The 231,822-nt window shown below is 31.9% G+C and overlaps 23 protein-coding genes, 4 long non-coding RNA genes and 1 pseudogene across 46 annotated transcripts in view; 17 read left to right on the forward strand and 11 right to left on the reverse strand.

Annotated features, from left to right (window-relative positions):
* LOC105649933 (cell wall integrity/stress response component-like protein) overlaps nucleotides 1-584 on the forward strand; it is a 1,870-nt gene extending 1,286 nt beyond the window's left edge. Inside the window, exon 1 of the mRNA XM_012236812.4 lies at nucleotides 1-584. This exon is cut by the window's left edge and continues 1,286 nt beyond it. Within this exon, the coding sequence (XP_012092202.1) occupies nucleotides 1-340 (340 nt within the window). The 3' untranslated portion in view covers nucleotides 341-584.
* A 7,682-nt stretch (nucleotides 585-8,266) lies between these two features.
* On the forward strand, nucleotides 8,267-14,460 carry LOC105649774 (ARM-repeat/Tetratricopeptide repeat (TPR)-like protein). 3 transcript variants are annotated; one of them, XR_001047649.3, is made up of 5 exons: nucleotides 8,267-8,540; nucleotides 9,602-10,648; nucleotides 12,011-12,884; nucleotides 14,035-14,184; nucleotides 14,304-14,460. XR_001047649.3 is itself a non-coding variant. In XM_012236584.4 (4 exons), the coding sequence occupies exons 2-4, from the start codon at nucleotides 9,680-9,682 to the stop codon at nucleotides 14,079-14,081; spliced, it is 1,890 nt and encodes a 629-aa protein (XP_012091974.1). In that variant the 5' UTR covers nucleotides 8,267-8,540; nucleotides 9,602-9,679; the 3' UTR covers nucleotides 14,082-14,460. The 3 variants fall into 3 exon arrangements, 2 of the variants coding, with proteins under 2 accessions (XP_012091974.1, XP_012092082.1); XM_012236584.4 differs by having other exon boundaries at nucleotides 14,035-14,460; XM_012236692.4 differs by lacking the exons at nucleotides 14,035-14,184; nucleotides 14,304-14,460 and adding an exon at nucleotides 13,751-14,013.
* Nucleotides 14,461-28,953: 14,493 nt separating this feature from the next.
* On the forward strand, nucleotides 28,954-53,808 carry ABCD1 (peroxisomal ABC transporter 1). Its single transcript, XM_089718896.1, has 27 exons — nucleotides 28,954-29,240; nucleotides 31,295-31,472; nucleotides 32,070-32,209; nucleotides 32,429-32,708; nucleotides 34,937-35,161; nucleotides 36,113-36,310; nucleotides 36,462-36,916; nucleotides 37,356-37,491; nucleotides 37,575-37,653; nucleotides 39,155-39,393; nucleotides 39,514-39,818; nucleotides 39,908-40,019; nucleotides 40,126-40,284; nucleotides 42,031-42,130; nucleotides 42,218-42,326; nucleotides 47,844-47,934; nucleotides 48,253-48,377; nucleotides 48,506-48,655; nucleotides 48,824-48,896; nucleotides 49,259-49,439; nucleotides 49,523-49,681; nucleotides 50,497-50,658; nucleotides 50,776-51,012; nucleotides 51,969-52,132; nucleotides 52,242-52,294; nucleotides 52,397-52,475; nucleotides 53,196-53,808. Exons 3-27 carry the CDS (start codon nucleotides 32,148-32,150, stop codon nucleotides 53,280-53,282), a joined length of 4,020 nt encoding a protein of 1,339 aa, XP_089575022.1. The 5' UTR covers nucleotides 28,954-29,240; nucleotides 31,295-31,472; nucleotides 32,070-32,147; the 3' UTR covers nucleotides 53,283-53,808.
* A 1,830-nt stretch (nucleotides 53,809-55,638) lies between these two features.
* On the reverse strand, nucleotides 55,639-56,669 carry LOC105628045 (uncharacterized). The gene is made up of 3 exons (XM_012209358.4): nucleotides 56,399-56,669; nucleotides 56,188-56,306; nucleotides 55,639-56,087 (listed from the first exon to the last, which is right to left on the reverse strand). The coding sequence occupies exons 1-3, from the start codon at nucleotides 56,532-56,534 to the stop codon at nucleotides 55,809-55,811; spliced, it is 534 nt and encodes a 177-aa protein (XP_012064748.1). The 5' UTR covers nucleotides 56,535-56,669; the 3' UTR covers nucleotides 55,639-55,808.
* Nucleotides 56,670-58,596: 1,927 nt separating this feature from the next.
* Nucleotides 58,597-59,218, reverse strand: LOC105628039 (glutaredoxin-C4 pseudogene; annotated as a pseudogene).
* Nucleotides 59,219-66,931: 7,713 nt separating this feature from the next.
* Nucleotides 66,932-68,979, reverse strand: LOC110008812 (hypothetical protein). Its single transcript, XM_020676821.3, has 6 exons — nucleotides 68,737-68,979; nucleotides 68,118-68,204; nucleotides 67,964-68,041; nucleotides 67,726-67,879; nucleotides 67,507-67,625; nucleotides 66,932-67,433 (listed from the first exon to the last, which is right to left on the reverse strand). Exons 1-6 carry the CDS (start codon nucleotides 68,893-68,895, stop codon nucleotides 67,155-67,157), a joined length of 876 nt encoding a protein of 291 aa, XP_020532480.1. The 5' UTR covers nucleotides 68,896-68,979; the 3' UTR covers nucleotides 66,932-67,154.
* A 2,812-nt stretch (nucleotides 68,980-71,791) lies between these two features.
* Nucleotides 71,792-73,802, reverse strand: LOC119370229 (uncharacterized). Its single transcript, XR_005177786.2, has 2 exons — nucleotides 72,184-73,802; nucleotides 71,792-72,028 (listed from the first exon to the last, which is right to left on the reverse strand). It is a non-coding gene; the product is annotated as an uncharacterized LOC119370229 (long non-coding RNA).
* A 277-nt stretch (nucleotides 73,803-74,079) lies between these two features.
* Nucleotides 74,080-75,925, reverse strand: LOC110010901 (uncharacterized). Its single transcript, XR_002285964.3, has 2 exons — nucleotides 75,668-75,925; nucleotides 74,080-74,455 (listed from the first exon to the last, which is right to left on the reverse strand). It is a non-coding gene; the product is annotated as an uncharacterized LOC110010901 (long non-coding RNA).
* A 3,736-nt stretch (nucleotides 75,926-79,661) lies between these two features.
* Nucleotides 79,662-80,655, forward strand: LOC105649501 (nitric oxide synthase-interacting protein). The gene has a single exon (XM_012236200.4). The coding sequence runs from the start codon at nucleotides 79,778-79,780 to the stop codon at nucleotides 80,399-80,401; it is 624 nt and encodes a 207-aa protein (XP_012091590.1). The 5' UTR covers nucleotides 79,662-79,777; the 3' UTR covers nucleotides 80,402-80,655.
* Nucleotides 80,656-94,063: 13,408 nt separating this feature from the next.
* LOC105649412 (hematological/neurological-like protein) lies at nucleotides 94,064-97,649 on the forward strand. Its single transcript, XM_012236082.4, has 5 exons — nucleotides 94,064-94,236; nucleotides 94,346-94,419; nucleotides 95,872-96,001; nucleotides 96,100-96,414; nucleotides 97,174-97,649. Exons 1-5 carry the CDS (start codon nucleotides 94,120-94,122, stop codon nucleotides 97,444-97,446), a joined length of 909 nt encoding a protein of 302 aa, XP_012091472.1. The 5' UTR covers nucleotides 94,064-94,119; the 3' UTR covers nucleotides 97,447-97,649.
* A 1,890-nt stretch (nucleotides 97,650-99,539) lies between these two features.
* LOC110008818 (uncharacterized) lies at nucleotides 99,540-101,453 on the forward strand. Its single transcript, XM_020676831.3, has 5 exons — nucleotides 99,540-99,853; nucleotides 100,182-100,268; nucleotides 100,358-100,445; nucleotides 100,524-100,563; nucleotides 100,676-101,453. The coding sequence occupies exons 1-5, from the start codon at nucleotides 99,695-99,697 to the stop codon at nucleotides 100,689-100,691; spliced, it is 390 nt and encodes a 129-aa protein (XP_020532490.1). The 5' UTR covers nucleotides 99,540-99,694; the 3' UTR covers nucleotides 100,692-101,453.
* A 587-nt stretch (nucleotides 101,454-102,040) lies between these two features.
* On the forward strand, nucleotides 102,041-104,164 carry LOC110010842 (uncharacterized). 2 transcript variants are annotated; one of them, XR_002285861.3, is made up of 2 exons: nucleotides 102,041-103,717; nucleotides 103,798-104,164. It is a non-coding gene; the product is annotated as an uncharacterized LOC110010842 (long non-coding RNA). The 2 variants fall into 2 exon arrangements; XR_002285866.3 differs by having other exon boundaries at nucleotides 102,041-103,713.
* A 1,912-nt stretch (nucleotides 104,165-106,076) lies between these two features.
* On the forward strand, nucleotides 106,077-110,985 carry LOC105649206 (uncharacterized). Of its 3 annotated transcripts, none has more exons than XR_001047612.4 (4): nucleotides 106,271-106,842; nucleotides 107,896-108,005; nucleotides 108,096-108,146; nucleotides 108,262-110,985. It is a non-coding gene; the product is annotated as an uncharacterized LOC105649206 (long non-coding RNA). The 3 variants fall into 3 exon arrangements; XR_016319931.1 differs by having other exon boundaries at nucleotides 107,915-108,005; XR_005177806.2 differs by lacking the exons at nucleotides 107,896-108,005; nucleotides 108,096-108,146 and having other exon boundaries at nucleotides 106,077-106,842.
* Nucleotides 110,986-111,793: 808 nt separating this feature from the next.
* On the reverse strand, nucleotides 111,794-114,627 carry ANNAT2 (annexin 2). Of its 2 annotated transcripts, none has more exons than XM_020676795.3 (5): nucleotides 114,448-114,627; nucleotides 113,580-113,725; nucleotides 113,219-113,437; nucleotides 112,617-112,829; nucleotides 111,794-112,346 (listed from the first exon to the last, which is right to left on the reverse strand). In XM_020676795.3, exons 1-5 carry the CDS (start codon nucleotides 114,488-114,490, stop codon nucleotides 112,050-112,052), a joined length of 918 nt encoding a protein of 305 aa, XP_020532454.3. In that variant the 5' UTR covers nucleotides 114,491-114,627; the 3' UTR covers nucleotides 111,794-112,049. The 2 variants fall into 2 exon arrangements, with proteins under 2 accessions (XP_020532454.3, XP_012091103.1); XM_012235713.4 differs by having other exon boundaries at nucleotides 114,461-114,615.
* Nucleotides 114,628-119,358: 4,731 nt separating this feature from the next.
* LOC105648951 (Glutaredoxin family protein) lies at nucleotides 119,359-121,135 on the forward strand. Its single transcript, XM_012235495.4, has 4 exons — nucleotides 119,359-119,590; nucleotides 119,851-119,924; nucleotides 120,713-120,811; nucleotides 120,934-121,135. Exons 1-4 carry the CDS (start codon nucleotides 119,433-119,435, stop codon nucleotides 121,005-121,007), a joined length of 405 nt encoding a protein of 134 aa, XP_012090885.1. The 5' UTR covers nucleotides 119,359-119,432; the 3' UTR covers nucleotides 121,008-121,135.
* A 7,460-nt stretch (nucleotides 121,136-128,595) lies between these two features.
* Nucleotides 128,596-133,822, forward strand: LOC105648812 (TLD-domain containing nucleolar protein). The gene is made up of 8 exons (XM_012235409.4): nucleotides 128,596-129,258; nucleotides 129,947-130,470; nucleotides 130,618-130,690; nucleotides 132,085-132,165; nucleotides 132,243-132,306; nucleotides 133,041-133,128; nucleotides 133,289-133,373; nucleotides 133,522-133,822. Exons 1-8 carry the CDS (start codon nucleotides 129,136-129,138, stop codon nucleotides 133,603-133,605), a joined length of 1,122 nt encoding a protein of 373 aa, XP_012090799.1. The 5' UTR covers nucleotides 128,596-129,135; the 3' UTR covers nucleotides 133,606-133,822.
* An 819-nt stretch (nucleotides 133,823-134,641) lies between these two features.
* LOC105648724 (asparagine synthetase [glutamine-hydrolyzing] 3) lies at nucleotides 134,642-143,443 on the reverse strand. The gene is made up of 15 exons (XM_012235241.4): nucleotides 143,205-143,443; nucleotides 142,779-142,917; nucleotides 141,844-141,939; nucleotides 141,386-141,527; nucleotides 140,217-140,312; nucleotides 139,582-139,676; nucleotides 137,985-138,146; nucleotides 137,184-137,264; nucleotides 136,880-137,101; nucleotides 136,597-136,731; nucleotides 136,312-136,392; nucleotides 136,103-136,189; nucleotides 135,783-135,890; nucleotides 135,343-135,638; nucleotides 134,642-134,891 (listed from the first exon to the last, which is right to left on the reverse strand). The coding sequence occupies exons 1-14, from the start codon at nucleotides 143,282-143,284 to the stop codon at nucleotides 135,405-135,407; spliced, it is 1,758 nt and encodes a 585-aa protein (XP_012090631.1). The 5' UTR covers nucleotides 143,285-143,443; the 3' UTR covers nucleotides 134,642-134,891; nucleotides 135,343-135,404.
* A 4,305-nt stretch (nucleotides 143,444-147,748) lies between these two features.
* Nucleotides 147,749-152,814, forward strand: LOC105648635 (Nucleotide-sugar transporter family protein). The gene is made up of 7 exons (XM_012235126.4): nucleotides 147,749-147,985; nucleotides 149,327-149,375; nucleotides 149,496-149,722; nucleotides 150,361-150,559; nucleotides 150,633-150,776; nucleotides 152,002-152,076; nucleotides 152,436-152,814. The coding sequence occupies exons 1-7, from the start codon at nucleotides 147,849-147,851 to the stop codon at nucleotides 152,595-152,597; spliced, it is 993 nt and encodes a 330-aa protein (XP_012090516.1). The 5' UTR covers nucleotides 147,749-147,848; the 3' UTR covers nucleotides 152,598-152,814.
* A 541-nt stretch (nucleotides 152,815-153,355) lies between these two features.
* On the forward strand, nucleotides 153,356-161,105 carry LOC105648393 (uncharacterized). Of its 6 annotated transcripts, none has more exons than XM_089719091.1 (2): nucleotides 153,356-154,008; nucleotides 160,702-160,837. In XM_089719091.1, the coding sequence occupies exons 1-2, from the start codon at nucleotides 153,497-153,499 to the stop codon at nucleotides 160,790-160,792; spliced, it is 603 nt and encodes a 200-aa protein (XP_089575217.1). In that variant the 5' UTR covers nucleotides 153,356-153,496; the 3' UTR covers nucleotides 160,793-160,837. The 6 variants fall into 6 exon arrangements, with proteins under 6 accessions (XP_089575217.1, XP_037493836.1, XP_012090193.2 ...); XM_037637908.2 differs by lacking the exon at nucleotides 160,702-160,837 and adding an exon at nucleotides 159,846-160,455; XM_012234803.4 differs by having other exon boundaries at nucleotides 153,357-154,008; nucleotides 160,756-161,105.
* Nucleotides 155,363-160,241, reverse strand: LOC105648543 (BTB/POZ domain-containing protein DOT3). The gene is made up of 6 exons (XM_089719090.1): nucleotides 160,099-160,241; nucleotides 159,804-159,873; nucleotides 157,592-158,490; nucleotides 157,194-157,458; nucleotides 156,983-157,111; nucleotides 155,363-155,784 (listed from the first exon to the last, which is right to left on the reverse strand). The coding sequence occupies exons 1-6, from the start codon at nucleotides 160,239-160,241 to the stop codon at nucleotides 155,413-155,415; spliced, it is 1,878 nt and encodes a 625-aa protein (XP_089575216.1). The 3' UTR covers nucleotides 155,363-155,412.
* Nucleotides 161,106-164,598: 3,493 nt separating the features above from the next.
* LOC105648139 (Ribosomal protein L23/L15e family protein) lies at nucleotides 164,599-175,070 on the forward strand. Of its 6 annotated transcripts, XM_012234534.4 has the most exons (5): nucleotides 164,599-165,155; nucleotides 165,673-165,738; nucleotides 166,414-166,492; nucleotides 166,649-166,707; nucleotides 167,495-168,186. In XM_012234534.4, the coding sequence occupies exon 5, from the start codon at nucleotides 167,519-167,521 to the stop codon at nucleotides 168,032-168,034; it is 516 nt and encodes a 171-aa protein (XP_012089924.1). In that variant the 5' UTR covers nucleotides 164,599-165,155; nucleotides 165,673-165,738; nucleotides 166,414-166,492; nucleotides 166,649-166,707; nucleotides 167,495-167,518; the 3' UTR covers nucleotides 168,035-168,186. The 6 variants fall into 6 exon arrangements, 5 of the variants coding, with proteins under 5 accessions (XP_012089924.1, XP_012090076.1, XP_012089859.1 ...); XM_012234686.4 differs by lacking the exon at nucleotides 166,649-166,707; XM_012234469.4 differs by lacking the exon at nucleotides 166,414-166,492.
* Nucleotides 169,310-174,216, reverse strand: LOC105648055 (BTB/POZ domain-containing protein DOT3). Its single transcript, XM_037637905.2, has 6 exons — nucleotides 174,074-174,216; nucleotides 173,778-173,847; nucleotides 171,567-172,465; nucleotides 171,170-171,434; nucleotides 170,959-171,087; nucleotides 169,310-169,751 (listed from the first exon to the last, which is right to left on the reverse strand). Exons 1-6 carry the CDS (start codon nucleotides 174,214-174,216, stop codon nucleotides 169,380-169,382), a joined length of 1,878 nt encoding a protein of 625 aa, XP_037493833.2. The 3' UTR covers nucleotides 169,310-169,379.
* Nucleotides 175,071-178,754: 3,684 nt separating the features above from the next.
* On the forward strand, nucleotides 178,755-182,039 carry LOC105647987 (uncharacterized). The gene is made up of 5 exons (XM_012234254.4): nucleotides 178,755-178,915; nucleotides 179,230-179,327; nucleotides 180,055-180,154; nucleotides 181,084-181,266; nucleotides 181,807-182,039. Exons 1-5 carry the CDS (start codon nucleotides 178,859-178,861, stop codon nucleotides 181,927-181,929), a joined length of 561 nt encoding a protein of 186 aa, XP_012089644.1. The 5' UTR covers nucleotides 178,755-178,858; the 3' UTR covers nucleotides 181,930-182,039.
* Nucleotides 182,040-184,277: 2,238 nt separating this feature from the next.
* On the forward strand, nucleotides 184,278-187,866 carry LOC105647908 (ras-related protein RABH1e). The gene is made up of 6 exons (XM_012234156.4): nucleotides 184,278-184,539; nucleotides 184,833-184,903; nucleotides 185,884-185,972; nucleotides 186,612-186,723; nucleotides 187,054-187,144; nucleotides 187,294-187,866. The coding sequence occupies exons 1-6, from the start codon at nucleotides 184,423-184,425 to the stop codon at nucleotides 187,435-187,437; spliced, it is 624 nt and encodes a 207-aa protein (XP_012089546.1). The 5' UTR covers nucleotides 184,278-184,422; the 3' UTR covers nucleotides 187,438-187,866.
* Nucleotides 187,867-188,760: 894 nt separating this feature from the next.
* Nucleotides 188,761-193,548, reverse strand: LOC105647814 (adenine deaminase). Its single transcript, XM_037637927.2, has 7 exons — nucleotides 193,319-193,548; nucleotides 192,870-192,975; nucleotides 192,713-192,783; nucleotides 190,501-190,788; nucleotides 190,208-190,304; nucleotides 189,731-189,839; nucleotides 188,761-189,015 (listed from the first exon to the last, which is right to left on the reverse strand). Exons 1-7 carry the CDS (start codon nucleotides 193,340-193,342, stop codon nucleotides 188,937-188,939), a joined length of 774 nt encoding a protein of 257 aa, XP_037493855.1. The 5' UTR covers nucleotides 193,343-193,548; the 3' UTR covers nucleotides 188,761-188,936.
* A 7,886-nt stretch (nucleotides 193,549-201,434) lies between these two features.
* LOC105647669 (ADP-ribosylation factor-like protein 2) lies at nucleotides 201,435-205,703 on the reverse strand. Of its 2 annotated transcripts, none has more exons than XM_012233882.4 (6): nucleotides 205,467-205,703; nucleotides 203,559-203,725; nucleotides 203,346-203,456; nucleotides 202,849-203,011; nucleotides 202,579-202,659; nucleotides 201,435-201,777 (listed from the first exon to the last, which is right to left on the reverse strand). In XM_012233882.4, the coding sequence occupies exons 2-6, from the start codon at nucleotides 203,621-203,623 to the stop codon at nucleotides 201,640-201,642; spliced, it is 558 nt and encodes a 185-aa protein (XP_012089272.2). In that variant the 5' UTR covers nucleotides 203,624-203,725; nucleotides 205,467-205,703; the 3' UTR covers nucleotides 201,435-201,639. The 2 variants fall into 2 exon arrangements, with proteins under 2 accessions (XP_012089272.2, XP_012089356.2); XM_012233966.4 differs by having other exon boundaries at nucleotides 203,559-203,737.
* A 6,357-nt stretch (nucleotides 205,704-212,060) lies between these two features.
* On the forward strand, nucleotides 212,061-216,707 carry LOC105647463 (Mitochondrial substrate carrier family protein). Of its 2 annotated transcripts, none has more exons than XM_012233683.4 (5): nucleotides 212,061-212,914; nucleotides 213,395-213,698; nucleotides 214,888-215,355; nucleotides 216,356-216,465; nucleotides 216,554-216,707. In XM_012233683.4, exons 1-4 carry the CDS (start codon nucleotides 212,451-212,453, stop codon nucleotides 216,428-216,430), a joined length of 1,311 nt encoding a protein of 436 aa, XP_012089073.1. In that variant the 5' UTR covers nucleotides 212,061-212,450; the 3' UTR covers nucleotides 216,431-216,465; nucleotides 216,554-216,707. The 2 variants fall into 2 exon arrangements, with proteins under 2 accessions (XP_012089073.1, XP_012089154.1); XM_012233764.4 differs by having other exon boundaries at nucleotides 212,061-212,318; nucleotides 212,434-212,914; nucleotides 216,356-216,707.
* A 3,187-nt stretch (nucleotides 216,708-219,894) lies between these two features.
* SR1 (signal responsive 1) lies at nucleotides 219,895-230,899 on the forward strand. 2 transcript variants are annotated; one of them, XM_012233479.4, is made up of 13 exons: nucleotides 219,895-220,122; nucleotides 220,377-220,496; nucleotides 220,869-220,984; nucleotides 221,187-221,275; nucleotides 222,359-222,401; nucleotides 224,250-224,457; nucleotides 226,116-226,217; nucleotides 226,358-226,656; nucleotides 227,089-227,619; nucleotides 227,793-228,490; nucleotides 228,926-229,505; nucleotides 229,648-229,971; nucleotides 230,510-230,899. In XM_012233479.4, the coding sequence occupies exons 1-13, from the start codon at nucleotides 220,083-220,085 to the stop codon at nucleotides 230,615-230,617; spliced, it is 3,258 nt and encodes a 1,085-aa protein (XP_012088869.1). In that variant the 5' UTR covers nucleotides 219,895-220,082; the 3' UTR covers nucleotides 230,618-230,899. The 2 variants fall into 2 exon arrangements, with proteins under 2 accessions (XP_012088869.1, XP_089575163.1); XM_089719037.1 differs by having other exon boundaries at nucleotides 227,266-227,619.
* The last annotated feature ends 923 nt before the right edge of the window (nucleotides 230,900-231,822 follow it).

Consider the following 231,822-nt stretch of genomic DNA (forward strand, 5'->3'; position numbering starts at 1 on the left):
TTCGCAGTCTACGTACGTCTGCTTAATGGTGCTGCAAACCCTTGGCTATGTTCTGTATCTACTCTTGTTGTTGATGTACTTGATTCTAGTGTTCTCTACTGATTGTGGGTTGGGCTCAAAAATATTGGGCCTGGGCCAGACTATTGTGGGCATTGCTGTTGGGCTTCATTTCTACGTGGCGGTTTTCCATAGGGTGGTATTGCATCAACCACCGAAGACTACTTGGAAGGTTCATGCTATTTATGCCACGTGTTTTATTGTGATTTGTTTCTTTGCTAGATTTGAGAGGAGAAAGAAGGCTTACATGGAAGAAGGTGGTGAGGAGGGGAAGAAGAATTAGGGCATTATTATTATTTTTTTTTTTTTCCCTTTCCGAAGAAATGAAATAAATCCCATTTTTGCTTTATTTTTCACTTTTAATTCGGGGGTTATTACTATAATGCCATTGCCCAAGGAAGGACGGTATTATTCTAGATCAAGGGAAGTAGGGTAGAGAAATTTTTCAAGTGTATTTAAATTTCATATATCTTTGTATTGCCAAAAACAATATGTACCAAACAAAATAAAAGCAAAAATTTCAAGCATGCTTTTTTTCCTTTTCTTATTCTAATTATGCTTTGATTTATGAATGAACAAACAACCTATCTTCCCCATCTAGTTGGTCTACCACAAAATAAGGTAGAAAAAAAAGCAAATTCCTTCCTAAATTAGTGATAAAATAAACAGTGACCAAGCCGTAGTGTATCGACAAGATTGAGTTTTTAAGTTCGAGTATATTTTTTTTATCCTTCGGAACTTGAACTCAAAAGCTTAACTCGTTTACAGCTCTATTTTTAACTTATTTGAATTAAACTCCATCCTCCTTTATATAGATTTCTAACTATAATTTTTTTTAAAAAAAGAATGATTATATTATAAAGATGATGGTTTTTCTTTTAGCCAAATACATGAATTCATCCCTATATTATTAATAAAAATGAAAAATTTTACGGTGCTATTGATTTTACTTTTAACTTATTAAATATTTTAACTTATAAAATTATATTTGTTGAACAATTCACTTTATAAAATCATTTTATTGAACACTTCAATTTATAAAATTAGATTGATAAAATATTTTTTTCATAGCAAAAAATGTGAAAATTATTATCTTAAAAGTTGTATGGACTACATATTCAATCGATAATTACAAATAAAATCCAAAAATTTTAAAATTATTGTTAATGTAATATTACCAAAATTTAAATTCTCTAAAATTTAAAATGCCACAATTTTTTTCTTTTAAAAAAATACAACAGTAAATTTATATATTTCTTTTTTAAGGTTATTCGGAATGGCACGTACCAATGGTTTTGATGAGATGTGTCGGTGGCTCATGTAGGGAAATATATATAATTTCAACTTTTAGGTCACGGTAGGCATTTTCCCTTTGAGACAACAGTAATTTGTTGGTCTTTGCTATCTCTATCTACAATTGCAATTAGCTTTCTCTTGATGTTAGCATTTGACATTACTTGCCATTAGAAACTAAATACTGCCAAAATCACAGGACCCATCTTTTCCATTATCAATTTCAACATTATTTGCTTGCTTTTATGAGATCTTGACATTTTTCAATCTTGATCTTGACTTTTACTCCCCTCCTTTTGAAATTCATCTAACCTAATAATTTGGAGATAATTTATCGTTTCTAGAGATGATTTTTAGGTCGAAACCATTTTATTCACTACCTAGAATCAGAAGTGAATTATCATTTTTTAGAATTTCATTTTAAATTTATTTAGACGATGAAATATCAAATAATCTGAAATTGATATCATTATTTAAATTTTATCTTTAACCATTTTTCTTTACCAAATCTAACAAGTTTTTTCCCCCTCTTTTAAGAATAATGTTTATTAAAATTCAAAGTCGATTCTTAACCTAGAATTGGAAAGGGGATAAGATAAAAATCAAATTGTAAAATTAGGATGGTCAAATCGTATGATTTACATGTAATAAAAATAATATAAAACGAGAAATATTTAATAAAAATAAATATATAGTAAAATTGTAAAATCATTGAATTATTTTGATTATTTTCAAGCAATTTTATGTGATTTTACCAAAAATTAAATTTTAAATACGTATTAAATCGATTCCTTAATCTAGACACGTAAAAGCGTATGAAATTAACTCATGACTTACGTGCAGAGACGAAGCTAAAATTTATAAAGAACGGAGCAAATGACTATAAAAATTTACTTAGTAGATATTATGAAAAAAAAGGAGGGAGGCAAAATGTGTTTCAAAAATTCGTTTAGTCTAAAGTTTAAATCACAGAGTTGTTAATAATTTTTTTTTTTATTTATTTTGTAAATAGGAGAAGGGCGATTGCTCCTCTCCTCCGCAAGGTAGCTTCGTTCCTGTTTATGTGATTTTACATAAAATTTTTAAGCATATGTTAAAATGGTTTCTTGATTTTGACACGTAATAGAGTGTGAGTTAACTCGGATTTTGACAAGCATTATAATAATTTTCATCTTTTAGTTATTAAAATAGTAGTTGTCACATTTTCTAAAGATGTTGAAAATTGAGTAAGATTGTGTTGAATGAAAAGAAATTTATTTCCGGCTTCATTGGAAAGCAATTTGCTTTTAAATTTTATTTTTTTCAAATGGATTAATTTTATACATGGGGCCTGAATTTTTTAATTTTTTCTATTTTAATATCTAAATAAAAAAAAATTATAATTGAATGTTTCAACTAATAATTCTATACAGTTAAGTGCATTTAATTAGAATCTCTCAATGAAAAATCAAAATGAAATATTTACCTTATTAAATTGGTCCACTTTAAATTTTAACAAAATAATCCAGTCAAATTGTATTTGATTGTAATTTTTTGACACAGAATTGCAAATTTTGTTTATTCAAACGTCAAAATAGAAAAATAAAAAAGTTCATAAACCATAAATATAATTAACTATTTTCAAATATAAGGCACAATTAATTCCATAATCATTGCATGAAATTCCGATTAGCAAATCCATTGTCAAAAATGGAAGTCCAAGTTTAGCGATCCAGTTGAAATGTTGCACAATTCATGTCTGGTCTTTTATTTGCTTCATTTTTTTAATTTAATTTTCTCTATATAAAAAAATATTTTTTATTATAAAAGATAAATATAAATAAAATTGATATTCATAATTATTTACTTTTATAATCTTTTTCTTTGGTTACACCATTAAATAATTATTTTTAAAAGAGAAATATGATATGAAAATTTGAACTCTTCAAAAATATTAGACTATTGAACTAGTAATTTAATTAGTATTTTATTATATTATTTAAAAACTGAGTTGCAATATAAAAATATAAATATAAAATGACTTTAATCAAAACATCCTAAAATTTATAGCATTTTCTTAATATAAATGGTTTCCCACATATCAACCTTTGACTTTATAAAAGATCATATGCTGAAAACATATCAATTTAATTAAAGTTCGAGTTGGGCCATGGGTGATCTATATCTTCATCATGGACCAGCAGATGATCTATTATTTGGGCTTTCCCAATAACTGTTCAATGAGTTAACGTGGGCTTTTTTAATTGGGCTTTTTTTTTTTTATCTCTCATCAATTCTTCAATCACAAAACAAAAAAGACATGGAAAATATGTTTGAGTAAAATTTTGTATTATTGTCTTAAAAGGGAAAAAAAAAAACACTTACTCCATCTCATTTTATTTGCATGATTTGCAAAATATACATATTAAGAATTTAGTTAATAAAAATTATTTTGCTATTCTTTAACCTTAATAACTCATTAATATATTAATAAAAACCATTCATTTAATGAACAATTATAAATGTTCTTATGGAAAAAATAATTATTTACATATACAAATTTAGAAACATGGCAAATATTTTGAGACATCTAGAAAAAGAATCACAAGCAAACAAAATGGATGAATATATATATATAATTAAGAGATAAAAATAGATATTATAATACAATTAATTACTACTTTATTCCATAATACTTATCGCATTTTTGAATTTCATGTCTTTTAAGAAAATCAATAAATTAGTTTAGTTATGATAAATTATTGAGTAAATTAACTATATTATCCTTAATTTAATATATCCAGATACCAAATTAAATTTTAGACTCTTCAATTTTTATGTTTTGTCCAATCACGGTGGTGGAGAGATTTTGGAAACACGAATACAAAGGGTAAACATGCCAATGAGAATTTATTACATTTTGAAATTATAAACGTGGCAAGTATTTTGAAATAAATTATTTTTTCAAATGTGATAAATATTATAGAATGTAGCGAATACAATTTAATTCTAACTGGGTATTTTATCACTATTCAATATGTTACATCAGACAGAAATATTTCCATGTTTGCCACCAAAGGCAATTGATTTGCTTTGAGTGGTCCCATTTGAAGCTATTGTTATGAGTATACATCAAACTTTCAACATCCAAATTATTCACCTGAAATCAATGTTTTCAATTAAGCACAACTACAAGACATGTGATGTGAGGCAGCTATTTATGTATTTATTGTAGGATATTTCATATATCCAACTTACTCCAATATTTTCTTTATAAGAAAAAAAAATTAAAGTTATTTGAAAAATAAGACCGTATATCATATTAAATAGTATTAAAATAGCTAATATATCAACCAATTAATAACGGGATCAATATGAAATGGAAAAATATTAATAGTTCCCAAAAAATTTAAAATAAAACATGAAATTTCTCGATTCATAGTCTTATCATTTTATATTTCTTATAATTGGAAAAGGAGGCATTCCAAATTTAGTTTAGAAAAAAAATTTTATTTATTTAACATTAGATGTATTTAGAGTCTAGAAGCTATTAGCTTTTTTATTCCATATAACATTTAAACAACCAAACAAATTAGTAACGAAATAGCAATTAAGTTAGTTTCTAAACACAAAAAATAGAAACAAATTCAGATCATTTAGGTGTAGTTTGTTATTTGTTTTGATTTTTGATTATTTTTATTAAGAAAAACAAAACGTGTTTATTTGAAATTTTTTAATTTTACTTTTAAACTTTTCTCAAAACTGTTTAACAAAAAAAAAAAAAAAAATACACGTTTTATGAAATGATATATTATAGTTTACGCCATTTTATTTTCTTCTTCTCTCCCTCACACCTTCGTAAATCCTGATCATTTATATTATTATCATTATCTCTCCGCCATGTCTTTATAGACCCTGATTATTTATAAACCCAAAATTATAAAAACAAATTATAGCAATCAACTTTTCTTTTTTCTTTTTTTTTTTTTAGTTTTAATCATCTAGGAAAGTCCGATGCTTACTTTATCCGGATTCGTGCTGGACAGACCTATAAATGATGGTTTGAACTCAAAATCTCTGGTTAAAAGAGTAGGGAATTCTGTCATCTCATCTCACCCATCGGAGTCAATCAACTTTTATTTTTTATTTAAATACGAGTCAAAATACATTGCTAAAAATATTTTGAATGCTCTTCTCTCTCTAAGATCGGATAGGCCAGGTGCAGTAGCAATCTCTCCTGGTGAGGCAATAGCTTACCAATGCGATGATTAGCAGCTGGTCCGAGAGGATGATCAGCCACACAGAATCATGGTATGCATTTTCGTGTACTGGCTAAGGCGTTACGTTTGTCTGGTGGAGATCATATTTACTCTGGTACCGTAGTAAGTAAACACGAAGGGGGAAAAAGACATCATTTTGGGCTTTGTTGATTTACTGCGTGATGATTTTTTTGAAAAACCTAAATTATAGGAACAAATTATCCCATAGCTAAATTATTGCTAAAAGGATTTGCAATATATTTTCTAGATTCAGAAACGGATAAATCAATCGTAATTCTATTGTTTTGGTAGTCTTTGATGATTCTTATGTACTTCTAGAGAAGTTACAGTTTGTACCCAGAATACAATATTTCCTGTTACGACATTTCAAGGAGCGGGTCCTAAATTGTTGTGATTAAATTAAATTAGAAAACCAATAAATCTTTTCCTTATTTATAACTCAAGCTAAGCATTTCATAGGTCTATTAGTGGGACGGCTTGAAATTGGACACAACCTGCCGCCCTCTCCCCCTTTTTCTCTGGAAACTTACAACCTCTTTGTTTTTTTTTTCCTCCACGAACGGCCATTGATAAGCTCTCACCGGGGTCATCTTTTTTTTTTTTTGACAGATTTAAGTTATTGTCGCTCATATATTAAGATTTATTGTTATCTATATATTGATATTTTGTTCTCATATCTAATTCTAAGTAATTATTACCACCATTATGATGATTTTGTCTAACGTCTTTTATTATCTAGAAAGAAATACAGGTCTCCTCTCCAATAAAAGGAAGAAATTTAAAGGTATTCATATCGGATAGGAAGACTATAGAGTCGAACAGTGGCTATGGATAGCTATAAAGTGGAGCAAGCAATCGCCCATGGCACAAATATTGTACTCTATCAATTCGATCAGATACTTATATTTTTTTTATTCTTTATGTAAATGGTTTATTATTGACTTCTTATAGAAAATATAGACATATATTCATCTATATCTCATATCTGTTTCCAATTAATGAAATTCTATTTTTATTTTTCTAAAAAAAAAAGGTCTATTAGTAAAAAATCCAAATCTTTTTACACATTTACAATTTGATTTATACCTATTATATCTTAATTTAAAAATAAAATTTTGCTTGTATCTATTTCGTCAAAGTTAAAAATTAATATCCTATTATTAGACCAAATTATCATTATAAATGGATTTCATTATTTGAAAAATAAAAATTAATAGGACCTTCAACACATAATTGAAAATTGTAATCAAAACCAAATTTACATGGTTTATTAAAAAAAATTACAATTATGGCGTTTTCCTTTATTTTTGTAAAATTTACAAGGTGCCAAGTGCATGTAACTCTCTCCTGCTTTATCGATAAAAATTTAATCCCATTGTAAAATATTTTAAAAACTAGGTCCTTGTAAGTAAGATAAATAAGAAGACCCTAAAAGCTTCAAAAACTTACCAAGTCAAACAAAAATACCAAAAAGAAGTTTCTATCATATAATTCATGCATCCAAGCAATCTCCTCTTAGGATTGCTATCAGTCTCTGTGTTTTCAAGATCGCTTCTTGACCACATCTATGGGATATTAGAGATCACGCATTCGTTTATGAGCTTGAGAAAGTTTGGCTATAAGTAGAAGAGAGAAAGAGAGATACAAGATGGATGAGAGTCACAATAGAGATAAAAGGCAGAGGAGAAGATGCAATCTCGTTCTACTTTGTTGTGTGATCAAATAGGGCTAATTGATAATTCAAAAAAAAAAAAAAAAAAAAAAGAAAGAAAAAAAATAGGGCTAATTGAATTAGGAGAAAGACAAAAGTGAGAGAGATTAGCTATGTAAATGAGCTGAGCTGACTCGCGAACTATTCGAGCTCGAGCTTACTCGTTTAGTAAACGAGCTGAGCTCTAGCCTAACGTTGTTTAGTTCGAAAACTCGTCGAGTGTTATCGAACTTTTATATATACATATATATAATATTATTTTAAGTTCCTCGAGTCAAACTTAAGTCTAAAATTTTAGGCTCGTTGATTTTTTAGGTAAACTAAATTCTATCGAACTGAACTTTAAGCCTGATAAATTCGAGTTCGACTTAGTTCATTTATTTCCTTAAAAAAGATTGAAATAAGCAATAGAAAAATCTGATTTTCTGAAATCGCAAAAAAAATAAAAAATTAAATGCAAATATTACTTAGTTGTCCACGTAATCTTTCTAGTATAGATCCACTTTTGCATTACACATATTAGAGTTCGAGGAATTTTTACGTGACATTGAATCCAGGGCACGACAATGTGATAGGTAATATAGTAGAGTTACAATAGGTGAAATTAAGCATTTTTTATGTCATAATTTCGCTCTATAGGGTATTTTTGTAATTTCGTTTGGCAAATTCAAACGGTAAAGAGGACCCTTAGACCAGGAAATGGGACCATAACCCACGAACTAAAAGCAGCCCTTGTTACTGTTCCTGCAATTATAATACCGGAAGTGCCTGGCCCATGCTTCAAAACCTTCTTATTTTCTATATCAATATCTCCACGCGCTTTCTCTCTATTTTACATCCACGCGGTTACACAATTGGATTCTATACAATATTCACGCGCGTGACCACCGTACAAAAGTGGGTATCATTTTCGTATATTTTTGCTATTTCATTAAAACAGTAGTGTTTTTTTCATTACAAGATCCTTAATCCTTCTTCTCGACCTCTCTCCGTTGTCAGAATCAAACGAGTCCAAAAAAAACCACCACCATCTCCAAACGCTGCAACAAGGGACAGTGAAAGCAAGTGTTTTTGTAAGCCGCTTTCACACAACGCGAAAGAGAAAAGTGCTTTGCTTTCTGCTTTTTGCGTTTTGCTTGCTGAATTTCAGTGATACTAGTCACTCCTTCCACTTCTCTCTAGCTTAGCCTTTACGGACACTGGCTCCTCCGAAATCCTAGGTATCTCATTTTCTCTGTTATTCAATTTTTTTGCTTCCTTTTGTTCTCAAAATGAATACTTATTCTTGTACTTTTAGCAGCATAAGGTAGCATTAATCTTGGAGCTTTAATTAGCTGTTTGTGTAGTTGGGTTTTGTTGCTTTATGGGATCGGTGGATTATGGATTTTGGATCTTATTTATAGAATTGAGTTTGCTTTGTTTCTAGTTAATTGATTAAAGTTCTGTTCTTTTTTAGATCTAATTGTTCTTGAAGCCGCTTGCTTTATGTGAGAAGAGATTGTGATACCATTTGTTTATTGCTATGATTATTCTTATCACTCGTGTTACATATTTTTTCATGTTAAGGGAATAGATAGGATAATCGCTCTTGCATTGTTGTTTAAGCAGCTAAAGGAATTCCTTCAGTACTTATAAGGAATAAAAATGTTCAAAATGAAATGTCTCTTTTTTTAAATTTCATTTATTAATTGTTGTTTATGTGATAAGAACCAGTAATTTGCATTTCAATTTCGTGTTTTATGTGAATTTAGATAATGATAAAGATCAGCTGCTGTTTTTAGAACTAACTGTTTGGTTATTGGGTATCAATTTCACGCATACACACTTTTGGAGACTCCCTCATGAAAATGGGAGTAAGCAAATTTCATGAATTAGTGCATGATGATGAGTTCGTGAAGATCATGGTATCTGGATTATTAAACAGTTTTGTTTCAATGATGTTGAGCTGGAAAATAGGAATATGTGGAAAAATCTGCCCTTGTTTTTATTCTTCCCCAAATCTAAAATTAGTTTGGACAAATTTATGTATTGTTAAGAATTCTTCCCAACTTTTTCAAAAAGTACTACTTATTGAATGTTTGAAATACTAGTTGTGCTTTTCTAATGAAAGGTTTGTATGATACTATGATTCTCCAATGGTCGAAAGCATGTATAACTTTACTTGAAAATACAAATAAAATAAAAAAATAATATAAAGAAGGTTGTAGACCGACCTTTATTGCTGCTGCTGTTATATAATTCATTCTATTATTATATGTGTAACTGGTGTCATTTTATGCAGTGCTGAAAATATTTTTGCAATTCACCCAATAAATGAAGAATTGAGTTGGTGGCGTGTGAATCCCAAGTTCATGTGAGCATGGATAAAGTATCACCAGACTGTCCATACCCAGGATGTTTTTTCTGTGTCATGAAGGAAGGAAATCCAAGTAAGCGAAGAGCAAGTATACTGAAATTTTTCAGGGAACTACCTTCACAAGATGATGATGGCCAGGTTCTTCCAATCAGTGGCCTTTGGAACACTGCCATGGCACATCCCAATGATCCTGAGTTCATCGAATTGGGAATATTTGAATGCATGGCAGCACTTATATGGAAGGGCTTAAAGAATCGTCGGTGGCTTTCTCATGATCAAAACATATACATTCCTTATTATGCTGCTCATATTATTGGATCCTACACCATGAATATGGAAGAATTTGCAGAAAGTGCTGTCCATGCAGGTGTTATTCCTCCCTTGGTTGAGCTTTTAAGGGGGAGGCTGACATGGGTCGAACAAAGGGTGGCAGTACGAGCTCTAGGTCACTTGGCTACATATGCCAGCACTTTTCCTACTGTGGCAAGTCATGGCGAAATCCTTGAGCTTTCTATTCAACTTGCAATGAGTTCACTAGAAATAGTTTACTCACATTTCTACCAATATGTTGATAGACGACTAAGTTATCACTGTGATTTGCTAACTCGTGGCATGGGAGGCGTTGAAATGGAGTCTAGGAAAGCAGAGGAATGGGCCAGTCAGTTGCAATGCTGGTCACTTCAGCTTATTAATTGCTTTGCTTTCAAGCCTGAGTTTCTTCCGACCATATGCAAGCCTGAATTCTTAGTGAAATTGCCTGGCATGTGGGGTGGACTCGTTAATGAAAATTCACCTGCTGGTATTGGCTTGTTAAGAACAATTTGTCATCATAAGCTTGGTAGGGGACCTGTTGCTAGCTGTCCTGGTATCATTGAGGCATTGTGCAACATCGCTCGATCATCTGATGATTGGCAATATATGGCTATAGATTGTCTTCTTTGGTTGCTTCAAGATCCAAATACTTGTCATAAGGTAAATTGAATATTTACATAATATGTTCTTTCTCTTTACTTTCCTGTGTTGTTATTACAATGAAATTTGTCTTCCAAATTGTATTGATGATAGTTTTGCTGACTCATTTTGGAAATTATGGATGAAGTGAGTGATCAAACTTTTGGAAGAGAGAAATGCAATGTCGCATACAACTTAGCTCATTATAGCACCAATAGTGAGATGTAAGCAAAGACCAAGTTTATAAAAACCAAATCTTCCCCTTTTTTTTTTCGTAGATCACTCCTAATTGAAAGCGACATAAGATTTCCCATATGATTGCTACATATTGAAGTTTTATGACCATAATAAAAATAAATATTGGTACAAGTTACCCCAGAATTAGAGAACTAAAAGGCTTTAGACATTTCATAATTTTCCACTATGATTTTTTATCAGAGAACTCTCTCCATGCATTTTGTTGCAACTCGCCCCCAATCCTATGTTCTTTAGGCATAAAAAAGCATCTATAATATTTATCCATGGGTGGAGTGAAGAAATTTACTAATAGTGATACAAGTTGTAATAAAAAAAATAGAGTTGCTCAAAGTCTGAATCTCAATACAATTGATCTCATGAACACTCTTACGAGAATTCATCAAATGCTAATGAAAGTACATGTGTGTGTCTGCACGCATGTGTGTATGTAAGCCACAATTGCTTCTTCAAGTTGTTTGAATTGGGCTTGCAAGTAGTTTGCTAGGTGTGTTACAAAAACAATGCAATTTATGCTTTTTTTTTCGGTTAATTTAACTTGCATTAAGGTTTGAATCCACTACCTCATAGCTGTAGATGACTCCAATATCATGGAGCCAAAGTTCATTGGCCTTTTGTATATTATTTTAGGTCTTTTCATACAATATTATCACAATATGTAAGCCAAAAAAATCCTATCATAAAATTTTGTAAATTTCATTGGAATTTTATATTTTCATATTTGGTATGGATGAAAATGTTCATTTTACTCATAAATTCAGTTTTATGGAATCCAACATAACTAAACCTAATTTTATAATTTCTAAGTGAATATAAAACTATTTTCCTATTTGTTTACTTCAAATTTATTTATACTAAACAGGGATAATACAGAATTAAAATCCTTTGTTTATTTGATATTTGGGTGTTTAATTTGTTTTGTTTTTTTAGCACCAAACAGAATCTTAGAATCATCCTGCTTAACTAGTGTTAAACAAATTAGAGCAGACTATAATTCATATAGATGAAACTGATAGCTTGATGCTTGAAAAACATCTCCACATATTAGTTGAAATAACCATTAGATATTTATTTTGGATATTCATATTTAAATTGCATTTTTGGCTTGTCGTTGGACCCATGGCACAGGTGATTGATAAGGCAGTACCTGCACTTATAGACCTCGCGGAGATAACAGCTCTAGGTGATCATAAAAAACTTGGGGATTCCATTATTAATGTTCTTCAGGATTGTATCCAATCTCAAGGGACAGGGCGTAACTCTATTAGTAACCGCACAAAAGAACTGATTGAAGAACTGTTAAGTTCAAAACAAAGATTGAAATGGGAAAAGAATATGCCAAAAGAAGATCTACATATTAAGCAGGCAGCGGCATTAGTGGTCAAGCTTGAAGGAAATTCTCTGTTCTCATCGGGAAATATATCTGGAGCTGCATCAAAGTATTCTGAAGCATTGTCACTGTGTCCAGTGAGATCCAAGAAAGAGAGAGTTGTTCTATACAGTAACAGAGCTCAATGTCATCTTCTGTTACAACAACCCATGGCTGCTATAAGTGATGCTACACGTGCACTTTGTCTTCACAACCCTCTTAATCGTCATGCAAAAAGCCTATGGAGAAGAGCTCAGGCTTATGATATGCTTGGATTAGCTAAAGAGAGTTTGCTTGATGCCATTTTGTTCATTAATGAATGTTCTCAATCAAATGATCCTGATCTATGTCTGAGGCAAAATAAAGTTCCTGATTATGCTGAGCGCCTTGTCAAGAAGCAGATGCGTGCGGCATGGTTATTTAGAGAGGCAGCTATCAAACATGGAGGTGTCCACTGTGAGGGTGATGCTGGTGATGTTTATCGCCAAGATAGTGATGATTCAGAATGGGAAACAGCTAGTGAAAGTGATATAGGAAATGATGGAAGAGACGAAATGGGTGACGATGACGATGATAGTGAATGGAAGAATGAGGATGAGAGGAAAGATAAATATGATAAGCCATCATTGAAAGGTAACATTCAGCATTTCTTAGTAATTAATTCCATGTGATTATTATTTACCTAGTGTTAAACTTTCAAAGAATAGGAGAAAACTTGTAAAAATTGCAATATTTGACCATATGATATGTCCATAACAAGATTTTCATGGTTCATCCGATTGAATTATTGTAACAAGTGATTGATCACATTCTCATTTGATCAAACTTAAATTTGTTGTTCACTATGAAAAATAAGTAGGTGGCAATGTAAATTTTGCAATGTGGTGTGAAAATTTCTGACTGTTTTGCATAATAAAAGGTTTGCAATGCCTTTAATTATTTGCTGATCTGCCCCTTCCGAAGTTGGGCTGTTGACTGCTATGTTGTACAGTAGATTCATGTCTATTGAGAACATATATTGACTGCCGAAATTACCCTTTGACCAGGAAATTATAGAATGCAATGGTGTTCAAATGTTTATCCATCATTAGTAGCCTAGTGAGACTTGTATTTATTTGTCTTATCAGATAATGGCTTGCTTCGTGTAACTTTCATACTGTGTGGGATTGCCATAGATAATATTTCATTAATAATCTACATTTTTCTGCGCAAACTAGGCATTGAATTCGAAGAGAATTTGAACAATGAAATGATTTATCACATTGTCCATTTCTCATCAAACCACTCTATTTGTTGGCAAACTAGAGTTTCAAGTGCTGCATGCATAGCATGTATTTTATTTTGTAATGACCTTTTCATCTTGGCCTAATGCATAAATCTGACCCATTTGGCTGATTATCATTATAACTTCTTAAACTTTGCGGGGTTGCAGTCATGATCTTGCACAATTATAATTCAATAATGACTATGTTTCTCACCAAAATGAAATATCTTTGTAGGGATCCAATTATAATTCTACATTTTCACATTTCATTTTGGCGAGGAGAATAGTTGTTACTGAAATATGAAAGTACATGGTCGTGATGAGTTCCCTGTAAACTTCAGTGGCTACAAGGATAATCATCGAAAGTACAGGGTTAAATCTATGCATTGGGCTTTTCATCTTTAGTTGACTTATATTCAACTGCAATACAAATGCTTATCCAGTGACATGTTGTGCCTAACTGCATATACTTATGTTTCATTTTGAACTCCTAAATTTTATACGTTTGATTTGGTACAGACATAAAGCATGGGTTCAATGTTCAGCTTGCGGAAGATGAATCTTGAATGTGGATGGATGACAGAAAAGACGGCACGAATGAAAAATGTTTTCACCCTTTATAGTCATATTTGACTTTGAAACAACTGCTACATCTTGCTCAGTTTCATGGTAAAAGAGTTCAATAGGAATATGTAATTGGTCATTTGTGTTTAGAAGATAATAACTTTTTTGTAATTTTTCTCATTTCTTTAATTTTTGTTCTCAATTCTTGTTTATTTCAACTGTAGAAAATGGAAGAGAAGGTTTTTGAGTGTAGAGAACAATGGTAGCCTAGAGGATGTGAAGCTGTGTTTTTGAGTGACTTGAAGAACTTTTGTATATAGAAAACCCTTTTGGATATTTGAATTATTAATACTTGGATGATTACAATAGTTGGAAATTTTATATTTTTATGTTGGAAAAAAGTATAAGAAGGTGATATGCTTCATATTTTTCCAATTCTAGGTGTGACATTTTATTTGACAAAAAGAGGTTTGTTTACGCCAGTACACATGATTATAAAATTTATCTGATGTTGCTGGGTAGGCCTGGGAAGGAGAACCTAATCCGGTCATAGTTAAAGGTCTTCACTTTTCTTTGCAGGTGTGTTTAATGAAGATCGAATTCAATAGCTTTTTTTATCCGTCTAGCCTGCGTTGTCCATTGAGTCACAATCCGTAGATAATAATATCTTTATTTTTATTACTTGTATGACTTGTATATTTGCTGTTAATAAACAATAAAAATTATGAGAAACTTATGAAAATAAGTTATAATAATAATAATAATAATAATAAGAAGAAGAAAAAGCCTTGATATAATTTAAAATGAATCCCAAAATTTGATATAAACAAATTCATTAAGCTTAGTAAATACCGAGTAAATTTGATTCAAATAACATTATGTTTATATTAAATATAGAAAAATATATGAAGAACGAAAATATTACACCTTTAAACTTATTGGATGGACCAGAGAAAAACTTGCGGTGCAGGCCATTTTCACCAAATTCCAATTAAAATTTAAAGGGGGAGACATATTATATATGATGGTCCTAACGAGGAATGTCTTCTTTTGCTCTACTCATAGTTACTGATAATCATCCTTGGAATGACAAATTTCTCTCTTTGATTTGAGATATTAAGCGTTTGATCCAATAGCATGCTTACATTAAGCTTTGCTTCTGTGTTCGTGAAGTTAACAAATCTGCAGATTGTTTGGCTTCTTTTAGCCTTAAGCATCACCTGGTCTATGAGGAATATTGTTCAATACCTTGCATATTAGTTAATTTGATTTCTTTAAAGCAACTTCATTCTAATATATATCTGCTCCTTAAAAAAACTTTGGATAGAAAATATTCTTTTTCTTTTATTAAATACTTCCTCCGTTTCATTTTGTTTGCTCGTTATTCTATTTTTGAATGTTCCAAAATGTTTGCAAGGTTTCTAAATTTAGATACGTAAATAATTACTTTTGTCATAATAACATTTATAATTGTTTATTAAATGAAGGACTTTTATTAATATCTTAATGAACTAAAGGTGAAAAATGGCAAAATAAATTTTATTGATTAAATTCTTAATATGCGTATTCTGTCAAACAATGTAAACAAAATGGGATAGAGAGAGTACTAATTTTCTCAAACGTACATTGCACGTTATTTGTATTGATTTTTACTCATTTCAAATAAATGTAATTTAATTTATATATATAAACTAGGCCGCTCCCAACATTTAGCGCGGCATATTAATATTTATGTATGAGAAGCGAAATAAACTTTTCAATAAGAAAAATAACTAAGAACTAAAAATCATAAACAAACAATCCAAAAGGAAAAAGACAATAAAGATAAAGAAATAACAACACTCACCATTTCTGCTGTTATTTCCAAGTTATACCAGCCAATGTTATGAACAAAATAACATAGAGTTCAATAAACAAAATAAAATAAATTAATAGAAAATTTAGTACATATTACATCTCTAAATAATAAAAGTATTATATATTTGTCTTTGTTGTCTAAAAAAAAAATACATCTCTTTCGTATTTTGCTTTTTCTACACAAAATAAAATAAAAATAATATTTAAAAAATAACAATATCACCACATACCAACATAACTGGGTACAAATTAAAATTGATTCAAAGAGGAAATGATATTTTTCTTTTCTTAATTCACGTATACTGAAGAAAATGCAATTTGATAGGAAAAAATAGACAAATAAATTTTTTCAAAATAAAAGTAGGATATATAAAATCAGATACATAAAATATATAGTCACGGTATTTAAAAGCTGAAATTGAGTTATGAAAATTAAAATATGCCATTTTTGCATTTTTTTACCGGTAGAAAAATGAACCACTTCTCCTAAGCTATTTGCTTCAAATAAGACATAACCACATATCCTTCGATACATTATTGATTTTGGGCGCCAACTTTTGCAAAACCACCCCTCTGAATTGAATGTCATACAAAAGCATCACATATATAAATATATATTTCTCTTGCAACTTTTAGAGAGACGAAAAGAAAAAATGATATATTTATTTTCTAATTCTCATTTATGTAAGTGCAAAAAAGATTATTTAACAGTGTTAAGAATCTCACATCAACTAAATACCAAATCCACAAAGGGCATATAAGGATGCTAAGTTAGCTAGCTAATTGGTTAGTACTAATCTTTTAACAATGGTTGGTCCAAGCTCCAGTTCACCTCTACCCTTTCAACTTCTAATAAACAGTAAAAGAGAAGTAAAAAAGAAGGAAATGAAGATTAACAATTAAATTAAGAATGAGATAAAAATTAGGTAAAACTTAATTAAGAAGGGGAGACGGTTGGTTGGACGTTACAAATTTATGGAATCTCAAGCGAGTAAAAAGCAAATACTCTCTCAGTTTTCTTACTTCAAAGAAAATTTCCATTTTGAGCGTCCATATTATATAGAGAATTTTATATTAATGCTCTATTTGTCTCCGTAAAATATTTTTTTTGAAACATATTTTTTTAATAATTTATTTTCCGTTGTTTGGTTGTAATATTGAAAATTAATTAAAAATATTAAAGTCTTTATCTCATAATACCAAAAAAAAATAATAATAGAAATTCTATAATTTAAAAATTTTATTGTCAAATATGAAAAGAATGCAAAATATCGGTGGCTGGTGGTGGTGGTCGGTGGTAAATGGTGACTGGTGGTAATGGCTATGATGATTAATAAATTAAAAAAATATGGATTTATAAGGTTTACCAATGTCCGAGAAATGTTTTACTCTCTAAAAAATGAGAAGTTGTTTTCTTAAAAAATGACTTAATTATCCTTTGATTAGGAAAATATATTCCGTTGACTTATTTTTCTGAATGTCCCAAACAACATCAAATTGTGAAAAATATTTTCCTGCAAGTTATTTTACGAAAACAAACAGAGTTTAACTAAAAATTTTGCGAAGGATGCTAAAAGAGAAAGTCTAAAATGCCCTTCAATAACCTCTGTTACTGCCTTTATTTCAATTGAATTAATAAGGATAGTGGCAAACAAATTGTGGGTTGGTCAATTAATGAGCTTATGTTTCTAAATTAAGAGTAATTGTTACAGTTCAGTAGAAATGTGCTCAACTTTACAAATGTGAGCAGGAATAAGAGTATTGCATTGACCAGGTACTTTAATATGACCACACATTTTAATTGTTGGACCCTGCTTATGAAAAAAAGTTTTTATGCCGATATTACACCTCATTAATCTGTGCACAAATTTATCAAACAAATTGAATTGAAATCCTTTTGTAGGCTATATATATACGCGTTATATAGAAATGTCCTCAACTTTATACATATGGGTATGAATATGACAATTTTTCTTGTAAAGTTTTCATAATACGGTCACATATTTGTACAGTTGTATCCTACCTTTGCAAATTTCTTTTAATTTGACACTATACCTTACTAACATCGGCACAAATTTTCATCATAGCAAACAAATTCAATGCTCTTCTTTTTGGACTGAGCATATGAAGAAGATAAGTTCGTCATGTCTGCAGACAACTTTCTATTTACTAGTGCTTTATTTTTGAAAACGATATAAATCTACTAAATTTGAAATTGAATAAACTCTTGCAATCCTTAAAGATTTTGACTAATAAATGTACCCTTGAAATACTCTAGCAATGAGTTGGTTTCTCCCCATTAATTGCGTATTTAAGTTTGATTAAGTGTAATACAGCCAAAAAATGGGTAAAATTTTCTATTTAACTATTTTCTTAATCTTATAGCTTTTTCTATTTCCTCTAGAGTAAAAACAGAGGGAGTAGTAAAATGTGAGCGAGTTTCACTCTACTAACGAAACGTCATGTCAGCGATAAAAAAAGACAATAATTTATATATATATATATATATATATATTGCAACTTTTAAGCATTATTATATATATTATAAGAATAATTAGAGAGATATGAAAAACAAATGGTACATTTATTTTCTAATTCTCATTTGTGCTAAGTGCAAAAAAAAATTATTTGATTGTAAAAGAGAGGGAAAGGAAGATTAACCGTTAAATTAAGAATGAGATAAAAATTAGGTAAAATTCAATTAATAAGGGGAGATAGTCGGCTATACGTTACAAATGTATGGAATCTTTATTCACATAAAAGTCATAAATTCATCCAACATCAATAAATTTTGACTAATTCATGCACAATCTACACTATATATAAAAGTAAGAACGAGGGAGAAATAATGAAATTATTGATAATAACCTTAATGAAAGTTTAAAAATCCTAAAATATCCTTTTGGATAGTTAATAATAATTTGAGTTTATTAAATAATATGAGTTTTTAATAATTGATAAATTGTGATATTAAATTATTAATCAATTGAATTTTTTAATAATTTTTTATTAATCGATTTAAAAAGTTTACATTCAATTAAATCTCAGTTACATTCAATTATTTCTCAATTTTACAATGAATTAATTACTAAATCAATCAATAATCATATTTATCTTTAATGGTATCCATGAGTATTTGTTTAAACTTTAATTTCTATAATACATGTAATTATTTATTTTATTGCAACACCGGAGTATATCTCCAACTTTTTCTTTTAACATTTGTGCAAACTAAATTGTTATATAAAACAATATAAATATTTCAAATGTATAAGGAAAAACTATGAAAAAATAATTTAAGAATTTTTAAGATCAAAATGATTTTATTTTCTCAAAGATGTAACTTGGTTGGATATTTAATATAACATATGATATTTTCTTTTAAAAGAAAAACAGTATGAACATATTATTTTTTAATAAATATATATGATAATGAGAGATTTGAAAATTTTATATTTTATGTTAAATTTATTGTTTAAATATTTGATTTAATTTTTATTATAATTTAAAATATTTTATTTAGGAGAGAGTCAAAAAAGTATAATTTTTATAATAAATTTTCAAATAAAATATACATAATTAAGTCTTTCAAAATTTTTACTTTTAAAATTTATTTTTAAAGAAAATGAAAAAATATATATGTGTGTAGAATGATGAACAATTGAAAATTTTAATTTTAAAAATATATGTAATATTTTATTTTTATATCTATGTATTTATATATATTGAAACAACTTATTAGGAGACATTGTAGTTATAATGAATTTTAAATAAATGATGATATAAATTAAGCTGAAATGTGTATGTATATACACACTGTTATTTTATTAATTAATCGTTATATTTATATTAATTTTATATGAAATTTTATTTTAACATTATAAAATCTAAACAATATAAGATAAAAATTATAATCAATATTTAATATCAATAAATAAAAATGAGTATAAATAATAAATAAAAAATGACCTAAAAAATTAAACGAATATAAATAACGATATAATCAACATACAATGCGCGTCAGAAAATAACTAGTTATCATTAAAGAATAGGAGAGAAATTGGAGAGAGAGACATATTTTCTATTCAAAAAGTAACAAATTTTTTTCAAATGAGTGAAAAACAAATACTAAAATATTATGAGAGGGTTTCACTCTTCTAGGGAACCGCCACATCATGATCAAAGAAAAACAATAATTCTCTTTTACGTACATATAATGATATAATGATTTCTATTAATTTTTGTTAAAATTATAATATTATGAACATTTTATATTATTAAAATTTGAAGAGCATCCTCAAAATAAGAAAATAAATAATTAAATAATTAAATAACTTGTTAAGGGAAGGATATATTTATAAACATTATTACAATTTGCAACCAAAAGTTTGATGAAAATAAAATTACTTATCAAACAATTTAAATTTTCTTATAGTAATTAAAATTAATTAACTTAATTTTTTGTGTATAGTATAATATCATACACTATCTATATTATTAAAATATGAAAAATCAATATTAGGTTTCATATTTTATTAATCAAAATAATAAATTTTTATTATTACATTAGTTTTAGAAAAACTAAAAAATGTGTAATTTTATACCAATGAATTTCCTATTATGAAAAACAAGCCCGTTACTGATTCATTATGCATATTGAGAAATTTATTTTCTTATAATTTTTCCATTAAGGTTTAGACAAAGTAAGGAAATAACAACATGAATCAACCAAAAAGAATTAATTTACAAAATAAGTTATTTAAATGTGTAAAGCAATAAAGTGTTAGGAGTTGATTAGTTTTTGGATTCTGTTGAATAAAGACCTATTCTTTAGGGAAGTGCTATTCCTTAGGAGAGTCCTAGTCTTATGGATTTATTTGTTTTGCTGTTTACGTTTTGTTTTTGTCTTTATTGTAAGGCTATATATAGCAAGTCTGAACCGTTTAATCCTCAGCAAATAAGAATTCCAGTTGTTTAAAGTTCTTTGTTCAAGTTTCTCTTAAGCTTTAACAATTGGTATCAGAGCCCCCACTGGGTTTCTGAAACGAGAAGTTGCAATCTTCAACGTTTGTCAAACACTGAGAGAATGGCAGATGACAAAACTTTAACAAAGCTCCCTCACTTTGACGGTCACTATGATCATTGGAGTGAGTTGATGGAAAATTTGCTTAGAGCAAAAGGTTTGTGGAATTTGGTGGAGCAAGGCTTCACGGAACCAACAGAAGGGACGAAATTAACTGAGGCTCAACAGGCAGAGCTGGATGATGCAAAGACCAAGGACTATCAGGTAAAACATTACCTGTTCCAGGCTATTGATCGAACTGTTTTCGAACAAATCTTAGACCTTCGTACATCTAAGATTGTTTGGGACTCACTGAAACGGAAGTTTGGAGGAAATCAGAAGGTGAAGAAATCTCTTCTCAATGCCTTAAGAAGAGAATTTGAGATCCTGGAAATGCGAAATGATGAAACGATTACAGAATATTTTGCTCGGGTGATGTTAGTTGCAAATAAAATGAGAAGCAATGGAGAAGAGATGCCAGACAAGAAGATTGTAGAGAAAATTCTACGCACCCTGACAGAGAAGTTCACTTATGTTGTTGTATCCATCGAAGAATCCAAGGATACAGACACAATGTCCATTGATGAGTTGCAGAGCTCATTAGTGGTACATGAACAGAAATTTCGTCGACCCAGTAACAGTAATGAAGACCAGGTGTTGAAAATAGAAGGTCGATTGAGCACAAGCAATCGAGGAAGAGGAGGTTACAGAGGAAGGGGGCGTGGAAGAGGTAGAACCAATTTTGACAAGGCTACTGTTGAGTGCTACAGATGTCATGATTTAGGGCATTTTCAGTATGAATGTCCTAAGAAAAATGAAGCTAACTATACAGAGCTCGATGAAGAAGATGAGATGTTACTAATGGCCTATGTTGAGCAACATGAAGCAAAAAGAAGTGACGCATGGTTCCTGGATTCTGGTTGCTCCAATCACATGGTTGGTGATAAAAATATGTTTTCCAATTTAGACACAACGTTCACACATAGTGTCAAACTTGGAAACAACACCAGAATGAAAGTTTCTGGAATTGGGACTGTGAAATTAATTCTGCAGGACACCTGTTACACTGTTGGGGAAGTTTTTTGGGCGCCAGAACTCAAGAACAATCTTTTAAGTGTTGGACAGCTTCAAGAAAAAGGAGGTGCGGTGCTGTTCAAAAATGGAGCTTGTAGTGTCTATCATCCACAGAAAGGAAAAATCGCAGAATCCATTATGAGTGCTAATCGGATGTTCATTCTTCTAGCAGAAACATCAAAAACAAGTGTGAGTAAATGTTTACAAGTTTCAAATACAGATCAGTCAACACTTTGGCATCAACGTTGTGGCCATCTCAGTTATAAAGGCCTTCGTACCTTGAAGCACAAAAACATGGTGGAAGGATTGCCACGAATTGAGGAACCAAGTGTCACCTGCGAGGCATGTATGAAAGGGAAACAACATCGAACTCCAATTCCAAAGATGAGTTCCTGGAGAGCATCCGAAAAATTGGGTCTTGTTCATGCAGATTTATGTGGTCCGATTACACCATCTTCGAGCAGTGGAAAAAGGTATTTATTATGCTTCATAGATGATTTTTCTAGAAAAGCCTGGATATATTTTCTGGTAGAAAAGTCAGAAACATTTTATCTCTTCAAGTGTTTCAAGAATCTCGTGGAGACAGAAACTGGAATGCAATTAAAATGCCTAAGAACCGATAGAGGAGGAGAGTTTAACTCTGTTGAATTCAATGACTTCTGCAAAAGTCATGGAGTTAAGAGACAACTGACCACTGCCTACACGCCGCAACAAAACGGGGTCGCAGAACGTAAAAATCGAACTGTAATGAACCTGGTTCGAGCTATGTTGATTGAAAAAGGCGTGCCCAAAAAATTCTGGCCTGAAGCTGTTATGTGGGCAAATCATGTCTTAAATCGCTCTCCCACACTAGCGGTAAAAGGCATGACACCTGAAGAAGCATGGAGTGAAGTAAAACCAGCAGTAGATTATTTTCAAGTTTTCGGATGTATCAGTCATGTTCATATTCTAGATGCTAAACGGACAAAGCTGGAAGACAAAAGCATGGTTTGTGTATTATTCGGAGTCAGCAGTGAATCCAAAGGGTACAGATTATTCAATCCAGTTGAAAAGAAAATCATCGTGAGCCGTGATGTGGTGTTTGAGGAAGATAGAAAATGGGATTGGGAAAATTGTGACGATGAAGCAGAATTAATTTGGGAAGAGAGCATAGAGATTCAAAAAAAGGAAGTACAAACAAGCACTGAAACTGCAGAAACAAGCACTGAAACTGCAGATACCTCTGCTGAAACTGTTGTCACAACATCAATTAATCCAGTTGCTGAACAAATTGATGAATCCGAATTGGTTCATAGGGAGGCCAGAATAAGACGACCACCCATATGGTCAACAGACTATGTGACCGGTGAAGGTTTATCCGAAGAAGAAGATGTCAACATGGAAGATGATATTAATTTTGTATTTTTATCAGTGTCAGATCCAGTAAGCTATGAGGATGCTGTAAAGAGCTCAAAATGGAGATTGGCTATGGATGAGGAGATCAACTCTATCGAAAAGAACCAGACATGGCATCTAGTCAACCTACCAGCTGGTGCAAAGAAAATAGGAGTAAAATGGATCTACAAAACAAAGTTAAATGAGCTTGGTGAGGTAGACAAACACAAAGCAAGGTTAGTCGTAAGAGGCTATACTCAGAAACATGGGGTTGATTACACTGAGGTCTTTGCTCCTGTGGCTAGAATGGACACTGTAAGGATGATTATAGCACTTGCGGCTCAAAATGGTTGGATGCTTTATCAATTGGATGTTAAATCAGCCTTTTTGCATGGGGAATTGAAAGAAGATGTCTTTGTAGAGCAACCGAAAGGCTATGTCAAGAAAGGGAGTGAGCAACTGGTATACAAACTGAATAAGGCGCTCTACGGGTTAAAACAGGCACCCCGAGCCTGGTTCAGTCGAATTGAAGCTTATTTTATCAAGGAGGGATTCCAAAGCAGTTCCAGTGAACACACACTTTTCGTCAAAAGAAGGGGAGGTAAAATTCTGATTGTAAGTGTGTATGTTGATGATCTATTGTTTACCGGCAATGATGAATTAATGTTGGGAGAATTTAAAAGTTCCATGAAGAGTGAATTTGAGATGACTGATCTCGGTCAAATGAGATTTTTCCTCTGTATTGAAGTTTTACAACGCTCAAATGGAATTTTTATCAGTCAAAGGAAGTATGCAGCTGAGGTTTTGAAGCGTTTTGAGGTAGAAAACTTCAACACTGTGAGTAATCCAATTGTTCCTGGACAGAAAATCGACAAAGATAAAGATGGTGTCAAAGCAGATGAGACTTTGTACAAACAGATTGTGGGGAGTCTGATGTATCTTACTGCCACACGGCCTGATCTAATGTTTGTGGTGAGTTTAATTAGCCGTTTCATGGCTTGTCCAACGCAATTACACTTTGCAGCAGTAAAAAAGGTTTTGCGGTACTTGAAAGGCACAACTGGATATGGGGTTTTCTATAAAAGGGGCGGAGATGGTAAATTAATTGGATTCACTGACAGTGATTATGCTGGTGACATGGAGGACAGCAAAAGCACTTCAGGTTACGTGTTTATGATGAATGGAGGAGCAGTAGCCTGGTCATCTAAAAAACAACCCATAGTCACTTTGTCGACAACAGAAGCAGAGTTCGTAGCTGCAACTGCGTGCGCATGTCAAGCCGTTTGGATGAGACAAATACTCAATGAGATTGGGCATTCACAAAAGGAAGGAACGGAAATTATGTGTGATAATACTTCAACCATAAAACTGTCAAAGAATCCGGTTCTACATGGGCGTTCAAAGCATATCAGGGTAAGGTTTCATTTCCTCAGAGATCTTACCAAAGAAGGAACAGTAAACTTATTGTTTTGTGGCACTCACGATCAGCTTGCTGATCTGTTTACAAAGCCTCTCAAGTTAGAAGCCTTCCAGAAATTACGAAGGAAGCTTGGCGTCTGTGATTTTTCAGATTTAAACTAATTCTTTTTAGCCAAGAATAAGTTTAAGGGAGGGTATGTTAGGAGTTGATTAGTTTTTGGATTCTGTTGAATAAAGACCTATTCTTTAGGGAAGTGCTATTCCTTAGGAGAGTCCTAGTCTTATGGATTTATTTGTTTTGCTGTTTACGTTTTGTTTTTGTCTTTATTGTAAGGCTATATATAGCAAGTCTGAACCATTTAATCCTCAGCAAATAAGAATTCCAGTTGTTTAAAGTTCTTTGTTCAAGTTTCTCTTAAGCTTTAACATAAAGGAAATAAACATTAAAAATAAAAAATACATTAAATAAATGAAATAAAGTGAAACATGATAAAATTTTCTCAAAATAAAGGATTAGCTTGAGTTGAATGATTGAATTTTGAATTTGAGTTATCGAATAATATATATTATAGATAGATAGCGATTATCGTTTATAATGTTGATTTTTTTTTCCTTTACTTTTTACTAAAGTCGTAAGTATATAATTAATTTTATGGTTACTTTTTTGAAAAAGAAAATTTCTTTCGGTATGATATATAGTTCGCTAACATTACGTATTATATCTTCATATTATTTTTTATATATATTTTTAGTGAGTTTTATTTTCATTTTATATCAAAAAATAAGCCTTATAATATATTCCTTGATAAATGATAATAGATTACATTTATTCTTTATAAAATACGTATTTATTTAAAATAATTATAATCAATCAAATTATAATATTATATAAGAACATTTTACATTACTAAAAATCTAAGAGCATTCACAAAATAACAAAATAAAAATTAAATAATTACATAACTTGTTAAAGAAAGAACATATTTATAAATATTATTATAATTTGATAACCAATTTTTATGAAACCAAAATTACTTGTCAAGAAATTTAAATTTTATTATAATAATTTAAATTTAAGTAACTTAATTTTTTCATGTATAATACAATATTATACACTATCTATATTACTAAAATATGAAAAATCAATATTAGCTTTTATATTTTATCAATTGAAATAATAAATTTTATTGTTGCATTAGTTTAAAAAAAACTAAATAATATGTAATTTTATATCGTTGAATTTTTCATTATGAAAATTCAGTATGCATATTAAGAAATTTATTCTCCTGTGACTTTTCCACTGAAGTTCACACAAATTAAGAAAATAACAAAATACAAATAAAAAAATCAATTTTCAAAATAAGTTATTTAAAGGTCTAGCGTAATAAAGTAAATAAAAATTGAAAATAAAAGAACATTAAATAAATAAAATAAAGTGAAACGCAAGAAATTTTCTCTTGTGATTTTTCCATTGAAGTTCAAACAGATTAAGGGAAATAACAACACAAATCAACAAAAAAAAGAATCAATTTCCAAAATAAGTTATTAAAAGTCCAGAACAATATATAATTAATTTTCTAAAAATAAGGATTAGTTTGACTTGACTCATCGTGTTTCTAATTTATATTATAGAACAATATATATTATAGATAGACAACTATTATAGTTTATAATTTTGATATTTTTTTTTTACTTTTTGCTAAAGTTGACGAGCATATAATTAATTTTATAGAATTTTTTTAGAAAAAAAATTCTTTCAACGCAACGTGTTAATATAACGTGTTGTAAGTACATATACAACAATCCGATAATAAATCCATATTTAAATTCCCTCCCTCCCTCTAGCACTCAAAAAAAATATATATATTGTACAGTTTCATCCCACTTCTTCTAAATCCCAACTTCACCCCTGCCCTTATTAACCTTTAGGAATTTACCTTTCAAACCTCTATAATTTGTATACTTGACTATGAAATGTAAGAAAAACAAATTTTACTTACCTCGTCCAAACAGTGATAAGCATAATCACGTCTAACGACGTTGTCTATAGGTAGGCGGCTTTTTCGTTGCTCATGTATAAGGCCTCCTCTAAAAAGGATCGTCAAACGCCATTGTATTAGGTTTTAGCCGTTTAGGATATCGAAGTACGTTCACGCACCGCGACTCTATCCAACCGTCAACTGTTGTTTGTAGTGTGCAGTATCACGCATCAAACGTCATTACATTGGTAAGCGCGCTAAACACGGGCCAACTTTCCCACGTGGCACAACTTCTATTTTATATATATTGATTCCATGTCCTCTTCCAAGGCAACAAAGCCATCGTCATTAAAAGTGCGTTACTTTGTTGAATACTGATTTAACCTGCACTTCTATAATAACTAATAATAACTACTAATGAAAGGTATCGCAAAATTAATAAATATAAGGCGATTTTCTTAAAGATTGAAATTTCCTTCTTACCTTTATAAGAACTAAATTTTCTATTTACCTCTATCAACACCTTATTAATCGTGCATTTATAATTTTGATAAATTACATTTAAATCATTTTTCATCTAACCAAAAATATATGTAGTTCTTTTATTTTTAAATTCAGATATTGCTTCAAAAATAGATATTGCTTTCTAGAAACATTTTTAATTCTTGCCGTCATTATTAAATACAAACATTCTAGAGATTTTTTCTTAAAAAAGAAGGAAAAAACATTCTTTAAAGTTAGTTATGTAATAAATAAATATATTATCACTATCTCCATTCCATTTTGGTTCATTTGAATTTTTTTATTCCACTAAAATTGTCATTTTGAAAATTAAAAATATTAATCCTTTACATTTATCTTTGATATTTACTAAGTAAATATTAGTAAGTATTTAGAATAATGATATACAATGGTAACTTACTCAAAAACAACTATTTCTTCCTAAAATAAAAGTTTTTTTGATGATTTCCGTAATACTAATGTAATTATTTTTAAAAATATTTATAATGGAAGTATGTAGTTATTTTTTTTTATATATATAGAGAAATAAATCATTAGCCTTGTATTGCATATACAAAATTTGGAGTATATTTGGTAAATTATTTATTTTAACAGCTGTTAACTTTCTAGTAGCTGTCAAACTCTTATTAATCCAGTTACGGATAATCGATAAAATATTTTATGTTAATTATCTCATCTAATATTATTATTACATATGTAAAATTATAGTAATGTCAAACTACTAACTACTATAATAAATAAAACGTGACGCAACAAATTAGATGTGATGATTGCGTATCAAAATCACTCTATTTCACAGGCTTAAAATTGTTGAGCTCATTGCTCAATCAACCAATCATTTACAATGAGAAGAAGCGAATATTGGAAAACAACAAAGGGATAGAAAAAACATATGTAATTGCCATTATTTAAATAATAAAATTGAGTTATATTTTTTTATATACTTCTATATTAATATTAGACATTATCCCTTCAAAAAAAAAAAATATTAGACATTAGAACGCCGTGAATATATTATTACTTTTATTTCATCATACTTTTCACATTTGAAATTCATATTTCTTAAGAAAACCATTAAATGTATCTAAATTACAATAAATTATCGAGTAAACTAACTATATTACCCTTAATTTAATATTAATTCTCCAAAAAAATAATATTAAATTGAGTAATAATTAATGGTCATATACAAAGGGTAAACACGGAAAAAAAAATGTTTATTACTCTTTGAAAACACAAATATGACAAGTATTTTGGAACAAGTTATTTTTTCAAATGGAACAAGTATTATGAAATATAAATAATATATTAGATTAGATGTCAAAAGACAGTCAAAATATATATATCGGTATCTTCCTAGTAAATGTGAATGAATTTTTATTTTTACTGTTATTTAAACTGAGATTGTTTACTACTTCAATTAATATATAATTAGTAGTTTTTATATTAATATGAAACAGCTAATATTACCCAATAAGCTTATTGGGTGCATGAATATAATAAGTCAAATTAATATTAATATTCCAAAAATTGCAATAAATATTATGAAATTGATACTTACCGTTTTTCTCATCATCTCCCTGTCTTCAGTCTCAGCTTCTATATAAAAAAAATAAAAAAAATAAAAAAGCGAACTCTTTTCCGTTTCTGCTCTGTTAACATTTCTTCGGATTTGTCTTCTACAAAATTTAGAGAGTTTGGTAAAAATCTAACATCAAATTGTAGGGTTTCGATTCGATCTTCTCGTCCTAATTGATTGAAATTCTCAGCAGGCTTCATATCAATCAATTATCGTTATTTTGCGGTGAAGAAGAGAGAGACAGGAATGAGTGCCGTTTTCAGAGATGATGTCGTTTTGGTTATCGTCTGCTAAGGTATGCTGTATCTTACTAAAAAATTGCTTATTGGTGAATTGAATTAAGCTGAATTGTTTCAGCTAGACTCGTGTTATTTGATTGAATACATGCTATTGTTTGCTGTTTTTAAGCTTATAGAGATTCCGTATAGGCTTACTTAGTGAGAAATGAATAAAAAGAATCTCACAACAAAACCGCAGGTTTGATTTTTGTATTTTTCTTTGGGTTGATAAATTGTTAGCGGTTACAGTTGGTCAGGAAGCTAAATTTATTGTGGAAAATAAACTTTGCACTTAGGCTTTTAGAGAATCTTCGAGGAGAATTTATCTGGAAAAGCAATTTGGTCAAGCAGTTCCTCTCTTGCTCTCTTTCATATTCCAATTCAAAGTTTAGGGTATTGATTACTCCATTAGTCTTTTCAAACCTTTCTGTGTCATCCAGTGATTACTCTTCACTCTTTTTTACACAATTTATGTAAACAAAATTCTGCAAATGAGATTGGATCATTAGAGAATATAATGGGAAATTAGAGTTTGAGAAGTGGACGATACAGGAGTATGAGGAGAAAGGTTGTGCACAGAAGGAAGGTGTAAGGTGAAGGCAGTAGTGTTGCTGTTTATGTGGTATTGTTAGTTATTGTACTACTACATATTCGTGTTACCAAAAGGACCCGGTTTGAGAACATTCTTCTCTTGTTTAACTTTCCAATGACTTTTAATGCACTCAATTTCTGGTATGCATTATGTCAAACTAGCCTACTATAGGTTTTTCATATTGGAAATTGATATATTGTGAGAAGTATCAATTTTGTCTAGGCTATGCTGCATGTTGGATTCTCAATTCTCCTTTAGCTTGTTTTGAAATGATTTGGTTTGTTCAACTGAAAAGCGTTCATTAACTAATTAATTGGAAAAAAGAAAAATGAAAAACAAATTCTTTGGATCATGTAGCTGTACCATTCTTAACTCAACTAAGTGGATTTGGATTGCAAATATTAGCGCTTTCTTTTTTGGGAACTGGAATTGCAAAGTTTAGGGACTCTCAAGAAGTTGTAGAAAAGGTTGTTGTGCACTAATGGCTCTGAAATTTCTCTTCTTCCCAAATTGTGATACTAACTTGGGGTCCTGGAGAAGGCATTTCATAGCTGTGGTCCATCCAAAGTTGAGGCCTAGAAGAGAATTACCCTATACACAAATCAGCTATGACTCAGTTAGAAGCTCTACATTCTTACCATTTTATCGGACAATTGCCACATTGCTTAGCTACTCTTGAGAAGGTGGATATTTATTCATTCCGATTTAGGTTCATTAGTTGGCAACAGCCGCAGATGAGTTGTTCTTTAAATTGATAGACCAAATGCCGCACAAGGCAAGGTTGTTTGGAGGGTGGATATGGTTGTCCACAAGATTTGTTAACTATGTGGTAATCTTGATAAATATGCTGCAAGGCGTTTTTGTGCTACTATTGTTTAACAAATGGTGTTAAACAACTAAAGTTAGAATGGCAAGTTGGATGCACGAAGAATTGAAGACCTTTATGGCATGTTAACTTTTAAGCGTTGACATCATATTCTTTCTTACTGCATGTGTTTGTTTCTTTGAGGGGCATATTCAACTGAACTAAAAGCTGGTTGGTTTTTCGTAGGCCTTTTCCTTCATTTATTTAAACAGTTTTAGAGGACTTTCTTTCGCATTACTTTTATGTGCTACTGCAACTTTTACAAGTGCATCTCTCTCTCTCTCTCTCTCTCCCTTCCCCCAGCACCCTACACCCCCCCCCCCCCCACAAAAAAAAAAAAAAAAAAAAAAATGGCAGTCATTCACTATAATATCCTTACGACCCATTTCACCACTCTTGGCAAGAGGACATTTTGGGTTTGAATTATGAACCTTCATCTGCAGGGTCAGAATAAGGTTATGCTTATCACTGATTGTACCAACTTAGTGTTTTGAATGTGCTTCTCAACCTACTCCATTTATTTTAACTGCATTGTAATTGAAATTGTCGGTATTTGATATAATATGTGTTTATAGCTGTTTTAGTCTCAGTTACATTCTTGTACTATGTTGTAGGCAATTTTTGCCTGATTGCCAGAGACAATAATACCTTTGATGAAAAGCAACACATGCAAGGCATATTTGCTGGTATGAATTTGATTTCTCAGAATTATACTTTTCAGAGAGTATGTTCTCGTGCAAACTACTACATATGATGGAGCATGGTTAGTGCATTAGCAGAAGGCGCCCTACTGTAAGTATTTTCTTAGAATTTGACGTACTGTCTTGCATTTTTGTAGGTATAAATTTGTGTATATAATTAATAATACACACCAGTAGTTTTCATTCTATGTATATATATAAAATATATTTTTGCATCATGTTCTCTTTTTGTCTTGCATTCATAAGACAACAATCCAAATGATGAGGTTCCACTGTGCATGTTTTGCTGTAGCATATGACGACAACTTTTTAGTCCTAGCATGCAACCTTTGGATTGAGTAGTGGTTGGGTTTGTTGATGGAATGAAGTTACAAACTGATACCATTACTTGAACTTTATTGCCGAAACATGGAATTGTCACTGTCTTCTACAATTATAAATTTAATATGATTTCTGGCAACATAATGCTTCTTGCTGCTTGTCTGCTGTTACTTGCAGTTTCTGCTTTGGTTTATAGAACCTACCATATTCGTGTTTTTCGAACTTCTCTATATACCATTGTCTGTCTGTTGGTGTGTGCAGTCCTGTGTCAAATATTTGATATTTGCCTTTTTGTTGTGGGCCTTTTGTTTTGATTATTTGACTCTATGTGCTTGTAAAATCAGTTACTTGATTTGATATATTCCAGATTTTTTCCAATTTAATTTTAAAAGAAGACATTCAAGCTTCTGACAGCATTTGGTAGGGGGAAGGTTTATTTTCAGCCATGCCTTCTCTTCAATTGTTGCAGCTAACTGAGCATGGTCGAAGCCTCTTCGCTTCCAGAAGGTATTGACTTTTCTTTCCACGTTTCCTTTCTTTCTTTCTATGCTCAGAAAAGAAAACTTAACATAAAGAAATAAAGAAAGGAGAATACATCATGATGGACATGGATTCCTCCTATCTACCTCAACAGACAAAATAGATTGTATTCTCTATAGTATGCTGCATGCAGTTTTCAAGAAACTCTATTTCAGTGATGAACTGGTATTTTTGTAATCCAAACAGGAAGTCTCTACTGCTAGCAACTGGTATTTTAGTTGTTGGTGGGACGGCTGCATATTTGCAGTCAAGGCATAGCTGTAGAAAGTCTGATTCTTTTGGTAATTACAATGGGCTCAATGGTGATAATGACAAATCTGACAAGCTGGCTACAAATAAAGATAACGTGAAGAAAAATACTCAAAAGAAGGGAAGTTTGAAATCTCTTCATGTTCTAGCTGCGATTCTTTTATCTGAGATGGGCAAAAAAGGTGCAAGGGACCTTTTCGCTATGGTAGCCATCGCAGTAAGTCTATGTTATGCGTGAACTAAAATATTTGGTTTACCTCTAAGCTTTTCTTGCATTTAGTGGCATTTCTTGGTTGTTCAGCATGGTCGATCATAGAATAATATTTGAAATGAACTATATATACTGTGCAGTTTTCTTGTCCTTCATGTATGATGTTGATGGTTCTTTTTTGTTTCTTCGGTTTTTAAGGTCAAATTGAAGTGCCTCTTGCTAATTCTCTTTTATAAAAAAGTTATATAGCTGTACAAATGTATTCTGGCTTTACAGCATATAAGGAATCGGCTTATTTTGTAAATTGATTATATCAAAATTCCTATTTTTTGAAACTGTATCTGTGGTTAGTGTATTGAACAATTGACAGAGAAATGTCCTATCAAAACTGGTTTATCTCCTGTCCAATTCCATATTGCACTTTGATTCTAGGTTAACTAGCTTGTATATTATGCTTTGGAGTATTGAATCACTTAAAGAAATATAGTCCGTCATAACTGGTTTATCTCATGTCCAACTTCCATATTGTTCTATGATGGTAGGTTAAGGAACAAAAAGTGGTGTCTGTATGACGTAGAAGTTGGTGATAAGATGCACCAGCAATGGTTTGATGCATATCGCAAGCAGTTTTTTAGTTCTTCTTATCATGTTCTTCCATCCAAGTGACTTAATACGTGAAATTTTTGGTTCTCTTTGTTGCATACAGAAGTTAATGTGTGGCACTAGAATGTTACACAATGATGGTAAGGTTAGAGAACCAAAAAAAAAAAACTTTGTATGAAAACTGAATATAGAAAGATGATGACGAGATAAGATAGAGCAGTACTAATACGGTACATCTTATTTTTGTTGATGTGGGTTCCCGATAGCATTTTTCCATGGTTTTCCTTAGCTGAAGATGGGCTTGAGACGATTGAATTTTTAATTTTTCTTTCCTTGTCTTGAATAGGCATAAGGGCCCATATAATACTTTCAATTTGAGAGTTTACACAAATCTTATCCCTGCATCAGATCATTCTATTATCTATTGATTTGATGGAGCCTCTGGCCCATGCTATGAAGAGTTGTCCTTGGACTGCAGCCCTTTTAATTTATGACAATTGATGGAGCCTTGGCACTTGGAAAACCACATGTTGGCTCAAAGATGAGCCAACTTAATTGAGAATAATGCAACCTTTATGTCTTTTTTTTTTTTTTTTGTGTGTGTGTGTGTGTGTGTGTGTGTGTGTGCATTTTAAGATTTACATGGTTGTTTCATTTGAAAGAAAAAAAAAAATTATCTAATTTTTGAAGTTGTAGAATGATCAGCATAGCTTTCTTCATTCTGCGGATGGAAGCCATTATTTTAATGATATGTTCTGAACTGTTTTCTTTAAATACATAAATTAGTTATAACTCAAAATAAAGTTTTGGACGCTGTTGTGAGAACTCGGATAAAACATGTAAGAAAATAAAGTAGGATTCATGCCTTACCAGGAAGTTGATCCTTGGGCAAGGGTGAATTCTGGTTTCAGGGAATCTCATGGTTGTTGAGAGTTGGATCTAGGGCAAATTAGATCACAAGTTGAGGATTTCTTAGATTTTCCCATTTTCCGTGTTTATTTTTTTTATCTTTTGCTTCTAAGAGTTCTCTTTTCAGGAGTAGTGTTTGGTTCCAGCAGCTTGGTTTTGTAGATTTTTTTTTTTTTTTTAAAATTTTTAATGTTATCCCACATGCGTCTAACTGTTAAATCCAATTAGAAAAAGAAAGGAAGAGTTCGCGGAAATGAGAATAGAAGAAAGAACACCATGATGGTTTTTTGAATTAGATAGAAGAGTCATTTATAAGTGTGTACTTTAATTTATTTATTACGTTACCTTTTCTTATACCTAATCTTTATATCTTCTATCATTCAGTGCATTTTTTATCAACTGATTCAGTGAAAAATCCTTTGCTTTTTTTTTTTTTTTGTTAATTTTTTCGTGCATTGGCTGTCAAAATGATGGAAAATGGAAGAAATAGAATAAACATGGTGCTTGTCATAACTCTGTTGACTTGTAAACAAATAGTATGCTGAATTGGTCCTTTATCCTTCAGTCTGTTTATTGATTTATTCACTTGGTGCATGCCTCATTCATGTTCATGTGCTGATTTTGATTTAGGTTGGGTTCCATCATCATTGTGATAGCATTCCATTCAATTTCATGAACATTCTGGTTACTGAGTAGAAATATGCTTTTGCTCTTTTTTGCAGGTGTTGAGAACTGCTTTGAGCAACAGGTTAGCAAAAGTACAGGGATTTCTATTCCGTGCTGCTTTTCTCCGACGTGTTCCATTATTTTTCCGGCTGATATCTGAAAATATCTTACTATGTTTTCTTCTATCAACTATGCATTCTACTTCAAAGTATGTAACTGGGACCTTAAGTCTGTGTTTCAGAAAAATATTGACAAAACGTATCCATTCACATTACTTTCAGGTGATTACTTTACTTTTTATGTTAATTTGGCAACATTTATTTCTATACGCCAGTTTAATTCACTTTGATTTTTTTAGATGCAAGTCTTTTTCTCTCTGCCTTTTTTTTTTTTTAAATTTTTTGCTGTAATATTAACAAAATTTGTCCACCTATTATTTTGAGTTAATAACTGTAACTTTTTACTGTTTAGGGCATAGTAACTATTTGTAGGTTGTATTTCACTTCATTTTGATTTAGTCACATGAAGTCCAACCCCAAACCCACTAAATGGACTTAATGATCTTCAAGTGCCAATTCATTTCTTAGATAGTTTTCCTTGTTCTTTTGGGGGAAATGGTAAATGTTAAAGGTGGAGTTAAGAAAATGATCTAACTTGACCTCGATTTTGTCATGATTCGGCTTAGATGTGACTGAAAATATAAAATGATGGTTGTGGTGATAATTTCAGGCTGTGTGGTTTCATTCTGTTCATGCGTGTGAACCATTTTTTAGTTGGAAGTGTTTTGTAATTCTAGTTTCCTCTGTTTGATACATGCAGTAATGCATGTATTGATTTGGTATCAAGTAATAAAATGGCATGACTTGCATTATTATGTGGAATTTAAGGAGGTGCGTGAATGCATGTATGTCCATACATAAAATGCACTTTTTGGAGCCACTAAATGTATGGACATACATGCGTTCACACACCTCGACATGCTGATGTTCTGAAGTTCTATCCTGGTGGACGGCAATGGAGCTTATGGTTTAGAATCTAGAACTTGTAATTACTACAGAATCTATGAACTCTATTCTCATTTGGAGGTTTAGAATATGCAGCCTGTTGTTTTTTTGGCCTAGAAAAAAACATTACTTTCTGACTTATCACCTGAGGAATTCATTTTGATGCCTTTGTTCATTGCTTATATTTTTTTCTCTCAGTTATTTATTAATCTTTTTATTTGGGTTCAGAACATGGCATATTATAAAATATCACATGTTGATGGTCGCATTACTAACCCTGAGCAAAGAATTGCAAGTGATGTACCAAAGTTCTGTTCGGAGTTGAGTGAACTGGTACAGGATGATTTGACAGCAGTTACTGATGGTCTTCTCTACACTTGGCGCCTGTGTTCTTATGCTAGCCCAAAATATCTCTTTTGGATATTGGTAATTATTTTTCTATAATATTTATTAGTGTCCTTATTCTTTATGATGTTTTGAATTATTCTTCTGAATGGCCTTTGGTAACCTTTCAGCTTAATGTGATGAAAAACTATATTTCAATTTTCCATTTGACATGTGATGTTAATGTTCTCAGGGCTATGTGTTGGGAGCAGGAACCATGATTAGAAACTTTTCTCCTGCTTTTGGGAAATTGATGTCCAAAGAACAGCAATTGGAAGGTGAATATCGTCGGGTTCATTCACGTTTAAGGACCCATGCAGAAAGTATTGCATTTTACGGTGGAGAGCGTAGAGAAGAATCACACATTCAGCAGAAGTTTAAGGATCTTATTAGCCATCTGAGAGTTGTCCTTCATGAGCACTGGTGGTTTGGCATGATTCAAGACTTTTTGGTGAAATATCTTGGTGCTACAGTTGCTGTTATTTTGATTATTGAGCCCTTCTTTGCTGGTCAACTTAGACCTGACTCTTCAACTTTGGGAAGGGCAAAAATGTTAAGCAACTTAAGATATCACACCAGTGTCATAATATCACTCTTTCAGTCCTTGGGAACTCTTTCTATAAGTTCAAGACGACTCAATAGACTCAGGTATCTCGGAATTAAATATTCATGCCATTGTATGCTTAAAATGGGACCTTATTGTATTTCTTTAAACTCTCAATATTGAAAGGAGCCGCACCCCTTCTTCTTCCTTTTTACGGTTAAAAAGAATGCTTTGTACAACTCTTCCTACTATGATCTCTTATGATGCACAGAAACTTCCAGCGCTGGGTGTTTCTATGTTTCTGTTTCCCCATGTAAAATGCCAATTCCCTGTGTAAATTGTATTTAGAATGCCATTTCCATGTTCCTGTTTCTGTGCTACATTGATCTCCCATGAAAACTTATTTGGATTGAAGTGGGCAAAAACTTCTGGAGAGTAGAAAGAGGATTGCAAAAGAAAAATTAGAGCATTGTCTGATTTGTCCTTGAGCAAGCCTTGTACCTGATTCTGATCATCTTCTAACCTAATCTTTGTTTATTGCAGTGGATATGCTGACCGCATTAATGAGTTAATAGCCATATCAAGAGAGCTAAATAGCGATGATAAATCTTCTTTGCAAAGAAGTGGAAGCAGGAACTATTTTAGCGAAGCTGACTACATAGAGTTTTCTGGTGTCAAGGTACTCAAAACTTGCGGATTTTATCTCACCGTGTTGTTATATTGGCATTTCTTCCATATTCTTATATTTGTATTGCTTCCTAGGTCGTCACTCCAACTGGTAATGTCTTGGTGGAAGATCTGACTCTTAAGGTTGAATCAGGATCTAATCTGTTGATTACAGGTAGTTTTTTGGTCTTACAAGTTCAAAGTATCTTCCATTTTTGAGTTTCTACCAATTGGTCTTGTTTTTCCAATCTTGTCCTTTCAATTTGGTGGTTCCTTCCTTGTTCCTCCTGTTGAATATAAGCTTTTGGCTTTGAACAACACGTACTTGTTTGAAACCAGGGCAACTATGCCCCATATTTTGTAAATCTTATGTAACACCTATAAAATGGCAGGTTCACAGGACCTTTTTGTTTGTAATCCTTTTTGATATGATAATACTTGATCAGAATAGACATTTATATTTGACTGGTTTGGTTTAATATTCCGTCTTGTCAATTCCAAGAGAAGCATTCTGGTTCTCAATTTTGCTATTTTAATATTTTAGTTTTATTGTGATTGGCCCTTCAGTAAATGTGGGGTGGTCGTCGTGGGTTTCAAAAAAACAGCTGTATCATGTTGTATCAGCTGGAATAGCAGCAGAAAGAGACTACTCCTCTCCTATGGAAGGAACGACTATATATAAATAAAAAGAGACGCGCTACGACGCTGGATACGAATCATAAAAGTAAATTGATCCCGCGGGGACGGAAATCAAAGTATCTGGCTGATACATGATTAGGTGCTGCCGGTTGGTCAATTTAGAATCAGGTGCTCTTCGTCTGTGACTGCATATTGGATGAAATGTCTGATATGAACTATTACACAGTTGAGATGCAGTGGTTAGTGTCAGTAGAACAATGGAGAAGTAGAAGAGGAAGATGATGAGGAGGAGAGGGAGAGAGCTTTGAATCAGCTGGCACTTTCTTTCCTTTTCTTCTCTTATTTTCAATTTGATTTTACTTGTTTCATACCCTAACTCTTATTTGGTCCTCTCTCTAAACCTATATTAGTGGGTCTCATAAAGTGCTAATGCTAAGTATGACCTTTTGTATTTCAAGTAAAAGGGTTATTAGCCCTTTCATTATAGAAAAATATTCTCAAGATATTTTTGAATGGTTAATAGAGGAGAATTTTCTGATGATTTTGATAAGGGATAGAGATGGGCAAGGGTAGTATAACCTGTTCTTTTTTCAACCTACAGGGGGATTGTATTGCACTTCCGATTCAAAGTAAGGTATGCTAGCATGGAATAACTTCCTAAATGCATAAAGGAATGGTAACGAATTGGATTGAACAAGATGATCATGGTGGTAGTTCTTAACATAGTAGTTCCTGTATCCTGTCAATGATATAATATATAATGTCCATTTACTTTCTATAATATCAGTTTAGCAGGGGCTTAATCTTTGTTTTGTTGTGATAATGACCTTTCCTTTGTGGCTTGATTTCTTTACAAGGAGACATGGTGATTCTATGGTGTGATTGTCATTGTTGTTTATTATGGACTTGATCTGCAAATGATGTGAATTATTGCCTACATGTTTTTTAGTGTGATTGGGTTGCCAAAAAATGTTTTATTTGTGCACTGGCTTTGTTGATATGCTTGGATATAAAATGTATGTCATTTTCTTCTGAAGGTCCAAATGGTAGTGGGAAGAGCTCACTTTTCCGAGTTCTGGGAGGCCTTTGGCCCTTGGTATCTGGCCATATTGTGAAACCTGGTATTGGTTCTGATCTTAATAAGGAGATTTTCTATGTGCCACAAAGGCCATATACAGCTGTGGGCACACTCCGTGATCAGTTAATCTATCCTCTTACTGCGGATCAGGAGATTGAATCACTCACACATAGTGGAATGGTGGAGCTCTTGAAAAATGTAATCAACTCCTTTCATTCCTCTATTCGTTGGTCTTTTCTGAAATTGCAGACTATATATGTTCACTTGTGACGTTGTCTGATTGAAATATTGTTGCAAATTGGTTTCTCCACTTTGTAGGTTGATCTTGAGTATCTATTGGACCGTTATCCACCTGAGCAGGAGGTCAACTGGGGTGAGGAATTGTCTCTGGGAGAGCAACAAAGGTTAGGGATGGCCAGACTGTTCTACCACAAACCTAAGTTTGCAATTCTTGATGAGTGCACCAGTGCAGTGACTACTGATATGGAGGAACGTTTTTGCACTAAAGTCAGAGCTATGGGAACTTCATGTATAACCATATCACACCGTCCAGCTCTAGTTGCGTTTCATGATGTTGTTTTGTCCTTGGATGGAGAAGGGGGCTGGCGAGTTAGTTACAAAAGGTTTGATTTATGTGTTGGTAATATTTTTGTTTTATTTATTGTTTTTGAATTGAAGGTATATTTGTATGTTAAAATCCTTGAGAATTCAGGAATGATTCTCATGCCCTGTCTGAAGCTGGGGCCAATGTCATGACCACTTGTGAGACGGAACGGCGAACTGATGCAATGGTAGTTCAGCGTGCATTTTCCCCAACTCATAAGGTATACAATTATATAGGACCTAGGAAACTTTTTTTTTCAACATGGAGTTTTTATGTTTCAGTTTATTTAATTTACGTTGTATGAAATTGATGTGGCCTTCTTCTAGGACTCTGCATTCTCAAATTCAAAGGCACAATCATATATTTCAGACATGATAGCAGCATCCCCAAGTGCAGATCCCGATCGTCGTTTGCCAGTCGTTCCACAACTGCAAAGGCCTCCGAGAGCATTAGCATTGAGAATAGCTTCCATGTTTAGAATACTGGTGAGCATTTATTAAAGATGCTTAGCATAAGTATTGGATGATCATAGGTGTCTCCATCTTGTGTTATGAAGTTAATCTTGACGTTGAGTATTATAGTGACTTCAAACTTGAATATTGGTTTCCCATCATCATAGACCAGCCATTGGTTCCTCCTATGTGGAACAGCCCTTATACCCTTTAGAAAACCGAACCAGAAATTGGCAGAACTCTCTGATTCTGAACTGGATTAAAATAAATCTGAACTTCCAGTCTGGTTCAAAGGGGGTAGGGCCTGGAACCAGACCATGGCTCTTCCTAATTCATTGCGTGTGGATAACTAATATTTAAATCTCTGATGCTTTAAATCCTTTGCATCATAATCAGGATTGCCAAAACTCAATGGTCAATTTATTCCCCCTGACAACCAGACCACCGTAGGTATAAATTACACCTATTTTGTTTAAGCACAAAGCATTCTCATGTAGAACAGCTTGCAGGTTTTATTTCCAGAATAGATTTTGAGTGAACTCAACTTCTAATGGATTAAAACGAATGCACAACTATTGCTGATATTAATTGGCTGAACTATGCAATTATTTGCAGAAATTCAGAGTGAATGTTATGCAAGAAGTTAAAAGATTAGAAGCATTTCACTTAGAAGTCCTTGGGCATCACACCTAATAATATCCCTTGTGCATGAAAACTATGGTTAATTGCATCACACAGCTCAAATGGTGGCAATTGCTGGAATTTTTTATGGAACTATGGATTGAAAAACTGAATTTTTAAGCATTTCAAGCATCGATATTTATAGATTCAAATTATTTTAAATATTTAAGCTATTGAAATTCAAAACTGTTCATAATCCATTCTCAAAACTGCAACAATGGATTTTGGGAATTAAGGTACGGTCAAATAAACTACTACAACCTGTTTAAACTTTTCTAAATTTATTATCTTGGTTTCTAGAACTGCAAGTAATGTTGATAGGTTTTGTGAGTTGTGGTCCTCTATCTAGTGTTAATGCACTTGGTAAATAGCTGCAGTCCTCAGCTTTGAATGATGTGTCATGGTAGGTACTCTGATTTGTGAAGATAATGGTTGTTATAATCTAGTGGCTTGGTGATGGTATTAAGTTTGACAATTACTTGTCTATGGTGATTTGATGATATATTTTGATGGATGTGCAGAAGGAGGAGAGGAGGAAGAGAATAAGAGAGAGAAAAGGGGTGGGGGGTGGGGGCAAGAGACAGGGAAGGCCAGTGGGGAAGCAGTGAGAGAGGAAGATAGAAGGGTGCTAAGTTTAAAAATTTTACTGAAAAAATGATATTTTATTTGACTCGGTAATAAAACTATAATTTTTATCAATATAAAATTAATTGCTAAAAAAAGCAATCCTACAGGCTGAATGTAGATTTGACAAAATGGAAAAGATTTGACAAAATGGTTCTCAGGAAAAAAAAAACTCATAATTGCATGATTTTAGATGCATCAACTCATTAATATTGATTTTATAGCTTTTCTTGGATCTTACAAAAAAAAAAAAAAAAAAAAAAAAATTGACATATCTAGATTGCAATTATTATTGTTTTTACAGTGACTGTGTTTTGTGGTATTTTGCTGTTTTGTGTTTATATTTCTTTATCCTACTGACCAGCACTATATAGCCTATATCACGTATCTGAAGTTAGTATCCAAAAATTTCTATTTATTTTTAGCAGGTTATATTATATCTTCCATTTATTGATGGTCTTGCTTGTTTTTCAGGTACCAACTGTGCTGGATAAACAAGGGGCACAATTACTTGCAGTCTCTTTTCTTGTTGTCTCAAGAACATGGGTCTCAGATCGAATTGCCTCACTGAATGGTACTAGTATTTGTACTTGACTGTATGGTTTTAGTAATCGGAGGAATAGCTTGCTCCTTACTGAGTGATTGCTATTACTTTTTGCAGGTACAACCGTGAAGTATGTTTTGGAGCAGGACAAAACATCCTTTATTCGATTAATTGGTGTTAGCGTTCTTCAGAGTGCTGCATCTTCTTTCATTGCACCTTCATTGAGGTACTTCTAGTGTTTAATTGACTTGTATAGAAATTTCAAAATGCCCATCTGTTAACACTATTACTCCTATGAGTAGTGACTCACCCATTATTTACAACTAGACATGTGATTCATACAATGTTACTCTTCTAATTGCTTTCTATTTTCTTTGGTTTGAGTATATAATTCAGTTGAACAGATAGCATGTTAGGTGGGTGATAGTGACTTTCATCTCTTCTTAATTGTAGAAGAATGTGGAAAAAATTGTTGTTCTTTTTTTCATCAATAGGGTCACATATATATACATATACAGGATACTATAAACCTATTAGGAATCTAACTCCTAATAGAACTCTATTTACAACTAGTCCTTAACACTCTCTCTCAAGTTGGAGCATAGATGTTAATCATGCCCAACTTGTTACAAAGATAGTTAACCCGAGGTCCATTTAGAGCTTTGGTAAAGATATCTCCTAACTGTTCACTTGTTTTAACATGCCCTGTAGAGATAACACCCTGTTGTATTTTTTCACGAATGAAATGACAATCAATCTTGATATGTTTTGTTTGTTCATGGAATACTGGATTTGATGCAATATGAAGAGCAGCTTGATTATCACACCATAACTTTGCAGGCAAGGACGACTTGAAACCAATTTCCTCTAACAATTGACGAATCCAAATTGTCTCACAAGTAGATTGCGCCATAGCTCGATATTCTGATTCAGCACTCGATCGTGAGACTACCTTTTGTTTCTTGCTCCTCCACGATATCAAGTTTCCACCCACAAAGACACGGTATCATGAAGTTGATCTTCTATCAACCTTCGAACCTACCCAATCCGCATCCGAAAAACACTCAATGTCCAAATGCCCATGATTACTGTAAAGGAGGCCACGACCTGGATTACCTTTCAAGTAGCACAAAATTTGTCCTAAAGCTTCCCAATGAATAACAGTAGGAGAAGACATAAACTGGCTTAAGACGCTCACAGAGTAAGCAATATCTGGACGTGTTACCGTAAGATAATTCAGTTTGCCCACCAATCTTCTATACATCTCAGGATCATCAAATAGCTTACCACCAATTGAAAGTTGCAAATTAGGAGTCATTGGAGTACTGCATGGCTTGGCACCCAACTTTCCAGTTTCCTTTAGTAAGTCAAGGACATACTTCCTTTGAGATAAGAAGATGCCTCTCTTACACCTAGATACTTCTATACCCAAAAAATACTTCAACAATCCTAAGTCTTTTGTCTGGAACTGAGTCTGGAGGAATGACTTGAGTGATGTAATGCCTGCAGAATCACTCCCTGTAATAACAATGTCATCAACGTAAACCACAAGTAGAATCAAACCGGTGTTAGTACTTCTGAAAAATACAGAATGATCAGAAGTACTCTTCTGCATGCCAAATTGGTGAACCACATTGCAAAATCTACCAAACCAAGCTCGAGGACTCTGTTTTAGGCCATAAAGAGATTTTCGAAGTTTACACACTTTACCCAACTCCCCCTGAGCAACAAAACCTGGTGGTTGCTCCATGTAAACTTCCTCCTGAAGATCCCCATAAAGAAAGGCATTCTTAACATCCAGCTGATGTAAAGGCCAGTCAAAAGTAGCTGCTAAAGAAATAAACAAACGAACAGAAGACAATTTGGCCACAGGAGAAAAAGTATCAGAGTAATCAAGGCCATAAATCTGAGAATAGCCCTTAGCAACTAATCGAGCCTTGAGACGGGCAACAGATCCATCAGGATTCATTTTAACTGTGAAAACCCATTTACAACCAATAGCTTTCTTACCTGCCAGGAGAGGCACAAGATCCCAAGTACCATTAGTATCTAAGGCAACCATTTCCTCTTTCATTGCTGCACACCAACCAGGATGGGACAAAGCTTGGACAACAGTTTTAGGGATAGAGACAGAGTCTAGGTTACTCACAAAACAACGAGATGAAGGTGAAAGATGATCATAACTAACAAAAGAAGAAATGGGATAGGTACACGTGCGTTTACCTTTTCGAAGAGCTATGGGAAGGTCAAGGTCTGACGGAGCAGTGGATGGCACAGGCTCAGGTTGAGTGGAGGGAACCGGATCTTCTGTTAAAGCGGTAGATAGGGGAAGTGAGTCAAGAGTTCCTGGTCTCCTGGAATAAACCTGTTCAAAACGAGGGCGGACAGATACTGGTGCAGGAGGGGAAATAGGAGGAGCAGACTCTGTAGCAGGAGCAGGTGCAAGTTTAGGAACAGGAACAAGAGCAGGAGTAGGAGAGCTAGGAAATTGTTGGATAGCGTAGACTAAAAGCTCATCATCCTCCCCCTCACTCTTATATATAGGAGAAGGAAAAAATGGAGTATTCTCAAAAAATGTGACATCGACAGAAATAAGATAACGGTCAAGATCGGGAGAGAAACAACGATATCCCTTTTGATGCCGAGAATATCCAAGGAAAATACAACGAAGGGATTTTGTATCTAATTTGGAAACCTGTGGACGAACATCACGAACAAAACAAGTACAACCAAAAGTACGAGGTTCAATAGGGAATAAAAGTTTAGAAGGAAACAAGACACTATAAGGAATTGCACCATTAAGCACAGAAGAAGGCATGCGATTAATCAAAAAACATGCAGTAGAGATAGCATCCGCCCAAAAATGTTTAGGGACCTTCATTTGAAATAGGAGTGCCCTAGCAACCTCAAGAAGATGTCGATTTTTTCTTTCTGCAACCCCATTTTGAGAAGGAGTATCAACACAAGATGTTTGATGAAGAATACCATTCTGTGACATATAAGATTGGAAGGAACTAGATAGATATTCTTTAGCATTATCACTTTGCAATGTGCGAACAGAGGTATTAAATTGATTTTTAATCTCAGCACAAAAGGAACAGAAAAATAGAGAATATCTCAGAATGATTTTTCATTAAAAATAACCAAGTAACACAAGAATAATCATCCACAAAAGTTACGAAATATCGAAAGCCTGTTTTAGAAATAACAGGACATGGACCCCAAACATCAGAATGAACTAACTCAAAAGGGGATGAAGCCCGTTTATTGACTTGAGGAACTAAAGGTAAACGATGATGTTTGGCAAATTGACAAGATTCACATTCTAAAATCGATAAAGACTGAAACTGCGGACACAACTTCTTTAAAGTAGTCAATGAAGGATGACCCAAACGACAATGGACCTCAAGAGGAGAGAGAGCACTAACACAAGCCAGAGATGATGAAACTTGTTCATCCAGAAGATAAAGGCCACCAGACTCACGTCCTCTGCTAATAATCCGCTTCGTCAAAAGATCCTGAAACACACAAGAGGTAGGATAAAATTTAACACAACAATTCAGTAGACGAGTAATTTTGCTAACAGATAATAGATTGAACGAAAAACGAGGCAAACAAAAAACAGAAGACAACGGAAGAGATGGGATGGGATTGGCGGTGCCAATACACTTAACAGAAGATGTGGACCCATCAGCTAGAGTAACATGACGATTAAATTGTTCAGGTTCTTTAACTAAAGATAAGAGACTAGGGTTACCTGTCATATGATCTGTGCAACCAGAATCAATGACCCACTCTGATGAGGTAGACATAAGACATGTAGTAGGAGTACCTGAATTGGCAGCAGCAGCAATTGAGGAATCAGTAGACTTAGAAGAACGGTATCTAGAGAGCTCAGCATACTCCGCAGCAGAAATTGTTACAGTGTTCTCAGAAGAAGTAACTGCAGAATCTTGAGTGGCCATATTTGCCCTTGGGGGCTTATTTAGCAGTTTCTTACAATACCGTTTAGTGTGACCAGGTTCATGGCAATATCGGCAGATAAGAATGCTTGCCTCCTGATTAATTGGTCCATTATTACGGTTATGTCCTCCTCTTCCTCTGTTTCCTGGCTGTCTAACTATTTGATTACGACTCACAAGGGCACTATTATCATAAGGGGAAGGGGTATGAGAACCTTCAGTACGTAGTAATCTAGCAAAAGTCTGTTGAAGAGAGGTAACGTCACTGCCTGAAAGAACCTGTGATTTGGCAGTTTCAAAAGTCGGAGCAAGACCTGCAAGAAAACTCATTACAGCCATTTGTTCTCGCTGAGTCTGTTGAACCTTAATATCAGGGCTGAATGGCAATAAAACATTAAGTTCCTCGTAAATCTTCTTAAATTCCATGAAATAAGCTGTGAGGGACTTATCATGCTGGTCGGCCCGATAAAATCCTTTGCAGACCTCATACATATGGGATAGATTACCTTTTCCTGAGTACAAAAATTCAAGATAATCCATCAGTTCCTTAACAAACTCACAATGATTAATTAAACCAATTACCTCACTGTCAATCGAATTCCGAAGCTGTAAAAATAATCGAGCATCCTCTCTAAGCCAGATTTGCCTAGCAGCTCCTTCAGGTGGATCATTGGTCAAGTGGTCATCCTTATCCAAACTACGAAAATATATACGAACTGTTTTACTCCATGCCAGAAAATTAGAGCCAGTAAGTTTGTGTTCCGTTATTTTATTCAGTAATGGCACCACATCAGTGATAACAGATTTCGATTCGGAAGTTTCCGGTGGAGTAGTCGTCATGATTGGGATGAAACGCTCAAAATAAATGTAGCACAGCAAAGGAAAACTACGATTCTTGGTAACTTGATAGCAGAATAGCAAAGAGGCAGCAGCACAATAAAAATTCACAAATTCAGAATGTACCCAGCAAGGCGACAGCAAAGGTGCAACACAAAAAACACTACAAAAGTCAAAGAGAGCCGACGCAACACACTGGGTTGCACTGTACTGGCAGAATCGACGCCGGAAACTGAGAGCCGGTGACCGGAGATGGCCGGACGCGCCCTCACGCGCTGGCGTGTGAAGAAGGGCAGAAAAATTGGAGTGGCGCGTGAGGCCCACTTGCGCGGATTCCGGCGACCGGATTTGGAGGGAGAGCCGATCGGCGGCCTGTCCTTCTTCCTTGGGTGGCGGTGAGACAAAAACACCAGCCTATGTGGGTGACCTAGACTGGCAGTCACCAAAAACTACTCTCTGCCTGTAGTTTCAATGCCAAAAAAAAAGAACAGAGAGAAAAAAAAAATAACGAGCCCAGGGGCTCTGATACCATGTAGAAGAATGTGGAAAAAATTGTTGTTCTTTTTTTCATCAATAGGGTCACATATATATACATATACAGGATACTATAAACCTATTAGGAATCTAACTCCTAATAGAACTCTATTTACAACTAGTCCTTAACATTAATATTATGGCATTAAGCAATTGTGATTAGCCGAAAATTATCCTCTTTCTTTCCTTTTTTTTTTTCTTTTCCTATGTTTACTTTTTTCTTTAAGGCTTGGTATTCTTATGGCACATTGAGGTTAATTGCACCCTTCCAGATGGTCTTCTTCCAACTTTTGGCCTTAAATTTTGTTTTTGGACTCTTTGTTTGTGTATTTCTTCTCATCACTTATGTTGAACTTTTTGTGCAGTTTGTAACCTATATCTGTCTCGGTAAATTCTTTCTTCTTTCACAGGCACTTGACTGCCAGATTGGCTCTTGGATGGAGAATCCGCTTGACTCAGCATTTACTAAAGACCTACTTGAGAAACAATGCATTTTACAAGGTAATAAGGTTTCGAGTATTCAATCCGATTCTTTATATATCTATTGAATGTCAGAGTTTGAAATGGTTATATGCGTATTACACATTGTTTAATTGATTAACAGTTTGATATTCTTAGTTGGCACTTACTATAAGTAGAAAAGTCCTTATGTATGCTCTTTATCTATTATTATTATTATTTTAAGTTTAGACAATTTTATTTTGAAGACTGGTTTTGGATTTTCTAGCATTATATGGTTATACACGTACATATTCTTTCACTGCATTCTTGCCATCAGCTAGTAATATCCAAAATTTAATGACAAAATATGTCCTGTAGGTCTTCCATATGTCAAGTAATAATATTGATGCAGATCAGAGAATAACTCATGATCTTGAAAAGCTGACAACAGACCTATCTGGACTTGTAACTGGAATGGTAAAGCCATCAGTTGACATCTTGTGGTAATTACCCATTACTTTAGTTAATTATTTTTCAATTAAATTGTTGTTTCAGAAAGCTGATTTAACATTTTGATGAGTTCTCTTTCACCCTTCTTGTGTATAATGATTTCTACCTCTCAATTTTTAAGGTTCACCTGGAGGATGAAGCTCTTAACAGGTCAGAGGGGAGTTGCTATATTGTATGCTTATATGTTGCTCGGTCTGGGTTTTTTGAGAACAGTGACTCCTGACTTTGGTGATCTTGCAAGTCGACAGCAACAACTTGAAGGAACATTTAGGTACTAAATCTAGTGTATGCCTGTATATTTGGAGTTGATGTATATTAATTACTTGTCAATGAGACAGCCAGACAGGAAAAGATGTATGTTTTAATATGTATGATTATTATCGCAACCTTTGGTGTTGTTGCTGTATAAGTTGATTCTACCTTTTTATGCACAAATTAGGTTCATGCATGAAAGACTGCGCACACATGCTGAGTCAGTTGCTTTCTTCGGAGGTGGTGCACGTGAAAAAGCTGTAAGCTTATTGCGTTTCACCATTGTACTTAATTTTATATGACAATGTATTTTGGTGCTCTTTCTTGTGCAGCATTGCTCAAAGTTTGGAAATATTTATGGTTTTTGGTTAGATACAAGTCAGTGATCTTTGGCATTATGTATACTGTATATTTTAGATCTTGAGAAAACACGAGATGGTTGACTTTTGGTTAGAGAATGTATAACAGCAAATATCAATAATGGTCCATTGTGTGTGACCATTTGTTTATCAATGTGCTTCTAGAAATATTTTGCAGTCTTTACTGAATTCATTAGTGATAATATGCACTTCTTCTTTAATATTTTCTTATCCTTAACCTGTAACTTTCATGTATTGAACAGATGATTGAATCAAGATTCAGGGAGCTTCTGAACCATTCTCTACTACTTTTAAAGAAGAAATGGTTATATGGTATCCTGGATGATTTCATTACCAAGCAACTTCCACACAATGTTACTTGGGGTTTGAGCTTGTTGTATGCTATGGAACACAAGGGAGACCGAGCTTCTATCTCAACTCAAGGTAACATTAAAATGGTAGTAAACTTGAATTGCAGCTTCATCGCTTCCTATCCCCTTAGATCTTCATTAAATATTTTTTTTCAGGTGAGCTGGCGCATGCACTACGGTTCTTAGCATCTGTTGTCTCTCAGAGCTTCTTAGCCTTCGGTGACATTCTTGAATTGCACAAGAAGTTCCTTGAGCTCTCTGGAAGTATAAATAGGATTTTCGAACTTGAAGAGCTTCTAGATGCTGCACAGTCTGGTATCTGTTTCTTCATTCTCTTGATCACTTCCGTTATACCACAATGATAATAACTTTCTTAAAATTATTCTTGAATCTCAATTTCCTGGGCTTTTTTATTCTTTTTGTGGTTTATTTTTTTTTTATTATTATTATTATTATTTTTTTTTTTTTTTTTGGGGGGGGGGGGGGGGGGTGTGGTTGGGTTAGGAAGGAGATGAGAGTTTCTTTTGATGTTGTTGCATGAGCAAACTGAATTTAGGGCTCTGTATGTCGCCGACAAAGTGCAGGAAGAAAGAATTGAAGTTAAGAAAACAGCCCAGTAACATGGGATAATCTAGGAGAGCCTCAACTCCTAAAGCTACCTCCTAATAACTTATTCCACTAATGTTGCTAATAGAGAGCTTATTTCCTATTTTCAGTAGGTACCCTTTTGTTTGGTGAGGAAAAATGAAATGTAAATAACAACGCCTCACTGGTAAAAACAACCTAAATCTCTCAAGGCAACTTGACTTTGCCTTCCAGATGCCATAGAGAAGCACGAAACTGGTGTTTATAGGATAGAAAAAACCTGTATTTTTTTGTCATGTATTGAGGTAATGTTTATTAATTATAGATTTAATTCTTCCAGTTAAACTTAAAGATGCCAAACTTTTTCTAAAATATATTGGGAATTATTCTTCAGATTTCACAGTTCTTTGTTAAACCATCTAATCATCAATAATCTGCATAATAATTATATAGGCTGGCTCAAAATGATCGATTACCTTTCCTTGGTTTTTATTTGATTACATGGAAGCTACGCATCTGGGCTAATATATTTGTTGGTCTACCAGGGGATTGGTTGACTGATAAACTATCTTCATCTACGGAGAGCGATATCAATGTGAAAGATGTCATTTCCTTTGTGGAGGTTGATATCATTACCCCATCACAAAAATTGTTGGCGAGGCAGTTGACATGTGACATAGAACAAGGAAAAAGCCTGCTTGTCACAGGTTGGTGAATTAGTTTCTTTCTCTATGTTGTTATGCTGTGTTACATGTATATATATATATATATATATATATATATAATATCCAAACTTGAACTTGACATGATATAAAATGATTAAGGTCCAAATGGAAGCGGGAAAAGTTCTGTTTTCAGAGTCCTTAGAGGTCTCTGGCCCATTGTGAGTGGCAGACTTGCCAAACCACCTCAACATATTAGTGAAGATACAGAATATGGTTGTGGCATCTTCTACGTTCCTCAACGACCATACACTTGCTTAGGAACCTTGAGAGATCAAATTATATATCCTCTTTCTTGTGATGAAGCAGCAAGTATGACATTAAAGTTATGTGGCGAAGGTAAAGTACTTGCAGATAATGCACAAACTTAAAAATGCTTCTGATGTTTCTATAAGAGTCTAAATGGATGCATCTTTTTTTTTTTTATTATTATTTTTTATTTTTAATTCCATCTCAAAGACAAATCAGATGCATCCTGCAAGGCATTGCATGTTTTTACATTACTGCTAAGTAACATGTTGATTAATGAACAAATGAAGTTATACTATTGCATTTGTGACAACACACATGCCAGACAAAAATATATATGTGAAAGAAGCAAATTGTATGTAAGTTTAAAAAAATTGGTAAAACAATATTTATGGTATAAGTAGTTCTTTTATCAGCTTTATTCTCTTTCTTCTCCTCTGTTTCTCTAATTTAGTTGTTTCCTAGTCCATCGTTTAGTCAACCATAACATTTTATGTTTACACAAATGCTGATATCACTACTATCAGTTCCATGCTGGTTGTTATTTGATATATTTGAGACTACCCTGACTTAAATGTGTAAAACAAAAACGTTAACTTGTCCTTGCACCAAGTTATCTGAAGAACCTTGTAATTGTTTGCTGATGTTGCTTTCTCTCATTACCTATTACTCTCAGTTGTGGATTCCTACGATTCGCCCATAGTACAGGAGTCATAGGCTTCCTTATTTCGGCACAAAATCAGGATTCATCAAGGGAAATTTTAGACACTGCTTTAGATGCCAAATTTTTTGATTGTTTTTTCAACATTTCCTTCCTTTAAAGATGTCAACTTCTTTCTTTAGCTGCAGTAACCAGAGTAACAGTGGTGCAAGTATTTATGAGTTAAATTTATATTCATCAAATAAGATTATATTTGCATGCCTTTGATCATTTCCATCGGTGCTTTAGTTTCTGAGACGTAGCTTCTTTAGTCTACTGTCCCTTTGAGTTTCTGATTGTATTGAATTTCTGATTGTATTGAATTTCTGATTGTATTGAATTTCAGATAATACATCTGTTGACACCACAGAGATTTTGGATACACGTTTAAAAACTATTCTGGAGAATGTTAGGCTAAATTATCTTTTGGAAAGGGAGGAAGGTGGTTGGGATGCTAATCTAAATTGGGAGGATACTCTCTCTCTTGGAGAACAGCAGAGATTGGGCATGGTGAGTGAAGCTTATCTATGCCAACTTCAAATTTAAATGGTTTGAAAAAAATTTTTTCTTATTCATTTGGATTCCTCAACTTTTTGACCTGGTGCTTTCTTTTTACAAGGCACGCCTATTCTTTCACAAGCCTAAATTTGGCATTCTCGATGAGTGTACCAAGTATGTTATGGAACATCCACTTTTTAGTATCTACTGATTATTGACAGAGAAATAACGGTATCATGATTATTCTTTTATTTATTTATTTATTTTTTTGGTCAGTGCCACAAGTGTTGATGTTGAGGAACAACTTTATAGGCTTGCTAATGATATGAGCATCACAGTTGTTACGTCATCGCAGGTGAGTGACAAGATGATTGTAATGGAAAATGAAATATCATGCTGTACATGCTGCTCCACTCAGTTTACTGCTTGCATATGGTCATATGCTTAGAACATCCTGTTTGATTTGATCTGAAAGAATGCAAAGCATTTTTCAATTCAATGCTTATCATAAATATATTAATTACAGAATCAGTATGATACTCTCATTTCCAGCAAACCAATGATTGTTTGGTTTGTGCGATGGAATAAGAGAGGAGAATAGAATAACTAGTACATAGAGAATGTAATTACTATTTTTTGCTCTTTATAAAATTTATATATCGTAAGTTAGGAGAATGTTGATTACATATGATAAAGTTATTACATATGTAGAATGTCAACCAAAACTTAGGTTGTAAAACTACTATTAAATCCAAACTGAAGTTTTAGCAGTTCAATTCTTGATATCATATATAAAATAGCTATGTTATTCTCTCCTTTCATGCTGTTTCATAAACCAAATCAGGCCCAAGTGTTTAACTTTAGTATTTCTTATTTCATGCTATTTTTAATGACGTTTGAAATATTTATTTTCTTCTAATCTTATTCCTTACTATTCCATAAACCAAATGAAGCCTGGTATTTTTTTATTACTATCTAATTCGATCTTCATAAGTTTCTCGAGATAATTTTTTGCGAAGTTTTGTTATTTACTGCTTTTGACTCACTGATGTTTATTTTGCTTTTTATATCTCAGCGTCCTGCTTTAATACCGTTCCATTCCCTGGAATTGCGGTTTATTGATGGTGAGGGTAACTGGGAGCTTCGTATAATTAAGCAATGACTTGATACTAGTATAGACAATTGGCGGTTCAAGCCTCAGATATCGAAATGGACGATTCCAACTATTAGAGTCAAAAAGAATAGTTATATGTAGTAGCCTAAGTTATTTCATCATTCAGAAAAAAGAACTACATCGGTGTCTTACGTTGTTATTAATTTTGCTAGTTGCATAAGTATGGCTAAGGAAAGCTGCTGATCCATGTTTTGGCTAATTCATAAAATAGGATCTGAATCAAGTGATCGTCATGATCATATACCTCGTGTAGTTATATTGCCAGAAAAATTATGAGGATGACAGAAAAGCCAATCATAACTGTTAGAATGAAGTTGAGGATTATTGGATTGAATTATCCAGATAGAACGTCAATGTAGTACAGAAAAATCCTTTGGTGTACAGGTTTACATTTGTTCTTTTTCTCTTCAGAGGAATATTTATTGGGTTATTACGCCCATGTATTGTAAGAATTGAATGCTTGATTATTTGAACTGGCTTCGTTAATAAAATAGCAGCAAAAGGATTATCACCATTTTATGTCTCTCGCCGCCTATTTTCACTTTTGTTTTCTCCTTTTTTAGTAAGATAAATGAAAAGATGAGGAATTCCATAAATCAACTTTTTGAGTTAAATTAATAATTTCATTTGCACTTTTAAATTATATATTGTTGTGTTTGATTTGAAAATTGGAATCCAAGATTTCAAATTGTGGAGTATATTTGAAATCTATCATATATTTTTAGATTTCATTTGCTAAAGTGTATACCTGTATATCCAAATCTTATAATCATTAGATTTTAGAAGTTATAAACGCGCATTTATTTATTTCAGTTGTTTTGCTCAAGTATATTTCCAAACTGTTAGTCGGTAAAAAAAAATTTTGTTACATCTTGTGCTATTTCATGTTTTCAACTGTTTTGGAAATCGGACATCAGGCTGGACCGGTCGGTCAAACCGTGAACTTGCAAATCGATTTTTAATTTAATCCCAATGTGATCCATTTTTTTATGCAGTCGGACAACCTTAATTTTAAATGAAAAAAAAAAAAAAAAGTAATTATGTGTTGCATTATAAGTTAAATGGATCAAATGGTTTAAGCATACATGATCTTTCTTAAAAAGTCATGGTTCAAATTTTGGAATCCACTGACTTGTTTTTCTTAAAGTATTTACATAATTAATTAATTATCTATTTAATAAAATATAAAAATATAATTTAATTAGCACACAAATATTTTTATATTTTGTGTGTGTATGGATGATTTAAACATTATTAAAATAACTTATATTTTGATATGTCTATTATTATGTTGATATATGCTATTTGGTTTGGATCATAAATAAAATAAATTGTCATATATATTAATATTAGTTGATGAATGGTTTCAAAAAAAAGATCATACATTTATAATTACAGTATTATTACTTTTTCATTTTGAAATTATTTATGAGTATATTTTGATAATTTTTTATAAATAATTATAAAGAATAAAAAAAAAGTAAAAAATCTGGTTAAACCGAATGGATCGGTTTAATCATGACTTATTTATGAAACTCGACTTGATGTCCGATCTGGTTTTAAACTGGCTGTTTTTCAGGTGTCTTTGTTAGGAAGTACCATTAACCTTAAAAGACACAAATTGCTATTGGCAAATAAATTTCCCAGGACTCACGTGGACCTACAACAATAAGCCTTAGAATTCATGTGCCTTAGATCAAATCTAGTCCTTAACAACGTTATCCAATCGTGAGTTAACTCATAAATTCGTAAAATTATGTTATTATTATTATTATTATTATTATTAAGAAATTTAATTTTAATATTGTTATTGAAATATATTTATATTTTGAAAATTTAGTGGATGATTATGTTTCTAAGTATATTTAATGTTTTTGATAATTCCTCTTAAATAGTTGTATTGTATTTATTTATTATTTATTATTTATTATTTATTTCATTCGTGGGTTTACATTGAATCCGTACTCAATCCAATCCGTTTATTACCCATGGATTCATGCATTTAATGAATTGAATTGGATCAAAAAAATTATTGACCCACACATACTGATCAGGTGCTTTAAATCAATAAATCCAACCTAACCGACCCACCTGCAGCCTTATATACGAATGCATAATGAATTATTTCCAATCTTTTGCTATTTTTAAATGAAAATACATGATAGTTAAAAATTTGGAATTTCGGCATAAAAGTTATTCAATTAGGTCCACAAGAGGGGCAAAATTGAAAGCAAAATAAAAAAGGACCAAAAGACACGGGAAAACTAGAGCAGAGGATCCAAAAGCTAATGGGAAAATGAACCAAAAGCTTAAATCTGGATATTCTTAATTTGTTTACAAAATCTAAGGGAGAAAATTGACCTTTATTTCAAATTCAAATGTTTGAAGAGTTAACATTATGAGAACAACGACCCTCAGCATTATTTTTATTCTTTCAACAAGAAATACTCAATGCCTTACTCTAATCTTTCGGGCAAACGCTGCACCACAAAAACAGAAGATGTCTAGCCAATGCTAGTAACCCCAACATGACATCCATCTTGGCAACCATTTTAGCGGAATGCAGCCTAGAATTTTAATAAAATCTGCATTTGCAGGCTCCATGAACAATGCTTGATCAAATTTCGCCAACTCTTCATCTTCTTTTCCACTAAATTTCCAGTCCACTTCAAAATCCAAAGATTCTGTATTTGATGACGCAAGTTTCTGTTCCTTTACACTGCGTCCAACATCTCGGGCCTCCCTCAGAATCACTGCCATTTTTGCAATGCAGCTTGTTAGTTTCTCTTTATCCTGAAAACACAATTCAATTGAAATTCAAACTCAAATTACTGATCATTTAATATTTAATTAAAATAAAAATAATTGTCTTTGATGTTAATTAATTAGTTACCACTACAGCAAATCCAGCTTCTTTGAGTCTCTCACAATCATCACCATACCCATAATCAATAGCAGAAAGAAGAGCTGCTGCTGCCAAAAGTCCGTCTTCGGATTGATCGTGATTCATATCTGTAATTACAAAGAAAAATCATATTAATTAGACTAATTGAGACCAAATTAGATGAATGAAAAGAAGAAACTAAATTAGTTAATTGATTTACCTGTTTGGACTTGAACAATGATCTGGTTGACTTTGGAATTCAATTTTGGATTTACAGCTATGGAGTGAAAGTACTCCTCTAACTTGTTTCCTTTCCATTTTCGGTTTAGCAACACCAAGGGATCGTAAGGGGACATCGAATTTGTAAGTTTGGGTTAGTTTGCTGAGAAAATAAATGAAAAAAGAACGAGGAGAGTGATTTTGCTTTTCCACTGCTTCTGTGTCATGAACTGAAAATAGTTACAAACTCACAAGAGATAGGGATTGTTGTTAGAGAGAATATCAAATCTATGATTTCAAGGTAGTTACTGGTCATAGGGGATTGCCACGTGTGCTCAACCGACTATTATTTGGTTTGATCTGAGAGAAAAAATTAAAATTTTTTCAAAATTTTGAGGGTGAAATTTTTGGGAAAAAAAAGTATATTTTAATTTCCGAACTATTTGGAATGCAAAGCATTTTCAATTCAATGCTTATCATAAAAAATAAATATATTAATTACAGAATCAATATGATACTTTCATTTCCAGCAAACCAATGATCGTTTGGTTTGTGCAATGGGATAAGAGAGGAGAATAGCACAGTTCTATTCTTTTGCTCTTTATATAATTTATATATCGTAAGTTAGGAGAATATACATTGATTACATATGTAGAATGTCAACCAAAACTAAAGTTAAGGATAGCAATTGGATTCTAGCCGTCATGTCATATATAAAATAGCTACGTTATTTCATGCCGTTTCATAAACCCATTTGTTTAACAGGCAGTGCTAAACGGCACAGGATGCACAGTGAAACAGAAATGTCCATAATGCCTTTAATATATTTGATTATTTTTTTCAAGGAGAGAAGTGAGATAGATTGTTTCTCCGGTCAAATTAAATTATTGCCACTACTGTCGAATTGACACGGCCACTGTGTGGTGGCTGTCAAAATCAAACAAACCCAGAAATGCCATTATATGTCAAAATGATGAGAATTTCAGAGAGCCTCAATCGTGTATTAATTTTTATGAAATTTATCGTTTCATCAAAATCTTTAAGTGAACACAAAATTAAGTTTATTTTATAGATAATTATGAATTCAACATTAACTCAACAAGAATTGAGGTGATGTTTATTTTTTTTTACTTTTTAGAAAATTATTTTTTAAAATAAAAAATAAATTTTATGAAACCACAAATAATGATTTCTGTAATTGTTCTTTCTGATTTTATTTTACATTTCTATTTTTCTTTTTTCTTTTTAATCGGACTTGTCCTCATAAAGTTGTAGTACTATTATTATTATCTCTATTAAAATTCTACCTTTTTTTCCATTCTCTTCTCTATTTAGTATTATTTTTATATTTATTATTATTTTTTCTATCCATATAAATCTAATGTCATTTAGTATTATTTATTTATTATAATACTTGGATATTATATTTTTATTCAATTAATTGTATACATAATAATCAACTTTTAATTTAAAAATTATAAGTGTGAAATATTTTTAATTATTTTGTCTTAGATTTTATATTTTTATATTTTTTATTTTTAACTAAAATCTTTAATAGCTTAATAAGGGAGAGATTTGATAATTGGAAGAATTTTTCACATCATGAACAAAAAGAAAGGAAAAAATAATTTTAGGAAAAAAAAAACAGTTTTGAGAAATAAGTAGTCAAAAACTGAAAACAGCTTTATGTTTTTAATAAATAAAAAACTAAAACAAATAACCCTAACAAATAGGGTTTGAGTAATTTGGAAATACGTTTTCCCTCTCTAAATAAGTTTCCGAATACTGAAAACTCTCAAAAACTCATTTCTCCAATTAAAATAAATGCACAAATAAATACAAATTCATAAAACATATATTTTTTATGAATATGGAACTTGTAATTTTTTTTGGATATGATTAAATATTGATTGGACTTAACTTGTTGTTGAATATATTTGATGATTTATAATAATATATATTTTATATTTATAAATATAACCCTATATTTTTCATATTTATGCATTTCTTTCCGTTTCTTATATTTTAAAAAATACAGTACCCCGTGTCCGTCCATTTCCGCGTTTCACGTTTTTGTGCAACATAGATATTATATGTTCAATATAAAAGTAAAAATAATTAAATATAAGTTTAAGTAAAAAATAAGATGCATTCTCTGGTTAATTTTTTTTTTCTTTTTTTATAGTACAAATTTTGCTCTCAATAGATAACACAAATGATTGCATTGTTTCTGCAAGGAGTAATCTTACCATCAGAGCCACCAATATGCTTTCCATCAACGAAAACCTGAGGAACTGTACGCCTTCCAACAACTTTACTCGAGGCATCCTGAATGTTCTGCCCGTCATCTATATAACAAAGGAAAAGATTTTGATAAGTTCCAGAATACACATAGATTTACTTTGAAGTTCTAATGCCAAAATGAACTTTCTTCGCTGATACAGAAGCCATTTATAGATTCAACATCAGAAAATAATGGATTAATTGCAACTTTAAGATGAATTATAAAACCAAATTATATACGAAATATGGATTATGAATCACTAATTACACATAAAGTTCATTTTAATAGGATTTGTAAATCAAAGATTAAAAGGATTGAATAATAATTGGACAAATAACAAGAAAATGAGAGTCTCACGGGCAATAGGACTTGGAGAAGATGACGATCTTGGGCGAAGAAATGGTTTTCTTGACAAAAGCAGATTCAGTAGTATCAGTGGCGCTAGATGCCCAAAACAGAGAGGCTGCAATTACTGTTAACATATGTTTTTAACATTCAATAGTATTAGACCAATTAAAACAAATATATACACCTTCATGGGCTTGAACAAGGATCTGGTTCACATGGGTCTTCATCCAGCTTGGGACTCCAGCTCTAGACAGAAAAGGTTCTACGAAGGATAAAGCATTAACAGGTTGGTCTGGTCCTATTTGCTGAAGTCCACTGTGTATATGGTGTTGCACTTTTAATTGTATCGATTCCGCTTTTGGGTTGTTCTATTTCGGTTGGCTGTAAATGAGTGAAATATATTAGTAATTTAAGGAAATAGATTTGAAAAGAAAAAATGCAAATTTGAAAAATGGATACCAGCCGTATAAGCAAGTAAGCCCTTCATAGGCAGGCCTCTGCTATATATGAAACCTGATAACAGACGCTCTCATTTTCTTCTACAACCTAAATAAACCCAAAGTTGAAGTCATCAGTTGATAAGGAAAAAATTGTAAAGTTTAGGCAAATTGAGATGTCAAATTCTGAATGCCAACCGGAAGTGCGTTGTTCCTTATGAAGCAGTCAAAGGAATTTAAAGCAGTCTACGGGATCCGGGCATCCGACGCATCCGAACTCATCTCACTTAAAGCCTGTAAAATAATTGTAAATCTAACCAGCACTGACCAGATATGTAGAACCCATCACTAGAAAATCTAAATAAAAGAGAAATTTAATTTTCTCTGCAAATAAAATCAGATTGACAGAAAATTAATTTCTAATATGTTTTTGTTAGGATCATAGATAATGGATCCCAACTGTTCATGTGAAAATAACATAACAGTAGTGTTTGGAAGTGAGAAAAGACGAGAAAAGGAGAGAAAAATAAAAGAACAGAGACGAGGAAGAGAGAGAATAGAAAATAGGAGATTTAGATATTCATTCATTGATTCTAAACATCCCAATACATGAGTGTATATATGCCTATTGATATGCACCACATCAATACCTAATTAATTAATTACTTCTCAGTTGTAGTTGCAATTAATCACAATGAAGCTCCCAAATTAATACTTATTATAATTATAATTATATCCTAATGTAGTCCTGACAGTTTTTTTCCCCTGTTTTCGCTGTTTTGTTGTCATAGAGTTTAGCGCTTAATAATATATCAAATAAACGCATTGTAACTGTCTCTATATCATTCAACTATTCTTATATAGTGCAATACAAACAAAAGAATATTATTAACCTGGAAAATCAAGAAAGTGAAACATAGTTTTCTTTGCAAATAAAAACAGAGATAGAAATTAATTTCTGACTTTTTTTTTTTTTTATCACCAAACTTTGTCTTCAACAGGACAACTAATGCTAGAAACTTCATTTTCTTAGCATCAAAACAGAGGAATTCACCAACTGAACTAAGAAACCAACGTATGTTACTGAATCAATTTACCTTACAAATCTGTTGAACAATATATTTTCATCTAGAGAACAGAAGGCTGTTGGAGAACTTCCACTATGAATATGAGCCTCTGCCATCCGCCTTTGGGAGAGAACACATCCAAGCTCTTCGAAAATATATTGTTCAACAGATTTGCAAGGTAAATTGATTCAATGGATCCTCCATTGTTCTGTTTGATTAATAAGAAAAGAAAGGAAAAAGGAACCAAAGACGAGAGTATTTTTGCTCCTAACAGATTCTGTGCCTGTGAATGAGAAAATATGAGTGAAAATATCCGGTCCAGGGGGCAATGTACGTAGTCTGTCTCCTCGCTCTCACTCTTCCTGCTCGCTGAGGGCTTCCGACGACGCATAACGGTTTGCACTGTGCGTCAGATTCTTCATTCGTCGTGGTCCCAAAGTGATATATTGCCACGTGTTCTCAATATTTTGTAACAAATAAAAGGTCCAAAAATTATTATTTTATAAACTAATAATTAGTTAATTAATTAATATAAAAATATAATTTAATTAGCACACGAATATTTTTATATTTTGTGTGTTTATGAATGATTTAAACATTATTAAAATATTTAAAATCATTATAACTTATATTTTGATATGTCTATTTTTATGTTGAATATATACTATTTGGTTTGGATAATAAATAACATAAATTGCCATATATATTAATATTAGTTGATGAATGGTTGGAAAAAAGATTATACATTCATAATTACATTATTATTATTACTTTTTCATTATGAAATTATCTATGAGTATATTTGATAATTTTTTATAAATACTTATAAAGAATTAAAAAATAAAAAATTCGGTTGAACCTAATTGATCCAATTTAACCATGACCTATTTATTAAATTCGACTTGGTGTCCGGTCCGACTTTACGCTCATGTGTCTTTGTTAGGAAGTACCATTACCCTTAAAAGACACAAATTGCAATTGGCAAATAAATTTCCCGGTACTCACAAGGACCTACAACAATGAGCCTTAGAATTCATGTGCCTTAGATCAAATATAGTCCTTAACAATGTTATCAAATCGTGAGTTAGATCAAATATACATTCACAAAAACTAAAATTAGTGAAATATGCTAAAAATTATATAATGAATTAGCTCAAATGAGTTAGCTCAAAAGCGATATCTTAACAGAGGGACAATATCCTTTTTACCGGTAGTTTTCCTCTTCATAAAATGAATTAGCTCAAATGCGACTAGAATATTGTCCGTAATTAGTCGCCTAGGGACCAATGCAGATTGAGACGGAGAAATTATCTTATCCAGGATCTGTTTTAACCTATTCTCCAAAACCTTTGCCGCAATTTTATAAATTACATTGCAAAAGGAGATATGCCGAAAATCTTTTACATGCTGAGGTCCATCAATTATAGTTCATGGGTTGGGATGGATCGCTGGTTCACTAGATAATCTGCAGACTTGACCCGACCCATAAATAATGTCAAATATATATATAATTATAAATTACTTAAAATTAATTTGATTTGATTTAAATTTTGAATATAGATATTAAATTATTGCTTTTTTTTAGTATAACTTATTTTCAATTGTTGCTATTGGAATATATTGTAATTTAAAACATATTGTATAATTATGTTACTGAGTACTTTTGATTTCACTGATTTTTTTCTTATTGGAAAATTTAATTTTTCATTGTTGTTGCTTATTATTATTATTATTATTAAGAAATTTAATTTTAATATTGTTATTGAAATACATTTATAGTTTGAAAATTTTTTGTGTATCTTATGTTTTTAAATTATATTTAATTTTTTTGATAATGCCTCTTAAATAGTGGTATTTTATTTAAAACTATTTTATTTATTTATTATTTATTATTTATTTTAGCCGCGGGTTTACATTGAATCTGGACCCAACCCAACTCGTTCATAACCCGTGGGTTCATGCATTTAATAGATTGGATTGGGTCAACAAAATCATTCACCCGTACATACGAATCATGTGCTTTAAATCAATAAATCCGACCCAACTAGACCCACGTGGAGCCTTGTATATGAATGCAAAATGCAATTATTTCCAATCTTTTCTATTTTTAAATGAAAATGCATGATAGTTGAAAAATTGGAATTTCGGCATAAAAGTTATTCAATTAGGTCCACAAGAGGGGCAAAATCGAAAGCAAAATAAAAAAAGGACCAAAACACACTGAAAAACTAGAGCAGAAAATCCAATAGGCAGTAGGCATGGCCACCGGTTCGGTTCTAACCGGAACTGAACCGTACTGTAAACGAACCGGAACCGGCGGTTCATAATTTTGAACCGGAACTGGCGGTTCAAGGGCCGGTTAAGGTTCATATGAATCTTAAAATATGAACCTGAACCGGCTCGAAACCGGCGGTTCCGATCCGGTTCGAACAGGATGCACAAAAAAATTGTAGCTTAAAATTTTTATAAAAAAATTTATATCACTTGATTTGATTGTAGTTAATTTGATTTATGGTGAAGAGAAGTACAATGGTACATAAGTTATAAAAAGTGGTGAAAAAAAATACACATTTTTTTACTTAATTTATACAAAAAATGGTACATGAATAGTTGATTTATATAAAAAAAAATACTTTCAAGTATATAAAAAAAGAGTGAAACAAATAGTTTTTGATATGATAGGTTTTATTTATTTATTTTTTAGTAAATAAATTTTATTCATTTTATAATCATTTATTTATTTATTTACTGTAATTTACTAAATTATCCAAAAATATAGTTGTTATTTTTCTGTTATAACTTATAAGGTACAATTTGGGAAACTAATAAATGAGAAACATGTATAAATATGATGAGTTGATGATTTTTTATTTCATAACCAATTATATGATAACTCTTTTCTTATTCTCAATTAAAATTCTCCCAAATTTCCATATTTCATTATTTTTTCTATTGCTTTATTTTCCTTAATATTGAAATTATCTATTGTTTATTTTTTATTTTCTTACATCCAATTCCAAATTCTTTCTCTAATCTCAATTTTTTCCATTCATAAATTTACTTCATTTGATTTTTTTAATAATTTTCTTAGTATTTGAAAATAATAATTTCCAACTCATTTCATTGATTTTATATTCCATTTATAGTTTTCTATATTAGTGAACTAGTAAAATTTGTAAATTTAAAGTCATAATAGTTCTAAGTTAGTTAATATAAGTTTTTGTTTTAAAATTTTATAATAATTTATTTAGTTAATAAAATTTAAATATTTTAAAATTATTATTTATTTATGAATTTGGAATCAAAATTTTATTATTTTTTAAAAAATTTGCGTAATGCCGGAATCAAATCGGAATCGTAATTCGAGCCGTCGGTTCACCGGAACCGTGCTGGAACCGGAACCGGAGGTTCAAGGGTCGATTCCGATTTAAAATTTTAAACATCTCGAACCGGCGGTTCATTGAATCGGCCATGCCTAATAGGCATTGGCTAGTGATGACCGTCCTGCCTAGGCGATTAACCACCAAGGAGTGGACGGTAACCGCCCTAAGACAAACATGTCGTATCATGGTTTTCTATGTAAAAATTGTTACTCGGCTGTTTTTCATTCACTATTCGTTTTGCATGTGGTTAAAGCAAGCTCCATAGCAGAAAATTTTAGTTTTTAACCTTTTTGTCTTCATCCTCTATCAAAGAAATTTAAGAAATATTATAGACAGGATTGAGTGATGATATTTTTTTTGAAATTATTTAGATATTATATTTATCAATACCAAAAACTTACAATTCATTAATTTAAGATCCAACGATTAAAATTTATTGTATTGAAATTTGAAAATAAAGATATATTTAATGCACGTATTTTTATCTTTATTTGCACATTTATTTTATTTTATGTTAATGAACTTTGATTAATTTTAAATTTGAAAAAAAAGATTCAACGTGTTTTTCTTGGTAAACTATTTTATTTCGGACTCCTTCAAGATTTTTTTTTTCTTTTATAGACTTATTTGAAATTCAAAGAAATAAAGGCTAATTTAGCTTTTCAATTTGTAAACAAGGAACCAAAAACCTATATTGAAGCTCTTAGATATAATGTAAAGAGAGAAAAGATACGAATTTACTGAACTGGACATTTATAGATATAAAATTTAACCAATGAGAAATAGATTGGTATTTTCAGAGATTTCACAAATTCAAAAGAAAAGAGTAGTGATGGGTGGAAAATGAGTTAATGGGAAAATGAACCAAAAGCTTCAATCTAGATGTTCTTAAGTTGTTTAAAAAATCTAGGGAGTAAATTGACGTTTATTTCAAATTCAAATGCTTGAAAAGTTAACATTGAGAGAACAATGACCCTCAGCATTATTTTTATTCTTTCAATCAACAAGAAATACTCAATGCCTTACTCCAATCTTTCGGGCAAACACAGCACCACAAAAACGGAAGATGTCTAGCCAACGCTAGTAGCCCCAACATGACATCCATCTTGGCAACCATTTTAGCGGAATGCAGCCTAGAATTTTAATAAAATCTGCATTTGCAGGCTCCATGAACAATGCTTGATCAAATTTCGCCAACTCTTCATCTTCATTTCCACTAAATTTCCAGTCTACTTCAAAATTCAAAGATTCTGTATTTGATGACGCAATTTTCTAGTCCTTTACACTGCGTCCAACATCTTGGGCCTCCCTCAGAATCACTGCCATTTTTGCAATGCAGTTACTGACATCTAACGCGTTAAATGAATTAAGCGTTGGTGAGCCGCTGTAGATTCGATAACGAGCTGAGTTCAGATATAGTTATTCAGCTCATTTGATAAAAGATATATTAGAGCCAAGTTTAAGTTCAAGTCTATACATTTAGTATTTTTTTTTTTGAAAATTATAAAATCTATACATTATATGAAATAAAAATTTTATGTTGTCGAATTGAGAGTTGATTTAATGATGCAAGAATGGGTTGAACCTTAGAAACAAAAGTTTACTCATGAACCATGATGGTTTGATTTGAATCCCAAGAAATGGAGAATGAAAGAGGACAAAAGCAAATAATAAAATAAAAAATAACGGGAGTGGGCACATGCCTACACTAGATATAGTATAGCTCCGCCCCTACTAAATAATTATCACCTTTAATGCTCATTGTCATTTTAACAACAACCACTAGTAATTATCGGCCATTTGCTACCAGAGGCAACTATCAAGTATCAATACCTGCTATCAACTGTTAGACTAATCCTATTAGGAAAAAAAACAGAAGAGAGAAATCTTTTGAGCACATAATATGGCAATTGGATTTGCTATGGATAAGCACATCAAGCATTATCATTTTCCTTCAAATGCGTTAATCAACCGTAAACAACACTCTCTTCTTTTCTGATCAAAACTAAAACCACAAAATCTATCTATCTATACTATATATAAATGTGGGGATAGCGCCCTCGATAAAATTTAGGATTTTTTAAAGTAACTTTCGTCATAGTCAATTAGTAAATTACATTATAAAATTAATTTTTTAAGTCAATCATGTATGGCTTGATTGTTTTTTCACTTATATAAGGAGCGAATCCTCTCAACTACAAATATTTTCACCAATTTGTTGAGTCTAGGGAGGATTATTCTCTATTGTGTAGCCTGCAGTGTTATTTCTGCCATTAAGTTTCCTAATCAATAAAAAAAGTTATTCTTAAAATAAATACTATAAATAATTAAGTATTTTAAAATTTTGATTTTTATTTTTACTAGATTTATTTTTTAATAAATATATATGATAACAAGACATTTGAAATTTTTTTAATATTTTATTTATTAAATATTTAATTCCATTTTGATTATAATTTAAAATATTTTATTTAGGAGATAGATAAAGAAAAAGAAAGAATATATATATATATATATATATATATATATATATATATATATATATATATATATATATATATGTATTATATTTGTATGATTTGATTGGATATATTTTTAAAATCGACCTTGTGGTACTTGAACTTCATTTTTTGTAATAATTTCACACCTCCTTATAATAAAACTTTAAAAAACAATAAATTTTAAGGGTTTGGCTTTTATGCAAAATATTGTTTCGATATGTAATTAGTATAATTTTTGAAATGATAATTTATATTTTCTAATTTTCAATATGTAGTTAATATAATTTTTGGAATAATAATTTATATTTTCTAATTTTTCAATAAATGTTTAATCGATCTAATTTTATAAATTGAAGTGTTTAGTGGCTTGAATAAAATATTTCATAGGTATAATTTTATAAGTTAAATTGTTCAATTAATCAAAACAAAACTTGAATATGCCACAAGATTTTTTGTGAAAAGTACAAGGGTGAATTTATGCATTCAGCCTACGGGTATTTTTTGTTTATGAGTCTAGGAAGTAAATTGGCCTTTATTTCAAATTCAAATGCATGAAGAGTTAACTTTGAGAGAACAATAGCCCTCAAAGTGTTTTTAGCCTTTCAATAAGAAATACTCAATGCCTTGCCTAATCTTTCAACAAAAGATGTCTAGCAAATTCTAGTAACAGCCATTGCTTTTGGCATGCAAATCCAATTTTTGCACTGACAAGTTTCGATTTGGCATCTATGCTAGTATTAGTAATCCCAACATGGCATCCATCTTGGCAACCATCTTAGCGGAATGCAGCCTAGAATTTTAAAATCTGCCTTTGGATGCTCCATGAAACTTGCTGGATCAAATTTTGCCAACTCGTCATCTTCATTTCCACTACACTTCCAGTCTGCTTTAAAACCCGAAGGTTCAATATAATTTGATGACGCCATTTTCTGCTTCTTTACACTCCATGCAGCTTTTTTGGCCTCCATCAAAACCTCTTCCATTTTATTAATGCAGTTTGTTAGTTTCTCTTTATCCTAAAAATACAACTCAATTAAAATTCGAACTCAAAATGAAAGTAATTGTCTTTGATGTTAATTAATTAGTTACCACTATAGTAAATCCTGCTTCTTTGAGTCTATCACCATCATCACCATACCCAAAATTAATAGCAGAAAGAATAGCTGCTGCTCCAAAAATTAAGTGTTTGGAATGGCTGAACTCGATGCCTGTAATTAAAAAAAAAAATCATATTAATTAGACTAATTGAGATCAAATTAGATGAATTAAAGTGGCAAACTAAATTGATTGATTGATTGATTGATTTACCTCCTCGAACTTGAACATTGATCCGATTGCTATTGGAACTCAAATTTGGAATTAAAGCTGGCATTTGCCAGTTAAGTCCATTGAAAATCTTGAACTCCATTTCGAGTAAAATTTTATCACTAATTTTCCTGAAATGTCTTCTTCCACTTCTTGTCTAATAAACAAAGTAAAAGAAGAGTGAGGCAGAGATTAACTAATTCAAAGAACAAGACTCAAAACACAAAATTGTAAAGTTTACCAGCAACTTCGAAGCAAGAGATAGGCAGGCGATTGCTAAATAACGAGCTTGATATAGAACACTATGCTCATGTAGAACCTAAACCAACAAGCTTAGGTCAGTTTAAAGTAATAAAATTGTAAGTTTCTAAAAATTCAAATTTACAATTTGATACCGGAGGTGGATTTTTGGATATGAAATGATCAAAGTAGGTAACAGCATAGAATTGGATGTTGGCTTCAAATTTCTCATACTTCGAATACTGCAACGAAATGCACATTCAACCAATAAATAAATCTATTAAATATTCTCCAAATTCAAAACTAGAATAGTAGTTTTGAACCAATAAGATCACTGGAAAAAAGAAGAAAGAAAAGATTAATTTTCTTTTCAAAGAAAAACTTAGCAATAGAAATTAATCTCAAGGAGCTTTATTTTTATCTATTTGCTCATCAGGAAAACAATTAGTGCTGTATCACATCAACGCATTATAAACAGAGGCACAAATTCAATTAACATGTGTTGCCTGAACAAAGAATTTACCAATTAAACTAAGAAAGCAAGAATATATCAATAAATCATCCTTTTTAAGTACATAAAAATTGGGAAAAAGTATAGACTTTTTTCTTTAAATTTTCTTTCACTTCCTTGGAAGCCAAACAGAGCGAAATTTCCAGGAATCAAAAAGCAGGTTCTTAGAACAAAAACGAGCCCAAACTAAACCACCTATACTCGAGAAATCGAAATTAAACTTTCACATCCGGAAAAGCTAAAATGAAGGAAGAAACAATTACCTTACAGATCAAGCGCACAACATTGTTTCGAAGACATTGAATGTGTTCTTCAGTAAAGGCTGCAGAATTCGGGGCCCGATTTTGTAAGATAAAGAACTCCTCTAACTTCTTTCCTTTCCATTTTCGGGTTCGTAACGCCACGGGATCGTAAGGGAACATCGGTTTTGTAAGTTGTGTTAGCTTGCTGAGAAAATAAAAGAAAAGAAGAGGGAATAAGGAAACGAGAACGAGTAGAGTGGTTTTGGTTCTCCATTGCTTTTGTGTTATGAACTGAAAGCAGTTACGTCTCACAAGGGATTATTGTTAGAGAAAATATCGAATCAATGATTTGAAGGTAGTTATGAGAAATAAGGGATTGCTCTTCTACAAATGTTACATTCCATGAAATTTGTACATTTTATGTGACATCCCGACCTGGCAAAGCGATCCTAAGAGGGCGGGTAGAGTGAAGCTCTTGGCTAGCTTCTAGGATGGCAGGCTAGCTAAGGTAGTGGAATGCGGGACACAAGAATGAATCGAATCATATAAGGGGGAAACTAATCATTAGGGGCGCCTTTTGGTCGAATGGCTGGAGAGTTGGAAGAACTCCAGGGTTAAGCGTGCTCGCTTGACGGAAATCCTAGGATGGGTGACCTCCTGGAAAGTTTTCCATTTCACTTGCGGGACAAAACCGTGCGAGTCTTGCCAATCTTGTATGAGGGATTTGGCTTGATTCAAAGCGGACAATTCCTCTAGTGATTAGAGTCGGGCGTTACAGTTGGTATTAGAGTCGGACTCCTCCAGTAGATGTATGGTTCGAGGACGAACCATGCGGAAGCTGGTGGGCCTGTGACATTCCGACCTGGCAAAGCGATCCTAAGAGGGCGGGTAAAGCGAAGTTCCTGACTAGCTTCTAGGATGTCAGGCTAGCTAGGGTAGTGGAATGCGGGACACATGAATGAATCGAATCATATATCGAAAAGGGAGAAACTAATCATTAGAAGCACCTTTTGATGGAGAGTTGGAAGAACTTCAGGGTTAAGCGTGCTCGCTTAACGGAAATCCTAAGATGGGTGACCTCCTGCGAAGTTTCCCATTTCACCCGCAGGACAAAACCGTGCGGGTCTTGCCAATCTTGTATGGGGGATTTGGCTTGATCCAAAGCGGACGATTCCTCTGGTGATTAAAGTCGGGCATGACATTTTATTAATTAAAATGAGCACAAATCGAATAAAATTTGATTTTAACCGAACTGCTCTAATCAGTATTCTAAGAATTGATAGAGGCTCTGAACTATGAGGTTCAATCGGATTTAATACGGTTTAACTGGATTTTAATATATAATACTTTTAAATAATTTTTTTAAATACAATAAAATATAAAATTTGTAAATACTAATAACTTTCTACAAAAAGAATAAAAATGACTAATTTAATCTTAAAAATAACTAATTACTGTAAAGTATAATATTATTCATCACAAATTTACAATTTTAATTTTTACTAAAAAAATATGTTTGGTTAATAAAAAAAGATGCATTATAAAAAGGCATGTAATAGAAAAACAAAATTATTTTATTTAAAAAATAAGACAATAATTCGAGAAAAATAAAAAGGTAAATTATATGAAAAAGAAGTGTGTAATAACATATTCTACAAAATAATTTTGTCATTTGATGTCAATTTTGATGCCCAACAACAATAAAGAATAAATTTTTTAAAAAAAAACTTGAAAGAAAGATCTGGAAGCAATAATCACAAATATCCCTAATCTCTTCATCCATCCAATCAAATCCAACTCCCATATCTTCACCTCTCAAACCCTCAACGGCCAATGGTGAACTAATGTTGAAATTTTAATTAAATAATATAAAAAAATGAACTCCATACTCAGGTATTTAAACAACAAATAATAAAATCAAAGCCAAGTATTTATATAATAAATAAAAAAATCAAGATTGAGTATTTAATTTTAAAATTGAACCCATTTTAAAATGCAAAAATAATGAGTTAGATATTAATTCAAATTAGAATGTAATTGTAATTAGTTGATAAGTTCAGGATATTCAGGATACAAAAGTCGATTTAGAGCGAAATTACAACTACTTAAAAATTCCAAGGTGAAAATTGAAAGTTAGGCCATTCAACCTCTCACAAGTTTGAAACTTTGTTGTTAAGCTTTTAGCCCCTACATATATGGATCTTATATATAAAAAAAGAAATTATACCAAATCCACCATAAGCTCATAATAAAAAACCCCTTAGCTCTTTTGATTTTGATAAGTCTAAGCTCTTAATAATCAAACAAAAAGAAAGCATGGTCAATAATTAAAAAAGACCGTCAAGAAATTATCATCTAAAGAAGCTGTGAAGAAGAAGAAATTTCAAGAATCTCTTTCTAGATTTTGAATCGAACCGTATTTTTTAGTTGGTCCGCTTCGCCGATTTTGTCTGGATATCTAATTTTTAGCAGTTCTGATCCGATTTTCTATTCTCCGATTTTAATAGCTGACTCGGACCGAAATATGATCCAATTTTCGATTAAACCGATTAGACGGATTCTCAAAACTATGGTCCTAATGCATATATCGGGCTATAGCTACATGGGAATGTAGAAACTCGAATTGTTAATAAGGTGAAAGCCCAAATAACCAAAACCGATACTAGAAAAAGATATTAATAATTAAACCACCATATAGATGATCATTTGTAGAGCTGAGCATTCGGTCGATTCGGTCTGTTTTACCAACCAGACTGATTAAACCGAACTTGAAGTTGAGTGAACCAAATTAAATCGAATTGCAACATGAACCCATTAAATTGATTCGACTAGACCGAAGTTTAAGTTTGCAAAAACCGAAATGAACCGAACTTAAATTGGAACCAATTTCAACCGAACCATAGTGACTGAAATAACAAAATAAACCGATTAAACCGAACCAACTAAAAAGATGAAAATAGATACAACCAATAATCAAATGTAAATGAAGATACTGCACCTGTTTCACAAATATCAAATCAATCAAAATAAAATAATACAACTAAAGAAATAAAATAGTATCACTAAACAAACAACATAAGAAATCAAAATAAAATGGTATCACTAAAAAATTACAAACATCCAAATCCAAAAAGAAGTTCTAACAATTTTACAAACATTCTAATGCAAATATAATTCTACAGTAGATACATTTACTAACTCCAACATCCTTATCCAAATACTAACTTCAACATCCAAATCAAAATATAAAAACTAACTTCAATATCCAAATTGATATCTGAAAACATTAACAAAGATAATCCTGCAACAATACCTTGAGGTTGCAAAAATAAAACAAAAAATAGATTAATTTGAGGCTGAATAAATGAAAAAAAAAAAAAACTTGAAGTTGCAGAAATGAAACCTAAATTATATAAACTAGAAGAATTCCTTTAATTTATAATGAGTTGAATAAATAGTAAATAATACCTGATAACATTAGCAAGGATCTTGAAAAAATATTTTATAAATCGACTACAGCTTTTATGCAAATGCCTTGTAAATCTATAAAAGAGCCAATAACATATTAATAAATACAACTGTGAGATGTAAGTGCAAGAGTAATAACAAACAAGTCAAAAATTCCTTACCCTTCTCTAACTTTTCAAGATTATCTAAGTCTTCTTCAACAGAGAAATAGGCGATTTCGAAAATTCCTTACCCTTCTCTAATTTTTCAAGATTATCTAAGTCTTCTTCAACAAAAATAAGCGATTTGATGTTCGAAGCCAATCTTGGATGCACAACAATGCTTGAACTATTTTTGGGGTCAATGAAACTTTGAAATGCATCTAGCACTCGACATCCAGTACTAAATGAAGACTCAGAAGCAACAGTAGAAATAGGAATTGCAAGCACATCACAAGCTACTTGTGAAAGTATAGGAAATCTAGCACTGTTATTCTTCCACCACACTAAGATATCAAACCCCTCTGAATTTACTTTAATTTCTTCATTTAAATACTTATCAACTTCTGATCTATTCATTTTTCTTCCCAAAGAATTCATCATAAATTGTTTATATTCAGATTCTAATCTCATTTTCACTTTCAAAGATGGATGACTTTCACTTGTTTCTATCTTATTATTGCTATCAACTGTCTCAAATGGTGCTTGAAGTTTCAAGTGCAAGTGTTTTCTTATATTCACTGAATAAAGTATACAAAAGCTCTTTCACATCCTTCCCCAATTCTACATCCGATTCTCCCTCGTACGTTTTGCAAATAAAAAATTGCACACAATCTAATTTATACCTCGGATCAAGAATTGGAGCAATGAAAATGAATTTATTCATTTTCTTTGGATCTCCCCAATAGTTGTCAAATTTTTCTTTCATTTTAATTGTCACACTACTCATTTCTTTATCAGAACTAGATATCCGCTCCTTTAATAGACGATAAACCAAATAAATTTCATAGAAAAATAAATTAGAGGTTACATATAAAGATCTTGAAATTTTCAAAATAAGATTATAAAAATCTTGTAAAAAAGTCATCATCCTCCTAATATTTTCCCAATATTCCTTTTTTTTTTCTTGAACCCCATTTAACCCATCACAAATTAGATTAACTTTAAAAAAAGGATCTTGATCTTCAAATCTCTCAAAAACTTTTTCAAATTTTTCAGCAGCTTGTAACATTAGGTAGATTGAATTCCACATTGTAGGAACATCTAGGCATAATAAAGATTTACTTTCAATTTTTTCAATTTCTACACATTCTTTGAATATCCTCAATCTTAATGGAGATTATCGCACATAACGCACTGCCTTTCTAATTATTTTAACTGAACCACCAATATTCTTTAGGCCATCAACAACAATCAAATTTATGATGTGTGCAACACATCTCATGTGGATCAAATTGCCATTTAAAATGCTTGAACCCCAATTAATTACTTTATCCTTCATATATGAAATAGCTACATCATTTGAGCTTACATTATCTACAGTAATGGTGGTTAATTTGTCAATACCCCAATCCATTAAGCATCTTTCAATCTCTCTACCAATCTCCCTACCCTTAAGACTAACAATTGGTATGAAATTTAAAATTTTTTTATGCAACACCAATCGTCATCAATAAAATAATGGCAGTATACATATAATTGATTTTTTGTATAGAAGTCCAAATATCAGTGGTAAGACAAAACCTTTGATTTTTGCTTTGCAAGATGGATCTCAAATGAGCTTTTTCATTTACATAAAGATCAAAAGCAATCACATGCACTGTCCATCTCGATGGAATCCAAAATTGAGGACAACATATACACATAAATTGTCTAAAACCCTCATGTTCAACAAACTTAAAAGGCAATTCATCAACAATGATCATAAAAATTAAGGCATTTCTTATTGCTTCTTGATCAAATTTCCAAGTATTAAGAATGCTAACCGGTTGAAAATTCAATTGTGTTTGTCTTGATTCTACACTAGAAGGATTTCTCTTGCATGCATTCATGTAATTTTTAAGTGCGATAGTGCCATTTCTTCTAAAATCACAATAAAATTCCTTACCACAATGGTTGCACTTGCCTTTAACATCCCCTTTTACATCTTTGAATTTAGAGAAGTGATCTCACACATTCGATCTTGGAGCTATTGCTCTTCGCTTTCCTCTTGCAGTTGTTACTGCTGTATCTTGAGGTTGCGAACTTCCATCATCAACATGCAATGTACTAGGTGTTTCATCTTGAGAAGACATCTTGACAATAAAGTTAAAATTAGTCATAAAATCAATATTTCACAAATTTAGAGTTGAACATACATAAAGGATGTATTTAGAGCAAAATACATGCTTTTAAGTTGCAAAGTTAATTTTCAAAGTCAACGTTTTTAATTTAACTATAGTCTATAATTAATAAATTTTTAATTTAACTATAGTCTATAATTAATAGTTGAGAATAGAGCCAATCAAGTACATGGAAAAGTAAGTATTAATAAGTTTATTCAATCAACTACTTGGTAATTTTTGTAATATCTAAATAATTAAATAGAAATAAAAAATTACTCATTTACATTAGATTGATAATGAAGAATTAAATAGAAATAAAAATTGTTCTCTTTCACACACAATTAATGCTTGGAATGGGTAGATGAATATGTAGTTGCACTTACATTTCATAAAAAATAAAAAACTGTCCAATAAAAAAAATGTCTCTCAAAAAAATATAGATGTATAATAATATTGAGATATAGTATATAGAATGAGAATGATGGCAAAATGAACATGGAAAGCAATGCAACCATCTCAGATTTCACACAAATAATGTAACCAACAAACAACCACAGACTAATGTATGCTGATTGACAAAAAATGATGATGATAATAGTAATTAAAATACATAAACTTGAAAGCTTGACAATAAATTTTAGTTATGGCATAGAACTATAATATTAGTATTTAGTAAACTGCAGATAACACAATTGTTCCCAATCATGTCATGTGGGAAAATATAATTCATCTACCAATTTCATGCTACGGGACAAGAATGAAAAGCAAACTGGGAAAGTTAAAGGATAAAAGAAGTTCCCAGGCAACGTTTGGATTGAAGATTTTTAAAGTCTATGGAATTTGTCAAATCCTTGGAATTAAAAAACATAGATTTATAAAATTCATTAGTTGATTTTGTAAATAACAACCTCAATTATTCGATAATGAAGAATCTCCCACTTTACTTGTTATGAACTAAAGATAACAACCCAAAGTACCCAGCTATATTAATTAACAAGAAAAATGCAATTATCAATAGCTATATTCGTAAATCGTGTAAGAAAAAAAATTATTATAAGATATAGGAATGAAATAAATTTAAGATTTGCAAAATAAAATTAATAAAATAAAAACACATAAATTAATGCAAAGAAGAAACATAGATTGATTTATCAAAAAATCATAGATTGGTTTTGAAATTACCTCGTTCAAGAAACCACAAAGAATTGAGCCAGTGAGAGAAGCTTTAATTAGTTGTTTAATGAGAAAAAGTCATCTTCTTGTACTCTTCTTAGGGAGGGAGAATGGTTGTAGTCTATTATCATTTGTGGCATGAAGAAGGCTGAGGTGCTGCTTGAGGAGGAAAAGAAAAGAGCGATGAAAAGCGAGAGGGAGAGAGAATCAGTTTTAGGGTTCCATATTGACTTTTTTTAAGTTGTCGTTCATTCGGTTATTAGTCACTCTTACCGAACCGTGAACTGAGAATTGAAAAGCATTATTTAATATATACTAAACCGAACAGGTCAAACCCACTAACTGAACTGATCAAACTGAAAAGTGTCGGTTCGATTTCCAGTTCGGTACGGTGGGATATTTTACTCTCCTCTAGTCATTTGTACCTCAACTACATCAATGTCAATGAAACGAAATGTTTTTTCTTTTACTAAACTATATATTATTGTTAAGAAAAGGTACTAAATTATATATAATTCTAGATATTTAAGTTTTCATGCATTTGCTAATTTGTAATTACATGAATTAAAAGATCAAATATGGAATGTTTGTTGAGGCTTTAGGCATTGCTTTAATGATCAATAAATAAAATTTTCATTTATTTGTTGAGGGATAGAGGCATATATAATAGATTTGTATAATATATATTTTGGAATATATATAGCAAATTTTGGATAAAATTCATTAAAGATAAGCTTATATTTGTAATTTAAAAAAAATGTACATACTATAACTTTAATTTTTTAAAGGTAAAATTATAATCGTGTCCCTATGTTTGACAAAAAGAACTACTCTATCCATGTATTCTTTTAATTAAACTACTATATCCTCCTATTATTAATCCGCTATACCATATTAACCTTCCATCCATTTTTATCAGATTTGGAGTGAAAGCCAATGAAATTCTTGACAGTCCAAAGAGAAAGAAGCAAATATATGACGAAAATATCCTTACACAACTGTTCTGTCTTTAAATCGGTGAAATAAGTGAAACGAAGAGCAAAAATTAGGAAGAAGCAACCGAATTAGGGTTTTGCAATGTCTGAAAGGAGGAGCAATTCATCCTCTAGCGTAACTGACTGCAGAAATGAGGGCAGATTTCTGAACTTTCTTTGCAAATGCAGGAAGCGAGCTGGGATCAGAATTTCCGAGACAAGCAAGAACAAGAAGAGGCCCTATTATTTTTGTAAGAATAACGAGTGTGGCAGCTTTCTTAGGTGGTGCAAGACAGTTGATTCGTGCATTGAGAGCACTAGGGAGACAAGAATGGCTAGAGATGCAATGGAGGTTGAAAGTTTTGAAATGAAGCTAAGGAACCACATTGTAAGGGATCTACTTGACCTAGAAGATATTATTGTGCGCCAAAATGATGAAAATAGGCCTATTCGGGGCAAGTTCGATGGGTTGGATTCTATCATTGGCTAGACGAAGATTATCTTTGCTTATGCATGATATGCACTGTAGTGAATTTCATCCTTATTCTGTTTGTGCTTTGCAAGATAGGTTAGATGGCTAGCTGGGTGTTTTTGGCTTCTTTTGTGATTTTCGGATTGTGCTTTGCAATATGGGTTAGATGGATAGCTATGTGTTTTTGGCCGCTTTTTGGGTTTAGTTGATAAGGAAGCTATTGTCAACTGTTAATTTGTGTCTATGGTGGGTAGTATAATGGTGGGTAATATAATGGTGGTTGTGTAATGGTTAATGTGTTAGGAGTGAATGGTTGGGTTGTTGACGGTTAATGTGATTGGAAGTTTGTTAAGTTCAAGCCTATACATTTACTACTTTTTTTCTTTTTGAAACTTATAAAATATATACCGGTCAAAACTCAAATTAGAGTATATTTTTAATGAGTCAAGTTCGAGTTCAATATAGCTTAGATTGATTCTATTTGACTTAGCTCGTTTATAACACAATCAATCTCCCAGTAACTTCAACCGGTGTCCTATGATTTTTTTTTTTTTGGCCAGTTTATTCACACTTAGCTTTAAAATGTTTAAGCTTCTAGTGTTGTTTGCCTGAGGGGTGGTGTTTATTGATTAATAGTACAAAATGCAATTGCTAATTGTGTTGTGCTCTGAAAGTTTTCATTTTATAATCTATATTGACATAGTAACTATGCTTATTCTCTTCCGCTTGATTAATACTACAGAATGCAACTGTTAATTTACGTTTTATATATTTTAAAATACTAACATCTTAGTATGGTTCTTTTTTGAAATTATAAAAATTTTTCTTTAAACATTATAACGAGGGTGGGCACATGCCTACACTAGATATAGTGTATTTCCGCCCCCACTAAATAATATCACCTTTAATGCTCAATTTCCTTTTTAACAACAACCACTAATAATTATTAGCCATATGCTACCAGCGCCAATTATCAAGTATCAATACCCGCTATTAACTATTAGATTAATCCTATAAGGAAATAAAAAAAAAGAGAAATCTTTTAACCACATAATATGTCGATTGGATTTCCTATGGATAAGCACATGAAGCATTATCATTTTCCTGCAAACGTTTGTTAATCAACCATAAACAACATACTCTTCTTTTCCAATCAAAACTTAAACCACAAAATAAAACATAAAAGTGGTATCCTTAGAAGATCTCCAACTCATACAATACAATATTTTTGACGAGTTTGAGTTGCAATGTCCAATAATTCGGAAAGCTCATGAATCTTTTACTTGTTATTTAAATTGCTTTTTTTTTTTTTTAAAGAAAATAATCTCTGCTGACAAGATTCATATAATTAATATTACTCCTTTTGGATAAATCTTATTATACATTTCTATACTTGCTGGGGCGGATGTGTATTATACATATAAAGAAAGCTTGCACCCACTAACTCACTTAAAATTATAGTTTGGATTCTCCTCTAGTGGGGTGTGCACACATTGATTAATTCAACCAATTGGAATATGAGATTTTTATTAGCTAACCAAATTTCTTATTAATGCAAATTGATTTATAAATTGATCAATTTCTAGATATACATAATTAGGGCAATTTTTAGTTTTCAAAAAAAAAAAAAATGGGACAATTTTTCAGAATGGTGCTGAAATAACACATATTTAAGTAAATGGTGATATTCTAAAAATATTTATTATATTTTTGTAAATTATAAAAAATAGATTGTTACATATATACTCATTGCGTAACAATAATATAAATACATTTTACTGTTACCTTCGATCTGAATCTTTGTAAATTATTACACTGTAAGTATAACAATGTCAATTTGTGTCAAACATGTATCTTTGTCTTTAAAATTTGTGAATGTATCTTTAAAATATGTGTACGGGTATTATTATATTATAAGCATAACATTTATTATATTATAAGCGTAAACAGAGAGTCAAGAAAAAATTGTTCCCAATATTAAAAATTTAAATCAATTGCTTTTGTTACTGTCATATTGTAATAAATGCCTTTAAAAAGTCAAAATAATATCACATCTATAAATATTTTCAGAATAACACCATTTACATAAATATTTTTTCTTTCAACACCATTTTGGAAAATTGCGTTTTTAAACATTTCACTTTATTTTGATTTGATTAAGATCAACCATCAATTAAAATAAACAAAATTTGCTTTTTGACTAGTTTTGTTTCACACCCCATACCCACTCTTGTTATTACTATAAACAAAGCCATGTGTATATACATAAAAGGAGCAGAATCTAAAAATATTCCACAAGAATCTAGCTAGAAATCTAAGAGCAATAGCCATGCAAGGGTCATATTAATTATAAGCCATTTGTATATATCCAGCCTTTCATGATTTGCAAGGGCTAATTATATATAATCCAATAAAATCTTTCTCACAATCTAATGTGATGACTCACTTTTATTTCATACCAATATTAAATCATCTTCTTGTATTATTTCAACTACAAGAAAGACTTGGTGGGTGACTCTTAGATAGAACTTACAACCATATTAAACTATAAAAGAAGCTTCCTCAAAAGCAAACCCCACCTTCCCTCCACTATATATATATGCCTATATATTCGCAGCTTCTCTTCACCAACAAAACAAATCCAAACACACATAAAACTATCTTTTCAAAATTATGGGTCTTGCTTCTCAATCTCCCTCCTCTTTTAGCTTTGAGATAGAAGTATTACAAGCTAAAAACTTAGAATTGAAGTCCCATGGTCACCTTTTTGTTAGATACTATCTCTCTTCTGGAAACAACAAAAGAATCAAATTACAAACCAATGAAATCTCCTCCAAATCCAATCTTTTCTGGAATGAGTCTTTCTCATTAGAGTGTTTAGGCACTGAAGATTCCATTAACAGCTTAAAGAAAGAAAGTGTTGTTTTCGAGCTACGGTGGAGAAATACTACTAACTCATTTCTCGGTAAAATTAATGGAGGGTCAAAACTTCTGGGTAGAGCTCAAATTCCAATGGACACGATTTTTGAATCGCCAAAAATGGAAATGGAAAAGTGGGTTATGATGCTCTCAGAGAATAAGAGTTGTGCAGTTCTTGATGATGATGTTAAGCCACCTTCAGTCAAAATAGCAATGAGAGTTAGAGGTGCAGAAATGGTGATAAAAGAGCAGAAGAAGAAGAAGAAGAAGAAGAGAAATGGGAGGTTAAGCGATGGGTGCGGGTGCTGTAAAGACAGTGGGTGCAAGTGTCAAGACTATGAGATTTTTGCCTTAGTAGGAGCTTTTGAAGCACTATAAGCAAAGAGGATTGGACAATTGGCAAAACATTTCTTCTTTTTTTTTTCTTTTTAATTTAATTGGGTAATGTAGAAATTTTCTATACATGTAGTAACACTAAGTAAAACATTTTAAGGGTAGCCATTCAGTATTTTTTTTTCAAAAAAAATTTTCCCAAGATTGTATATTTACACTGCATAAATTTCTTGTCTGTCATTTTATATGCTCAGTTTCTGGAACAAAAAAATAATTTAATCTCTTTCCATTTGATACTATTTTCCTCTCTTCCAAACAATGATATAGCTTTCTTTCTCCTCTTTATTTTCTTTTCTCAACTATTTTCCTCCACAAACAGAAAAGACATACGCAAATGGTAGGTACTTGCCATTTTTAACCGAGAACTCACAGGACACTCCATGGTTATAATCATTAAGGTTTCATAAAAGAATCTGACCAATAATATGATAATAATGAAAATAAAATCATCATCATTATGAATAATTATATATAATTTGTAAAGTAAATATATTCAATTATAACCAAACTAACTAAATAATTAACCAAAATATATTTTAATTAATTTATCTAATAAATTTTGTTCTGCTCGTTTAATAATGATGCTAAAAAATTCAATTACATAGAAAAAATTTTAAATTTGATCTCGTTGGATTAATCGAATGCAGTTCCCCTTAAGGCAATGATTGCTGGCACATATGTATTAATCATATTAATAAATACTTCCATGTGAATCAGAAAGGAACATTTTCTGTAATGAGAAAAAAAATTATAATTCCTAATTTAATGTAAATGAACTTGAAATATAAGATTTATTTATAAATAATAAAATTTAGTAAATTATGTTGAATTGCATGTAAAATCAAATTAATGAATGAAATGAATATTTTCTTTTATATAAATTTTATAGAATTCTTTAATACCTTATAAATAATTTGTTCTCTATTTGATTGGCTAGGTTTATGTTTTGTGATTCTTTTAATTAATTCCAACTTGGAAGTTTATCTTTGATCGGATATAGTATTAGATTTAAAACAGTGTACATGAAATCTATACCACCTTAGTGTGGAAAAAACAATCAAACTACCTTTTTTTTTTTTTTTTTTTTTTTTGTTAATTGTTAAGTAAACATAAACAGTATCCTTTAGACCAATTGAGCTGTAAAAGTTATTTCTTTTTCCTGTCTGATATTTGATATAAATGGTATTTTAAATATTTTGGATTTCCATGTTGAAAAATACTGGACTCTATTTTTAATGATATTGCCATTTATTTAGAAATGTAATAGCTAAGGGTGTGTTCACTTGTAGAGAATTGAATTAATTTTCTAGAAAAATTTTTCAAGAAAACTGAAAAATATAGTTTTGTGTTCAAATCAGTCAATTTTCTATTTGAAAAATTAAAAAACAGTTTTTCAATTTTCCAAAATTTAACTAAGGTTTAGAAAACAGTTTTAAGTTGTTTTCTGCAGTTTTCCTTTATAATAAAAATCATGTTTTCCATTTTACAAAATGACATTTTCATAATTGACATTATAATATCTATAAATAATTTTTTCTATACAAATTTTTATTGAATAAATAAAAATATTTAAATAACATAAAAAATTATATTATGCTTTAATATATATGTAATTTTATTATTACAGATATATTATATATTTTATTTTTAAAAAATTTTATAAAATAACAAAAATTGATATTATTATTATTATTATTATTATTATTATTATAAATAATCGATAATAAAAATTTTAAAAATTTTAAATAAAAAATTTCTAAAGTTCGTTTATAATATTTTGTTTTAATTATCAAATTTATAAATAATATTTATGAAATTTTTAAATTAAAATATAATTTTTATATTGTTACCAAGTGAATAAATACACCCTAAACGGATATATATATATATATATATATATATATATATATATATATATATATATATATATATATATATATATATGTATTAGAAACAATTTAGAGGAATGCCTATTGTACCCTCTTCAAACGCTACTAATTCCTCTTGGGGATGACAATGGGTCATTTATGTATCAAATATTGCATTGTGCGCCATATTACGGTTTCGGGAACCGGAACTGTTGGTTTGAACCGGTTTTGACCGTAACCGAAACCGGTGGGAACCTAAACCGATCCGAACCGAAACCAGAACCAGAAATTTTCAGTTCGATTCCAGCTCCAGATTTGTGGAACCGCAAACTCGGCGATTCCACAAAACCGGATTGGAACCGCCGGTTCTCCGGCCGGTTAGAACCACCGTTTCGAACCGGCAGTTCTAGCCGTTACAAACTGTCAGTTTTGTGTTTTTTATTTTAATTTTGTTGTGAAATCTCAAACTTTTTTAAACAAAAAATAAATTCAGTTGAAGAATTTTTTTTAAAAAAATAATGAAGTTCAAGTCTTTAAAAAAATAAATTTAATTGAACCATTTTTTAATTTTTTAGGTGTATGTTTTTTACAAATAACTTTCACAAATTTATTAAATTTTGAAAACTGGTCTTCAAAATTTAAAATTTAAAATTATGCAATTTGCCGGAAAATCGGTCGGAAAACCGATCGGAACCGTCGGTTTTGACAACTTACCGGAACCGGAACAGAAAATTTTTGGTTCGGTTCGATTCCGATTCTAGTTTTTTTAGAACCGGAACCGCTGGTTCCGGAACCGTGGCCACGCCTAATTGTATCCCATGAAGTAATATGAATTACCTGCCCCACCATTCACCCCACTACAGATCGGGTTGGGGCGCACATTGATCGGATCAGGTAAATCTATTTAAAAATTTAAATTTCCATTTCTAAGTTTTTATTATCAAATCCATTTAATTTGCATTTATATATATTTTTATTGCGATTGTAATAAATGTTATTCAATATTATATATTTATCTACTTTTAAAAATATATAAATAAATATGATAAAATAATTAAAGTAAATAAAACGAAAACAAAACTATATAGTTGAATATGCATGTGCATGATAATCATAATGACAATAAGACAAGTTTGTAGTTCCATTTCAACATAATAAATAAAAGAAAAAAGTCAAAAATTAATCGTTCAGCATATCAATAATAAATCAAATAGCAAAAATAAAAAAAAATAGATATTAAAGAAAAACCAAACAAATAGAAAAATATAAAAATAGAAAAATAGAAAATAAATTGGAAGGATGATTATCTGATATGTTACATACAATTTTATGGCTAACAGTGAAAAAAAATCTACAACCGTAAAATAACCAAGTCTCAAAGAGAATTCCTTTGAAGTTTTATTTATTTAATGTTTGAACTTTGACACCATTTAATGAATTAAAATTTTGATTTGTATGTAAATTTTTAAATAAAAGTCCAAGTAAATAAAAATTTAAACGGATAGGATTCAAGGTGGGTTATGTATTATCTATAGTGGGTATAATTTTTAATATCCCCACCTCACTCCATTTATTAAACGAAACAGGTAAAAATCTACCACATTAGAGTCAGATCGAAGTGGATATCAATCGGGTCGGACTAAAGTACCATCTCTAATTTATTTGCCATTAGCTTGCTTATTTTTATTTAATCTTTATTTAGCTTCGGAGACAAAGCTGATTTATAGTTGTCTTTAATTTTAATACTACTTGGTTGTGAATCCAATTTTGATTTTCTTATATTTTTAGCATTGTGAAATCCAGTTTTTTTTTCTTTTTGCATACCACTAGTCACAGCTATAGATTTAAGTCCAAATCTCCTTTTCTCTCAATACTTAAAAGAAAAAAAAAAAAGGTTTTCCCATTGATTCATTACAAAATTTTTAATCCTATTTTGAATTCAATTTTTTATTTTAATTCCATATCTTTTCTTTTTATATTTATTCCTCATAAAAAAAAAAAGATACGTTTTCTATTTTTACTAATCAATAAAAATATCTTAAACTAAAAAAAATATATTTTTCAAGAAATATTTTTGGTTTATGGGTTTTCTTATTGAGCATTAGGAGAAAAATTCGAACATGAATCTATTATCAGATATATATATAAATAACAGTTAATTAGTGGTTTTAATTTTAGAACAACTGTATTTAGTTACAATCATTAATATCCCAAGTCCATTTTATTCAACTTAGAAAAAATTAATCACTTTCAAAAAAAAAAGTTAATTAAGAATTAATGGATTTAGTTTTCTAAATTAACTATATCTTATATATTGATAGGTGTTATTTTTATAGTATTTTTAATATAGTTTTTATTAGAATTTTTCGTATTTTTAATTATTTTAATTAGTTTTCATTTAGTTTTATTATATTTTTGTTTAAAACTTTCTTAAATCATATTTCACTTAATCTTGAGGAATTTAGCAGGATTTTTATAAGAAATCAGCCAAAAATGTAAAGGAGGAGTAAAAGCAATCATTTGTCCAAGACTACCCAGCACCCCCCTGCGATTTTCAAGGCAAAATCAAATGAGGGTTAGATTGGGCGTGCTAATTAGCACCCCCGTGCTAATCTGCAGAATTCAACTTGGGCTGAAAATTTCAGCTTTAGTCTGTGCTGCCTGTATGAATTTGCATGAGAATCTTATGGGATGTGCATAACCAATCTTAAATCCTATCTAGACGTTGAGAGAGTCATAATTGAAAAGAAATACAAAACCTAAACAGTTTCCTATCTTCAAAAAATTTTTTCCTCAATAGAGATTCAATTTCCTAAACGAATACGAAGATATTCCAAAAAATCTATATAAAAAGAGAGACTAGCCATAGTCGGGGCGGGGGGGGGGGTGATTCATTATACATTTCATCGATTATTATATTATTTTCTACATAGTTTTCCCTTTCTTTAAAATTTCAAGTGCTCAAGTTTGTGTAAAGAACCAAGGAAGCCGTCCACTCTTATTTGTTGATTAGTTTTTATCTCAAAACTCTAATTCTTGTTTTTACTTTTCATCGTTCATATTGATTATGAAATTATTTTCAAGTTTAATTGAATTTTATTTAATTACTATGTCGAACTGAACTCTCATATCAGGGATTTGATGTAACTTAATTTCTCTTTCAATTTATAATATTAGATTTGCTTTTCTTTGTTCAAAGTATAATTTATCATTGAATTTAATGTTTCCAAGCAAAGTTTCTCTCATGAATTGATTTATTTCATTAATCAATGTTGGAAGAAAGGTTTTTGATATGAAAAATGAAATAAATTACATGGAAATAATAACTTGATGTGGAAGCTATATGGTTTGACTCATGGGGGTTTTCATAAGTTAATAACTTTAAATTATGAATTAATAAACAAACCATAAAACTTAATGATTTAATTCATGTTTGATTGCGTTATTAAAAGATAGGTAATTAGACCGGGTTAAAATAACTAACAATACATCGGGAGAACTTATTAGTGATTTTAGATTTGTTTTCCACACTTGAACAATTAAAATTGACTATCAAACTAATAAGATAAATTGGATAAGATTAAGTGAAGTCAAAATCCCTAGTAGCTTTTAATCCTTGATTTCTTTTCATCAAAATGTCTTGCTTGATTTCCTTTTATTCTCTTTTATTTCTTTTAAATTTAATTTCTTAAAATAATTATACTTATTGTTGTTTAAATAATAGTAGGTTCATACAATTTTGGTACTTAGTATACAATTCTCGTGGAACGATACTCTACTCACTCTTTATAACTTGTTTACAATTTCGTGCACTTACGAAAAAGCCAGTCATATATTAACCAATTTCCTAATAATACTTTTTTTTTTTTTTTTTTGGCTTTTAGTATCAGACAAAAAGTAACTCAAATATTGATTTATTCTCAAATCTTATATGAACTAACCCTCAGATTATGCTTACGAGGAACACTTATTAGAAAGACATTTTAATAATCAACAACATTACTAGTATTATAAATATAGCCATGCCTGAGCTAAAACGATATACTCAAATCTATCTACAAAATATGCTAGACAGCTGCACATATCTCACATGGCAAGTAGCAATACAGGTACTACTGTAACCCATTACCGTTTCAACTTGCAGCTATTATTTAAAGTCTTCATGACTTGCAATAGTGCTATATTGTAATTGTAATTGATATGTAATCTTTCCCCACAATATAATCCATTGATTCTCTTTTTTCATGTTAGTGTTATATTATCTTGTATAATTCTAATTGCAACCACATGATCTTGGTGGGTATCCGGATGGCTATAATCCAAATTCATTAGTTAGGTTGTGTTCGGTAACAACTTTTTAAGTAACTTTTAATGTTTTAACTCCCTATTTTTATAGCGTTCAGTAAAATATTATTTCAATTAAATTTTAGAGGTTAAAGTTGTGCTTTATAAAAGGTTAGCCCCTCTAATGTTAATTTTTAGGTTGTGTTCGACAATCATTTTTTAAGTAGCTTTTAGAGTTTTAACTGGTTAAAATACTAAACGCTACTTTTTATAGTGTTCGGTAATATAGTATTTGAATTAGCTTTTAGAGGTTAAAGTAACATTTTATAAAAAGTTAATCCATGTAACATTTAACTTTTAGCATTTAGAAAAAATTACTCAAACAGCTAGTGCTACTTAGGGTTTGTTCGACAAAATTAGCTGTTTTAGTAGCTTTAGTTGTTTAGTAGAGTTTAGGTGTTAGTTGTTTGAGTAGTTTGAGTAGTTTTTATGAAACGTTAAAAGCTAAACATTACATTAGTGAACTTTTCATAAAATGCTACTATATCCTTTAAAAGCTAGTTTAAATGTTATGTTACCAAACAACTTTTTAGTTGTTTAGTAGAGTTTAGGTGTTAGTTGTTTGAATAGTTTGAGTAGCTTTTCATGAAACGCTAAAAGCTAAACATTGCATTAGTGAACTATATCCTTTAAAAGCTAGTGTAAATGTTATCTTACCAAATAACTTTTTAAGTAGCTTTTAGTGTTTTGACTGTTTTTTAAAAAGTTATTGCCGAATACAGTGCTAAATACTACGAAAACAACTAACAGCTACTAAAACAGCTAATTTTACCGAACAGACGCTTAGCGTTTTACAAAAAAATTATCCAAATAGCTAAATACTATTAAAATAGTTAACAATTACCAAAATAGCTAACTTTGCTCAAATTCCATGGAAAACAATTCTTGAATCACCAAAATGGAAATGGAAAAGTGGGTTATGATGGTCCCGAAGAAAAAGAGCTGTATTAATATTTTTCTTGATGATGGAACTAAGACTCCTTCGGTTAGAATACCAATGAGTGTTAGAGTTGCAGAAATGGTAGAAATGGAGAAGAAGAAGAAGAATAATAGGAATAGAAGGTTAAACGATGGATACGGATGTTGTAAAGATAGTATGTGTAAATGCGAAGATTACAAGATTTTTGCATTAGTGGGTGCCTTTGAAGCATTGTAGGCACAGAAAGGATTGACCAGTCGTTTATTCTTTTTATGATTTTTCTTTGTAGAGTTCTTAAATATTTTTGAATTAATAAAATTTGTTGACTATTTTAGAACTAAGACTATCTGCTGCCAAGCCCAGTAGCTTCTTACCAAGGGGCATCACACTCCCATCCATCATGTTTGGGTTGCAACAATACTCATGTGAACTAAGACTACTTGCTCTATTATTCTTCATATTCATTTTGGAAGTATTAATTATTTTTGCTCTTGATCAACTAATTAAACTTTACTATAAGGAAAAAAATAGAGAAATCAAATAATTTCTTCGAGCAATACAGAGAAAAACAAGAATATATCATAAATAATTATATCCATTTTACAATTTAATTATAAGCAACTTAATTGCAAATTTTAAGGTATGGGTTATTTATTATAATTTTTTATTTTTTTATTTGAATGAATAAATAGAATTATCTGGACTTGATTTATTTTTAATAAGTAATGTCATTTCTACAAATAACGTATTAGTTAAAAATACAAGTTCGATCTTGAAAGCATACTCTTTAGAAATGCTTTATAGCCGAGCTCAAAAGAAATTACACCTAATGATTCTATTATAAAAAGAATCATTTCTCATATTTATAATTATATATTATTTACAATTGCTTAGTTATTCTTTTAACTCAATAGCCAATTTGTGGATGCCTAAAGACTTTTACTAACTTCAAGCCTTCAAGCATGGACAAGTCGGAGCTCCATCCCAAATTAACTAAGCAACAAACCAGTTATCCATAATGGCCCAATTTTGAGTCCCGGGAGCATCAAAAAATTTCATTCAAATGATTAATACTGTATACTAATCTACAAACATGAAATTTCATTAAATACTCATCTCAAGCATTTAAATATGTACAACCAACTATATTTAAGATTTTACTATATATCATAAACTTATTTAAGGTACGTCTTAAATGAACAGAGCATTTATAAATTTTAAAATATCTAAACCTAAATTTATCCAAGCTATCTTTTCTTATTAGTAATGGATAGATACTTACAAATACTCACTACTAAACTCATTAATTTAGTATAACGGGGGTAGGGTAGTCTAAAAAAGTTTTTAAAATTAACTTCTGAAGTAATGAAAATTTTCATTTTTCTCTATCAAAATAGTTAACTTTTTTTTATTTTGCCCTAACTTATTTTCCTTTTTTGGCCCTAACTTTCGATCTAGTTGTACCTTACTCGTAAATTACTTTGTTTCCAACACAAATTTATAACTAGCTCAACATGCATTAAACAGATCGGAACAAAACATACATCTAAGGACCCATTTGATTTAGCTGTTTATATCAGTTAACAGCAGATAAGAGTTGTTAATAGCTGATGGTTGATAACAACATCATGATGAACGGTGGTATTTGGTAAAATTTTGGGAACAATTGCTATTAAAATATAAAATGACCATTAGGAGTATTAGTACTTCTACATATTATGCTATTTATTTTTTTGAATTTTGAAGATGAGTATATTACTTTTCTTATTATAAAATTAAAAATATTTATTATTTTATACGAAAAAGCTCCAAAACGTAGATATATTCCGTTGATTGCTCTTTTTATTAATTATTAGTCTTCTTTATGACGTGCATTACACGTTAACTATGCTTGTTCTATATTTCTTTATACTCGTTTAATTTTTTATTTATATACTATTAAAGTATAAATTCTTATTTAGATTGAGTGGTTAAATTATATTATACTTTATATATACAATAAATATTTTTTTGGTTATATGTCAACGTACTGATTCATACAGTTTTTATTATACATTAATTGCTTTCATTTTCTTTTTTAAGCAAAAATTAAAATGATTTATAAAAATCATCATATAGCTTCTATTATTCATTTTATATTTAATTTAAATATTTTCTTCACTATAATTTCTTATAGTAAAAAAATATACATTAACAATAGAATAAAAAAACAATCTAACATATCAAATTAAATATTTATAAACAATAATAAATTTTTATTTTTATTTTTTTAACCAATCAAAATCATGAAACCATTTTGAAAAATTATTAATAAAATTATATTCTTTAATAGAAATAGGATTTGAATTATATAAGATATCAATATAATTAATTAATTAAATTTGAGATGTTTAAAAATAATAATTTTTTTATCTTGTTTTGGCTAACCAAATTAGAAAGCAATTTGTAATTAAAGAAATTTAACCATAACATTTTTAAATCAAATCTGAATCTACCATTTTTAAATCAAATTTGAATCATCTAGATATATTTATTTAAAATAAATTCAAAAAAAATATAAAAATTTTCAAATTCCTCATTTACATATACTATTTAAAATAATATTGAATTTATAAAATTATTATTAATAATTTACTTAATAATATACTAAATATAATATAATTGGGCACAATAAGATAATAATAGTGAAATTTTAAAATTTTGAAATATTTAATTATCTATATTTATTTATCTATTAAAAAAAGCAAAAAAAATAATCCAATCAAATTATAAAAATATTATACATATTTTTACGTTAAAATTTTTTAATTAATTAAAACTAAAGTTATTGTAGGATATCTTAAATTTTATAATAACCATATCGACAATCTCATTATTCTTCACTTATTTTCACTTTTATATATAATATAAATATAGAGATTTATTAAATACCTATAAATTAACTCTTTAACAAACTATCAGCTTAGACATGGCCATATTACGGTTCCGGAACCGGAACCGTCGGTTCGAACCGGCCCGGAACCGATGAGAACCGGAACTGGGCCTAACCGGAACCAGAACCGAAAAATTTCGGTTCGGTTCCGGTTCCAGAAAATTAGGAACCAGAACTGGCGGTTTCAGAGAACCGGTCGGAACCGAACTGGAACCGTCGGTTCTCCGGCCGGTTCGAACCGGCGGTTCTAGCCGTTGTAAACTGTCAAACCTGATTTTTTTTTTAATTTTATTGTTAAATCTCTTAATTACCCCTCCCAACAGCCATAAACGGCTACATAACGGCTAGTTTCAAGGGTATTTTTGGAAAAATGAATTTTTGGATTTATTATAAATACCTCATTTTATTTACAAATTCATTACAAAAAAATCTCAACTCTCTCTACTTACTCTCTCTACAATATACTACACTCTCTACTTATTCTCTCTACAATATACTACACTCTACTCTATATTATTCATTTATTCTTCTCTACTCTACAATCTCTCTTATTAAGTTATTATTCTCTCTAATTTTTTTTATTCAATTTTCCAAATTATATCTTATTATCATATAATGGCAAGTGGAGGAAACTCAAATTCGGGTAAGGGCAAGGGAAAGATTGGAGAATCATCTATCCCTACAAACAACATCTATGATATGATTCCCGACCAATTTAATTTTGAGGGTTATCCAAATGAAAATTTGGATATTCCAACTCAAGAATCTGAATTTAATGAGCAATTACAAGAAGATGAAGAGTAAGAGCAAGAGCAACGAGCACAAATTGTTGCAAGAGCAAGACAAAGTTCCGACATATTCGCCATTCATTTCACGAAAAAATTCAAAGGTGAGAAAATGTACGATGTAATTTGCAATTATTGTGGAAAATCTTATAAATTTAAACAAGCGAGCGGCTATGGATCATTTTGGAAGCATTTGGAGACAAAACATCCAACAAAAATAAGAGCTGATCGGTCTCAAACACAAATTTTCGGGTACGCTTCTAACCTTTCTTAATTTAAATATTCTGAAAAAATACAAAGAGAAGAATTAGCAAAAATGATTTCTATGGAACATTTATCTTTTAGTTTTGGTGAAAAAGTAGGTTTTAATAATTATTGTCAAAAAGCTTTAAATCCTTCTGCTAAAAGAGTACCAAGAAATACTGTAAAACGAACTATTATTTCTTTATCTAATAAAGGAAAAAAATAGTTAGAGCTTTTATTTTCTCAAATGAAAATTCGTGTTTCAATTTGTTGTGATGTTTGGAGTAGTGATCATTGGCAAATGCATTCTTGTATGGGTATTACATGTCATTGGATTGATGATGATTGAAAAATTCAAAAAAGAATTATTGGTTTTCGTGTTTTTGATGATAAACATACTGCAAATAATATTTATAGAGTAATTGTTTCAATTTTAGATGAATATAAGTTGACAAAAAAAATTTTTTCAATTTCATTTGATAATGCTTCTGCAAATACTAGATCAATTATTGAACTTAAAAAAATTTGTGAACCAAATATTGGTAGAAAATTTTTTCATATAAGATGTGCATGCCATGTTTTAAATTTATGTGTACAAGATGGTTTAAAAATTCTTGAATCTTTTATTTCTCCAATTAAAAAAGCTATTTCATATTTATGAACACATCCCCAAGTGATGAAAAGTTGGGCTAAATTTTGTAAAGAAAATAATAAAAGACCAAAATGTTTTCCAAGGGATGTCCCAACTCGTTGGAATTCAACATATGAATTACTAAACGAGTTTTTTTCTTATAAAGAATTATCATGCTTTTTTGTTACTAATAATATTGAGGATATTAATTTATATCCACAAAATTGGGAGATTTGTACAAAAATTTTAGATATTTTAAAAATTTTTAATGATGCTACCTATAAATTTAGTGGGGTTTATTATCCCACATCTCATTTATTTTTACCTGTGTATTAATATTGTTAATGCACTCCAAGAATTTCAAAATGATGATTTATTAAAAGATTGTATTTTTTCAATGAAAAAAAAATGGTTATCTTATTTTAAAAATATAGCACCCCTTTATCTTGTTGCTATTATATTTGATCCTAGATGTAGAATGGATGTTTTATGTGATTATTTGACTATTTATTATGAAGTATTGAATCTTGATGTAGAAGATAATGTTAATATAAATGTAGTAGAAGATAATGTTAATATAAATGTAGTAATGCATGAAGTTAAACAAAATATTATGCAATTATATAATGAATTTGTTCAAGTTTCTAGTTCATCTACTTCTACTTCTACTTCTACTTCTTCTCAATCTAATATTCAACAATTTCCAACACAAAGGGTAAGTGGTGTTGGTGTTGCTCAACAAGTTTTACTACAAAGACAAAAAAGAACAAGGGAATCCAGTTCTATTTCTGAATTTAATAATTATCTAACAACTTCTTTTGAGTTTGGTGATGATTATACAGATACTGATTTTCCAATTTTAAATTGGTGGAGTCGTTACGCAAATACTTTTCCAATTCTTTCTTTACTTGCAAAATAAATTTTAGCAGCTCCGGTCTCCACTGTTGCGGTTGAACAAGCTTTTAGTCAAGGAGGAAACATACTTGATGAAACACGATCTCGTATGACACCCGATTCATTAGAAACACAATTATGCGTGGATGATTGGACCAAGGCCGAACTAAGAGCCAAAGAAAATCTAAAAGAAAATGAAGATTTATATGATTTATACGATGGCTCCTCAACGGGAACATCAACCAGTGGTGCAAATAGCGATTAAGGTAAAAGAGGTGAAATTGATATAAGGTAAGTAAGAACTACGTGGGCTTTGATTCCTCTAAACCCCAAGAAGATACGTAGGCAACTTAATTTTTTTTTTAAAACAAAAAAAAAATAAGTTCAAGCCCATTTTTTTTTTTAAATTATGTTCAAACTTTAAAAAAAAAAAAATTCACTTGAAATTTTTTTTTTAAATAATTATGTTCAAGTCTTTAAAAAAATAAATTTAATTGAAGTATTTTTTTAATTTTTTAGGTGTATTTTTTAATTTTTTATGTTCAAATAATTTTTTTTAGACCGGTCTTCAAAATTTAAAATTAAAATTATACGATTCGCCAAAAAACCGATCGGAACCGTCGATTTTGTAACCGAATCGGAACCGGAACTGGAACCGCCGGTTCTGAAACCGTGGCCATGCCTAATCAGCTGCGTAAATAAGGAGTATCATACCCCTTTAAACGCAGCGGTTCTGCTTTTATCTTTATTGAGTGCAAATTTCTAACATATCTCTTTTACATAGTATTTAATGAAAAACAAAATGCAGTAAGTTTTTATGGCTACAAACAATATAGCCCTAAAATAAAACAAACGAGGTTGACGTGTCAACCAAAACCATCGAGTGTTTTTTGCAAATTCTATCATCTTCTCTTAATTTAAAATTTCAGATTTTAGATTTCCCCGATAGAGTTGTTCGGAAATATTAATTAAATATTTATAAAATGGAAAAAATCAGATTTTTTTTTTCCTTGCTTAAATATCTCCAACACAAAATCAAAACGTTCTCACTAACAGGCTACGCTGACGTACGCGGATATTCAAAAAAATGGAGAGAAGCACACCAGTTAGAAAGCCACACACTTCCACTGCCGATCTGCTTACGTGGACGGAGGCTCCTCCGTCAGCTTCACCGGCCACTGCTTCCAGCCACCGCCCCCACCAGGTAAATGTTCTCAGCTCAACGAGACTTGAAAGTTCTGTTTCCCCTGAAAAGTTTGAATTTTTATTTTTCTTTTCTAACTTTTTTTTTTTTTTTTGGGTTGCATTGCCAGCCGTCCGACAGAATTAGCAAGGTGCTATTTGGAGGTCAGGTTACCGATGCAGAAGCCGAGAGTCTCATGAAGAAGTAAGGATCTTGTCTTAATTCTGTTTTTGTTTTCAAGAAATAAATATTCAGTGAGAAAGATTTGTGATTGTTTAAGATTCTGGAACCAGATCTGGTGCTGCAGTTTCTTTTTTGGCTAATTCTGTTTTAAGTAAAGCTTAAAGCTTTCGATAATTCAGTAAGCATGTAGGTTGTTGATAAATGGAAGGAAAGAAATTTAGTGATCTGTTTTGCAAATGGGTTGAGAAGATCAAATTGAGTCATCTCTTATTACTAGTTTTCCTAGTTTGTCTTCTTTCTTAGCCACGCAAGTTTATTTAGAAAGATTTTAAAATTTAAATTGTTTTGCCTCTTACCTTTTCTATTAATAATGTGAATTAAGAGAGCAAATATAGGAAGTTGTTTAATTTCTCATCTCTTACATTATATATGTATAACATAAACTTCCTTATTCCATTTGATGCTGAATGTCAATGCGAAGACAAATGAAAAATTAAAAAAGGGAAAAGCCTACCAAATAGTTCAGATGGAAAAGCATTGACTGTCATCTTTAATTTCTAGTAGCATTTGCTAGGCTTCTTTTGTTTTTTCGATGGTGAGTTGCCTGAAAGATTAGAGCAAGGCATGGAGTATTGGCCTTGATATTCATGTTGGCTTTGTTTTTCTTTTTCTTTTTTTTTTTTTTTTTCTTTGGCTTACAAAAAAGTTATATGCATTAATCATTAAACAATTAAAAGAAGCCTTGGGTTTTGCTACTTTAACTTGGGCTAAGATATGTGGCCCTTAAATTACCAAGTTACCTTTGTTGAATAGAATTTATCTACAAACAGTGATGAAGAGAGAAGAGGAACTTAAAAGATCAACGAAGTTTTCAAATTCTTTTTCTTTCTTTTGGAAAAAAAAAAGTTTCAAAAAGCCCAATTTTACTTGAAAAGACGGAAACTTAAATGTCTATTCCTGATGGTGATCCATGAAGTCCAGGAACAGGGGTAGAAGAAGGATAATGAAGATAAGGTATTTAAGTTGAAGTGTTTGGAAGAGTAAAACCCAAGATTGGATTGCTTAAATTTACATAATAGTAAGATTATCTTGAAGTGCTAATGGACCAGTTGAAAGGCTAAAAGTCATTTGAGGTCCATTGTTCTCTCAAAGTTAACTCTTTATGCAGTTGTTTGAATTTTAAAATTAAAAAAAAAAAAACAATCTTGAAGGTGTATGTGAAATTTGATAGTTAAGCAAAAAAATCATGTAGTATAAATTATTCCAGAATTTATGAATTATAAGGGATCAATTGGGTATGTTCTTTTCCGATTTATTTTCTTTTCCCATGTACTCTTTCTGATTGTATATATGTGAACATTGAGGTGCATCTCTGGAAACGCCTATCAAAAGGGAATTCACCTTTATACCATGTGGGGTTATGAATTATCCAAGCTATCTGAGGTCCTGAATTTTTCCCTTTGCCATCTCCAGGAAGCCCTGTTCCGGTTATAAGTTAAAGGAGATGACTGGCAGTGGTATATTTGCAGCTAATGGTGGAGATAATGCGTCTGAATCTGGCGCTGATAATCCCATTAACAAAACTAGTGTGCGTGTCTATCAGGTACTTTGGTCTCCCTTTAATTATACAAAATAATGCTTGATTACTTATTATCTAAGATTAATCACGATTACATTTCCCATTAATGGTTGCATTTTCAGCAAGCAATGAATGGAATTAGCCAGATATCATTTAATACTGAGGAGAGTATCTCTCCCAAGAAGCCTACTTCTCTTCCTGAGGTAGCAAAGCAGCGTGAGTTAAGTGGAACTCTGCAAAGTGAGTCAGACATGAACAGTAAAAAGCAGATATCAGATGCAAAATTCAAGGAAATAAGTGGACATGACATCTTTGCCCCTTCACCTGAAATTGCACCCCGGTCCTTGGCTGCTGCACGTTCCTTGGAAACAAAGGAAAACAAAGACATTGAGAAACCTGCCCCACGAAACATACGCACTTCTGTTAAAGTTTCCAATGTGAGTGCATGTTTTTATGCGTTCTAAAATCTTCATTTATTATCTAGAACTATACATTATGATCTTATCAGTAAGAGCATAGGAATGTAATAGTTAATTTGGTGCTACTGCTTTCTTCTAAGTTCTGACATAATAACCAATGAACAATGTGAGCTTTGTGGGCTAAATGTTTTCATTGAGGTTCATTTATAGGAGTAGCAGCATTTTGGAAGCACGTCTTCCAAGTGTCAACATTTTGGGACTCTCAAACTGCAAAATGTTCATAGAAAGAAATGCAGTTCAATCCCTCATGCCTGTTAAATGATAGAAAAGGCTCCTAGAATGATCAATCTTGGCCTTTTTGTGGACTGCAATTGGAAATTTTCTTCAGGATTAGGGTCCATTTGGATAGATGTCCATCAGAAGTGAACATGAATTATCTCAAACATCAAGTGAAAGATTATTAACATCAACATTAATGCAAATTCAAATAATTTCTCATTTCAAATCTTCATCTATTCACATGGACTATAAAATTTGTCTTTTGCATTAACAATAAGAATCGACTTGCTCTTGCCACCCCATTCAATGTCTTCACTTTAGTTTTCCATATTCTTGCCAAACTTCCCACTTTTAGAAAACAAGCGCTTTTGTGGTGGGTTGGTTTGTTTGTTGGTAACTGAAATATCATCTTTATGCTAATGCATGCATGATGAATTCCCATTAGCTTTGGCTTCTAGCTCTCTTGCCTAACTAGACTTTGGTTTTTAACTTTTATAGCCTGCTGGAGGTCAGAGTAACATCCTGTTTGGTGAAGAACCGGTTGTTAGGACATCAAAGAAAATACACAATCAGAAGTTTCAGGAGTTGACTGGCAATGATATTTTCAAAGGAGATGTTCCTCCTGGATCTGCTGAAAAACCACTAAGCAGCGCTAAACTGAAAGAAATAAGCGGCAGTAACATCTTTGCAGATGGAAAGTCGGAATCCAGGGACTATTTTGGTGGTGTTCGCAAGCCCCCTGGTGGCGAGAGCAGCATCGCATTGGTGTAAACGGGGCCAATCTAACTCACAAATATTGCTTGATTCGACAGATCCTGGACCTTGTGTTATTCCTGTTTGAGTCCTGTTTGAGTGCTTGTGTTTTGACTGATGTACTACGGTTTTGACATTAGAGTGGTCTATGATGGCTGTGGATTATGTGTAAACTCTTTGATATTTAGATTAAAATGCTAGATGGATGGCTAATTCAGTTATTTCTGTCTCTCAATCATTAGCTCTTCTGGAGCCGTTGTTTTTTTTTTTTGGTATGTATTACGCAGTCCTGTGTTTTACTTCTTGAGACGCAAGGCCATGATTGTATGGTGAAACTGGAAATTTAACTCTAGAATTAAGTTTGATATATAGTTAGTACCCTTTTTAACAATAATTTACAGTTTAGTACTTTGATAAATTTAAGGTACAAATGATCATCTGATATGGTGGTTTTTTTTTCTTTTTTTTCTTTTTTTATTTTGGTTTTGGTTTTGGTTATTTCGTCTTTAACCTTAGCTACCACCATTAATGTGGAATTTATAAACTTCATAAAATCTACGGACTGATCGAGACTTCTAATAGACTGATTGGGTTGATTGAAGCAGGCTGATTAAACTTCCTTATAATCCAGTGTGGATAATGAAGGATTTTTCTTTTGAACATTTAAATTGTTAAATTAAACTTTTATTTAATTATTTTTACTTTTATATTGAACATATAATATCTATGTTGCACAAAAAGGTGAAATGCGGAAACGGATACAGGAAACGATCTTTTTAAAAATATAAGAAACGGAAAGAAATGCGTAAATATGAAAATATAAAGTTATATTTATAAATATAAAAATATAAATTATTATAAATTATTAAATATATTCAACAACAACTCTAATCAATATTTAATCGTATAAAAAAAATACAAGTTCCATACTCATAAAAAATATATGTTTTATGAATTTTTATTTATTTATATAATTATTTTAATTGGAGAAATGAGTTTTTGAGAGTTTTTAGTATGCGAAAATATATTTAGAGAAGGAAAATGTATTTCTAAATTACTAAGTCCGTTTGTTACTGTTATTTATTTTTAGTTTTTTATTTATTAAAAACATAAAACTGTTTTCAGTTTTTGGTTACTTATTTCTCAAAACTGTTTTTTTTTCTAAAATTATTTTTTCTTTTCTTTTAGTTCATAATGTGGAAAATTCTTCCAATTATCAAATCTCTTCCTTATTAAGCTCTTAAAGATTTTAGTTAATAATAAAAAATCTAAAAATATAAAATCTAATATAAAATAATTAAAAATATTTCGCACTTATAATTTTTAAATTCAAAGTTAAATTATATGTTGATTATTATGTATACAATCAATTGAATAAAAATATAATATCTAAGTATTATAATAAATAAATAATACTAAATGACATTAGATTTATATGGATAGGGAAAATAATAATAAATATAAAAATAATAATAAATAGAAAAGAGATGGAAAAAAAACATAGAATTTTAATAGAGATAATAATAATAATAATAATAATAATAATAATACAACTTTATAAGGACTAGTCTTATAAAAAAAGAAAAAAAGGAATGTAGAATAAAAAAAGAAAAATACAGTGATTTCATAAATTTTATTTTTTATTTTAAAAAATAATTTTCTTAAAAGCAAAAAAAAATAAAATTTCAACAAACAAATTTTGTTTATTTTTTAAGAAAAAACGAAAAAAAAAAATAATCTAAAACAAGCATCACCTTAATTTACTGAAACGGCCCCAAAACGTTTTTGAAAAGTTTTCAGTATTTCTGAAAATGTTTCCGAAATGCGAAAACGGCAATCAAAGGAAGTTTCCATGCATCATACTATAATATTTAGTGTGGATAGCCAATTAGTTATTTTTACTGATTTATATCCCTTATGAGTCGTAACTACTTTGGAATCATAGATTTGATAAATTTTCTCACAATAATCTCTCATGAGTCCTAACTATTTTGGAATCATAGATTTGATAAATTCTCTCACAATAATCTCTTATGAGTCTTAACTACCTTGAAATCGTAGATTTGATTCTTAACTACCTTAAAATCGTGTATTTGATAAATTCTCTTGCAATAATCCTTTGCGAATAGTAACTACTGTTAGTTTATAACACAGAAGCATTGGAGAACCAAAACCACTCTCCACATTTTCTTTTCCTGTTTTTTTTTTTCTTGGTTTCTTTTATTTTATCAGCAAGCTAACAACTTACAAAAACGATATATAATATATGTTCCTTTACGATCCCTTGGTGTTGCTAAACCGAAAATGGAAAGGACAGAAGTTGGAGAAGCGCTTACTTGTAGAATCGCAGGCCCTCACTTCTGCAGCCTTCACAGAAGAACACATTCAATCTCTTCGAAACTATGTTGTGCGCTTGATCTGTGATGTAAGTTATTTCTTTCTTCGTTTTAGCTTTTCCGAATGTGAAAGTTTAGGTTCGATTTCTCAAGTGTAAAGTAGTTAATGGACCGATAAAAATAAAAGTAGAGACACAGTATTAATTGTTTTCCTGATGAGCAAATAGATAAAAATAAAGGTCATTGAAATTAATTTCTATTGCTCAGTTTTTCTTTGAAAAGAAAATTAAATTTCTCTTTCTTTTTTTCTAGTGATTTTATTGATTCAACAGTGCTATATATACAGTTATGAATTTGGAGAATTTATTTAATAGATTTACTTATTTATTTATTTGTTCAATTTGCAATTCGTTACAGTATTCGAAGACTCAGAAATTTGATGCCATTATCCCATTTCATGCTGTGACCTACTTTGATCATTTTATGTCGAAATATCCATTTCCGGTATTCAATTATAAATTTGACATCTCAGTTTGAAGTTCTAGAAACTTACAATTTGATTGTTTTGAACTGATTTAAACTTGTTGATTTAGATTTTAAATGAGGAATACTTTTACTCCATAGCTTTAATTTCAACATTGAATTCCGAAGTCAACCAGATCATTATTCAAGATCAAGGAGGTAATTTAATTAGTTAATTTAGTTAGTTTTTTTTTTTTTAAATTCATCTTAACTGATCTAATTTCCTTTTAATTTCAGATATAAGTTCACCCAATTCAAACCCTCAATTTTTAGAACGGTAACTAATTAATTAATATCAAAGACAAAGTATTTTCATTTTAATTAAATATTAAATGATCAATAATTTGAATTTGTATTGAGTTTGAATTTTAATTGAATTATGCTTTCAGGATAAAGAGCAATTAACAACTTCCATCAATGAGATGAGAGTTGTTTCAAAGGAGGCCAAAGGAGTAAATGATGTTGCACGCAAGGTAAAGAAGCAGAAAAAGAAAATGGCATCATCAGCGTCATCAGATACAGAATTATTGGGTTTTCAAGTAAACTGGAAAGTTAGTGGAAATGCAGCTGAAGAATTAAATAAATTTGATTTATCATTGTTCATGGAGCCTGCAGAGCCAGAGGTTAAAATTCTAGGCTGCATTCCGCTAAAATGGTTGCCATGTTGGGGTTACTAATGAAACTTTTTAGTACAAAAATTGGATTGACATACCAAAACAATTGACTGTCATCTTTAATTTCTACTAGCATTTAGGCTTCTTTTGTTTTTGTGCTGCTGTGTTTTCCCCCGAATGATTAGAGTAAGGCATTTAGTATTGTTGAAGTGTGTGGAAGAGTAAAGCCCATGTATTGAAGCTCCAATTGATTGACATGTTGAAAGGCTAAAAATACTTTTGAGGGCCATTGTTCTCTCTCAACACCCTTTACTAAAAGGAGAATTCAGCATGGACTTTATGGCAAGTGGGGTTATGAATTGTCCTAGCCATCTAAAGTTCCCTTTGCTATATCCAGCCCCAGGGAGAACTATTCAGCTAATAAATTAACGGAGATGACTGGCAGTGGTACGTTGGGTGCTTTTTTGATCTTTCAATATTTATGTACAAAGGTTCTTGATTACTCATATATCAAAGATTCATCATGATCATGGTGAAAGCAGAAAAATTTGGTCAGGGCATATCAAAGTTATCTAACATTAAATATAACAATGAAAACAAATATGAAAATAAAGATAAAAAGAAAATTAGAAGTCTCATCGAATATAGGTATAGGCTGGGGCAATTCGACTCCTCTAAGCTTAAACAAACGTTCGGCCGGGTATCATCTACGTAACTGAAATTTTGTTTCTTAATGGGCAGGCCTCCTATGGATTCCTCCAACTCTGAAATTTTGTTTCTTAACGGGTCCTATGGATTCCTCCAACTGAACGAAGGAAGGAATATTGCCTGAAATATATCTTTATTTTCAAATCTCAATATAATAAATTTTAATTGTAGGCTCTCAAATTTAGGAATTATAAGTTTTTGGTATTTACAATAATAATAATAATAATATCATAAAAATTTCAAAAACAAAAAAAATAATCATTGCTCAATCCTATCTATAGTATTTCTTAAAATTTTTTGATGGAGGATGGACACAAAAAAAAAGGTGTGGTTAGGTAAACCACGCATGTCCAGATAAATGAAAAAAAAATTAGCTACATTATATATTTTCAAAGGGGAAATTTATAATGGTGTCTTGACAAAAAGAAATACTCTAGCCCTGTATTTTTTTAATTAAACTACTATAACCTTATATTATTAACCCGTTACACTCTATTAACTTTCGACCATTTTTATCAGATTTGGATGTTAAGATGTAGTGAAATTACTCTAATAACCTCTAATAAAAAACAAAATTAAAGGCATTTGACTTGGGAGGGAGTAGGGGAATAGGGAAATAGGAAGCGTCTCCAACCTCTTGACCGTTTTCAAAAGAACTGAAAACCGAGGGAAACTATTAAAGATGCGTCCATTCTGATAGTGTCGTTGTTGGAGTGTTTGAAGAAGCAGTGACAGTGATAGCGAATGCGCGTAAGAAGTAAATTGAAACCTTCCTCTTTTTCCTTTTTGTAATGTACTGGATCAAAGTAGTTTGCTTTGAAATGAGAATTTTCATTCAATTTGTATGTGATTAGGGTTTAGTTTGATATGCTATAGAATTGTTTTGAACTATAATGTGAATATCTAGGGTTTAACTGAGTTATAGTCTGTTTTTTCAAATAACAGAATGGCTCGGTAAGAATTGTATGATTTTATTATTACATTTGAAGGGCGTGTAGCTACAATTGAAAATATAGATGGTGAGGAATACTCTTATTTACAGTTGGTAAAGGATATTTAGGAGTTACACAATATTGAGGCCTCATTCATAGAAATAAAATTTGGAGGGAACTTATAGAAAGTGATGCTGATTTTATGTGTATGTTTGCGTCATATGATTCTTCTTGTGAGGTTGAGCTATTTGTTCAAGCTAGCCATGTTGAACCTCTTGCTTTTGAAGAACGTGAACAAGGCTCTAATGTAGTGGAAGAGGTGGTTATGCAGCGCAACGTGTGCAGTGATGCTGGGTTTAGGGATGGTAGTGTAGTTTATGGGGGAATGATTGATGCACGTGTAGAGAGCTGTAATAGAGGTGTGAGTGAGGAGGAAAATGCATATGTCAATATAGTTGAGAATGCAAATGGAGGTGTCTGTGATAAGGATGTCAATGTGGATGAGAGTGCAAATGTAGGGGGGCTGTGATAGGGATGTAACTGAGGATGGAAATGCAAATGTAAGGGCTGTGATAGGGACAGAAATGCAAATGCTGAAGAATATCATTGTGCAAGTGGCTGTGAAGGGGTGTGAATGAGGGGGGAAATGAAAATGCAAGTGGCTATGAGGGCGAACCAGTGTTGGATGTGAATGATAGGGGAAATGAAAATGCAGAACCAGTTGTGAATTTGAATGTTGTTAAACCAAGTGAATGTGAACGAGGGGAGAACTGTTGTTGAACCACCTGTTAATTTGAATGAGAGGGGAAACGATGTTGAACCAGATGGGGGTACAAATGTGATACAGAGACAGAGGCAGGGGGGAAATGTTGGGAATACAGATGTGAGACAAAGATAGAGGCAGGGGGCAAATATGCAAGGAATGCTTAGGGTCAGGGGAATTCTCAAGAATATATACATGGTTCTAATATCTGGGACAATATAGCCCATGAATCTCCATTGTATGACATGTGAGGTGAGAAAGAGGGCAGGTAGGCCCAAAAATAACAGAATCAAGCAAGATGGTGAAGGGCCTCCGGCAACTAGAAGCACAAGGGCAAGCACAGTAAGATGCAAGCAGTGCAGTCAGTTAGGGCATACCAAGAGGACTTGCACATCGACTCCATCAAGCCAGTAGGTATTTCAAATATTTATGGCTTTAACATGTTACTAGACCTACTATTTTCACTAAACTTATGGATATCTTCACATTTGCAGTCACAGAGACAGAGATGGACTGCAGGTGCTGCTGGATCAACATCAGGACAAAGAGGAGCAAGAAATGCAGAAACTGCATAGTAGGAACACAACATGGATAATATCAACTTCTTTTGGGACTTAGGAACTTTAGATCTTGGATATTTTGGAATTTTGGCATTTTGACAAATATAAATTATTTGCTACAATGTAAATTTGTACAAACACTATAATGTGCATAGATTGTTCTTCTTTGGGATGATTATTCATAGTGATTTGTAATAAAAAAATCTAGAGGAAATGTTGTTCTAGATTTCTCATAGCAAATATGTAATGAAACATTGTTTTTGGATGAATAGAAAGTTGCAGAAACTGTCTTTTGCCTTCATATTACTCTTGATGTTTTTAGCAGGCTTTATATTACAACAAGTTTAGAGCCGATTTTTTATCACAAAACATTTTCGTCATTTATGAACACAAGATCATTTCATACAAAAGGTTGTCTTTGCATTAATAAGGGTCGTTACATTCTTCCAAACTTCCAATCACATTAACTGTCAACTACCCAACCATTCACTCCCAACACATTAACCATTACACACCCACCATTATATTACCCACCATAGAAACAAATTAACAGTTGACTTCCTTATCAACTAAACCCAAAAAAGCAGCAAAAAACACCTAGCTATCCATCTAACCCACATTGCAAAGCACAATCAGAAAACCACAAAAGAAGCTAAAAACACCCAGCTAGCCATCTAACCTATCTTGCAAAGCACGAACAGAACAAGGATGAAATTCACTACAGTGCATATCATGCATAGAGCAAAGCTAATCTTCGTGTAGCCAATGACAAAATCCAACCCATCGAACTTGCCCTGAATAGGCCTATTTTCATCATTTTGGCGCACAACAATATCTGTTAGGTCAAGTAGATCCCTTACAATGCTGTTCCTTAGCTTCATTTCAAAACTTTCAACCTCCATTGTATCTCTAGCCATTCTTGTCTCCCTAGTGCTCTCAATGCACGAATCAGCAATCTTGCACCATCCAAGGAAGCTGCCACACTCGTTATTCTTACAAAAAAGTAGGGCCTCTTCTTGTTCTTGCTTGTCTCGGAAATTCTGATCACAGCTTGCTTCCCGCATTTGCAAAGAAAGTTCAGAAATCTGCCCTTATTTCCGCAGTCAGTTGCGCTAGAAGATGAATTGCTCCTCCTTTCATACATTGAAAAATCCTAATCCAATTGCTTCTTTCTAATTTTTGCTCTTCATTTCACTTATTTCACCGATTTAAAACATAACAGTTGTGTAAGGATATCTTTGTCATATATCTGCTTCTCTCTCTTTGGACCGTCAAGAATTTCATTGGCTTACTCCAAATCTGATAAAAATGGATGGAAGGTTAATAGGATATAGCGGATTAATAATACAAGGTTAATAGGGTAAATTTTCCTTCAAAAACAATAATAATTAAAAGTTAGTTTCAATGAAATATTTTTATTTTAATTATAGAAAAAATTATATAACATGAGTGTTATTTTCTTTTCTGAAACAGGAATATTTTATTATATAATAGTTCATATGAATGCTACGTTCATGACTGGAGTCACGAAAAAATAGAGATTAGTTTTCTTGTTCTATAATGAGTGGATAAATGGGTATGTGGAATCTATATTGGATAGTGGAGAGCAGTTGCCATTGATTGAAGAACAAAATAGTAAATTACAACACGAAATAGACGAAAATTAAAAAAAAAAAAAATCCAAATATTCATTAGAAAGAGAAATAAAACAGTTAAAACTCACTGTTTTTCGGTTAATGTCCTATGGGGTTTTTAATTGCAAAAATATACTAATAAATAATTTCATAATAATAGACATATCAAAATATAAGTTATAATGATTTTAAATATTTTAATAATGTTTAAATCATTCATAAACACACAAAATATAAAAATATTTGTGTGCTAATTAAATTATATTTTTTATATTTTATTACATAGATAATTAAGTAATTATTATTAGTTATAAAATAATAATTTTTGGATCTTTCATTTATTATGAAATATTTTAAGAAAAACAAGTCAGTAGATTCCAAATTTTGAACCATGACTTTTTAAAAAAGATCATTATGTTTTAAGCATTTGATCCATTTAGCTTATAACGCAAAATATAATTACTTTTTTTCATTTAAAATTAAGGTTGTTCGACTGAAAAAAAAAAAAAGACCATATTTGAAATGATCTAAAAAATTTAATTTCGTAGAATTTTTATTTAGAAATTAAATTTTAAATTTGACAAATGAGATTATACAATAAAATATTTAATTATTATTAAATCGAACCCATAAATCAGCTTGAAATTTTTGAAAATCAGGTGAAAAATCCGTAAACCAAGTGGAAATCGAGTAGGATCGCTGATTTGGACAAAACCGGTTTGAATCGAACCGGAATGGCCCAGAATCTCTAGGACCGTCTTCTCTTTTCTTCTTCTCTTCTTCTTGCTTTCTTCCTCGCCAGCGGGCCAGCGCCGTTCCCCTCCCTTCCCGTTTCCGGCGATCGTTCTACGCAAGGGAGGCGGCGATCGACTTCCCCAGAGCCGCCGATCCCTTTTCCGGCCTTCCCTCACGCTGAGCGTACCTGCGGTGGCGCGAGTTGAGCTGTCTCCCTCGACAGTCTCTGCTCCACGCCGTTTCCGGCGATTCCAGGCCACGAATCAGATGCGATCGACCTCCTTTCCTCCCCTGCTTTTCTTTTTATGGCTTCAGTCTTGAGTGATGTCGCCTGGATCGGAAAAACCCAAAGAGGGGCGGCTGGCCGAAGGTTTAGATGCGATTTCCGACCAAACGAGGCACACTCAGCTCCAATTGGTTGTATATTTGAGGTCTTTGCATGATTTCGAGCAGTTTGGCGTGCGGGTTGCTCAATTCTGGGCTGTTTGGATTTCTCCGACCACCGTGCACGGTGGACGGCGGCCGGCTGGCAAACCTCCGGCAAGGCACCAAGAGACAGAATCTTCCTCTCATCGCGTGGACTGTGGAATCGTCGCCCGAAATTCGATTGGTACGCTCTAAAACCCAGTTCTTAATTTTTTGTATAAACTCTAACTTTAAATCTAACGGCTAATTTAGTTAATTTCGAATAAAATAGTTAGTAGAAGGACTTAGAAATATTAGGTTGGTGAAATAATCAGAGATTATTAGGAGAATTGGGACTCAAGATTAAATTGCTAGGAATTAGTTAGTGGCATATTACACTATGCAAATTAATTTTGAACATTGCTAAATATATTTCATGAACATTAGTTATAACTAGAAGGTTTGATATTGAAATAAAAATTCCTAGCTAATATTTATGTAAGTTAATTTAGGAATTTTAATAAATATTGTTAGGAGTTATAATATAAGGTTTAAACAAGTAATTAGTTATAGAACACTTAATAATATCATTGGAAAATACTTGGAGATTAATATAAATTGTTAATTAATTGATTTGGAATTATTAAGTGTATATATGTGAGTGTGATGGATGATATATGTAGTCTGAAACGGATGGATTGGTTGGATGGATTGCCCGATGGATAGGCTGTGTGAATGAGTGAACGAATGATTGTTGGATGTAGTTATGTTGGATGGGATGAGTTGATGTGTATTGCACTATGGATGGGCTTTGAAATTTATCGTTGGATGGGTATTGTAATTATAATTATAATAAGTATTAATTTGGGAGCTTCGTTGTGATTAATTGCAACTGCAATTGAGAAGTAATTAATTAATTAGGTATTGATGCGGTGCACATCAATAGGCATATATATACTCATATATTGGGATGTTTAGAATTAATGAATGAATATCTAAATCTCCTATTTTCTATTCTCTCTCTTCCTCTTCTCTATTCTTTTATTTTTCTCTCCTTTTCTCTTCATTTCTCACCTTCCAAACACTACTGTTATGTTATTTTCACATAAACAGTTGGGATCCATTATCTATGATCCTAACAAAAACATGTTAGAAATTAATTTTCTGTCAATCTGATTTTCTTTGCAGAGAAAATTAAATTTCTCTTTTATTTAGATTTTCTATGATCGGTTCTACATAACTGGTCAGTGCTGGTTAGATTTACAATTATTTTACAGGCTTTAAGTGAGAGAAGTTCGGATGCCCGGATCTCGTACACTGCTTTAAATACTTTCTTTTGACTGCTTCATAAGGAACAACGCACATCTGGTTGGCATTCAGAATTTGACATCTCAATTTGCTTAAACATTACAATTTTTTTCCTTATGAACTGATGACTTCAACTTTGGGTTTATTTAGATTGTAGAAGAAAATGAGAGCATATGTTATCAGGCTTCATATATGGCGGAGGTCTGCCTGTCGAGGGCTTACTTGCTTATACGGCTGATATTCCATTTTTAAAATTTACGTTTTTGCTTTTCAAGTCTATTTCTTTAAATTACTAATATATCTACTTCATTTACAGCTAACGGAAATAGACCAACCCAAAAGCGGAATTGATACAACTCGTCAAGTAAAGGAATTTCCAGACTATACTTGTTCAACTCCTCAGCTACCTCTCGTCTGCCATGGCCCACTTTACTGGGAAACCCAACTCCATTGACTTCTTTATCTGTTATCTATTTGGGCGTCCATTCTCCGTATTTCTGCCCTTATTCTCTCTCTGACTGCAGTGACAGCTGCTTCTCTAGGTCTTCTTTTTCGATTTCTATATCGGAGTCTGATGACTCCATCGGCTGCTTCCCTTGTCCTTTATCTTCTACTTCTATTTATTGATGGCGCCATTGGCTGCTTCCCTTCTCTGTGTGGAACACCAGTTACTTCTTTAGCTTCGGGTAATTGATCTTCAACTTTTTCACTTGAGCTCGCTCTGCTCTCTCCTGCTATCTGAGTTTCCCTTTTCTCCTTTGCTAAAACATTTTTCATTCCCTTAATCATTGCGTCGAAGCACCTTCCTAATTCCTTTTTATCCTGAACAAAAAAAAAATAATTTAAACCAGGCGCTCCTTATCTAATATTTAATCTAAATGGAAATTTATTGTTCTGATATTAGTTAATTACCAGCCTCACACATCCAATTCCCATTTTATTAACCATTGCGTAGAAGCCCCTCATCAGTTTCCATTGGCTCTGAAATGAAATTTAATTTAGATTCAAACTCAAAATATTGATTATTTAATTTAAATGAAAATTATTGTGTCTCATGCAAATAAATTATTACCCATTTGCCAAATTTTGAATCTGAAAGCGCATTCTTGACTCTTTGAAACTCATTAGGATTCCTCTAAGGACCAACAGCAATTAGAACAGCTGATGTCGCCATAAGGGAAGGTTTATACTTCCGTTATCAGGCTTCATATATGGCGGAGGCTTGCCTATCATGGGCTTACTTGCTTATACGGCTGGTATTCCATTTTTTAAATTTGCGTTTTTGCTTTTCAAGTCTATTTCCCTAAATTACTAATATGTCTGCCTCATTTACAGCCAACAAAAATATACCATCCCAAAAGCAGAATCGATATAACTCGTCGAGTAAAGGTGCAACACTGTATAGATAGTGGACTTCAACGAATAGGATCAGAACAACCTATTAATGCTTTAAACTTCGTGAAATCCTTTCTGTCTCAAGCTCGAGGAAGACCTATGTGAACCAGATATTTGTTCAAGGCCATGAAGGTATATATTTGTTATGTCTGTAATTAAGAAGAAAAGTACATTAGTTTGAGCAATTAAAATCAAATTAGACGAATTAGAACAAATATATACTTTCATGGGCTTGAACAGGTATTTGGTTCTCATGGGTCTTCTTTGAGCTCGGGACTCCAGCTCTAGACAGAAAGGGTTTCACGAAGTTTAAAGCGTTAACAAGTTGTTTTGGTCCTATTCGTTGGAGTCTACTATCTATACGGCGTTGCACCTTTACTCGACGAGTTATATCGATTCCGCTTTTGGGTTGGTCTATTTCCGTTGGCTGTAAATGAGGCGGATATATTAGTAATTTAATGAAATAGACTTGAAAAGCAAAAATGCAAATTTTAAAAATGGAATACCAGTCGTATAAGCAAGTAAGCCCTTGATAGGCAGGCCTCCGCCATATATGAAGTCTGATAACGGAAGTATAAACCTTCTCTTATGGCGGCATCAGCTGTTCTAATTGATGTTGGTCCTTGGAGGAATCCTAATGAGTTTCAAAGAGTCAAGAATGCGTTTTCAGATGCAAAATTTGGTAGATGGGTAATAATTTATTTGCATGAGACATAATAATTTTCATTTAAATTAAATAATCAATATTTTGAGTTTGAATCTAAATTAAATTTCATTTCAGAGCCAATGGAAACTGATGAGAGGCTTCTACGCAATGGTTAATAGAATGGGAATTGGATGTGTGAGGTTAGTAATTAACTAATATCAGAACGATAAATTTCCATTTAGATTAAATATTAAATAAGGAGCTGTCTGGTTTAAATTAATTTTTTTTTTTTTTTTTGTTCAGGATAAAAAGGAATTAGGAAGGTGCTTCGACGCAATGATTAAGGGAATGAAAGATGTTTTAGTGGATGAGAAAAGAGAAACTCAAACAGCAGGAGTGAGCTCAAGTGAAAAAGTTGAAGATCAATTACCTAAAGCTGAAGAAGTAACTAGTGTTCCACATGGAGAAAGGAAGCAGCCAATGGCGCCATCAATAAATAGAAGTAGAAGATAAAGTACAAGAGAAGCAGCCAATGGAGTCATCAGACTCCGATTTAGAAATCGAAAAAGAAGACCTAGAGAAGCAGCTGTCACCGCAGTCAGAGAGAGAGAATAAGGGCAGAAATACGGAGAATAGACGCCCAAATAGATTAACAGATAAGAAAGTTAATGGAGTTGGTTTTCCCAGTAATGTAGGCCATGGCAGGTGAGGAGTTGAATAAGTATAGTTTGGAATTGTTCCTGGAGCCTGCAGAGGAGGGGATTCTAGCAAAGATCACGGCCTGCTGCAACCGCTAAGGAGTGTCTATGCTTTAAATTTCAAACTGGAAACTTATATTTCATACTCTCTCAAACATTTTCCAAAGAAGTGCCTATGTTTTCTTAAATTGGGAAATTATGTTTTTTTTTTATCTTTTTCTCTTTTGATGAGATGTTCTGATGGCACTATATATCTTAAGAATGAAAGCTTGCAGGTCGGTGTGTTTTTCTTTTGCTTGAACTGGTGGAGTTTATGGATCTCCATTTTTGCATTTCCATTTGTCTCAAACAAACCTGAATTGGTTTATATTTTTACGTTCTCAGTCTTGCACAGAAACAGACCTGAATGAATGATTCAGGCAATTGAAAAACGAAGTTGAATTTCTGACCCTTAAATTTAATAATGTTTTTCTAGTATTTTATATTTTTGGCACTTCTTAAATGTCATGAACACGAAGATCTGGAGAAATCTGATTTAGCCATGTTCACGGAGGCTGTAGGGGCAGAGAAACAAGGATTTCTAGCCTGGCTCAGTAAATTTTACATTCCGCTAAGATGTCTGCCATGTTGGTTCATAAATTTCTTGGTAGAAAACATGGATTGACACAACAGAAGTATGTTTTTGTTTTCCCTTTTGATGAGATATTGTGGGTGTTGCTTCAAATTTCCAGTGGGAGCTTATGTGGCAGTATATGTTCAGAATGAGAACTTGTAGGCTCGTATATTTTTCTTTTGCTGGAATAGATGCAGTTTATGGATCTCCATTTTGCATTTCCATTTGTCTATAACAAGCTTGAATTGGTTTAAATTCCTATGTTCAATCTTGCACAGAAACAAACCTAAATGATTCAGGCAGTAAAAAAAACCGAAGTTAGATTTTTAACACTTAAAAATAATAGTATTTCTAGTACTTCCATGTTTTTGACACATCCAATAATTCCATTTTAAGTCAGAAAATTCTAAAAAATGTTGCTAAGATTATCTTAAACATTGTATTGATCCTAAGTTAAATGCCTCTTTTCTGAAGCTCAACTCAACTAGACAACATATTAATCATAAACAACACCGTAATGTAATTCTCATTAGCCCATAATATGTTTCATTCCCAGGCGGCCCACTCTTCTCTTACTATATTCCTCGTCTATAGTTCATGGCACATAATATTTAACACACAGTAACAGTAAGACACTCATACACCGTAGGATATAGCAAAACAATCACAGGTAAAAATACATTCATCAAAACTAAAGACACCCCATGTTAAGTCTACCGGAAAAGCATAAACAACATTGACACAAACGTTTCTCAAGCATCCTCATGGCCAATCAATGCAAGAAGCATTTTCTCATAATCCCCAGAAGTGTCTCCAGAAATAGCACGATCAAGAGTAACACTGTTCCGGCGATGGTATTCCTCTTTAATCCGTTGCATATCCACCTCTGCCCTAGTGGTGACAACTCTAGTAAGCGCCAATTCATCTGTCCCCAGCTTGTTGATGGCAAGCCGCAAAACCTTCTCAAAGTATTTTTCAGGAGTGGTCAAACACTTAATTGTTGCTCTTAGTAAGTTCAGGAATTCATCCTTTGGGTCACCCTTCAAATCCTGCAAATAGAACAGAATTCTTTAATAGATTTACCCCTTGTTTTGTACAAATGAACTTTAAATATTTGAATTCATTTATAAATAATAAAAATTTTGAATTCCATAAAATTAAATTTATGAGTGAAATAAGCATTTTCATTTAAACAAAACATTAAAACATAAAAGTCCAAATGCAATCTAGAAAATTTTGTACCTTAGGCAAATTATAATTTCACAGAAACTTAAACATAAGAAGTCAGCATACTATTGAGAATTGTTAGTTTTTATTACCTTGTTGATGGCATTCCCAAATGCATTGTTGTAGTGGTTGAGTGTTGCATTAAGTTGTGCCTTACTTCTTGTGGCGATGATCCTAATGATCTCTTCGTCACTATAAGCTTTATGTGAGATCTTCTCATGAAGTATCTTAGCCTCTGATTTTGCCAATGTCATGTTCACCTCATCTCCCTCATATCGGAATGCACTAACAAGAGGAACCAACAGCTGCAAGAGAACAGTAAAACTGAAAAAACCGATTTGACGTGGGAGCAAGAAATGGTAAAAAAAAATAGGTACAATATATAGGAGGAAAAAACATCCAAGAAAGGACTATAAAAGGGAAATCATAAAAGCAAAGAAATGCATGTTTCTGTTCCATGTATACAACTTGTTGCAATTTCCAAAGATCAAATTTGGTACACAAAAACCCACCACAAAATTCGACTTCTACTCACATATGTTCATCTGAATTCAGATAAGTGACAAACACTCAGAACTCAAAAATTACTCAATCTTTTAGTCACAAAATGATAGAACAACATCAAATTCATATAAGCCAAAAATGCCACAAAAGAGTAACATAAACAGCATTCTTAAAAGATTGAAGGCAGCACCTTGCGGAAGTCTCCAGTTGTGTGGTATGCAACATCTTCCTCGAGGGATTTCTTAAAACGAGCATGATACGCCTGCCTCACCTTAAATAGATCGAGTGAAGACCTAGAACAAGCTATTTCAATGAGAACCCAGTTGCTTGAAGTGAACTTCTTGGTAGCTTCATTAGCCAAATATGCATCACGTTCAGCAGGATCCAGTGTCCATAACAATACAGCTCTCTGAATGAGATAAACAATTTTGCACAATCAAGCATTAGCTTCGGCCATATAAAAGAAATCTCAATATTAGGCTGCCTTACTTCCCGTTCAAAAGGTTAAGTAAATATAGCATCAATTAACATTAGATGCACCAAAATCTGACCTCAAAATCACTAGAGAGTTCTTTGTCTAAGGCTTTAAGGAGATCTTCCCCATAAGCTTCAGCATAAGTCTGTCTAATTAAGTTGCGTTGAGCTGCATTCCTGTGAGCCAAAATGGAAATAATCAATGCCTCATTTGTGCCCCATCCTGCAAAACATGATCATAATATCTCAGAACTGGTCTGTCCAAAATGTTACAGAAAATTAAAGAGATATGGCTCGCAATAATAAACTAATCATCTCACAAATGGAGCCCAGATTAACACATGAAGATAGCTAAAATCAGAATTGTAATGTCATTTATACTGAAAATCAGATATTTGACAGTTGAATGAATTGTAATGTGCAAATGATAATCAAATTCAAAGACACCTCTGATCTAAATATGCTAAACAAGCTCAAATTAATGATCTTTGTTTCTTCTTGTTTCTTTTTTTAGATAACTCTTGGTCAAAGCTAATAGACAATCAGATATTACAACTGAAGCTAAAAATACAAGAACAGAAGTCTACTTTTGCAAATTGCAACAAACCTATCCAAACACTAACAAATAAAATAAAATAAAGGAGACCCATTTCTTAAACCATCATTCAGAACTTGCCAAAGTAGATAAGTGCGCAGAGATCTATTTCTAAACAAGAATCTGCAAATTATGTTCGACTCAAAAATCAGACCATCCATTTTTAAATTAATTAATCAAGATCGTTTACTTAAAACTAATCTCTCCATGATCAACATCGGATAAATCTTGTAAAAAAACCATAACCAATAATGAAAGATCGATTGATCGTACGAATAAAATGACTGCACTATATTGTAGGATCAACCTTTATTAATTAAAACCAAATAGAAATTTAAATAAAGACAGACCCAAAAAAAGAACCTTCAAAGGCTTTGTGAAGCTGCTCTGCATCCTCAGATGGAGCTGGAACGTGGGCAGGAACTTTAACGGTCGCCATTGTTCGTGAGAAATCGAAAACGGTGGCTTGATAGTTAGTTTCTTTGGAATGGCTTTTGGCCTGCTTTATAATAATAATTGCACGACATGAAAATGAAAGGAAATTTCTAGCGAAATGATTTCATTTCCATAATTTCGTTACGAGAAATTAAAAAAAAAAAAAAAAATACCATTGTGATCCGCGCCTGTGTTTATCTTTCATTATTTTGGGCCAGGGCCAATAATTATTTTGGGCCAGGGGCATAATCGTGTGTAACACGAGTTCACCTAGCTCATTTTGGGCTCCGCTTGGAATGACTATGGATGACAGCTGACAGCGGGAGCGGCTAAGCTCTAGAAATCAACTATCCGAACCGACTAGCAGTACTGGTACTCAGTCGATCTTGCTCTAGCCGCTTTCGGCTTAAGGAAAGGTTTTCTTTTCCTTTCCATGAAGTTTTTGTTCCAGGCCCCTTCTTAGTCAATGGACTGATAGTTGAAGGGACGGGATCATGACTTTGACTTATAGGTCAACCTGTAAGTGAAGGAAAGAACAGCTGTAAGTTAAGGTTTCAATGGAGTTGAACCTGCACCCGAACCAGAGGAGGGACCGAAGAAACTGCTCGTATCCATTCCAAATCCTTTAAAGAATAAATTATTATATCAAAATCCGTTTAGAACCTACTTAAAATCTGAAACTGAACTTGAAAATACTAAAAAAATAAAAATACATTAAAATTCAACCTGAAATAATAAAACAATTTAACCTTCAATGTTCTAGAACAACAGTACCAGTAATTTAACCTGCAAAGACAATAACTGATGCTATTTTGGGTCTCCGCTTTGATGACTCATCCAGTAATTTAGCTGCTGCAACTCTTTTCTACGTTTGATGGTTGATGTAAGTTTTTCTGCTTGGTTGATCATAAATCTAGTTAAAGCTTAAGCAGCTATATTTGAACCCTAATGCTTTAATGGTTTTCTTCACTCAATCAAAAGTGCTGTCTGTTAGAAAATATAACTTTCAATTTTCTGTACAGGCATGAAGAAGTACGGAAATTTGTTATGCTTAGTTTTGATTGTTGCTCTAGGATATAATATTTAAATAAATGTTTTTATTTTCTATGGGTTGTAAACATCACATTAATGGGGAGCCGCTTGAATCCAATAAACGAAGTCAACTGGGAAGCGGGATGTCTTTCCTAGGTAGTTTGGTATGTGAGTGTTGTTAGCCGCCGTTGTTGAAAACAAAAAAAAAATATATATATATAAAAAATTAATTTTTGCTTAATCTCATATCGGGGAGATAAGCAAAGTGAAGGTAGTGATTTGGCTATAAAATGGAAGCAATATTTAGGTTTCCAAACACATCAAAAACACTTGAACGTGTTTTATATTAGGGAATCTTTTGGAATCCCTTGGAGTATAAAATATTTGGAGTGTTTTGAGGGTGTCGGGTAGAAAAATATTTTGTAATTGTGGTTGTAACAATTTGCCGCATAGTGAATATTTTTCTTGATTGTCGTTTGGCAACGGCCGTGATTTTTCTCCACTTGGGGAGTTTTCCACGTTAAATTATCGTGTTCTCTTTAATTTCTCAGTTATTATTTTATTTTCTCATTTATTCCTGCTTGAAGCCGATCCGAAGGGCGGGAAAAATAGCGATTTTCCCAACAAGTGGTATCAAAGCCTAGTTGTTAGGTGGAGCTTTTAGTGTTAAAATAATTTCTTGTAATTATAAGTATGCTCTGTGGTTGCGGCTTAGTCTGATCTTCCACATCAGAAATACTGTTGTTAGAAATTATTTTATTTTAAAAGCAGGTGGAGTTTTGGAAGTCTTGAAGCGGGTGGAGCTTTGCTTTGGTGTGCTTGAGTATCGGTGGTGAATGTCCTGACGATAATTATTGAAGTTATTCTATTCTGATAATATACCGTGCACGTAACTTCTGTCTAGAAGGCCGGATTTTAAGTGGGACCACTTGTGACCCCTCCGTCCAACTGAGATTTTACGTGGAATGGTAATATTGTCTAGGAGATCATTGTGATCTTTCCTGGGTATTGCCGAATCGGTTTACTTCACTAATTATTGGGTTCACTGTTATAAGCACAAGTAAGCATGTCGGCTATGAGATGTGAGATTGAGAAATTTGACGGGAGAATGAATTTTGCACTGTGGCAAGTGCAAGTCAAAGACGTGTTGATTCAGTCTGGATTGCATAAGGTTTTGAAGGGTAAACCAATCAGCGGAAAGAATTCAGGAAAAGACAGTAGCAGTGGAGACTCAGAAAAATCCAAGATTAGCGATGAAGAATGGGAGGAGCTGGATATCAAAGCGGCAAGTCAAATTCGCATGTGTCTAGCAAAAAATGTTCTTGCTAATGTGCTTGGATTGTCCACGACAAAGGAGTTGTGGGAGAAACTGGAAGAATTGTACCAGGGCAAAAATATATCCAATAGGTTATATTTGAAGGAGCAATTTCATACGTTGAAAATGGCGGAAGGTACAAAGCTGTCAGATCATCTGAGTGTTCTTAATGGCATCGTCTCTGAATTAGAAACTCTTAGAGTGCAAACCGAAGATGAAGATAAAGCTCTCCGATTCATCCTGTCACTTCCTTCGACATATGAGCACATGAAACCTGTTCTGAAATATGGTAGTAAGGAAGTGGTGTATACAGATTTGGTTAGTAAGCTCCTTACTGAGGAGAGAAGACTGAATGAAATGAAAAATAAATCATATGAGGATTCAGTTTTATTTGTCGGTACCAAGAAAAAGAATAAAAGCTCCGGAAAGAGGAAGGTTGTTTGCTGGGTTTGTGGTCAAACTGGACACGTGAGGAAGGATTGCCCGAACGGTGGAGCTGATTCGGCTAGAAGCTCTAACGTTGTTGCTGCCAATGTGATCTCCTGTGGCGAAGGAGATGATGTGTTCTCTCTGTAATTGAGAGATGTGTGTCCTCATGGCATGATTGCTACCCGTTGAGATGCCATGGAAGAGGATGGATTATTGGTGGCTGGTTCACGGAAATGCGCACGACATTGGTTGACAGTTGATGCAAAGTGTGTGGTGAAAAAAAAATATGTCGATGGCTAATGAACTCTCTGAAAAGTCAACAGGAGGGTTGCACCATAAATTATTAGCGGTATCCGACATGGCCGATGGAAAATTCTTGGAGTCGGTAAAGTGGTTCCAAGTGGCGATACTCTTTTATGGTGGAGTATGATAATTCTTGATGATAAGAATTATGATTGTCGGTAGCAGACAATGTTGTGTTTTTTTATTTTATTTTCAAGGTGGAGATTGTTAGCCGCCGTTGTTGAAAACAAAAAAATATATATATATATATATAAAATTAGTTTTTGCTTAATCCCACATCGGGGAGATAAGCAAAGTGAAGGTAGTGATTTGGCTATAAAATGAAGCAATATTTAGGTTTCCAAACACACCAAAACACACTTGAACGTGTTTTATATTAGGGAATCTTTTGGAATCCCTTGGAGTATAAAATATTTGGGGTGTTTTGAGGGTGTCGGGTAGAAAAATATTTTGTAATTGTGGTTGTAACAATTTGCCGCATAGTGAATATTTTTCTTGATTGTCGTTTGGCAACGGCCGTGGTTTTTCTCCACTTGGGGAGTTTTCCACGTTAATTATCGTGTTCTCTTTAATTTCTCAGTTATTATTTTATTTTCTCATTTATTCCTGCTTGAAGCCGATCCGAAGGGTGGGAAAAATAGCGATTTTCCCAACAAGTGTTAGCTTGGACATTCTGGCAGTGCACAAGCATGCCTTGCAATGAACATCTGAGCAAAATGTATATAAATGATACCAAAGTTTCCATATAGGAAGATTGAAAGATGAGTTTATATGATCAATAATATTGGCTGTAAAGTTCGAGAAGTTGTTTTCTCAAAAGAGGTAGTCTTAAGCAAGTTCTAAATGCTTCTTAGATCTTGCAACTGGTTTGCTGTATCTGTAATGCATGAAGCTGAGTAGGACCTATTTCGGCGGTTTAATATGTGAGAGAAAATGCTTTCTGTAAGTAATTTGTCTGTGTTTGTATCTTCAAAAATTGTGTTGGTAAATTGATTTTATGGTTTTTTTTTTTTTTAAATTTGACCCTCTATATTTTGCTAATGCTTCAAACCCACTTTAGGGTATGATAATTAAATTAGTGCTTTTATTAAGTTTATCAATTTTATACTTTGTTTTTAATTGCTATTATTTTGAACATAGCAGATATTGGAACAAAAAGATTCATAAAGCTGACTCCAACTAGTTTGGGACTACTCTATGAGTTTTATTAAATATTAAATTAAAAAAATTGGCCAATCAAAATATAAAAAAATTAAAATTTTTTTAAAAAATAAAAATAAAATACTGAACAAAGAGAATATCTTAAAACTTTCCTTTATTTCAACTTTCATATATATATATATATATATATATATATATATATATATAACTTTCATATATATATATATATATATATATATATATATATATATATATATATAATAAATACCTCAAAGGTAACAACTTTTTTAGACTTTTTTTTTTTTTTTGAGAAATAAGATATTTTTGACTTAAAAAATGAATTATTGATGATAGTTTATAAAATTGAAATTAAAATTGAATTATTGATGATAAATGTTAAAAACATATATTAACCACCCAACTAAATTTCCATTAGAATATAATTAACCTATATAATTTATTTTTTTTAACTCCATCACCGTGTTCACATTTTTTACCCGTTTAGAAAAATCCATCACAGTATTCACATTTTTTTACCCGTTTAGTAGGTAACCGGTCACTGAGTCTCTTGGAGAACTTCAAGTGAACTCGTTGTTCTTCAACAAACGATAGCAGAAACGAAACAAGCTGTGAACCTAAAAACCTTGCTGTTACTCTTCAATGGCGGTAGCGAGGATCTTAGCTGCTACGGCAACAATAACAGTAATTGCAGCCTCTCTGTTTTGGGCATCTACCGCCAATGATACTACTGAATCTGCTTTTGTCAAGAAAACCATTTCTTCGCACAAGATCGTCATCTTCTCCAAGTCCTATTGCCCGTAAGACTCTCATTTTCTTGTTATTTCTCCAATTATTATTCAATCCTTTTAATCTTAGATTTACAAATCCTATTAAAATTAACTGTATATGTAACTAGTGATTCATAATCCATATTTCGTATATAATTTGGATTTATAATTCATCTTAAAGTTGCAATTAACATACTCAATTAATCCATTGTTATCTGAAGTTGAATCTATAAATGGCTTCTGTATCAGCAAAGAAAGATTACCATTTGCTTTAATTTTCTATTGTACAGATACTGTAAGAGGGCTAAAGCTGTTTTCAAAGAGTTGAACAAAGTGCCACATGTTGTTGAGCTAGATGAGAGAGGTTTGATCACTGACTTCATCATTAATTTCATTCAGTGCAGGGGAATGTAGATGTGTGTTTGTAGGAGAAATGGCCTAATCTATTTCACTCCAAACATCAAACAATAATCTGTTTCTAAAAAGAAAAAAATAAGGAAATTTGAGTATGTGTAGGAAGATACACTGCTCAATCCTGCTTTTTTGAATCTCTTGGTGCTTGTTTTAACTCTGGTTTCCTTTATAGACATGAATATAAATCTACATATTGTTGGAAAATAAAACAAGTTCAATTGAGATTAGGATTAGGAATTTATATTTTGCAATTGTGTTCTCATCAGGAGTTGATCTTATCTCGTTTAATATTTATTGTAATTAGTAAATGGGTTTATGATTATTATGTGCTTATATATAGGCTACTGTATGTAATCTGTGTAAATGAGTAAAGGAGGAATGAATGTGTGCTGGGGAAAAGCTCCAACAAGCTTCTGTTGAAAAGCCAAATGTAGCCAACTTAAAATGTTTTGCTGTGTGAGCCAGAAGCTTGGCTTGAGTCGGACCATATTGATTTTGGGTGAATAAGATTGCCAATTGGTTGAGTGCAAAACCAGTGCATTGAAGTTCAATTATTTGCAAATATGCTTATTTTGTGAGTTCACCTTTTAAGATTACATCTCTGGTCTCGAAAATGGATTACCATGGTAGTACGCAACTATGGATTTTTAGTTTGAGCAGTTCATTTTGGCATTAGAACTTCAAAGTAAATCTTTGTGTATTCTGGAACTTATCAAAATCTTTTCCTTTGTTTTATAGATGACGGGCAGAACATTCAGGATGCCTTGAGTAAAGTTGTTGGAAGGCGTACAGTTCCTCAGGTTTTCATAGATGGAAAGCATATTGGTGGCTCTGATGGTAAGATTGCTTCTTGCAGAAACAATGCAATCATTTGTGTTATCTATTGAAAGCAAAATTTGTACTATAAAAAAAAAAAACAAAAAATTAACCAGAGAATGCATCTTATTTTTTGATAACAGATACTGTTGAAGCTTATACAAGTGGGGAACTAGCTAAGCTTCTAGGTATTGCTGCTAAGAATGATGATCTTTGATCCAATACTATAGTTCATTGTTAGAATAATATGCAAAAGCAGTAAACATGTTCTGAACTCTTCAAATGGATAATATGGTTTTTACTGTTACCTTTATAATGTTATCTAATTTTTTATATTTTGGTTTCCATTTGGCTACCATAGACAAGTTTTTAAAATTATGCATGTTGATTCATGGTTTTTATCAAGGTGATGCAGTATGTTTTGCTTCTTTTCTTGTGTTCATATTTTATGCGCGCTTGTGGTATATATATTGGTCCAGAAAAACTCGTCCCAGATATTAAATGCTGTGACAATCCTTGAATTATTAGCTAAGTATCCAAATTCATCTGGAACTTTTGATTATATTAGCAAGCTGACCATGAATTTGCACAAGATGCACACCTTTTTTTTTTTGTGCACAGACCAATCGATCACATATTACCGTACTGGCTAGCATCAAATTAAAGTGTATATTCACAAAATGACTTCGTTTTAATTCCAGGCTAGATCATGCATGGCTTTTTTTTTAATGTTTATATATACAGCACAGAGCATAATGTTGGAAAACTTGGCTTACAGTATATCCTTCTATTGCAATTTGGTTATGTCTTATTCTTGCTCATAGTTACAGCTATGTGTTATTATTTCTCATGCTCTCTATGATTCAGCATCATATTTTAAATTTGACTTTATAAAATGGTTTTTTTTTTTTTACTTGGCTCCCTAAACTTTTGAAATTTTTCTTTAGCCCCCTAATTATAGAGTCAGTCTTAATAATTCATGTTATCTGATACCATGTTACAAGATAAAATGAAAATTGTTATTCATTATATAATAATTCACATAGTGAAGTACATTAACACTGACAGAGGGAGGGGGTGCCAGAGGGTAGGAGTGTCTACTATATATTTTTATATGTACAAGAAGCTTAGTATTAGCTAATTTTAGTTAAATACAAGTAAAAGATTAACGTTACACTTACACATCATGTCATTTATTTATCTAGCTGATAAGAAATACTTTGGAAACACGTGTATTTATTTATCTAACCTCTTTTCTTTTCTTTTTATTTGATAGAATTAGAACCTTTGAGAAAATAAGGGAAGAGATATTTCATAGCTAAGAATAACTTTAATTTGATCAAAGAGATAATAATCTTTTTTTTCTAAAACTTAAGAGGGAGATTTTACATTGATTATATTTAAATTTAATATACACTCTTACAGTGTGTTTTTTTATTCATTATGAGGCTCGATAGGCCAAAATAATATTACAATACTCTTATCTTATAGAGCGTGTATGTTTATACTTATTCATTAAGATAAAAAAAAGAAAAAGTTTATTTGTTTTGTCTCTTTGGATAAGAAGCTTGTTTGAATGTGAAGGCAAAAAATCAACTTATTCAATAAGTTAAATTTATAATTTAATCCGGTAAGCTATTTAGCTTAGTACAAATAACAGAAATATCTTCATCTAATATTTGAAATTATAAATTTTTTCCTAATCCCTGAAAGTCTCTTTCTCTCTTGGTTACGGTCTCCACCTTCGCTTTTTGTATCGTCATTGTCTAATCTTGCGTCCTACTTTTGAGCTCAAATTTGATTTCGCTCTTTATTGTCTTCCTTTATCCTTTCCTTTTTTTATTATCTTTTGGATGTTTATTGTTTCTCCTTTCCTTTACTTTTTTTTATTATGTATCATCTTGCTACACTTTTTTTCTTTTCATAAAAATTAAACTAGAAATTTCATTAATTGAAACTGTATATAGATATGGGATACAGATCAATATTTTTATATAGAAAGTTTAATAATAAATTACTTATACAAAAAATTAAAATAATACAATCTTGATTTAAAGTATTTGATCGAGTTGACAGAAGTATAATATTTATGTCATAGGCAATCGCTTCCTCCACTTGTTGGTTGTTAATGGCCACTGTTCGACTCTATGGTCTTTCTACAAGTTTGATCTAATTATCTTCAAATTTATTCCTTCTGTTAAAGAAAAGATATGCACTTCTTTTTATATAACTATCCAAATAATAAAGGACGCTAGACAAGATCATTATAATGGTGATAACAATAAATCTTAATATTTGAGTGACAATAACTCAAATCTGTAAATAAATATGAGGATTATTTATAAAAAATAAATAAGAAAGAAAGGGTGATCTCAGTGGCCGCCCGTGGAAAAAGAAAAGAAAAATTATAAGTTTTAGGTTTTGAGAGAAAGAGAGAGGGGAGGAAAGTATCTTGCTATACTTTTGATTATCTACTAGTGTTTTACAACATGCGTTGCACGTTGTTAGTATTCAGTATTGCTTGTTATTTATACTCATTAATTTATTCTTATATGCTATTAAGTATGATTATAATTTTTCATTTATATTGTCTAGATATTTATATGATGTTAAGACATAATTAATAATATTCATGTTATAAGCAAATAATATTTTTCTTAAACTAATTGTAAAATGACAGGACAACATTAAAAGTCAAGTATATTTAATAAAATAATTATAGACGATAAAATGAAAAAATTATTATTAATCATAAGATTAGACTTCAATTTTTTTGAAAATGATAAGGTTAAACTTTAATTAGCATCAATTTCTTTAAAAAAATTAAATAATATGAGTCTATGTTATTTGAATGTTGATTTGAGTTTATGAAAAACTTAGATATAGATAAATGTATATAAATAACAAAAAAATTCAAAATTTTAAAAGTGATATATATATAAAAAACATATGAAATAATATTTTTTTATAGATGTTTTTATATTTTTTTTATTTTGAAGTTTATTGTAAAATTAAAATAACAATTTATTTTTCAAAGAATTCATATTGTAAATAATTAATGACTGACAGTTCAATTAGAATAATGTATTAAAATAATAATATTACCTTTAAAAATATTAAAATAATATAATAATATACTTTTTTTAATCAATTAATAAAAAATTAAGAAATTGTAATTTATCAATTATTAAAAACTTAAGTTATTTAATAAACTCAAACTATTATCAATTATCCAATGATCCAATGACTAAAGATATTTTAGGATTTCTAAACTTTCACTAAGGTTATTACAGGTAATCTCATTATTTCTCATCTTATTTCTACTTTTATATATAGTACTAGTCTTTTGTGTGGTATGCGTTGCATGTTAATTATACTCATTATATGCTCATTTTTTTTCTATAAAATATTAAACTATAAGTTTTATTTAGATTAAAATAAATACAAGTGATTAATTTATATTACACTTTGCCATACAAACTACCTGCAATGCTACATCTTATGTACTTAATTCTATTTTTATATAATAAAGTGGTCTCGGAATAAAGTTCAATCCAATCTCTAAACTAATCCTATGCAGATTTTTAAAATTCTAATAGGTGTCCAAAAATAAAGTCAAGTTATCACTTAATTTTCAACGCTTGCCCTCGATCCCAAATTAATATCTATATACAACTATACTGAAAAAAAAATAATAAATTATTTTTTACTGCTGGTTAAAAGAAAAAATAAGATGATGATTTGAATTAATAATGGAAATCAAAAAATTTTAACTACGGTAGCAGTATTATTTACCTAGTGTATCAGATAAAGGAATATATGAGCATACATACAAATTCTTGAAACCCCAACAAGTGACCCAAGCAGAATTATATAGTTCTTTTTTTTTTTAGTGTTCCAAACACTATTTTCATTTAAATCAAACAGATTTAAAATATAATAGAAAAAATATAAAAAGAATTAAAAATGTTTAATCATCAATAGACCATCTATTTATTACAAGGGGATATAAATCTCATACTAAATTAAAATAATAGTAATTACAAATTATTCGGTAATGAAAATGAAAATAAAAAATTATTATTAAGAATAAAACTCTTTCAAAACTCACCAGAAATATATTTCAATTTATATAGATATATAAATATATCAATAAAATATTAAATATATTTTTTAAATTAAAATTTTCAATTATTTATCAATTTAATTATGTAAATTTTATTTAAAAATTTACTTTTTAAAAAATATATCCAATGAAATCTTACAAACATAAAGAAAAAATATTAATAAAAATAATATTTTTTTCTTCTTTTTTTTATCTCTCATAAATAAAATATTACTCTCTCTGTTCTTTTTATATAGGAAAAGTTTTCATTTTTAGTGTTCTTTTTATATGGAAAATTTTGTCTAATTTGGTAATTTTGGGAACCATGCTAATGTGAAAAGTCTATCTTACCCTTGTTTTAGTCATTTGTGAAGCTTTTAGTGTGAGATTTCTCAAGATAGTGGCAGACAAAAGTATAGATGAGCATTTAAAGTGAATAAATTTTGGTGAATGGATTTTTTACATCAATTTCTATTATAAAAAAAAATGTGCTCATATAGGTTATATGACCACCGATTAAAATGAAGTTTGAATAGAAAAAGACTACAAAATTTTTAAGTTGGCTATAATAAAAGGAATTTTTATGGACTTCGCCAAAAATTTAAAAACTTATGCAGTATTTAAAGTACGTTTTCAATAATCAAAAAAATAGTCGGAAGGTTAAATGAACATAAATTTTCATATTCTCACACAACTTTCCCAAATAAAGTACAAAAAATGAATTTCTCTCCACGTGTCAGAGCATAAACTTTATTTTATAATTGTTTATATTCCATTCATTCTAACAAAGCATTTAAAACCTTATTGAAGATTGAAACATAATTTAAGATATGCCTTGATATTAGAGGATAAATAAATTATATATTAGAGATAAATTAGACAAAAAAAATGACAAAAAAAAAATGGTTAAATTGATTTCTTAATCTTGATGAAAAATTAGTTGTGTCTATATAAAAAGAACAAAGGAGTATATACATTCTATTTGAAAATTTATTTTTAATAAAATACTTCCAATCAAATCATACAAACATAAAGAAAAAAGAATATTAATAAAAAAATATATTTTCTTTATTTTTTATCTATATCCTAAAAGAATTAAAATTTAATAAATAAAATATAAAAATATTTTCAAATGTCGCATTATTATATTTATTAAAAAATAAATTTAGTAAAGATAAAACTTAAAATTTTAAATGCTTAATTATCTATATGTATTTATCTAAAAAAATAGTTTTTTTAATTCATTAGGAGGCCTAATTGATCGAAATAACATTGCGGACTATAACCATCCACTCACCAAATCGGTGAAAACACTTGTAGTCGAGAAGATTTGAACTCGAGACCTCTCACTCCTCACATAAGTGAGAAAATAATCAGACCATACATAATTGACTTAAAAAATAATTTTTATAAATATATTCTAATAAAATATAATTTTCTAATTGATTATAACTAAGATTATTTTAGGATATCATAAATTTCATTAAATGCGCTATAAAAAATCTCATTATTTCCCATCTTCCCACTTTTATATATAATATAGATAGATTAAGTTTACTATTAGTACTTTCCATCAATTAGTATTGATTAATAATTTTCTAGTTTCCTTCTTCTCTACTTTCCGTTGCACTATCATCAAGTTAACAGATTGCTCTATCTGTTAATTAGCTTTCGGTGGAGTCTAATTATGTAATTCAAAGTTAGCATAATATAAAAGAAAATACTTAGCTCTCTTTTCAAGGCTTAATTTCACCCGATGCTGCTCAAACTGTAGCACCTATCCCATTATGATTCTTCAAATTCAATTCGTCCTGTAAAAATTTCTCAACTCCAATTTATGTAACACAAAAGTGATTTTTGCCGGATTTCAGTGTGTCTGCACCGGAAAGCTGATATGGAGCTCCAAATCTGCTTTTATTTGGATTTTTAATGTCATAGCAACCTTGAAAAAAGGAAAACTTCTCTTTCTTTCTTGCTCAATTTTTTCTCCAAGCTGGTGCTCCCCTATTCTCTCTCTTGCCTAATTTCTCTTTCATGCTGCCCTTAAAAAAGTATAATCTGCAAGTGAGAAGACATAAAAAATGTATAAACTACGAGTCAATATGTACAAAAATTGACTTTACCAAAAACACGTAAATTCTGAATATCACATCACTCTAAATTCGTTAAAAACATATTAAAAATATGGATTGATTGTTCTCGTAGGCTTTCCAGCCAAGATTTATTGCAGGCAAGAGCTACTTTTGTGTTACACAAATGAGAGTTGAGCAATTTTTCCGGGACGAATTGAATTCGAAAGACCACAATAAGATAAGTGTTATAGTTGAGGGAAAACGGGTGAAACCACAATGGGTAGGTGCTATAGTGGACGGAAAACGGGTTAAAAAAAACCTCTTTTTAATGATTGTTGGATTAATTTTTTTACAATCCTATTTACAAATATTTTGTTTCCTTATCGTCCACAATTAATTTCCTAAGTTATAACGAAAAATATTTTCTATTTTAATCCACTCCAAAGGCATCAACTCGTATTACTAAATATTTTGTACACCTTCAAAGACACTTTCAAAATTGTTGGGAGAAAATCAGTCAAGAAAATGAAAATAAATCTTTGCTTTTTGGAGTAGAGTCACACTTGAATTTTTGTGGAGGTTTTGAAATCAGTTTTAGGAGTTTTATAAGGTCTATTTGTGCCAAATAATTTTATTTTTATGTTTGATTTCTCTATGAAAAAATGCTAATTCTACTGTTATCTTATTTATTCATTTAGATGCTTTTATATTTCCTGGATTTATTTTTTATATTATAACATCAATCCAACGACTTTAAGTGACAATGATTGTTTGAGGGATTTAAAACAAAAATAAATTAAGAGTTAAATAATAAATTACTATCTCTATTTCATAATATTTGTCACATTTGAAATTTCACATTCCTTAAGAAAACCATTACATTTATCTAAATTAGAATAAATCATTAAGTAAATTGACTATATTATCCTTAATTTAATACTAATTCTCTACAAAAAAACAATTAAATTGAAATATTATTGGTTATATATAAAGGGTGAATATAGAAAAAAATAATTTATTACTCATTGAAACCACAAATATAATAAGTATTTTGGAACAATTATTTTTTCTAATGTGATAAGTATTATAAAATAGAGGTAATAGGTTTTAAGTTTGATTTTTCTTTTTTTGGAACACAGAGGAGGCAGTCATCCCTTAGGAATAATCTTAGGCCAAATTACCCCAACAAAGTCAATATCTAAAAATACCTTAGCTCTTGAAGTTTACTCTTCTTTATATAATTCAATGCATCAATTTAGAAGGTCAAATATGTAAAAATGCATTCAAATGATTCAGATATCTAATTTATTAAACAATTTTAATTATTGCAATAAACTATTAATATCATCTCTTAATTATCTAGCTCAAGATAATTTTACTTTTACTTAAGTTAGAATGCTAGTTTATATATCAAGTTATAAATAAATTGAGCCGAGTTCCGATTTTGTTGAGATAAAGTTGAACTTATTAAAGGTTGAAAAAACCAAATTTGAATAGGTTCATTTACCAGTTCAAATTCAATTTATTTATTCAATGAGCTGGTAGGAGATTTTTCTAACTGAGTCTCGCGCCACTTAGGATCGTCATGGCCCATTTATGTCTGAAGGACTAAATGACATATTTTCTTAACCCAAAAAAACGAAAAAGAGAGAAGAAAGAGCTGATTAATATATGAGATCAATTTTGGAGGGACAAATAAATAGTAATTTGCCAAAAGAAAATGCAGGTTTAGTGTGTTTGGGCTTAGATGAGCCGATGTATCTTCGATCATGGCCTTATCCATGGCAATCACGGACAACTTTTATGTTTCAGCTAAATGTTTTGAAAAGTTTAATTGGTCAGTCAGTCCTAAATTTTGTGTGGGTCAGGTGTCACTTTCTCTTCTCTACTAAGAATCAAATGTGGAAAGAGTAACTTTCAATTTTGAAGACACACTTCTTCTCCGGCAGCGGTTATGGCGGTTTTCCCTCTGAATTCTTCTTCTCCGAAAACCTAGAGAAAGAAAGTTTGTGTATTTTAGAAGGAAGAGAAGAGAAAAGGAAAAATTTTGGGATAAGATCAAAAGAAAGAATCATATTTAGAGAGCGAAAGAGAAAGAAAGAATCTTTGTACAGTGAATTTGTGGTGGAAATTCATTATCCTAATTCCTGTAGAGACCCAATAAAGATATGGGAAAAGCAAAATCTTTTAGGAGCAAAGCAGTTCACTTTGTGTCTGATCTCACCACTGTCTTTCTTAACCCTATCTCTGATAAACCATCTAAGCCTCCTAATCCGAATTCTCCTGTCACTGTAAGTCTATTTACTTTATCTCTTGTTTTAACTTGATGGGGTTCTTTCTTCATTTTTGGATTAAAATTTGGTAATTTTATTATTAATTTGTTACGTTTGGATGATTGATTGAATACCCATTTCTAGTTTGATGATCGGTATAGAGATTTTAGCATTCGAGCAGTGTCCGTATTTCTTATTCCATTTGGCGTTTTGGTTTGGTGATGTTTTCTAGCCGCTTTTTATATTTCTTTTGATGGGTTACTAAGTTTTCTGATGGGTTCAATCGAATTTAGGATGTAAGAATTGGAACAATGGAGCTGATTTGTAGCTAGAACTCACTAATCAAAAGCTCAGTACATTTTACTAGGGAAATTTACTCTCTGGGCTGGGGGAGCATTCCGACCCTCTACTGCAGCTGAGTATCCTAGATGGCAACAAGGAAGAGGAGTAGATCGGAAAGAGCCTGAGATGTTTGATAAGGGGCCATTTATCCAAATTTTGGTTGTTATTTTGTTACTTTTCATTAACAGAAATAATAAGCTAAGCATTACCATATATAAACAACTGTTAGAATCTATCTGGTGATTGCTTAATAAATGGTGCTTGTAGTTATTGCTGTTTTCTATTGATTTCATAGTTAATAAAAATGTAAGTTTAGACTGTTGAGAAATTGTCCAAATTATAACTCAACTTATTATTTTGATAGGAAGACCTGAGTGAGTCAAAAAGGAGTCAGCTACAGTCAATCACTGAAGAGGATACTGGGGATTTAGCTGATGGGCCAGATACTTCTTCTTTTACTGCGTTCCTCTATTCCTTATTGTCCTCTTCAGATTCTGGAGTTAATTCAAATGCAGATGAGAAGAATGATAGTGTAGCAGAAATTGTTGATCAGCCATCTGACAGTACAAGGAAAGAGAGTAGCACAAAGAAGAGTTTACTTTCCAGGGGCAAACAATCTCTTAGAGCCATTTATCAAGCTGCGAGAATCGGTGGATATCGAGGTCAAGAGCAAAAGTTCGAATCTGACATGAAATATACTGATGAAAGTGATGATAATTTTGATGGACTTGAGATGAAGCATATGCAGAATGTGGAGCAGGCTGTTGAAGCCAGAGAGCTTCCAGATGTTTCTGAGCCTTCATTGCTTCTGTCGGAGAAAGCAAGAAATGCCCTTTATGCTTCCCTTCCAGCCCTTGTTCAAGGGAGGAAATGGTTATTGCTTTACAGGTTCAGAAAAGATCTTATTAATTTTAGCTTTTAAACACGTATAGTCTTGTTACTAGTACTTGTTGAAATAACGGTTATTTTTTTTGGGTTAACTAATATCTTTAATTAATTCTCGCTGTGCATGTGTTGTTACATTATTCTTTGCAGTACATGGAGGCATGGGATATCACTTGCAACCTTATATAGAAGAAGCATGCTTTGGCCTGGACTGAGCCTGCTGGTAATGTCTTAGTAACTTTTGACCAAAGCATCTTTTTTTTTTTTTTCTTCCATTGCTTGCATTTTTTTCATATTCTTCTCTGAAGGTCATACCATGATTTTCTTGTCCTTTTTAACTTGATGTATTAGTAAAATTGATTCTCCAGCATATGCATGGATGTTTATGTGTATCACACTACCGTTATGTATGTTGTTTGAGTGACACACTCATTATACAGTTTCCCTGCAATAATTTATAATTGTACCATCCGTTATGGGAATATCATTGCGTTTTTGTCAGCCTTTAAGTTAAATAGGATACTGCTCTAAGTAAACACAATAACAATGTTTTAGATTTTTTTAGCAACAGATCTTGAAGTATTGAATATATATGTCCAATAAAATTACAATTCCATATAAACACCAGACTCTCTTAGTTAGTTCTGGTACTGAATAGTTGTCTTCTTCAATTACATTACTTTATTCTTCTCAAATCATTCTCGGCTTTTTTCTTGATTTACCAAATGATTGTAGACCCTTGATTCATGTAGCATAGCCTTAGTTACTTCTTGTTTGCCTATTTTATGCTTGTCCTATTTATTAATATATCAAATGATTTTCAAAGCTTTTTCTTTACAAAAGGTATTTTGAAATTTTTTCTGACTTTGCTTTTCTTTGATACTAATATTTGATCAGAAAGGATATTGGAAACAAAGATTCATATAGCCGACCCTAACTAGTTTGGCACTAAGGCTTATTTGTTGTTGTTACCAAATGATTTTCTATCTCCACATAACTGATTTTATGTTTCATGCATACAATTCCTACATCCTAAAGTGGCTGGTTTTCCCCCTGTTTTTTGTGTTTGTTCTTCCGTTGTCTACATAACCCAGGTGTCAATATATGCATTCCCCTTGTATAAGACGGCATAGCTCCTCACTTATCGCCTATCGGCTTAATGTGCAGTCGCCTTCGGCGAGTCGCACGCTAAAACTAGAGTGTAAACGCTGGCTCCCAGTATTTGACTTTCAACTTAGATATCGTTCCCCTGTATATGGTTGCAGCTGATTAATGCTTGATGTTATTCAGATATAATACTTTCCTTACAACCTCATCGTTTTTCGTCGCTAACATACGACGAAAATACTCTGGACTTACATGAATACCCCCCCTGTATATAGTTATATCATAAGGCACTGTTTATACCATTATATCATTGTATTCGTTTAGAGTGAAGCTCTGTTTGGCATCGGGTACTTTTGGAATATTTTGGGTTGTCAACTCCATAAAAATCTGAAGTCATAATGCATCTAAATCTAGTAGAGGGCTGGGATATTAATTATTGCTATTTACTATAGGAAAATTAGTATATAACTATAGTAGTGGCTCCTATTATTTCTATTCATTTTCTTTCAGGTTGTTGGAGACAGAAAAGGTGCAGTTTTTGGCGGCTTGGTTGAGGCACCACTAAGACCAACCAACAAGAGAAAATATCAGGTGTCACTAAATTACATTTGATCCGTTTGGACAAACATTTTCTCATAAAACTCGTGTTGACATTGAATTCTGAGCAGGGAACAAACAGCACCTTTGTTTTCACGAATACACCTGGCCACCCTGTGATATTCCGCCCCACAGGTATTTCCCTTTTCTGCATCCTGGGACAGGAAATCTGATTTCTAATATATGATGGAAAAAAAATCAGGCACATGTTAAAATATCATCCTTAATTCTTGCTTATTTTATGGGTCTGTTGATGAGTTGTTATGCGAGTAACTTTGGCAAATGGTTAAATAAGTAATAATAAAATATATTGGGTGTACCTTTGTATTAACGAATGTATCCTTATGCTGTGATTTGCTGTCAGTGCCCTCGATTTTGGTCAACAGCTTTTACTTTACACAATGTTTTTCAAATGACCAAAAATGCACGGTGTATGTCTTACACTCGTGAAATTTTTTTTTTATGAAGCAAACACTGTAGACAGCTGTAAGAACATACCATACTCTTTTGCCCTGGATCTCAGAAATCCCAATGGGCTCACATGAGGAGCACAGAATAGAATATCAGCTGCAACAAGAAATTGTACTATTACTTGGGACATTATTCATCATAGTCCTAGATGCTAGGACTCCAGTTTCCAAAATTTGTTCTCAGAATTCCTTTCGTGCTCTGAAATGCTTGGAATAGAATTTTATCATCTGATCTTCCAATTCAAATAAAAAAATCATAACACAGATGGTTTTTGGATACAATACACATATCAGTTCAAGTGCCAAAACTTGGCCTGTGTTTACCCAATATGATAGGATACTGGATTTGATTCAGAATATTTCTTTTTAAGCAGTGTCCTGATGGCAGTATTGAAACAGGTGCAAATCGCTATTTCACTTTGTGCTCTTCTGACTTTCTGGCGATTGGAGGGGGTGGTCACTTTGCACTCTACTTGGACGGTGATTTGTAAGCCCTTATATTCCTCTCTGTTATTTGTGTACTTGTTTTACAACCATTTTAGTCGTGTGAAAATGAAATGTATGTCCATCTTCAAGAATCAAATTTAATGAAGGTAAAGAGCACTCATAATCACACTATTTACTGACACTGTCATTTTCCATGAAAGATTAAATGGATCGAGCTCAGTCTCAGAGACATATGGAAACCCGTGTCTTGCACAGTCGGAAGACTTTGAAGTAAAAGAAGTTGAGGTATGTACATAGCTAATCCCTTCACATGCACATATGATTTTCAATATAGCTCACTGGTGCTGGGTGGTGAGTTGCATTTTGCTTTCAGTAGAAGAAATCACTAGCATGAAAAAGCAAACCTTTTATTTTTCTTGGTTTCAAATTGTAGCTATGGGGCTTTGTATACGGTACCAAGTATGAGGAAATACTTGCTTTGAGCAGAACAGAGGCTCCTGGGATTTGCCGGTGGTAAATATTCGAGCATATAGCTGATCTTTTGTCATTATGATTGTCAATGTGGATCAGTTGGTTTTGTTTGTTGCCTTTGAATTATTCCAAAGCTGACGTGTTGAACTGACTCAAAAGCGGAAGACACCTCTGTAGATAGTCGCTGTATATATATATAATATATATATAAATGGAGTTTTACACAATCCTAATAAATGGAGTATTTACACAATCTTAATAAATGGAGTATTAACACAATCCTTGATAGTTTTGGATAAAACTTGGATTACTGACAGTTAAATTCAAAGATACGGAGATGAGAGAATCTTTCTTTTGATGTGTGTTGCAGAATATTCAAGTCGGACATATGTAAGAATGCTGCTTCATTTTGAAAACATAAAACATTGGAAATTTAGCATTTAGTAAGTTTAAATTCTGAAAATTGAATGCCAAGAATAGCAGATGGACTATAGGGTTGTCAAATTATTGTAATACTCAAGTTTGCAAATGGTTTGGTGCTTGCACTAATCGGAAGACCTGAAATTGTTTAGCAATTTTACTTTGCCATTCTGTTCTGCATGACTATTCCTAATTAAAGTACTTTTTTATATCCTATAATATCCGTATTTAATCCCAAATTTGATTACTACTTATTAGAAGATGAAAAAGCCTACTAAAAACCACACTCGAGTTCTCCACGGTGAATTAAATAATCAACTTTTTAGTTTCATCATATAAATAATATGTGTGTGTATATATATTAGTTTTTTTTTTTTTTATAATGAATTGCCTTTCGTCCGTGAAAGCAAAAAAAAAAAAAAAAAAAAAAAAAATTTTGAGGGTAATTAATTTAGAAAGTAAGGATGCAAATGTAAATTTCTTGATTGATGTGAAAGAGGATTTTCCAATTTTGCCTTTATCAACAGGGCTACACATGCAATCGTTCTGTTCATTAATGCTGCCGCCCTACGCTACACTAACACAACCATTTGCAGTGCTGCGGCAAAGGAAGACTAAATTTGACGGAAAAATCTAAGCAAGAGGCTTGTAGAGGAAGAAACTGAAAAAGAAAATCAAGGTCAGGGCATTGAATAATTTTTTTATTAATCCTTAAGAGTTACATAAGCAAGCAAATAAACCTGGCTAACCATAGATAGAGTTCTAAAAAAATGGAAAGGAACTCTACATGTACCCTAACCAACAAAGAATACACAGGAAAGAAGAAAATGTAAACCACGCTTTAGATTCAAATATGATCAACGAGCTCTTCAATGACTGTTGACGTCAATTCAGAGAACTTTATCACAGGATCTGTCACAAAAAAAGATGAATGTCAAACAACTTATACCACAAAGAAGGGGGGGAAAAAAAACGAGGAAAAGTATAGTAGAAACTGTAGCTAATAATCCTCCTTTGGAACGTTCGTGTGAATTATGGCAAAGTACCAAGTATATAAATAGTGATTTCAAATCCAGAGGTTAGTCATACTCGAGCGAGTTTATGTAAGACAGTTTGGTTGTTATGGGGGGATTCATTGAATTCTCCAATTTTGATGAAATTTATTTTGGATGAATGGTATGATCCCCTGTAGCCCCAAAATGAAAGGCAATTTGAAGAAATGAGGCATCACATTTACTAGCCAATTTGTTTTTTTTTTTTTTTTTTTTTTTTTTTTTTTTTTTTTTTTTTTTTTCATGCCTTTTTTCACAGCAATAAAGAAAGCAACAGAAATCAATTGATCTCAAAAGAAATTTCATCATACCTTCGTTATCAGTAATTTCTATACCAATCATGTGCCAACTAGGCCTGCTGAAAATTCCTCAATTACACAACTGTAGCAGTCTTCTCGACAAACCCTTCTTTTAAGGTCTGAGGGGAACCATTAATCAGATTGGCAGTCTTGGTGTTCGCTGTTTCCTCATATGCAGCTTCATGAACACCAACCGCAGCACGGCCAGAAGGGTCAAGATTTTTGGACCATGCTGCATCCCATTCAACTGCCTTTGCAGTACTGCATGCAACACTTGGACCTCCAGGAACTGTTAACCTTGCAGCATTCTGCTCAGAAATGGAAACTAACTTCTTAAAAGTTGAACATACAAATACAGCAGGCAGAAATCTGGTAAATGGATGGTCCACTAGATTTTAGAGGACCATTAAGAAATAAAAGATCAGAAGTTACAGAAAATAATGATATTACACCTTAGGGAAGAATTTCTCAAAGATGGCTCTGTAGTAGTATGCCTCTTTTGTGGTAGGAGTATTTTCTGGGTATATGAAGCTTGCATTCATCAACATTGCATCTGTGACCTGTCCATTTACACCAGTGATGAGTAGCTCACATAAGGCTATCAAATACATAACAAAGAAATAAAATTTTAAAAAAAAGTAACGAAAAGATTTCAATTTATTTTTTGGGAGTTATTCAACAAAAACGACTGTATATGCTCTAAAAAAAATCAAAATCATACAACGTGAATAAGAAAGAATGCAAAAAGAAAACAAGCTCAAGCTATACATACTTGCTTGTTTGCATGATCCCTCAAACCATCAATCCAACTATACCCAACTCCATCACTGAACTGTTCCTTCTGCCTATATAATATGTGCTGAAACCAAGTAAAAAATGAAGATTTCAAAATTCTTCCATGTAAATTGTACAAGGATGCAGAAAGGCATGAGATGGTTAACTAAATGGCTGAAGATGCAGCAGAGGCAGAAAGTAATAAACCTTTGGAAGATACGGGTTCTTCTCATCATCAAATGCATTGCGCAAGACCCACTTCTCTATCCTTCCAAGATCACGCCTTATCTGCAAGAACAAGAGAATATCAAATGTCTACTGAGAACAATTTATCAGCATTAATGAACTATCAGCTATGACTTAAAAATGTTCGATGGCACAAAATTCATGAGAAAAAAAAAAGGCCATTGGCATAATTTTGATTTCTATGCAAATAAAACTACTAATACAGAAGAAGACAACATTGGAAAGTGCCAATCGTAACACACGTACCATTTTCCACTCAGGATCTATGCTCATTGCAACATTGATGAAGTCTTTGTCTAAAAAGGGTACACGAGCCTCAAGGCCCCATGCTGAAGTCGATTTATTGGCCCTCAAGCAGTCATAAAGATGAAGAGCCTTGATCTGTTAATTATCAAAGATGCAATCAAAACTTTAAAAGCAATATTTCAGGGAGTATTAACATATTGAATCAAAGTAATAACTGGAGCACAAATAGTTTTGAACCCATGATGATCATAATATTTAAAGAAAAAAAAAGAGAGAATAGCACCTTTCGACATGTCTCTTGGTGAAACTCTTCCTTGTTCGGTGCCTTGTGAAAATATAAATAACCTCCGAATATCTCATCTGAACCTTCCCCAGAAATAACCATTTTAACTCCTAATGATTTGATTTTTCGCGACATAAGAAACATTGGAGTGCTGGCTCTAATAGTCGTCACATCATATGTTTCAATATGATAAATGACTTCCTCAAGAGCATCAATTCCTTCCTGATAGGACAAAACCAAAAATTATCAGAAATGCATGGAAGGGGTCACTTTTCCTGTTCTATTTAAAAGAGGCGGCCATTACCTGAACAGTAAAGTGCAATTCGTGGTGACGAGTTCGGAGATAGTCTGCTACTTCCCTTGCAGCTTTTAGATCAGGAGAGCCCTGAATAGCAGAAAAGCTAATGAAAATGAATGAACAGGGAAAAGATATAGAATTAAGAGTACACATGAATTATATTGAGGAAATATCATAATATAAGAACATAAAGGTTAAAATGACCTTCTGTCTCATACTATCATGCAATGCAACTGCCCCAAGGCACACTTAGCTGTTCAGGGTCACCATGCAACTTTAAATTCCAGTAACTCTATTTCCTCACATAAAAATAATAATTAAAAAAAAAAAAAAAAAAAAAAAAAAAAACTATCTTCGTGCATGCCAATACTAACAATTGCAAAACACTACAATGCATTGATGTCTATTCAATTCCTTCCAATGTTATAGAGTTGGCAACGCAGAGAGGTCAAGTATCAATAACCATGTCAACGTCCTTATCAATGTTTTCATGTTGATAGTTAATCATGGAAGAAAATGGGAATAGTCACAAGATACTGTGTACAAATGACCGTGCTATTATTAGCCAATAGCCACTATAATCACGTGTATATTTGACCAACACCTCCCAACACTATACACAGAAGAGAGAGAGAAACAGAGAGAGAGCATGATAATATACTGGACTCCGAACAATTTTACATCCCAGGACATTTCAGTATTTCACCTTAGACAAATGTCACAAAAGCATTTCTAAAGGCTAAATACTCTAAATAATTAAAGAGAACTTGGCACAAGGCTAGGTAACATTAAAGTTAATATTAAGACCTTCAAACCAATGCAGAATGTATGCAATTGTGATCCCCACTGGCAAGCAGCTTCTGAGTCAGACAAATGACGAGATGTCACAGCAGCAACAAGTGATGAATCCAATCCTCCAGATAGAAGCACACCGAATGGTACATCTGTCATAAGTCTCTTGACAACAGCCTGCATGGAATTTACAGGAAGAAGAAATATATCAAATGAGAAACTCAGAGGTACTTGCCACAAGCAAGACATTCCTATAAATACACTATATCCGTACTCCATTGAAAAGAGACCAGTTGGCCAAAAATAAGAAAAGGAAAGAAAAATTATTCATCTTTAAAGTAAACAGACATTTCCATAGTCTTTAATCAAAAGAATCTAGACCATTACAGCCCATAATTCACTGCTAGAGCTGTAGTAGTTAAACTTGTTTTAAATTTGTTTTATTTATTTTTCTTATTATTGCTTGGTCAATAGTTAGTGCCTATTTCGTAGGAGTAATTGCTGTTAGTGCAGATATGGAACAAATCTGTTGTAACAGATTACTGCTAATTCTTATATATATATATTGCTGTGTACTTTAGAGGTGTTAATGAGAATAATAATAGAAGAAAACTTCTTCCTCTATTCTGGTGTGTTGTTCTCAAAATTTCTGCTGGTTTTTCTTTCGTGCAGTCTGATATTCTAACACTTGCTCAGTCTGATATTCTAACAAGAGCAACCAAAATTTAACTGGGGCATTGCAGACAGAATAGTACCTGCCCAAAAGCATGAACAATAAGCTACCTTGTAAGACAAGATGCAATTGAAGCTACCAGAAACCGCCAACGAAGTGTATCTGGTGTTAAATACATGCCCAACACATACATTTTATTTGGTCTTGTCTTTATGATCATTAAAACTTAAAAATGTAATGAAATTCCTTCAATTGCATGCATTACTAGGAGTTATGAGATTGAGAATCTCTATATTCATGAAATGAATTTTGAATCTAGTTTATTCGGTGTGATTATACTTAGAAAGGTAAACCGTAATAAATAGATATATTCTCTTGATTATTAGCTATCAAATAATTGCTTTTGTTAATTTTGTTATGACATCAAGTAATGTTTGTTGATTGATGCTTTAAGGTTGATATCAAAGTCAAACATTTTACTTCTCATCACGGATGAAACCCTTTTCTTCTTGTCGTGCAATGATAAACTTTTTAATATTATAGATGGACTTCTACATGTTAGAATCAAACCACTATTGTTTGTGTGAATGTGTATGCATCATATAGACTAGTTATTGTGAAAACTGAAAGAAGATCAACAAAACCTACTGCCATGATTTGTTTTCTCAAATCAATGAAAATAAGAAAAACAACTGCAAGCCACCCATTCTACAAAAAATCAGACACGATTAACTATCTGTTGCATAAAAAAGCAGGGGCTACCAAGTGTTCCATACGATAAAATTCACGGCTGAAATAGAAAATGCTGATAAAGACATAAGAAATGGTTTGCCTTTTTTTTTTTTTTTCTGGGAACTTATTCCTTGTGGCGTTTGTGTGTGTGGCTATAGAGAGAAAGAGACAATTTTAAACAAGTTAAAAGAATAGTATGGAACATACCTTCTCAAAGGCCTCCCGTAAAAGCAGGGGATCATATGGAGTTGAAGGTATTTGTTCTGAATACCATGGTGGGTTATACCACCTTCTAAGCCCTCCTACAAGGAGAGTACAAAATGAGATGGCTTTCAACATAAAAGTTTAAAATTATGGGGCCAAAAAAAATAGAAACTAAAGGAATCCATTATTCTCGGAAAGACTCCAAGTCTTAACTCTCAGAAAGTCTATTAACCTAATATGGCAGGGACATGGGGAATTCCTCCTAAGCTTTTCTCTTTTCACCTTTCCTAGAAGAGTGTAACAAGGCAAAATGATTTAAATAAACAGAGACTTTTCCAGAAATCACAATATTATTTCTTATGATTCTCTCTTTGCAATATTCTTTCCAATCAAATTTTCTTATGATATATTTATCATACAGCAGAATTATAACCAGTTATATCAATAAAAAAGTTGAACAAATATAAAGATTATAAATGTTAAGAAATAAAAAAGGGGTTTTATCAAAGTCAAACTGCTTATTTGGACAAAAAGCTCCAACAGATTTAAGAGTGAAGACCACTTTATAATAGGCCATGCATGGGCATCCTTAATATGACAAAATACAAACTCAACATTCCCAGTTAACATATACAAACCTTCTTTGCTTGAATATATATGCCCTGGTGGGAAAGATATGAATCGTTCACAATCATCACTCAACGCTTTCATTTCTGAAGCAAACCATACTGATCCTGGAAAGTCAAAATAATCAAGTTAGTATAGAAATATAGATAAACCCACATATTTATCAAACTGTTATCCACCAATTAGACCACTCCAAACAAGCATCACTCAATATTTTCTGCTGCCAGAATTCGCAACCAGATCATTTTAGTCCATCTACAAAGTTTTTCTTTTTCACTTCAAATAATATCTTCAATCCTATCATATCACAGCCCTTGTTCCTATTTTTCATTTAAGTAAAAATACCGAGATTACCAACCATTTAAACTAGGCCACCAGTTCCATAAAAGGAAATAGATTGCTCATGTCTGCCATACTTCAACTAGTAATTATCAAAGCAACAAATTAAATTTGTTGAAACTGAAGGAAAGGAGGGGAAAAATGAAAGTTAATTTTCAACCTTTGGCAATGTTGACAAAATTATATTCTAGTACATGACATTCTTTGATTACAAGCAAAGCATGGGTACGCTAACAAAGAGGCATATTAAAGAAAACTCATTTGCCATCAATGATTCCAATAATCTAAGTCGGTTTTAAGTTGCAAAAAGAATAGAAAGCATCTAAGAATATACAAAAAGACATCCATGTGTTTCTAAAAGCAAACTGATAGTAACATTCTAAAATAAAAATAATAGACGCAGCACTAAATTTGACCCAATGCCACAAGGAACATCAAAACTTACATAAAGAGAATAGAAAAGCAATGAACTAATACAACAACTACATAGACAATTCAAGAAACAAACAATCACCAGGCTGAAACATATTAAACATCTGGTTTTATTATTTCTTCTCGCATTTGATTAGGTAGAATTTATGAAAAAAAACACTCGAGTTCTATCAGTTTCAGAGCACCAAGTTGCATCTTATCTAGCACAAAATGGAACATAGAGCTAAAACTTTCATTCCACTCTTAATTGAGACCACACCATAATATTAACATTATTTTCCAGTATGCTTGATAATGGTAATTAGTTCACATATAACATACACAAATAAAAAATAAATAAGTCTTTCGAACACTTCTCAAGCACCAATCAAAGAAAATCTGGAAAATATGAGAAGAAAACCATACATACCATCAAGACCCCAGCCCAGATAAAGTGGGGTAATACCAATGGCATCCCGAGCTGCAATGAAACTTTTGTCACGGGTATCAAGAAGGACAAATGAGAACATCCCATCCAACATGTTGACAAAACTTTCTCCATATTCTTCGTACTGGCAAAGATAAGTGATATAATTAAGGGAAAAGTAAGGCCATAAAAACAGAAAAATTAAGCCCTTTCACTTGCATTAATGAGCTATGTTGGTAATGCCCCAGTCCTTTCAATTACATTAATGCAACTTAGTTCAGAAAAGGGTATGGATAACAACACAAAGCATCAAAAAATACCTTTTCCAACATGTAGATTTTTACTTGGGTCTATTAATGTTAGTATGCCTTATATTTAGATTGTTTGAATGATGTAGGACTACCTCAGCACACACTAATGAAAATGAACAAAGTAATCTCTTAAAATATGCAGGTACTTACAAGATGGGCAATCACTTCACAGTCACTACCAGTTCGGAACTGATGAGACTTCAGCTTTTCCCGCAATTGCTTATGGTTATATATCTCTCCATTGACCTGAAAAGTGGAGTTATGTGAATCAAACTTGAAGTCCACATAATTGCATCATTTTGTAGTTTCTGATGTAATTTGGAGTATTTCTTGGAAGAAATTCCCATTTCATTAAAAGTTATTGGGCAAAATGATTTCTAGCTTCTTATGGACTTCTGCTTCAGGGAGATATAAAAGTAAGTTCTTCAGCTGATATTCAACACAAACACACATATATTACTCTTTCTAGTTTTTCAAAGAGGAGGACATCTTATGTTCCAATTAGTATTCTCTTCTTTCTTTAGCAACAAAATCTTTTTTATCTATCTTTAAATACAATGTACTTTGAATGAAGCAAGTGATTTCTAGCTGAGATTTCTTTCAAAGAACAAACCAAAATCCTTTGCACTATCAATCACATTATCCCAAAAATCAAAGACCTAGAAAATTATGGGAAATTTTTAAATTCCTAGAAGTGAAATTCTCATTCAAGTCTCACATTATTTCTGAGTAAACAGCTACTCGCTATTCAGTAATATTCCACTTGCCAAGACAAAGTCAGATCAAAATTGAGGTGCAACATTGTCCATGAGCTTCAGTGTCAAAGTCCAAAAAAGATGTAATAACAGCAACCAATATGCATATTACTCGTTCCAGCTTTAAACCCTTTTCCTACCATCTATGACACATGCAGATTTTATTCAGCTCAAATCTTTTAGCAAATATTTTCCTTCCCAGATCAAGACCTCAATCTAACACTAAAGATCACTATATACAGACTCATTGTCTCCATAGAACAACAATAACTGCATTAATCATCTAACATAATGATGACGAAAATGATGAAAACAGCAACAGATGAATACCGTGACAACAACAGTCTTGTCTTCATTATAAAGTGGCTGATCCCCTGAAGTGGGGTCTACAATAGCCAATCGTTGATGAGCAAGATAACAATCTTCATGACAATGCAAGCCACTCCAATCAGGACCTCTATGTCTCAACCTATACTTCCAGAATCAACAAAACACATAAAATCACTCCAATTAAATAAATCTATTCTGAAATTAAGCTGGTTTTTGGTATTCAAATTGATAATTATCCAATATCCATAGTTTGAATGATCCAAACAGAGTTCCCAAGAAAGACAAATGCAATAGAAATGGACAAAATATAAGTATGCTGGATGACATTAAACAACTAACAGTTTTAGACCATTAACATAAATTTATAACAGCTTAAAAGAAGCAGAATGGAGAAAGATAAGATGCAAAATCAAGAAATGAACCTACCTTCGAGACAACTCGATGATACGGGAACGTTTTGCTTGAGAGTTGTCTATGCAACCAAAGACTGCGAGTATTCCACACATGGTGGCAGGTAAATGGAATCGGCAGCTCTGACTCTCTTTCCCGCGGTGTATCAGCCTTACAGAGAGGAGCTGAAGAGCAGAAGAAAGCGCGAGAAAGAAAGACAATGGAGGCTGCTGAATAGGATGGCTTTATCAGTGGATTATTAATCACGGCCGTTGATTCTGACCATTTTTTTTAAAAAAGATTCCGTGCTTGTTTTTATTTTCTTTTTAATTATTTTTTCTAGGGTTTCGGTGTTGGAATCACATCCCTTGTTTTAAAGATTCGCGTCGTTAGGTTGGCGCAGTGGGGCCCTGTCTGGGATCTAGTTTGTTTCGGTATCGCATTGACTATTTAAGTCGTTGATTTAAAATAAAAAATTAATTATATCAATGCATAGTATATATTATCTCTGTTTTACTGTATTTGTGGTATTGGAGGAAATAATTTATTCTAAAATATTTATCACATTTGTAGTTTAAATAAATAATAAATATTTTTATTTATATTTACATTTTATATATGGCTAATAATTATTACTTCAATTTAGTAGTTTTTCTAAAGAATTAATTAAGATTAATATAATTAATTTACATAATAATTTATTGTAATTTAAATAATTTTTTAATAATTTTTTAAAAGATGTGAAATTTCAATGTGACAAATATTATGGAATAAAGATAATAATTAAGATTATAATTTATAATTTTTTAAATAAAAATATAATTCATATTTATTTTACATTTGATAACTTAAGCCAAGCGTATGCTACAACAAACATGTATGGAATTTCTTTTAATTACATTTTATATGGCAAATCTATAAATTTATTCTTATATTCTACAGAAAAAATATTGTCGCACTCCAAATTTGTTCGGGACATGTTGTTGTGCTATATTTTGATAATATTGTATCCTTTTTATATTAGTAATAACATTTTCTTTTATTGTTTTTATCTTTTATATATATAATATTTATTTGATAATTTTTGAGATTTTTATTTTTTTGAGTTTTGAAGGAAGTGGATTCGAATCTGGATCTATTACCAAACCATATATGCACTTACCATTAGACTATGTCTTAATATTTTAATAATTTTAAGATTTTCAACTATCGAATGAGTGTTTGATCAATGTAACATAGTTCGAGTATTTAACAAAATAATTTTTTTAAACTGAGATATTTAATGAATAAATTTTATAAATTGAAATGTTTAGTATTAGGGGTGAATAAACTATAGTAATTACCGATTTACCGAACCGAACCGAGGTTATTCGGTAAATAGTTCAATAAAGTATTCAAAAAATTTGAAATTCTCAATTTTTTGATTTATAGACAATGACATACTTTTGTCGTTTTTGTGTTTTTTTTTTTTTAAAGTCAATTCTTATATGGTAAATTAATTAATTGGTAAAGCTCTATCGATTAATCGATAAACGGTAAATTTGGTAAATACTCAATCAGCAAATCGGCAAACAGTTAACCAAACCGATCAAATATTCACCTCAATTTAGTATATCAAAGTAAAAGTTAAGAACGCAATTAAATTTTTTACCTAAAGTATATGAATGAATTTATACATTGAGCTATCAGCAAAATTAAAAAAAACATACCATATATAAAAATATTTAGTATCTTTTATTTCCAATTATGGATTATAAAATGAGATATTTTTAGGATGTACAAATAATTAAGGAAAAATTACGATTTTATCTCTCTGTTTTGTCAAAATTAACTTGTTTACACTTCAATTTTTAAAAGTACACTATTTATTTTCTATATTTTACCTCCATTAAACTGTCATATGCGTCCATTAAAATTTTGTACCTTTTCTGTTAAATATGTTATAGAAAAATAAAAATATTCTTATTTTAAGAGGATCATATATTGATCTCTTCCTTGTAATTAACAATGCCATGAATCCTTTCTTCTCTTTCTTTTTCTCTCTTTCATCTCTTTCTTCTCTATCTCCATCTTAAATCAGTCCAATGCACGCTCTTCAGAACACTCACTGCTTATGCCTATATACTTAACATCAAATTTGGCAACAAGCTCCACACCTTCGCCCATGCCACTCAGTCCAACTTCATAATTTTTTTTTTATGTTGCCCCTCTTATAGCAAAAGCAAAAAATATTGTCTCTATTAAGTGGGTTTTTGATGAAATTGAAAATCCAAATGTGTATTTGTGATATTGTTATTAAAGAGAAATAAGATGGGGCATTTGAATTATGTCTATAAGCTATTTGATAAAATGCACAATAGAGATACAACAATGAAGAATGCAATGATTACAGTGTAAAATGGAAAGTGGAAACAAAAAGATTGACTAGCTCAAAGTTTATAGAAATTGTTTAGATGTTTCATGCTAAGTTTTCAAATTTTGTTGAGTTTGTAATTTGGAGATTTTGGATGAAAGAATTTACTAAAGTCAAACTTGTTGAGTTTTTTATTTTGCAAAGCTCAAATATATTGAGCTGTGAATATTTTTTTGAAATTAATGCTAAGTTTTTAACTCTGTAATATGGGCTTAAGAATTTCCTTCTTTTTTGGGGTGTTAGAAAGTTCTCTCTTGAATTTCAAATCCGAAATTCGTAATTTGGGGATTTTGGGATTAGGGAAAAATACCCTACCAAGAGAAGAGTGTGACGATAAAGAGTAATTTATTCTCTCTTTTATTAGGATGAACAAAGCTAAGTCGTTGCTCGCTTTTTTTTATACGGATATTTGATTTGTTCTTAGTAAGATAACTTTTAGCAATTTCTACAATTTTAACCAATGCAATGATAGTGACGAGTGAAGCATTTGCAATAACTTATTCCTACTTCATATTTAATAATGGATTTGATGATACAATAATCTTCATATTTCTTTGTTATTTCAAATCAAATTTTACATAGAGTAAATCCTTAAGGTAAATTTTAGTATAAAAATTTTATCTCTCATCTTTAACTCTTATTTTGATGGTTAACAAGTGATAAAACCATTGAAAAGTGGACGAATGGTATAAGAGCGTTTCCGATGCTAACATGAATTACTCTTATTTAATTGTCATGTCATATGAATGAGAAGATTTTTTAAAAATGTTCTCCAATAATAATATCTATTTTGCATGTCAAGTTGATGCGTCGGTACAATAAATAGATATTTTCTACCACATCTCCTATTTTTAAGGGGGTATCATAGCCAATGTAAACATTTATTGCTGTATATTGATTGATTGCATATTAAATTGTGAGCCCGAAAAGGGAAAAAAAAAAAGGATGATGGAAGATAATTCAAAACTAGCGTATTGAAAATAAAATTTTAATTTTTAACGTTCATATATAGATATTCAATGACATCGTCATTCACACATTCTATTTCACATGACACATCAATTACAATCCACATTTTATCATTGGAGATGCTCTAATAGTTTAACTGAGACAATATATAAGGGACATGTATTTTTAAAAATACTAAGATAAGTTAATTAATTTTGAGAAAGACAAGAATAACATAGTAATTTTTTCATTAATTAATTATTAAACCCTACGAAGTTCTTTTTTTTTTTTTTTACATAATCTATTATTTATTCTTTTTGTCCTAAAAACGAAGTAAGTATCATTAGATTTTTCAATAAACAAACTTTTTTTTTTTTTTTTGAAAACAGAGATATTACACGTGGGAATGCTATAGCGCGTTTTCTTTAATTTCTTATTTTGCGCGCGAGAATCACGGGATGAAACACAAAGTTTTGTCTCCGGCCAGGCCGGATTTTAAAAATAAGAAAAGAAAAAGCAATATTTGTCTTTGCCTTCCAGAGTCTGACTACTGTCTCTTGGATGACTGCTGTAGTGATAACAATTTTTTTCCTAATCCCAACAATCTGTTAGCCATAGGCCCATTGGGTTATTTTTGGGCCATATTGACTTTTTTGTGTTCGTGAACCCAAATTAATTATTTATTTATCGGGTTTTTTTATTTGCTTTTCTTCGTCACTAAATGCCTGATTGTGGTTTTGCTTGATGCACCACACCAACAAATTCTTTACCTAAGGCAATAATGTGGGAGAGGAGTGGAAATCTTACTGTAGACGTTGTATGTGAAAATTGAAGGGAATTAAAACAATTTGCAATTTGTTTAGTTTCTTCTAATATTTCGTAAAAATAAAAATCCTTATGATCAAATCTATTTAGTAAAAATAAAAATTAAATTTTTATCAAGTATGAAACATTCTAAGGTTTAACATTGTATTCATACCTAGCTTAACATCTTTTTTTATCATTTTAAGGTAAGGGTTAATTAAATAGTTATGTTTATGGCCACTTTTAATTTAAACTGCAGGATAAACAAAGCTAACCGCTAGAATTGCAACAGGCTCTAGGTCTAACTAAAGCTGCCGTTTGCGCCTTTTAACTGTTTAGTGAATACGACGTCGTTGTACACTTTTCCGACTTTCCGTACCCGCGCTGCTAAAGTGTAAAATGAGCGATCCCTTATTCCCTTGGTCCCTGAAATAGGTTTCCATCAACAAACATCACAACGGACAAGAAAAGAAATCAAGAGGACCAACTGGTCTCCTCTTCTAAGCTCGCCAATAATGGCGGCTACGACGGCGACGAAGCAAAAACGAACCAACTCAAGCTCCGACGGAATGAACACAAGGGTTTGGTTCTATTCCATTTTACTCACTCTTCAATACGGGGCTCAGCCTCTGATCTCTAAACGCTTTACCGGGTAAATTTCCTTCTTTTTAACTAATTAAATTTTTTTTTTTTTTATCTTCTATTATTCATATTGCTTTTAAAATGATCTGCAATTTTTGCTACAAAAAGGGAAAAAAAGTTATCTGCTCTCTTATGGAATTAGATGGCCATGGAAATTATAGCAGGGATTTGAAATTTGCCATTGTTGATTTTTTTTAATCATTTGTTTTCTTATGTTATGTATATATGATATTTAATTCATACTATTTGGTATGAGAAAATGAGTATTGATGGAAAGGAAAAACTTCATCTTGGGAAAGAAATGAAAGGAACCCTCCCTTTGACAGATGAATGTGTTTGGTTGAGATAGGGAAAGAAAGGACAAAGGAAGCGAGTTTCACGATGAAAAATTCATTATGGCAGTTTGACTCGGTTTTTGAAGGGAGATAAAAGAGCTGGTGGATTTTTCAAGGAGAATAACTGGGCATTGCATATTTTGCAGATGGATGTTTGTTTCCAATTTGCAGCATGAAAGACCATTTGAAAAGGACTAAATACAGCTCTTTTTCTATTTATTCTAGAGTATCATTACTTTCGGCTTGCTGGCATGGCAGATGACTGATGGGTTGTTTTCAAGATAAGCTATATCTATATGCTATGGGACAGTTAACTGGTGGACATCTAGCAGGCAATTCAGTTGGGTCTTAACGAGTAGTATGTGCTTAATGCTAGGTGGTCTGGGAGCACAATTATTATTTTAGTACCACTTATCTAGACATTTTTCACCTGCCTCAAGATGATGTCGTCCTTTACAGAAGAATGAAACTAAAATATGGACAGGTGGAAGCTTGACTTTCATATACATTCCCAACATCGGTTATACATATTTATTCTTAATCATAACCACCCTGGCATCTTCTTGTGGATGAAAACGCTAAAGTAAAGCTACATTCACCGTGTTAGACATCTCGCATTAGTGCTTGGCAAAGAGAGATATTTTTATGCTTGCTTTTGCATTTTAATCTACTGTTTGAGGTTCTGCAATTTCAGTGTTTGACCAGTGGCCCTGAGACCTACTGCTATAGGTTATCAAGTTTCCTCAAACACTTTATTTATTTTTTTTTTTTCGTTGTTTGGGGGGGGGGGGGGGGGGGTGTGTGTTTGGGTTTGCCACATCCCATATGCAGAATTATGTGCATTTTTCATTCTTTATCTTTAGGCTGTTTCCTCTCCTCTTATCCACGATTCAGTTCTGTGCATTTAGTAATGAAATTTGTGATGCTCATTTCAATCTATTTCATGTCAATAACGAATAATTGATGTGCAATTCTATGAAGTTCTAATCATCAACTCATTATTGGTTTTCATGTAGACGAGAAGTTATAGTGACAACATCTGTATTGACATGTGAGATAGCAAAGGTAATTCTTTCTCCTTACACATGAATTTTCTTTTCCTTTATTGCTATTTACCATATCTTAAAAAACATTTGTGCTTTACCCGATAAATAACTTTTAAAATATTTTACATGTGCAACTTAGGTAATATGCGCCTTAATTCTCATGGCAAAAGATGGTAGTTTGAAGAAATTATCCAATGAGTGGACTTTAGTTGGTTCTCTCACTGCATCAGGACTTCCCGCAGCTATTTATGCACTGCAAAACAGCTTGCTGCAGATATCTTACAGAAATCTTGACTCACTCACGTTTTCTATGCTGAACCAGACAAAAATTTTTTTCACTGCATTCTTTACATTTATAATATTGAGGTATGTTTCCTAATTTCATCTTTATCCTTTCTTTACCGGTTTTGGATGGTTTTTGGCCTAAAATGATGGTGCTCATAGCTCAAGTATCCAATATTATGAAAGCAAGAAACTGATTTTGTTTTAATGCTCTGTTTTGTTCTTGGTTTTGGGCTTTTATACACTTAACGACAGGTTTGTTGATTTCAAATTTTCTAATCTATTAGCCAATTTTTCCTCTAATTGTTGATATCCATCTTACTCTTTGCAAATCAGTTTAAGAAAGACAAGTAATTATGATTTATTTTCCATACAAATAACACGCAATGAAACATATGGCTTTGTCTATTTCTAGAAGACCTAGTTTTCATTGTAAAGTAACTGCAGCAGCAGAGGGGTAAATCATCTTAGAAATGAACCATAAAGTTGATATGCATCAGAAAACAAATGGATTTTATTTTTATTGGCAACTTTTGACTGAAACATTGTATGTTTTTGCCCCTTTTCCCTTTTCATTTGGTTTTAATTTTCTCCTTGTCAGGAAGAAAGACATGAAAAGTATTTATCTGTATATAAAACTGGTTACAATAAATTTTAGGATTTCTGTATCATGTGGAAGCTCCTTTAGAGTTTTACCTAACTTCCCTAGCCTTAATGTGTAGGCAGAAGCAGTCGATTCAACAAATTGGTGCTCTGTTCTTGTTGATCATGGCAGCTGTTCTTCTAAGTGTTGGTGAAGGCTCTAGCAAGGGAACCAGTAGTAGTAACCCTGATCAAATTTTATTTTATGGGATTGTCCCCGTGCTGGCTGCTTCTGTTCTTTCTGGCCTTGCTTCAGCTTTGTGTCAATGGGCTTCTCAGGTTTGTGAAACTTGTATGTTGTTGGCTCTTGTGAGTTTCTTATCCTGCTCTTAGACTTCATCTTTTGTAACAGGTTAAGAAGCACTCATCGTACTTGATGACTGTAGAAATGTCCATCGTTGGAAGCCTGTGCTTGTTGGCCAGTACCACCAAGTCTCCAGATGGTGAATCAATCAGACGATATGGATTCTTTCATGGTTGGACTCCATTGACTATGGTAATGATCTTACTGATAATTTGTGATAGCTATTGTTTGATCTGATGGGGCAGGTTTGTTGGAGGTCAAAGATTTCATATCTTGAAGAGAGGGGAAAAGGAGGTGTGTCGATCAGTTGGGTCCTCTAAAGTGCTTTTCAGTTGAATCAGTTATCTTGCTGAATGGAAAATCATCACAGCCATTAGTTTGCACTGGAAAACTGAAAGAAAATGTACAGATATTGATCGAATTACCTCCTCCATCTGCTTATTTCTTTTAATTGTAGGAGAAAAAAAAAAAAAAAAAAAACTGGATAAGAAAGCTCATCCTATCTGGGCTGCTACCAGTGTTAGGAGGCCCAACAAAAGTTAATCAAGTTGTCTTGGTGTTGGAATTAGTCTGTTGGTCACCCTCATTTCACCTCTAATTTGTTCCTTGATGAGGCCTTGCACTATGCTGTTGTTAGGCTATTTATGCATGATTAACATATTCACATAATTATTGTGAGGGAAAATGTCACCTCAAAATGCTTTTAGAAGTGTGCCAATAATTGTAGTTGATGATTGGCCCAGAAATAGCATGTTGCTTTTAGTTTGTGAAAATTGTCTGTTTTGCTACTGGGTGGTAAATAAATCTAAGAAGATAACTTGTATTTGAGAAATCTCTCATTAGATTCACTGAGATGTGGGACTGGTGTACTTTTCTAGTTAATGATGTATGCATCCTTAGTGATAATTGTTTTGAAGTAGACGCCAACGTTGTTTAGGTGCAGGGGTCTTGGGTTTGAGGCGGTTTGCATTTAAAGCATTGTATTTGATTCATTGATTGCAGTGGTGTAGGATAGGAACCAGCCATTTTTTTCAGTGGGTTGGTGTGTGCATATAGTGGTCTTTGTGTTGAAGTAGTTGGATTTTGAAATGGCATAGATACCAGAGCTTTTTCGCTTGAAGTGGCTTGCATTTGAAACTATTTATAGCTTTGATGCTTTGAGGTATTGAAAATTCTCTCCACCCCAAACAAAAAAAATGAAAAGCCCTCCCTATAGGTTTACATTATTCCCATACACCTTAATAGAATAAGAAAATATGGGAAGCTTGGCTCTCTGAGCTATAAAAAATGGAACAACTAAGATGATTAATAATCATGTAAAGCCAAAAAGTATTACAATTGTTTATGTTTCATTTTTAATTTCATCAGATGAGTCATGCGTTGCTTAAATCTGATGTATTGTGGTTCGTTGTGTCAGGTTCCGGTTGTAGCCAATGCTCTTGGAGGAATTCTTGTTGGCCTTGTAACAAGCCACGCTGGTGGTGTTAGAAAGGTAAATCTAACTGAAAAAGTAGAAGATTTTTATGGCTGAAATAGATAATCACAGTTCTTCAGTATATATATTTGCCAATTGAGCTACATGGGTATACTGACGCCCTCTACATGGGTATTTTATTTTATTTTATTTTTCTTTTCTTTTCTTTCCTTTTTTCTCGTGGGTAAATTTCTTTTTTATGAAAGCCAAAAGTTCATCAAATAAATAGGTGCAATACAGAATTTTTTTTTGATTCAGCTAGCACTTTTCTGTGGATTAGAGGTTGGAAGGACAACTGTATGATTGATATTAATATGATACCTAGTTTTTATTATTGAAAAAGCCTTGACCTCAACAAATTTTTCCAATGCATACAGGGATTTGTGATTGTTTCTGCACTTCTTGTGACGGCCTTGCTGCAGTTTATTTTCGAGGGGAAACCACCTTCAATATACTGTTTGCTGGCTCTGCCCCTTGTCATTAGCAGTATTTCAATATACCAAAAGTATCCATATAGAGTGAAAAAGAAGGAATCGTGATTCATAAGATAGAAGGGGAATTATTAACTCCCTGTAGATGAAGTTTTCATTGGCTTGACAGATCCCAAATTACAGAGAAGGAATGTCAAAGCTTGAAGTGATTTTTCACCTACTATATTAGGGCTCGAGGAACGCATTCTAAGCTTTCACAAAATTGATGAACTAATGTGAAATTATTTGAACTGGATGAATGATGAATGTAGGCATTTTCCTCTTTTTTTTTTCTCTCTCTAAAAACAACGGTAAATTGTAAGAGAGGGTGAGTTTTAATTGAAAATAGTTAAAATTTTTGAAGAGATTGAATCGGAATTCATAAAATTTGAATTGGATTTAAATAGTAAATAAGATAATAATCAGGCTCCATTCTTTTTTAAAAATATTTTTAAGATTTTATGATTTTTGAAAAGAAAAAAATTAACTAATAAAAAATATTTTTCTAGTAAATAATTTTATTTTTTAATTAAAAAGAAAATTAAATCGGATGAAAACTGATTTATCAAGGAAATAGTTAACTTTTTTTATATTTAAAATATAAAATTCAATAATATAAATTTTTTTTAAAAAAATTTAATAGGAGGTCAAATATGTCAAAATAACAACGCACAATAAAAGTAATTCGTGAAAATAAACCATTTTTATACTTTTAAATTAGTTTTCAATATTACACAATCTGATGTTATAAATTATTTAAAAAAACATTTTCCATATTTTTAAAATATGTCTATAATAATTTGTCACAAAAAGAAAACCCAAGCATTTATGAATCACGATGACTTACGGCTAAACCGCAACTCAAACTCTTCGGTCATTACTCCGTTTGGGGAAGCAAATACGCTAATCTAACACTTACCGAAAACTCGTTTTCGTTCGAACAGCTAAACGTGCAAAAACACAAACAGATGGGGAGCAGACTGGGAAGAAGAGTGGTTAACTTTGCAAACCTTCCGATCAAGCTCCTCATGCCCACTAGTTTCACCAACATCAGAGAAATTGCCTTAAAAACCATTCCTTCAGCCTCCAAGATTGAAATCAAGCGAGTCCTTGAATCCCTATATGGCTTCGAGGTCGACAAGGTCCGTACTCTTAACATGGAAGGGAAGAAGAAGAAGCGCGGTGGAATACTACTAGCGAAACCTGACTACAAAAAGGCCTACGTTACTTTGAAGAACCCTCTTTCTGTATCTCCTGATCTGTATCCACTAAGGATTATTGAGGAGGAGAAGGAGAGAATGAACAAGCAGAGGAGGTCTAGTATTGTGGAAGATGGTGAAGGGAAAAAGCATTGGCTGGACGGAAAGAAGGAAGAGAGAGTTGGGAGTGAGAAAGGAAGAAGGAGAGATCGTGGTGGTGTTGGTGACTTTACCGTGGAGAAGGCCAAGTTTCCATGGAGCAGCATGAGGAGTGCTAGTAGGTAGTTTTCTTTTCATATTTTTTGTTTGTCTTGAGATATTAGAAATGTTAGTTTGATTTTATTATTTAGGGGTTTTGATGAGCTTGATGAACTTTTTTTGATTGGTACTGTTTGGGATGCTATACAATATGAATAAGTACTGTGCTTTTATATGGTTTACAAGTGAAGAATTTGATTTCAGCATTTACTCTTTTTCCTCTCTGTATATGTTTGCGTTATTGTTCATGCAGTAGTTTAAACTTTAAGCATTTACCTGTCGTCGATTGAAAGACACATAGACAAGAATTTCTGGGTCTTGCTTTCTTACTAGTTTCTATGTTTACCCTTTATCTGAGTTGTGAACTTTCAGGTTTGCAACACAGATGTTAGATTTCCCCATATCAATTATTCTTGCATCTATCCTATCATGGTTTGGTGTCTATACTAGTTCTTATATTTTGAATAAAACTATGTGGAAAAAGAAGAGATCAGATGATCAGATGGTCTATCATGTTTTGCTTTCTTCCCCATTTCACTTTTTTTTTTTTTTTTTCTTTGTATTCACTTTTGGGAATTAATACAACGAGATCAATGTTGGAGTACTTGCAATGGTACTTGTTTGTTAAATTAACTTTGAAACTTATTTATAGTGATGTACTTGTTTTGTTAAAAAAACTTTAATGGGTTTAAATCTGCATCATATGGTGTTGGCATCCATCATATCATGTTTTGGCAATACTATGATGCTCAAACATGCTTTCTTCCCAATTAAGACTTTGGTCCTTATTCTATTAGTATTTATAATTAAGACTTTGTTCTAATAGGAGTATATGCTAAAGAACTGTAATTTCTATCTACAGGCAAATTTAAGGATTTGAAAATTTTGAGTAATATAAAAACTAGTTTATTGGTCTATTTCCTGGTTGTGTCACCGGAAGATGCAGGCCATTTTGGTTGAATTATGTTCTATTAATTTACTCTTTTGAACTCTTTTTAAAGTTATAACCTAATTAAGGTCGAGGTTAGTTTTGCTACATCAGCACTTCAAATTTTATGCTTTTTTTTTTTTTTGTCAAAATCCTTCTTGATGAATGTGTCAATGTAAATGGCCCAACCTCTAATGGCGTTACCTTCTATGTGAATGCGAGTGCTTTTTCCCACAAGAAAGTGACTAAGCTTCAAATTTTAAGCTTCAATGAATTTTTTTCTTACATATTTTGTTGTTTTGTCTACTAAAGAAAAATGTGGAAGAGTTTCATCAGAACTTTTAGAAGCAGGATATGACAATACATTATATACCTAGGATTTATTTGTTTCCTCTATGCCCTACCTTAAGAAATGGCCTTCCTGTGGAATTAAATTGATGTGATCACAATTGAGACTTCAATTTTTCTTTTCTTTTCATTTTAATATTTAAATTTAAAACTATGATACAGATTGTCTTCTTCTGAAGTTCATTTTGTGTGCTGGTGATTTGGGATTGTCTGGCCCTTCCCTGTTTTCCCCATCCATTTTTCTATTGAAAAGAGCAGATTTCCTGATCTCTTTCCAACTCAAATTCCAGCCTGATGTATGGTTTTGCTGTTTGTTTAGCTTTCCATATTCATGTTGCAGCTCTGAGTAGTCTTGTTGCAGCTCTGCCATCTGTGTCTTTACATTCTCAAGTTCTGCTTTCAGGGTCATGATTTCTGTTCTCGTTGATGCTTGACTCACCTCATGTTCTGAGTTATTGCTAGTTGCTGTTGGCTCTTTTCCTCTCATTGCCGACCTCATTTTTACTTGTTCTGAGAACAACACCTGCATATCCATTGATTTTGTCCTGAGATAAAATTGTATTTTGGTTGAATTAAATGTTTTGCTTGTGATTGGTGAGTTTATCGGGTTTGTATCTGCTGAGTGTATTATTTGTCTCTTGGAAGATGTCTGTTTCTTTTGTTTTGAGGCCTTTATATAGTGCTCTAAGCACTAATGGTTTGTGTCTGCTGAGTGTATCATTTGTCTCACAGCAAATGTCGGTTTCTTTTGTTTGAGGCCTATATATAGTGTTCTAGGCACTAAATGCTTAAACATAGCATTCTAATTTGTTGTTATGAATTCTTATTTGAAGACTGTTTAATGCATTAATAATTTTAGCTTGAGTTTCACATCACAAGTACAGCTTTTTGCTTTAGTAAATATTGACAACTTCTGTGCTTTATGAGTGCAAGCATTAACTGGTGGAGTAAATTACAACGATTATAATTTGTTAATGGATTTTAGGTTTCAGTTTGAAGGATAGTTGACATGGTCTTAATAACAAAAGATTTTAATTAAAGGAGAGAACAAAGTTTGCAAATTTAAACATGTTTAGATGGCCAGATTTGCTACGAGATTGCTACAAAGTGTACATATTTTCATAATGTTGGTATCCAAAATTAACAGTCTTGGCATCTCAGTATTGTGTATTAGTTTACTTTTATGGGCCAATGAGCCAATGACTAAGTATATGACATGATTTCTTTTGGTTTGATACATCATTTGTTTGTGGGGTGGGGGGATGGGGGGGAGGAATAACATGATAATATGGGGACGTTACACATGAGATGGTTGGGTTGTCTGTGTTGTGATGGAGAGGAATTACATGATATAAACAATAATTAGAGGATAAAGCAGAAGTGCAAACATTTGTGCTTAAGGAGTTAAAAAGATACATATAATTTAATGCCCCCTGATACAAGGAAGTTTATGTCAGGTTTATCTAGAAAAAGTAGTAAGAGCTTGGTGTATGTTTTTGTGAATTTTTTTGGTTTTTTTTGGCATAACATCTTGAATTCCTACTAATACTAATCTTGTTGTATGCTCCTTAGTACTTGGGGTTGTCCTTTAGGCCTTACCATCTAATTTACTGCTAGTTGAAAATAAATCATTATATGTAATGTGCAGTGTGAATATGCTGGCTAGAGTCTCTGATTTCAGTGATAGAATTTATGATCAAGAATTCTTATAAACTTTTTACCTGAATCACTGTTCTTACTGGCAACCTGTCATTTTGTGCAGCATGCATGCACGCATCCAGTGATAGTTTCTCACAGTTCATAATTTTGCATAGCCTTTTCCGGTCATGCTCAGAAAGTGAAGGATGAGTCTGGGAAGGATAGTATATTTTTAGGCCCTTCAAGTTTGGTTAGCTAAAATTACGAGAAATAGAGAAAGAACTAAAGGCAAACCTTGAGATAGGTATCAATGGCGCTATAGAGGCCATCGTCACATGGCCTAGCATTTTTTGGTAGTGCTTCTGCCAAAGCTTGAAATTTGATAATGGAAAGATTTGGGTCCCTTGCAATCTCAGCTAGGTAGCTGTCCATGAGCTTACTAACATTTGATTTTTCTGACATTGGTTGCAATTGCTGCTGTTCTTGTTCATGCATCAAGAAGTACTCTACAATTCTTTGTACCACATCTATGTTGTGCATTGTGGATTGCTCTGTTTGTCTGTTGTAAAGTTAATGATAATAAGCAGGTGTAGAAGATTTATCACAAGAAGTTTGTTTTACTATTTTCATTTTTTCTTTTCTTTTGTTCCAAGTCAAACAATTTTGAAAGAGATAAGTGGTAGAATTCTCACTTCATGATTTTTCCTTGATCTTCAGTTTTATAATTAGGAATCAAAAGATCATTCACACTAGCGTTGTTCAGTATCAATCCCACTCTCTTCTCTAGCTCTGAAATTAAAGCTGGTGATGCTGAGTACAGAATAGCCATCTTTAACATCATCAACAAGAACTTGCATGGTACAGCTTCTTGTTGAGGCGGAAGTAGACTTACTAGACTCTCAATGATGGTCTTTTTCTCCTTGCTGTGTCCAACACCCTCATCTTCAGTCCTCCCACCCGAGATACTAAACTGGAACTCATTTTTTACGTATCCATAACCTCTGAGTCCTTTGAATTCCACATCCATGCCGGGCAACCATACTGCTGCATAATGCATTAGACATTTACCTATGATCTCTGGTTTTGTTCCTTTTGCCCTTGTCGCAGTTATTATTCTCATGAAATGATCAATTCTAAGGATAGCTGCATCATAAAACCACCATCCTTTGTCATTAAGTATTTCTTCCATTATGGAATTGTCTCTACAAGCTTCCCATGCAATTTTATCGCAACATCTTCTAACAATCTGGAGATTTTCTGCCCATGGAGATAAAGTTTCACAGGATTTAAGAACAATAATGGTATCTTTCCATGAGGAAAGGACTACAAATGTGAGGAAAACTTTTGTCTTTGCAATGAGGTTTCCATCTTCAAGTTCTTCACTCATCTCCAAGAAATCTGCTCCACACCTTAGTGCAGCTATGTTGTTAGGTTTTAAGTCTAATGGAAGTCCATAACAAAACTTTAGAATGGTTTCAAATGTTTCTGGTCCCCCTGGGAAGTTTTCAAGCTTGAGTTCATACCCAGAATTTGAAATTGATGGCTGAAGTTCTAGACGGCCTATGTAGCCACATTTTGATAGCAAAGGATCCTGTTGCAGGAGAAATGAATGTGTTAGCAAAAAATACGACTTAATTTATAAATTTTACTTGTTATGGTTATGTCCTAAATCCACTAATGTGTGATTGGTTATTGAATGGAACTAGATCAAGTACAATCTAGTATACATGTAGTTTAGTTTTTATGCATTTAGAATTTTCAGTATTAGTTTTATGCGGGGATATATAGATAGGGGGTAAAGATGTGAATTGAATGAGAAAATGTGCGTAAATGAGGAAAATAGTTCCAATTATATGCAAGTAGACTCCAAGAAGTTCTGTAACAATTATTATTATGTTTAGCAATGTAAGTTCAACATCTCGCATATATGTGCAATTACTTGTTTTCTCTTTCCCTTTCTCCTCCCTCCAAGTGGAAATGTTCATTTCTATTTGAGTTATTGACAAAAACAATCCAAAACATCTGTTCAAATTGTAAATTATTGCTCTAACAATAGCAAGTATACCGTGTAATTCGTTATGGGAATTGGGAAATCTTCTTTGATGACGTCCAAAAATGCTTTAGCAAAAAAACCTTGTAGTTTTATCCATTTGCTAGTCATTTCTTTAACGTGTCATCTTTGTTGAAATAAGATATGCATTGACATATACTTGATGGGGGTAGTTTAGCTATCCTCCACCTCAAACTCGAACTCTCATAATCCCATCCAACTGTAATTTGAACACAAAACCACAATTTGAATTTTTCTAGTTAATTTTGTCCTTGTTATCAAATCTTTGTTAGATTAGTGGTGCTGGGAACTTAAAAAAAATTTGATCAAGGGAAGAATGACAGATGTCTCGAAATAATTCCATCCCATCTCGTCCAGCCTAACATTAACACACACAGACGCACAAATAAACGTAATTTTCATTGCATTTCTATTATTTTAGAATAAACAAGAATCACTTTTTTATTTTTTAGTTTTTATTTTTTTAGATGAGTCAAAACCACTCTTAAATAGTTTTATCAAATAATTCTTATTGATAAATCTAAATAATCTATAGGAGATTCTATTTTCAACTCACAGGTTTGTTAAGAATATAGAAAATTGCCATGATTTCGTTAAGGGGTGTGTGTCGTTGTAAATAATATTTAAATCAGGTTAGCAAATGAAATAGTGAACAGTAAATTCTCTTTTCCAACTTTCTTTTCAACATACTTTCTTTATCTCATTATGTTTTCATAATATAATGCCCTACACATGAACAAAATGAAGATTCGTTGTGTGCTTTTAGTGTACTTTATGGAACTCTTTGCGTGTGTGAGAGAGAAATGCATGTAGTTCTATTATGTTCAAGTTACCTTGTGAACAGTAAAGGTTTTGTCTTGAACTTGTATTGTTAGATCTGTTGGAATCTGGGAAGTAATGTACCTGCATGATCCCATCAACACAAAGAGAGTGAGTAAGCTACATACCAAATGCTTGAAAAAATGACTGAAAGAGCAAAAGAGAAAAGTGAACTATGCCAAGGTATTCTGAGTTTGGTTCAGGCATTCTCTAGAAACAAACACATGCTATAGCTATAGCTGTCTTCAAACCAATTTTAATTGCTGGGTTGAGAAGGCTGAACCATGCTTTAATGAATTCTAGCTATACCATGATTGTTCCTTCTTCCCAAAGCTATCAGCCAAAGCAATGACGTTGGATGGAACTAGGATGCCTTGCTCGTAAACTTGATCAATACTATCGGAGTCACTCCCCGAGTTCTGTGGCCGACCAGCTGGAAGGGATTTCTTCATAGTGATCAAATATGTGTTGTGTAAGTTAGGAGTGATAGAAAATTCATAAGATATTAGATAGATGGAAGAACATGAAATGAAGTGGGGTGGGGACCAAGTAATAAATGTGAGAAACTAGTTTGTGGCTGGAATGGTAGTAGTGTTAGGTGAGATGATGGATTGAATATTTTCACTTTTTTATCACTATATTTGACTGCTTCAAAATTCGATTGCATCAATCACCCAGGTTTCTTATTTGCAAACAGAATGTTAGCCCTGAGCTGTCAATTTTCAACCACGTATTTCAATACAGGACCAATAGATTCTCTTGTGGCTCTGCCTATGTTACACACCTGAAAGGTCCTTTCTAGCATTTTGTTTGTCTAAAATATTGGCATGCCTATTGAATGTGTGTAGTTATTAGTGAGGATCAAATCTGTTCATTTTTTGAAAATGTTGGTTGCATTATTGAGTTGTGCAGATTACTACATGATTTGTTGAGATTTCTGGGTCATTGTGTAATTCCCTGTAACAGAAATTTTGTATATACCTGGGTCGTGGAAAAGATATGAATTCTGATGTAATTTGAGGCTTGCAGTAACAATAGCAACTGCAAGTTAAAGGACTGGAAAACCCAATCTTGACATCTGGGAAATTTTAGCTTCTCAGTGTTGTTTGGTTCATGGATAGCATGGAATAAGGAGGAGGAAGCAAATTAGCAAAAAAAGCATTTCATATTTAATATTGGTATGATTATTGTATGGATAGCTTATATGTGATTTGACTTTCCTTGAAGTTATAAATTATGTAATAATTTATTATGTGTAATTAAATATTTTCAAATTTATGAAACAAATTTACTATGAGTGAAGAATTGATTAATCATTCATGCTAAAACTCTCTAACTTTGCAAGTTTTGGCTATTGAGAACATATAAAGTTCTGTTTATTTTTTATATTGAACTCTCACATTGTTATTTTCAATGACATTAAGACTAATTTAATGCTTCTCAGTTTTTTAATTTTGGCTGTGAAATCTCTGATTTTGTTAGGCCCTTCAAACTTTGCAAATTTTAATTGTTAATGGTTGTTTTTAAAGATTTATTTTGTCCATGTTGATGTCCTCTTGTCTCTTACTCCCTCTGTCCCATTTTATTCATTTTTTAATTGTCCCAAAATGTTTATAAGGTTTTCAAAATTTGGATGTCCCAAGATCTCTCATAGGCATGGCCGGTTCATTGAACCGCCAGTTCTAGTTCACGGAACCGACGGTTCAAAATTTTTAAAATGTTGAACCTGAACCGGCCGATTTCGGTGGGTTCCGATGAACTGACGATTTCGATCATGATTTTCGGCTTTAAAAAAAATCGATTCTAATGTTACATTTTTCTTTCCTAAATATTAATATGAGTTTAAAAATATTGGTAAATTTTATTTGAATAAATTTTAAAATGCTCATACTCATATAAGAATAAAATTAATTAATTTTACAAAATAATCAAATAAATTATCACTTTATTTTGTTTAATTGTTATTAATTAAATAAATTCTAAGAAAATTTTGAAAAATACTTCAAAAGAATATAATTTTAAACTTAGTAAACAATTTACAATGGTAAAAAAAAAGTTAAAAATAATATAAGTTTAGACCAAATATTTCTCTTTTTTTTTTCACCATTTCACTTTTTAGAATTTTAACTTTTTAAAGTAAAGTGTATTTTAAAAAAAAATATTAAGTAAAGTATATCATGTAGTAAAATATTATTGAGATTTTTAGAGATGTATAAAATAGGCTAAGTGATTATCATTTTGAAAAAAAAAAAAAAATTTTTGGTTCGAACCGGATCGGAACTGCCGGTTAACTGCCGATTCCGGTTCATATTTTAACATTCACATGAATCTTAATCAACTCTTGAATAGTCAGTTCCGATTCAAAATTTTGAACTGCCAATTTCGATCCGATTTCGATTCATCTACAGTACAGTTCCATTTCAGTTTGAACCGAACCGGTGGCCATGCCTAATCTCTCATATATTTCTAATGTATATGCTTATGTTGGTACTGTGTTTCATATATTTTGGTGATTTGGAAACTTGTGTTGTAATAATTTTAAAATATTTTCTTTCTCAAATAAATATCTTTAAACTTATAGCACATGTTAAAACGACATTAGAAATTCGCTAAACCACAAACTATCAAAACCACGATTGTCATTGCGCTGCCACTCTTTACTTTTAGCCAATAAGAAGTCCCCTGAGATTTGGCAGATCCCAAATTACAGAGAAGGAATGTCAAAGCTTGAAGTGATTTTTCACCTGCTATATTAGGGCTCAAGGAACGCATTCTAAGTTTTCACAAAATTGATGAACTAATGTGAAATTATTTGAACTGGATGAATGATGAATGTAGGCATTTTCCTCTTTTTTTTTCTCTCTCTCTAAAAACAACGGTAAATTAACTAATAAAAAATATTTTTCTAGTAAATAGTTTTATTTTTTAATTAAAAAGAAAATTAAATCGGATGAAAACTGACTTATCTTTTTAAGAAAGGAAATAGTTATTTTTTTTTATTTGAAAATATAAAATTCAATTATATAAATTTTTTTTAAAAAAAATTAATAGGAGGTCAAATATGTCAAAATAACAACGGGCACAATAAAAGTAATTCGTGAAAATAAACCATTTTTATACTTTTAAATTAGTTTTCAATATTACAATTTGATGTTGTAAATTATTTAAAAAAATATTTTCCATATTTTTAAAATATTTTCTATAATAATTTGTCACAAAAACAAAGCCCAAGCATTTATGAATCCATGATGACTTACAGCTAAACCGCAACTCAAACTCTTCAGTCATTACTTCGTTTGGGGAAGCAAATACGCTAATCTAACACTTACCGAAAACTTGTTTTCGTTCGAACAGCTAAACGAGCAAAACACAAGCACCGTAGACGAATCGAAACTCGCAGTTCATAATTTTGAACTAGAATAAGTGGTTTAAGAGCCGGTTAAGATTTATATAAATTTTAAAATATGAACCGGAATCGATCCGGAATAGGCGGTTAACCGGCAGTTCCGGTCCGATTCGAACCGGATGCACAAAAAAATTGTAGCTTAAAATTTTTATAAAAAGATTTATATCACTTGATTTGATTGTAATTGATTTGATTTATGGAGAAGAGAAGTACAATAGTACATAAGTTATAAAAAGTGGTGAAAAAAATACACATTTTTTTACTTAATTTATGCAAAAAATGGTACATGAATAGTTGATTTATATAAAAAAAAATACTTTCAAGTGTATAAAAAAAAGAGTATAACGAATATTTTTTGATATGATAGGTGTTTTTTATTTATTTTTTGGTAAATAAATTTTATTTATTTTTTAATCATTTATTTATTTATTTACTGTAATGTACTAAATTATTCAAAAATATAATTATTATTTTTCTGTTATAAGGGACAATTTAGAAAACTAATAAATGAGAAACATGTATAAATATGATGAGTTGATGATTTTTTATTTTACAACTAATTATATCATAACTCTTCTCTTATTCTCAATCAAAATTCTTTCAAATTTTCATATTTCATTATTTTTTCTATTGCTTTATTTTCCTTAACATTGAAATTATCTATTGTGTATTTTTATTTTCTTATATCCAATTCCAATTTTTTTCTCTAATCTTAATTTTTTTCATTCATAAATTTACTTCATTTGATTTTTTTAAATAATTTTCTTAGTATTTGAAAATAATAATTTCCAACTCATTTCATTAATTTTATATTGCATTTATAGTTTTCTATATTAGTGAATTATCAAAAATTGTAAATTTAATGTAATAATAGTTCTAAGTTAGTTAATAGAAGTTTTTGTTTTAAAATTTTATAATAATTTATTTAGTTAATAAATTTAAATATTTTAAAATTATTATTATTTATTTATGAATTCTGAATCAAAATTTTATTATTTTTAAAAAAATTTGTGTAATGCCGGAATTGAATCGGAACCGTAATTCGAACCGTCGGTTCGCCGGAACCAGAATCGGAGGTTCAAGGGTCGGTTTTAGTTCAAAATTTTAAACATCTAGAACCGGCATTTCATTGAACCGGAACCGACGGTTCACTGAACCGGCTATGCCTAATGAAATAACCTGAATTTTTATTTTCAAAAATTTTCTAATTAAATTTAATAAACTAACAGCCTGGAAATGCAGTTAATTATTTAAATGCAATTCGTACAGTGATGAACCGAATTGAAAAACAACTGAAAAATTAAAAATCCAATGAAAATCGAGATTTGGGCTGAATCGAACCGGAATCGAACCGAATCAGCCCAAACCACTTCTAGAAGCCTCTCCCCTCTATATCCGGCGCTCACCTTACCCGTTCTCTGCGCCTCTAGTCAGTCCATCGGCAAAATCACCGGTACGCAGAGCCGCCGCCGCCATCTCCTCCTTTCTTCTTCATCTTCTTCTTTCTTTCTTTTCTTTCTTTCCCTTTCTTCTTTTCTGTGACTGCATCTGCGTCGCATCCCAGCAGCTCCAGCAGAAACGCGAGCCACCACCACGAGCTCAGCCACGTTGCGCCACCTCGCAGCTGCTCCACGCTGCAGTAGCCCGCCATCGCCGACGCCTCTCTCCATTCAAGCCAAGCAGGGACAGAAGGTTGCTCCTCCGATCTGTCCAGTGAGCGTCGATCCAGCAAGTCTCCGGCCACCAGGAACGATTCGCCAAGCTCCATCGGGCAGCCAGCCGTTCCTCCGCCAGATCGCGCCACCGCTGCAACTCAGTCCGTTTTTGCGTCGGTTTTAGGTGGTCCAGCTGCTCTGATCCGACTCCGGCCACCCATTTACAGTCCCAGTGCGTGTAGCTTCGATCCGGCACGCGTAGTTTTCGTCACCGATCAAATAAACTCCGGCAAGAATACAATTGGGTATAAATTAATTTTTATTAATTCTCAGAAATTAATTAATTTTTAGTAATTTTAGTAATTGATTTAAATTAAGCGATTGTGATTAATTGATTTAATTCTAGCAATTTTGATTAGTTAAATTAAATTGTGTTGATCTATTGATAAATTAAAATTTACTTGGGTAATAAAATAATTTAATTCTAGTAATAAATAAATTATTAGGAAATTATGATTTATGGAATTATAGAAAAAAATATAAGATACTGTTGATGTGGAAAAATGTGGAGAACGGGACTAATTGACTGGATTGATTGCCCGATGGATGGGCTGTGAGAACTTGAGACATAATTGACTGAGTTGATTGGTGGATAGTTAAATTTTAGGGGAAACGCTGTCGAAATTTCAGTAGAGAAATCAAATTATTTATAGAGATTAAATTATGTAGGGAAGTTAAATATATAGCTTAAAATTATTAGAGTACTAAATAAATATTTTGTCTGATATAATTATTTTTCGGTGTCATTCTGAATTGTCTTAGATTGCCCGGGTCCGTCTAGTGCTCCTCCCAGACAGAATCAAAGTTAGAGCTTCGTTCTCCACCACAGTGAGTAATAATAAATAATGCATATCAGCATTGTATTTACATAACATACCGTATATGAATATATTCTGAGTATCTTTTAAATATATTATGTCACTATTATTATATGATGATGACTGTGCAAATAGATGGAATCGGTGTATTACGTTGAATACATTATTTGATTACTTGTGCTGTGTATATTCTGTGCTTTGTTTGTGTGGAATTAGAATGAAGTGGGTCACCACAGGTTTGTGAGACTATTACTGTTATATGGATCCTGTTCTGATTACCGGTACCGTTATATTCCGTTACTGTTATATGGATCATGTTCTGATTACCGGTACCGTTATATTCTGTTACTGTTATATGGATCCTGTTCTGATTACCGGTACCGTTATATTCCGTTACTGTTATATGGATCCTGTTCTGATTACCGGTACCGTTATATTCTGTTACTACTATATGGATCCTGTTCTGATTACCGGTACCGTTATATTCAGTTATTGTTATATGGATCCTGTTCTGATTACCGGTACGGTTATATTCTGTTATTGTGATATGGATCCGGAAACTGTAATACTGAGATACTGTTTATTGTGATATGGATCCGGAAACTATAATACTGAGATACTGTTTACTGTGATATGGATCCGGAAACCGTAATACTGATATACTGTTTTCTTTTTAATCTGAAAGGATGGGCCATGTGAGAGTACGGCTCATCGGATTTTGGTGACTCCACTGACTAATTTCCACGTGATGTGATTATCTGAAGGTGATATTAATTGTGGGTTCTGATATGATGCCATATGATTGACTGTTGTGTGTTCATTCAGTATATTAGGGTGCATTTTGCTTGACTGTATGTGGTGTGTATTATTTATTATTATTCACTGAGTTGCAAAACTCACCCCCCAAATAAATCTCTCAGGTACTAAGAAGTAGTTGGTTCGACTGAAGCTCTGCAATCTTCTCCGCAGAGTTACAAATGTAAAAAATTTATATTTCTGTTATTTACATTGGGTTGTATAAATTACTCTACTATCAGATTATTGTTGAACTCCGCAGGTATAGGATTGTGTATTATAATTGGGCCTTATTGTTAGCACTACGCTATAAATTAAATATTGTGTAATTAACTGCATGTGAACCAGTAAGCCCATAGTGTGAATATGATTTATTGTGAATAGGTCCTCGTTAAATTTTATGTAGTATTTGAGATTGGGCCAGATGTTTGAATATTTCTATAAACTTATATTTTATAAGCTTACTGTTCTGATGAAATTGGGAGAGATAAGAAGATAGATTGAATAATTTAGGCTTACTACGGGCCTCGGAGGCCTTAAGCTTACCTGGGTCCTAGTGCTAGTCCGGCCCATGGAAACGGGTCGTGACAAAGGTGGTTTCAGAACAAAAGTTCATAAGTCTAGATGTAACTGCGGAGTAATTCCTGTCATGTCTTGACATAGTCTTCATTGCTTTCCCCTTCAGCGTTATTCGCAACCAGATTAAAGTCAAGTTGTTTAATGATTAAAATTTGTATCATTGTTCTTTAGAGATGTGATTTAGTTATTGATGCTAAGGGGATGGTTTAAACAAAAACTCCTTCTATGGAATAAATAAGATTCATATGTAAGAAGATAACTTATATATGATTAATAAGTTGAAGTCAAATGATGAAAATATGCTATTTTTATTTAATACGTGTTTAACGTGGAATGCATATATGATGAATGTGTGTATATGTGTGTCTGAAAACTCGTTATCGTTCGAGCAGCTAGACGAGCAAAAACACAAACAGATGGGGAGCAGACTGGGAAGAAGAGTGGTTAATTTTGCAAACCTTCCGATCAAGCTCCTCATGCCCACTACTTTCACCAACATCAGAGAAATTGCCTTAAAAACCATTCCTTCAGCCTCCAAGATTGAAATCAAGCGAGTCCTTGAATCCCTATATGGCTTCGAGGTCGACAAGGTCCGTACTCTTAACATGGAAGGGAAGAAGAAGAAGCGCGGTGGAATACTACTAGCGAAACCTGACTACAAAAAGGCCTATGTTACTTTGAGAAACCCGCTTTCTGTATCTCCTGATCTTTATCCACTAAGGATTATTGAGGAGGAGAAGGAGAGAATGAACAAGCAGAGGAGGTCTAGTATTGTGGAAGATGGTGAAGGGAAAAAGCATTGGCTGGACGGAAAGAAGGAAGAGAGAGTTGGGAGTGAGAAAGGAAGAAGGAGAGATCGTGGTGGCGTTGGTGACTTTACCGTGGAGAACGCCAAGTTTCCATGGAGCAGCATGAGGAGTGCTAGTAGGTAGTTTGATTTTATTTTTTAGGGGTTTTGATGAGCTTGACGAACCTTTTTGATTGGTACTGTTTGGATGCTATACAATATGAATAAGTACTGTGCTTTTATATGGTTTACAAGTGAAGAATTTGATATCAGCATTTACTCTTTTTCCTCTCTGTATATGTTTGCGTTATTGTTCATGCAGTAGTTTAAACTTTAAGCATTTACCTGTCGTCGATTGAAAGACACATAGACAAGAATTTCTGGGTCTTGCTTTCTTACTAGTTTCTATGTTTACCCTTTATCTGAGTTGTGAACTTTCAGGTTTGCAACACAGATGTTAGATTTCCCCATATCAATTATTCTTGCATCTATCCTATCATGTTTTGGCGTCTATACTAGTTCTTATATTTTGAATAAAACTATGTGGAAAAAGAAGAGATCAAATGATCAGATGATCTATCATGTTTTGCTTTCTTCCCCATTTCACTTTTTTTTTTTTCTTTGTATTCACTTTTGGGAATTAATACAACGAGATCAATGTTGGAGTACTTGCAATGGTACTTGTTTGTTAAATTAACTTTGAAACTTATTTATAGTGATGTACTTGTTTTGTTAAAAAAACTTTAATGGGTTTAAATCTGCATCATATGGTGTTGGCATCCATCATATCATGTTTTGGCAATACTATGGTGCTCAAACATGCTTTCTTCCCAATTAAGACTTTGGTCCTTATTCTATTAGTATTTATAATTAGTACTTTGTTCTAATAGGAGTATATGCTAAAGAACTGTAATTTCTATCTACAGGCAAATTTAAGGATTTGAAATTTTGAGTAACATAAAAACTAGTTTATTGGTCTATTTCCTGGTTGTGTCACCGGAAGATGCAGGCCATTTTGGTTGAATTATGTTCTATTAATTTACTCTTTTGAACTCTTTTTAAAGCTATAACCTAATTAAGGTCAAGGTTAGTTTTGCTACATCAGCACTTCAAATTTTGTGCTTTTCTTTTTTTTTTTTTTGTCAAAATCCTTCTTGATGAATGTGTCAAAGTAAATGGCCCAACCTCTAATGGCGTTACCTTCTATGTGAATGCGAGTGCTTTTTCCCACAAGAAAGTGACTAAGCTTCAAATTTTAAGCTTCAATGAATTTTTTTCTTACATATTTTGTTGTTTTGTCTATTAAAGAAAAATGTGGAAGAGTTTCATCAGAACTTTTAGAAGCAGGATATGACAATACATTATATACCTAGGATTTATTTGTTTCCTCTATGCCCTACCTTAAGAAATGGCCTTCCTGTGGAATTAAATTGATGCGATCACAATTGAGACTTCAATTTTTCTTTTCTTTTTAATATTTAAATTTAAAACTATGATACAGATTGTCTTCTTCTGAAGTTCATTTTGTGTACTGGTGATTTGGGATTGTCTGGCCCTTCCCTGTTTTCCCCATCCATTTTTCTATTGAAAAGAGCGGATTTCCTGATCTCTTTCCAACTCAAATTCCAGCCTGATGTATGTTTTTGCTGTTTGTTTAGCTTTCCATATTCATGTTGCAGCTCTGAGTAGTCTTGTTGCAGCTCTGCCATCTGTGTCTTTACATTCTCAAGTTCTGCTTTCAGGGTCATGATTTCTGTTCTCGTTGATGCTTGACTCACCTCCTGTTCTGAGTTATTGCTAGTTGTTGTTGGCTCTTTTCCTCTCATTGCCGACCTCATTTTTACTTGCTCTGAGAACAACACCTGCATATCCATTCATTTTGTCCTGAGATAAAATTGTATTTTGGTTGAATTAAATGTTTTGCTTGTGATTGGTGAGTTTATCGGGTTTGTATCTGCTGAGTGTATTATTTGTCTCGTGGAAGATGTCGGTTTCTTTTGTTTTGAGGCCTTTATATAGTGCTCTAAGCACTAATGGTTTGTGTCTGCTGAGTGTATCATTTGTCTCACAGCAAATGTCTGTTTCTTTTGTTTGAGGCCTATATATAGTGTTCTAGGCACTAAATGCTTAAACATAGCATTCTAATTTGTTGTTATGAATTCTTATTTGAAGACTGTTTAATGCATTAATAATTTTAGCTTGAGTTTCACATCACAAGTAACAGCTTTTTGCTTTAGTAAATATTGACAACTTCTGTGCTTTAGGAGTGCAAGCATTAACTGGTGGAGTAAATTACAACGATTATAATTTGTTAATGGATTTGTGGTTTCAGTTTGAAGGATAGTTGACATGGTCTTAATAACAAAAGATTTTAATTAAAGGAGAGAACAAAGTTTACAAATTTAAACATGTTTAGATGGCCAGATTTGCTACAAGATTGCTACAAAGTGTACATATTTTCATAATGTTGGTATCCAAAGTTAACAGTCTTGGCATCTCAGTATTGTGTATTAGTTTACTTTTATGGGCCAATGAGCCAATGACTAAGTATATCACATGATTTTCTTTTGGTTTGATACATCATTTGTTTTGGGGGGGGGGGGGGTGGGGGGGGGGGGGGTATATAACATGATAAAATGCGGACGTTACACATGAGATGGTTGGGTTGTCTGTGTTGTGATGGAGAGGAATCACATGATATAAACAATAATTAGAGGATAAAGCAGAAGGGCAAACATTTGTGCTTAAGGAGTTAAAAAGATACATATAATCTAATGCCCCCTGATACAAGGAAGTTTATGTCAGCTTTATCTAGAAAAAGTAGTAAGAGCTTGGTGTATGTTTTTGTGAATTTTTTTGGTTTTTATTGGCATAATATCTTGAATTCCTACTAATATTAATCTTGTTGTATGCTCCTTAGTACTTGGGGGTGTCCTTTAGGCCTTACCATCTAATTTACTGCTAGTTGAAAATAAATCATTATATGTAATGTGCAGTGGGGATATGCTGGCTAGAGTGTCTGATTTCAGTGATAGAATTTATGATCAAGAATTCTTATAAACTTTTTACCTGAATCACTGTTCTTACGGGCAACCTGTCATTTTGTGCAGCATGCATGCACGCATCCAGTGATAGTTTCTCACAGTTCATAATTTTGCATAGCCTTTTCCGGTCATGCTCAGAAAGTGAAGGATGAGTCTGGAAAGGATACTATATTTTTAGGCCCTTCAAGTTTGGTTAGCTAAAATTACGAGAAATAGAGAAAGAACTAAAGGCAAACCTTGAGATAGGTATCAATGGCGCTATAGAGGCCATCGTCACATGTCCTAGCATTTTTTGGTAGTGCTTCTGCCAAAGCTTGAAATTTGATAATGGAAAGATTTGGGTCCCTTGCAATCTCAGCTAGGTAGCTGTCCATGAGCTTACTAACATTTGATTTTTCTGACATTGGTTGCAATTGCTGCTGTTCTTGTTCATGCATCAAGAAGTACTCTACAATTCTTTGTACCACATCTATGTTGTGCATTGTGGATTGCTCTGTTTGTCTGTTGTGAAGTTAATGATAATAAGCAGGTGTAGAAGATTTATCACAAGAAGTTTGTTTTACTATTTTCATTTTTCTTTTCTTTTGTTCCAAGTCAAACAATTTTGAAAGAGAAAAGTGGTAGAATTCTCACTTCATGATTTTTCCTTGATCTTCAGTTTTATAATTAGGAATCAAAAGATCATTCACACTAGCGTTGTTCAGTATCAATCCCACTCTCTTCTCTAGCTCTGAAATTAAAGCTGGTGATGCTGAGTACAGAATAGCCATCTTTAACATCATCAACAAGAACTTGCATGGTACAGCTTCTTGTTGGGGAGGAAGTAGACTTACTAGACTCTCAATGATGGTCTTTTTCTCCTTGCTGTGTCCAACACCCTCATCTTCAGTCCTCCCATTCGAGATACTAAACTGTAACTCATTTTTTCCGTATCCATAACCTCTCAGTCCTTTGAATTCCACATCCATGCCGGGCAACCATACTGCTGCATAACGCATTAGACATTTACCTATGATCTCTGGTTTTGTTCCTTTTGCCCTTGTCGCAGTTATTATTCTCATGAAATGATCAATTCTAAGGATAGCTGCATCATCGAACCACCATCCTTCGTCATTAACTATTTCTTCCATTGTTGAATTGTCTCTAGAAGCTTGCCATGCAATTTTATCGCAACATCTTCTAACAATCTGGAGATTTTCTGCCCATGGAGATAAAGTTTCACAGGATTTAAGAACAATGATGGTATCTTTCCATGAGGAAAGGACTATAAATGTGAGGAAAACTTCTGTCTTTGGAATGAGGTTTCCATCTTCAAGTTCTTCACTCATCTCCAAGAATTCTGCTCCACACCTTAGTGCAGCTATGTTGTTAGGTTTTAAGTCTAATGGAAGTCCATAACAAAACTTTAGAATGGTTTCAAATGTTTCTGGTCCTCCTGGGAAGTTTTCAAGCTTGAGTTCATACCCAAAATTTGAAATTGATGGCTGAAGTTCTAGACGGCCTATGTAGCCACATTTTGATAGCAAAGGATACTGTTGCAGGAGAAATGAATGTGTTAGCAAAAAATACGACTTAATTTATAAATTTTACTTGTTATGGTTATGTCCTGAATCCATTAATGTGTGATTGGTTATTGAATGGAACTAGATCGAGAACAATCTAGTATACATTTAGTTTAGTTTTTATGCATTTAGAATTTTCAGTATTAGTTTTATGTGGGGATATATAGATAGGGGGTAAAGATGTGAAATGAACGAGAAAATGTGCGTAAATGAGGAAAATAGTTCCAATTATATGCAAGTAGACTCCAAGAAGTTCTGTAACAATTATTATTATGTTTAGCAATGTAAGTTCAACGTCTGGCATATATGTGCAATTACTTGTTTTCTCTTTCCCTTTCTCCTCCCTCCAAGTGGAAATGTTCATTTCTATTTGAGTTACTCACAAAAAAATCCAAAACATCTGTTCAAATTGTAAATCATTGCTGAAACAATAGCAATTATACCATGTAATTCGTTAAGGGAATTGGGAAATCTTCTTTGATGACGTCCAAAAATGCTTTAGCAAAAAAACCTTGTAATTTTGTCCATTTGCTAGTCATTTCTTTAACGTGTCATCTTTGTTGAAATAAGATATGCATTGACGTATACTTGATGGGGGTAGTTTAGCTATCCTCCACCTCAAACTTGAACTCTCATAATCCCATCCAACTGTAATTTGAACACAACACCACAATTTGAATTTTTCTAGTTAATTGTGTCCTTGTTATCAAATCTTTGTTAGATTAGTGGTGCTGGGAACTTAAAAAAAATTTGATCAAGGGAAGAATGACAGATGTCTCGAAATAATTCCATCCCATCTCGTCCAGCCTAACGTTAATACACACAGACGCACAAATAAACGTAATTTTCATTGCATTTCTATTATTTTAGAATAAACAAGAATCACTTTTTTATTTTTTAGTTTTTATTTTTTTAGATGAGTCAAAACCACTCTTAAATAGTTTTATCAAATAATTCTTATTGATAAATCTAAATAATCTATATGAGATTCTATTTTCAACTCACAAGTTTGTTGAGAATATAGAAAATTGCCATGATTTTGTTAAGGGGTGTGTGTCATTGTAAATAATATTTAAATTAGGTTAGCAAATGAAATAGTGAACACTAAATTCTCTTTTCCAACTTTCTTTTCAACATACTTTCTTTATCTCCTTATGTTTTCACAATATAATGCCCTATTCATGAACAAAATGAAGATTCGTTGTGTGCTTTTAGTGTACTTTATGGAACTCTTTGCGCGTGTGAGAGAGAAATGCATGTAGTTCTATTATGTTCAAGTTACCTTGTGAACAGTAAAAGTTATGTCTTGAACTTGTATTGTTAGATCTGTTGGAATCTGGGAAGTAACGGACCTGCATGATCCCATCAACACAAAGAGAGTGAGTAAGCTACGTACCAAAGTGCTTGAAAAAATGACTGAGATAGCACAAGAGAAAACTGAATTATGCCAAGGTATTCTGACTTTAGTTCAGGCATTCTCTAGAAACAAACACATTGTATATCATTAGCTGTCTTCAAACCAATTTTAATTGCTGGGTTGAGAAGGCTGAACCATGCTTTAATTAATTCTAGCTATACCATGATTGTTCCTTCCTCTCAAAGCTATCAGCCAAAGCAATGACGTTGGATGGAACTATGATGCCTTGCTCGTAAACTTGATCAATACTATCGGAGTCACTCCCCGAGTTCTGTGGCCGATCAGCTGGAAGGGATTTCTTCATAGTGATCAAATATGTGTTGTGTAAGTTAGGAGTGATAGAAAATTCATAAGCATATTAGATAGATGGAAGAACATGGAATGAAGTGGGGTGGGGACCAAGTAATAAATGTGAGAAACTAGTTTGTGGCTGGAATGGTAGTAGTGTTAGGTGAGATGATGGATTGAATATTTTCACTTTTTTATCACTATATTTGACTGCTTCAAAATTCGATTGCATCGATCACCCAGGTTTCTTATTTGCAAACAGAATGTTAGCCCTGAGCTGTCAATTTTCAACCACGTATTTCAATACAAGACCAATAGATTATCTTGTGGCTCTGCCTATGTTACACACCTGAAAGGTCCTTTCTAGCATTTTGTTTGTCTAAAATATTGGCATGCCTATTGAATGTGTGTAGTTATTAGTGAGGATCAAATCTGTTCATTTTTTGAAAATGTTGGTTGCATTATTGAGTTGTGCAGATTACTACATGATTTGTTGAGATTTCTGGGTCATTGTGTAATTCCTTGTAACAGAAATTTTGTATATACCTGGGTCGTAGAAAAGATATGAATTCTGATGTAATTTGAGGCTTGCAGTAACAATAGCAACTGCCAGTTAAAGGACTGGAAAACCTCATCTTGACATCTGGGAAATTTTAGCTTCTCAGTGTTGTTTGGTTCATGGATAGCATGGAATAAGGAGGAGGAAGCAAATTAGCAAAAGAACTATTTCATATTTAATATTGGTATGATTATTGTATGGATAGCTTATATGTGATTTGACTTTCGTTGAAGTTATAAATTATGTAATAATTTATTATGTGTAATTAAATATTTTTAAATTTATGAAACAAATTTACTATGAGTGAAGAATTGATTAATCATTCATGCTAAAACTCTTTAACTTTGCAAGTTTTGGCTATTGAGAACTTATAAAGTTCTGTTTATTATTTATATTGGACTCTCACATTGTTATTTCCAATGACATTAAGACTAATTTAATGCTTCTCAGTTTTTTAATTTTGGCTGTGAAATCTCTGAATTTTGTTAGGCCCTTCAACTTTACAAATTTTAATTGTTAATGGTTGTTTTTAAAGATTTATTTTTTTCATGTTGATGCCTTCTATCCGTTACTCCTTCCGTCCCATTTTATTCATTTTTTGAATGTCCTAAAATGTTTGAAAGGTTTTCAAATTTGGATGTTCCAAGATCTTTCATATATTTCTAATGTATATGCTAATGTTTATGCTTATGTTGGTACTGTGTTTCATATATTTTGGTAATTTGGAGACTTGTGTTATAATAATTTTAAAATATTTTCTTTCTCAAATAAATATCTTTAAACTTATAGCACATGTTAAAACGACACTAGAAATTCGCTAAACTACAAACTATCAAAACCACAATTGTCATTGCGCTGCCACTCTTTACTTTTAGCCAATAAAAAGTCCCCTGAGATTTGAAGAGTTCGTTAAATAGCCACGGGGCACAAAGTAAGTTTAGAGATAATTGAGCATTAATTGCTACAATTTTTTTTAATTTCCATTATGCAATTATTTCTCTTCACAAATTCTTTCCAAATTGATGAAGGATAAATTAGTCTTTAAACATTATCATTTATTGCACTTAGTGGATTTGATCCATAAAGCATTTTTGATAAATATATAATGTATTTCTTATTTCCATCGGAAGCAATTGCAGAAGAAGGAACAAACAAATGAGTTCATCTTTCAAATACCAAGTGCGTTGAGTCTAAGTTTTTAGAACCCTCTGAAAATAAATTATATGGTGAAAATGCTAAGTAGTTATTAATAATTTTATAATCTAATGTGGTAAAACTTCAATGGCAGGTTCAGCCGTTTCTTAAGAGAAGTTCTACAAAATCTACCACAAATAATTTTCTAAGTTACATGTACATTTTAAAAAGTTCAATATAATCGCGTTGGATATTGACTTTTTATTCAAACATTTTCGGACATATGTCGAACACTTTTGAGGATACTTTAGAGACACATTTGAACATTTTATTAGATTTTTAGATAAATTTGTTAATAAAAATTTTAAAATTATTATTTTAGATATATATTTATTAATTATTAATATTTAAAATACAAAATTAAGAGATACATACATGAATTATAAATTCTGTTTTACAATTTATAATTTGTAATCTACTATATATCTATTATTACCAAATTCAAGAACAAATTCACAATATTGATTTGAAAAATCAGTAATTCACAAGGCTTTTATATAAAAAAAAAAGAGTCAATAATATTATATTGAATAAACTAAAATATGGAATGTAAAGCCAACGTTTTTACCGTAGATAGATATTATATTGTATGAAATTAATTTGATTTCTTTTAAAAAGGTTGAAATTTTTGAAATTATTTATCTCTAAGTAAGCTAGAGATACTATAATTTTCAATGATAATGTCAATTTCGAAAATTTAACTAATTATGTTGAAATAAGAAATTAAATATTTTTTATTTCATATTTAGAGAAAAAATACTATTTAATCCCTTTAGTTTTGTCAAATTAATTACTTGTCCCTTTATTTCAGAGAACCAATTAAAAGGTCCCCATAGTTTGTTTCCATCGTTAATTATTAAAGAAAAGTACTATTTAGCCCCTTTAATTTTGTCAAATTAACTATCTTGTCCTCGTATTTAAGAGAACCAATTAAAAGATTCTCATAGAAAAGAGAAAAACGTCCCTCGTCTTCTCTCTCCCAGTCCCTCTGTTTCCTCTTTCAATCTCCCTTTTCTTTCATTTTTTATTTTTTAAATATTTTTTTGTTCTAATTAGTTGCCAAGACAACGAAAGAAAAAAAAATTTCTTTCCGTTCCTTTTCTCTTTTTTGAAATGAAGTTGTAAAAAATAAAAAATGTAAAAAGAAAATATATAGAAAAAGATGTCAAATTGTGGTTTTAGAAACCATAAAGAATTATGTTGACGAGTTATAAAAATATTTAAATAAATAAAAAAATGTCAAACTATTATAACTAAATAAAGAAGTATTATAAAAATATTTAAACAAATAAAAAAATATAGAAGTGAAAATAGTTATCAACAAAGAAAGGAAAGTGAGATGAAAATTGAGAATTTGGATTAAAGCGAGGAAACAGAGGGACTGAGAGAGAAAGATGGTGAGGGGTGTTTTTGTCTTTCACATGGGGACCTTTTAATTGGTTCTCTGAAATAAGGGAATGAAACAGTTAATTTGACAAAACTAAAGGGACTAAAGAGTATTTTTTTTTCCTAATGATTAAGTGTGAAAAGGCCTCTTTTTAGACGGAGGGACCTTTTAGTTCGACGGAAACAATTTATGGAGACCTTTTAATTGATTTTTTGAAATAGGGGGACGAAGTAAGTTAATTTGACAAAATGTGAGGAAGTAAATAGTACTTTTTCCTCGTATTTATGATTTATTATAAATGATTGTTTACTTATTTGAATTATTAATAAATTATACTTATTTTGTGCAACGTGTCATGTTGGGATCCTTCTCTTATAAAAATTATCATGTATTTTGTCCGTGTCATGTCGTGTCACATGTCCCGTATTCCTTGTCTATATCTATGCAATCTAAATAATTCTTAATAGTTTTACAATTTGATGAGTCAAGAATTTAATAAGTAATTAAGTTGTTTATAAGGAGTGTTAAATTAATACTCCATGTCATTGAAAATAATAATTTAAATATTCAGAGGCTTAATCGCCAAAAATTGAAAAGTTTGAGGCTTGATAGTAAAGTTTAGTGAAGGTTTAGTTCTATATGGAATATTTGTTTTTTCGCTCAATTATAGTCTCTTTTGTTTCCTGTTTCATTTCAGAGGTTTTGATTGTTTTTTCTTACTTAATGTATTCCTGCTAGGTTTGGATGTAAGAAGGAGTGTATTGGCTAGGTTAGTGCTTAGATATATTAGGTTTTTCTTAGACAAATAATATATATAATCAATAAAATTATCTGTGCCAATAAAAAAATAAGAAAAAAAAAATTAAAATTTTATCAAGTAATTATTTAATTACTCCTTTGTTCCCGATTGATAAGCATACTTTTCTTTTTAGTTTGTCGCTAATTATATTCCACTTACTATTTTAATAAGTTAGTTGATGTGTCAAAAATCTATTATATTTATATTTAATGTTATTTGTTAAAAAAGTTTTTTTTATCAATTATTCTATAATTTTCAGTACTATAATCTCTTCGCAATCACTTTGAAAATTGAAAATATGAATATTTACTAAATTTATCCATTTTCAATTCATATTAATCCATCTTAAATAATTAATTAGTTTTAATTGATGCAAAAAGTCAATAATAAATTAATAAATATATCTCATATTAAAATGAAGGTATAATAAGAAAAATATTTGTAAATTTATATTTCTAACTGAAATAACTAATTTTTGTTAATTCGCCTATACGGAAGAGTATTATTTAGTTGAAGGAGAAAATTAAATTGTTTAATAAAATTTTAAAAATAAAACTCTTAATTTATAGATTTTATTGAATTATAAGATTTAAATAATACTTTATTTATTATTTTTGAGTTCATACAGTAAAATTAGAAGGGATTTTTAGCAGAGCACCGATCAACCCACAATCAGAACTTCTTGTTACTTTCTCGGTTTAGATCTCTACATAATATCAATGGCTCCTGTTGGTCCTCGATCTGGTGATGCAATCTTCGCTAGTGTTGAGCGCGTGGTACATTTTTTTCCTTTGCATTTTATCAGTAATCAAACACGAAAAGAATCTACTGTTAAATCTATTATTTTTCTCCTTATTACCTACGATTTGCCTAAATTTCATTTCGATTCCAATAGAATTTTTTTTTTAATTATTCGCCTCAAAATTGTTTTTCTGTTATTGTTTAACTGACTCCCTGTTGATTTTTTAAGATTTTGCTTGGGTTCTCAATTTCTCGGTATCCAAACTGATATTTTCTATTGGAATTGGAAATCGTGCTGTTTCAGACGTGTTGTTGATAACTTGAAATCTTGGATGGTGAAATTTTGTAGAATGCGGAGCTGTTTAGTTTAACCTATGGGGCGATTGTACGTCAGTTGCTTACGGATCTGGAAGAGGTTGAAGAAGTCAACAAACAGCTAGATCAAATGTACGCAATTATGCATTATTTGTACTTTGCTTAGCTCAATATTGTCTGTGTTGTTTCGAGAGTATGAATACAATGTCAAGAATAAAACTTTTTACCTCGCTTAATTTTGATTTTGGTGGGGAGCTGTGGCATCACCGGTTTTTTAGAGCTCAACCATGAAGAGGTATTGCATTCTCTCTGAAAGAGTAACTAGGGGAAATGATGGCTATGGCCCTTATTACCTTATTATTTGGTTTTGTTCACTTCACTTACACAGTGTTTAGTTTTTGTATTCCATATATATGCCACACTTGGAAGCAATGTCCTACCATGGGAAACTGGAAATTTTGGAACCTGGCCGGTTGTATTGTTCAGAACTTTATCATCACATTATACAACAATAAAACTGCTCATTGCTTTCATGGATGTGAATGTGCTTGTGTGGGAGATGACTCGGCCTATGTATATAGTCCCAGAGGTAGTTCTTTCGTTTTCTCACGTGCTCTTATACAACGATGAATCACTGTAAAATTTTCATTCAGCTATGACCTTGGCATTGGAACGAGGATAGAGCTGAACTAATGCTGTCTAGCTATATTTGACATTAGTAATTTAGAACTTCTTGTTTAATTACCCTGGGATTAGCTCTGGTGTTCACGTGATAATGTGCAGTAGAATTTTGTCGATGAGGTGATTACATAGTGTGGAACTTGAACTAATATCTTTTGGTTATTTCGTTAATTTGCAGGGGTTATAATATTGGAATTCGACTGGTTGATGAGTTTCTAGCAAAATCTAATGTCAGCAGGTGTGTGGACTTTAGGGAGACAGCTGAAGTGATTGCAAAGGTATGAGTGTGATTTTATTTCATATGCACCATAAAATCTGTTGGCCTAAATTTCTTCTTGATTGTTCTACACATCCTTGTTTCGAACATGGCTTTTATCTAGTAGCTCTTGAACTGTTGCCAAGTAGTCCTGATTTGTTTTGTGATCCGAATTAATTGATTGTTGATATCTCAGATATCTTTATGGATGTGCCTTTTTCTTTTTATGTTGATTGAACAAGTTATTCTTGTAAAATAGATATGGAAAAAGTTAAGTCGGTAAAAAAGAAAGTTAGAGTTGGTGGCAGTGCTCTTAAAGTCACAAGGTGTGAGGAAGTTCAAAAGTTTCCTTTTTAAACTAGGTTTCTAAAGGAATATTCAATTTCTAAAAGATCTGGACCACAATCAGTTATAACAATTGGAGATTTAAAAAAAAAAAAAATTACCGGAGTGCCTATGACCAAGGCTGTGCCTGAGGGCCTATGCAAGCCTAGCCAGATTGTGCCCGATCCGGGTATTGTCAGGCACAGTGTTAAGTGCCCTAGTGTAGGATCTCGTCACAGGTCTAGCCAGATACTGTGGCTTGTGGCGTCTTGCGGCACATTTAACAACACCATTTGTGGTAAAATGGAGTGCTGACTTGTCGCTTCAAACAATACCGACTTCTAACATATCTACTTATGAAAAAAATAGGTTTTTTGAGAACTGCGTTGAGGTCTCAAAATGTTTGCCCATGTCCACTTTTGGAACTGTGGTAGTCCTATAATTTCAGAATTATCCTTCAAACTAAACTGGCTGCTTGGTGGCAATTTCAAACTTATTTTTTAATATCCAAAGAAGGGATTTTTTGTTGCTTTTTTTTAGCTTCTTAGTGTTGTTGGCTATTGCATATTTATTTGTAATTTAAAATTATGTCTCAGTTTTCTCTTTCAGTAAATTGCTGTTATACAGGTGGGTTTCAAAATGTTCTTAGGGGTGGGTGCATCTGTAACGAATTGGGATGCTGAGGGGACATGTTGCAGTATTATTTTGGATGATAATCCTCTGGTGGACTTTGTTGAGCTTCCTGATACATGTCAAGGCCTATGCTATTGCAACATTTTAAGTGGAGTCATTAGAGGGGCATTAGAGATGGTGAGTTTTATTCTCTTCTTACACACAGCATTGCAATTAGGCATGGCCCTTTATACTCTTTGGACTTCCTTCACCCTTGTTCCTTGTGTTTGCCCTTTTGATCTCACTATAATAGATGGATATAAAGTAGGAAAAGATGGGTTTTGTTCATCAATTGCATTTATTGATTTTGTCAAGTGAATCATGCAGTTGAGGTTTTCTTTATGTACTAGTCTGATCCTCATTGTTCAACTGCGAAATGAGAGTTATCTAGTGATTGGATATAGTGTTGATGACTGTAGTTTCCTTTTGTTTAGAGTGGCAAGCATCATTTTGATTTTCTACTGGATAGACATGAAGTCTTTTTAAGAAACTTCCATTTTAGGACAGTTACTTCTGTTTATTTTATTAGCTGGAAAAATTTAACTTTGGAATTGGGCCATCTTGAGGTTGTGCAAATAATGCTCTTTGTGCAAATTTCATTTTGTGCAAATCTCACGAGTCTTTTGATCTTTGTCTATGGACTTTGTTGCAGCATTTCATTTTATCTTTTGGTTTTAGGTGTCGATGAAAGCTGAAGTGACATGGCTTCGTGATATGCTTCGAGGTGATGATGCATTTGAGTTGCAGGTAAAGCTTCTAAAGCAGGTCCCAGAAGAATACCCATACAAGGATGATAAGTGAACATTTGTTTTGGCCTTTCATGTGTTATTGAATTTCATTTCATATGCTAAAGAATGATTAACAACCTTTTTTTCTTTGAATACAAGTTTCTCAACTTCGAATTGATTTAACTAGATACTTGTATAGAAATATTTTCGAGTATATGTGTTGAACCATTTTGTGAGCTTTGGGCTTGAGCTAAGAGGGTGTAATTAATTTGGGATTTGAAAGAACTAATTGCCTAATTAATATTAAAAGCCTAATAGTTGTTGAGCTTATTTAATTTATTAAGCTGTGGATAAAGAGTGGAAAAGAATAAGCTAACGGAAGTTGAACACAACAATGGGTTCCAACTGAGTTATCTCCATCAGATCACGTTATCCATGATAAGCAACGATGAGCAGTGATGGAAGTGGTGTGGTGCACCGGTGAGCCGAATAGAATAGGTAGGTAGTTGCGATTCGAAAACTATCCGGGGAAACTATAAGGAGGCTCAAATACAAGGAAAGCCATAACCAATGAAAGTAGGACAACGCTTATGCTACAGTAAATAAATACTCTCGGCACATTTTATTGCTTGTTATTCATTTTTTGAATGTACCAAAATATTTATAAGGTTTTTAAATTTAGATATATAAACAATTATTTTTCTCATAATAACTTTTATAATTTTTCATTAAATAAGAGACTTTTATTAATATATTCATTGAGCTAAAGATAAAAAAAGATAAAATAATTTTTGTTGATTGAATTCTTAATATGCATGTTTTGTCAAACTATGCAAATAAAATGGGACAAAATAAATATAATTTATTAGTAATTCAAGTAATAAACAAACATTTATGATAAATTACAAATATAAAATAAAAATTCTTAATTTCTTATTTCAACATAATTAGTTAAATTTAAAATTAACATTATTATTGAAAATCCCAGTGTCTGACTTATTTGGAGATAAATTGTCAATTTTAAAAATTCCAACATCTTTAAAAAAGACATCCAATTAAGCCAGTATGATATTCCATATTTTAATTTTCAAATCTGTCTCTAAAGTTTCCTCAAAGTGTCCTTAAGAGTGTTCTTCAAGCCTTTATAGATATTTTAAAGTGTCTGAAATTAATAAAATAAAAGAAATAAGACACATTTTTTAAAGTGTCTGATACATGTGCTAAAGGATTCAAGAAGCATTAGTATCCAACACGAGTACGAGTATGATATGGATATGTTGAACTTTTTAAGAGGTGGTCTACTTTAGGTTTGTAGCACTAGACTTACCTGAACTAAAAGTGAAACCAAACTCCCTTTATTATTTAATTAATGTACATTTTTTTTCTTTTTTTTTAACGAGTAAATTTTCCTATACTAGGGGTGGCCATTTCACGGTTTTTAAAATTGAAACTACTGGTTCAAAATTGGTGGGGAAATGAAACCTGAACTATGATGAACCGAAATCAGTATGAACAGAAACTAGAATCGGGAGTCTGCAATTCGATTCTAGTTTTAATTTTTTAGGAACTGTGAATCGGCGGTTCTAAGAATCGGCCAAAACCGACAATTCCACCCAGTTTCAACATTTATTTTTCTTTATTTTTGTAAAATCTCTCGTTCTAACAGCTACATAATAACTAATTTTAAAGGTACTTGTGGAAAATTAATTTTTTTGATTTACTATAAGTACCCTTTTCATTTTAAAAAATAAATTAAATTCAAGCATTTTTCTAAAAAAAAAAAATTAAGTTCAAGCCCTTTTTCAAAAAAAAGGTAAGCTTTTTTAAAACAAATAAATTAAGTTAAGTCTTTTTATTAATGTTTTTTAAAGTTTTTTGTAAAAATTATTTCATAAATATTTAAATTTTAAATTTTCAATAAAAAAATGTTTCCTAATTTTTGATTTTATAATTATGCAATTCTTCAAAAAATCAATTGAAAAATCGGCCAGAACCATTAATTTCATACCGTTAAAGAACCGAAATTAGAGCCATAAGCATTTGGTTTCAAACCGTAATCGGAACCATCGGTTTTCATTTTGATTCAGGTTCTAAATTTTTTAGAACCGAAACCGTCGATTCTAGAACTGAAACCGGTAGTTCCAAAAATGAAATCAATAATTCTGAAACCGTGTTCACTCCCTATCCTATGCTGAGTGATAAGTTGAAAATTACATTTTTTTTTTTTTTTTTTTTTAACGAGTAACTTATCCCCATACTTAATGATGAGTTGAAAATTACATTTTAAGTTAAAAAATTGCAAGTAGGTAGCAAAATGAAAATCCATATTAAAAGGGGCAAAATAGGAAGTTCGTATAAACAGACACAAGAGCCATTTTGACTGAGCCGCGTCGTCATGGTTGGCGGTTTCTCCTCGCCCGTATATAAATGGATTGAACTTCAAGTATCTTGTCTTCTTCTTCTTCTCTCTCATCAAATCTCTGTGTTTTGTGATTTTTGAGAGAGAATTTGTTTGAGATTTAGATCTAAATTTTTGTATCCAACGAAAAAAAAAGAATCAGAAAAAATGGCAACAGTGTCTCCACTAGCGAAATACAAACTGGTGTTCTTGGGAGATCAATCGGTAGGCAAAACCAGCATAATCACTCGCTTCATGTACGATAAATTCGACACTACTTATCAGGTCATTTATTCTTTTATTTTTCTTGATTTCATTTCATCTCTTGTTATTGCTCAATTCTTTCTCTGTTTTTCTTTCCATTTCTTTTGGTTATACGTTACGTTATTGGACAATTAGTTTATGCTTATAATTTTGATTTGAGTGAATTAAGGAATTGGAATTTCAACAAAGATTTAAAAATGGATCTTGCATGAATACGTAGTTCATATTGATATTGAATTGTTTTAGCTGGAATGAAATGATTATATATGAATTGACCTGTGTATCAGATCTTAGTTTTCTGACTTGAATTGCAGGCTACCATTGGGATTGATTTTTTGTCCAAAACAATGTATCTTGAAGATCGAACTGTTCGTTTGCAGCTTTGGTATGAGTTTCTTTTTTAAATCTTTTGATTATGATGGCTAGACTTTATTAATATATGATTGTGCAACTGATTATGAATAAAAAAGAGGAGAAATGTTGTGGTGGTTGCAATTGTGTTTGGATGGAAGAGATGGTGGATGATAGTAATTATGCAAATGTAGTTCAGTTTAGGTTCCATTTGCTTCATGGGAAATAACTTGGTTAAGGAAAGTATTTTCTAGATGACTTTGTGTCGCTGTTTGGTTATGCTGAAAATGAAAATTAGTTGAAAGTGATGTTTTGACAAAGTGTTCCAACTATAATGATTCATTTTCATTCTTAGTAATTGAATATAAGAGAAATTGCGAAACACATAAAGAAATTAGTTTTGCCACTGGTGAAGAAAGATGCCTGAAGATGATCAACATTGACCAGTAGATTATTGGGCACGTATCCGTGTGTTTTCAAATTCAAAAATTGATTCCTATTTCAAACATAGTAATAATTTCTCTTGAAAATGATTCAATTTTGTTTTTGACTTCAATTGATTCGTTTTTGTAAAACCTCCACACTAGAAACTACAGAAAATGTTTTCTTGGAACTTTTTTTTTTTTTTTGAATCAAACAGAGTTTGCTTTACCCCTTCAATCAATAATCTTTTCTTACATGCCTTTTTCCTTGGAAGCCTAAATCTGAATACTACTGCATACTTTCTAATTATTACAAAATAACAAGTTTGAAACTGATTTGCAATGCCGTATTGTTAACTTTGAGGTGTTTTGCTTTTATTATAATCCTAGTCCAAAGTAAAGTCATTCTTGTGTGAAGGTGATTATGTTGGTAAGAAGTCAAGATCAGTTTTGCTTGTTGGCAATGAACATTTTGTTACTACTCTTTCATGCAGTCTCTACGATTATCCTTCCATTGCCTTAATGATTCTCATGATGCATTTGGTCTTCCATTTGTTTCCTGCAGTTCTAATTTCTTTTTGTATTTTCACAGGGATACTGCTGGGCAGGAGAGATTTAGGAGTCTCATACCAAGCTATATCAGAGATTCTTCCGTTGCTGTAATTGTCTATGATGTGGCTAGTGAGTTATCTTAACTTAGTGCATGTTGCCTTAGGAATTCTTTCAATTTCTTTGAACTTGTAAATGTAAAGGATAAAAGAATGGCTTTGTATACATGTGTTTTAACATGTATCAGAACAACACGGCCAGACTGTCTTAGTAGCGAAGGGAAAATAATTTTCTTCAAAGGAAAACAATAAAGGAAAAAAGGTATCCCCAAGTCATGTTGTTCTGATATGAGATTCTAGTAGATGCTAAATTAAAATAAAATAAATAAAATGTAAAATGCAAAAAACCCCTTCTCTTTCTATTTTTCATATATTTGTCTATGTTGACAGACAGCGGGTAACTAGAATTGAAAGTTGAGGAGGGGCCAAAATTAAAATTTTAAAAGTTAGGGGGGCAAAATTAAAAAAATTCATTCTTTTAATGGGTAAACTTTAATATTTCACTGTCTTAGAGTCAAAATTTGAAAAAAAAAAATTTGGGCTAGTGGGTGGGGGCCACTCCTGGCTCACTCCTCCCTCTGCCACCGTTTACAGGGGCTTTTTTCTATACACAAATGTTTTCCAGTGGTCATATTTTTTCAGAAATGTTGAAATTTAGTACTTTCCATTCATGTAACCTTGTTAATTTTCTCATTGAACTGCAACCGTGCAGATAGGCAATCATTTTTTAACACTTCTAAGTGGATTGAGGAGGTACGAACAGAACGAGGCAGTGATGTCATTATCGTCCTAGTTGGTAACAAAACTGATCTTGTTGATAAAAGGTGAGGAATTAACTGATAAAAATAGGATGTTGGATCTTGCTTTCTGAAGAATGGAATTTCTTCATGAGGAACTGTGATATCAATTCTTCTTTCCTATGCTTCATGAGTTACCTGTGTTTCGTATTTATAAATTCTCTGTAATTTAGGACTGACTGGTGGTTTCAATTTGGTTTTTGTTTCTGTAATTGTTGTGTTTCTTTTTCCATCTCCGTGTGTTTTAATTATCTATTTATTTATTTTTGTCAGTCGCTCATCCTATTAAAACATTGTAGCTATCAGTTTTATTGTTATTGGATTTGTTTTGAGTATATTCTTTTACTGATGTAACAGGCAAGTCTCTATAGAGGAAGGAGATAGCAAGGCAAAAGAGTTTGGAGTGATGTTTATAGAAACCAGTGCAAAAGCAGGATTCAATATTAAGGTGAAAAGTATTTTCCAACCACAATATGATTAAGCTGCTCAAATCTTTTGCAGTGAAAGTGAAAAAAGCTCCCTTGCATGATAAGAGATTTTATTCTGGTTGTTCACTTCATTATATCTGCCAATTTTATTTGTGAATATGAATTGCAGCCTTTATTCCGGAAAATTGCTTCAGCATTGCCGGGGATGGAAACACTATCTTCAACGAAACAAGAAGATATGGTTGATGTGAACCTCAGGTCTACTGTCAATTCATCACAGAGTGAGCAGCAAGGAGGTGGTTGCGCATGTTAGAGAGAAATATATTCGGGGGAAAAAAATATAGAAATTGAAGCACTTTCAATACTCAAGTTATACCCAATTGAATTTTAAATTAACAAGACGAATTGGTGATTTTGACAAACTAATTTGACAGCAAGAGGAAGATATTACAACAGATTGGTGTTGGTGTTAAAAATGCAATCATATTTCAAATGTCTATGGGACGGAAGGCTATATATGCTTCAAACTGAAGATGGTAGATTTGACAGATTGAATTGTTTCATTATATTTGTTAAATATTTTTTTTTTTTTTTCTTGGTTTTTTCTTTTTGTTGAAACTTATCTCCTCACTATGAGTATTTTGAACAGTAAGCTCTCTTTTTTCTTTTTTCTTTTTTTTTTTTTTTTTGGTACATGTTATTTTTTTCTTAATGCTATAGAAGGAAATTCTTAGATTATCCATGTTTTGATTGGGAACATCGAATTTTAAATTTTTTAGTTTAGGTGGGACAAACGCAGGTTTAAGATTGCATGACGAGCCTTTCTCATCGACATTATTTCTTCTTTTTTTTTTATGGATTTTTTTTTTCTTTTTTTTTTTTTTTTTTTTTGACAATTTTATGGATTAAATGAGAGCATTCGATCAAATAATGCATGCAATCTAAAAATCTCTATAACAAAAATTATCAGCGATTTGTTGTTTATGGTAATTTTATGAAGCGGTTTTTCATGTTTCTCTGTTTAAAATTTCTGTGATTGTTTTATTATATTATAAAATAAAATAAAAGAATTGTTTAAAATATGTATTTTTAGTTTCAATTCGTACGAAAATTATCACCTAGCAGGAACTAAAAGCAAGTGTAAAATTGTGAACAATTTTGAAATATTTTTTTGCGGTACACCTATTAGATCCTCCTCTACAACTTTCCTTCACATAGTTCTATTTCTACCTTTTCTCCTTTTAGCATCCTCTACAACCAAATTGTCATATTTACAAACCAAGATATATGTCCTTATAATTTCAGATGTCCTCTTATTTTGTGTCCAACTGCTAATTGTACTTTTTGTCTAATAAGGTCATTCATGATCTTATCTAATATCATATGAGAACAAATCTATCTCAATATTCGCATCTCAGATACATTCATCTTATAAACACATTGGCATTAAGTGCCCCATATAACATTGCTGCCCTCACCATCGTCCTATGGAATTACCTTTATCTTTCTATCGCATGGTACACCTGTAGCACTCCTCCATTTTAATAATATCATATTACATTTTATTACAGGTTAAGAAATTCTTCAAAAATATTTTAACATGGAGGTCAGAGACAGTTATGGCAGTAACATTCCCTTTTGGCAAATTGCAATATATTGTTACGTGCCCCAAAGCATCAGCTAAAAATGGGATCTAGTTATGATTTATGTACAAAGTGGGAAAAGTTCACGTGACAAATTGAAGGGCAGAAAGAAGACTTTTAACACAGTTCTAAAGGACATCACCTTCAGAAAAACAGAGAAAAAAAAAAGTTAGACATTAACAAAACCATCAGCAGTCTGCCTAACTCTCAGTGTCAAATAAATCAATATCAGAGTGCCCAAACTTGACCTGGATCAAAAATAAAAAATAAGAGAGTAAATATCATAATCAACAATTGTAGAACAAAGAAAACTTCAGTAACTAATTTTTTAACACTATTGCTTGTTAGTCTGTTATCTATTGCTGCTCCCGGGATTTAATGCCGGGTAGTATCTGTACTATGTTGAAATCTTAACAAGCACAAAAAGAAAGAGAGAGAGAATTTCCACCACAAGGGTTGTATCTTGCAGGACAGCCTAATCAAATGAAGCAAAACTTTTCTTCAACCATAGCATATGGGTTTGGGGAAGTCGTATCACAATTCACAAATGCTCTATTTTGCAGGGTAGCCTGCTTAAATACTTTGCTTCAGCAACAGTGTGAGGACTAAGCAATAACTTATCATTAACTTGATGTGGGGTACTATTCTATGTACTCTTGACAATGATACTAAAACAACTAAATCATAAACTCAGGCTCAGGCTGACTAACATATTGTCACTGTAACTAAAGAATGAAAATGAAGCATAGTGTTCCTGTCAATTGTGAAGCATGTCTGGACCAAACAGAGAGCAAAATCAACTAATACAACCAAGTCTCATCTAAAAATCATTAGCGAGTGGTCATGATCATTGCAATCAATCTTTAACAATCATTTCGACGACAAAAGACTTTTAGCTAGAGTGCCAAGAACCAAACATAATGCATTTAGCTGTCTCTAATTTGCTTGTGGGAAAGAACTTACAAGATTGAGAAGAGAAGAACAATTTTTCTTGAATCAAAGGGTGCAGCACGCTTATATTTTCTCCATCTGTTATTTGGAATATCATGAACCCTTTCATTGAATGATTTGTCTGTTGAACAAAAATCACCATAAAGTTTTTGTTTTAGTAGTTGTAGTTTTCTAGACATGACCTATCTGTATCCTATTAGGCCCAAAAAAAGGTGCAATCAAAATTGTGAGGAACTGTAAAGCTTCCGATATCATGTTTCTGATACAGAAAATCAGCTACCATCACGAATTACAAAAAATTGTGAGGAATGATACTGAAAATTAAACATACATCTCTTCAAAAAGCATCACATGCGAGAACTTATAATAGGTATTAAGCATTACAGACATGTTACTAGGTTAGCAAGCATTAATTAAAAAAAAAAAATTCTCTCTTCCATATGCAAATTAGCTAAACAATAGTATGGTGATAGATATATGAATATATACCTTTAGAAATCAACTTCAGTAAAGTTGAGCCAGGATTTGACAATAGCTGCATGAATCTTCCACATGTTTTTAGGCTTGCTTGTCTCTGCAGTACCCCCTACAAATGATGCAACCAATTAAACTTCATAGCACTGATGAGGAAAATTCAAAAATTGCAACCTTAAGTGAAATTAATGAGCACTGTTATCAAACAAAACATTTCCAGACCACATTTTTTGTGTTCTCGCTTACATTTGCCATCAGGCATATGAACTTTTAAGAGCTGTTCTTAACAATAAGAACAAGGGACTTACAGTTAGTAAACCTTCACTTTTTATACTTCCAACAGTTTCATCATTGGATTTAGGCTTTTCAAAATTTTCCATCTCAATATTTATATCCACAATGCATGGTGAATAAGCATCTGCACTTTCCATTTGTAAACCAATGAAGTTTTGGCAATTCAATTGAGGATCTAAGCATATCTGTTTCTTTGGTGAAACCGGAAGTTCTACAAAGCTTAAAAGGGCTAGCTGCGATGTACATTTAGAATTGACTTTGTCTTCCTCAGACAGCATTGAAATACTATAGACATCTTGGCCCTGCAAAAAGGGAAAGGGAGGAAAAATCAAAAGATATGTAAACTTAGAAGTCTCCATGGATTAGTAATTCTATCTTATTGTTGCTGTTTACCGCAGTGCTACACCATTTATTACTATTATTGTGTTTGTGAAGTATACTGCATAAACTGTGATTCTATAGCAACACATACAGGAGTAGGATCAACTAATATCATATTACAGCACATGGACATCTCTACTGGCTAGCTTAAACTTTTTGGGTAGCCCACCTATCAATTATAAATTAACTGATAGGATAATATTTTGGTCAAATGAACAGTATTTGAATGCTTACCATGCATAATACATTACAAAAAGTGGAAACATAAGATCTCAATAGGCAGATAATGTACTACCGTTGCCCAAAATATGAACTTTGTTCACCCAAGCAACCATTTTATAAAATAAAATGGGAAAGGAAATATTAAACGTGGGCTTTTGTGCTCTGTATGAGTGTGTGGGGGTATGTGAGAGAGAGAGGGTGACAGCAACTTAAGAAATGACTTATGGAAAGCCATTGTTTAATTATGGTCATGTTAGGGGTTGCAGGGTAGTTTCCTATTGTGTTGTGTTTTGATTCTGAGAGAGAAAGAGAGAGCAACTTAAGAAATTATTAACTGAACTACGGAGTGGGAAATTTCCCAACAACCCCTAAAGAGACCATCATCAAAAAATGGCTTTCCTAAGGTAAGAATATGAAAGCAGCTAGTATATGACAATAGCAACAAAAATAGAACAGAAAGAACACCATTTAAAACTGTAGACCATGAACGCCAAATATGTTAGCATTATCCTGCATTGTGAGTTCAGATCTTATACAGAATGAATAGGAGATCTTACACCCGAAGTGAAGTAGCAAAAAAAAAAAAAAAAAAAACTAAAAATTAAACAGGATTCAAGAGCACAAGTGAATTTATCCCACAAAACAAATGGACAGAAAATGATTCGTGAATCGTGACCCTACATCTTGAATATGGGAACAGGGCTTTTGAAAGATTTAAATCATAATAATTACTTTGCGAACCAGAACCATTACGAGAGGATGTATAGGTTTGGCCATGTTCTTGCAATGAGGCATCACTTGGTCATTTTATAGGACCACCAGTTGGAATCTTGAAAAAACAAAGGAACAGTTTGCACCATAGATGGATTTCCTTTGCCAGTATATGTTGCTAGACACATGTAATAATGACTGAATAAGTGATAACGGCACTGTATGGAGAGTTTCTGATAGACGCATTAACTTCGCTATTTAATGACAATGTTCAGCAGGATAACTTAGCAGTCCAGCATGACAAGAAGCTGAGGGGTAGGGATTATTATTAGTTGCAAAGATGGGAACTATTTTATTTATTTTTTGGATGAATTAACAGCCAATATTTAATCATTGGTCCACAAGCAGAATAAACTACAATCCTGCTGAGGAAGTCAAGCCTTCAGTTGAAAATCGTGCAAAGGGATCACCAACTGAGAAGTGCAGGTTTTAAACACTAACAAGGAAAGAAACGAAACCAATGCATGCTTTTGTTTGTACTTTTCTGGTTAAGAAAATTAAAGCTGTGAGACCTTCCGGGTTTAATTCTCAAAATATCTGCTCAGCTACCCAAAGGAAATTGGAAAATCACCACTTGTTTGGGTGCATACAGGATAAAATAAAAGAACGAAAAAATACAAGGCCTAATAATGGATGGAAAAAATAACTCAAATTATCAGCAAGAACAAGAGCTGACATAGGAGGGAAAGGGAATTCAAAGGCTTATCCCGTCTTGTTGCTAGCTCTCATAAGAACTCATTATCAAGAACGGTAAACACAATACTCCATTCAAACCAAGAAAGTAAAAATATTTTCTCTCTCCTAAAAAGATTAAGCAATGGATCAAATCAAAACCAGTAACAATGAACTTACATGTTGAGTCTGAAAGGCGCATTTTTTTTCCATTGGAAACGAAGCCTCCTCAAAAAGTAAAGGCAGAACATCTAAAATTACAGAACGAGAACATTCATTAGCCAAAATACATAGTTCAGATGAATTGAATCTTGTAAGTAATCCGAGGTATCATTACCTAGAGTACACTGCTGGTTAACCTCATCGAAACTTGGTTTTACAAACTGGAAACATGAACCAGCAACAGGTAGATCGCAACTTCCATCAACAATCGCTGGAATTTCCTGCATTCAAAACCAAATTCCCTCACATTACTAGCAAATAAATGAACTATTCAGTATCAAAATAAGTAGATTAGCAAAATTTTCCATATGCATTTAACGCATCTAGAATCCACTAGAAGAAAAGCATAAAAAACAATGCATATAACCTGTTTGCTTCCTAGGAAAATGGAGAAAGAAGAAAACTAACTAGAAAGAGTTCTTTGGTAAACAAAAATGGATTTTAAGAAGATATGAAGAAGGAAATTAGAGTAATTTATAAAGAAGAACTTGAAATTGAAGTTGAATTGCCAGTTTTAAGAAACTGAAAAAGCGAAAAAGAAGAAGAGAAAGAGATCTAACTAACATCTGCACAGGGATTAGCTGCCATTGTAGAGACTCAGAGGCCAGAGTGGTAGTGACTGTGTAGAAGAAATGGCTACTCACATACTAGAAATATTGCAACTGGAGCGAGTGAGCTACATATGTATATATATATATACACACACACACAGAGTTAATATGTTCAGTCACGACAGAGAGAGAGAGAGAGAGAGAGAGAGAGACGCGGTGGATGTGAAGGAAGGTTAGCATCGGAGACGGAGAGGAGCGCTTATGTGGCGATTTGTCAGAAAAGCTCCTGATCACGACATTACCAATAACGACAATCGTTTTTTCTTTTTCTTTTCGTGACTAAACTGCCCTTCTTGTGTTTTTCAATTTTTTTAAATAATTTAATTAATTATATGTTATTTACCATGTAATCCTTAAATTTAGTTACAATTACAACTCTATCTCTCTTAAAAGCCCAGGATTTATGACATTTCTGATTGGCTGTTTGTTGTTTCTAATAAGTTGTTTAATTATTGGTATGTTGATAAATATACCAATTATTTTTTAAGTTTTCGCTCCATTGAGTTGTTTTATCCTTTATTCAAAAAGTGTCATTTTTACCCCTAACTAAGGAATTAAGCAGTAGTAATTTGAAATAAATAAGACTACGTTAAATGTAAATAACTAAACAGTCGAATATTACAAGGTAATTTCCAAAATCAATCGGCTCATTCTCTTGCTAGGCCTGCTGCTATTTTGTTTGGTTTGATGAAATGGAGTCATGTTCCGGTCTATTGTTTTAGATTTTCTTCATTTTGATTTCAATTAACAAATGATTACACTTTATCCTAAAAAAAATAAATTAAAATAATACTTTTTAGATCGAATGACTAAATAGTTCGATGGAGCTAAATTTCAGAGACCAATCAATATTGATAATATTTCAACTATTTCAAACCAGGACCATTATACATATATATATATATGGCCAAACATATAAATTCACTTATATATTTTTTGAAAAATTCACAATTTTAAATTTTATCGGATTATTATGCTTTTAAAGTTATAAATTTTAGTAATATATCACACATGTTCACACTAACAACAATAGCTTTTAATGTTTTTCGGCTTTTATAAAATATTAATTTAATATATAGTTACTATAATGTTTAAAATAATAATTTTCATATTTTCAAATATCTAATAATTGTATAATCAATTTGTATAAATTCAAACATTCAATATAATGATTTTAAAAATTAAAATATTTAATATATATAATTTTATAAATTAAAGTGTTTAATAAATCAAAATTAAAGTTCACAATGCCGTGACGTTTTTAAAGATACTCATTAAATATATTTAATGTTTTGAATTAAACAAATGTTATATATATATATATATATGTATATAAGTGTGAAATGGGGCCTCAATGATGAGTGGTAAAAGATAAATATTGTTGCGGTAAAGTAAATTATGTTAGTGAAAAACAAAGGCATTTAAATAAGAGGGGTCAAGTAATTAATAATGTCCCATGGTATTGACAAACACCAACCGTGCATGTACTGCGTGCATTAATGGAATGCGATAATTAGAACAATGGCATAGGTAGAGATATATGTAACTCAGTATCCTTTTCTGTTTGTACATTCCTCTCCTTGATAGTGACCTAATTAACAATTTCCCTCCTTGTAAAACTACTTAGTTTGGAAAAAAATCAGAAAACATATTTAGTCTAATTTGAGTCTGGCTCAATTATCATTATTGCATGTTAAAATGTCTAAAATGCGCGGTGTAAATGTTGCGTTAAATCGGTAAGGTAGAGAAAAATTTTGGATTTCAAAGCCAAGCCACTGTATTGTCGTTTACTCTGTCATCCAAAGTCAAGCCACAATATTGTCACCGAAATCACTGTTCAAAACGGCGGAGTTGGTGATTTCTTGATTGTGGCATTTTTCCCATCAGACCCATCCCTCTTTAAGATTTCCACTTTCTTCCATATTTTGCACTTTCTATAATAATCAGAGAAAAAAGAGAGAAGATATCACAAAGTGACATATCCAAATGGGTTCAATAGTTTTTTTGATAAAACCCAACCAAATACGACAATTACTATGGGGAAGATGTTCAAAATGAAGGAAAAGGTGGTTTATTGCTAACCTTTTGGCTAAGGCTCATCGGAGATGGTGACGTCGCTGGAGCTGGGTCTCTTTATCTGTCTTGTGCGTGAAAGAAAATCAAGACAAGGAAGGGAAAGATCAGCTCGATAGCATGAAAGAGGGACCGAAAATGACATGTTGAAGGCCTGACTGTCGCTGGTTGACCGTTAATCAAACGAAAATCGGCGGAAATGGAGTTGGGTCAGGAAGTCTTTTCTCCACTAAAAAGGCCATTAAACATGTTAAAAGCTTGATGAGATTATGCAAGGCACAAATTGTACCATTTAACAGCATCCATTACAGAATTTCATTGCTAACTCAGAAAGGTTAGTCTATTGAGTGAATTACCATTTAGTTTTTCAAAGGTTAATTAGGGTTATACTTATATATAATAGTTGAAATTTTTATTTTCAAAATCTAAATATAATCCCTCAAAAATTAAATACTGCGATAGAAATAAAATTCATCAAGTATATAACTAAATTGTTCTGATTAATGTTGAATATAATTAATAAACTACGAACTCCCACGATCTTAAAATATAAATCATTTCAAGTTTTTCCATGGAAATTAAGAAAATAATTAATTTTCATAAAATTATAAAAGAACTAAAAATAACTTGACCAAATTATAATTTATTTCAAAATCAAAAGTAACTTGTGAAAATATTTATTATATATATTATAAATAAGGGTAAAATAAAAAAAAAATTATTTTTTACTCCTTAAAATACTTAAAGCGTTCCATATTCGAGACAAAGCAATCACCGTAAAACAATCTGTATTTTGGAACGAGTAGAAACATGCATTTGTTAGAGACAATAATAACATTTCACTAGCAATTAATAGAAAAATAAATAAATCCATGAGAGTGACTCAAGTGATATAATATACTTAAGTTTAGTGCACATCCCTACAAGGAGAGAGATTCAGTGACCATGAACTTGTATACCAAGGCATAGTCTGGTGGTAAGTACATATATGACCTAATGATATATTTAGGTTCGAATTTTCCCTTTCCAATGCTAAAAGAAAAAATAGCCATGAACTAAAAAATGAGTCGCATATCTAAAGGATGGGGATATTAATCGTAGTAATGCTGAAAAAATATAAAAAAAATCCATAAATTATATAATTAGAAAAATAAAAAATCCTAATAAATATATTTAAATATAACTAAACAATTATTGTCAATATATATATATATAACTAAATAATTAAATAGTAATTTGAATATGGACCTTATGAGCAAATTAATCAAATTCAATTAGCATTAGTAACGTATTAATATTTGGACTTATAAAGAGCTTACCTTTGTTACAAAGTATAAAAGTTGGTTGTTTTTAGTATTAAGTAAGGTTGATTTTCGTTGAAAAGCACTTTAATTAGATTAGTCAAATTGTGTTCATGCAACAAGTGGAGTGTGCCTTTAATTAGATTAGTCAAAGTATGGTAATGTTTGCAAATTAATTATATTTTAGTAGTATTACATTAACACAAGCACACGCCTAACTCATTAAACATGATTACTATAAAATTAGCAATTTTATGTTCTTTCCTGATGAACTTAAAGAATAGAATAAATTTAAAATAGTATAATGTCCTAATAGATTCGCATTGTCTGATCAATGCTTTAATGGACAAACCAATATCTATCATGGGGCATGGAAAAACATTTATCATATTTTTTTTTCTATGGAAGGTGGTATATCTAAGCCAAAATCTTTATGTGGGGCACAATTAAAGGAGAATGTGTATTATATGAACCTCAATTGTCATGGTACAGTGGGCATTCATTAACCGAATTGAATCAAACTGAATAAGCTCAGTTTCAATCTAATTAAATATATTTTTATGATAATTGAATTTGAAACCAAATAGTATAAAAATCTAATAAAATAAAATTGAACTCATTTAACTTAATTTGGGTTTGATTATTCCAAATTAAATCAATTGTTTTAGACATAAAAGTAAATTCAGTCATTTATATATAATAATCGAATCAAAAATCGAAAATTAAATTAATTTTCTTATTAAGTCCATCGGTGATCTCATTTTTAAAACATATAATCAAATCCCACTGAATTGGATTTGCTTGATTGGGATTTTAGTTAGAACTGAGGGCGCACACCCCTATATGGTGGTGTGAAGACATAAGGTGCATGTTCAATTCAATCAGAACGAACTATTTTTAAATGTAATAAAATCGAAACGTTTTAGAAAATTGAAATGAAATTGAAATTTATATAAAATAAAATTAAATGGAATCAATTTGATTAATTTTTCAGTTTTTGCTTATTATTTAAGATTTTTAAGAATAAAATTCAACTAATTTTTTTTTTTTTAAAAAAAAGACCAAATCTAATAGTTTAAAACTCGAACTTGAAGGTTGTATTCGACAATAACTTTTTAACTTAAAATGTTAAAAATTATTTTTTATAATGTTCGGTAACATAATATGTTTAACTTTTAAGCTGTGTTCGGCAACGGCTTTTTAAGTAGTTTTAAAACGCTAAACGGTACGCTACTTTTATAGCGTTCGGTAACATAAGATTTGAATTAGCTTTTGGAGATTAATGTGACGTTTTGTATTATAACGTTTAATTTTTAGTGTTTAATGAAAAACTACTCAAACAACTAGGAGCTAAATGCAATTAACACTGTTAACAACTACTAAAACGCTAATTTTACTGAACAAATCTTAAACATTTCATTAAAAGTTATTTGAATATTTAACGCAAAATATTATTAAAATAGCTAATAGCTATTAAAATAGCTAAATTTATCAAATAGGTTTGAAGCTGTTAATTCGATTCTGTTTAACCGTTTGACTGGATTGTAGGCCATCGTCCCTGGTCCCCGAAATTTAAAAGGATTCCCTTATCTCAGTGTCCGCGTGCCTGTGCCCCTGGACCGGAACCCCAGAGAAGCTTAATTTGTGTGGTTAGGTTAGGTTGATGAAGCATCATTTGTGGAAGGGAAAAGCATATTTTAATTTTGTTTTCTAATAATGTTTATGTCCCTCCCTGCACCAACAGCGAAAACAGGTATACCTAACCCTTTCACAAAATAAAATTGTTTGGTGGTCTGTGGTCAGGCTGCATTCGTTGGACCAACCTGTACTCGTACCCTGTTATTGGCATATTAAAGGACCTTTTTTTTTTTTTTTTTATTTCATTTAGGTCTTATGAAAATAAAATTATATTTAAGGTTTATCAATATTAGTTGGATAAGCAAAAATAAACTAAGTAAATTTATCAATAAGATTGGAGACTTAAAACTGAAATTATATTATAAATTAACTTTAAAATCAGATAATTGAAATCTAAAAGCATCCATGTTAGAAGAGCACGGAAATCGAAAATATTATTATTGTAAAATTTTACAATTATTGATTTAAAAAAATAATTTTTTTTCATAAATTTTTATTAAAAATAGAATATTGCCAACAAAAATACTAAAGTATAATGTTAAAATCAATGGTTTTTAAAAAATTATGCAAGTGGACAAGATTACAATAATTTTTATCAATTTAGTGAATTAAGGGAATGACTATAATTATTATTTCATTCATCGGTAATGGAGCGAGAAATCAAATTCTAGTGGCTAAAAAGATTTTCAAGATTAAAAAAAAAATTACTATTTTAAGAGGTAAAATTAAAAATTCTCATTATTACATGAGATAAATTTTTAAAATTTTTAACTATTAGTGTTGTTTGAATAGCTTTTTATAAAACAGTAAAAGCTAAACGTGAATTGAAACTTTTTCTAAAACGACACTTTAATCTCTAAAATTAGTTGAAATATTATGTTATCGAACATTATAAAAAATAATATTTAATATTTTTATAAAAACTATTTAAAAAACCATTGTCATAAGCAGTATAAGAAGTATGAGCCACCCTTGCCACTCCCTCACTCAGTCAATCGTCAAAGTAGACGGTTATATTATCTGTGTTCATCGAATCTCTTAATAAATTTTAAAAAAAAAAACTATTAAAGCATAATATCACTTAATAATAAAATTAGTTATCTAAAAATAAAAAAATAAGAATGCAATTTTCCCTACTAAACAGCCTAAAAACACAGCTAACAAAGGCGATTTTGAGAAAAGTTAAGGACAAAATGGGAAAGCAAGAGGTTCGTGTGGATGAATGTTTGAGCGAAAGATGATGACACGTGCAGACATGTGTCAGCTTGTCATCTCTGCTCTGCATGTGAACCTAATAAATAAATAAATAAAATAAAATAAAAAGCGCTCTATCCGGCAATAAAGTCAGGAATGGAAAGAGAGAGAAAGATAGAGTCACGGGGGGTTTCCTGTTCCTAACTCATGCCCGTGACCGTTTCTGTCCTTTTTCCCAGAATCGGGACTTGACGTTAATAGACCGACAGTGACCGCTCATCATTTGAATTTCAATGCTTAACTGCTAATTCTTTTATAAATGTATAAATTAAAATTTTGTAGTTTATTATTTCAAGCGAACTCTAAGAAATCTTAAGAACCGAAATTTTAAGTGTTAAATAATATAGATATTTCTTTTCAAAAAAAAAAAAATATAGATATTAAAATTTCTTTATTATATTTATTTAATATCTTACATATGTGAAATTTTTTAATATAATGTTAATTAAAATTAATTTTACATGAATATATTCAAACGTTATATAAATATCGAATGGCATTAAATATTATTTATATTAAAACTAATGAACATTGAAAATCAACAAATGTATATAAGATTTAGATCCAACTTTCCATTTTAATTATAAAAAACCCACACTTAATTTCCTTTTCTGAATTATTTATTTATTTATTTTATAAGAAATTCAAAGATTCAGTAGATAAAATTAAAAATTGAGAAGGCCTAACTTTTGTTTTTAATTTCAGGATCATGAGTTTTTTTATTTATAAATATAATTCTTTTAGTAAATTTATTATATATATCTTCTTGAGACGATTTTTTTTAAGTATATTATCAATAAATAAGAAATATTTAGAAAAATTGTGAAAATGATGTTTAATAATTATTTTGTATATAACAATAATGTCCGCCATGCAGGATGTGACAGTGGTGGGGTTCTTTCTGTTTTATTTCTTTTGGCCTTTCTAATTGTTTTTAAAGAATGTCAAGATTCAAGAATCAACACATCTTAATCTTTACCGAAAGAAGAAAAGATAGATTTGTTTGTGAAGTAATAGTAATACAGAAGAATAATTAAAATAATGTTTTCAATTTCAATATTTTATTTTAAAAAACATTTACCTGATTATTAATATTTTTAGTTTTCTATTTTCTAATAGCATTTTTAAAAAAAAAAATTCTCGAAGATTTTACTGAAATCAATCGTTGTTGGCTAATTATCGTTCTCCTTTCTTCGATTATTACTCCTTTGCAAATACTAATTATTAGAGTTTTATAAAAGAAATCGCTGAAATTAAAATATTATATATATTTTTTGTTTATTTAAATGCTTAAGTGTATATCTGTAAACTTTTAATTTGTCATCCCGCATGCTTCTGCTGTTAGGACTCTGATCTTTTTTTCTTTGTATATAAATAAAAAAAAAAGATCTTCATTTTTTTTAAATAGATTTTCGTTATTCAATCTATAGGCATCTGATGTGACTAAAGATAATAATTTTTTTGAAGGGACTTAAAGATAATAATTTATTTAAAAAGATAATTTATTCGTGTAAAGCGTGCTGCCAGCAAGAAAAATATGTAAGCAAAATTCCAAATAAAAATTCTGTTACGTAAGAAAGTTTCTAATCGTTTTTCATGAACTTTACATCTATTCTATTCATATCAAGGAAAAAAAAATCTTAAATTTATATTCTTTCTAAATCAATTAATTATAGCAAGATTTTATCTTTTTTTTTTTTTTATGAAATATAGCAGGCATTTATCTTATTAATATTTATCTAATTTTAGATTTAAAATAATAGAGATTATAATTAATTGAGTTTAGATCACATAGAAGCAGACTTGAAATAAGAATGATTATCAAAACTGTAATTCACATTTATATATGAGCACTAAAACTAAAGCTAAATTCGTTTCCCTAATGGTGGAGACTATATGAATTCATACAAGCACAGACATAGATAAAGTATGAATGGCAATCAGGGAGAAAAGTCCAGTTACCATCAAGTCCAATTAAAATTTCTCTCTGAAATAATGATTGAGAGAATTAATCCAGCATATAGATTCGGGAGGCAATGTCCTGAATCAACCAATCAAACCCCTCAAGCAGCCCCTCCCCTGTGTACGCACTACAGCCTACAATTTCCCAGTGCCGGGTTTTATCCATATTCTCCAGGTTTAATACCTGCATCATTGTCATAGAAACCATTGTAGAATTTCAAAAGATGAATTGGAAGGCTGTAAAATTGAATGCACATATGTATGGTTTCAATAAGAAATTGGAGTTAACAACAGTAAGCAGAGACCATATATTCATTTCTTTCCCTTTATGATCATAACAAAAAAGAGAGTTGGATTCAGAGTAGAATAGAAAGAGCCAATTTTAGTAATTTACATGTGCCTACAAGTCATCAAGCATCACAGAAATAGACATGCTTATGGGCATAATCGATAAAACAAGAGTATCATGGTGGAAGCTAAAAGGGTTTCAAATACCAGAATAAAAAACAGCAACAGATTCGGAAACAGTGTCGCAAAAATCAATCTAAATTGGATCGAATCATTCTGAACATGGATTGTTAAAGCCATTTTGCATATTCACAAAAATCAACAATAACCTAGAATTCAATAAAATATATGTTAAAAATAGAATTAATAAAATATGCAAGATATCAAGTTAATTGTTGGGCAAAACATGAAAAATGATCATTTCTCATTGTCTACCATTTCTAGGAAATTGATGAATTGCCTGTATAGAAGAAAGACAATAATGCAAGGATGGGCTAAAATTTCATTACAAAATGGCCAAAACAATAAGGTATAACAATTATTTAAAACCGTTCCAAATTCATTTTAACATCATCAGACTGAATGATGTGTGCGGACACGCTAAGCATAGTGATAGAAAGAAAAAAGGACAACTACTTTCAAGTCGCCTCAAAAGAAAATTTCCATACGAAAAGGATTTATCAGCCAGAACACTTGCCTTGGCAATTTCATCTGGTTTAAGCGCACCTTTTAGGTCTTGCTTATTTGCTAGTATTAGCAAAGATGCTCCAGACAGCCTCTGCCAAATGAAGATATAAATTGAGAATTTACCAAAAGCACAAATGAAACAGCAAATCAAGGAAACGAAAGAAAGCAGGAAGAACTACAGGAGAAATGAAACAATAACACACTTTAAAATAATAAAAACAAGAGACGGAAACAATATAAGGAGACAATTAATACACCAAACAACATAACTAGCACATACCTCTTCCTTCAAAAGATTATCAAGTTCCATTTTGCAATCATCTAACCTTCTAAGATCCGAGCTGTCAACTACCCATACTAAGCCATCAGTTTGCTCAAAGTAGTTTCTCCAATATGATCTTATAGTTCTTTGGCCCCCAACATCCCATATATTTAAAGTATACCTGCCAAATAACAAGTTTGAAAATCTTGCTTTTGCAATAGAAGTTCTAGGAATTCAAATTCTAATTTAAGGTAACATTCAGTTGACTCTATAACACAAAAAATAAATACATAGTAAAAATGAGCACCATTTTGACTAGAGGACAATGTCATATTCAGGTGAAACTTTTTAATTCAATCGAAAATTTACTTAATCTGCAAATAATGTCAGCACGAACTTACTCAACAACCAAATGACCATAATAGGATCTTGACAAACATGAACTTTGCAAAAATACTAATCTACGCACTAAATATAAAAATACATACACATGAAAATTGAAAACAAAATCTTACTTTTGGTAAGTGAGTGTTTTGATATTAAAACCAAGAGTAGGACTGATGACGCTAGTATCTTCCCCATTTAGCTTCAAAACAATTGTCGTCTTTCCAGAATTATCGAGGCCCCTGCATACCATGCAATATAAACAAATATGTTTATATATGAACATTGATAAGAGGGGAAAAGGTAAAAAAAAAAAAATTGCAAAGAATTGCACAGATACATACACCATCAGTATACGCATTTCCTTCTCTTTTCTCTTGATTTTTCGGATGATGCTGAGTAGCCCCATTATAAGCCAAAAACAAGCTAATCAATGAACAAGAATTGAGGGTTTCTCTTGATTCTGAACAATGTCTTTGCACAATTACTCAGCACAACCAATCAGAGCAACCTATCAGCAAAACTGTTATTATTTCAAAAAAAAATAATAATAAAATAATCCCTGATAGTCAGCTGCATGTCAGAATATGCTAGTGAAAATTACACACTCCACTTGTGTAAGAAAGAATGGGTTCATTTGATTGTTAAGAATGTTGTTTCACTTAATTGCATATGAGTGGCATTCTCCTTCCACCAGAAAGTGCTGATTCTTAACAATAACAAACAGCAGCCACTGACCAGGATCTCCTATAATCAAACAACAAGAGTGCTAGAAAGTGCATATGCAACATGGAGGTAACGCCTGAAGGCTTTGTCTGGGGAAGAAACAGTTGTGAGGTGGCTAATTAATTTGAAAATTACAGAACAGAAAATATTTGAAAAAGAACAGGCCAACAATATGTTTTTATGGACAGTGGACATAGAAGAAAAATGTTTATGTCCATATCTACATTTGTTTGGGTGACGTTTTATGACATATTATCTCCAAGTAACAACAGAAGTTATAGATGAAGATATATAAAAAGCAAATCCAGAAACCTTCCACCACATTGTCTTAGAAACAGTGCAAGTCAAAACTAATCTTAAAGAGGCATGGTTTTGCTGTCGTGAAGGGGTAATGAAAATGTACCTGCTATTGTAGTATCAAAAGAATTACTAATCTATGCAGATGAAGAGAACTTCTTTATGTTATTTTGATAAAGAAAAATAATCCATCACTTTCAAACAGATACATGAACGGATATTTGTAAGGCATCTTTAATATCTATTTTCAGTTCAAGTGACAAGGGTTCTCTTGCAAAAATCTAATGACTTTGGTGGGAGAAAAAATATATCAAAACACAACACACTCAATTTAGTGCAAAAATAACAGTAGTAGCAACAATTTGCAATGAATCACATGAAAATAGCTAGAACCAATAGCTGAAGAATCACATTAAAGTGATTGATTCGCGTCAGGAGCAAGTAAGTCAAGCTTAATTGAGTATTTAAATCAAAAAATTTTAAAAACTATTTCATAGTATGTATAATATTCAAATAAATAATCTACTAACTTGAGCTAACTCAAGCTTTATTTTAACATTAATGAACAATTTTTTTTCCCCTTATGGTGATCAAGCCAAATAGAGTCAAGCTCAAGTAACTCAAGCATCCATTCAAGCCAAGACTGAGCTTGAAAATTAAAACTGAATCCAGCTAGAGTTGAGTTTCAACTTTGAACGCTTGTAGCTGCTTGACTTGACTCAAGTACACTCCTAATTCAATTCAAATAAAAACATTTGATCATATGCACAGAACTATTTTTAACAAACATGTTGTAATTCCAAAACAAAGTGTTAGAAAATCAACAAACTAGCAGTAAGAGATACTTAATCCTTTTATAATAAATCCTAATAATAAAACCAACCATTTTGTGCTCTTGCAATTTTATCTTAAGATTTTCAATTTTACCCTGATTTGCAATTTTTGTCTTTCTTTCTCTTGGCAGTCCCTTCACTACTAGGTTAACATTATACATGCTTAACGCAAGCATATATTCCTGCATCTGCATTTCTCGATCAAATTAAATCAAAACATACAAATAAATCTCTCTCTCTCTATATATCACAGCCAAAACCTAATCTCACGAAAAACTCACAATGAAATCACACGTCAATCGACAAAAATATTGTTAAAATAACTAAAATTCTCAAATCAGGGTAAAATTGAAAACTATTGATGGCGTTTGATAAGAAAAATAAAATAACACTCACCTCGATGACTAAAAACCATTAATTGGCGTTTCAAGTAGAAACTCATCTCATCTTTCAAAACTCGCGAATTAGGGACCGATAGATATTCTTCTTCTTCGCAAGCAAGTTCGTCGGGAGCGGAAACTTCAGTCACGTTAAGGTCATTAATGGTGGGCAATGGCCATCCACTCTCAGGCTTGATTTTTTAGCTTTGGTACAGTAAATTTCCCTCTAAGCTTGTGTGAGATATTAATCTAGTGAAAAATATGATATTTTTCATCAATTAGTACTCAAATTTCACCGAATAAATTAATTTACCTTAATTAAAATAAAAGAAAATAATATTGTTTAACTGATAAAAACCATTAATATTTTTATTTTTTGGATGATTGATTCTGAAATTAAATATTTTTCTTAATTAAAAATATTAAAAACTCTATTTTCAGCAAGAATTGGGATAAATTCAACTAAAGTGAAAGTGCTAAATAAATGAATGAAAAAGATCGTCTCAATGAAATTGAGTATTTAAAAAACATTAGTGCTTGCAACTGTTGATTTTTAAATGTAAATTGATTTTTCTATATTAAAAATATAAAAAATACTTTTAATCACTTTTACAAAACATAAGTGTTTTTTTTATTTTTATTCAAAATGGAAACCTTTTTTATTAGAATAATAAATTAGTTTTTTAAGAAAATATTTCAGCAATAACTTTTTTTTTTCATAAAATATTCCAGGAACAAGTTGTATTACGATTTACAGGTATTTCTTCTTGTGATAAAAAAAAAAAAAAACATAAGCATACTTGTTTCGTGGCATGGCGTGACGTGACTTATGTTGGGCATTGAAACTTCCTCGTAATAGGACGATGATGCTTATTAAATCCTTTTCTTTATTTTCCTGAGAAAAAAAAAAATGTATTTCTGTATAATTACTTTTTAAATGAAAATAAATAAAATTACTTTTATGTGAATGGAATACAAACTAATCTAATAAATAGATTTTAAATAAATATTAACTCTGCAAACTTTGATTTAGAAAATGAAAATGATACGGAATTTGATAAATTAATGGATTAAAATGGATCGTGTTCATGTTTTAAATTTGTTTATCCATTTATGATGTGATTTAAATAGATCATATCTTCAACAACACAATATATATATATATATATATATATATATAAAGCAATCATTTTTTCTCTATAAAGTTGACATGTGGCATATCTACATGATGTTTTAATTTAATATGTGTATATTCCTTAAATTTAAACATGATTTGATTTAATTATTTAATACATTAACGTATTGGTTTGGTTTGGTTTAATTATTCAAATGTATTAATATATTGGTTTGAATTGACTTTATTTTGAGTTAGTATTTTTTATTTCATTTGATTATTTAACGTATTAATATATTGGCTTGGTTTAGATTTCTTTTGACTTAATATTTTTGGTTTGATTTAATTTGATTATTTAATGTATTAATGGCTTTAAATAATTATATTTTGCATTAATATATTATATTTAAAGCCAAATGTACTAATATATTATATTTTGTAACAAATGTTTACTCTTAAATTTATAAAGTAACAAATGTTTATTCTCACAACCGTTTCCTATCTTTAATGTACTTTTAAAGTTTCATATCTAAATGTTTCCATTTTTTTTTTCATGGTTGTCACGACCCGTTTCCATGGGCCGGACCGGCACTAGGACCTGGATGGGCTTAAGGCCGCCAAAGCCCATAGTAAGCCTATATTATACAAACGTCATTTCCTATTCATAACTGTGGATGCAAGCCCAATAATTTATTTCAGTTATGTATCACTAATACAGTTTATATGTTTAATATGGACTTTTATTATTCATTTACAACCCAACTGGAATACAATTGCGGAACTCTACCTTTACATTTACATCGTCATTTCTATCATTAACAATCTTCTATAATTATTGTCTCAACTCCATAGGATTTTTCTTTCTTCTATTACCCTAAAAAAAAATAGGTAGGCAGGGATGAGCGCCAAACTCAATGAGTAGGGTCAGATGACCCTCTCACCCCACACAATCACACAGATGCGAAAATATTTTTATCTGGTTACCGTTTAATTATATGATCATGCAGTTTGTCACACAAATGGCAATACAACAGCAATCACAAGTATTATCACCTTCATATAATCACATCACGTGGAAATTAGTCAGTGGAATCACCGAAACCCCCGATGAGCCGTCCTCCCACATAGCCCATCCTCTCACGTGTGCACCAGGGAGCCGATCCCCTATTCTGGCCGACCGGTCTAATCCTCACTTGACCAGCCCTCTCATTGTTTTTCCATTCTCTCTCTTTTTTTTTTTTTTTTTTTTTATACCAGCAGGAGGCAACCCGGTCGTCTCCTTTAAATCTAGATCATCAGGCGCTCACAACAGGAGGCCACCCTGCGGGCTGCGATCAAACCTAGATTATCCGGTGCGCCCAAATAAAGAAGCCAACATGTGGTTAACAGTAACGGTAACAGTAGGTGCACACGGGGGCGCCGATCTCCCATTTACCCGGCTAACAGTAATCAGTATCAGGATCCATATCACATATACCATTCTCACAAACCCATGGTGACCCACTTCATCCCAATTCCGCACAAACAAGGCACAACAATATCACAGCACAAGTAATCAAGCAATATTTAATATCAACAAATAGTGCATCACAATATGGCGATAATGCATGATAACATTTAACCGTGAATGCATGAATGCAGGCGGATGAGGCGAATTATCTAACATTACTCACAAATCTTTATTGTCTTCTAAAGGGACTGCCTTTCTAGCCACGTGCTTCCAGCCTTTGTCCTCGCATTTCGGAATTTTATAAACCTCTAAAATAAACAATAAAATTTTAAGTAAGAATTTTAAATTTGAAGATTCTATTTCATATTCGTTTACTAATTTTGGTTACCAGTCATTTAATTCACTTATTAATTTAAACTATATATATTTATAGATATATATTGGGTTTCTTTATTTATTTATCACTCTAATACTCTTATTCTATATTTTTAATTTCTATAAACAATTTAATTTCTATAAGTAATTTAATTTCTATACTTAATTTTATTTTCTACCAAAATTTCGGCAGCATCTCCCCTAAAAATTGGACTATCCACCTGTTAAAATATCAACAATTTAACAAATATTCAACTCAATACATACGGCCCGTCCGTCGGACAATTAATCAAATAAAATTTTTCCCATCCTCCTTCAATCTCATCATCCCCACACAACCAAAATTATAATATACAATAACATTATATCTAAACTACCTTAATCTACACTTTAATCCTATTAATATATCATTATCAAGGTTCCTTAATTAAATCAACACGAATGGAATTATACTAGAATTAAATCAACGCAAAATAAATTAGCTAATCACAAAACTAAGAAAAACATTCTGAAAATAGTCTAAAAATTAAATTTATATACCCAAAATCTTGCTGCCGGAATTGTTCGACTGGAAAAAGGGAGCTACGCGTGCCGGAACTCAGAGCAAGTGAGAGCAATGGCGTTGAGTCGACCAAACCAAGTTGCTGCGCTCACTGGAACTGCGAGCAGGTGGCGCGATGAGCTAGAGGAGGAGCTGGCGCTGCACGATCTGGCCGAGGGTAAGGCGGGACTGCTGGCGGAGCTGCAGCGGCGGCCAGTTGCGGCGAGGAGCACCGGTGGCGCGCGATGGCGTGGGTGGCGCGGCTCTGCTGCTCTGTCTCACCAGAAATGCAGGCGCAGTGAAGAAAGGAAGAAAGAAAGAAAGAAAATAAAAGAAAGAAAAGAAGAAGAAGAAGAAGAAAGTGGAGGAGAAGGCTGTGGTGGTGCTGCGTACAGGTGGAGGCACAGAATGGTGTAGGGGAGGGTGAAGTATGCGCTGGAAATAGGGGGAGAAGAGGGTTCTAGATGTGATTTGGGTGGGTTTGGGCTGGTTCGGTTCGATTCAGCCCAAATCTCGATTTTTACTTGATTTTTTTTTTGACTTTTCAATTGGTTTTCAATTCGGTTTATCACTGTACGAATTATTAATTTGCATTTAAATAATTAGATACATTTTCCACGCTGTCAATTTATTAAATTTAAATGAAAAATCTTTGAAAATAAAAATTTGGGTTATTTCAATGGTGTAGTAATGCATTTTTTTATTTTAAATTATTTAATCTCAAAAATACTTTAGCTTTCTTAGAAATACTATATATAAGTTGTATCATTGTATCTTTTATATTTTTGGCAAAAGTGTCTTGAATCTTGCTTTTAAATATATTATTCATTTTTTTCTTAAAAATTTAGATTTTTCTATATTTCAACTATTTTCCACTAATATGGTTAGTAGTTCTTACTCAAACTTTTTTTTTTGTCTCTTTTTCTAAATATTTTTTAATATGTTTTTGCAGCCGTAAATTATCAAATCAATATATATATATATATATATATATAAATGAGGCAGAATTTTCCTTGGTGTCGCCACATAAGATTCCAAATTAATGATACGTGTATGACTTAATTGTTTATTTTATATTTATTTGAAAATAAATTAATTTATAATTGAATTAAATCATCTTAAATGTAGTTGATTAATATAACGTTAGAGAATAATTGTGTGTTAAGTAACAATTTATATAACTTTTAATGATATAAATAAATTACATAATTTATAAATTTTCATGATATGGGCAATTATTATTTTATATTAAAAAATCAAAAATTTTTTTATTAAATTAAACTATGTTAAATATAATTAATTAATTATAATACTAAAAACATGATAAGTTGAAGATTTATATAACTTTTAATTATTTAAAATAAATTATTTATTCATGGATTTAAATGAAATAACGAGTTAATTATTTTTTACATTAAAAAAGAATTAAAATAATAAAATTTACCACCTTTTTTTTTACTTTTTTTTATTTATCTCTATAAATTTTAATATTTTTAATTCATATTTCTAACACAAATCTATCTACTAATTTGTAATTTAATAATAAAAAATTAAGCTATGTTTTTTTTTTACTATTGATATATCTTTATAATATTTCTTAAAATCATAATAAAAGAAGTTTCATCTAAGAATCTATAAATTATATATATATATATATATATATATATATATATATATATATATATATATATATATATATATATATATATATATATATATATATTCTCTCAAATTAACTTTTTTTTTTGTTTTTTTAACCGTGCATAACACGGGTATATTGTTAGTTTAAATATACAATTCATATAATTTTATATATATATAATTTATATATAGGGTTACTGTGTTTATATTTAGATACATGATTCATTATTCATATCGTAGTTTATTTAATTTTATTGTCGCACGTAAGTTCAGAAATTTAACATGATTAATAAAATAGTTAATGGTCAATTCAATAAATTTTTAGAGAGGCCTAATGATTCGGGTTTAGATACGTAGCTATATTAAAAATTTCCTGAATTTTAATAATAAAAGAAATTTGTGCTAATAAAAAAAAAATCCAATACAAACACAACCAATCTACTTGTGTTGACATGTCTAAATTAGAGTTCGGGTTAAAATATTATAAATGGTGAGCCTTGTATTCCAAATTTTCAGAAAAACTCTCTCTTTCATAGAAAAAAATATTTATAGATATTATAATTTTAATTATAAAATGATATTTTTTTAAAAAATGAAAAACGATAGAAAAACATGTCTTTTATCATAAAAGAAATTTTGAAAAACAACTTAAATCTGTTTTTCAAATGTTACTTAAGTTTTGAAAAACTGTTTTCTAGTTTTCCAAATAGAAAACTGACTGATTTGAACACAAAATTTTATTTTTCATTTTTTAAATTTTTTTAGAAAAATCACTCCAGTTTTCTACAAGTGAACACAATCAAAATATTTAATAAATTTGATTTTATAAATTAAAGTATTTCATGAATTAAAATAAAAATTAAAAGTGGTACAAAATTAAAATAATAAAATTCAAGAATGAAATTTATGTATTCTTCCGTAATTAAATCCTTTTGACGACACTACTGAAGAGTAGAAGAAAATTAAGAAGCAGGAGGAGGTTGTTGTTAAAGTTAAAGAAGGGATCGACTTTAAATGCTTCTTTTAGAGGAAGCAATAGCCCTCTTTAGTAACAACGAAACAATAATTTAATTATATGTAGGACAAGCCTCTTGCTCTCGATTATTATAATCAATTCAATATTGTTATTTAGAGACGCATCTAAACTAGGGTTAGGAATATTCGGGTTTGGCCTAAAAACCTAACCAAGCTGACCTATTTTGGTTTTGAAAATTCCATAACTTTTATTGTTAGTGGGATTTTATGTGTCATTACACTAACCTTGGTCGTATGGATTCAATATTGCATTTTATAAAGCATAATGGACATTTGGAGTTTTAAAAAATAAATATAGGAAATTAGAATTAAAAAAAAAGAAAATTAACAAATGGCAGGTCCATTATATAATTACCAAATGAAAATTCCAATATGGAATTAAAAAAAAAAAAGCACTCACACACCCATTAAGGTGTGAACACCAAACAAATAGTTACCTGATGATCTGTCAATACTCAAAAAGATTAAGAAAATGAACTTCATTTGAACATTGTCAATTTCTTAGTTCTTTTGACAAATTTCTTCCTTGTTTTGTCTTTTCGCATTAACATTATCGCACGCAACAAGTGTAACAAACAGGAAACCAACAAATCTCCGATGAAAGCAATGTGACAACGGCGGTGCAAGCCAAGTGACCGCTGCATCTCCTACAGCATCTTCCAAATTCCCGCTGTCACTTTCATTTCTCCAACTACACCACCACCACCACCACGTCCATACTATTCTCTCTTCTTCTTCAAGCCTCTCTACTATATCAATTTTCCATTTCTTTATTATAATACTCTCATGTTGTTACTCTTCTTCTCTGCTTTCTACCTTTCTTTCAGTTTCACCAACTCTCGCAATGTACGGACACGATCTCTTCTTCTCCACTCTAATCAAGCTCAAGCTTGATTCTGAACCGTCCAATCAGCACTTCCTTCATGGTGGCGGTCTGTTCCTCGATCAAGAAACTGTTTGTCGTTCATTTGTTTCGTTAATATCGTCCAAGACTGAACCGCGTTCTTCTTGTTTTTCTCGGAAAACGTTGAGGTTCGTTGATCGGCGGCGAGGAAAGAAGGGTCGCAAAGCAGGATTGTTTTTATCGGTGAGTTTGTCAATAAAGGGAAGCGAAGAAGAAGAAGGATATGTTGGGGAATCGCGAGAGAGTTTGGGGCAAAATGGAGAGGAAAAGAATTTGGAGGAAGAAAATGCAGTGGTTTTCACGGAGGAGAAGAAGGTTAATGTGCTGCGATCGAGATCAGGATCAGCTGCTTTGAATACGACCAAGCATCTCTGGGCTGGTGCTGTTGCTGCTATGGTTTCAAGGTGTTTGCTTCTTGTTTACTAGCTTTTGTTACATTTGTTTGTTACTATTTCAATTTCCTTCGACTTTACTTTGGCTGCTTATGAAAAATGCATGGTATATATGATGTTTTATGTTAATTAACTCTGTTAAAATTATGATTAATTAGAACAAAATAATTGAAAATTAAGGACCTTTTCTTGTTGGTGAGCTAATGTTGAGGTCCATAATAATGTTTTTATCAAGCATACAATTGTAAAAGCAAGAGCTTCGATAAATTTATCTCATGATTTGAGTTGGTTTTAACTTTTAAGTGTTTTTTTTTTTTTTTTATCTTGTTGGTTGATACGTACAAATATTAACTTAGTAGCTCATTTGGTTGTTGTCCATGAAGCATGTCATGCGTTATTTTTGTATGAAAAGCTGTGCCTGCACATGTATGTATCAATGTCCTGTTCCATGTCCAATGTCAGTGAACTACAATTTCGTTTCTGTTGAAGCAGAACTTTTATAGCGCCTCTAGAGAGAATGAAGCTTGAGTATGTAGTTCGTGGCGAACAGAAGAACCTTTTAGAACTCATCAAGAAAATTAAGGCAGCTGAAGGACTGAAAGGTTTTTGGAAGGGGAACTTTGTCAATATTCTCCGCACTGCTCCATTTAAATCTATCAATTTCTATGCTTATGATACATACAGGAATCAACTACTGAAATGGTCTGGGAACGAGGAAACCACAAATTTTGAGAGATTCATTGCTGGAGCTGCTGCTGGAATTACTGCATCCTTGCTTTGCTTGCCAATGGACACTGTATGTATTAACTTCAAATATTTTGGTCATGGCACATAATTCTTTGCCATTTGAATCTTCCTATTATTCTAAATTTTTATTAGAGGGTGAAATTTTGCTGTGTGGAGTATTTATGTGCTCTAATTTTCACAATTTTTCTCGAGGATTATACAAGTCATGCCAGGACTTCAAACTGATTTGTGCTGTATATTTGATGCAATTAGAAATGCATATGATCCGTTGCTTGAAGGATCCAGCCTTACTAAAGTAAATGGTACTGGACATGTTAATTATGCCAAATGTTCTCTTCTCAAGCAGCATTGGTGCTACTTTTCTTGAAATGGTTCACTTGGTATCTTAGACTAGAATTCTGCTGTTTACGCTGATTGCGGATCCTTTGTCCAGAAATTGTGAAAATGAGATTTTACCTACAGTATTTAGCTGGTGAAACTGTGAATTCTGACACCATTGTTTCTACTTGGATTTGGAACCTTTTCAATTTTATATGTTCTCAGATATTAAAAGATAGAAAATCTTTTTTCTTTTTCTCTATTCTTTTTTTTTCATGATAACATCTTTACAAGTCCTATACTTTCATGGAAGTCAATGTTTGTTTATTGTTTTTGGGAGGGCCGTCAGCTCACACTTCAATTGTTGCGTATTATCATTTATTAACAAAACCAGCTAATATTAAATGAAATGAAGTCTGTTCTATTGCTTCATTCCTTATTTCAAGTGCTTCATGTTCATAATTATATAATTTGTTTTCGAATGACATTGTAATGCTTCCTAAACAATTTTAACGATTAGGTAAAAAATTATCTGTATATTGTTTGTAATATTTAATGGATTATGTAGAAAGTCTTCCCCTCTTTCTTTCTTTATTTCTTTCTTAATATTCTATTCATTTTTTACTAGTTTGATATGATATGCATTCTAATCACCTAGAAACCACATGCATCAGTTGTGGACAAGTTGAACCTTGGACCTCTGGTTGCTAACCGTGGAGATTCAACCCATTGCTTATCTATGCTGATAGACACTTTCTTTTTGTTGGCCAAAATTGATGAAACCCAATATAATGACAGCAGCAGAAATAACTTTTCTTTCAGCCAACTACTTTTTATTCTTAATTGCTTCAGCCTTTTAATGTTTCATACAGACTTTCTTGTGCAAATCGGTTTCATATTAATGCTCTAAACTATTGCAGATACGGACAAAGATGGTAGCACCTGGTGGGGAAGCATTGGGTGGTGTAATTGGAGCATTCCGCCACATGATCCAGACAGAAGGATTTTTTTCTCTTTACAAGGGTTTAGTACCCTCACTAGTGAGCATGGCACCTTCAGGCGCAGTTTTCTATGGTGTTTATGATATATTAAAGTCCGCTTATCTCCATACACCAGAAGGGAAGAAGAGACTTCAGAGTTTAAAACAAGAAGGCCAAGAATTAAATGTGTTGGAGCAGCTGGAGTTGGGACCCGTCAGAACATTGCTTTATGGGGCTATTGCTGGTTGTTGTTCTGAAGCTGCTACATATCCATTTGAAGTTGTGAGGAGGCACCTTCAGATGCAAGTCGAAGCGACAAAGATGAATGCATTGGCAACTTGTGCCAAGATAGTTCAACAAGGAGGCGTTCCTGCTCTTTATGCAGGATTAATACCCAGCTTATTGCAGGTATAGTCACACGGCATATTATTTTGGGAAAACTCTTCCTTTATTTTATAGAGGTTTTGAACTCTATTCAGAGTCATTAGATGCCCATAATTTAAGTATTTCACTGTTGAAATCTATGATTAAAAACATTTCATTATTAAGTTGGCAGAGCCATTGTGCCATGGTGGTGTTCTAGGATCAAATCAAAGCAATTGCAATATAATCAAAACGAAAAATAGGAAAACTGTTGAGTGTAGTTGGTTCAATCTGAGAAGGGGGGAGTACAACATTAGAGTAGGCTTTATTAGGATGGGAACTGCAACAGGATTTGGCAACTCCACTATAAAAATGAAATAGGGAAACTGGATATGTTTTGGGATTGCAAACAAGGACTTGGCACCTCTTCCTTCATTAGATGAAGGCAGACAGGTATCATAAAGTAAAATGTAATATTCAAGAAGTTATATGATTGACTCATATGGACAAGAGGATATGTTCTTAAACATTTTCAACTTAGATTAAGCGTCAAGTATATGTTGCTGATTCTTAATGCTTTTAAATTGCAAAAACGTCTGTGAGAAAACAGTTCTAGGAAATTGGAAAAAGTATTTCATATTTGACCTGTGGGCAATTTTGATTCATGGGAATTGACTGTATGTAAAATCAATACGTGTATTTTTGCATCCATTGTTGATAGTTTGTTTGGCATTGTTGTCGGAGCTACTCTTGAGTATTGAGAAAAGCACAATGTTTCAAATATGTTGATTTTGGTATTATATGAACTCTAAACAGCAACACAACAAGATGAAAGATTACACAAGTATGCATGTGCTGGGCTATTTTATCTGCTATTAAATTAAACTTTGTTAGTGTTTGTTAATGACGAGTGACGGCTATATAAATCTGTGGATTGTTGCCCTTTCTTATTTCTCTTACATCTGAAACTTTTTATGGAGCTTTTGGGATGTAACGCGTTCATTTTACTAACTTGTTGAAACCTGTGTAAAATAACTTTTCACAGGTTTTACCATCAGCTGCCATAAGTTACTTAGTATACGAGTTCGTGAAGATAGTCCTCAAAGTTGAGTCGACATAGATATAGTTATTTTTTTCATATAAAAGCTCAGTCGGGTAATTCCAGATTTTCTCTATGGTGCCATTTATCATGATTCTATTGGCTATTTGTTCAACTCCTTTAACAAGTCTAAATTACCTGCAGACAGAACTGAAGGAAAATGAGACCTCCTTATGCCTTTAGTTTTCCCTGGCATTTTTACGAGGAAAAATGGAGAAAATCTGAATATTGAGTGCCTGTTTGCTTTACTTTGTAAGCTGAATTTATCTTAATTAAAAATGCAGGCGCGTTTGGATCACATTGCACATTGGAAATGGTTTTTTGACTAACGCATAGATGTATTTTACTTTTTTTCATCTCTCATCTGTTTAATCTTTAATATGATATTGTTTAGGAGATTGCAGAATTAGAAAGATTCCAAGTGGTGCTATAATAACAAAGAGTTGGACTTGGACTAGTGAGGTTGGGTAATAGGTATCACTTTGACGTTGTTAGGGGATCCAGCGCCTCATTTCACTGGATACTCATCCCATTGAACCAACCGGTAGTTAGTAGATGTTTCTCTATTTTTTATCCTTTCTTATAAATGCTATTAATATTATCTTGAGGGGCTGCTGTAACGATGTTATTACTTGAAACAAAGATAAGACTACTCAGTTGTGACCACAGCTAAGCTAAACGCCATGAGCCTTCAATTTCTTAGAGACGTACGGAGGAGGCGAGCGAGATTTGAGTAGAAAGGGAGATATTTTCGGAGAGAGAAAATGGATTTTGGGCTATTATTCAACGGTAGTGAGGAGAGAGGAAGGTAATGAGAATGGGCGGATGGTGCGAAGTGAAATGGTTTGTTCCACTTAAGCTCCTCTTGATTAATTATGAGGAGTTACAGACATAAGTCATGCTCTAATGGACTGCAACTATAACAAAAGTTGGTTAACTCTGGAACCTAATTTGAATTTAGGATGTACTTATAACAAAAGTTGTTAATTATATTTTTATTAATTCTGGAATCTAATTTGAACTTGAGGTACAATTGTAATAAAAGCTAATAGTTAATGGTACCTAGGGAGTTAAGTGGGATTTGGAGTACAACCATAACAAACCCCGTACCTGGAGTTATTTTAAATAGTTCAAGGAAAAAATCATTATTTCGTTCCTGTATAATGGTTAAATATATTAATCAAGACGTCTAAAATACATGATTATTTCATTTCTATATAATGGTTAAATACATTAGTAGACATACTTTTTCTAAATACATGATTACATTTTTAAGTTATGATCCGTCGGACATCGTAGTCTTTTTGTCCACTTTTTGCATATGCTCAAAAATATAGTCAAAGGTGTCAAAAAACTTCTTTATGACTAAAATACCTTTAAACACTTATTCTCATTGTCCTATCTTAACCTACAAAAACATTCTAAATTTTAAGAATTGTTGCAGTATTACTCTAAATGACTTTTTGTTCCTCTGATGTTCCAGCTTGTAAACTTATATATATTGTCATCCCAAATTCAAATTGCATCTAGGTTTTACAATATAATAATATAAAAGTGAGACCCAATAAATCAGTTTGCGTTAATTTAATTCAACCTCCTAAACTCACTGTCTCGAATTAGGTAATAAATTCTTAATTTCACTCACCGATTTTCTTTTCTTTCTTATTTCCTCAACAATCTTTTCTCGTTTTTGCTGAGTCTAAAGAAACTAAATCCATGATACGAAAATGTGAGAAGAGACAGAACAATTGAACTCCTTGTAGAGGTGGTTGAGGCTCCCTAAGACGTCACAAGGATTCTTGGTGGAGCCATTAGACGATAGAAGCTTGTGTATTTACAGAGAGGCAAAATCCGAGTAACCTATAACTAATGGCTGAAGAAGGAGAAAGAAACTAACTCTACATAGACGCTTCCTTATGGCACACCCAATTCTCTTTTTCATTCTTTAGTATTCCTTTATAGCTTTACTACTTTTTGCTCCATTAGAACTTTAAAAATGAATATATACTTACTATTTAATTTTAATATAGATTCATATGTATCATTGCTGATAAAACTTTGTTTTATGTGTCAACTAACATGTAGCATGTACTAAGCGTGTATTGTATCTTCAGTTTAATATATAGTTACTATTTGCAATATGGTTATGGAGAACCTTTGCACATAAACCCATAGCAAAAACGAGAAGAGATTACAGAGGAGAGAAGAAGACACTGTCGAGAAAAGGAGATTGATGATGGTGAGGAGAGAAATTTGGGATTTATTTCCTACTGAGTTCAGAAAGTTGGGTTAGGATAACTAAGATGATTTGATGGGTATATTATTATATTGCAAATTCTATGTGTTGGATCTGGAGACAATATATTTAAGTTTTTAACTCAATTTAGAATGATACTGCAACAACTCGCAAAGTAGGAACTCGCGCAAAGAAGGGAGTGCCATTGTAGGTTAAGCCCACTATCCTCTCTCTCTCTCTCTCTTCGTATTCCTCAACATACCCTTCTTGGATTTTTCACCTTCCTCAACCTTCATTTCAATAGAACACTTCACCTTCTATTCACAACAGAAAGTTTCATCTATTATTTGTGTTTCATGGTCTTTGTTGTTGCTACCATCTTTTCATTGGTTCTCTTTCCTTCCTCTCAATTTCATCAGTACTCTCGGACCCCTCTATTTCACAATTGTAACTCCAAGGCTTAGGATTTGACTTATATCTCAATCTTCGGTTCTGCGAGTTGGAGCTCGTTAGACAGTAGACTTCATTTTTTTTCACGCACCCCATTCTGCTATTTTCTAAACTTTAGCTAATTAAGCTTTTGTTTGGTCTTATGACTTCTTAGTGGGAAGTAAGTTGCAGAAACGCGAAATATGGCCTTTTGGGGACTTCTCCTTCTGGGATTTGGGCTTTGTTTTGTGCTTCTTGAAGCTAATAGGAAGATTTGGAGATTACATAATGGCTGAGATCAAATGAGATATGAGACCAAGCAAATGTATGGTGTAAATGGTGCAGTAGATTTCTTTTTTAGTGTTTTTGCCCAACGGATTAATTTACTGATGGAATTAATTCAATTAAAATTATGATAAAATTATACTAAAAACAGATTTACTTACTTTTGACAAAAGAAAATTAAAATTTTAATTTACTAATCTTTCATTTTTTAGTGTTTTTTATGAATTTACTCTATGTCTTTTTAAATTTATAATTATAGTATTAGCAATTTAACGGCAAAATTCATAAAGAACGTGAACGACATAAAGTATCTAACAAGATCGAAATTTAGAGACACAATTATATTATCTAATCAAATTGAAATTCAGAGACACAATTATGTATTTTAGAAAAAAAAGTAAGAGATTGACTAGTTTATTTGTCCAGTATGTTTCTTTAAAAGATATTAGTACAAGTATAAATAAATAATAACAAAATTCTAAAATAAGGACAGGAGAGAAAAGAGCAATATTAATATTCCGGAAATCACGTCAAAGTTGACACATTTTCTTGACATATGTAACACGGTACCGTCTCCATACCTGTATGTGGACTGTCACTTTCTCTGCTTCCCCTCTCTCTCCCTCTCAAGTTTTCTTTGCCCCAAAATCCGAAAACTGTCAGGAAAAATCTCAAAATCAACTCACAAACCGCAGATAAACAGACACTGTAGAGTAGGCGTTTATGGCGGAAGGTAGGCGCTACCCTTTGGGTAACCATCTAGGTAATTCTCTTGTCTTGGAGTAGAATTATGCTTGTTTTGATGCATTGTTCTTTTTGATTTTCAGTTTAATTTTAAGTAGAAGAAAGAAGAAGCTTTCATCAGTTATATATCAGTGCCCTAAATTCTTTTATCTTAAAATACTAAAGTAGTTCTTGTTAAACAAGATGATCATTTGATCAGGCAAGCGTGTCTTTTTTTATATCGGTTTTTGATTAATGTGAAGTTGAAATTATCATGTGATGAATTTAATGCAGATATTGAGCAAATACTCGTAGAAGCACAGCATAGATGGCTACGGCCTGCTGAAATTTGTGAAATTCTTCGCAATTATAATAAATTTCGTATTGCACCTGAGCCTCCAAATATGCCAACAAGTAAGACTTCTATTTTATTATTATTGTTGTTGTTGTTGATGATGATGATGAACTTTGCGTGATATTCTTTGGTGGTATGCACTTGCACGATTCTGCATTTTGGTTTTAATTTTTGTTGGGTTCCTTCTTGAAGAGCTATGTTCGTGTTTGTTTTGCTACTTGTCTATATATGATCAAGATTCCTTAGAATCTTTACTGTACCGCAACTTGCTTTTTATTCAAACAATTGATTGAGAAATTTCAATTATTGTTTTTTTTGGAAATTGAATTAAATTATTTACTGGCATGAGAGTGATATTCTAAGATGATTTTGATTCTTTCATTTAATCAAATAAAATTCATTATTCTTATGTTTCTTTCTTCATTTTGCAGGTGGTTCACTTTTCCTCTTCGACCGCAAGGTGCTGAGATACTTCAGAAAAGATGGCCTTAACTGGAGGAAGAAAAAAGATGGGAAGACAGTAAAAGAAGCTCATGAGAGGCTCAAGGTAAATAATTAGCCTTTCCATTTTACTGAGATAAGCTTTGCTCTAGATTTAAGTTAGAAAAGTTCAAATTCTATAGCTTTTAATTAGTCAAGAACTTTATTTTATAGCTGTTTTACTTTGCTCTGGTTTAGGACATTGTTTTTTGTTGAAAATTATTTGTGCTTCCTTATATATGTCACTGAAAAATTGCATGTTCTTTCAGTCTGGAAGTGTTGATGTGCTGCATTGCTACTATGCACACGGAGAAGACAATGAAAATTTTCAAAGACGTAGTTATTGGATGCTTGAAGAGTGAGTCTGTTAATCCTTACATACCCTCCTTTACTGTCTGAAACCTTTTTATGATTGCACTATCATCTGTGCATTTACATTTTTGCAAAAGTTTATTAATGATAAATTCTAGTGCCATATTTCTTTGGTAGGAATAAGGATTATAGATTCTTCGGAATAAGAAGATCAAGTTAGTTTGAGTGTGGTGTGCATTGAAATGTGTTTACTGTTTGACTTGGATTATTTCACTGTACATTTAGCTGTCATTTTTAAAATTATTTGTGGCTATTATTGTACATAATTTTGGGATTTTCTACAGAACAAGAAATAAACTTAGATCTAAGAATGATTTTTTGAACCTTGTAGTAGATAGAGACAAATAGCAACTGGTCTTTTTGGTAATTGGTTGTTGCTATACTTTAACTTTATTGTTTAACACGCAGGTATCTTGAAAAAAAAAAAAAAAAAAAAAAAAAAAAAAAAAAAAACCACTCTTGTTTGCAGGGTACTAAGTTGATTGTTGAGTGAGTGACAAAATAATTAGGGCTTTAAGTTCTTTTTCATGTCATTCTTAAAGAAACGTTTAACGTGATTCCCTCTCTTTCATTTGCGAGTGAGAAAATCAGACACATCAAAAACATTATCAAAACTTGGAGCTTTGGCATGTCAGGATAAAATTCTGGCTCTTTATTTATTTTCTCTTGAAGATTCTGACTTTCTTTTTCTTTTATGATTAAACCAAGTCTCCCTAGCAAATACTTGCTTATTTTCTCGCTGTTGCTTATAGTTTTTTTTTTTTTTCCCTGTGAAGCATTGAATAAATAACTTTGTGATTGGTGAAAATTTCAGCAGTGATTTCTTATTGTTTAGCGTTTACAATTAATCTTCTTCTTTTTTTTTTTTTATTTTTTTTATTTTTTATTTTTTAATTTGGAAATTTGCATTAAAGTTGTGGCATATGGTATCTGGTTTCTTTCTTTCAGATTTCACTTCTGAACTTTGTTATCTTCTGGTTCTTGCATTGTTATCTATAATGCAGGAAACTTTCTGAAACAATACATGTTCTTATGTCTACTGTTTCTTACATAGTCACGTATGATGCAGGGAACTTTCTCACATAGTACTTGTCCACTACCGGGAAGTAAAGGTTAAATTTCACCTTCCACTCTTTTTTTTCTCTGTTCCTTATAAATTATGAAATGTTACTCATATTTAAGCAAATAAAGGTTCATATTAACAACATTAGCAAAAGAAGAGTATGAACAATATTTCATGAGCAATATGATTAGAATAAATAAAAGCTCCCTCCATCCAACAGGAAGACCGTGTCATCTATGCCTGTCAATTGATACATTTTGTTGACAATAATGCAGTTACCTCAGTCAGTTGTCTGCTTGAGCTAGTGTTCTCCATAAAAAATCAATTATCACGTGTTTGTCATACAAACACTAATTGGTGAAAATGTTTATTAACTTTATGATGCATAAACATGACTAGATATATGTTAGACTTCCATGCCGGTTAGGGAAAAGTAACAATCCATAGAAAGAAGTAAAATTTAGAGCCTGATTTAATTAGAAGATGGTGTAAGAACAATGAAAAAAGCTTTCTTGTATTATTGGTGCCATAAAAGGAGAGATACATTGTACTTTTGCTGGACAAAATATAAATATTAAAATGCAATGCAGCCATAGAGCTATTTTCCTATTGCATGAATATAGTTAGACCTGTTTAGGGCTTTGGCAAGGATTGGGAAAAGAAACTTGCTCAACATGACACTTTAAGTCTTTAATTTTGGCAATATCCTTACCTCAGTATTATTTACTAGATTGCATCTATACACTAAATTTAGAATTGCTGCTTTTTTGAGGATTCAACATGAAGTTACTCAGGTTAAGCCTGGATAATTTTTGGATGTCTTTGACATGGTGAAAAACCAAGAGCATGAAACTTACTGTAAATGTGAACCTCTGTGCATTTATTTGTGGGCTTGATGTCTATATCATGAATTTAGATTTATTATTCATTGTTCAAGCTTTTTAGTCTTTTTAATATTTTAGTAGGGTTCAATCATAGTTTTAAATAATGGTCATTTCTCAATGTTCAGCTGTTTCATAATGGAAGTTTGGCACACTACATTAATTTCTGTTTCTCTGCGGAAGATTCACCAATCACCGAGAAACAGTAGATAAACCATGAGAATTTGTCCAATTATTAACTTAAAATTATGCATATTTTATAATTCTTTTTTTACACAGTAGATAAAACATGAGAAATTGTCCAACTATTAATTTAAAACTATGCATATTTTATAATTCTTTTTCTAACTTATACTTTACCGAATTCTTTTTTTTTTTTTTTTTTTTTTGTTGATTTGAGTGATTTTGCAAATGGTTCTGAAAATTCACAGCAGTGGCTGCTGATTTGGAACGATTCAATTTGGATTGATTATGTGACACCATTTTCGTTTCTGTTTCCCTTACTGTTCCTGATTCAATTCCCAACCATAGCCTTTTTCAGTTTTCTCAAGTTCAATAGAATTCTTTCTAGTTCTTTTAATTTTATCAATTTAAGCCATACACTTTGGAATAGGCATCAATTGTATCCTGTGAGTGAGAATCATGGCATATGTGTGTATATCTGTACTAACATATATCCAAACAGTCACGCTAACATAGAGAGAGTGGCTAATAGGAGTGAGGTCCATATCATGTTCTCAATCCTACTATGCACTTGTATTTTTGGAAGTTGTAATCTAAGAGGGCTCTATTGGTGGATTTGAGGGGATCACATGTGTTCCACAATTACTTATAATCCTTATCATTCAATTCTTCCAAATCAGCCATGTGAATTCGTACCAATGTTAAAATACATGGCCTATCTTAATTAATTAAAAGAATTCAGCGGTATTTAAACTTGTTGGAAAGCAAGGATTTACAGGATCATTGATCCATGTTCTTACTATAATTATTTATTTGGGTTTAATATTTCATAGGGTAGCAGGACAAATTTTAACCGTATTAAAGAATATGAAAATGCTATGACATGTGCCCAAGAAATTGAAGAAACAACTCTTCATTCTGAAATGGACACTTCTGTTTCTTCCAATTTCCGTCATGATAGTCACCAGGCGCCTGCACAAACAACAGATACAATAAGCATGAATAGCGCTCAAGCATCAGAATATGAGGATGCCGAATCAGGTGTGTCATACATTTGATATATCAATTTCTAATACGAAAATTTGTTGGTTATTTTGTTTAGAGGATCACAAGGATATTTGATACAATAAAAATCTCTAGTAATGCTTGCCTTTAACTAGGACCTCAAACAAGTCAAGTCTTTTGCAAGTTACTTATTGCTCGACTTGATAAATGCTTACTTGAGCTCATTTATCAAGGTTAATGGACCTAAATCAAGTTCATTTTGAGGCTATCTAATAAATGAGCCAAACTAGAACTAGGTATCTCCTTGATTAAACACAGGAGCTAAGTCCTATACAATTTAACGATAAGTTGATTTCAAGTTTAAGATTTCTGTACTTTTATTCCTGATATTCATAAAAGTACTTATTCGAAGGGTGGTGATGTTTCCAAAGCTACTATTGTGAGGCCGGAGAAAATATTTTCACTTTGACAAAATTACCCTTTACCTTTCAGTTCATCCTTCTCCATTTGTCTCAATTTGTTTCATCCATCCCCCTCTTTAAGCTTGCATTCATAACAATACTAAAGGAGCCAAGTGTCACCATATTCAGGGCATCAACAATCCTACAATTTGCTTTCAGAGGCAAATCAAGACAATGATCTTGTTGCTTTTGCTTTGAGTGTTTTTCTTTGTTGGTGCACCATCAGCAATTGGAAAAAAGTTTTGCTTGCCCAAACTAAATTAAAAATATTTTGTAGGCTTTTTTGTTCATAGAAACAATTCCTAGGCACTTATATTTATGAATAAATGAAACCTATTTTTCTATGAAAAAAGTTTGTTTATATAGAGGACATCTGTTATCAAAATTATGGAGCCCATGTGGGATTTATCTCCAAAGTTTTTACCAGATGAAATAACTGATTCTTGAAGCCAATTTCAGTCCAGTTGGGACATTTGTTGAATGCAATCTTGAGAAATAAGAATCCCTTGCAAGATCAGCATGCCAATGAAGAAATTATAAGATCTCTAACTTTTTTTTCAGTAAATAAATAGAGGAGAGGTAGAGTGAATGAACTGGTGAAGGGTAAGTTTGCATAGATAACAAATTTTTCTTTAGAAATAACAATAATAGCTCTGGAAATATATCACCCTGTTGAAATTGTCATTAATATAACGGATGATAGTTTTCAGCTATTATTATTGTCATATCGTTATACAACTTTTATTTGCAATAATTTTTTTTATAATATTGAAAAGAGCAGAAATTTATAGGTGCGTAAACAGTTTTAAAATAAATATTTTAAATTTTCAATAAATATATGAATAATGTCATTTAGTAACTAAATAATTGAGAAAGATTTCTGCTTGATTAGACTCATTGTGGCTTGCAAGCTATAAATGAGCATGGTAGTACTTGACTCATTTAGTAGATGAGTCAAGCCTGAACCTCATTTGGAGCTTGTTTAGTAAACAAGTTGAATTTGAGCTTGCCAAAGCTTGGCTTTGCTTAGCTCATATGCAAACTTGCCTGTAACCCTAGATAAAATGCATTATATATTTGCTTTTAGGGATTGGAGGTTGCTTATTCAATGACCTAGGCATTGGAGTTCCCAAAATGAAATAGGTACTCTGGTTCTGGTGAATGGAGTAACAGACATGTCAGTGGCTTTTTTCCCCAACATAATATTACAAGTTGATATTATATTTGGTGCAGTATATAATCAACAAGCGAGTTCTGGGTTTCACTCTTTTCTTGAGGTACAGCAGCCTGAAACGGAGAAGACTGATGCTGGCCATGATCATGTGTCATTTTCAAGTAAAAATTTGTTCCTCTGTATTATGATATTCTGATGTTCAAGCTTTTCAATATATATGTGCGTACAGTAATTATCCTTTGCTTCATTAGGAAAGATAATAACTTGCATGATAATTTTTAGCCTGTTGTACTGTTCACAGGTACTTATCAAGAGAATTTTTTAGCTGTTCCTGGAATGGACTTTGTCTCACTTTCCCAGATGGGTAAAGTTGGAGAAACTAATGGTGCTGGGTTAGCGTATCAACAACAAAAACATTTTGACCTACCCTCATGGGAGCGTGTATTAGAAAATTGTACTCCTGGAATTGAATCTGTGTCACAAGCTGATACTACAAGAGCCACCGCTAAACAAGAAGATGAAACACTGAGGCAACTTCTTGCCAATGGCTTTGATAAGGAGGAGTTGGGGAATCATTTACCAGTCCAGAAAGACTGTCAGGTACAGGCGATGTTGACCTTGCATTAGAATTTGTTGGCATAATGATTTTATTTGAGATAAAATGGTAGTTTCTGAAATCAAAAACTCTTTTTCCGCAAAAGTTTTTAGCAATTGCTGAAGTTTGGTAACCTTTTTTCTTCATACAATTATGAGTGAAATTGGCAAGTTCTAGTCTAGATGTACTCAGTACTGTGATTGCTTTTTTAAGTTTTTTTTTTTTTTCCTTTTTCTTTTGTTGCTATACTAATATTTATCATATCAGCAATGAATGATTGTTAATATTAATTTCTAGAATATATGTACTATCTGGTTGTCTGCACTTGCATTCACTTTTTTCTTCACTGGATTATCATACACCATTGTAGAATCCGTTATGTTTTCCTCTTGCAATTCATTTGTTTGCATTTAGGCTTTAATTCACCTCGTTAACAGACTTTTGAAGGTGCATATCTCTCAAAGTGGGCCACGGATCAGAAGTCATATCCAGACTCAACACATGATCCCACTGCTAGCTTTAATGAACAGGAAGTTGTTAGTGATGATCTAAGTAACACACTTGCACTTTTCCAAAAACGGGGAAGTGATCATCCTGTACAAAATGATGTTCAGGTTAAGCATTCAAATACAGAGAACAGTATGAGCTTGGAAGGAAAATCTGTCTACTCTTCTGCCATGAAGCAGCACTTGTTAGATCGTTCGGTGTCTGAAGAAGGTCTGAAGAAACTTGATAGTTTCAACCGATGGATGAGCAAGGAACTTGGAGATGTAAAGGAGTCATGCATGCAGTCCAGTTCAGGGGCCTACTGGGATACAGTTGAAAGTGAAAATGGGATTGATGATCCCAAAATTCCTTCTCAAGTGCATTTGGATACCTTTGTGTTGGGTCCTTCCCTTTCCCAGGAACAACTCTTTAGCATCATTGATTTTTCACCCAATTGGGCATATGCCTTCTCAGAGATAAAGGTAATCTTCTATTTAGTTTGCGCATGGGTTGGATGTCAGTCTTTGCCCACACAAAAGGTTACTGGGGGGCTAAATGAAGTTGTAATTTCTAGCAGTCTTGCTGATACTAGTGTATAATTCTCCATTTTTCATGTTATAATTTTCTTCTTCCAATCATTCTACAATTTATTCAGGTCCTGATCACGGGAAGATTCTTGAAGAGTCGAGAAGAAGCAGAAACTTGTAAATGGTCATGTATGTTTGGGGAAGTTGAAGTTCAAGCTGAGGTTATAGCTGATGGTGTTCTTCGTTGCCAGGCTCCTTCAAATAAGGCGGGTATGGTCCCTTTCTATGTTACATGTTCAGATAGGGTAGCTTGTAGTGAGGTTCGTGAATTTGAATATCGGCCCAGCCATAACCAAGATGTGAATATTACTGCTAGTTATAGCAGCAGCATGTGCACAGATCTTCACATGCGGTTTGGAAAATTATTGTCTCTGAGCTTTGGCCCCCTTCCAAAATGCACAGCCAATAACATAGATGAAAATTCCCAATTGAGCAATAAACTTAGTTCATTTCTGAAAGTGGATAGAAATGAATGGGATCAAATGTTACAGCACAATTCAGAAGCAGGATTTTCCTCTGAGAAGGTAAAGGAGGAACTTCTTCAAAAGCTACTCAAAGACAGGTTATATGTTTGGCTCTTGCAGAAGGCAGCTGAAGGTGGAAAAGGCCCTAGTGTATTAGATGAAGGTGGCCAGGGAGTGCTCCATTTTGCAGCTGCTTTTGGCTATGACTGGGCCCTCGAACCCACAATAATTGCAGGTGTAAATGTCAATTTCCGGGATGAGAATGGATGGACTGCACTTCACTGGGCAGCATCTTGTGGCAGGTGAGTGAATGGAAATTGTTCTCAAGGTCCTTTCCTCTCTGTCTTAGATCACTGCACAATGCCAATCCATGTTACAGTTACATTTCATATCGAGTATGTAATGTATTAGCAGTAGAAATATTTAATGAATGGATGCACGCTAAAGCCAGAAGAGACTGCTCAAAATGCTGTTAGCTTGCTAGCAAACCTCATTGGAGGCAGAGGACTTTATTTTTTTCATGATATCAAGTCATTTCAACAAATCCATGCTGGAAATGTGTGGTATATGCTAAGAAAAGCTGTATGTGTGTGTATATGGGGAGGTCATCAAGTTCTAAATTTACTTCTGTCGACTAAACTTCATTAGTAAAGTTGTACTCAGAATCTCTTTGATTAATTTTACAAAATGCTTATCCAATTTTTACAATTTTTTCTGTATTTTTGCTTGGATATCAGAGAGCGCACAGTTGTGTCCCTCGTCCTTCTTGGTGCTGCTCCTGGAGCATTAACATATCCAACTCCTGAATATCGTCAGGGCAGGACACCTGCTGACCTAGCCTCTGCTAATGGGCACAAAGGAATTGCTGGTTATCTTGCAGAATCTGCTTTGAGTGCCCAACTTTCTTCTCTTAATCTGGATAAGCGGGATAGTGATGGTGCTGGAATTTCTGGGGCAAAAGCAGTACAGATAGTCCCGGAGCATAGTACATCTGCAATCAATAGTGTGGACTTACCATATGGTCTGTCTCTAAAGGATTCATTGGCTGCTGTTTGTAATGCTACTCAAACTGCTGCTCGTATTCACCAAGTCTTCAGGGTACAGTCCTTTCAAAAGAAGCAGTTAAAAGAGTTTGGTGATGATAAATCTGGAGTGTCGCATGAGCGTGCTCTTTCACTTATTGCGGTAAAAGCGCTCAAGCCAGGACGACATGATGAACCAGTGCATGCTGCTGCAATTAGGATTCAAAACAAGTTCCGTAGTTGGAAGGGGAGAAAAGAATTTTTAATTATTCGCCAGCGAATAGTTAAAATTCAGGTACATAGTGCAATTGCTGCATGTCATATAATCTTAATGCTTTTTCTTTAAGATATTTATGTATAATTTTTCTCCGACAAGGTTTTTTCTCTTATCAAATCCGAAATCTTGAATTCTAACTTTTTATCTGTTTTGGTGAAAGGCGCACGTAAGAGGTCATCAGGTCAGGAAAAACTATAAAAAAATAATATGGTCTGTAGGAATTGTGGAGAAAGTCATCTTGCGATGGAGAAGAAAAAGAAGTGGTTTGCGTGGATTCAAATCTGAAGCACTTATTGAGGGGCCCAGCAAACATGATACATCCTCAAAAGAGGATGACTATGATTTCTTTAAAGAAGGCAGAATGCAAACAGAAGCAAGATCACGGATAGCCCTTGCAAGGGTGAAATCCATGCACCAGTATCCAGAGGCAAGAGATCAATATCGCAGGCTGCTAAATGTTGTCACTGAGATCCAAGAGACCAAGGTAATTGAGGTGTTACTTTACTCATTTTTTCCCCTGACATGCTACAGATAATAGCAAGATACGTGCTAAAATACTTGCAAGTAGACTCATTGTGGGAGCTCTTGAGGGCTCAACCATAGCCTTGTCTTCATTGAATTGTGTTTTTTTTTTTTTTTTTTTTTTTGGGACATGCATATAAAGTCCAAATATACTAAAGACATGAACCACAGAGGGATTTATATGCCTAAATCTGTGAACCTGCAGTTAGTTTTTGTAGAGTTTTGCCTAGATGGAATGTTATTTCTAACTGTTTGCATCAAATGATGACTCATTGAGCATTGATTTAAAAGGCTCGGAATAAATTTGATCTCTTATGCAAAGTAGGTATCTGGTTGCTCATTTATCTTATTTTCGTTATGGGAATTACATTCTTAATATATTTGAACGATAACTTGAATAGGTCTGAATGATTTCTTGCCTTGTAAATTTGTTTGATGTACTATATTAATCTGGATAATGTAATGATTTTTTTTTTTCTTTTTCTCAATTGATTTTACAGATTTTGTCTGACCGCATTAACAATTCTGAAGCAACAGCGGAGTTTGATGACCTGATTGATCTTGATGCATTGTTGGATGATGACACTTTCATGCCTACAGCTTCCTGAGGCAATATCTGGTTAATGTTCTCCTCTTTGGCTCTGCGACAATTCATTTGTAAATGTCCCCTTTGCTGCTTATAATTGTTACTTGCTAAAAGGGGATTTAATAGTTGAACCAATGGAAGCAATTGAAGCCATATTCACAATTTACTTACTGCCAACGTGTAATCAACATAGGAATGAATGTAAATTGCTGAACTTCAATGTGTCATTATGGGTAGTTGGCATTGCTCCTTCCTAACATCTTAGTCTTTATAATCTAATATCAACCTACAGATTAATAATTTACTCGATCTCTTTAGCTTTGAACTGGCGCTGCACATGATCTGTTTTTACTCTACCAATCTCAACGGCCTGGCTCAACTCAATTCAATCTGACGAGTTTAAAAATACAATGGTTTAGGTTAAGTTGATTAGCTTTATGATTGACGGATTGGGTTGGTGAATCTGCAATCCAACCTAACCCGTAAATAATGTGTTGTTGTATATATGTCAATATTTTTAATTTTATTGATTATTAATATTATTATTATATTGTAGTTTGTGAAAAAATTTTCATAATTATGTTATTAAGTATATTTAATTTTATCGGTTTTTTTTCTTAAATAGTTAAATATTATTTAAAACTATTTATATTATTTATCATTTATTTGATATACGTAGCTTACGTTATTCAGATCTCATCCGTTTACAGTTCGTGGGTTCACACATTTGGTAGTTGGGACATGTCAAAAATAAAAACCATTGACCTATGTTTACAGATTGGACTTAAATCAAGCAACTTGATCCTAATATAATTCTATTTTGATCTCGTCCGTTTACAGTTCGTGGGTTCACACATTTGGTAGTTTGGACATGTCAAAAAGGAAAACCATTGACCCCTATTTACAGATTGGACTTAAATCAAGCAACTTGATCCTAATATATTCTATTTTGAACTAGCTGTATAAACAAGCCGAGCTGAATGAACTTCAGCTCTACAAAATTTAACTCGACTCGAAACTCGACAAACTTGAAAGTTTTTTAGACTCAAATTTGATTCAAATCAAACTTTTTTCGAGCTAGTTCAAACAACTCGCGAATTAATTCTACTTTGAACTTACACTCCTACTTTGAATTTTGGATGAATTATTTGTGGCAAATACTAAATATAAATTTTTTCTATTATTTGATTGTTTATGATGATTTTTGGATTTGGTAATAGTTTAATA

Source organism: Jatropha curcas, chromosome 3, assembly GCF_041381405.1.
Source record: "Jatropha curcas cultivar XTBG-Jc1 chromosome 3, XTBG_Jcur_1.0, whole genome shotgun sequence".
Lineage (NCBI taxonomy): Eukaryota > Viridiplantae > Streptophyta > Magnoliopsida > Malpighiales > Euphorbiaceae > Jatropha > Jatropha curcas.

Coding starts and splice junctions, on each gene's coding strand:
- LOC105648635 (XM_012235126.4), top strand. CDS start 147,849: ATGGCGGCTACGACGGCGACGAAGCAAAAACGAACCAACTCAAGCTCC. Junction 147,986..149,326: donor ATCTCTAAACGCTTTACCGG/GTAAATTTCCTT, acceptor GTTTTCATGTAG/ACGAGAAGTTATAGTGACAA. Junction 150,560..150,632: donor TGTGTCAATGGGCTTCTCAG/GTTTGTGAAACT, acceptor CTTTTGTAACAG/GTTAAGAAGCACTCATCGTA.
- LOC105648812 (XM_012235409.4), top strand. CDS start 129,136: ATGGGAAAAGCAAAATCTTTTAGGAGCAAAGCAGTTCACTTTGTGTCT. Junction 129,259..129,946: donor ATCCGAATTCTCCTGTCACT/GTAAGTCTATTT, acceptor TTATTTTGATAG/GAAGACCTGAGTGAGTCAAA. Junction 133,374..133,521: donor TTGAAGTAAAAGAAGTTGAG/GTATGTACATAG, acceptor TTCAAATTGTAG/CTATGGGGCTTTGTATACGG.
- LOC105649501 (XM_012236200.4), top strand. CDS start 79,778: ATGGGTCTTGCTTCTCAATCTCCCTCCTCTTTTAGCTTTGAGATAGAA.
- LOC105647463 (XM_012233683.4), top strand. CDS start 212,451: ATGTACGGACACGATCTCTTCTTCTCCACTCTAATCAAGCTCAAGCTT. Junction 212,915..213,394: donor GTTGCTGCTATGGTTTCAAG/GTGTTTGCTTCT, acceptor CTGTTGAAGCAG/AACTTTTATAGCGCCTCTAG. Junction 215,356..216,355: donor TAATACCCAGCTTATTGCAG/GTATAGTCACAC, acceptor AACTTTTCACAG/GTTTTACCATCAGCTGCCAT.
- LOC105648393 (XM_089719091.1), top strand. CDS start 153,497: ATGGGGAGCAGACTGGGAAGAAGAGTGGTTAACTTTGCAAACCTTCCG. Junction 154,009..160,701: donor AGCATGAGGAGTGCTAGTAG/GTAGTTTTCTTT, acceptor TGAGTTGTGCAG/ATTACTACATGATTTGTTGA.
- LOC105647908 (XM_012234156.4), top strand. CDS start 184,423: ATGGCAACAGTGTCTCCACTAGCGAAATACAAACTGGTGTTCTTGGGA. Junction 186,724..187,053: donor ACTGATCTTGTTGATAAAAG/GTGAGGAATTAA, acceptor CTGATGTAACAG/GCAAGTCTCTATAGAGGAAG. Junction 187,145..187,293: donor AAGCAGGATTCAATATTAAG/GTGAAAAGTATT, acceptor TATGAATTGCAG/CCTTTATTCCGGAAAATTGC.
- LOC105649774 (XM_012236584.4), top strand. CDS start 9,680: ATGGATAAAGTATCACCAGACTGTCCATACCCAGGATGTTTTTTCTGT. Junction 10,649..12,010: donor ATCCAAATACTTGTCATAAG/GTAAATTGAATA, acceptor CCCATGGCACAG/GTGATTGATAAGGCAGTACC. Junction 12,885..14,034: donor TGATAAGCCATCATTGAAAG/GTAACATTCAGC, acceptor GATTTGGTACAG/ACATAAAGCATGGGTTCAAT.
- LOC105648139 (XM_012234534.4), top strand. CDS start 167,519: ATGGGGAGCAGACTGGGAAGAAGAGTGGTTAATTTTGCAAACCTTCCG.
- LOC105648724 (XM_012235241.4), bottom strand. CDS start 143,284: ATGTGTGGAATACTCGCAGTCTTTGGTTGCATAGACAACTCTCAAGCA. Junction 141,940..142,778: donor ACAAGACTGTTGTTGTCACG/GTATTCATCTGT, acceptor TCCACTTTTCAG/GTCAATGGAGAGATATATAA. Junction 135,891..136,102: donor GGGATCATGCAAACAAGCAA/GTATGTATAGCT, acceptor GTAAATGGACAG/GTCACAGATGCAATGTTGAT.
- LOC110008818 (XM_020676831.3), top strand. CDS start 99,695: ATGTTCCTTTACGATCCCTTGGTGTTGCTAAACCGAAAATGGAAAGGA. Junction 99,854..100,181: donor TTGTGCGCTTGATCTGTGAT/GTAAGTTATTTC, acceptor AATTCGTTACAG/TATTCGAAGACTCAGAAATT. Junction 100,446..100,523: donor CATTATTCAAGATCAAGGAG/GTAATTTAATTA, acceptor TTTTAATTTCAG/ATATAAGTTCACCCAATTCA.
- LOC105648951 (XM_012235495.4), top strand. CDS start 119,433: ATGGCGGTAGCGAGGATCTTAGCTGCTACGGCAACAATAACAGTAATT. Junction 119,591..119,850: donor TTCTCCAAGTCCTATTGCCC/GTAAGACTCTCA, acceptor TCTATTGTACAG/ATACTGTAAGAGGGCTAAAG. Junction 120,812..120,933: donor GCATATTGGTGGCTCTGATG/GTAAGATTGCTT, acceptor TTTTGATAACAG/ATACTGTTGAAGCTTATACA.
- SR1 (XM_012233479.4), top strand. CDS start 220,083: ATGGCGGAAGGTAGGCGCTACCCTTTGGGTAACCATCTAG. Junction 226,218..226,357: donor TGATCATGTGTCATTTTCAA/GTAAAAATTTGT, acceptor TACTGTTCACAG/GTACTTATCAAGAGAATTTT. Junction 227,620..227,792: donor ATGCCTTCTCAGAGATAAAG/GTAATCTTCTAT, acceptor CAATTTATTCAG/GTCCTGATCACGGGAAGATT.
- LOC110008812 (XM_020676821.3), bottom strand. CDS start 68,895: ATGTTCCCTTACGATCCCGTGGCGTTACGAACCCGAAAATGGAAAGGA. Junction 67,880..67,963: donor CTCTTGCTTCGAAGTTGCTG/GTAAACTTTACA, acceptor TTTGTTTATTAG/ACAAGAAGTGGAAGAAGACA. Junction 67,434..67,506: donor AAGCAGGATTTACTATAGTG/GTAACTAATTAA, acceptor TTGTATTTTTAG/GATAAAGAGAAACTAACAAA.
- ABCD1 (XM_089718896.1), top strand. CDS start 32,148: ATGCCTTCTCTTCAATTGTTGCAGCTAACTGAGCATGGTCGAAGCCTC. Junction 40,020..40,125: donor CATTTTCCCCAACTCATAAG/GTATACAATTAT, acceptor GCCTTCTTCTAG/GACTCTGCATTCTCAAATTC. Junction 52,476..53,195: donor CAGTTGTTACGTCATCGCAG/GTGAGTGACAAG, acceptor TTTATATCTCAG/CGTCCTGCTTTAATACCGTT.
- LOC105648055 (XM_037637905.2), bottom strand. CDS start 174,216: ATGAAGAAATCCCTTCCAGCTGATCGGCCACAGAACTCGGGGAGTGAC. Junction 172,466..173,777: donor TAACTTTTACTGTTCACAAG/GTAACTTGAACA, acceptor CTCCTGCAACAG/TATCCTTTGCTATCAAAATG. Junction 171,088..171,169: donor CCATTGATACCTATCTCAAG/GTTTGCCTTTAG, acceptor TATCCTTTCCAG/ACTCATCCTTCACTTTCTGA.
- LOC105628045 (XM_012209358.4), bottom strand. CDS start 56,534: ATGTCCCCTTACGATCCCTTGGTGTTGCTAAACCGAAAATGGAAAGGA. Junction 56,307..56,398: donor CATTGTTCAAGTCCAAACAG/GTAAATCAATTA, acceptor TTGTAATTACAG/ATATGAATCACGATCAATCC. Junction 56,088..56,187: donor AAGCTGGATTTGCTGTAGTG/GTAACTAATTAA, acceptor TTGTGTTTTCAG/GATAAAGAGAAACTAACAAG.
- LOC105647987 (XM_012234254.4), top strand. CDS start 178,859: ATGGCTCCTGTTGGTCCTCGATCTGGTGATGCAATCTTCGCTAGTGTT. Junction 179,328..180,054: donor AACAAACAGCTAGATCAAAT/GTACGCAATTAT, acceptor GTTAATTTGCAG/GGGTTATAATATTGGAATTC. Junction 180,155..181,083: donor CAGCTGAAGTGATTGCAAAG/GTATGAGTGTGA, acceptor GCTGTTATACAG/GTGGGTTTCAAAATGTTCTT.
- LOC105647814 (XM_037637927.2), bottom strand. CDS start 193,342: ATGGCAGCTAATCCCTGTGCAGAT. Junction 190,789..192,712: donor GCGCCTTTCAGACTCAACAT/GTAAGTTCATTG, acceptor CCCTTTTTGCAG/GGCCAAGATGTCTATAGTAT. Junction 189,016..189,730: donor GTTCTTCTCTTCTCAATCTT/GTAAGTTCTTTC, acceptor TTTTTGATCCAG/GTCAAGTTTGGGCACTCTGA.
- LOC105649412 (XM_012236082.4), top strand. CDS start 94,120: ATGGAGAGAAGCACACCAGTTAGAAAGCCACACACTTCCACTGCCGAT. Junction 96,002..96,099: donor CTAGTGTGCGTGTCTATCAG/GTACTTTGGTCT, acceptor TTGCATTTTCAG/CAAGCAATGAATGGAATTAG. Junction 96,415..97,173: donor CTTCTGTTAAAGTTTCCAAT/GTGAGTGCATGT, acceptor TAACTTTTATAG/CCTGCTGGAGGTCAGAGTAA.
- ANNAT2 (XM_012235713.4), bottom strand. CDS start 114,536: ATGGCGACCGTTAAAGTTCCTGCCCACGTTCCAGCTCCATCTGAGGAT. Junction 113,438..113,579: donor AACTCTCTAGTGATTTTGAG/GTCAGATTTTGG, acceptor TATCTCATTCAG/AGAGCTGTATTGTTATGGAC. Junction 112,830..113,218: donor CAACTGGAGACTTCCGCAAG/GTGCTGCCTTCA, acceptor GTTCTCTTGCAG/CTGTTGGTTCCTCTTGTTAG.
- LOC105648543 (XM_089719090.1), bottom strand. CDS start 160,241: ATGAAGAAATCCCTTCCAGCTGGTCGGCCACAGAACTCGGGGAGTGAC. Junction 158,491..159,803: donor AAACCTTTACTGTTCACAAG/GTAACTTGAACA, acceptor CTCCTGCAACAG/GATCCTTTGCTATCAAAATG. Junction 155,785..156,982: donor CAGTAAGAACAGTGATTCAG/GTAAAAAGTTTA, acceptor ATGGATATGCAG/GTGTTGTTCTCAGAACAAGT.
- LOC105647669 (XM_012233882.4), bottom strand. CDS start 203,623: ATGGGGCTACTCAGCATCATCCGAAAAATCAAGAGAAAAGAGAAGGAA. Junction 203,457..203,558: donor GAAATGCGTATACTGATGGT/GTATGTATCTGT, acceptor CATGGTATGCAG/GGGCCTCGATAATTCTGGAA. Junction 203,012..203,345: donor AAAACACTCACTTACCAAAA/GTAAGATTTTGT, acceptor GTTATTTGGCAG/GTATACTTTAAATATATGGG.